Source organism: Panonychus citri, unplaced genomic scaffold, assembly GCF_014898815.1.
Source record: "Panonychus citri isolate SS breed McGregor unplaced genomic scaffold, ASM1489881v1 Contig00144, whole genome shotgun sequence".
NCBI lineage: Eukaryota > Metazoa > Arthropoda > Arachnida > Trombidiformes > Tetranychidae > Panonychus > Panonychus citri.
Genome location: NW_026515549.1, coordinates 431,007 through 703,788, shown reverse-complemented (window position 1 = coordinate 703,788; position 272,782 = coordinate 431,007). Strand labels below are relative to the sequence as shown.

Here is a 272,782-nt window from a genome sequence, read left to right as displayed (position 1 = left end):
CGAAGGCAAATCAAATCTCACAAAGTAATTAAGAGCAATGTCACAACAATAATGATAAAGTGATGAAGATGAATAAGATGAAGACAGTGGTGGGAATGCTGGTCATGTGGGTGGTTGGAATATTGGAGAGAGAGAGAGAGAGAGAGAGAGAGAGAGAGAGAGAGAGAGAGAGAGAGAGAGAGAGATCATTTCGGATATGAGTAAATATTGAAACGGAAGTTGGTTATGCAAAAAACCCTCAAGCAAATAAGGACAAATTATTATCTTAATCAAAACGATCATTGGAATAGATTTCAGTAATTAGCCTGAAATCTCAATATAAGACATTTCATTCTGATTACCAACTAATTTTAATTTTCTAGATGAACATTTTTTTCAGCTCAAGAACTTTTACCTCGTGGATTTCGGGTCAAGGGTAACGTCGATTAAGCTACAGGTAAGAAAACTCTGAGCTGCTGAACTTTTTTATATAAATTGAAAAATGTCGAGTGAATGATGAGGTGTTAAGGCTGAGAAAAAAGTTCTGAAATATCTTTATATTTTCCTCATCTTATCCTCTTTCATAACCATGATAATAATTTTTCTCTTTTCTTTTTCTTCATTTTCTCTTCTCTATTATCATCTTAGGAAATTTTCCTTCAGTTCCGCGAATTTCACTCCAAGCTATCACGCAATAGTTTCGTTCATGGTCTCTATTCTATTCTCTATTTATTCATTTTCTCTTCTCAATCAAATATAATATCAGCATCCAAAATCCTTGTCTCATTAGGTACCAACAAGTCTCAGAACATGTATTTGACTCCATTGACATTTTCCCTCATCAATCTTTCCCTGAATTACATGATGATGATCATCTTTTCCCATCAGCATCATGATCATGTTGATGACGCTCATCTCATGATGATGATGAGCAACAAAAATGATGTAAAGAGCAAGAAAAAAAAACTTTAAGATAATGAAAAAAAGATGATAAAGAAGAAAAAAAGTTTCAAGAAGATAATGTTGATTCTTAAGTCTTAAAGTTTGTTCATCATGAAAAATCATATGAAGCTAAAGATTATCTCTTTATCCATCAGAGATCCAATTCTAGGATGAAAGAAGATGGAGATTAAAGAAAGATAAAGTTAAAGTTAATTGAAATTACTGTTGAATTACATTTGAATAATATTCATCGTGAGAAACAATCATGAAGATATTCAAGTCACTGAATATAAAGATAATGTTTAAATCAAAAGAGAATCAAAATTGAGACTGAAACATGAAAAGCTGTTACTTGTTTATATTTATATAGATTCACGGATGAAGGTGAAATTGAGAGTTATCATCATCATCGCCATGATGAAGATAAGTATAAGTCATGATGAGAAGGTTGAATGATGATGATGATACCGAAAAAAAGTTCTGTCTTGAGAGTTCTGAAATATATCTCGTTGGATAGAATGAGGGGAATTTTTTTCCTTTTTTTCGAAAAACAAAAACATTAAAGTTCAATCCCAATTCGCAGTTCCAACAGTTGCTTAGTCACTTGATGCTATTGCATGAGTATTCATGGTTATCATGAAAATGAATCTTTAATATACAAGAAACAGAGAAAAAAAAAATACTCATGAACAATAATCTCATAAATAGATTGGAAATTTTTTCTCTTCAACTTTCTCATAATGAATTGAAATTCGTTCAAATTCCCAGGATATTTTCTGAGTATTCTGATATTCATCCATCAAACATCAAGAATTAATTTCCCATGAAAAAACAATCGCATCCACCCTGAAATTCAATCCAATCCAACGGTCAATCACAAGGAGAGATGACAAATTTTCCAATCTCACCATTGAGACTTTCAATTATCATGTTATCATGATTGTCACTCAGGTAACATCTAAAAATGATGATGATGATAATAAGTATGATGAGATAGAAAATGAGAAAAGAAAAAAAATCATTTTCTAAAGTTGAGAATTATTCGAGTTTAGATCATTAGACCAAATCGAAAGTTGAAGTTCTAATATTATTCCAATTCAATTGTTTTCAAGTGATTGGTGTGATTTAAACTTCAGACTGTTACAACAACGATTCTTAACCAGTCTGATATTAAATTAACACCCAAAACTATCATCACCATGATTATGATTGTTGCTATTACCTTGAAATCTCAGATATTATTCTGAGCCTTTAACTTCATTATATGTTACTGAATTTTCAATTTAAGTTGGCCCACTTTTCCAGCTCTTGGTCAATTCTGGGTGGAAATATTTCCAGCACTGACCATTGAGAAAGCTTTTAGAAAAGAATCATAAAAATAGTTGAACAAGGAAAGTAAAAGAAAATGAATTCTTCAAAATGAGACTTGGAACTGAAAAAAAGTTCCAAGAATAATTTTCTACTTTTCTTTTTTTTCAGAAGAAATAAAATCTTTCATACTAATAGTCTATTTCCATGAAATCCATTCTCCTCCCTGATAGATATTATTATTGAACTATTAATAAATTACTCTAATCAAGTATTTGGATGATTGTGGTTGATTAAAATTCTGATTTAAATTAAATTATAAAGGAATTGGATGTTTATGTTGAATGGTTAGAATGTTGAATTTCTTCAATCCTTTTTAACTTTTTTTTTGGTTAATGAATTAACTTTTAATTCAATTGAATTTGATTTAAAATTTAATTTTATGTTATTTTTGGTTAATCATCACACATAATCAACTAATATAATCATAAGCACTTAATAAATTATTCAAGGAAACTTCAATATCAATGTTAATCCAATGTTGATTTAGCCTTTAAATTATGATCAAGTCTCCATAGTTTAATATATTTGGTTAATTTTTTTTGGAGATAATTTGATTCCTCATATAATCAATAGTTAGTTAATTGTATATTTTCAAGTAATTTGCAACTAAATTGTAAAATTAAGCAAATAAAATTTACTCCGATTAACCTGATCATCTTTAAATCCTGATTAACTTTCACCTTGATTACAATCATAATTGTCTAGGACTTTACGATTATTACACTAATTAAATATTATATGAATTGACAATCAGGTTGATTAAAAGGTTACAATTAACTAAATAACCAATGTGTGAATTAAATTTACTTTAATCACCCTGAAAATCAACATATTATCATGAAAATAAGTTTATCCAAAGCTTAATTGGAAGTGAAATTAAATTTAAAATTGATGAACATCAATCAATAAATTATATCCAAAGTTAATTAATGGGGGAAAGGTTTAATTAAATGAAACCCGATTAAATTAAGAATCAAAATCCACCAACAATCAGAGAAATAAATTGTATTGATAAATACAATCACTGTGACGAAATCCAAATGATATAAATAGTAACATTGATTGTTAGTATACAATAAATTGCTACAATCAACAAAAATATCATTAACAATTAATATGAAGATTGGAATGAGAAACGAGCATCAAGACAAAAGGGAAACTCAGTGTTGAGGATGAAAATTCATCAACAATCAACCGAATTGATAAATGAACTGAAATCTGATTCTGTTGATCAATTTATTAGATACAACATGATATCATTATTGATATAATAATATCATGATGATCGTTGTCACAAAATAAATCAACAATGACTTGTTATTTAACATAGAAAATATTAATAGTAATGATAACTGAGCAAAAAAAAAGTTTTGAAAAAGTTGCGATGAATTCATGATAATTCAGTTTGATTATTATTACTTTCATTTTCTGGGTTGATAGTTTTTCTTACTCTTTCTGTTGATCCATTTGCAGCATCATTGGGGTTTGTTGTTAAATGTGAGAATGGTGATGATGATGATGATAATGGTCTCTGGGCATAATCTTCATGCTGATCTCAGGGTAATGTGATCATCATTCATTTTACTTTCTTCATCATCATCATCCCGAAATCCCTGTAAAAGTTTGTCCAACTAAGTAAAATATGCATTCAACAATAAATTGAATCTCCTTTTGAAAGCTTCTGTTGCTGTTGTATTAATAGTACTGTTGCTTTTTTCTTCTATCATCATCATCATCATTATCATCGTCATCATCATCATGTTCCCAGGGTAACATGACTTTTCATTGTTTTCTCTTTCTTTCTCATCCAACTCCTTCTCCCCACTTTATGTAATCTGTCACATGAAAAGCAAAAACAGGAACCGGAAAAACTCTTGGGACCTCATGTTTTCTGATAAAAAATCACTAAATTTATGTCTATTCAGGATAAACTTGGATTGTGTTCATGATGAGACTGAGAGGAAAATAGACAGAAAGCGAAAGAGGAGATGTTTCTTTATCATCTTTCTCTGTTTTCTTAACATTTTCATCATCCAAACCATCATGATGATTATCATCATCGTCATGAAGGATCATTTCAAGATTTTCTTACAGTTCTTTGTTTTTGTTTTTCCTTTTCTTTGAAGTATAAGAAGATGATGAACATGAAGAGAAGAAAAAAAAAGTTCTAACAAGATTGAATAGTACTTAACATTCAGTTCGATATGTTACTCGATTTTCCAGCCAATCATTTGCTTCTCATGGTGATGATCATATCTATTATTTTCTACTTAGATTAATTAAATCGTCATTTAATAAGATAATTGGGCAAAAGTAAAGGTTAAACTAAGGTGACAAATGAGCTGAACAATCAACGATATTTACTGTTCACTGTTTACAGTTAGATCGTTTAATCAATATTAAGTTAACCTTGAATTATTATTTTCCATGTTAGCACGATAATTAATTTCTCATGATGAACTTTCCATGCTATTCAACAATTCTGAATGTGAATCACATTTAATGTTTTGTAAATAATTAATGACACAATATTAACACGATAACTTTATCTGCTTTTCCTTTGGTCAATCGATATTGTAGTAAGCCCATTTTCTGGCCAAGATTCTGATTCCGGGTTAGAGCTCATTATGCTAATAGAATAATAAATTATTAGGTTTTCGAAAAGTTTAAAATAGTTTAGTAGAAAGGGAGAAAAGAGGAAAAGTTAAAGCGCGCGAATTTTGATTGAGAATAAGAAGAAAGAAAAAGTTTCGATTTGTGAATTAAAAAGTTCTTAACATGAATTTCTCATCTCAAGTCGATTGTTATCATGAGATCACCAGAGAAAAGTGATCATATTAACAACGATTATAATTTAGGGAAAATGATATTAAATTGATTCACGAAAACACTTAAAACTTTCATGTTAATTTACTTACTTTTTCTCTCTCTTTGAAAATTTCTTTGCCCTGATCATCCTGATAATCATCATGATCGCTCCCTCTTCCTCTCTGTAACTTATAGGCGGTTCCATATTCACCGAGAGTGTGGGATCATCATCGTCCCACCGAGTAACTGCTAATGCGCAGTTTTCAATGTAATTTCATTTTCTCAGCTCTCAGAGTTTCTGTTGATTCAATCATTGAATTTCAATGGTAGCATGAGAAACTGAAACAACAACAAACATTGAAAATTGTCACAATTCAATTTGTGTCTTCAATTGTGATTCTTTCACCTTTAAATTTGCAATCAACTGAGTGACCATTGCAATTAGTTTTTCGTTCAATTTACTGTTTCCCATTAGCACCAATACAAATTGATTGTTAAATTAATAGCAAATCAGCTGCAATATTAACACTGATTATCTCGTTCTCAGTTTAATTGTTGATTAACTAACTGTGATCTAAATCTCTCTGTGTGTCTGTTTATTATTGACAAGATAATTGATTCTCTTTTGGATTATGATACTTGTGCTAATTGTTTACTTGCTTCGTTGATTGATTAAAACATGATCGTTGTATTAAAGGATTTGTTAAATCAACAATAATTCAACTAATCAACTCATATTAATTAGTCTCATCGTCACATAACTTACATCATCATCATAATCATTAATCAATATGAAATGTTTACCATGAATGTAATTATAATCAAGAAAACAATTGGTCATCTTTATCCAATAGGATTATTATAATAAGGACCATAAATTGTTTACACTTAATCATCAACCAGGATCATCACCATAAAAATTGTCTTCCAACAATTAGCCAACGTATTCTGTTGATTAACTAATCAATAACAATAATCGATGACCAGCAACTGCAAGGTTAGTTTAATTTTCCTCTAATCATTTTTTAATCCTCATCTCAAGTGTATTAGTTGATTTAATCTATTGGATTACCTTTTGAAGGTGAAAAACCTCAATTATGGCTTATAATTAAATAGATTAACTGTTGATAAACATGGATGACACTTTCATGTATGCAATTAGCTAATTGTTGAGAAACTTTTCCTCAGAATTGTTTGTTTCAAATGATTAACGGAAAGAGGAAGTTAAAGTTATCTTCATCCTCATCCCGATATCAGTGAAGTCTGAAAATATGATTTGTTTAAAAATAGATTCAATTCCTTAACCTGATTACATGATTGATATCTAATCTAATTTATCATGTTGATCTTGTAAAAGTTTTCAGGGGAAAGCTGAATAATCTGAGTAAGCAAATTAAGTAAAGAAAGGAAAAGTGAACCTAAGTATTGACTGAAAATCAGAATTTTGCAAATTGAATCGAGTTAATTGACTCGTGGAGTAATTAAAATTAATCAATATTCTCAGTTTCATATCTCAAAAAGTTTCATGTTATTTCATCTCCACATTGAATTTAACCTTGAACTTATCATGAAAATTAATATCATGCAGTTGATTAATATTATTGCTCCAATCTAAAGATAGAATTGACCTAAATTTCTCAAACCATATTAGAGCTGAAAGAAAATAACATTTTAATTGTCAACTTGTTAGTCTCTTTTTCAACACCTATTATTCAATAGAATTGGAAAATGAAATGATAATAGAAAAGAAAAGAAGAATAGAAAAAAAATAGTTAGAGATTCTTCTGACAAGTGAATTCAGCTCCACTCTGAGCTTCGAATTTCTTTCTGGTTTCAACTGGAACTTTTTTCTTCTTTTATTTCACAAAAAAAGAAGCTTTGGCTTTTATTTCTCATTTTTCTTTCGCATCATCATCAGCATCGTCATCATCAATTCCAAAAATATTCCTAAGTATTCAAGAGTATTACCCAAGAAGTAGTTATTGTCATCTTGCATGATAACTGCAGATTCTAATGGCTTCATACCCTTATGGTGGCTTATTGTTAACCTGAAACATAATGTTCCTTGTGATTATTACGCAATAATGTTTTTTTCTAGTGTCTTTTACTGTTGATTGTCACTATTATTATCGTAATATTTATGATTTTGGTTTGGGTGGGATTTTCTGTGTCTCGGTTTTATCTTTATTTCCTCTTCCTTTGGATCATCTTGGTTTGGGTGAGAATTTCTTGTTTACCTTTAAGTCTGAATTTCGTTTTTGCTCAGTTATCAGTCGATTCTTGAACATTTTCTCTGGATACTTGATGAATAAAAGCTACCAGAGAAAGAGGTAAATATAAGATAATAGTAATGATGATCATCAGTAGATAATAAGAAGAAGAATGAGAATGATAATGAAAAGAAGGAGGAGAAGCAAAGAGAATAACAGAGAATTCTATGTGAACTGGGAGTGAAAAGGTTGACTTACTAAGGAAAAAGAACTGAAGAGAAAAAAAACTCGGACGAAAATCGGAAAGAAAGAAAAAGAAATAAGAAGAAAAAAATGAGATAAAGGTCGAAATGATGATGATGAGAGAGAGAGGGAGAAGCAATTTAATATCAGAAGTGTCCATAAAAAAGGAGGAAGATGAAATGATGAAGATGAATAGGAATAGAAAAAGAAATCACATTAAATGTATCGATGTGTTTTTTTTCATCTAGAGCAACAAACTCATTCTAATAAATGATGAAGATGCTCATTCACTTTTAGTCAAATTGTTGCTTTTTAATCAATCTTATCTTTCAGCATATTCCCACTCCACCTCAACCTCTTCCTCCTCCTTCCCATCAAGAAACAATCATTCACAACAATGTCTATGTTATAATCACCTTCAACATTGTCTTTCTCTCTTATTGATGAGTTGTAACTTTCATCATGAAAAAGTCGATATTTAATCGAACTTGTTTTTTTTTGGATCTTCTCATATAAAGTTGACACAAAAAGATTCGAACAATTGTTTGCCAATGTATAATATTGGTCAATATTCTGTCCAAGAATTTAAAATCAATTTTCTATCCTCTAGTTTCCATCGAAAACAATATAAAACAATTGTTCTGATCCATCATGTTTACCATCATCTTCCTCAATGATGATAATAATGTGATATTTTCCCTTCGTTATTTCAATTACTTTAAATCGACTTTCAATGTCACTTGATTCTCAATCAATTCTGTATTTAATATCGATCAACAATGAACATCAACCAGAAATCAATAACCTTCACCCTCCAAATAATATAAAGTAGAATCCGAAATTCAATTTCATCTTCACAATCAGTAAGCAACATGATATTATATTTAAACCATGAGTCGGTTAAACATTCTGAATGAATGAAAGTTCATCAATGAATAAAAAAAAGGGAAAATAAATGATAAAAGAGAAGAGAAAAAAAAATCGAAATAGTAAATTTTTCTCTTCCTCCATTTCAGATAAATCAGTTGACATTGAAATTGAAAAATGAACCGAAATTTGGAATGAATTAGAATCGTGAAATTAACTAAATTCAGATAATATTACCATTCTCCATGAATATATAAATACCTTTGAACTGAAGACCTCACATTTCATCATGAACCTCGTTTTCATCTTCATCCTATTACGATTGTATCATCATGAATCGAGCACTAGTCTGCTTGTTTTGCATCATTATCCTTTCATCCCACTCTCTTCAGCATTATCATTGTGATTATCATGATTATCATAACTTGTTCATTGCTTGTTACCATGAAAATTACTTTATTCAAATTGTTCTCGACAATATCAACGAGACAATCTAATATTTATTTGTTGTCCTTATTTTTGCTTACCTTTTGTAATATGGTTGACATTTAGTGTTATCTGATATTTACTTGCAGAATAAAATTACTCTTAACAATTTACTTCCTTACAATGTAATACAAGGAAGAGACAACAACAAGTCTACCCCAGAACACTCAACATGAGCAACATTTACAACAATAAACTCACAGGTTACACACCGAGTATATTGATCGAGGAAGTTTTTTTTTTTTTCTTTTCTCATGAACATGATGATGAATATGGAGTTTTTTGTTTCCATTATCATTTCTCATCAGATTTTGATCTTTTCTTTTAGTTTTACCTTCATCATTTATTTCTAATTATCTTTGTAAAACTCAATCATCTTCATGTTTCATTTTCTTAATCAACATGATACCGAAACTCATGAACATTGATCATCATGTAATCATTACTATGCATCAACCAACGTTATCTTATTCGAGGGATCAATCAAGTATTACCTGAACACCCTCATGTTACCATGATGAATACATACACACCTTGATAGCTGGGTTACTTTGGTTTCTCTTTCCTTTTGAAAAATTCTGGATCAGGAAATACTTTCTTGGAACTTTCTTTTTTCTTTTTTCTTCTTTCTCCCCACAGAATTATCTTCATCCTGGTTGTATTATATTCTAACTGAGAAGATGAAATGAAATAACAAAGAGATAAAACTTTCAAGTGATGAAGTTTACCTGAGTATTAAGTGAAAGTATTTATATGTATTGAAAGGTAAAAAGAGTTGCGTATGGAAAAGCAAATAAAATGATAACTCAAAGAGTTAACACTTACCTGTGCGAATACTTTAATTTACATTTGATCAGCTATTGAACTGAGTTCTTTTCTCAAAAAGTTTCCGATCATGATGATCATTCAGTTGGTTGAATGAGAAGAAATTGATGGAAAACTTGGAATATTTCAAATTTCGATTTGTAGCTAAGTTTTAGTAGATTTTTCTCTTCTCTTTTTTGCTACATTTCGAAACTTTCAACTACAAACTCATGTATAAACACTTCTTTTACCATGTTAATAATAAAACTAGTCTTCGAGTTTCTGTTTCTCTTTTCGAGTCAATAGAATCACCTTTATCTTCATCATCCTCTTAGCAAGAAATTGAAAAGTTCTTGAAAATGTTGAGATTTTTCTTTCGATTTTCAAAGTTATTATCCTTTACAGGTTTTCTTTCTTCTTCAATTGTTCCCTTATTGTGGTTTTGTTTCGAATCGAGTTTAAGTTTAAACTTTGGAATCATTTTGTAATCGTTTGTTCGCAATCGACGAAATAAACTGAATAGAAATTTGATCTGAACAAAAAAAGTAAGAAAAAAAATAGAGAAGAAAATCTGATGAAATTCTCAGCAGATTTACTCATGACAGTTTTCTTCTGTTCTACTGACCAACACAATGACCCACGAAGAGAAAAAAAAATTTCTAATATAATTTGTCTTCCCTTCTAAATCAACATCTCCAGAACCGAGTGATTATTTTCTATTATCAACACAATTTCGTTTAATTTAATTACATTATTAAGATGATATCAAGTCGAACCATAAATATACATTATCATCTTCTTGTTTTCATCCTCATCTTCATCATCTATTGTCAAGTATTTATCATCTATTATCAATAATATCAACAATCATAATCTTAATCTGGTAATAAATTCATGAAGTTACTCAGCCTCTCAAGTTTTATCAATCATTATCATCCCTTATCATGGATTAGTTACCAAGTCCGAAAGTTTATATCATAGTATTAGATTAACACTAACTACATACTTATATTAATGTGGGCAATTGAGTTCGTGTAAATATTATATTTAATTATAAATAATTACAGAGGAAAAAGAGAAAGAAAGACAGAGAAGTAGAAAGAGAAAGAGAAACTTATCTCCATCATGGATTCAATGTAATTACTATTTGTTTCTAGAAAGATTGAGGTGAAAGTTTGACCACTACCTGGTCCATGACATTTTACCTTGAAAACGGAAGATTATTATTGAGATGATGATAAAAGATGATAAGTTGGATTGGTTGAAATCTCCTTAGGGAAAAATGCTCAAGATTTATTTTTCCATGATGGTCAAGCATTTTGGTCACAATTTAATCATTTTCATGATATTGAAGTTCAATATATATTCAATTGATTCTCTTTTCGAGCTTGATTAACTAAGGAATTTTTTCTGATCATCGATACCATGATCGATACCTTTGGTCAAACAATAATATTTTCACAATTGGAATTGATTTTCGATTTTTCTTTTCATTTTAAATAAACTTTTTCGCGCTTTTCAATTTATTTGTATCTTTTTCTAAAATATACTTTCGCTTCATAAATCACTGAGTTTGATTGGAATCAAATTGTTTGAATGTTTATGATCAACTGATTATCACTATTAGGAAGTGGCTTGGATTTTTATAGTTGCCTCTTGAATTTGTGGTTTACAAATTCATGATTAACTCATTATAATCAACCCTTTTTGTGATGTTAATCATACCATGAAATCAATTTTTAATCATGTTCAGTTAATCTGACAATTACTGATTGCTAGGTGACTCTCAAGGAATCTTCAAAATCAAATAAACCCTTGAGTTTCAGCTAAATTCAGAAGAGGAAAACCTTGAGCTTCATTTAGTTTAACTGAAATTAGTTGACAAATAATTGATTAACTGCAATTTAGCATTGATTGAAAAGTAGGATGATTCAAATCATCATTTTCATGATACATGATGAGATAAAAATAGAGAAATAAAAAAATCTATTCCTTTTGAAGGAACATTTTTTCCCTCTTTGGTGAAACTTGGATAAATTCAATAGCATCTCTGAGAATTCAGTATTATCATCAAGTCTACAAGTAGACATTCAGTATGGATAAAAAAAGAGGAGAATTGAATGGTAAGGAAGATGGAGGAAATTTCTATTCAGAAAGTTCAGACGGGGATTGAGATCGAATGAGCATGAAGATGAATATCATGAAACCGATTAACAACAACTCCCAGTGACCTAAAAATGCAGCAAAAGATTAATGAGAAAGGAAAATCATTCAAATTTTAAACTATGAATTTCCCATGAAAAATAAACATGAAACTTAATTCAACCCACTGACCAATGGGCACTAAAAACCAAATGGAAAACAATAAATAAGGCAATGAATGTTATCCTTGTTGTTTATCATCTAATAATATCCAAGTTATATTATTGATAAAACTCTCACCAGTGTGATATTACTTACTCATAGTACCATGAACTTTGCATGATAATAACAATAAACGATAATAGTTTGTGAGTTCTGTTAATGATCATGATGAAGTTTTTAAAGTGAAAGAAAAAAAAATCAGATTCTAGCAAAAAGGTTAGTGTCATATGCTCATAATTTTTGATACTCAGGGTTGATCAACCAAGCGAGTTCAAAGAATCCAGAATTCTCACCATTCAGCATGGGAATATAATGATGATGAACAAAAAATCATGATAATAATAATGATGATAAGATGATGGTGAAAAAAACAATGATGATCATGACTAGTCAATCAAAAAAGTTCTGATCTCTTTTGAACAGATCGAATCGACAGGAAAAGTTCCATATGTTTCCTTTCATGGTGGAAAATTTTTTCACTCCATGACAATTTCTTTTGTTCCCAGAATAATTATTAATCACTTCTCCTTTTCAACTGAACTGAACTTTTCAAAATATATATTGTTTTTCCGCACTTGGCGTTCGTTCAACAAGCAATACATTAGATGCGAAACGATAATTGTAATTTAGATATTACTGTTAATAAGAGGATCTTTTTGCATTAGATTGGTGATTGAAAATATTGGCAAAAGTTCAAAGGTTTCAGCGTAAAGTTCAAAAGTATTGCAACTTTTCAAATCTCAGTCCAATTAGCAGTTTACTGAGATTGAAAATTAAGTTCTAATCAGCTGAATGAAACATCACTTCGAGGGATTAACAGTTAACATTTACCTGAGATTTACTTGATAACCTTTTACTGAGGTTTTCCAGGAATCACAGGAAAAAGGCTCAGAATAGTTTATCGAGATATTTTATCTTTCCCCTTCAAGGCTTTAAGCTTTGACGTAAAAAAACTGATGCTCTGGCACATCACACACTCGGTGATTCACTTACCCCACTTCATGTGAATTCAAGGTTATTTTCAATCCCAAATCTCAATCCTTTCCCTGGATTTTATCTGATGAAAATCATCATCATGCCACAGAAACAGAAGCTTTTTGTTTATCCTGATGCCTTTTCATGATCCTGAGTGAGAAACAGATTAAGAAGAAAAATAATCGAAAAAGCAAAAAGAATTTTTTTCCTCATCATCATCAATTGGAAAAACACTAGAGTTTGGGTGAGAAAGAGGAAGAACAACAAAGAGAAACTTTAATTTAATTCAACACGAGGAGAGAAAAAAATAACTAGAATTATCCATTAAATTCAAAGTTCAGAAGAACAGCGATAATCCGATTATCCTCATCTTTTCTTCTTCCTCATCACTAATCCATTTTATCATCCCCTCAATATGTCTCTCTCTCTCTCTCTCTCTCTCTCTCTCTCTCTCTCTCTCTCTCTCTGTTTCAATTTTTCTTTAATTTGTAAAAAAACAGTAAATTGAAATTAAACTGAATTCATTCATTTGATCAATTAGATTAATTATGAATTTCCATGATGTTTTATCACAGCATTTGAACAATTTGTTAATCAAAATTATTACTACTTTGATAATTATTAACATTCTACTTAGACTTAGACCATTTTGTTCAGTTTCTTTGAAATTTAAACCTCAATTTCAATTGCAATTAGGCTAATTATCAAAGTAAAAGTTAATTGTTGTCAAATTTATCAAATGAAATTATACTTTTTTTGATTGTCATTTTAATTTGCCCATTGATTTTAATTATTTTCACTTGGATTATTGTTTTGAAAAATTATTGTTAATTGTTATTTCACCAGGAGCTTTGATTTTATCATGAATTAATTGAGGCAGAAATTATTTAATCCAGTTAACTTTTCATCTAAAACTGTCAACAAGATCTAGATTCATCTTCATGACAAATTTTCAATCTTCAGTTGATATTCATTCAGATGAGCTAAATGTTTATCTAGCCCTATTAGATAACTTTAAGATCCAGAGATTAGCTAATCTTTAATCATGTTAATCTAACCAAATTTTCATGAACAGTGAACTTCAATAGCAATTAAGCACAATCATATTTCAGATCAAAGGTGAGACCATTTGTTTAAATTAAATCTTGCATTTCAATCTAAATAGTTAGTTAATTGTTAGTCCAATCCTAATGTGTGATAATTAGATTACATTAATTGATGAGAAAATGATGAAAATTAATGATGACAATTAGGAAACGAGAGACATGAAATTAATAGTAATTTATAAATGACCATGAAATTAGGTTAAACTAAATTAACTCATCATTATGAAAGGTTAATCAGTTTACTTTATGGTCAATCATGATTATTATACATTATCATGTTTTCACCATGAGCTCATACGTAATACTCAGTAATTCCAGTTGCTCATCATCCCAACACCAGCCACCGATTCAACTCTGTTCTTTACCCTGAGCTCTCTGAAAAGTCCCGATGAACATCATCATTATCGTCTTCATTTTTTTCTGCTCCGTTACTTAATCTGAGCTTAGAACTTTTTTTCCTTCCTGGTTACATGTTAACCAAAACTATTCACTAGGAAACATGGTACATGAAACTGAAGAGTAATATCAAACTCCCACAAAAGAAAATAATTTTCCTTATAATCAAAATGTCCAGTGATATGTTTCCCTCTGTAGCCTCATCACCACTTTCTATCATCATCATCATCTCTCTCTCTCTCTCTCTCTCTCTCTCTCTCTCTCCTTTTCTAATTTTATCTTCTCATTCAGTTACAGAGATGTTACATTAAATTGGCCTTCGCTTTATTGATATTGATATCTGTGTTTCTGTCGCTTGAATTAACTTATTTTTTTCTTCCTCTTTCACTGACCAGTGATAAACATCCTCACTCCTCCTTTCATCCACTCACACACCATGTTACTCACAGGAATAACTCAGGTTCATGATAATCATACACATAATATCCAATCAAAAAAGTGAGAAGACACTATTACTTTTGATTATTAGTAATCAGTTGCTGTTCCCATTTCCACCCCTTCCCTAGTAAACTAACCCTCTTTTTCATGACAAAAATGAGCTCTTATCAATAATGTACCTCATCAACATCTTCGTGATGATCAATGATGAATCGTGAAACTTTTACGTTGACAAAAATATATAATTACAATGTATTCAAATCAGGATAAGATTGAATGTCTTCTTGAAACACTCAATGTATGTAATTGTCATTTCCGTTTCCTTGTTAATTTAGTTTTATCACCTTGAGTAGTAGGCGGATGGAATCATGTAATAATTGAGGTTTCAGCTCATCAGCTCATCATCTTCTTCATCTAATTTGTGACAATTTTTTCTCTTTTTTTTCCATGATATTTATACTCTTTTTTTATTCCATTACATTTTTTTCCCTATTCTTTTACCTTCATCTGATCATTTTCTCTCTCTCATTTTGCCAATCTCTTCCTTCTTCTCACTTTCTTTTTTCTCTTCCTTGTCCTTCTTCATTTGCTCCCTGTCGTTAAATGATTACATGATAAATTGGATTGAAGTGTGTAAGTAAACATAATAGACACTAACAAGAACCTGAATTTCGGTTGCAAGAGTTTCAGCTTTGACATTTACCATTAACAACGATAATACTAATACAAGATAACAAAAGAATAGATGAAAAAAACATAATAATATCAGAGATGAGAAGAGTTGATGATGATCATCCTCAAGGAAGATGAAGAAGATGAATATGTAACAGAAAAAGAAATGGTTAAATGTATTGTTACATGGGAGAGAGAGAGAGAGGGAGTTGGAAGATGTGGTGGGAAGTTGATAAAAAAATTGTTCACTTATTGTATGGAAGTTGAATTATTCACTGAAATTGTTCACATTGTTACATATACACTTGTTATCGGTGGGTAAATATAACAAATTAATAGGCTTGGTGTTCATGTATCATGAAGATGAACAACTTAATTCAATATTTAATGTTCACAAAGGAAGCAAATCTTTTCATTGATTCATGATATCGTTTGAATCTCATGATAAATTTGAAATGCAAATACAACATTTATTCATATCTAAAGTTCCTGGTTCATGAATTTTATCGTTCTCCGCCTCTTTATCCTCTTTACTCTCTCACTTGAATGATGAAGGCTTGGACATTGATGAAAAGTGATCTTTTCAATTGGTCAATTTTCCGAGTTGAAGAAAATGTTATTAAATTATTTTTCTTTTACTTTTAAACTGATCCACTTTTTCTGGTTATTGTTTCAAGTATAAAGATTGACCATTGGGCATTTAGTTTATCAAAAATTATTTATAAATAATCATCTTGATGCTCTAAATGTATTGACTTTAAAATGTTGTCATGAAATAAAGGTAAAAGTATCATGGGGAAAGAGTTTCTTGCCCGAGGCCATTACCAGGTTCCAAATCGTTTTGACTTCTAATTTCTGGTTAGAAAATTTTTCCTAACTTCAATTATTCACTTACTTGCTTCTGTTGTGGTGCAATAATTTATCATTATCATCATCATCATTATCTTTACCCTGATTCCATTATAATCATTAGTTGATTATCAGCTGATAATAACTTGTTAAATCTTAGTATTTATTATCATTGGATTGAGTCTCTTAAGGTTGGATCTTCCTCTTTATCAGCCTCTTTCTTTGATAAACTTTGTCATTCTCAGTTATCTTCATCATCATCATCATCATGTTTCTTTCAGAACACATCTATTATTTTGTTTATCCTTGACTGGTTATTCTTGACAATTCTCAATGTTGGATGATAATAATGAGAGTTCGGGAGTTCGGGAGATAAAAGAAAAGGAATAATAAAAAAGATGAAAAAGATTAAGGATGATAAAAGAAAGAGTAGAAATACAAATAAAGTGAGTTTCAGATTGTACTTTGAATGAGGAAGTGCGAGGATAACCTTAAAGTATCAAGAGTTAGGGTTGATGGAGAAGCAGCATTATATTCTGATGATGATAATGACTTTGATCCTGTTGATGATGAAGATGAACATGAAAGATAAGGAAGAGAAATGGTAACATGAAAATGCTTGTTTACCAAAGAGAAGATGAAGAAAAGGAAGAAGAAGATGAAAAAATAACAACTACGTAAATGGTTTATTTTCGTAATCATACTTACCATGAGTTTCGCTCAGTTAAACATTGAGCTACAATTTCCTCCATAGGTCAACGATAAAATCATTGATAATAAGAAACAGAAACAACAGATAACATTAGTTACCATTGAATTCACAGAATGAGAGAGAGAGAGAGAGAATAAAATAATAAAATATCAAAGAAAATCATCTGAATGATAATCATCGTCTTCAAGTACAAAAGTAATAATAGTTTCTTCATAATCATTTACATAGATACATATTTAACAAGGAAACTTGAATAATCAAGAATGACTGATAACCCACTGGTGGGAGTTGATTAAAGGTAAAATGTTATTTATAAACTATCAACTTGTTATTATCTATGTAAATGTAACATTTTCCTTGGTGAAAATATTATTCCTAAGGAGTAAAACCGATTGCATATAAATATCATCAAGTTGACAATCAAATCTGATTAGGTTACATTAACCATTGATTGTTTAACTAATTGTATTCAGATTATACATCTACATGTATATGTAAATGATAATGTTTACCAAAGACTCCTAAGTGTTAATTAATTGTTACTCTCAACTGGAAAAGGTAAATCAGGCAATCAATCAAAGTGAAAATCGATAACAATATTTCATATTCCAAATACCTGAGCCTTTATCAGTTTTCTGTCAATAATAATAACCATGTTTCTTAATAACGATTTATAGTCGATATTAAATTCTAATCGTAATAATAAACATGCAATTTAAGATTTATAATATTACTCATTACCCTCCCACCGATTCCATGACCGCCATTGCTTTTCATCAGCCTCTTTCCCTTTCACGTTCTATTGTTAGAACTCGATTAATGTAATATTTTTCTTCTCATCCTCTTCTTAGTTGCTTTTTATTATCACATTATCATGGAATTGAATTATTATTATTACATAGGAGAAGCAGAAAAAAGTTCTGAGATGTTATCATTCTAATGATTCACCTCCCTGTTTGACTCAAATTTGATACACCATAAAAAAAAGTGCATCAAAAGCTCACCCAGTTGCACCTCCTTCATACCCAGTTGATTGTTCATATGTTTGTTAATATCTCTACCTGAATACCCTCATATAATTAAGATGAAAGATATTATCAGAATCACCATTATCATTAAATCCCTAAAGTGAAACTTGGTTTTTCATACCAATGAAAATAATGGTTATAATCATGATAATATGATAATCTTTATGATGGCTGAATATTTACCCTGATGGTAAACATGAGAGAAAAAAGTAGTTCAGGGAGAGAGAAAGAATAGAACAAATTTTCTAATCTTTCCACATGATGATGATAATTCTTACTGAACTTTATTGGTTCATTTTGAGCATCTAATTCATTAGATTTTCATGATATACACTTTCTATCAACCAAAAGAGTTTATCGCAAAGTTTCATTGAGAAAAGTAATTCGTTTGATTCCAAAGATACTTTAATCGTTGATCTAATTGTTCTTGTTTATTATTAACATTCTTAGAATTAACATTCCGAATTCTCTTTCTTTTCATCTAATCTGAAAGGTGAATTGAATTAACTGTTCAACATTAGATAACATTCAAATTCTGATTTCAGATTGTTATTGTGTTAAAACTCAGTTTGTCTGGAAGATTCAGATTCATCATTGAGTATTCATTTGTTTCCAGGAACCATGTTAATGTTTCTGGACGGAAATACAGTCAAAGTCAATTGCACTTATCAATCTGCAATTATTTTTATTACATTATAAGTTAATCTTATTCACATTAATCTTTGTATCTACAATTTATCCTCTTATTTGCTCCCAATCCAATACAAATATAATCAGAGAGATTATCTTCCCATCCAAACCCCTTCTCCTGTTAATAATTGCTAGAGAAACATTGTAACCATTGATGTCGACCCAAAATAAAGTATCGATTCAATAATGAAATGAAAAGAATGGAAAAAAAAAACTTTTGGGAAAAGATTTTTTTTTCACTTCCTCTTCCGTTTTTCTTTTCAAATATTCCATCAGTTGTTACCTTTTTCATGATAGATCAAAATTTCACCCAACTCCCTAAAGTTCAGTGAAAGTTTAACTGGGAAATCAGAGGGAAAACTATTTCCTTATTAACCTAACCTAATACTCTTTCCTTTTAATATTATGGTGAAAAAGTTCAATGGAATTATCTGAAATTATGTTGATTAATTTAATTTTTTATTCTGAAGCTGCAAAAAATTCCAACCCCTGAATTCATTATCAATAAATTAATGATCATTTCAATATTATGATAACTTATATAATATAATCAGTTACTGATAACCTTTAATACTTTTCATCTTACTAAAAAGATGAATATACTGAATAATGTTCTCATGCTATTCCGATGATTATCTTGATCATTATTAGCATTATCATGATTACTATTAATTTTTTTCTCCCATCATATATTAATACATTGTATATTTATGAAGGGCTGGAGATAATTTATGTAGATGATTTGGAAGAGAAGAAAAAAGTTGTGAGCAAATTGAGGAAACAATATGAGTAACGAATTGTAGATAATGTTATCATGATGAACTTTTCTTTTCTGTCTATTCGTCTTATGTCTTTATTAACACAGAATATGAGAAGAGAATGAAATTTTCAATTTAGCACCTTGGAGTTTGATTGTCATTCAAATGAAAGAATCTCAATGAATCGGGATAATAAACTTTTCTTATTCTAAATAACTTGACCCTTCATCATGTCTATCATTTTGATCGTTTACTTTTTCTCAGCGAAATTTTATTCTCATTCAAAACTCAATATCTTCGTTTCCCTGGTGATAAACTTGACCTTTAACTGAAAACTTTCTCTTTCATCTTCACTATCAGTTATTATTGAAGTTCAGAAGCAACAAATTGAAGATACAGAGCAGGATGAACAGAATGCAGAAAAAGATGAGAAATCTTCCTTTTGTGTGGTAAAAAAATTCTGACATCATCTTAATGGTATCATAGTGATGATGATCATCCATGTATCATCAATGAGCTATCCAACTGGCTCTCTCTCTCTCTCTCTCTCTCTCTCTCTCTCTCTCAGTGTTGAAGTCCTTTATTAATTCGTGGTGTGTGTGTTCTGGGTGATAACTTGTCTCTTACCAGGCTGTTCAACTTGATTTACGACAAACAATATTATCATCACTTGATTATTGCATTTAAAAGACAAAGATGATGTGAAAGATGAAGATGAAGAGGAGGAGGATAAGGTAGACAGAAGATGACAGAAAATTGCTATACTTAAATGTTATATCAAGAAGACTAAGTCAAATTAAATTGGACATAATTGAATTACAAATTAACTTGTTATATTATCCTGTTGGTATAAGAAGCACAATGAAACTGAAATTAACATGACTCAAGCCTCCAGAACTTTTGGAATGATTATAATCATCACGATAATGATTACAATGACGATCATCATCTAGATAATAATATTAATGAAAGTTGATAAACTTGATAGCAATTAGTAGTAAGGCAAAAGCTATTTGAACAAAGGGGGCAATTGAAGACTAATTATCAGATAATTATCATCATCAGAATGCTGATTAAATGCTCAGTAAGAATTCAAGCTTAAATCAAGTGTAAAAGAATAAAACAAAGTATCAGAATGGAAATTTTTCCTCTTCAATTGTCATCATGTTTCCATGATAAAAATCGGAATGAAATCGCCACAAATGATGATATTGTTTCCAAAGAATACCAAATAAATTGATATTAGCCAATTTTTCTGATCATTTAACCTGCTCACAAATTGACTGGTCATTTACTGACCAATAGAAAACGTTGAATAATGTTAACTAAAATTTCTGAGATTAAAAACTACACCAACTCGAGAGAAAAGGTTTTTATTTTAATCAATTGTGCCAATCTCTTTGAAATGAAGGTAATGATTGGAGCCATTTAAGGCTATTGAAATGCTTCTGATAAGGTTCATGATGATCATGAGACTCAAGGATAATAATATTGATTTTGATTCTGCTAATCATTGTTGGTACACATTTAATGATAGTCACAATCCAATTAATAGATTAAATTGACACAAGGGAAAATTTTCTCTGTTATATTTTACCAGCATTTGAAACAATGAGTTCATGGTGAATACAAAGCATATCACCATGAGAAAAAAGCTCAATACGAATGAAGTAAAGAAGGAGAAAAAATTGGCAATCATACCCATGAGAAATAACTGAATTCAATTTGGAAATCTGTTTGCTATGTATCATGGATATTCAGTTCTGGGTATTTTTTTTGAAAGAGGCGAAGAGGCGACACATTTATCCAAATGTATACAAACATTATGATATAATTCTGAAAATTTACCAGAACTTTGGTCTCCCTGAAACCATCTCACTGACTCATTGAGTGATTTCATTCTCGAATATCTTTCAGCCATCTCTGTGCTGTATGTTCAGTTTGCTATTGAATAGGAAATTGAAAATCATCATTATCATGATAAAAGAAGCAATTAAATAAATGACCAATAAAACTCTGGAACCTGAATTTTTTTCTACCATTTCTCTAGTCTCATATTACTCAGTAGGAGGAAATTTTCCATAACTTTTTGTCTTCTTTTAGCTAGTCCAAGGTAGTTTTCTGTTTATTACTCATTCAAATTCTTCACGAAATGAATCTAAAGTTTACGAGCAAAAATGAACGAATGTAAGAAGTAAATTAGTTTATTCATGGTGTATAAAGGTGATAACCTGAACTGTGATTATCTCTGAATTATCAGCACAAAGTTCTTGTCTGGTTTCTCGTTTCTTGTATATAAATATTATCATCGTAATATTATACAAACCTCTTGATTCGTTGTGATCGCAAACCAAATGCTCGTTTAAACTTATCAAAAGTCCAGAAGATTCTTAGCAATAATTCTGAATAAGTAATCGCGACATTCAAAGCATGTTAATATCTTTCAAGTCAAACATCATGGAGTCTCAATGATGGTTTTATGAAAAAACGAACTACTATTAATATTGAAGTCTCGAGAACATTGCGTTAAGAGATCATTTGAAGGTCTTTCAAGAGACCAACATTCGAATATCTCTGATTTTTCCAAAGTTTGTGATTAGTTTTTGACCCTTTCATCCATGACCATCAATGGTCAACTCAGAGGCCCTTAGACTCAAGTGAGTAACTATTATTGTTCACTGAATTTTCAGTTATATTGGTTTTTGATTTTTTCTTTTTTAGTGTTTTGTTTTCAGTTCTTGAACAAGTTCGAACTTGCATCAAGTTTATCCTTTTATTAATATTTCGACAAGGAACTTTTCTTTTCCACTTAAGTATTTCCAATAACCGAAAATATTGTGTAGCTCGTTTCATTTATATTTTTCAATCCATTTTTCAATTGGTGTTACATAACATGAGAACTATCAGTAAATCATAAGAATAATGAAAATGAAAGAAAATTTCCCTCGAATTCTGTTATATTGTTCATCATGTTATTTCCAAATGTCACCTTGGCTTTGGTTCCAAACTTTTGAGAAGCTCAAAGTTACACAATTTATTTTTCTCCCACTTGATGTAATATAACAATGAACATCAGAGTAATAACAATGATAATATTGAATATCAGGTATGAACAACATGGGAGGAGGTGAAGGTGGAGTGGAAAAGAAAAGAATACAAGATGAAAAAATAATAGAAATACAACTCGATATTATCTCTGAATTTCGAATAACATATAGACAGAATATTCTAAATATTTACAATGTTCATATTCTTTTACTTTTTATCTTTCTCATGATTTCATCTTCTTTCAAAATTGACCCACCTGACAGAATATTATATGAAAGGTTTAATCTCATCATGTTTTTTTTCAATTTCAGTTTGAATGGTCAGTGGAAAATATTAATATGTTACAACGAAATTAGGAAGATATTCAAGTAAAATATCTTTTCTTTTTGTATATAAAACTGGACAGAATTTTGATCGAAAAACTAATGTAAATAATTAGAATAACTCATTAATTGATTAAATTCTTTGACAATTTTCAATTTATTCTGATGAGATAATTTCTATTTGAAAGAATTCACAGATATTTCAATTTTCTCTAATATCTCTGTGATTTTTGTTGGTAATACTTTTGCTTTTTCACCTCAAGGTTTATCATCATGAAGATGAAAAAAAGGATTTTCAGGAGACATGGACCAGGGAAAATATTTACCTGAAATTGTTATAACAACATAGCAAAGAATGTCACAAACAAGGAGAAAAAAAAGTGAGTTGAAAGGGGAAAATATCGAAGGCTGAAAGAGAAAAGTAATTCAATAATAATGATCGGTAAATGATCAACCAACCGATTAAATTGATAGATAAATATTATTACTGTAGAAGTCATGAGAAGATGATGAGATAAAAAGGAGACCAAAAAAAGTTCTTAGGTGAAGAATCGAGAAAAAGAGAGACAGAGAGAGAAAAAATCATAACATTCTGTGAATTCTGTCAAGGATTAACTCAAACTTTATCTCGACTCTACCAGGGTGACATTTAATTTCTCATACATTCAAAGATAAACATATTATAATAACACATTAGTTTTCTTAATGGAAACAATATTTTCATGATAACGATAAAACATGATAACTCTAATGGTAGAAAAACATTTGTATATTCAACTGAAAATTTCCAACCTCTCAGAATCTCCCATGATCTTTATATGAGTATATTTCATCTTGTTTAACATTCTCTTGGTGTTTTTCTAGTTATCATCCAAGTGTGTAAATTGTATAAACCAAGAAACCAACAATAAATAATAACAATGATGATGTAATTACTTGAGAAGAAAAAAGAAAACGAACAAAAAAAATAGTAATAATTTTCGAGGGTAAAAGAATAACCATTACATTTACCATTCATATTCCACTCCCAGAGCCAACATTTATCTCAGAATTCTGTAAGCAGCTAATAAGTGAGAAAGAAATTATCGTTGGATTTAATGATAATTATGATGGAGATGAAGATGATTCTCTCTCTCTCTCTCTCTCTAATATTATTATTATGTGAATACCTTGATAGGTGTGTGAACAAAAATAATACTCTTAATTTCACCTTAGTGTCTATTTTCATGTTCTTTATCTCTGGATAACATTCATTTTCCATTGAGCACATTAAACTATTATCATGATCTCTTATTATCATTGTTACTATTACTTAGAATCTCAATATAATTTTAGTCCTAATAATCATCTTTTACCAATGATTTATACTTTAATAGATTGTGATAAGAAGTGAATAACAATTGAAACAATTTGTTAATTTCTCTCGATTGTATAAGACAATTGAATTCTTGTTAAGCGAAAACAATTGAATCAACTGAGTGAATTCAAATATTTCAATCATAATGAAAATTGATAATCATTTCAAGTTTACATTCTCATTGTTTCAGAATAAAAAACTCTCATTGTTTATAAGTTAATTGTTTCGTTAGGTAAAACTTTCAAATTATCTTTATTCAAATCGTTATATTAATAAATCACAATTAACTGATTTGTGTTTTAATTTTTTTCTCTGTCCTTTTGTCATCTAATAACAATGAATCCATTTGATTTACCTGATTGTCCATCAATTCACATTAAAGTGAAATCAAAAGTTTTTATTGATTTTTTAGTTGCAAGTTTTGATAGAAGGATAAAAAATAGTTTTAATTGCGTCACAAGACCAATTTGTAGACAATTAAATATTTATATACACACGCCTGAGTATTACCAACCTAATTGCTGTTAATTAATTGACTTGATTAAGTCAAATTAATTCAGAAACAATTAACATGCAGCTCAAGATGGTGAAGGTATAAGACAAAAAAAACATTGTAGCAAAAACTGCAATGGGATTGGATTGTTATCCAAGGAGTTTGGGTATTTGCAATGTTCATGTTTCTTTGCTTGGTTAATTGATGATCAATTTAATGTCGAGTTAATTGCAAAAGTGACTCGGCTGATTGTTTGTTCAATATTGATTTTAATTTTGTTTTTGGCAACAATTAAGTTTACGGGAATAAATTAAAACGACTATTAGTTAAGAGAGTAAGTCAAGTGTAAAAAGGAGGGAAAAGTTTATTAGAGAAGAAAAAAATTGGGTTAAGTTTTTTGTCTATTTTTTTTTTCTTCTTCATGATAAGATTTTCAGCTTCTATGAAAATTGATAAGTTCAATTCTCTTCTTTCTCTTTTCTCATCAACATATAAGTGATCATGATGGTGCTCAGAATGTTCATCATTGCATATTAATCTAATATTCATGTATCATGAGCATCTTTTGATCCATGTATGGATTTCAATTCTGTAAGAGTAAACAATTAACAGAGTAAAATGAAACTTTCACCCGGCGGAGGTTCAGGTTATGTTGGTGTGTAAAGAATATTATTATTTGATATTTGAGTGAGAAACTCATAGAGAGAATCATTGGTGTACATGGTTGGAGAGAGAGAGAGAGAGAGAGAGAGAGAGAGAAATCATCATGATGAAAAAAGTGATGAGATAATTGCAATAACCTCAGTAAGAAATTGAAACTAAATATTTTCCCTGAAATTGATTATGAATTTGTCTAGAACATGGTTAGTATATATCACATCATTTTCACTTTAAACTCATTTTTGGTAAGAAAATATTAACCAAATAAAAGTTAAAGGTTTAAAGAGGAAGAAATTGAATAAGGCGGGAAAAAATATATCCAAGGTTGAAGGTGGAAATTGAGAGAGAGGGTGAGCCAGGTTTTCTTCATCATTGAACTGGAAGTTGTTTTCATAGAAGATGAAGACGAGAAAAAGCAAAAGAAAATCATGAAAATGGAGAGAGAGATTCTGATGATAGGAAAGATGAAAATGATGATAAATATATTACCAGTAAAGTGGGAGTTAAACGCCGGGAAAAAGTAGCAAACAAGGGAGACTAAAGATGACAGAAAGAGGAGTAAGATTGCAGAAGAGAATCCGGAAAAGCAATTTAAATCAACTAAACATGGTAATTTAAAATACATTTTAACCATGATTAGTTGATTCTCATCAGTTATATTTAATAAGATCGATCGTTAAGTTACACATCTAACAAGATTCACTTTTTTTCTCATCATCTATTAGCATATTCTAACTTTATCTTCCTTCATCTTCTCCTACACTCTGTTCATATCTATCACCACCATCTCCATCTTCATCTTCATCTTCATCTCCATCCTTCATTGAATTTACTTCTTCCACTTGACGTTATGTTTTCATCAATTTCTATCAGCATCTTAAATTAAACATTCGACTAATTTTTTGTTCCATAATTTTTCCCATAATCGCTAATGAGATATTATTATCACTACATTCTGATAAGCTCATTGGCTATTAGAAAATGAAAGTATTCCAGTTAATTGAAAAGAAATAATCAAAAGAAAATCTATTTGGTAGACAATTTCTAAAGGAATTCCTCTGAATACTCAGTAATCTGAAAAAAGTATTTCTATCATGAACCAAAACCATTATCTCAATAGAAACGAAAAAAAGTTTCAAAATTTTTCATCTCAATTCATTTTTCATAAGAAAAATACTACAGCATAATAATAAGCTCGAAATGCAAATGATTTTTTGTATTCACCTTTTTTGCATAATCATCGTTCAGATTCAGTTTCAATTTCCAAAAGTAGTAACTGCAAATTCAGATGTTATCATGAATGTGATGAAAAGTTATGATAAAGATGATTTCATGATAATAATAAAAGTGGAGCAAAAGTTTTCTCTCTCTTTCTCTCTCTTTCATAAAGTTACATTTACTTTTATTGAGTTATGAATTTTATCCTCTGATATATAAGCGATAATAAAACAATAATAATAAGAGACTTGGCATCAGGATATTAGATGAATATCTGAAATTGAGTGAAAATTTTGTTCTGAACTGAGTCGACCTTTTCCCTGGATTCTCAATGATTGTAATTCTGTTTGCACCATTAACATGATCATCATCATCTCCTCATGAAAATGATTGTTAACTTTAAATTGTTCAATTTCTGCTTCAATGTATTAAATTATTTTCAAGTTAAATTGCAACAATTGTGATTACAATGAATCAAGAAAATATTCAAACCATACGAACGAAAAGGGAAAAAATATAAATAATAGAAAAAAAAGTTCTATTATATTTAAAGCGATTTTTTCTGTGTCTGCAACTGATTTTCATGCTTATCATTATTTATCTCTCTTTATTCCTGATTATCTTTCTCTTGCACCGAAATCCAAGCCACCAAGCTTCTTACATGACAAGAACTCTGAGCCATAACTAGTACATTGGCGATCCTCATAGACTCGAAAGCCTCCTCACTTAGCACCTTCAGTTTTACGCTCAAAGGGTTTTATTGGCATCGGTTTACTTTATACAAAGATAACTAATAAATACTGGTGACCTTCAGTTGAGAACCTCCAAGTTCTCACTCATCTTTCAGTCTCTTCTCTCCTATCACTATCCCTTTCTATTCTCAAGACGATTTCTTATTTATCCAAATACTCTCCAGATTCTTTCAGGCTAAAAGTCGTAATATTTTCTCGATCTCTTACTGATTTTCATTTATTGTTTCCTTTACTCAGCTCTGTCTGTCTCTCTTTCTCCAGCTCACCATTTCTATTACCTCTCTGTCATTTTGTTTATCCTCTTGAAAATTTTAAAAGAAAATGAAATCCCTCGTATGATAAAAATCAAGCAAGTCTACTCGTAACTGTTTCGTACTCTTAAATCCAAATCTTCATGAATGTCCATTAGATTGTCTTATTATCCTTTTTTACACTTTTGCTATTTTCTAGGATAATTAAAACTTCTCTTCCAATTTTCATATCTCTCTCTCTCTCTCTCAAATCCTTCTCCTCTTCTTCATTTGTATCAATATGTCTCACTTTCTCTTTATCGAATCCTTATTCTTCCTCATGACTACAAAAGAAAACTAAAAAGCAAAATTAAGTTAATTTTTTGTCTTCCATCTCCAACTTACCTGATTTAGACTATTTCGATGTCATCATTTAATTGGAAGACCAGAAAAAAGCATCAACACTATTGTTCTGTTTTTTGTTTACACTACTCATTAGTTCCATCATGTTAGTTTCAGACTCTCAGGGAGATAAAAAAAGAAACTCAATTCACTGTAACCCTGAAATCTCACAAACAATTTACTAATTCATTTGTTGCTCTGTCAATTCTTGAGTAACAGTTACAATTAATTAAAACTCTAACATGATACAGAACAAGAACCGTTTTCAATCTGGTTAATTTCACCTTAATCAGGTTGGGATAAAAGTAATTGCAGTGGGAAAAGAAATAACCATTTCCACCCTTAGAATCAATATTATCTCATCAAATTAATTGTACCAATGATTGTTAAATTTATTGGCGGGAAAATAACAAAAAACATCAATGATGAGCAACTAATACAATGAAAACTGTTTAAACAATTGAGATGACAAGTTAATGAGACATTGATTGTTCATTTACGGTTAACGTTTAATATTAAATTGATTTTTATACATTATCTTGATCTGTATTGATTAAGCAAATGATGAAACATTAAATAATGATTAAGATAACAAAACAGTGAGAGGATTAGGTTGGATGATGATCAAAGGATAATCATTACGATTGCACTCTATTAATATGTTGGGTCAAGTTAAGGTTACGATTTAAGAGAGAGATTTTTTTGACTTAGTTAAGGTTCCCTTAGATTGTGAGTCCAAGGAACCGGAAATGATCTGTGAAAATAAAGAGAAAAGATCAATAAGGATGAGGGAGATAAAAATAGAGTAAAAGTAGATGAAGATTAGGATTGATTGATAGAGATGATCCAATATAAAGATGTAGATTGTCACCTTGAGGATATCATGTCAAATTGATAAGAAAAAAGGAGAAGATGAACATTTTTACTTAAGACTATGGATGAAGATAAAACTGAGAATTTTTCATCTTCTTCTTCATCTTTCTCTTCATCATCTTTAAGGTTATCATCATGTAAACAAAAACAAACCAGAGCACTTTGGTTGATTGGTTCAAGATTCTCACTGAATTTTCCCTGAACTTTCATCTTTCTCGTTTTTCCATCCCTTTCTCTAGAATCTATCAGTCAGATCATCCTGATCATCTTTATCTTCTTGATTCCAATCTCTTGTCTTCACATTATTGTTGTTGTTTTTTTTCCATGTCAGTAACTGATATTTACTCAATAACAATTTATTATCAAATATAATGTTAGCTTTGTGTCTCATAATCATCATGAAATTTGTTGTTTTTAGTTTTACCTTTTATTTGTAAGGTAAACACTAACTGGTCAATACTAATCATGAACCGATAGTCATGCAATTTATTTATTTTTAAATACAGTTTTCAGTGTATAAAAAACTAAATCAACAGTTAATTGAATTTGAAATATATTATTATGCGTACCGTTTATCATGAAAATGAAAAATCATCTTTATTTAATGGTGATAATCAATCAGCCAACAAAACTGGGACAGATCAACTCATAAAATCAACATGAGCTTTGAGTTATCAATCAATTGATGATCAACAAGATTTAACTGATTCATGATCAGATAAATGAGAAAGTAAATTGAAATTCAATAAACAGTTACATTGACAGGATAATAATGATAAAAAGTATTTATGGAACAAAAAGTTTGACAATAATCGTGTCAAATTGTTATCACAATTGTTTCCAATTTCTGTTAATGAACTTTTCCTCTTCTTTATCATGAGTTTCATGGGTGTAGAAAATTATATTTACTCAGAAATTGGCAACTATTATAATATATATCTACATAAATGGGTTGACTCGATGCTAACTGTAGGCTACCAGTTCATGAGTATTTCCATATGGCATGATAACGTTTCTCAGTAAAAATGTGACAAGAAATTGTAAATACTGACATGATAAATACTCATCAGAGTGTAGATAATGAATTATGATAAAATTGGACAGAAAAATTTGCTTCATTTTATGAGAATTGATAATAATAATAATAATCATTTTCTATCCATTAGAGTTATCATTTTTCAGGCTTAATCATATTGAACATGTAACTATTATTAGATATAGATTTTGATCTACCTTATCACTATCATGATTATTATTATCATGACTATGTAACATTTTTTGTTGATCAATTTAAATTGTGATCATGAATCAAGCAAATATTTGAGATTGAAATGGAAACACAAAATTTACATAAACATTCAATTGAAATGCCATATATATATTTATCTGATTGAATTCTGATAACAGAATCATCAGAATTTCTTATTTTTTATTATCTGTTACCAGGCTATTGGTATAATTGTGATTACTTGAAATTCACCCTGAAAATTATATTATCTATTATTTATATAAAGGAAACAGTTTGATAGCTGAAAGAGAGAGAGAGAGAAGAAAGGGAACATAAGCTTCTTAGTATTTGCATTGGTGGAGGGAAGTGGGTGGTGGGAGTAAAAGGAGTAAAGTGAAATACATGAGCAATTTATGGTGAAAATGGTTGAAGATCATTCTTCTTATCAGAATTTTTCTCTTTCTTCTCGCTTCAAGCTCAGTTTACTTTAGAATTTTTAAAACTTTTTTTCTTCTCTCATTGAAAATAAAGAAGAAAATTTTATAATACAAATATTGCTTTTGCTCGAAGCTATAAACATCATCTTCCTTCACCTCACATCAGGTTATCCTCTTTGTTATCATAGTTTCGGATATAACCAACAAAAGACATAATGACTTTAAGAATAATTTATTTAAGCAATTAGTTTCTTCCATTGTCGTAATTGCAGTTAAACAGATATAATCATCAACGTGACGAAAAAATATTACTCAACTTCATGATCATTTCGCTAAATTTTCCTCTCCATAATTCAGACTATTCAACCATGTAGAACAAAACTAATCTTGTTTCAGTTTGAATTCAAATTTTTCTAATAGTTATCGCATTCTGATTGTTATTGCAACAATTGATTGGCTTAAGAGAAAATGCTCTCAATTTGATATTCTTTTGGATGATTTTTTGAGATTTTCATATGGAACAATTTGATATCTTTACGAGTTTCCATCTATTTCCAAGCTTAACAATTATCGATTGAATAGATTAGTGAAATTTGCTTCGATCAAAAGCTCATTTTCTATTCTATTTCTAGTAATGTGTTCTGATAAACGTATACCTTTGAATGTTCAATGGTTCATCTTGAAAGAACATTTTCTGAATTTGTATTGGAATTGATTGGCAAGGTGAATCGTTTTCACGTTGAATTTTTCTCCTCTTACTGAATGACAATGTTCAAAAGTGTGAACAGCCTGAGAATACAGAGAAATAAGTGTCTGAGTAAGAAAAAAAGTTCTAAGAATCATCGATGATATAAAAGAAAAACTATCGATTATTTTTCTCTTCTCAAGCTGTCATATGAAATCTTGTGAATATCTTTCATGATATCATCTCTTTTGAGAACCACAAGAAGTTCAATTGTGAATGGAAGAAGAAAAAAACTTGAATTCAGAATTATCATCTTTCACCCTAGAATTTTCCACCTCCAACTCCACCCTGTTAACATGATGATCATTCTTAGCACTTTTTTTTCATCCAATTTATGTCTCAATGATTCTTTCAAATCTAATCCACGCAATCGTTTCAATAGTAATCCCATTGAATCACTCATCGATTGGGAAGCTCAACTATTATGATGATGATGATGATACTTATTACTGTTATCATGAAAAAGGCAACAATAACAACATAACTTGAAATTAAGAGATTGAAAGGAAAGAGAGAGGGTGGAAAGTGGGTGGTGGGAGTGGGTAAAAAGGTTCAATGTAAAACATTCAGGATGAAAGTTGTTAAACTGTTATTATTAGATATCGTTACAATAGAAATCAGGGAAGGAAAAATATCTAAGTATCTGCGGGAATTGAACTGAGTCAATAAATTTTCAGAATACAAGAGATAACATTTTCTCTCATCATCATTATTATTATCATTTTCTATTATCATCTTACCTCTTACTCTCACACTTACTCTCTCATTTTGCCATGAAGAAGAAAATTCTGATATATATTATTATTATTATCATGAACAATTTCAATAAATGATAATATGGTTTCTCGAGACAGGGGAACGTATATATAATAACAAATAGAATTGCATCAAATCAGAAATTATTATATAAAATCTCCAGGGGATTTTTACACCGAGAAGAAAATTCATTTCAATCTCTCCATCATTTTCTTTTCACTTTTTTTTCAATCTCATAGGAAAAAAAAGAAGAGTTCAAATGCAAAATCGTCTTTCAAAGTTCCATTTAAACTCAGAGTTTCCAGCGACAGAAAAAAAGAGAAACTGATAACTTTGCAAATTCTCTTCGAATACATATATATCTCTCGCCAACTCATTCACTATTCTTATTTTCTTAAACCTTTCATTCCGGTTGATTTATATTGACCATTATTGACCCTTTGGATGACACTTAACTTTTTCAGCTCCAAATGATAAGAGTTTTTTTCTTACCCAATCCATTCACTGTTTTTATCTCTGGTGCTTTTTTATGGATCAAAAATATTCATAGGCTTATTATTACCATGTAGTGTATGAAGATAAATGCATGATGGTGATCATCATGATATTATGATGGGAAAGATGCTCTAAACAGGGGAATCGATATGTTCTGAAAGAAGAAAAAAACAATATGATTTTGTTGCTCTTTCCATGTAACCCATTTATCGTAATGTCATTTTTCTTACTTAACTTTCATTCTGGTTGTTTTCGTAATAATTTATTGTTCTTCATGATAACTAAAGATCTAATCAGGTAATAGATTGAATCCTATTAAATTGAAATGAGACAGAAAACAATTGTAATCAATGGTAGATGATAATAATGACTGAGTTTTGTCATGATGAAATGTTCAGAATCATCGGTTTGAGAAAATTTTTCATTCTATTCATTTTCTTACGGAAGTAATTTCAATGAATCAATGAGATAGAAAATTTATTCAATATCTTAACTCGATGCTTATATTTTATGATAACTGATGAACTTTTTTTCTTGAATTTTCTCAAACCAATTCTGGTTAAAATTTATATTTATTGTAATGATTATTGTTGATTGTGATTGAATATAAGTTATATTTACACTGGATGGTGAACTTATCATCTCACATTATGACTCTGAATGTTTTTCCCTTTTCTCATCTATTCCCTGAGAAGATGAAATATCTTTATGCTATTTTTGCTCTTTTCAATCTTTCCCTTTCGTCTTCTTTATCATCATTATCGTCTTCATCTTCATCTTATCATGAAAAGTTCTTGTTTTCTAAGAGGTTCATGAAAGAAGCAAAAAAAGAGTTACTTTCAACAATGCTCCATGAAAATGATAGGAATCAGAAAGAATGAAAAAACTCTCAGAACTCAAACAATATGTAATATCTCGAGTTCTGAAAATAGTTCAGAATTTTTTTTATCAAGTTGATGACGGTGATGTGTCTCCTAAATATTTGCAAGGAATAAATAGAAAATACATGAGTGAGTGAGAGAGAGAGAGAGAGAGAGAGAGAGAGAGAGAGAGAGAGAGAGAGATGAAGAAACTGATAAGATATGTTGATAACTCTGAGACTGTGAATAATAAAACAATTGGAGTAGTATGACTTGTGAGGGTGGAGATTGACTGAATTGAGAGTTGAGATTATCAGATGAACATTGAAGATCTTTTGTTCGAGTGATTCAATTTATCATATTAAAACCACGCCTTTTGATTCTCAATCTTCATGAACATCATCAGTTTACATAGATTACGTTTAATTCAATCATTTGTTACTCAAATAATTTCACTTTTCTATTAGAATTGAACTAAAACTTTGTCACCATTTTCCCTCTGAAATACAATTTTCTCATCACCTTCAACTAAGTTCACCAGCCCATCGTCATCATCATCTTTCAGTTTCATCTCATCCCTTGCTCTACTTGATTACCTTGTTTTATCTGATGATGCAGAGAAAAATTCTCATCAGATTTTCACATCATAATATCACCAAGAGAACTCATCATTATACTTTTGAAAAAAAATTTTCTTCTCTGTTATTGATAAAGTAAAGCAATTTTTCAATGAAAAATATCTTATCTCGATCATCTTATCTCGAGATGATGATGATCATCATCATCTTTAGTGATGACTTCCAAATGACCGATTGGTTTTTCCCCTTTCTCTGGTAATATTCCGAATGATAGATAGATATTATGATATTAGAATGATAGCTTTTTTTCATCATCTTCTTATCTTCCATCGATAACTTTTTTCTTTCTTCTTACTTGAGAAACTTATCCTTCGTTTATCATCAAACATTCACAAGATCAACAGATTCCTGTCAGAATTTTCATGGATGATTGATGGACTTCTCAAAGAGCAAGAGAGAAAGAGAGAGAATCGTGAAGAAGAATGCAGAAGAAAATTTTCTATTCTACACCCGCCATATTGTTCCCAGATTCTAGTTTCTTTTCTTTCTTTTTCATATTATATCAAAAACCATTCTAATAATATCATAATAACTTGATAGCTTCTGTCACTTGGAAAAGTGAAAATGTTATTGCTTTTAAATCAAATACAATGAAAATAATAGATGATGATGATGATGACGGAGGAAAAAAACAAAGGAAACTCTTCAGAATATCTTATGAAGCTTCCATGGAGCTCAGGTTTTCATCGTTATCATGGTTGAATTGAGAATTTCATAAATTTCCAAGCAAACTTTATTCGTTAGCACTTCGTTTACCCGAAAATTTCAAAATTAATCTCATTTTGTCATGAAGCTTGATGAAATACATTTGAGAATATTATTATATTTACAGAGGAAAATAAATAGAACAGAAAAGATTCTAATTTCCTTGAAAGTAGCTATTTTCATTAGAGAAAGTGAAAAAATCGAGAACAAAGTTTTTCTTTCTGTCACTGAACTTTTTGTCTTCAGTTTATCATCTCTTTCTCTTTTTATCTTGGTGAGATTTTCCTCTATCTCCATCATCTCCATTTAGAACTCTTGCTCTTGCTCTTTTTCTTATTTATATTTCATTCATTTGTCATCAGATTGTATTGAGAATAATATAAGACTGACCATTTAAAAGGTCCAGAAGATTGACAGTTTTTATTCAGATTTCATTAAAATTCACCATGAAAAGAGTCTGGTGATACGTTACCCTGAATTCTTTGGCTGAATTAGCAGAGAGAGAGAGAGAGTTGAGTGTGGGAGTGATAATATCATTTTGTTTCCAATAATAACATTATCAAGGAGAAAAAAGTTCTCTTTTATCTTGGAATTATTTCCTTCATCTTTTTCCTGATTCTGTTTATTTTATCAACTCTTTCCAGCTATTTACATAGAAGAAAGAAACAGATTGATTCTTATATTATGACCGATAACTTGCAAAGTTGATTTCCCATGATTATCATGAAATACTCGGTGGTCAAGTGTTTATTTATCTGTTTTGAAAGGGAAAATTATTGCAATATAATGAAAGAATATATAATAACAAATTCAAGAGATTTGACAGCTCTGACTTTTCATGATTCTTCAAACAAATTGATATTCTACTAATGAAAAAAACGATTTATTAGAAAATTCCAACAAAATCCAAGAATAGAAAAAGTTTCATTGCTTCTCTTTGCATTTCTTTCATTTTCTCGTCATGATTATTAAGAGTTTATTATTACTAATATTATCATGATTATTTTGTTTTCCAGGGTAGAAATAAACACAGAAAGAGATTGAGCATTTTGAGATAGGCAATCTATTGGTTTGCTTATGGTTGATATTAGACCAGTTTCAGTCCTCAGGGAATTAATAACCTCACTATTTCCACTTATTTTTACTGTTTATTTGCATAATCCGAAAGCTTTCCCGATGTAAATGATCCTGTTTTCATCTGCATCTCTTTTGCTTCCTCATTTTACTCCAATTGAATCATGATGATAGAGATGCAATTGTAATCAGTGTGAAGAAAGAGATAGAAGATAAAGAGAGATAAAAAGTAAGAAAAAGAGAGAGGAAATTGCAGATTGAATACCTTGGAATATCTTGCTGAGAGGAACCCCCTTGGTAGATGATGATGATGAAAAAAAAGGTTACTCCAAGACAAACACACCTAGTGAACACCATGTATCCAAAAATAGGTAATGTAAAGTGGCTTCTAAAAGAGTTCCAGTTGAAAACTAAAAGTTCTAAGATAAAATTGAGCAGCAAGTTGATAGTAAAAATAAACGAAATATCATTTCTATGAAAGAGATTAATATTAAATAGAATAAATAAAAGGAAAAAAATCTGCAGACAGAGAATAGACAATAAAGTTAAAGATGATGAGGTGAAATTACTGTAAATGCATACGGATGATGGAAAAAGTGAGGAGAGAGGTTAATGTCAAATAAGGTGATGCAAAATAATGTGATGATAAAAGATGAGGATGGAGAGAGAAGTAGGATAAAATGAAAAGAAATGTCAGTGCTGATGAAGAAGAGTAACTAATGTGGAACGGAAATTAATATACTCTTCTTTGGATAAAAGGCAAGTGTAAAATATGGAGATGATGATGATCATCATGACAGTGGAAGAGGTGAAATCATCATGAATGAATTCTTAACCTCGGTGAAAGAGACATCTGGTTGGGATGGATTCGAACTGAGAATCAAGAGTTTTAATATAAACACTAGAATCTTTGATAATATTATCATCCATTTGCATTATTAGAATCATTAGCATCCTCATCTTTGTGATGAAAACTTTGGATTCTTATGGATAATTGAAGAAGATGGTGAAAAAATTTGATATTCAACAGAAAGGAAATAGGAAACTACAGTTATGAATTAGCTTCATTATGTATCTATAATTTTCATACAGTTGAATTCAATTCTTTCAGGTTTTTGATAATTAGAACCATGAAAAATTTCAGTTAAACTGTTTACGTTTCAATGATTTTTTTGGGTAACACTTAAATTACAATTAAAACATTTCCTTTTTCCTTCATCTCTTGTGAAAATTTCAGTTGATCATCATGAAAATATCTGAACGTTTCATCATCTTTGATGATAATCATTTATTAGTTTATAAAATATTCAATTTCACCCTTTTGCTTTTTATTTAATTACAATATTTCACTTCCCTATTAACTTTCCTGCAAGAATATTGAAAATTATAACAACCATGAAAAGTTGAGTAGTTTTTTTAATAAGCTGAAACATTTGGGAAAAACTCTCGGAAAACCACAACAAAAATTTCATCCTGAACTCAGTTTTAGATAAACAAACAGCTCTGAAAAAAGTTCTGAATTTACATTAATCATTTCCTCTTCCTTGTTTCATACAATTACTCATTCTGATGTTTTTTCACCTAATCTTAATTAGATAACTAATTTGCTGCAATAAATTGAAACCTTGCTCACTGAGGTTCTTTCATTTCATGAAAAGTTCATGATAAAGGAGGAAAATATCTCTCTCTCTCTCAATTTCAAGAGAAACTAAAATATTAATAATTGAGAAACTTTTCCTCATGGTAACAATTGTTTTCTTAAACTAAAGTTTCATCCTAAAATTGAATTTCTGAGTAAAATCAGTTGGTATAAATTCATATATGAATTTGAAACGATACTTATCATGCTGACCTGTTGATCTTGTCGGTGGACAATTATTGTTTGATTAATAATGATAATAATTTTCTGTTGACTTAACTCATTTTGTTATCATAATAATAACATTATTATAATGATAATCTCAATCTACTTTTGAGGATTATCTTTACCATTGATTAACCAAATCAATCCTATGGTTTTATCAAGATTAAGATAACATGAAGATAATAACTTGAACACAGTGCTTACATTTAAGCTCATCAATTGTTTTCCATGAACATCTTGTATATTATACCTGAGTAATCATGAAACAGAGCAAGTTCAGATTTCATATGAGTGTTATCATCATTACACCATGAAGATGAACATTGCATCATTGAGTTATTAAGAGTAAGAAAGGAAAACATCAAGGTGGAAAAATTGATTTCTCAGCATTTTCAAAACATCAATCAGAAACAAATCAGAACAATTTCATTAACTATTACCCTGTAAATCAACATGAACAGTTAATTGTGGATATTGAACCCAATCAAAATCAGATAAATATTTATACTAAATTGAATTATATTTATTATGATTACGTCCAATGAGAAAAGTTAGTTCATCATGATTCCAGGAATCATGATTATCTCTTACAAATCATGATGATGATGGAAAATTATTCTTATTTAATCATTCCCTAGTTGAGTATTCATTCAGAATTATTTATAACAATGTTTTTATTTTTTTCCTCTTATTCCAACAGATTTACAATCAAGTTAATTAATTCAATTGGATTAGAGTCAGAATTAATATTGGCAACAAATTCGTTTGAACACATTGTAATAAGACAAGAAAAAATCATTTCGACTGATGTGGTTACCAAATGAACATTGAAAATTAAACATCGATTCGATTTGGGTGAACATCGAAAATAAAAAAAAAGAATTGGGAAAATAAGAAAATCGTAAAATTTTCATCGGAAAAGTTGATATTCTCTCAATTTAAACTGCACTTCTGATATACTGTAAGTGATATTTATCATCATTTTGCTTCATCTTCTCTCCTTGGATATTTGGGATCTATTAGAACAAAAAATATCTCGAGTTCTAAGGTTACCTTGGAAACGTGAAAATCATCTCAGTGGATTGTGAGTGTGTGTTTGTTAGTCACAGTGTATAATATAAAAACACTTTCCCACTCCCACTTTCACTCCCAACTCCCCAAAGAAAGTGATATGATGGATAACTCTTGTTTCGTTACATTTACCATGTACAGAACTCGATATCGTTATAAACTCGAGGAAAAATGTTACCCAAAGTAAACTATTAGATCGATAAGTTAGAAAAGGAAAACTTTTCCAGAAAAGATTCGATATTTTATTCTGGATCAACCATAAAATTCCCAGACAAGGTGAGATACTTTATGATATCAATAAATTCACTTTTGACCATTGGTCAGTTATCATATTTTACTCCATTACTCTCTTCCTTTTTTTATAAAATAAGTTTTCTTTTCGTTTTGTATAATTTTTCCTTCTCTCTTTTCTATTTGTTTTGCCTTGTTTCATATGGTCAATGGTTTGTCCAGTTCGATGGGATTAACCAATGGAGTTTTCATTGATACAACATCATCATTATCATCAACCTCATCTTCTTCAACCACATCAACTGTTGTTTCCGCTGTGAGTTCAGCAATTGCTGGTGGTGAAAGTCGAGAGTCAACTGATCCTCTTTGGATCAATAGTTTAACCAATTTTACCTCCAACAATGCAACCGAATCTAATTTATCTCTATCAGCAGCAGTATCATCAACGTCATCATCAACCATCGGGTCAATGTTTCGGTCAACATTATCTGACCAATACAATACATCAGCAGCAACGTTACTTTCAACTCTATCCACTCTCACGTTCAGTCCATTTTCAACAATATCTCCGCCAATAACACCAACATCAACTTCATCAGCTACCAAATCCTTTGCAACCTCCATCACCTCACCCTCACCCTCAACATCAACATCAACCTTCAACCTGGTATCCGCATTAACATCACCAGAAGCCTTCAGAACCAACATAACATCAACCACAGAAGCCTCATCATCAACAGTGTCTGTTAACCACACTTACCTTGATCGTTCCAATTCAACACTAGTTAACTTTTACAGAACGTTAACTAACCCAATTAGCTTATTGGGTGATCATGTAAACGCATCATCACCAACATTATCTTCATCCACAACACCAACACCATTTCACGAATCTTTATTAGAATCTTCAAATGATACAGTTGATGAAAATAATACAAGTGATTCAATTTCCTCTGTTATACCAATAGCATCACCTTTATCTTTCTTCTCATCCTTATCAATCCCATCGGTAATATCATCTTCATCTTCATCTTCATCTTTTTCCTCCCATTCACCATCATCATCAGAGCTGATCAACCTAAATGAAAGTCTATCACCATTATCTTTACCTTCGCCTTCCCTTTTCTCTTCCTCATCAATTTCTCATAACAATTCTCATCATATTAATAGTCTAGGAAATTGGATTGAATCAACATTCTTCCCACCATCAGCAACATCAACCCTTTATTCATCATCATCATCATCTTTCAACAATGGGAACAGCAATAACTCATTTAATCCAAGTAACACCAATTTTGATAATCTAATATCTTTCTGGGAATCAATTCCTTACCCTAAATCAGGATACACTCAATTGGCTATCATTTTATTAGCTTTTTTCATTACAATTATAATGATTGTAATTGTGGTGGGTAACCTGTTGGTCTGTATCGCCATTACAACTGAGAAATCATTGAAAACAGTTCAGAATTGGTTCATAGCTTCATTAGCTGTTTCCGATTTACTTTTGGGTCTTGTTATTATGCCTTTTAGTCTTGCCTATGAACTTATGGGCTACTGGATATTTGGTGCCCTTTGGTGTGATATCCATCATGCATTAGATGTCTTACTTTGTACAGCTTCGATCAACAACCTGTGTCTCATTTCTCTTGACCGATACTGGTCAGTTACACAAGCGGTTAAATACCTTAAAAAACGGACTCCATCTCGTGCCATTTTCATGATTTGTTTTGTATGGATATTTTCAGCTTTAGTGTCACTTCCGCCTTTGGTTGGGTGGAAAAATGATTCAATCGGACCAGGGGAATGTGAACTATCCAAGGATACAGGTTACGTTGTTTATTCATCTTTCGGGTCATTTTATGTTCCCGCTATTGTGATGGTTTTTGTTTATGCTAAAATTTTTGTTGCCGCTCGATCTCGAGCAAGGAAACATGTTAAGAAACGGAAACTATTGGTCGCCGAAGTGACCAATGATATGACCAAAGATAAGTCAACAACCACAACAACATGCACATCAATGAGTAATCCAAGTCCACCCGAAGGTCAGGAAGAGGTTACTGATAACTGTCTCGACCAGAGTAAAGAGATACGTGATAAAATGGAGATTAAATCAAACTGTGATACTATCAATTGTAATAAGCAAATAACCACCACAGGTAATTGTGTAAATATAGTTAATAAATCAAATTTTGATGATGGTGCATTGACACCTTGCTCCACACCGACCACATTGACCACACCAAAGGTAACATTTTCACCTCGAGATACCGTTTATGGTGAAGATAATTGTGCAGATGATAATAATGGTGGAGGTGGTAAAGTTAATAGACACGATTGTTTATCACCATCATCAAATTGTCCACCTCCACAAATCATCATTGAAACTGCCAATAGTTCATCTTCATCATCATCAACCAACAATAATAATCATGCTAATTGTAATAATAATAATGTGTCAACGTTAGTTAACGTTAAAAACAATGTTAATAGTGCAACAAATAGTGGGAGCAATTCAGTAATGATTAATAATCGGGAAACCAATTTATCATCAAGTTCAACTAATTCTTGTGATAATCAAGTATCATCTAAATCAACGGTAGCAACATCACCGACAATCAAGACTAATTATTCTCATTCTGGTAATTCGAGTTCACTTTCTGAGCGTAAATGTCCTAAATTACGAATAGCAATTGACGATTCGATTCACAATTACAATAGAAACAATTCTAATCATCCGGATAACAGTAATTTAGACCTTGATTGTTATCTTAATAGTGCAGGTAACGACAGTTGTGATTACGATATGTCAACGCACCAGATTGCACCGACTTCGATATTACGTTCAAATGGATTAACGTCAATCAATAATAGTAATTATGGTAATCAAACTAATTCCAAATCAAGTATAATCAATGAGACTCGATTAATATCAGCTGATGATGATTCGGATGCAATGGAATCGCCAATATCGAGACATAGTGGTAACTTTGCCTTAGAATCGAAAGCATTTCTTTCACCTTCGTCAGCATCACTTGGTGGTGGTCTTTGTGGTGGTCGATTTGGACCTGTGCCTACATCGGGTGGCAGTTTAAGTGGAAGTGTCAGCGGAGTCGGTGGAGGTCTTACCAGGTCACCTTATGGTTCGACCATGTCAATAGCGGATTATGATGACTCTGATCTGTGTAATGATTCAGGTGACCAACCGGAACAATCATCATCTTCACTTAAGGGAAGCGGCGGTGGAAGTAAAAAATCACCTAAGGGAAAAGGAAAAGTTCAATATCAAACCCCACCAGTGACTCGACGACACACCCCGTCCGATGCAGAGAGGCACAAAAGGAAAATTGCAAAGGCTCGGGAACGACGGGCCACCCTAATTTTAGGTCTTATCATGGGCTCGTTCATACTTGCCTGGTTACCCTTTTTTGTTATGTATTTAACTTCCGGTTTATGCAAAAGTTGTCAAATTACTTCCGGGTTAACCTTTGGTTACTGGTTGGGCTACTGTAATTCAGCAATTAATCCAATCATTTATACAGTTTTTAATCGAGATTTTCGCAAAGCTTTTCGCAAGATACTTTTTAGATAATCAGTTGATTGCTTCTAATTTAAACGTAACAACAATTGTCTTTCCCTGTTAATCAATTCAACCTCAATTCAATTGCCTCATTACCTTTTCCCTCTCCGAATGCTTGTCAAGGCTTGATAACTTTTTTCACTCTCTTCTCACCTTTGATTGTTACTTCATAAGTAACTACAGAAGTGTCTCAATCTCTATTGCATTGTAAATATTAAACAATTATCAAACCAATCACTCTGATAGATGAATAATATGCTTATGAATGGACAAAATTGTTCAGAATTGTCGCTCGAAACTCTAGAGAAAAGATAAAAAGTTACCTTGGAAATTTTATCAATCGTTTTGTTTGCAATAAGAAAAAAAGAAGAAAAAACTTTGTAAAGCCAACAATTTAATGTGAATTAACTCTAATTGTTAAATGATTAAATTGTTATTGATTCCAAATTCATTGTTTCAATTATAAACTCATTTCATGGTAATCGAAAAGTTAATCAATTTATAATCAAGTGAACAAATTGTCGATCAATCAGATTTTATTGAACGAAAATATCCAAGACGAAGATTAAAACATGTCCTGGAATTTTGAAAGGAGATAAATTCATTAGAATTTGCTCATCAAGCTTATCGTCTTCATCTTCATCTTCATTTTCATCATTATCACCAACCCAATGAATCGATATATATTTTTTGCTCTCATTGTTTCCACTCCCACAAGAATCCACACTGTTTATTATACACAAGAGTAATTAATTTTAATTGTGGCCTCATTTGTAGTCGGTTCTTGAGCTTAATGAAACGGAAAATCTGTTAAATCGAATCAAATTCCAATCAAAATGTTCCTCATGCTCAACTAACACCAATCACCATGATGATGATCACCCAAACTCTCATGAAACAATCTGATAGACAAAAAAAATAGTTCTTGATTAAAAGTTGCAGTAAAATCTAATATTAATAACATGTAATTACTTGTTGGTAACAATGAATGATCAAAGTTTCCAATCATCTAATTTAATCTCGCACCCAATTTGATCATCCAACTCCCACTTCTCATCATTGTCTCTCTCTCTCCCTCACTCTCTTTCTCTCTCAACGCTCTAATACAACAAATGAACCGGATAATAAATTAATTAATTGAAAGTGAAAATCAAACAAAATCAAGAGTAAAATCAATTTCTTTCAAACAAAAGTCAGTGTACACAAAAATCCATAGAAAATGTTGATTCCCAAATCATGAACAAATATACACATAGTGAGAGAAACAAAATCAATATTCAACCATCCAGAGTTCATGATGGAATCAGAGAATCAAGATTAAATAGAAATAAAGAAAGAGAAAGGAAAAGGAAAAGGGAAAATCAACAATCAAATTGGATTTAAATCTCATTATCATCATCAAATTTTTACCAAACAATTAGATGAGAAAACGATTTATCACCTAAATCAACCTAAAAATAAATCACAAACTAATTACTATAAAATTGTATTTGCATTTTAAATCACTTACCAAAATCTAATTGTATTAAATCACAATCACCATAAAACAATAAGCTCATTAGATAACAATCAGCAAAGGAAAAAGATAAATAAATCAAATCATCAACCCAATCACTGATTAGATAGACAATTAAGACGATCATGGAATCGATCAACAATTATCAGATTAGTGGTAATCAATTATAATCTGCTGTTTAATTATAATCGATTGAGACAAATAATCAAATCAAGTTGAAAATTTCTGCGTTTGAGAAAATGAAAGTTCACAATTTTGAACAGGAAATTCAATTCTCCATGTTATCAATTTTATTTAATATCTTTTAACTTGATTACTGAACTTTTCTCCCTTCTTATATCATGAAAACCTTCACATCCCAAATGAACAACTTATCAGTAATTTTCCCCCTTCTCTCTGGGTATAAACACAAGAGTAAATAAAATTAAGTATCATCATGAAATAAGCTTGAAACTTAAATGAATTATTATTGAATAACATGATGATGATAAATTTAAATTGTTACGATTATTAGATAAACAGTTGAGATAAAAGTTGAGTGGAAAGTGAATCATGATTATTTGTAATCAAATTAATCTTCCACCAGTGAAACTGTATATCAATTGAATTGATTTCAACCTCTTCCTCCTTCAACTCACTTCACCACCTCTGCCATCATTGGATACAATTAATATTGTAATGATGGTGAAATTGATGACAAATTAAGGTTAATATAATTATTATCATGACATGTTAATTAAATTGTTGATTTTCCTTTCGTTCTGTTGATTATTTCTTGGCAGTGGAATAGCTTAAATGTAATACAATTTCCTACTCCCCCTTCCCTGTCCAGTTACCATGTAATCTTGAGCATTCATGAACACTAATTCATGGGTAATGAATTTAAGGAAACAGGTTATCAAATTACCTTTGAGATAACAATTATTCAATATTCAGAAATAGATGAAAGGTTATCTGATCACATGATAATGATGAGAAGCATGAAAATGTTTCAAGAGAAAATAATTTGATCAAATTTCATTCTGACAATAATGATCAGAGCTTCAAGAAAGGATGAGTCCAGGGAAAAAAATTTCCATGAAACTGAAACAGGAATTTCACTCTATTGAAAAAGTCTGATCATCGCCATGATGCTCATGAATAATAACAACCTGGAATTTTAATAATAATGGCAATTTGATATTGGACTTAAATTTCCCACTGATCATAATTTCATGATAATTTAAGCTTAACCCATCCTTAGGTTTACCTTTGCCACCTCTACAATACTCAACTATATTATTGTTAAATTTTCTTGACAATCAAATCACAATTTCAATTGATTTTCCCAAATTTTCAACAGGTTATCATGACTCTTGGATTCAACCTGATAAATTCAGTGCACTAAGCTCATCATCGCTCTCCGAATGGTTCAGTGGCATTTAAATGAGTATGCTAGTTTGTTTTATCCTTTGGTTGTGTTTTCATCATGATATGATCCCAATTGTATCTTTATCATGTTAATTACTTTGAAATTTTGTCATGATGCTGGTTGTTATCAGGATAGGGAGGATAAACTGGTTAAGTAAACGGAAGAAAGTTATTCCTCATTCCGGATTCACATGAGATGAAATTTCCGATTGAGTTTTTTTACTTCTCACCTTTTCTTTACCTACAGAATCTTCATCAATACCATCACATGCACATCATCATCTTCATTCTTTCGTCATACTAGATCTTGCACTCTTTTCATCAGCCATCACTAGAGTTTATCTTTGCCTCCATGAACATTATCAAAGTCACCTTTCCACTGAATAACCTTTTCGCATCAATCTTCTTCTTCATCATCCTCATCATCTTTTTATTGAGAACAAATTTTCTTCTTATTCTTATTATTCTTCTTATTTTTCTATTCTCATTCTTTTCAGTTTTTTATTATCATATTCTCATCCATAGCATCTTCTCTCTCCGATTTATACTCAAGTGGACTTGATATTGAAGTGTTTACTTACAATCTAATGATGGAAATGTCCTGCAAGAATGTTGACCAAGGCACATGGTCCATTGGTCCATCATCTTTGCTCAAGTTATCACTTCCAGTTCCATCATTCAGTTGAAAGTAAAGGATGTTAACTTATCACCCATTGACAATGTTCACCTTAATTTCCCTTCCCTGTGCTGTTTCATTACACATGATAACAAACTGATTCTATTTACAAATAATAACAAAAGTTTTGTCTCTGTGGTTTTTCAACAAATAGATAATCAAAAGACAAGAATTAACTCTAATTAACAAACCGAGGAAAAGCAATTTTCCAATACTAATAATGATTAAAGTTTATCAACTTCCCTAATTATTATTACTATCAACTAATACCAGAAACTCTGAAGGGTCTGAGAATCCAATAAAATAATCATAACAATAATGAGCTAATAATCATGATAATATGGTAATAAAATTGTCATTTTTGTATTATGTTTATATGGAAAACTGTTTGAAATTCAATTTACATAATATTCAGGTTTCTTATGTATATACCATGGGAGGTTTTGGTGGTTATGGAAGATATTTTCTCACCATAATCAATATTTGCTTTACCAATAGTCAAGCACAAACACAACACATTGAGTTAACTTTTGAATCCTTGAAAAAATGTTTTAAATTGATAATCAATTTGAATAGAAATTATTTCTCCCATTGATTATTATCATTCTCATCACGCCATCTACAGTTATTAAGGATAAGTTTCTAAAGTGAGAATCGAGGAGTTGGATTATCATGTTTTCATCATCATCATGAATTTATCATTTTTCGTGTGTATTTGCTGGTGTGTCCACCTCTTTACACTGACAAGTATGTAGATCAGGTTTGGTTGGGAGGGTGAAAGTCTCAGTAAAACTGGATTGCCATCATGAATGAGCTCGAAAACTTTTGAATATGTGAGGTTGAATGAATTTACAAATAAAAGTTATTTTTCAATATATTGGATTAAATTGAATTGTTTTTATTTACATATTAAACGTTAGTTTCCAAGTGAATTAAGTTAAGTGGGTGATGAATAAGATGTTGTGAGTGGGAAATGATTTGGGTGTGAATTAACTATCAAGATACTTCAACGATTGAAAATTAATGAACCAATAGAAATGTTATTATTTTAATAACTCTTTGTTATTTTATTATGATCGTGATTATTATTATCATGAAGGTGGACAAATTTTGGTTGAAAAATTGAGAAAAGTTCATCCAAGTTTTGAGTTTCATGATGAATGAATGATTCTTACACCTTATTGTTATTGAGTATTATATGAGAATTTTTTACAGAATTTCTTTACTCACAATAATATATAGTTCCAGGAAAATGATTCTGATATTATTTTATCTCCCATGAAGCATCATGAGCTTCTCATAATTTCTCATGATGGAAAAGTTTTTCGTTCTGTTCATTCAAATGAAGGTTCTAACTTCCGTTCCAAAAGAGAGCTTCATTTGCATGAATAGTTGATATTCACATGGAACTCATTCAGAATTTATCATGGAAAAAAAGTAAAAAAAAAGCTTACAGATTTTCTGTCAGATTTTTCTCTCTGTCAGTTGATATGATGATGAGAATGATGATTATGATGATGGTTTAGTATGATTCACCCCATGGAATCATCTCCTTCTTTCATGGGTTTTATTACTTGTAATAATTATGATTATTCAGGATTAGTAATTTATTATAAATGATCAACAATTTGATTACCATTTCAAATCATGTTGTTTGTTTATTGTTTTCACTTTTATCTTCGAACCTTGTTCAAAGTAATAATTCAGTTTATTATCCAACTCGTTTGAATCACCATGATCATGATTACATTGATTGTTTATTGTTGGTTATTTATGGTTGGTTATTGTTTGTTGTGATTACTATTGATATTTTTATTTGGGTTACAATCATCATTTTTTATTGTTATTATAATGATGATAAAAAGTGATAATAATAATAATGATGATGATGATGATGATGATGTGCTTTAGAGAGAGAGAGAGAGAGAGAAAAGCGGGGAGTTGATAAATTGTTATCACTGATTTAGGATTTTATCCATTAGCGATTAATTGTTAATACATTTGTGAGCTAAAATAAGTAACCTGAATGCGAATCTGTCATTCGTTGATACTCAAAATGATCAAGACAATGAGGATAAAGATGGAGATAAGAAAATAAGTCAATAAGATTTTGATGAAGTGAAAATGAAGATGGAGTAGATTAATGTTTATTAAGATTACGGCAACTCGATGGACTTGATGATTGATAACCTAAGAAATGATTTTGAAATCCATTTCATCCTGTATTTAAAAAGAGAGAAAATGACGATGAGGGTGATGAGGAGCAGTGAGAGTAAAGGACTGGGAGGTGGGGAAATAATAAGTCTTTAAGTCTCGAATTCTGAACTTTTTGTAACCTTCAATGAGCTGATTTATATATTTACTATAATTTTATCATGGTTATCTTCATGATGAACTTTTTTCATCTTTACTTTCCCCTGGAAAGGAAGATGGTGAAAAAGCGATGAAACAATTTTAGCAACTGAAACATTTTCTTAAAAAAACGAGGCAGGGGAAGAAAACGGAAGAGAATCATCATCATCACGATGAAGAATAGAATTCCAAAAACTCGGCCCTTATTTTTTCTTCAGGATGAAAGAAGACAACAAATTCATCATCTTCTATTTTTTATCTTTCCTCAAGACTTCATTTTTTTTCGTCATCATCAGTCTCTCTTTCTTTTACAGGATGAAACGTAATGTTCAGTCTCTCAGAATTCTCTTCCTTCCATGAATCCACATGAAACTTGAAACCGGAAGTTACATAATAGATATTCACTTTTTCTCGCTGAAATTCGAAGTTGAAAAAGGTCTTATCCAAGCAAGATTTCAATTCCAATTCCAGCATAAACAATGATAATCAATCAAACAGCCTGTTGATGGTTTATTAATCCATTATTATGATCATCATAATAACCTTCATCACCATAATCACCATGAAATGCACCATCATCATGATAATTATTATACTCATCTGGTTAAAAGTAGATATAAAACTTACATGGGAATTCATTTATCTCATCAGATTTTAATAAATTAATCACTTCATTTATCTTTTTTGATAATTTCTGATCGACTCACGAAGATAACAATTATCATCATTAATCTTTGCAATGGAGAACGAGGAAAAGTTTCATGTTTCATCATCTTCCGGTTTCTTGGGAAATCAAATTTGATAATTTATAATTGTGATTAAAAGTAAACCAGTTACAGTTTAGACATAATCAACTATTAATCAAATTATTCGATGCTTTTAGATTGAGTTAGAACTTTTCTTTTTCTTTCGAACTATTTATATAAAATTAACTCAATCAATTGTGATGATGATCAGATGGAAAAAGATAATGAAGATGATGACTGATCAAATTAATTTATTGGAAAAAGTTAATGTCCAACTGATGTGAATATAGTTGAACCGAAACATGAAGAGTATTACTAACCTTTTTTCTGTTTCTCATTACTACTTAATTAACAGCTCGATTCTGTTGGTGAAAATTATCTTCATCAACAGAATCATTCATCTCAACGTTACCCTCTATCTCTTTCAGACATGAGGAGTAAGACTAGGAATAGTGAGAGTAAGAATAAAAGGATGAGGGAAAAGAATGTTTTCAGAATAAAGTTTTCTCTTTTTTCCTTCAAATCCTCATTTTCTCAATTAGATTAAGATTCTTTCTCTTAATCAACAGCAATAATACCCAATCGTTTAATTGTCAAGTTAATTTAACTTCCTCATATAATCTAATTTATCTGATTCCAAATGTATCTCTTTGTTCACACAACCAAAATTCACTTTGAACCTTGATACAGTGTATTTAAAAATACACTTTAACTGTTTACTTAAATTCCAAGCGCTTTTGAACTTTGGCTTTTTGGCTACCCTAAGGTCAAACTTAGAGGGCACTGCAATCGATGTGGCGTACCCCCGTTTCTTGTATGAGTCATCAATTCATAAATAAATTTTGGCAGTTTTTTCCCACATTTTTTTAATTGTTCAAATCTATTTTTATCAAACCTATTTAAATTGTATTAAGGAAAGTGTGATGATAAACACAGTGTTTGTTTGGAGAATTTTAAACCATATGCTTCTATTCAAAGCTTACAAGATTCAATTTTTTCAACAGCTTGATGAGCATGATATTGAAAAAAGACTACTATTTGCATCTAAAATAATCGGAAGAATTGAATTAGAAACACTTGCCACCAAGAGAATATTGTTTACGGCCGGAAGTCATGTTTATCTTCACGGGATGGTGAACAAACAAAACTGTAGAATTTGGAGCACAGAAAACCCATATCAATATCGGCAAAAGCTTCTACATTCACCTTATGTTACTGTCTGGATGGGGATAAGTGATAGTGGTAGGACCTTTTTTATTGATGGTATAGTCCGTGCTTAGAACTTTAGCTCAATGTTAACGACACAAGTATTTCCTGTGCTGGAAAAATACAACTGGTTTAATACTTTTACCTGGCAGCAGGATGGATCAATCGCACACAGAGAAAAAAGATCAAAGAAATCGTTCGTTTACGATTTGGAAACCTTATTGGACTAAGGCTCGAGACTGACGAGGGAGAAATAGCTTGCCCCATTATAGCCCGGATCTGAATCCGTGTTATGTTTTCTTGTGGGGTGCTATGAATGATAATGTCATTAGAAATAATCCAATCTATCTAATGCTATAATCCACATCATCGTGGGCTCCAAAATGTAACAATACTTTTGTAAGTTCTGATAATTATCACAATAACTTTCCAATCGTCAGAATAACAATATATGCTTTTAGTAGTGAAAGTGAGGATAAAGATATTGTTGAATAGATAAATAACTTTGAATTTAATGCTTAACTTTTAAAATGGCCAGAAAACAATATGTTTAGATTACTATCCTTTTATTTAACTCAAAATGCCAAAAGATGGTAGTAGTTCTTTTCAGAACCTAATGCTCTCTCAGAAGAACCTGTTGATTAACTTAAAACTAAACTTGTTCAAAATTTATATCCAAATGATTACAAAATTAAACTTTCCACTCGCTTAAGTAGTTTAAGTCAACAACTAGGTCAATTTTCATCAATTGCGAACTGTTAGATTTTTGTCAAAAAGTAGATGATAAGATGCCAGAGTCTATGATAGTAGGGGTGATTAGAGACAAACTTCTTTTCCAAATGCAATATGGAATTGTCACAAAAAACTTAAGAAAATTAGTCGTTATATACTTAATAGTATTGTAGCCAAAAGGGCCAGTAGCCAGTTTAATTTTTACCAAACCTCGAATTACAATCATTCTAACCCTATCAACAATTCAAGCATATTAGAAACAGTCCACAAGTTACCAAAAACAATTAATCACTTAACAAACAAATTACAATTATCTTTCAGAGCTTAAACCTAAACTTTCAAATATTATTGTAGATAACAATATTGTGATGTTGATAATTTTCATCTCTCTCTTTCTCTCTTTCTTTTTTTCTCTCTTTCTCACCCAAATTCCTTTCCCTCTCTCGCTCTTTCTCATTTCCTTTTCTTCTCTCTCTCTCTACATTCCTTCTCTCCTTTCGTTTTTCCTTTCTACTTTCTCTTTCTTCTTTCTCTGTCTTTTTTCTCTCTCTCTCTTTCTTCTTCCTTCAGTTAATCCATTTGATTATTAAATGAGGTCATAGTCACCAAATTCAATCATCGACCTTAGCCGCCGAAATTTAACAATCAACCTTAGCCGCCAAAATTCAATTATTAGATCCCAGCTATTATAATTCAATTGCCATAAACTTAATCTCAATTATTAACCTCCAACCGTCAAGTTCAATAGAATTTCATCATCAGAATCTCAACACTAGAATCTCATCATCAGAATCATATCACCACTAGAACTTGCTCAATTCAAATTAACGATGTTTAATTCATTTATCTCAAAGGTCAATATAGTAATTAGCCAGGTAGCCTGACTAATCTCTTTCCAATATATCTTTCCTTTTAATTTATTCAATTTTATCCTTTTTTCTGTAAAAGATCAGTTAATCAATAAGGTGATCAAACAACAATTAATTAAGATTATTAGCCAGATAATTGATTCAGGAAACAATAAAAATTAAAGTTAGATTATTAATTATCGGAAATCAGTAATAGTTAATTCAGTAAATTACAGGAAATCAAATCAATTAACCAATTTGCTAATAATCAATTGATTAAGATTCGCAGGATAATTATATAAATAAATTAGTGAAAAGTTCAATTAATTTAATCGAATAGGTGAAGGAAATTCGACATCAGTATAAAATCAAAAGTAAATCAATCAGAATCTTCAGAGTTAAATTTTCATTTGACTACTCAAGTTCACCTTGTTAATTAATTAATCTTCTTTTCTTTTTAATTTGTGTTCAATTGATTTTCATCAATTCTTTTCTTTCTAATTTGTGTTCAATTGATTTTCATCAATTTCCTTGTATTAATCCGTATTCTTATATTTTCTTCTCTTTTATTATATCTTAATCTCTTAGTTGTTCACCCTTAATTATAAATCAATTCTTAACTTGTATGTTCTTTTAAACATTACATAAAATCACTTACATTAAACTTTAATTTGCCATATAAAAACCGTCAGAAAAACAAACGTGACAATATCATACAGAAGAATTTTGTCGAAAAACGTTACCAATTCACTACAATAAAACCTCACAAGTTCACCTTTCAGAACCAGTTTCCATTACCCTAGAGGAAAATAGCAGTAGCAATTCATCTTTTAAAATCTTACACAGGTCCTTAATTCGATGTCAATGAAAATACAATCAAAATCTTTGTCCAATTTGCCGCAAACCTATAATTCAACGATGGTCAGTCAGCATTGTTGATCGTTAACGGCGTCTCAATCATGGAAGAACCTCAAAGCAAATAAGTTTATTATTGGCAATGACTTTCTCTCAAGGGCTAAAATAAGTATCAACTGTCATGTTGGTTATAATAGCTTAATTTGCGCTTATTTAAGCTTAATTATTACCAATTTATTCGTTGATTATATTTATATGAACAATTTCAACTTTTCGATTTTCTCCCATTCACTTAACATGGGAACTCATTAGTTTGTCCCCATCTTTTCGCGCCTATTAGCTTTTCACTCATTCTAATGCTATCACCTTGTAGAGCTCATCAATTGCAATCGATTCGTATATTATGATAATTGATTGATCATTTGGTTCTCGAGCAATTAACCAAAAACCTTAAATTTTCATTATAATTTAGCTTCAAGTAAACTTTTCGCACACATGATAATTTTGATGAAATCATTACAATTAAGACATGAACAGGATATCGTTAGAAAGACGATTAAACATAGAATCGACCAATATACTAATCATTAATTTAAGTTGATTAGTCTCTGAGATATGACCCTTAACATTTGGTTGATTCCCAACAATTAAGTTAATCATTTTTTCTTAATTACTTTCATCTCTTTCTTTCTAACCTAACCATTATTTTATATTATTATTATTATCATAATTACCAATAATTATTGAGATGATCAACCAACTAATGACCATCCCTGTCCATTAGTTGACAGATAAAGGGTAAACTAAGTTTTACCATTTTCTTTAATCCTTTCTTTTGTGCCCCAGACTGTCACTCACGTTACTCTCTCTCATCTTATCTTCTCTCTCTTCACCTCCTTTCATCTTTCTCACGTACACACAACACTTTCAACCGCCAAAAATAACCAAACCCAAATATTGACCAATTGGGTCATTTGATTCAAATCTTTGTAACGACCAATCAACAGTATTTAAACAGAACCCAAACTAATAAACCTTGTCTTTAGTTGATGACAATCGAAGAGATAACATCTCTTAGTGTATTTTATTTTCATTCTTTTAAAATCTAAGTGTTTCCTTCTTAATACAAGAAGAAGAGTTAATTTGATTAACAGTTTTGATTAGATTTAATTGTGTTTTTTCCAACTAAAACCAACATGTCAAAATAATGCGACAAAAATCAACCACCAAACCATTTCATAACAACTTTGTGTTCGAACTTTCTCTGTGTCAGAGGATTCAATACTCTAATTATTGTAATGACCGAGTCTGAGAGAGAATATCTATGAAGTTTCCTTTCTTATCAATAGTAGTATTTGTTCTTTAGCATTAATTAATCATCAATTCATCTTCATTAATTCACACATTTTAGTGTATTTGAGTTAAGATTCTAGATTGATGAACTTAAATTCGACTGAACTGTAGAGTTAAATGATTAAGTTGTTGTTATTCTTGTTTTGATGTTACGATAGTTATAATAATTGATTGATAGATGTAATGTCTACATGATCTCGACTTGTCTCATCTGATTTTGTGTTAAAATTGTAGAGAGTAAAGGTGGAGTTAAGATTCTAATGTTTGTATTAACGTTTACATCTATTCAATTAGAACCGCGATTATAGCTTAGCGTAGTTTAGACATTAGACTATTTGTTTCATTTGTTCAATAGTGGTTCATTAATAGATGTTAAGCGATAGCAAATGTTGGGATAATGTGACGAGATTCGACTGAGTTGTGATTTAGTATTATAAAAGTTCAAGATAAAATATTTAATGATTACAAGAATCATTTTAGGTATTGTGATTTGTTCTTGAACATGATTAACTGCGCTTCTGAGAGTTGGCCAAAGATAATTTTTTGCTACATGATGAAATTAAATACTCCACTCAACTTTCACGCATTTAGCATTTGGATGAATTATCACATTTCTCACTGACAATTTATGTTACAATATCATCAAGAACCTTTCACAGTATGAGCATATGTTAGGTAGCATCACAACACTGCATTGATGTTACATTGATGTTATTCGATGTAAAAGAGCGAGCATTTGGGACATTGTTCAATATCAATGAAATCAACTAATTCAAATTTCTTGATCTATGGTTATTAACCATCTAATTATGTTGATAACAGTTCTATCCGTTTTGAAGATGATTCTTCTTTCCCATCCTTCGTGGAATCCGCTTTAATAATGATTTTCTCCATTTGCATAATTGGTCTGTTGTCAATTTGGTAGTGCTTATGATAAACAACAAACCTTTGTGCTCTAGTGATCAAAACTGTCACTTCCATTGTACTATCACGCCACCAGAATCTATTACTTAAGCACCTGATGAAATCAACATTCCGACAAGCAAACACACCCGAATGAATAGAGCGGAAGCTTCGTTGTAGAGATTTACTTCCATATCCATTTAGAATACCTTTGCACCTTAAAATAGCTCAACCTCTTCCGGGTGATCTTGTGCTTGTGGAATAAGATATTTGTAGGGAAAATAATTTCGATTATGGTGATTGAAAGATATTCACATATACAGTAAACTCTCGGTTAATGCATAACTCGATAAACGCATAAAGTTGTGGGTTAAATCGCAGCTAATTCCCACTAGGTGGCGTTAGAATAGACGAAAATGCACAGCCAAAGGCAGAAAAAAACTGACGCCATCTATTGTAAATTAACTGCAATTAAACCCACAATTTTATGCATTAACCGAGAGTTTACTGTAACCACGACATAACCAGTTATTGATCATTTCTGCAGGGCTATTCAGCTTTTTTCGCCGATGTTTTTTGAGATTTTCTCAGCAACCAAGAGTCAAAGAGACTCGAGACTTGCGTGGTATGAGTTTGAGCGATACTTAATTGTCATATCAAAAGATCAAGGTCATTCAGGACACTGGTAAATTAACGCTTTTCAAGGTCATCAAGGTGATTCAACAAAAAAGAATATTCAGTTATACTGTTGACAAGTTTTGAGGTTTGTGTGAGCTTTGCTTTGCACGTTAAGATAAATTAATTGAATAGAAGATTTCAACAGTTATTGAATTAAACTGTAATATCTCAAGATTTGTGCCAACAACGATCTCTAAACTCATTTGGCAGCGTTGAAAAATGTGGAGTATAACTGAGCCACCTTCAGATGACCTTGAAATTATCAAGGAATCAAGTTAGTGCATGTTTCAACTTTAAAGAAAATATTATACAATCTTAATTTTATAATAACAAGTTCATCACCATCATGAATAAAATTACTCTTTCCCAATATCAACTTGCAATACTTGTTCAGGCAATCGCTCATCTCAGATATTTCGGCCGATTGACAAGTGCTAAATTGTGAATCTATCACACAATCCTTAGGAACAATCTTTGAAAACTTTGTCCTTCCAGAAGATAATCTAAGTGACCAACTACAGCAGTCACAACCTAAGATCTGGACAACCCAACTCCAAGACCATCAGGAATTCAACAGTTTATCAAAGTTTCATTTCCTTTTCCATCAGCACCTCCACCATAGCAAGAATCAGCACAAAGATACACACCGCCACTTTATGATCCTTCACCTGCATTGATTACAATTTATGAACCTGTTCCAGATGAATCAATTGATGTTGAACTCAATTCAGACGAACCTGTTTTTATTATTGAGTAAAGTGACTCAGGGAATGATGATCCCATAAATGATCCGGATGAATCACCAATGAGTACATCACAAACAAGTTCAATGGCATCGTTTAACGGTTCATCGCCAAGAATCTATAGGAGGCGGCAAAGGACACCAGCAATACCTGCAGTAAGACTCTTCATGAATCATCAAAGTGATAATTTAATTACCCCTGTAGATAATGTCATGCCCAAGCAATTGAAATCATTGATAGAACTCAATCAACGCAAAGGAGTGTCCGAAATCTAAATCTTAATTCGATGTATCTACTGGGAATATGTTTAGTGGTTCATCGTGAAAGTTATCACACATTGGGAAAATGGATACAGGCCGTTAGGGTAATTTCTTGTTCTGTTAGGATAAGTTGGTTTATTTTTTAGTACATATTATCTAATACACTAATAAGAATACGGATATGATTTATTACAATGACAAAGTTATTATCTATGTTATTAAAGATGAAATCTTAGTTATCCTTGAAGGTGATGCGGACAATCCTTCCTCTCTTTCAAACAAGAGATTTTTATATCAGAATTGACGATTTTTGTCGAGTGGCGATTCGAATCAACAGGAATAATTTTACAACACAAGTGCATCTCCTAGTATATTTATTCGAACATCGATTTATGATTCGTTAATTACCAAACTTTGTCAATTTGCGCTTCAAGGACCTAAGAATGGAAAACAATTTTATTATTATTATCTCAAATATAGATCGAATCTTGTGTTATCAATTTAAAAATTAATCACCTTTTTTCATTGAAAGATTAACTAATATGTTTGCAAATCGACATACACCTCGTTAAAAGTATAATCAGTATTTGCCAACTTCCGTATTATTTGCTTCATTAAATGTGGACAACCAGGTGGACCTCTTTCGTGTAATAAACCACAAGTCATACAACGGTTGTTATTATGTCCCCTTGGACAATATTTGATGTGACCTGGACCACCACAAAGATAACAGACTCTAACCGATCCGCAGCGTTGAGACTTCCTTTCATCTCTATTTAGAGAAGTTTAATAATATCATTCTTAAATAAAACCGAAAGAAAAATAATTGTCACTTACTTGATTTTAACAAATCTTTCATAACATCTCGGGTTACGGTTAACGTTATCAATGTTTTATGACTAAAAACTGCCCTTCCTTTATATTTAAAACTCTCAATGGGGTAGCCAAATGAATCTGCCAGAAGATCGCACGTTTGACGATCGGTGATATCTCGATCTTCATCATCATCACTGTCCGGGCGATTAAAAGAAACTTCCAATTCAGCCATTGGCACTCGTTGAATGGGTTGAATAATATAACTCCGGCTCTGTAGATTCTCGTAGAATCGAGGAACGGAAGCTCGATAGAGATTTATCTTCACACCATCACCAACAATTTCAACAAGAGAAGGCACTGCAATGAGAGCAAATAGAAGACTATCCCCCTTCAACCTTTAAAGAAATAAACTTAGATTAGCAATCAAATTTCTAAATCGAGGTTTCACCAACCAATATGAAAAAACCATTGATGGTCGAAGCTTGATTTTCAAATTTTTTAGGGAATCCATAACCCAATAAATAATCAAAAATAAATAAAATTGATTAATTAAAATTAAATTGATTGAGGTGTGATTTGATTTTGTCTTTCACACGACGCTCTTAAAACGACCTTTAAACGCTACCTTAGTTAAATGACCTCAATGACCTTGAAAATCGTAGGGTCGAGCGTCGCAATTTTGTTCAGTCCTCTGGTCAAGTCTTACATTCATATGACTCTTAGCTCTTTAGATATGCGGTTAAATAGCCGTGGATTAAAACTCCCCTGTATAACTGTTGGTTGGATATAAACGGAGTTGAATTTCTTGAAAAAATCTTAAAATGAAAATAGTTTATACAAAAATAAGAAATGATAAAAAGTTCAATAGAAAAGGAATAATAATCTTCACTCCTCATTTATTGATGGCAAGGAAAAGAGAGAGATAGAAGAAAAGTGAATTTCGCCTGAGTGTCACCTTTCTTCATGATGATCTTCTCATCATTAAACATCATCTTCGTCTTCCTTTTTTCTGTAATTGGATTCCAGAAATTGTTTACCAACTATGTTTACTCTATAAAAGATTCAATGATTATGATGATCATGGTGATGGCTAACCTGTGGATGATGATGCTTCCAATCATCATTTTTCTCTGTTTCATAAAAACCAGGAAACTCTCAAATTTACACAGAAGAAAAAAGTTAAGAATTTGAGAAGAAAATTTTCCTTAATAATTGGGGTTTCCTCGTGAGTATAAAGAATAGTTTAAAAAGGCATGATCGTTCTAAGAATAAAATCGAAGCAAGAGAAGACGAAAAGAAAAAATGTTCTGAGAACAGAAAAAAATGCATCATCTATTCAATTTGAACTTAAAGACTTTAGGTAGGCGAGATGAGGACGATTCAAGAACTAACCAAAGATTGTATTCATTTAAATTCCAAAACTTTTTTTTAGCCTTTTCAAGATCCATTTTAAGATCTTTAGCTAGAAAAGTTTTTGTTTCTACAGCTTTATAACTCTTCTAAAAATTGCTATCATGTAAACAACAGGATAACAATTGAAATTTGAATCACAATCGAGATTGAAACAAAATTAGAATGATTAGATTAACGGGAAGTGATATCACGAAATTATCGCATTCATCCAATTTCCATCTGATGGGGATAAATAACCTAAAGAAAATGAGGAAGTGAAAAGAAATATAACTTTTTCTCTTAACCCACTTAGTGGTCAAGAATCCACTTCCTCTTTTCTTCAATCTCTCCTTCATTTCCACAATTCCTTCCAACTCTGTAACCTCTTTTATTGACCCAACTGACCTTCTTACTTTAAGGAAACAAATGCAAATGAATTACATTGATGGTCATTGATTTTTTATCTCAAGTAATTGAGTAAAAATCCTCTTGAGTAGATAAAACCTCAAAGCTAAATAAGCAAAAAGCATTGAGCCAACAAGAAGATTTCTTATCTTCTCCATCACCATGATTCAGTCTTCTGACTACATGGTGTATATTTAGCATCCTCATCATTCTGTCACTTGGATAACGATATGATTCCGTGACATGAAGATGAACGAGACAAAAAAAGTTGAGTGAAAAGTTTTACTTTTTTCTGGATAATTTTATCATGTTGATAAGATTTCATTTTCCAACATCATTCCAAACGGAACCGGAAATTTTTGAGTTTAACATGAATGACAAGATGGATGGGAAGTGAGAGTGGGATTGAGAGTGGGATTGAGAGTGGGAATGTATTAACTACAGTTATCATTATTATTAAAAATAATTCACAAGAAAAAGATGAAGTAAAGATTTAAATTATAATAGTAATCATGCTCATCTTCATGATAATAACAATATACTTGGAATCTAAACATGTCAGAAATAAATCATTCTGCTAATCAACATAATTCTGGTTTAATCAATTTTATTCCTAATGAAAAGTTGAACTCTTTCAATTTAGTTCCTATCATGGTTTCCATCGCATCCTCATAGAAATACAAATATATATTTTTACGAATAATTAACGTGGTGAATTCATGTTCCCAGAAGAAAAGGAAGAAAATTAAAATTGAATTTCTATCTTTTCTTCAACTCATTTAACTTCAATTTAATCATGATAATTATTCAAAAATATGAATACTTGAAATCGTCCGAGATTCAGTTTGATGATAGAAAAGTTTTCACCCAATAGATGAAACTTTTTCATTGCGATTGTAAAATTATATAAAATGATATGATTATTGTTCATTGTGTCATTCATGTTTATAATGTGTACTCATGATAACTGAATTATCTGTTAATCTAAATCTTCAATAACCATCATGATTAAAATGTTGCACTTATTAAATTTATCAACTGAAATCAACATGACTGAAGTTTTTGATAATCTGTTGTTTTTGTTATTGTTCAATTTCATGTGGGATATAAATTGAGTTTTCATGTCAAGTTGATGATGATTATCATTTATTGTCAAACTATTTGAATAAAATATTATCATTGAATATGGTTAATACTGATTAATGATGATAATTGTGATGATACCAAACTTTTCAATGAACTTGAACTGTCCTTTAATTCATTGAGGTTTAGTTGATATGATTATGATGCTAAACTACCTGTTGAAATTGAATATTAGCCTCTTCTGGACAAGATAGATAAAGTATTAATATATTTGCTGACCATTACTTAGAATGACCATTTATATCAATAGTTATTTGTATCAATGTCTTTTGAACGTAATTCTAACCATGAAACATTATTATCTTGAGTAGGGTTAAGGTGGGATGAAAAGAGTAAGAATTATTATTGATAAATGTTGATTCTAAGCTGGAGTAATGATATTTAATCATGATTAATGTACATTGACCTGAGTTCTGGGATTCAGATTGAAGTTTATTACTATTTCAGTAACAGGGGGTTGTGGATAAGGTTCAGGGTGAACACACAGGTTGGTTAAGGAATTTGAATTCCAAGCTGAATAATATTGATAAATATGATTACCCTGAGTTCTGGTGTTAGGTTTTTCTGTGAAATAAATTCTGTTTTTTTTTCTTCTTCTATTCTTTATTTTTTTCGGATGTAATTTTGTTTTATTTCTTTACTTTTCTCCTTCATCTTCTTTATCATTCGAGTATATTGTTTTCTTTTCGTTTTCTCTTCTCATTCATGGGAAGGATAAATGAACAGAACTTTTCTTTTTTTTTCTTCTGGATCAATGAATTATTGAATTTTCCAAATTGTTATATTCTTGATTATTCATATTATGTGTTTGGTTCGCTATTCTTACCTTTGTATTTGCTGGAAAGTTTCAGTTGGTTGATCAATAAACAAATTTTTCCAGTAACTACCATCAAAATAATGATGATGATCATTGCTTATGATGATCATAATCATGTTGATCATCATCATCATTTACTTTTATTCAATCTGTTTGTTGATAAATTTCACTTTCTTACCTTTCAAAGTTTATTTTCATTTCTATTTTTTCTCGTTCGATATCATTTTCAAATCACAATCTATTTCCATCTCCTGCCATCCATTTCCTTTTCCTATCTCATCATCTTCATCATTCTCAATTTCTGGTTGGGTTTCAAATGAGATTTCATATAATTTGATAAGATACCAAGAAAAGATGTTGATATTTATCTGAATAACCATGAGAATCTTATCCTTTTAAAGTCTCACAATCCCTTACAGTTTAACTCCATCATCATTATTATCATCATGAGAATCCTAATCATCTTCAGAACATTTTGTTACCCTTTTCACCTCATCTTCTAATCGTGGTTATTATGGTTCGATGGAGACACAAACAGAGATGATAACATAAAGATGATTGTGATGAGCATCCTCATCATCTTTCTCTTTCATTTCTCTCTCTTTTTCTCTTCATTATCTTCATCAATTTCTTTAATTATCTTGTCCATTCTTCTCAATGTGCTAATGTCTCTTTTTTCATAATCTAATTCTCAGTAAACTTTTCTTTCCTTTCAACTTAATCATAGAAATTAAATGTCTTTTAATTGTAATTCTGAACTTTAATTATGTCGCTTTATGAGTTTTCTTAATTGTTTCGAATTTCCTTTTCTTGAGATTGCTTAATGGAGATCATTTAAGCAATCAAATGACCAGTTAATTTGATTTAATTTTAATTCTTTTCTCTCATTTCAACAATGAATTCATGTTAATCATTCATTTGGAAAAATTCATTGTCTTTAAAAACTTTTTCCTTTCATTGTTTTTTTCTCTCTCTCTTTCCATTTAAATTGTGATTATCTAATGATTAACTTAATTATATTCACTTGTTTGTTTATTCTGTTACTTTGATTAATTTTTTCTCTAACATTTAAACAACACTAATTAACTTCTGCACTAATCAATTACTCATTATTAACAATTATGAGATTCAATCTCTCTCTCTTGAATTTTAATTACTCATTTTTTTTCATTATTTCAAGTTAATTATTACGATTAAATTAAAATAGATGAACACACAAGAAACAGTTTCCTTAACAATTCATATCACATTAATTATATTTCTGTTTCTATGATTAATTATTTCGACTTTGATCACCTTTAATTGTTATGGAGATTTAATTATCTCAAAAAAAAGATTCTCTTTCTTTTACTAATAAATCTAACTATCATTATCTCTTTGATTGAGTTGCTTTTCCAAAGTTAATTGTTAAATTTGGTTCTATAACAATTAGACAATTAAACGATAATTTAATTTGAATATTTGGTTCAAAATCACAATTTAATGTTCGTAATTAGGAGACGGTCCCTTTTTCGGTTTTGTTTTTGTCTCGCAAATGATTTGCAGTTTTGTCTTTTAAATTGGTTTGATTTGGTTAATTGTTTTGAATTGTGTTTTATTGTTCTAATTGGAATTCGAATTTAAATTTGGCATCATGGTCTTGGAAAGTACGATTCTATGGTAGGTATTGATTTCTTGTTTGTTTCAAGTCTCTTTTTGATGGTTAATTTTGATCTGTCATAAAATGAGAGCATTGAGTTGAATTTTTTCTGGTTGATTGTTTGATTGTTTTCTTTAAATTTTTTGTCCTGTTTTCTTTTTATTACCTTTCAGTATTGACAGTAGTGAATATATGAGGAATGGAGATTTCGTTCCATCTAGATTACAGGCTCAACAAGAAGCTGTTCAATTGATATGTCACTCAAAGACGCGATCTAATCCAGAAAATAATGTTGGTCTTATTACTATGGCTCCATCACCTCAAGTATTGACTACTCTAACTGCTGATGTCAATCGGATTCTTGCTAAACTTCATCAAGTTCAACCCGCTGGGGACTTAAATTTAGGTAGGTCTTTTGTTCATTTAGTCGGTATCTCTGAGTGAAAAATGACCTTTTTGTTTTTGCTTTTACTTTTTTAGTTACTGGTATCAGAGTTGCTCACTTAGCTTTGAAGCATCGACTTGGTAAAAATCACAAGATGAGAATTGTAGCTTTTGTTGGCTCCCCTGTTGCTGTAGATGAGAAAGAATTAATTAAACTGGCGAAAAGATTAAAGAAAGAGAAAGTAAATGTTGATCTAATCAATTTTGGTGAAGAAGGGAAAAACACTGAAAAACTAACTGCTTTTATCAATACTCTCAACGGCAAAGATGGAACTGGGTCTCATCTTGTCACTGTCCCTCCTGGTCCTCATCTTAGTGGTAAGTTAATCGTCATGATTTCTAGATTTATTGATTATAGATTAAGACCTCATGGTTCATTTCTTTCAATTCCAATATAGTTCCGCTCAAGATTAGCTAAAAATATTTACTTAAACTTGTTGGTTTGTTTTTAATTTATTTTCTCTTTCTCTCCTCCTCTCTCACTCAAAGATGCATTGATAAGCTCTCCTGTAATCCAAGGCGAGGATGGAACTGGTGCTGTAGGCTTAGGTGGTTCAGGCTTCGAGTTTGGTATTGATCCTAACGAAGATCCTGAATTGGCTCTTGCTCTTAGAGTATCAATGGAAGAGCAAAGACAACGTCAAGAAGAAGAGGCTAGACGAGTTGCCGCAGTTTCTGCTCAATCGGGAGAAACCAGCGGTGAAAAGCCCAAGGATGAATCTTCAGCTACTGTTGCGAGTAGTTCAAGTGCCAATACAGAAGAAGCGCTTCTCGAAAAAGCATTGGCAATGTCATTAGAAAGCGAACAGCAAAATACTAACAAGGATCAAACGATGGCTTCGAGTTCCACTCCAATGCCCAATTTCGCCGCAATGACCGAAGAAGAGCAAATAGCTTATGCTATGCAAATGTCGTTACAACAAGCGCACGGTGGAAGCAAATCTGAGACAAAAGAATCAAAGGAACCCGAACCCATGGAAACAGATCAACCCGATGAAAAGCAAGAAGGAAAAAAATAATTTGATAATAAATTATCTTTAGTATCTTTAATAACTTTCCATAATTCTGATTGTATAAATCACAAGGATAATAAATCCATTTGGCTTCTATGGCAATTTAATTGATTTTATTTGAAACGTTGTTTGGACAGTTATTGACACAAAGTGATTAGTTGATCATATAGAGTTTGCAAAAAATGGCAATGGCTTTTACAGAAACAATTTATGGTCTTGATTTGGATTATTACAAGGAAATTAGATGAAGGTTTATGATGGTGGAGCATAAATGTGATTAACTTGATTACTTAATGTTCCATATTTTGACTATTCCATCGTCACCACAGGAAGCAAGGAGATTGGACTCAACAGGATTCCAAGAAATTGAATTAACGTCACATGTATGAGTTTTTTCTTTCCTTGTAACAACTTCGAAAAAGTCTGGCTGAGTTTCTCGGTAAATAACTATCGAATTGTCTCCAGCAGAACTTGCGATCAAATTATCATTTAATGACCAGGAAACATCATAAATTGGTCGATTGTGATAACCCGATAAAGTTGATATACATGTCCATCTATCATCTTGGGCTTTCCAAATTCGCACTGTTTTATCATCTGAACATGAAACTAATCGATCACCCGATTTATTGAAATCAACTGCCCACACCGTAGATTCATGTGAATCTAGTGTAAGGTAATACGACCAATCATCATTTGTTTCCTTGATGAATCGAATGGTGTTATCATAGCTGCAAGAGACCATGAAAGGCTCCTTCGGATGCCATTTGACTCTTTTAACATCTTGACTGTGACCGGTGATTACACTTACACATTCAAATTCACTTTCTTCAGTCTTCTCCCAAATCCAAACAGTCTTATCACGGCCACAAGTAGCCAATAGTTTGCCCGAAGGTGACCAACTCACACATTTTATTTCGTTCTCATGACCCTCGAGGTTAGTTGAACACTCCCATTTACCTGATTTGTTTTCCCAAATACTCGTCGTAGCATCAAAACTACACGCAGCTAAGTAATCACCATCAGCGGACCAATCAATGTTTCTAATTGTTCGCTGATGTCCCTCAGATAGAACAAATTCACAAGCCCAATCATCTTTATCTGCAAGAAACCGAAAAAAAATACAAGACATATTTGAATTAAATTAATACAATGAAACCAAAAAGGGCATGAGAAAAAAAGTGAAAAAATAGTCATTTCATTGATCCAATTGTTTCTGATGCAACTTGGGGTTCAACTTACTTTGTAATTGTTTCCAAAGTCTAATGTCTTTGTCTGATGAACAGGAGGCTAAAATTTTGCCACAATGTCTCCATTTAACTGACCAAACACGATCTTTATGACCAGTTAATGTACTTAAAAGATCACAATTCATTTTGATTGTTTTAAAATCAATTCAATTTTTAATCAACAAACAAAAAGGTTACTCTAATTTCATCACAGCGAAAAAAAATACTAATCAATGATGTCAAAGTTTAATGGCACATTTTTATAATCAATGGAATGATTGTCAACATAAATAAGGTTCACTATAAAAGGAGTAAATTATCAACAATTAATCTGATTGACAGAATTACATAGTGATGAAATTAAGGAATATCTGTAAATAGCTTTTTCTTTTATTCTCACAGCAAAGAAACGATTAGGGACCAATAAAAAATTTCTCTTTGTACCAACCAATTTATTTTCTCATTCGTTCATCAGGGACCGTTTGTATTTTCTGTTTTCAAATGTTCTTTCAATTTCTATGCGGTCCCTTTCTTCGTGTTTCCATTTCCGCTTTTCACAATCAAGCTTTCCGTTTTTGAAAGACTAAATTGAGATTTTTAGTTGAATTTATTTCGGTTTTCGGTGTTTAATTTAATTAATTGTGAGTATTAATTTTATTTTCTTGTGATTATTTCTTATCCGAAATTGAGTATTAACGTGATTTTAATGTTCTCTTTGGATTTTTTCAGGTAAAATGGCTAAAATGAATAAATTAGTTACCTCTTCCAGAAGGAAGCAAAGGAAAAGGCATTTTAATGCTCCATCACATATTAGACGCCGGATTATGTCAGCACCTCTTTCAAAGGAATTGAGGACTAAATATGGTGTAAGAAGTATGCCAATTCGTAAAGATGACGAAGTTCAAGTAAGTGTTTGTTACTCTTGTTTGTCTAAATCTGGTCTTGTTTCAACTCTCTCCAGTTGGACCATGTGTGTTGGCTAAATTTATTAATTTTGCTTTTGGTTCCTTTTTTTCTTGTTCAGGTTGTGCGAGGTCATCACAAGGGATCACAAGTTGGCAAAGTAGTTCAATGTTACCGAGCCAAATATGTTATCCACATTGAAAGAATTCAAAGAGAAAAGGCTAATGGTGCTTCGGTTCATGTTGGTATTCATCCTTCCAAAGTTGTTATTGTCAAGTTAAAGATGGACCGTGATAGGAAAAATATTATTCAAAGACGAGCTAAAGGCAGAGAAGCTGGAGAAGGCAAGGGAAAACACACTGAAGAAACCATTGAATCATAAATTTTGAATACATTCAATGTAACTATTCTATCAATAACAATTTAAATACCTTCAAGTGTATTTACAGTGTTTCCTCAATTTATATTTACTTGAAAACAAAATTTTCACTTTTCCCTCTCTGTGATTAGCAAATATTGAATCAGTCTAAATCTGGTGATTCTCGTGAAAATTCATCCCCTGATTCTCAGACTCATATAAATAACAAATTTGCTCGTTATTTATGATGAATTTAATCTCTGCCTAGAGCTAAAATCCATAATCACCAAGTTCTACAAATTTTCTGAATGGATCTACTCTAGAAACAAAATTCCCTCGGATCTATTCATTGTTATCATTTTGCCAACAATGTTTCAACTCTTGATAATCCGAATGAATCAATGAAAACAACAATCGAGTGAAATTAGTTAATTTAATGTTCATTTTAACGTTTATTATACATAACTTTCTCCAGGTGTAGATTTTTTCAAACTGTGGAAAATCAAATCAATAGGACAATCGTTGACCATTAATTCAGGTTCCATTTTCTTAATTTTCTCTTGTTGATTAAACTCTTTCTTACCATTAACCATCGGAGAAGTAGGAAGAGGTTGAGCATTTTTATTTAAACTATTATTCTTCAACGAACTCATTAACATTGAACTCGAAGTTGTATTAAATGTATTCTGTCGGAGTAAAAGACGTTTCGTCTTCTGGCAACAAACAGCCGCAAGGAATGCATCACGAAATTTGGATGAGATTAAATTGTAAAGAATTGGATTAAGAGCCGAATTAAGGTACAACATGATTCTACAAAAATACAAGGTCGTGTAATACATTTCCATTCCGAGTGATTTAACTTGATCAGTGGATGAAAGGAGTAACCACAATGTGAATAAGCGAAAGGGAAGAAGACAAATAAAGAAACAAGCGATTACAGTGGCCAACATGTAGACCACTTGCCGTCGGGCTCTCATTTGGCTGCATTCGTGACTCCCCTGGTTGGTTGAGGTTCGAATACTATCATTGAGGAAAAGTCGTTTGGTAATCATTATGTAGATAATGATCAAGATCAAGAGCGGAGACCAAAAGAAAGCGATCATTGTCCCTATGAAGTACAATTTATGCCAAAGTTTATTGGCCTGAGTTAAACAAACTGGAACTAAACTTCCATCGATATAAGTTTCATGAGAAAGCTCAGCGATCCAAAGGATCGGAACAGTTGAAATGACCGCTATTGTCCAAACGGAAAATATAATTATGACCGCTCGTAATCTCGTACACTTGTAACCGGCTTTCAATGGCTTACAAATTGCATAATAGCGCTCGAAGCTAATGGCCATCATCGTTAAAATGGATCCATGGGCAACAACCATCTCGACGAAAGGAACTGCTTTACCTGAGGAAAATTAAAGAGAAATTAATTAATCATCTAAATGAAATTCGGTACATCCAATAAGTTCAATGAACGATCCAATTCAATTTGATCAAATGTAATCTCCTTTAAATCGGTTTAATTATTAACAATGATCAGGGTAAATCTTCAGTTATTTAATCGTTAACTACTTTAGTTGTTTCATTTAACTCTTTTGATTAATTTCTTTCTGTTAATTGCTGATAAACTGTAGATGTGTTTGATTAAAACATTGATCATCATCAGCAGTTGAAATTGAATCTTATTGATACGATTGAATTTACATTCTGGTTTCATGTCAATTAGTTTAATCAACTTAATTCGTGGACATTAAGCTCGATATTCAGGTTCTAAAGTTTCAATGATAATATTATTACTTTATGTTTCCTCTTGAGATTTTCGGTAAATTGTTAGCTGATTGTAATTGACAAAAAGATGTTAATTACACTCGATTGTAATTTGATTCGATTTTACTAACGAAAATTTAGCAAAATTAAATCTATTTCATGTTATCTCATTTAACGATAATGTTTTTGTTTCCATGTCAATATCCTAATCACGCAATAACAATTAACTAATAATCTATCAATTATTCAATAAATTAAAATCCCTTCAAATCCCTTGATTGTTTATTTCTTAATTGTGAAGCGATTTTCATCTTAAACTTGGCAAAGTAAACGTAGTTAATCAGTTAATTGTAGACATTAAGTAATTTACGATTAAATCTGTCAATCTGTTGAGTATTTAAATTATTTTCTCAAAGTTAATCGTGATTTTGACAAGCTGATTTGATTTCGTGTAATTGAATTAACAAATTACCTGAAAATTTAGCTTTTCAAACGGATGAACAACTTTGATTCACTTTTTCAGTGAAATTAGTTAATAGACGATTTAATTTGGTGCAATTAAATTTACATCAAACTTTAATGTTTCTAATAAATTCAATGCACAAGTAAATTAGTGGATTATAATTATCCTGAAAAATGATTACTCTGTAACCTTAAACTTGTCAACAGCAATCAACATGAGCAATTAATTGACAATGAAAAGTTTAAAAACTGATGATTAACTCAATTTGAATGAATTGCAATCAAATTGTAATCAAAATTGTCCAGAGTCAATCGATGATAATTAAAACCAAATGGTAATTAACTTTCCTCCAAAATCACTAATTGTTACACGTTAATTGTTTCAAAAAATTGAAACAAGATTAATGATTTATACTTAATTAGATTTGATTTACTTGAAAAAGATTCAATTTTCCAGAACATTAAAAGTATCTTCCAATTTATCATCTAAATGATGAACACAAGGAAACCTTAGATTATCAAATGTAATTGATATTTAATTACTATTCAGATAATGATGATTAGTATTACATTGAAATCGATAGATAATAGTAACATCAAACCGAAAAGTTTAGAAATGTTTTCATCAATTCTGTTTCCGGTAATAGGCTAATACTTTCACCAAGAAATTGGAGTATAATTTACCATGAAAACTGTGAATCTAACCTGAATTTCATGATCTGATAACTTTGGTTAGTTAAGAGTTAATCATGAACCACAAAAAGTTAATTGTTAACCATCAACATCCTTGAGAATCAAGTGATTGACTTGAAATCATTGAATTTTCAGTTGGGAAAATAACAATCTAACAATCGCCGCAATCGATTCACTGACAGTTTATAGATTTAGATGTTAATATGAATCAAATTAAATAGTTAAATGATTTAAGTTAAACATGATTGATGTCGATTTAACCAAAGTAAATCATCTGATTGGTCAAAATCGAGAAAAAAAGAAGCATATTCAGCTTATTTTCTTTAATTTACTTTTCCATCTCTCATGTAAGTTTTCAGATCGATTAAGAATCGTAATATGATAACATTTAGCCTGAGGGGACGAGCAAATGTTTAGAAATGTACAGAATTTGTTATTATTACTATCAACTGATTGGATCCTGAGCTGGAGGGTCTATGGGGTGGGCCTGAGTTTAATAGTTTACAATGAGATTGATACTTTGATATTTTTCCCATTAGAATCAATCTTGTCAAAGGTTAACATAAAAATTTGATCATCTTAAATTGTGAATAACATTTATATCATTATAAATAATCAAAGAGCAATTGAAAATCACTTATTGTCTAATCTGTAACAATCAATCAACACTAATCACTATTGATGAAATCGGTTTAATTTTCTCTTTGGTTTCCAAGAGCAAATGATTGATTCAATTAATCAACTTTAATCTTATCAAATCAACATGGTGATTTAGTTAACACTTGAAGGTGAAATCTTTTTTTTTTCAATGCTTCAAAATTTACATGTATTCAAACAATTAACTAATTTGAATCAATTTTTTGTATTTTAGACAATCAAGGAAATCATTTTGCAGCTATTAATAAAATAGATACAATTGTAATACTAACAATTTAGGTAAATACATAAATGTTACAAATGTATTTGTCTTACCTTACAGGTAATTTGGATGCACCTTACAAACTGTTGTAATTGTATCTCAGTTTAATAAAGACAGCAAATAGCCAAGTAATATATTCAACTAATCACAACAATTGGCCAATTAAAAATGCAAAATTTAAAACTAACAATCAACGTCGATAGCCTGAAGGCAATAAGAAGCTAATGATTGACATTAGTTAATTACAGCAACAACAATCAAAAACACATCTTGCCCATCAATACAAATGCAACTGTATGAATTGTCATCATGTATTTTAATCAATATTAACACAATGATTAGATTAACCAACGTTGATCATTTGCCTTTAATTTAATACATTAGAAAGGGAAATATTTGATTACAATGAGAAACGATTTGATCTGAAAGTCATAATTACCATTACAAATATGATTAGATGACAATTATCACTATTATTAATCATTCAAGATTTTCATCAGTCATCATCATGTCTAATTATGGTAATGATTATTATTATGGTGATTTGTTGTTCATTTTGTTGCTGTTCAGGGTGAAAATCATTCATGGAACCAGAATTTTCTGATTCAATGAGAAAAAAAGATGAAAAACTTTGGGTTGACAACAAAAGCGATTCAATATTATCAACATTGTCCATCAAACAAATATCATCTGAATTTCATTAACAATTTCATGTTACTCATCTTTAGCATCATCATCATGTTCACGATGACATTTGACTCCAACGTTGAAATAACATGAGGAAAGAGGAGGAAAACTTCATGCATTTTATTAAAACACTTTTTCTCTCAGACTTTTGATCTTTTTCTGTAGCAAAAAAAAACCATGAAATGATTCAGTGTGAAGATGAAGATGAAGATAAGAGGTGGATGGGTGATGATGATGCTGAAAATGATGAGGAAATAGCATCACAAACCTTATCATCATCTTGTTGTGTTACTTTGGAAAAACCCGTTGACATGAAAATTGTCATCAATTGTAAGGGAACTCATTTGATCTTCAGAAATCTCATCATCTCTCTCTCTCTCTCTCTCTCTCTCTCTCTCTCTCTCTCTCTCTGAAAATTCATTCTCTCACTCTTTATACACTAGTGACGATCAACCATCTTCTCTGTCTATTTATCTTTCTTCCAAATGATATTTTTGTCTCTCTTCCAAATCATAGTTTTCATCATCATCTTCGCAGTTTAACATTGATTATTGGATAGCCTTTTTTATCCTCATCTTTTTCATCATCATAATCATCATCATCCTCATGCTTCATCATCCGCATCATCTTCCTTTTCATCAACATCATATTTCTTGAAACATCATTTTGGATTTGGATTGACAATTTATAACTTCAAGTTCATGTGATTCCATCAGTTAATTATCATGTAATGTATACATTATATTACATTCACTGAGTTTTTATTAGGATTCCAATGAGTGAGATAATCAACAGATAGTTAAATGTTATCATACAATCAGTAAATTGTTTCTCAATCTTCAATTGAGTCTTTTACAACTCTTTGATGTCTCATCAAGTTACGATAATTAATCTTAACTAAATAGCGTTTAATTAAAATGATTGACAGCAATTAAAAATGAGCGACCTTTTCAAGCTCGTACCAAACAATCAAAGCAAATGGGAGCCAACATATAATATCATAAACTATTTCCAATCAATCGCAATTATGGATTTTTGTTCAGCAATCAAATCAGTTAACAAGATCAATTTATGCATTCCAATTGTTGATCTCAACTCATTAACTAGACTCTTAATTATCTTATCATACATAAAGATTATTGGAAGGATTAACTTGGGAATCAACATGATAATCAAAACAAAATTAACAATTAAAATGAAAAACTGTATGTGTATTAATTAGTTTGAAAAGATAATTGCTGAGATGGTTTCTTCAATTAACCATCAAAAAGCTTTAATTTTTTTTTATTTGGAAACTCATTTGTAACAATCAACACTTAGCAAATCAATTGATTGTTGATTTAGAAAAACAAAACAATGAATCTATTGTTGTTAATGAAAATGTTACGATAATTTTGATTTCACTGTTTGCTTGATTATTTAACCTTCTAACTGTTGTTGTCAGAAACAATTAAACAAAATATATTCTAGAATTACAATTAACTTTGACAGTCTCACAGTTGATTGGAATCAATGAACTGAATAATCAGTTCCAATAAGGATTAACAATATGTCTTCCTCATCATCTACAACACATCAACCTACATCATCTTTCGGTGTTTATCAATAGATGAGAAACTTTTTCTTCTTCATCTTTTTCTGCAAGAGTTTCATGTTTCTTGTAATTTATTTATTTTCCATTCATTCATATTTCTTTCAATGTGTATAAATATCTTACAGAGGAATTGAAATAAATCTCCTCCAAGGATCGACATCTTCATCTTCATCTTCATCTCTCATCCTCCACCTCCTTCTTATCGTATCATCAATTTTCCAGCATCTTCTTAAGATTCTGACTTTTGATATTATCATGAAAATCAACCCACAAACAACAACATTCATGTAAACAAAAACCTTTCAATTCTTTTGACCACTTTGCCGTTTCCAGTCTCTGGTCATCCTTGTTGACCAAATGGACTTCACATATATAAATTTATAATATGTTGTTTTCCTTTAAGTAAACTATATATTTGGTCTGATGATCATAATCGAGTTTGTTTTTCCATGAACAAAATTATTACACCCGAATAGAAGGAGATTTTTGATGAAATATTTCTTGTTCATCTTTTTTTTGTTCTATTTCATTTTCTCCTGGCCAATACTGACCAGCATCTTGTAGCATTCGTCATCCAATGACAATTTAAATCAATGTGAAAATAACAAAATCTATGACGGTTGTCCGATAATCGAACTGAAAACAAAAAGTTCTAATCAATTTACTCGAGTTTAGTTTTAGTTTAGTGATAAGTTACTAATATGAAAGGAGAAATATAATGAAAATCCTTGTCATGATGCTCCATGAAATATATCTTTTCGAATCTTTCTTCATCTGAACTAATCTAATCTTCTGGACATGTTAAATCACATGGTTGAGAAATTTTCAAATGTGTAACAAGTTTCAATGTAACTGTTTGAAAAATTTGTCACCATCATGAAGGAACAAATCATGAATGTTATATGGAAGAGTCAGAAACTCAAAATGAAAAGAAAAGGTTGAAGAGATTTAAATGCTGAACAAATCAACATTTCCATGAAAAAAATATCGCCTTTCGATTGATCAAATACATGAGTGGAATATTATTAATACTTGGGTGAATATGAGATTCATTGATTGTTCATATATAAATCATAAATTACTCAAGAAAATGAATTGAAAAATAGTATTAGGAAAAAAAATCACCTTCAATTGAGTAAAAAAATTGAATTTATCGTAAAACTTTCAATCGAAATGTAAAAAGTTATTTCTGAATAAAGATGACATTCAATTCATGAAATATTAATCATTTACTCAAATCAATTAGAAGACAAGATTTCATTCAAACGCTGAGATTGTTTTTATCACCATGTTATTTAACATGATATCTCATGTACATGTAGATGAGAATTATAAATGAATAGTTTACTCTTGGGATGATCAGAATACTATGAAAATTGATACAAATTGAGATTGAAACTGAATCCAATGATAAGTATTAAAGAAGCTCAAGATTAAATTAAAGTAAAAAGTTATGTGCATGTAAAGTAAAAGAGGATGATAAAGGATGATGAAGATGATGAAGATGATGAGTGTGTTGTACCTGCGAAAAGGTTGACTGAACTTTTCTCGAGACTAATGACAAAATTTCCATCGTTAATCTCAAAATAACCGAGAATAATTATCATGGACCATTCGATTTATCTAATCTAAAACTGACCATTAGCATTACCTCTGGATGAGAAATGATGATGCGGAGGCAGATTAAGATTCATCTTGTTTCCGATATCATTTTCATACTCTTATAACCCTAAGGATGAAAAAATAATCATCATGTACTAATACTCAAGTCTCTTCATCCTTTTCATCATTTTCATCCTTCCTTTTCACATCATTTAACCATAATCATTATCATCCTCATCTTCATAACCTTATCTTCATTTATAATCTTTACTTTGATTTCACTGATTCTTTCATTATTTTTGTATCATTTTCATCATTTTCATCATGTTTGTTGAGTGTTTTTGTCACCAAAAGATGATAACAAGTTATCAATAAGATTATAAATCAAAGTTTCCGCTCGAATGTGTGGGAGTCAAGTTCTGAAAAACTGTCTCAAGTTCGAGTTTTTCGAAAAATTCTAAACATTTTATCTCTACGTGAATACTTATTACTAATTCAAAATTCTGATAAAAGCTCAGTTATTGTTGATTTTTCTCATATTCTTGATATTCTATCTGATAATAGGATTAAATATGTAAATATAAGTTTAATCATCTTCGTAAATAATAAATCAATGTTAACAATTCAACTTGATAATACAATACTATGAATGAACATTTTACAATCAAATACAATTCTAAATTCCAATAATTAAATTGAATATTGTCATAGATATCATGAAATATTAGAGTTTTTCAATATTCTTTACTTTTCTGCGAAGAGAAAGAAGAGATTTCCATTCCAACTGAACCTTCCTCGCCCACCAAACTTGATATTCAAATATTTGTAACATAAATACAAAATTGAATGGAAAATCAATCCGCCTCAAGGAGCAATATGGTTACCAAGAGGAATTTTTTTCCCCTACCTAAGAATTTGAATGAATTTCCACCATGAAAACCTCAGAGTTTTTTTCATCTCTCATTCTCTCTCAATAAATATACCTCTTCGTAAATTTCTTTCCTTCAAAGTGCGAAATTCTTATGGTGAAAATTTAGAAAACAAATCTAGTGTTCAATCTGATGGTTCTATTGAAAAAGTCGATAGCTGAAAAGAAAAGATAAATATTAGAACTTTTCCTTTCTTATTCCATAGGAATTCATTGCTTCCTGTTTAATAACTTTTCGTACCAATTTAAAGTTCACAATTTAAGTTAATAGTTATTAAATTTGGTATCAGTAATAAATCATGAGCCAAGTAATTGTTTAAAATTGAACCTAATGAATTGATTGAGATTTCAAATGTCAACTTGATCTCTCATGGATTATTTTCATGAACCACTCACATTAAATCACTTCAATCATCGTAATCAGATAATAATATTAATTAGAGTAATTTACACTTTCAATTAACTTTATGAGAATAATAATTCATCAACTGATTAATGATTATCTTTGTAATGGTCGATTTTTTTATATGTATAAGAACATGAAATCTAAGGTTAAAGTTTTCGATGATTTCATCGCCATGGGAATAAAATAAAAGTTCATTGACTGAGACATTGAATTAATGATTGGAAAGTGTAATTAAAATGATTAACTTAAATTACTAGTTCTTAAATCTGTTCATTATCAGTGGATCAAAATATAAATATAAATAGTCACAGAATCGCCACCATTCAGGGAATTGGAAATGACCAACGATCGGATCAAGTTTCTAATAATGTAGTTGTAACTGTCATTAGAAGTGATCAAATTGTTAACAAGAAAGTTGATTATTTCCGATTTGATTGTTACAATTTAGAGCAATTTAATCATCTTTTATTAGAAGATGATTATCATCATAAACTTAGACGATAAAGTTAATCTAAAATCTAATTTACTCTTTCTTGTGTTTCCTTAAGATGCTAATGAACAAGAGATAAAAAGTTCTAATGATCTTTATAACTTATTCAGTAATTTCGTTAATTTGTAACAACAATCAACTAAATAGTAGTAACATTGTATGAAATTCAAAATGTCAACATTATTTTTGTGTTGATAACAAGATAAACAAAAATATTCTTCTTAACCTCTAATTACTATAGTATTTTGTTTCCATTATCATGATTATCTGAGTGTTGCCCACGAATATCAGTGCAACTGAACCAAAACAGTTTCTTCCATCTCGCTACTAATCTGAGGCTACTCAGCATTTGTTTGGTCTGATTTCATGGTAACTCTTACTTTTGAGAAATGCGAACGTGAATTTAATTGTTAGAACTTTAATGAATCTTCCTCTGATGACACAATTACATATTCCAATTTAGGACAATTAAATTTCTGTACTCAGCTCATTCACCTTATGACTCGTGAATGAATCATGTAAATAACATGAACCGTAACAAAACCTTGAATTTCCAATGGATTCAGCAACCATGCTACCTCAATGTTGTATCTCCATAAGTTAATTGTTACCATCGATTGGCTTAATAGAGCTATATTAAATTTTCCATGTTCAGTCTAATTCGTAAATTTCATGAGAATCCGATTATTTTTTTCTCTATTCTGATACATGATCATTAGATTCACTCATTTACCTATCAAATTACAATCGAAATTGAAACGTTTCTATCTCATGAATCTTATCTTTTTCGAAGATTCAATTTATGTTCAGAACTTTTGTTCAGCAACAAAAGGAAAAAGTTGATAATCTTTTCCAATGCTAATAACAAGTTCGCTGGCATTTTAAATCTTTCAAATCAATCAAAGTTGTTTTTTCTTTCGAACTCATAATCAACAAACAATTTGCTTAATTTGCAGAAAGTTGAGACAATTGAGAGAACAGAATTTAACTCAATTTAAATGATGGTGAAGAAAGAGAAAAAAAGTTCTTCATGGTAACTGAATTTTCATGATCATCATGAGGATAAAAAACACCAGCAATTTGTCAAGGTATTCAATTGATAATAAAAGAAAAGATTTGCTCAAGTAAATTGAGAAGATGCAAGATGATAGTTAATTCACAGAGAAAAAGGTAAAGAGAATCATCATGAAAAGAACTGAAAATTGTCATGAAGAAAAAACTGAAAAAGGGAAAAGTGATGATGAAGAATAAGATGAGGATGAAGATGATTATATTTCCTCATCTATTTTACACCCTTGATCAATCGTGTAATTGATATTGTAATGGATTTGAACACTTGAGATACTTTATTGTCAATTGATTGTTACTGTAAATCTTAATTGTTGTCTATTTGATCATTCGCTGAATTGATAATATTGAATAACATTTTTATTGATAATCAATTATAATCGTGTCACAATCACTTCAAGCAATTCAGTTGTACGATTTTGTAAATTGTTGCCTCTGATTCTTGTTAATTGTTCTAGTTGATTTGGTTTGTTAGATTTACTTGAACGTTTTAAGCTGAGTTCATTTTATGCCAAATTGTGTTTTAGTTTCCTCAGTTAAACAAATAATTAACAACTTAATTGTTGTCAATTCTGTTGATTTTTCTTGTCAATTGTTCTCGACTAGTTAATACATCTAAATTAATTAAGGTTTAGTTTAACAATGTGTAATGTTATTTCTTGATTGCTATGATTAAGGTCACTTTAATCAGTTAATTAATAATCATTTCAATGAGAAACCATTGAAATTGTTGCTTAATTGTTTCACTGAAAAAGGTAATAACCTTTATCAATGAAGACTTTTAAAGTTAATTTGTCAAATTAATAGATTTGATTGTTTCAGTTGTAGTTACATTAATCATAATCAATGTGAAGATCAATCAATTGACCCAAATATGTTTCAGTGGAAACAATTAGTTGATTGTTGTAATGACAAATGATCAAATTAAGTCTTTAATAAAGTTTCTCAATGAAAAAGGCAGAAAAGTTAATTTGATCAAGATGATCAATGAGATAACTTTGATTTGTTGTCAAATTGATATCAAGACAAATATGATGATAATGATGATAATATTGACGATTGATCAAAGGTATCGTGTCCAGTCAATGGTCAGTAATTGTCATAGTAACTTGCGTGCTAAAAGTAGGAAAAAATGAAAAAAGAAAAAAGATTCCATTCATATCAAATCTTTTATTTTGCTCATTTCCGGAAGTTGTAATATAAATAGAAACTTTCATTAGGCGATTCCTGCAATTTCCTTGAGTTCCAATTGTCACCGTAAAGAATAAGCAAGAAGAAGGAATCGATCATGAAACAAGAATTCATGTTCAGATATTCAGAGCTTGAAGAATAAGGTTTTAATTTTCTTTTTCGCTGAATTCATTTCACAAGTTCTGTTTCATGATTCTTACCTTCGAGTCTCTTTCCCATCAAGTGAAGATGAGAGAATACAAAATATGATATTATTTTTCTTTTGGCATTATTACAATATTATTATTCTGATTACCATTATTATTAACACCATTATCATAGCTGAATTGAGATCAGGTTAATTCAAGGAAGATATTAATATATCTATGGAACAGCAACTTTTCATGTCTCTCTCTCTCTCTCGTTTTTTCACCTCTTCTTTTACCATCCCAGTCTTTTAATTTTATCGAATCAACCAGAATCATACCTCAAGTTGAATAGGATGGAAACTGTTTCTGTTCAACTTTATTCTCTCAAACAGGGAAGGAGTTGTGAGTATCAACAGGAAGTAGATCATCAGAATGATAATATAATAATAAGTATCATAATGGAGCTTCATCGTGGTGGTTATCTTAAGATGTATGAGTGACCTTTAAAAGTTTTTTACAAGTCACTTTGATAGTAATCAAATCATGAAGATCATGATCATACTCATAATTTGATTGATTGTGATTCAATTTGAAGGGTTAATCATTAACGAGACTATAGATTAGCTTGGAATCAATGTTTTTCTTTGTCCAGAAACAGAAAACTGACCATTAAGAGTGAAAGTTTCACTTGGAAATTTTTTCAGAACTTTTTTTCGAGGTAAACATTAAACAGACAAATTTAAGTTGAAAGTTTCTTTACTCTCTCTTCAAGATATTCGATTCCATGTTTGCTCATTGGTGTATCTTCGTTGATTCATTTTTATCTGATTCATTCATGGATCAATTGGAATCAATAAAATCTATCACCATCATCTCAATTCCTGAATTCATTCAGTAAAATCCAGTATATTTATCAACAACATATGGGTGTTCATTATCATCATCATTAATAATCAATTGTATAATTTACAATCAACTAGAGCATTGAAATCATGTTAATGTTAGTGAAACCCGGAAAAAGCAAAAAAAATTGGTAAACAATTTACTAATTGAATCTAATCAATTGCCTTTGCTCTGACAAATCTTTCTGTCTCTTTCTTGATTACCTGAAATGTTACATAACCAGCTTTTAATTCACTGAATTAAATCAGTATTGCAAAGGAATAAGGTGTAAAGTAAGATTGATCGAGGAAAATATCGAATATTGGAAAGATGAGATGAAGATAATTATGATCAATGATAATTAAGAGATTGAGAGTAACTTGATTTGATTGTTCTAACGATTTGTTTTCCTTTTATTATGGATGGAAAACAGTGAGATTGGACCATGAGAATTGATTGAATTCGGTTCAATATACTTACACATCTCTTGACCGAGAAGCCAAACTTCAGGTTTGGAATGAAGTTCGATAAGAACTGTGGGCATACAAACGATAAGTACAAAGAGATCGGCGAAACTTAAATTGATAAGGAAAATATTGGTTGAATTTCGTAGCTCTTTTGTTCGGCAAACTACAATCGGAACCAGAATGTTACCTGTTGTTCCGAGAATTAATATAAGTGCACAGAAAATTGTCGCTGAGGTTCTCATATAATAAGGAAATTCGGGACTGATCATTTCACTTCCGTTCATTTCGAGAGATGAAGATGATGATGAAGATGAGATCCAATCTGAGGCGATCGCTGGTGGTGAAGTTGAACTAATGCTTGATGTGTGAGTGCTGGATGATGGTGTTGTCGTATTAAAATTCAAAGGTGAATGTACATTAGGTGCCGATGACGTTAACGGTGCCACCAACGGCAATGAAATAACGGGCAATATTATTTTGTACATTGACTCGGAAGTGGCCATCAATGTATTTGATATTGAGCTTATTGTAGGTGGTAATGATAGTGGTTGTGTTGTTGTTGAATCAACACTTGAATTTGTATCAAATTTATGATGGTTGTTATTGCCGTTAGCAATTAAGGTTGAAATTGTTGTTACATTTGAAGGTAAGTAGGATAAATTTGATTGTATCGATGAGGCAATTGAATGAAGACAATCAGCTGATAACATTATTATGATGATGATAAATATTAACCATTAATATTGAGAAAGTTAATTGTTTTCACATCTAATTGAGTATTTATACATTTCAAATTGTTGTTTAAAGGTAACAATTTAATTGATGGAAATTAACTGTTGTCATTGGCAACAAATAGTTTATTTTATTATCACAGTTACGATGATTAAAAAACGAACATGAAATAATTGAGTCCATCGAAAACAATCGAGAAAACTAATGAAACATTTAAGTGAAAATCATGATGAGAATTTAAATTGTTGATTGATTGTTGGTCAAGTTTAGTCAAATAAGATGATGATGATGATGTTTACAATTTAGATGATCAAGTGGGTGGATTTGTACATAGACAGAGAGGGCAAAGGTAAGAGTGAAGGAGGAAAAACAAGAGATGATAAATGTAAGTGTGATGACAATTTTTGATTATGACGAAGACAAATTATGTTATCAAAAAAGCAGAATTGATAATTAGCGTGAGGAACAATTTAATGTTGATGATTAACTGTTGATGTCTTTTACACGATCGTTAATGAATCAAATTGAAATGATGGCGATGGAAACATGATGAGAATCAAGAGACAATGAAAGAGATGAAACTTTTTTCTTCTTCTCTCTTTTTTCAAGGAAAACTTTTCAATCCAAATTTTGTGTTCTCACAAATTCATTCATCATCCGAGGTGAGTATTATTTCATCACCACCATGATGATCATCATCATTTTCAATCACCTTAACCATTGAGTCGACAATTGAAACTGGATTAACCATTCACAGAATAAGTTGTTCATCAATGTTTTCCTAACGCATGGTTAGTGGATCAATTTGGTAGGGATGATGATAAAGATGATAAGGGAGAGAGAGATAGAGAGATAGAATCAGTCTTCTCTTTCATTTATCTTCCTCTTTCTTTTTCTCATCTTCTCTTTCATGTTTTCTATTTTTTTTACAAGTTCCATTGATTCTTAAGATAACTTGAATTCTATCATTTGATTGACAATCTTATTTTGGTAACACGTTATTTAACTGTTAATTATCAGCAACAATTTAAACGTGATTCAGATTGTAATCAGTTGATTGTGTAAATAATTAATTGATAAAAATTGATCAGGTAAAAAGGTGGAGATACAATTAAAATTAATTATCATCTGATTAGACAGTTGACACTTCATTAATCATTTTCGCCTTTTATCAACAGACCATGAGGAAATTATAATTGATTACAATTGGAAACAATTTAACAATCAGCAAACTGTTATAATCGCAACATTAATCACATAGCATTTAAATTGTATAATTAATATTCACTTGTCACCAAAATTGTAACAATATCTAATCTATGATTTAAATGAATGATCTCATTGATTGGATTGGACAATACGAGTTTTTTATGCAACAATTAGCATTAACTGTATTGGACAAAGTGTCCAGTTTGTTTGTCTTGACAAAAAAAAAAGTTTCTCATAAAAATGAGATTAATTTCAACCTACACAATTTAAGAGTAAGTGATTAACATGATAATATAAACAAATCATCACGAATTAATCGTAAGTGCTAATGGTTTAATCATGATGATGGATTAATATTATTACAACACGAAGGAAGCAATAAAATAGGAATAATGATTAGTTGATTCATCATGAATTTCGTCGACACGAAGATAATCATCAAAATTTTATAATTCCAAGAGGATTAAACTCTTAAACAGTGAAATATTGGATTAGACTGGACAACTGGACAGTCTTTCAACTTAGAACAAAATTGGGAGAATTTTTTGCAGTTCGAAAAACTTTTTTCGAATTAAAAATTTTCTCTTCATTCAGTTGACTACTATGAAAGAAAACAAGACTTTTTCATTTGATTTTCTAATTCGAGAGAAAGTTCTAATGTAATTCGAAAAGCAAGTTAACGGTTCAGAGTAACGAATTTCAATTCGATTAAAAATTGAGTAGATTAATTGTCAAATATCATAGGGCAATAAACGAGGTAATCTATTAATAAGAAGCATCGAATTGTTTAGTGAATAGAAAAAAGTTCTAATGATGAATCTTGTTTAATGTCATTCGATACATTAAATTGTTATCATCAGTATTACAAGAGTGACATAAATTACCATGAATATTATCACATGTAATATGTTATCATGTTCATGAATGATGATTCAAATGATTACATTGATTATGGTGAAAGAAACAAAATAGAAAGAAAGAAAAAACGTTTCGATGATTAAGTTTCCTACTATTAATTATATCGTAACAATTTAATTTGTATCCATTGTGTTGAGGGTAATCAATTGTCACAATTAACCGTTAGGAATGATATTTGGTATGTTGGTCAAGATTCATTGTCGCAAGTTGACCAGAAAAATAAACAAGAGACATCATGATGATTGTTATTGTTATCAAAAGCAATTTAGTTAAACAAATTGAATTAATATTGTTTAATCAATTTCAATGGTCAGTTACAATTGCTGATGATACATTTTCAATCGCCATTACAATGACGATTATGACCAAGACAAATCAAAATAAAGGTGATCAACTGTTTGATAATAACAATCAAGATTAATGTGCTACAGTTAACGATTTGTTTCTTGCATCATTATCATCGTTGGTCATCATTTAGTTGTCCAGTTTTGTTGTTATCTGTCTGCTCGGACACAATGTACTAATAATGATTGTCCAGCATTTTGTTTTTCATGGTACATTTAACTATTATAAGAAGCTTAATCATTTCTGTTTCAGGTAACCATTAAAATGATATAAGTCAAATAAACAGTGAATAATAATAATCATCATGATACATGTTCAATGATAGTCAAACGAATGGTCAAGCATTAAAACAAAATGGTCAGAAGGTTATCTAAGTTGGAGGTCATTACAGGTTAGTATTTTTATATTTGAATGAAGTTCTCTCTCTCTCTCTCTCTCTCTCTCTCTCTCTCTCTCTTATCATTTCTCTGTATTTTATCAATATGCAACAAGAGTATTGATAAAATTATCAGATAAACGTTTTCATGGACATCTTGTCAATGGTCACTAGTGGTCAATGGGTTTTCAATGTTACCTTGAAAGTCTCAATGTTAACTCACCTTCAGTAATGTTACCATTACAACGAATCACATTCTGACGTGAGAGGGAAAATGGAGATAATAATAAAAGAAATAAGAAGATGATGGAGATGTAAAAAACCAATGAAATATAAAAATCCAAAGTAAAAGCTTGACCATTATAAGTATTTATATTACTGTCCATCTCAGAAGATTCTAATATCAACTTTATCCTTTTTTACTTATTTATCTTCATCCTCATCACATGTTGATAAAAAAGTTTCTTCGTGTTCAAAATCATGATTACACTGAATTCCCATGAATCTTCAACTCGTTTCTTATATTATTTTGATATCGTCCAGGAGATTTACTGATTATCAGAAAGAAGATAATTAATGACTATGATAAAAAATAGTCTTTCTATTAAATTAAATGATTGACAATCGTTAAATTCAATTGTGAAATAAGTGAAAAATTAACCAGATTGAAAAGTTGATAAGTTTCTCAGTTCATGATATGAAAGTCAAATGAGATATCTTTTGATTAAACCATTGGGTTACATCCTAATGATTATTATCATGTAACTTCATGGGACAGATGAAATGAATAACAAATAAACTATAAGAAAAGAAAAGAGAATAGAAGAGAAAAAATCGAATATTAAAGTTCTTTCTCAGATTCATATCTCCTTTTCTTCATGATACTATAGTATCTATCTTATTATGACTTCTTTACACCACCATGTTCATTTAGATTACCTTTAACTCTCATGACAAGATCAATATTGAATAATAATTTAGATGATAACTGAATCAAGAATCAAATTATCTTTCGACACACTATGGTTCAGGTCACAAATTCATGATCAATTCATGATATGTATAATATCTTTACATTATGGAGATGATGATTATCCAATGCGGAGAAAGTTAATCAATAATCACCAATTAAATCAATTAAAAGCGAACAGTTGATGAACTGTATCGACAATTTTATTTGAAATATATAAAGAAATTCATGAGGAAAATGAACTTTCATGGAGGAGAAAAGGTTGAATTTCAACTGAATCATTATAAAAATGATTCAATCTTAATATCAAATATTATTCATCGAAATTGTAACTAAATATTAGCAGAAGTAATAAAAAAGTTCTGTTGGCCAAAATAAACTATCTTCATAATAATGATGATAATCTCATTAAAATTTACAATTCAAACGATAGCCTGTAGCTAATGATTGAAAATAAAAACTAATTGTTTTAGTTTGTATCGAACAGGAAATAAAAAGTTCAGTCGACTTGAATCTCAGTTTCATATCTTTATGTTGAATAATTAAATTTCATATCAATCAACCAGAATAACCTTGAATCCCAGGCAATTAAAGGTAAACATTGGTCAAGATGATAATTATCACCATGATGACCATCATCTTCACATTTATATTTGATTAGATTTTGATAACCTTGGTTATCCTCACTGGTAATCAACTTTTCCCAATAATTTATCATTATTAACCAGCAGCTCTTATTAACATTAGTTAATTGTATCATAACAATTAATGATGGTCACTGGTAGTGTCCATCTTGTTACAGAATTATTGATTTAGAAAATTTGAAATTCGATAACTTTTTCATTTCTAACTTTTAAGTTTCTATTTTAATCAATAATTTGCAGCTCATCATAATTAGCAAAACATGTTAACTTGCCAATTTATAAATTGCTGTTGATAAATTAATTGTTTTCAATGGAATCTAATCCGATCATGAATTATTATTAGACTAGACTTGCCAATTAATCTGGTTTAGGTGATTAAGGATCAACATGTTTGTTAATTGTTGTTGGTTAATCTTGAAAAACAGATTCAACAACAATCAAATTGATGTTAAACTTCACAAATCAACTAATCACTCCAACTAATTACTATTTCATCATACCCATTGTTTATCACTTCTCATAACCTCAAAGGAGTATTTCCAGTTTCCAATTACATTGATTGTGAATAATTTATTAATTGTAAGTATTGAGATTGTCAATTATTAACATTTCATGTATTCAAATTTTAATGGGTAATCAGAACCACGATAAACAAACACAATGAACATCGTAGTTGATTAATCATGTCAAACAATTTACACTAATTTACAAAGCAACAAAGTTAAACAATCAAGTGGAAAGATTAACTGATCAACTAACAGTTAATAAATTGTTATTATATTAGCATTGGCAAAGAATCAAACAAACAATTAATACACATAATCAGTAATCTAAAACCAGAGAAATATTTGAACATGAAGATGAATTTTGTTTGATTGTTGCCGTTGATTTTCATTTTTTGATCAGTTAATCCATCAGGAGAAAAGTCTTAATCTGATTGATTCGCTTTGATCGATGGTAATTTAATCACAATTAGCTATCAACTAAATTTTACAAAGAGCAAACTCCGAGATAAGCTATACTTTTAACCTGAATAGATCGGTAAAGTTTCAAATCGATTCTCAAGTGTAATCATTTAATCAGCTTCATGGTAACCTGAACATCATGTTCAATGATTAACATCTGATAATTGAGAAAAGTTTGTAAACATCATCAACAATTTAAATATTACACTTATGGCCAAAATTAGTTCTGTAATCTTCTCAGCTCGAATCGGTGAATTTTTCAGTTCGAGAGGTAAAAGTTCAGTGGAAAGGAAAAACTTTGTCAAAAACATTAACCGAAAAAAGAAATTTTCGAAGCAACAGAAAAAAAATAACTTCGAACTGAAAAAGATTCCAAACGGTAGGATAATAATATTCAACTATTGTCATTATTATTATTCTTTTTGAACATTTCGAGTTGAGAACTAAGTTCGCAATCAATCAAGGGAATTGCAGGTTGAAGGTGTATTTCTGTCCCTAACCTTTAGTATCATTATCATTTAGAAGACACCAAGGGAATTTGAGAAAAGAACAAGTTTTTTTTTCTTTCTTTGTGTTTCAAAGGATTCGAAACTCAGTCTCAGGATATAGTCTACATGGTGAAAGTTGAATGTTCTCACAGTTGATGCTCTTGAATTCGAATTCAAAGGTAGAATAGAACAAAAAAACTAAAATAACCAAAATAGTGTCGAAAAATTTAGTTGTAGTTATTTTTAGAACTTTTTTTCACCACATAACCTCAATGGATCAATAAAATTGAAATGATATGTTGGGAAGATCATATAACTTTCAATTGAGGTTTTACAGGTGAGATACAATTGGATGAATAATTTAAACTTCATATTGATTGATTGATTTTTTCGACTTTTGTTCAATTTTAATTGTGATTTACATGGAATCTATAAAGAGATATGATGAGATTTCTTTCTCTCTGTAGTTTATTGCATCATTTAGATTCTGTTGAACTGATAGGAGTTCTGGTGAAAGTGATTAGCTGATTTAATCAATGGTTCAGGATGTTTCCTGATATTTTCACAATTAAATGAAAATGACCATTGTCCACCATTAACCTTTTATCTGATTATTACTTATTGCTATTCTGGTCATTAACTGGCCATCGATGGTCAGTTAAATTCAATCTAAAAGTTTAATCATGATTTTCAGTCTCAAGATACATCCTGGTATCATGGTCTTCAGCATGATAATATCAAGTATCCTTATTATTGTTATTATATTTTTATTTTTGCTAAACAATAGAGGTAATCTCATTGGACTGACCAACACCTAAATCACAATCTAAATTGGTCATTTTAAATCAACAATCTAAATCCTCTTAAATTTAGATACCACCTACCGAGAGGCTTTGGTCGTCAAATGGTCACCGTTATTGATCACATCTACCATCAGATCACATTTGATGGAGTTCAAATCAAAATAAACCAAATTGATGACCATTGGTCATCGTTAAACAAAGGGGGGAGGATAGAAAAAGGAAAAAAGAAAATTTCAATAAACCAAAAATCGATAACAATTAACTGATGTACAGCAGAAATGATGATCAACAAACAATTAAAGGACAATAATATTGCTAAGGTGTGTTAACCCAATGATATTTACATGAAGGTAATGGTCAGAAATTGGGTCAACTATTAAATTAATCATGGAAACAGAAACGCCATAAAAAGTTTCATTGTTGCCATAAAACCAATACAGAAAGTCAATGGTTTGTGATATTATATCTTTAAAAAAAATTCTAACCAAATTATTCGTGAGATTAGGGACAAATCTCGATAAAAGTTCAGTCAATTGTGGTTATTACAGACAAATGAATAATATTCAGGGTGAAAAAAGCGCAATAGATGAGTGAAAACATGAGAATTTTTTAATATTATTGAAGAATCTGAATAGGTTATAAGCTTGAACTTTGTTTCATATCCATGGAGTGATAACATGATAACTTGGATTGAAGATTATCATGAATAATGCCCACGCCCTAGAAGTTAATTCTATTATATTATATTTGAGAAAAAAAGAGAAAATTTTAATCTCATTTTCAGATGATTGATTAAAGTTGAGATAATAATAAGGTAACAATCAAGTTCACTGACCTTTGCCTGAGGCCTCCATGGGACATAATCTTAGTTAATTATTGATTCTGATTCTTTGGATACTTTGACATTTACCTTGATTATCTATGTGAATTGTTAATAGGTTGATATGTTAAAACTACGATTAAATTGTTACCTTTGCTATTTCTCAAGATATTGATTGTAATTCATGAGCTCTGATTATTCATGAATCCGAACTCAAGTTCAATACCTTTCACTATTTTTACCTCATTATTTCAGTACTTAAAAGATCAAGATTGATAATTTAATTATAACAATTCAAAAATAGATGATAATCAATAATTGATTAAATTTTTTTTTCCATTTCATTAGATGAAAAAAAAACGGTTCTCAGTAATTAGAGTTAATTATTTGGCTGAAAGAAGATTAACTTTTCAATGTTGATCTTTTTTCTAGTTCGCAATTTTGTTAAATAATTAATCCAATTTGAGCTAATTAAATTGTTTACAATTATATGAATTATTAATTTCCATTTGTTGGAATGACACAATTTTACTCTGGTTAATTGTTATTATTGATTATCGATTGTATTATCATTAATATCAATCAACGGAATTGATACTATTTGTTATTAAAAGGTTTGGAAAAGAAATCAAATTAATCTAATTGTTTGTGTGTCAGAAAAAAAAATGATTTAAAAATTAGAAATCTAATCAATGTTAAGTTAGAATGAGAGAAAAAGTTTTCCAATCAAATTGTGATTCTGATGATCAAGAAAAGTAGATTAACTTTCAATGTTAATCAGAATCAACGTTTTCGTTGATCATGAACAATCAACTAATTAAACACAAATCGTAATGTTAATCTTGATTGATGAAGGAAAAAAACTTTCACCAAATAATATTTGTTCCTTTGTGATAAATTTACATGATTAACTTGAATCAATAACCTTAACAGTTATGATAAGTAGATATTAATAATTACGATTAAGTTAATCATCTGTACCATGATTAACATATTCAGCCATCAGTTGTATTTACAATTAACTCTTAGATGAATAAGAAACTCAGGTGAAAAAAAAAATCCAACGGAAGTGACCGTTGAATAAATTACCATAAAGATCATTAAGTTAATCAGAGTCTCATAAGACAATCTAATGACCATCGTTAATTTAAATTGAATCAACATTAGAATATGTTAATCAACATTTCAGAGTCAACAACATTTACCAAGTTAATTGTTGACAATTCAAATGATTTCTAGTGTCACCTGGTGCTGGCAACAATTAACCTCTCATGGGATTCACCAGTAATTGAATTACAATCTGATCGTTATAATTTGTTTTTAATCATCAAATCAAACTAATGAAACTTGTACACTAATTGTTGATTGTTTCCGATGCTCTAATCGAGGTAAACTTGAGTAATTAAATGATTGATTGTTAATAACTGGAGGCTTCATCTTGGAAGTGTAGATACAGTTGATTGTAATGGTGATGATTTAGTTAATTGTGGATATGGTAATTCACGAAGTTGAGAAGTGGCTCTTTCAATTGATTTGTATTTAGTTAATCTGGTAAATGGAAAAATTAAAAATTGGATAATAATTAGATTTAATTGTCACTGATCAACAAAAAATAGTTTACTTACTCAGGTTCAATTAGCTCAACTGGATCAATTGTATCTTTGGTAAATAACATTGGTAATAAAAGGATTGCAACAATTAAGCAAACACCAAGTGGAATGTAAATACAATACAATAGATCATCTTGATAATTACGATAATTAAAACTGATTATTGACATTGGAATTAAAATTGTCTCATTATCAGGCCAAATTGGTCTAATTGGGGATAGAGTTATATTGTTGTCTAAATTGATTAATATTATGTCATCAATCTGATGGACAATTGGTTCCTATTATAAAGAGACAGAAAATTGAAAATCAGCTTCACAATTAATGACCAAAAGTGGACAATTAAGATTAGCATTCAATTAGCACGATAATCCTTGTTAGAGAAAGAGAAAGAGAAAGAGAAATGAATGAGAAGGAATTTTTTTCATTACATTAATACTAAGAAATTAGTGGCTTTCGGATTAGCAGATTAATGGAAATTGTGACTTACTTTAATCATCTTAAAACTGCACCAATCACAAAAGAACTTTTTGTTTCGAAAAAAATGTTCGAATCGAGTGAACTTATATCGAGATGGACAAGGGTCTCGATTCTTAATTGGCTCAACTTCTCGCTCTAAATCAAGTAAATCTCGCGAGAAATTATTAGTACTTCCAATTCTTATGATTACTCTAAATATTACCAAAAAAATAAAAGAATAAATTAAAAGATTATCAACAATTAACTGGATTAATTAGATTTACCCTTCTTTCTCTTTAGGACTTGCAGGTAATTGTCCACCTAAATCTCGAGGAGAAACGATCTTGGTGAAATAAATGTCCTTCGATTCCTTCCAAAGTAAATCTCGATAAATTGTCAGTAATTCAGTTAATCTTTCTTGATTAAAAATATTTTCTAAATTGAGATTAGTCAATTTAAACTGTAATTCGTAAAGAGCCAAATCTAAAGAGAAATTAATAAAAATACGATTTTAATGATAAGTAGAAAGCAAGTTAATTCAACAATTCTCAGCAATTAGATTACTCACTTTCTCGAGGCGAAACTTGAATTCGAATTGTATCTTGATAAGTATCGTAAGAGCGTTTGTTGATTGCAATCACTTCGATGGTGAAATTGCCAGGGGACTTTGGTGTTCCATAGAGATATGCAAATTTAGATCCATTTGGAAATCGATAGTTAATCCAATTTGGTAGATCAGGAAAACCTTTGATTGTTGGTATGAATTCAAATGGATCGGGTGAGTTAATCGTTTCTCCAAATTGTCCATCGTTAATTGTTAGGAAAAAAGCTTCAGTTGTATAAGCAGAAAACACTTTATCCAAAGATGATCCTAAATAGATGATAATTAACAAAAAGACATGAAGACACAATCAACAGAAAATCAATTAAACCAACAAACCTGAATGAATATAAATTATGAGCCAAAGTGTGGATACAATGTAACGGGAATATGTTGATCTCATAGTTATCAAGGGAAAGGAATAATTTAAATTGTTGGATTACAATGATTAAGGATTAGATTACTTGAGAAAAAAGAATACAATTAAATGTGAGGATTAAGATTCCATTCAGTAATTTTTTCCGGTTTAATCTAAATTTAGATACAACAAGCGAAGCCTAAGAATTGGCAAAGAATCAAATTCATCTTCATCTTTGAAATAATTTATTTCCTCTTTTTTGAAATATTATTTTGATTTCTGAGTTGATTTTTGATACAAATCAGTGAGTAAATTTTTCAATCGTTTAACAAAACTATCGATATCATCTTTGGTTACACCGAGTCCAGCGGCAGCGGTTAAATATGAGTGACCATAATTGTTACAATGTGAACACCAATTGGTGAATTTGTAGCCCGATATATTTTTGGTTGAACTATTGGCGGCGATAACTCGAGCTCCGGAAACACCGCGAACGAATAACATTGACCCAATGGCGGTCTCTTTGCCATCGGGCTGAGAAAAGTTGTCCAATGTCATTGCGACTGAGATTTTATTTTCTCGAGTCTCTAAAACCCGTTCTCCAAATTGTGAGGCCACTAATTTTAATTGTTCCACAAGGTAGTCCATTTGTACTCGTCTTTCTTTAAGGTGCTTTTGGTATCCGTTGAGTCCTAAATGTAGTATTGTTATCAAAATATCCATTGATGGTACAGCTGATCCTCTACCTGGATAATTGCTGCTGATCTTGTTGACAATGGTTGAATCAAATCCCGCAATAATGGCCCCACCAACAGGAACCAGGAAATTTTTGTCCGTACTTTGGATATAAATGTCAACACGACCTGAGCGTGAGGCTTGATCAATAAGTGACATGCATTTGGTTGATGCTATTCCATAAGCGTTGTTAACTAAATGAGGTATTTCGTGTGAGGCAGCGAGTTTGGACAGTCCAATCAAGTCATCGGGAATTCGTGGAGCAAATGAAGATGTTGTTGACATAATAGCGACAATTTTGTCGGGTCCATGTTTCTCAATCAATTTAGATACTTCATCAATATCGGTTGCTAATGAATCGCCTTTTTTAACATTCTCAACAATCAATGGGATCAAACCCGCGGTTATAATTGATTTGAAACAAGATTTTTGGTCAATCCGAGGCCAAATCACGAATTTGCCTTCAGGTCGAGATTGTTTGAAAGTAAGTAAACAAAGTGTCAAACTCATTCCAGTTGCTAATGGGACAATAAGAGCACTTTTTGTATTGGGAGTTCCAACCTTTTTGAGGATATCTAAGAGAGATCATGACGAGACAAGAGAAAACAATTAACCGATATAATTAAACTTGACCACTAATTATCACACGAACACAAATAACCAGTTAAACCTTTTCTCACCCAGAACAAGGTTATTGGCCAGAATGTTGACCAACGATGAACCAGCAGCTTTAGGTTGGATTTCACTGATATCTCCTGACCTTCCATTCCATGACCCATGTTGAAATGTCGACGAGCGACAATCGAAGAGAAAAATCTTGATTCTCTTTCACCAATTCCACAATTATGAAGGAAATTATTACTCTCCATCAAGGATAATCTTTGCAATAACAGTTCGATGTTCATCTCATCCCAGGCTTCAATCGGCGATCGTCTTTTCGACAAAAGTTCACTAATCTGTTTCTCACGAGTTGCGATCGAATTGAACGCTTGTTGTCCATAAGTCGAACCAATCAGTCGAATAACATTCTCAATATTATCCATAACTCGCGTGTAAACAAAAAACGCACCAAACAGATGAGAATAAGATGAGGATGAGAATCCAAGTCACACCAACGGCGATCACCAAATTGAAGACAAAAAGAGATCACAACCAAACAGGTTCTCTCTCAATCAGCTACACAATTAACAGAAGAAACAAGAAGAAAAGGAAATTGGTTAATAAAGGAAATCAAATTAAATTGCAGAGTCACAACGCTCTTCAGAGTTGATTGCTTTTAAATCTCTTACAATCAAGTGAGATCCTTAAGATGAAGGAGTATAAAACTCATACCAGAACCATAAGGTAATAATAGTAAAGGTGAAAAAATCACTTGGTCAAGAATCCGTAACAATCAACATCATCACTTTGATAGAAAACAGAATCACCTAATTTGAAGCTAATAAAATAAAAGGAAAAGAATGAAAAAAAGGTTAATGAATGGAAGGACATTTCGAAAACAGAAAACACGATTGTAAACATAATTACCTTTTAGTTGCTAATTATCTTCATTGAGAAGACCAGAAGTTAATCAATTCCCATAGAAAATGATAAAACTGAATAACATGTGAATGAGAAAACAAAATAAACAAAAGATCCTCTTGGTTACCGAAACTGTTTATCTAATGAATGGGAGGGAAAAACGTTGTCAGGCTCAGAGAACCAGGAAAAGCATGTCATTCAAATGAGAAGCGTGTTAATTGTTGCCATTAGTTTACAATCAACAGTTGGATTGTCATTCGATAGGAACTTTAATCATTAGAAAAAGTGTCTATTCGGGTGATTTGATGATTAACATTCTCCACCTTTGATTGATAATCTTTGTTTACTCTTTTTGATTAGACAATAAATCGCAATTGAAAAAATTAGTCGATTAATTAATGGAAATTACTATCTTATAGTAAAGATAATTAGAGTTTTTATCTCATGTTATGTCTCAATTGAATTGATTGAAATCGATACAATCAATTGAGAAAAGTTTAATCTTTACTATCGATGGAAGGTTTTTTCTTTTGATGCAACTTGATTATGATTCCAATTGATGGAAAATAGTCATAACTATCATTCTATCATTGGAAATTTGATTAATGCAACAATTAAGTTTCTCCTTTGAATGATTACTTTTAGGTGGTAAAGATATTTTGTTAATAGAATAATTTTATTATCAAATTACCTTTTTTTTTCTCTCTCGTATAATGTAATCGAAACGAAATACGAGCCATGATTAATTGATAAATGACCGTTAGGTTGAAATAAAATGGACACAAAGAAAAGAAGTTAATTTAAATTAAATTATCGTAACAGAGAGAAGTTTCTCTGACAGCCGTTTATTAAATTTCTCCTTTTGAATCTTTCACTTCGTGTATGTTTTTTGTTGGTACTTTAGTGGATTTTTAGTGGAAAATCTTTGACGATCGGTTGTTAGTTTTGTCCTTTTGATTTTAGTGGTTTTTTCTGTTTTCAGGGGTTTCAATCCATTTTTGCTCCTTGCTGATTGTTAGTTGTTTATAGATCGTCCAGGTCAAAATCTTCCAAATCTTCATCACCTATTTCTAAGCTTAAAAAGTCCACTCTGTATCGAAGTAAACCTGGAGAAAGTAAGAAAAAGTAGAAAAAGATTAACATTAGATGAACATAATGAGTTGAGAAACAAAAAGTAAATCGAGCAAAGAGATTGAGAGAAAACCTGTTGGTAAAACAAACTGGTTAATATGTTATCATTTTCACTGTTATAGTTACTCATTTATTGTTAAATTGCGCAATTTAATGTAGGTTGTTGTGCAAAAAACACGGAGAGAGTAGTAGCTAAACAGGCAGAGAGTTAAAGAGGCTACACAACCAGCACCTCATTTTGTATGGTAAAAATGACTGACGATTTTTGTTGCTCTCTCATAAATATTAATGTCCACATACCTCCGATTCCTCCAAATCCTTTGACAAATTGTGATCCTTCCTGAGACCTATCGGTAATTATTTCTAAGGTTGCACCAAATTGTTTGTAATTGTTGGCTAACCATTCCAATAGCGGCATAGATTCTACTAATTCTAATTCTACTCCAGTTTCTCTATCGACGAAATGTGATTTATCCCTTTCTTGGACAGGGGTTAAGTGTAAAATCTTTTCTTCTCCCGTTGTATTATTCTTAAGATTATATCGCATGATATCTAAATTTTCCCAGGCGATCAGAATTTCAACTGATCCCATTTCCAATCCTTTTAGCGTATCCTCAATACCAAAACAATATTTTCCAGTCTCTTGAGAAATTTCATCAAAATAACGTCCTAGGAGTAGGGAAAAAAAAGATAAACAACAATATAAATATCAGAACGTATTTAAACAAACAGAATTTCATTCTTTTTTCGACAATTCGATTTGGAGATGATGAAATCAGTAAACTTACCAATGAGCTTCTTTTCTTGGATAAATTTGACATTTGATAATACTTCAGCTGACAATTCTATTGCTTGATTGAACCCATTCTCTCCGCCGTAAGAAACATCGACTAATTTTAAAATTTTTGCTTGTAGCCTCTGAAAATAATAATAATTAAAGAGTTTAGATGATTAGTAAGATGAACATTTCGTAAATCAAGCTGTAGATGTTAATAACTTACCGGATCAAACATATCCGATTGACTTAATTCCGTTTTAAAATCAGCCGAACCAGCTAGAATTAAACCAGCTATATTGACCTTATCATTGCTAATATAAAGTTGAGTAGCAACCTCGGCCACTTTTCTTACATAGTTGTGACGTTTTTCCATACGCAATCGAGCAAAACGTAGCGCAGATTGACCACCACGACCTGGAGGAGAAAAGAGAAAAATATAAAAATAGGAATGAGTAAGTGATCAGAAGGGAAAATTGTTCACTTGTAACTCCCATTATCTCATTTCCTGTGATAAAATTGTGATGATATGAGATTTTGTATTTCACAACTTATGAGATTTACCATGTGATCGTTATTGAAACAAGAAAATATCAATAACTTACCATGTTTCTTAGGTAAATCTACGGTAAATTTATGAAGAACGTCCCTTGCATTTCCTTGTAATGTACCAAAAAGGGCTCCATTACCATCCATTACAATGAAACCAAACTTATTATCATCTGCGAGAAGCGCCGATAAGGCCTCGGTATGGAATTTATTATCACAGAGGTACAATGATGTGTTAATTGGTTTAAATGGTTCAAAGTCAATATTAACTTTCTTCTCCTTCCCTTCATCTGTTACAATAGTTCCACAATAGATAACTAGACCATTTGTAGGTACTCTGGTATAAAGTTTAAGACGCTGTTGGACTGATGTGATGGCACCCAAAACGGATAAACGATTAACTCGACTTTTAATATTTGATGCTGTTCCAAATTCATCAGCCAGCATTTTACTAACTCGAGATATTTGATCCTTTGGTGGTATAATAAGTGAAATCATGCTGGTTCCATTCCTACCAGGTGATGCAATGGAATTAGAGAAGCAAAGAAAAGAGAGAAAAAAAGAAAAGAAAAACAGTCAGACATATTATATAGAATATTGTTCTCAGTGTATCTAAATGATAATGTACGTGGCAATCTCACCCTCTGGCAGCTTCCAAACTCTTGATCAACTTTTTGATCTTCCAAATTTCAACATTTCGATCAGCATTGGTCTCCTCACCGTTACTGGCCATTTTAATTAAACCGATAAAACAGTAACAAAAAGAAACAGAGATAATCAAACTAATATGCACTTTCAGCAAGTAAGAAACAAAATCAACAACCTCACGAGGTTTCGATAAACTGACACTAGACGTCACCACAAAGAGACTTTCATTCGAACGATTTTTCTAATTGTCAATAAATCGAAACAGTTCATCGATCCAATCGAATAAATCGATTTTCTAAATTCTCTCATTTTCCATATTCTCTTAGTTCTCTTTCTTTTCGATCTTTACAATTAGTCAATTAATCGTCGAATCTAATTAATTAATCCAATTGAATCGAATATTTGAAGAAAATTATTCTCGTGTTTTCATCGCTTTTATTTTCCATGTTTTTTTTTGTTCTCGATTATTTTCTTCTTTCATTCATTCGTTTTCACCTTTTTCTCCATTTACCTGTCGTATTCCGGTCTATCGTCTTTCCGGATGTTCGAATTGGAACAAAAGATGAGATTTCTATCGTTAAAATAACCTCCATTTTGAATCGTCAACATCGTGAGTGGATAAATGTCAACATGTTCAAATTCTGTTCGTTCACAATGTAAGCTCATTGGCCTTTGAGTCTTTAAACTCTTTCTCTCTCACTTGACTAGATTGACTAATTATTGTTCATTACCTGTTGAAAAAATGGCCGTGAAAAATACAATTGAACTCAGTCAATGACAAGAAAGAAAATTGGAAAACAGCAATAACAATCATCTCCTGAAATAGCAACATTAGAGATTATTAATATTTGATTATCTTTTGCCAATAAAAACCTTCCTTATTGGTGAGAGAGGAAGAGAAATGGAGATTACCTGATTGAACAGAATTTACAAAACAATCAATTCCATCAATAGTAATCTCTGACCTTGTTTGACTATTTCAAGTTCAACATCAGGTTATAATTATTTCCGTTGGTAAGGAAAATCTCGTTGGGGCAAATCAAAAGGATAAAAATTCAACAATTAACCGGATTAACCGAAATGTAAACAGGAAAACCAAATTTTCTGTAAAATGTGTAAAATCCATGATAAACCAGAATTACGTTGGAATAACTTAATTGTATCAATGAGAAGTAATCATAAACTTCTAGTGATTAATCTAATCAGTGTTCATCATCAGGGAATTAATTTAGATAAACATCATTAGTGATTTAATTGAGAGAAACGATAATTGCTTTTCATCAATTTGATTATCGAATCATGTTAATCATCATCTTGTTTATGTAATCGATTCCAAATCTAACTAACCTGTTTCACTTAATTGTCAATCAAAACTACAATTAATTTCTAGTGAATATTATCACAAGGCTACTTAATCAATTACTAATTGTTTTCTTTTTGCCAACTTTCAATTGATCGCCTTTAAATCAAACCAATTCATTTGTCGAGCTATAAATCAAACTTTTTCCTCAATCAAGATGAGTCTTAATTACAAGAGACTCAATTAACCATCATCATCATCATAACATCCAAACTAAATTAACTCAACACTTTCAATCAAATGATTAACCTTTTCTCATCTAATCAGTCAAAAGTGAATCGTATCACAAACAATTTGGGAAACAAGGTGAGGTTAAAGCTCTTGAAATCGGTTAACAAAAAGTAAAGATTAAAAGATCAACAGGTAGATGAGATTAAAACTGGAATCGGGAACAGATTAGGAAAACAATTAAAATCGAAATGGAAAAGATAAAAAAAGGGTTAACATGGCGGCGAGAGAGTGGTGACCCCAAAACCTTGACCTTGAAGCCATTTAACTTTGTCCTCAATCGATTGGGCTCATTGTTGGAGATGAAGGTGATGAAGATGAAAATGAAGATGAAGATGAAGATGGAGATAAGATAAAGGCCTAAAAGTGAGTAATCTAAAAAGGTAAACTGGTTTGAGAGAGAAATGAGTCATCTGGAGACACCAACGAAATGATTACACGAAAAGGATTGGAAGAGAATCAGTTGATTGTAATCAACTTCTACTTTACCTTTAGAATCACAATTAAGGCGGAGACTTGAATAGTAACCAACCAACGAGAAGATCAACAATACAAGAAAAAGAGAGAAGATGAAAAATATTAGTTAAAAGTAGAAAAGAATATCAATAAAATTGAACATTTATCATCAATTGTTTTCTTTTCTTCAAGTTTACCTGTTTGATAGAAATTTACATTATTAGTATTGATCATAATCTCTCTGTCTCAATGTGACCTTAGATCTAAATAAATTCAAGTGTAAAGTAATTGTAACAATCAGTTAAATTGTTGATTCGATTGGAGTAAAGTCTTCATCTTAATCATAACCTTAATTTTCATCTTCAACTGTTTTCATTTGACAATTTGGTTGATACATTTAGCCAACAACAATTCATCACCATTTACATTTATTGTCAAATCCATCAACTGTGAACAACTGATACTGTTAAATTAACAATCAACAGTCAACAATTTACTGAACAACAAGTAACCAGTTTCAAATTGTCTACTCTTCATATCTCACAATCAACAATCAACAATCAACGTTTTCTCAATCTTCGTATTGAAACATTGAAACTCTTACAAAATGGTTCCAGTGTCAACTTTGTTCGTGGAGGAAAATACAAGAATCAATTGTGTAAAATTGATCGATAAATTGTTTGGAATCAATCGATCCAAATGTCCAGGGATTAAACATGTAGTTCGAGTTAATCTTCTCATGGTGATTCTGGTTCTCTTCTTCCTGTCCACTTGGGTCACTTTCTATCTCGCCTCCGTCGGTCTCGGCCTAATGGTTATCACTTTAATGTCGCTTCTTTAATTTCATCTACTTGATTTTTTCTCCTTTTCTTTCTGTGTCAAAATATTCGAGATGATGAAGAGAAAAGAGAACATCAGAAGGAGAAGAAGATAAAAGATGATAAGGATGAGGAAAACGATGATGAGTCGAAAGAGTCGCATCTTTAGACGAAACGCCTTGACATGATGTAAATAGCAATTCGAAAGTAATATGAATCCGTATGCAGAACATGCAATGGAAAGAGAGAGAAAGAGAAGATGAAAGACGAAATCATCTCCATCTATTCTCTTTCCTTTTCATCTTTATCTCTCTCATCCTCATCTTCTTCATCATCCTCATCTATTCAAAATTAGATCCAAAGGAATGTCTTATCCAGAGAGAGAAAGAGCAAAAACTCAAACAACTAAGAGTCACACGCAGTGTTAACTTCTCTTTCTTGTTGATAATTTTCTCTTTCTTTCTCTCTTATGAATGGATCATCATCATCATCATCATCATCATCATCATCTTCGTCTTCATCATCATCATCCCAATGAATCTTTGCTCCACAAACTAAACCGTTATTTGCATTGAAAATTTTTACATTTGTATAAACAACAATAAGATTACCAACTAACATTTTCCTCTCAATTCCATGTGATTGTGGTTCCTCATTCAAATGATTACCTTTAATTAACCAACCACAATCACCTTAAATTATTATTTTAAATTGTTATTCTTTCTCTACCTTAATTGTTTTATTTTTGATAATCATGATTAAAACTCTGGTTCCTCAATAATCTAAACCAATTTGTTTACTATTTTTATTGTTCTGTTGTGTAAAAGTTTCCATAGTTAATTGTGTTCCATTCATCAGTTACCATGGATTAATCGACAATCAGCTAATTGAGTAGATTTAAGAAAGAGAAAGACAGAGAGAGGAGATTAAAGGATCAGATTAACAGTTAGACACAATTAACCAGATGAATTAACTAATCAATCAATGGATAATTTAGTTCCAATTTTATTGTATATTCGTAATTTTCGTGAATATCGACATCGAGATTGTCGAGATGCATCACCAAGATTCTTGGTAAGTAATTAAACTTAATTGTTGAAAAATTAAATTTTTGGTTAATTGTGAAAATCAGTTTCAGTTAATCACAATCAAATTGTAATTAGATTAGGTCAATCTCCCTTCCAATATTTAGTAACTCACTGAAAGTGCTACTTGGATTATCAAAAGGTTATCATAGTTAATTGTTGTGGTTGATTAACGTCAATCTAATAATCTAAATGTCAATAGTTAATGATTAACTTTTGTATCATTTAAACTCGACTCTGCCAACAATTACGAGGTAATAATTAATTGTCCAAGGTTGATTATATTGATTTCTCACTTGAATTTCCCCTCTACATCTTGTTAATCATTTAAAAAACAACAATCAACTTTAATTTTGTTTTTTCTTCGAGTTAGTTAGTTAATTGCTGCAATAACAACAGAAAACATTAACCAAATCTAATAATAATTACCATTAACTGTTTATTATTTTAACGATAATAAACAAAAACTGAACTTCAACTCAGATCATTGATCCATTCAATATGTTTATCCAATCAACAGAATCAGTAAATCATTTTGATCAGTTAATTGTTGTTTCCTTTGTTATTTTCAATTCGGGTATCGATTGCCCGATTCTAATTAATTGCTTCTTACTTGCCAACAATTAGTTTTCCTGGTAGAATCACAATTAGAGACGCATCGATTGTCTGAATTAAGAAAACTGATTAACTTGATTATTTTACTTTTCTAAATTGTGTAACCTGATTTAGTTTACACACTCTCATTAATTCAGCTCATTAATTAGAAGCACAATTGTTGCTTCATTAAGATAATTAATTGACTCTGATCAAGTTGATGAATTGCTGACTAAATTGTTTTGAGTTAACAATTGATTAGTTAATACTTTTACCAGGATAACCACAATTAAATAATCAAAATTGTTATGATTACAATCAACTTCTTAGCAATCAATTTCCCTCTACATTGAAATGGTTTGACAATCAACCTTTTGATTTTGATGGAGGAATTAAATCAAACAATTAGGAGGAAACAAAATGATACTTGTCACAATTTAGCCTGATCATTATGATTAAGTAATATTATTTAATCCTGGTTATAATATTAATCATTGATTGATCATGTTTATTGTTTATATTGATTTGATTGTGAACTTTTTGAAAGACTGTAAACAAATCAACAATTAAGTAATCAAATGATTTCGTTAGTCTAAAAATACACTTAATCATAATTTAATCAGTCATTTATTTGAATTAACAACGAGGCTTGAAATTACCAAAGAATTGGATTAATTCCTGAATTTTTGTTCACTTAATCATGAAATCTAAATTGTTGATCGGCCTGAATCCAGAAATTAAGTAAATTACATTCAAAATGAAACAATTTGAATGAAATTTTTTCATCTCAATTGTAACTAAATTGTTAACTGTTAATCTTAATGATGTTGATGATAATCAAGATAATTGAAACAAACGTTGATCATTGTACTGATTACATTAAACTCTTTGATTGCTATTAATAAATTCAGTTGCTTCCATTATTGGAAAGTGGAAATTAACAGGAAAGTTAAACCAGAGGAATTTGCAAATTTAATTGTTGCAATTAACAAAAACAATTAATAACTATTACACAATCTAAATTAAGTGAATTCCTTTTTTCAAACTAATCATCAAAGGATTTGATCAGCTATTGATTTAGCAAAAACAATGAAAAATAATCACAATTAAAACTTATTAGCTACAGTTGTGGATAATTTTGATAACCAGTAATTAGTTAATTTGTTTAAAAAATAAAATAACGTTTAATCAACGTAACGATATAATTCAAAAAAAATAACTAACTTAATTTAGTTGATTAGTTTACTAATTAGTTGATTATGAATAGTAAATCATTGCGTTTTTTGCCGATTCATTGTATAATTATAATCATCACAATTAACTACAAATGAACAATGAATTAGCTGTTTTCTGTATTTTCCTTTGTTTATAATCAACACCAAATGACAGGCAAACCAGTAACTGAATTAATTTGATTATAATCAGTTTGAAACAATCCAGTGTGTACATTGAGAGTTCCCATGAATCACAATTAAAGTTAATTTGGTTTCTTCAACACAGGTACGTGAATCGTTACGACAACGAGCTCGTAACAGATCATCTGTATCAACAACCTCAACTTCATCACCTTCCTCATCATTGTCTTCTGCCACCCCAACAGCATCAAATTCATCATCATTTGCATCATCATCTTCATCCTCATCAACTGTTAATCTCATCTCTTTGGGAAGATCACCTTCATTTCGTTATAAAATGCAACAAGTTGGAGAAGAGATTAAAGAATTGGAAAAAGAAGTTTCTCCAGAAATTGATCGATCCACAGCAATTAATCGTATTGATTCCACATCATTAGATCATCATCACCATCATCAATCGGTAAGAGACAATTTAATCACTTGATCCGATCAAAATTCAATCCCGATGTCATGGCCTCATGTTTCCATTACAATTAACAGTAATCATGTAATCTAATTGAACCATGGAGATAATATTTGTATCTCTTTAATTGGCTTTTCATTTTCCTCTCATTTCCGTGTTGATGTTTTCATCTAGTATCTTTATGATGCTTCCAGTTTAATTAGTGTTTCTCCATATTGAGCTTTCGGCAGTTTTCATCAGCAAAATTAGTCAATCTGATCCATTTTGTCCCGATTGTTTATTGATTTAATTGTGGTCGTTAAATGTTGATTGTGTAGGTTTAGAATACCAATCATTTTCCCTTTCATGACTTTATCCTGTTTCCTTTTGTCTCTTCCTCCTTTAATTTAGTTCACCAGCCTCATCATTTTTGATAATTTTCACCATTACAATTAAGGTCACCTAGAGGAAAGAAAACAATGTAAATCTAATTAAATTTTAGTGTCTCTTTGTTTCGCTGTTGATTGAGCGAAGCAAAAAATTTGCTAATTGTCAGCAAACCCGAAATACAGAATGTAAACAGAATGTTCCATATGTAAGCTTAAATTAATTTCTTTTCGTTTCAATTTCCCTTTTTTCGCCTCTTCCATCATTTTTGATCATCTTTATTTCATCATTAACTTTTATCATCATCATTTTATATCAAAAGGAGGACCAGGATTATGGTGATGATGATGATGAAGATGAAAATGAAGATTATTCCAAGTTAATTAACATAGAAGACGAAGGATTCCCTGAAAATTTCCAGGTAATTATCAAAATCTCACTTTCTCTGATTACTGGTGTTTCCTATTGGTTTAAATCATTTGTCACAATTTAAATTGATCACGTTTGATTGGCCAATGGGAGTTTCTTTGTCGACTATTATTGGATACAGAGAAAAGTGAATTAGTGATTAAATTTGTAAATCAATTGATGAAAATGATGATTATGACATTGACTTACATAATTGATCATCATTGAGATTGAGATTTTTGATCACAGACCAAGATTGTTTAGCTAAAGTGTTGACACTGATTGTTGATCATCCAAAGGATTGGAAAGAAAAGTGAAGAGTGAAAATGTTCAATTTTTCGAAAATGCTTATTTTCTGTTGTCTCTTCGATTCTAATCTTCTTGGAATTTTGAGTCAATCTCTGAGTCATCGATTCACCAGGAAACGTAAAAGAGTACGAATTGTCTGCTCATTGAACCTTTTGTTTCATTGTTCGATTGTTTTTAAATTAACTATTGATTCCATTTCTTTTTCATTGTTTATCTTTTTAGAATCAGATGGATGAAGCTTCGAATGATATTGAAGAGAGATATCGACGAGTTCTACTGGCCAACACCCTCTTGGACAACGAACGTCACACTTATTCCTTCGAGGGGGAAAATTTACGAGAAGAGTTTAACACATTGGAAGATGATTATTTACATGGTCGTCGATTACTTAGAGAAAAAACGAGGGTAATCAATCAAATCTTCCATCGCTTTAGACTTTCTAGTGATCACCAATTGATTAATCATTTCCAATCCTCTTCTTCTTAATAGACTTATGATTTATTGAAACGAGATCATGCTAAACTTAAGGATTCCTGTGTCTTCATGGATCATTGTATTAACCAAAGAGATGATTTATTCGAGGTAAGACTATCCGATGATTGGATTTAGGATAAGAATCTGGAAAGAAAAGAAAAGAGATTTTGATTGTATTTTGATCTCTAATTGTTTATGCAGAAAAACGGCCTCAGTTACCTACAATTAAGGCCATTCCGTTCAATTTGTGATATAAAAACTATTTCTCCTCATGATGATAAAGAGGATGGTGATGATACTGAGGATGAAGTTGATTCTGGATACAATAAACCGATTCCATCGATGGTTTTAATAAACGATCCTTCCAATCCAATAGATCAATTTGTGATCAACTTTTTTAACCAATATGACCAATCTACATTGGAGGAACAATTAAAGAGTATAATTAGTGAAAGAATGGATTTAAAAAGAACAGCAGAAAGATTAAGGGAAGAGGTTGAAGAGAAACGTAAAAATAATTCAAATTTGGAGGAGAAAATTTTTACCGAATCATATCGAGTATCTGATGCTGAAGAATTAGAAACCCAACGTGAGTAAAAAATTGAAATAAGATGATAAATGTTTCGTGAAAAGTGCAACAATCAAGATATGAACACTTAAGAAAAGGAGAAATCGAGCTGTTAGAAAGTTTTCTTTTCCTCATCACCAATAGAGCTGAACGTTAACAGAAAGACATTGATTCCATAGATAAAATGAAATTTTCAGGGTGATGTTGAAACTATTGAGACAAAAAGAATGTCAAATTTGAGTTGTGAATGTTGATTAAACAACAATAGTCAATGATGCAAGTCTTTTTGAAAATTTTCAGCTTTCGTGGTGATCAAGAGGATAAGAGGTGAGAGTTACACTGATATGGAGCTTATATAATCAAAGATGAGCCATGATTAAGGAATGATTTGTTTTGATAGAAAATGTTGATGGCACAGATTTACAATCTATTTAAAGAACTGATATTAAAGTATGTTAACTATTTGCTTCTAATGTTGACAAGCTTAGGTTATTATTATTATGGTTAATAACTGGAAAATAGTGTAGGCTGATGAAACAATTCAAGTACGTTGATGCTCCTTATCATATGTCTCATTTGAACAGTTGAGTATCACGCTTATTTACAGCATCTAATCAGTAGGCTCAGGGGAAACACATCAAAATGAATTAACAGGGTAAAATGTAACCATAGAGGAAATTTGATCGACAAGAGAATCCTGAACGTTGTAATTTCTTCAGATTATTCATTTGATCCTTTAGTTGTACTTTACTTGACCAACATTGAATTTCTTTGGTTTTTTTGTTCCATTCTCCATTTTTGATATAATATGTGAATAATTTCTTTTTTACCCTTCCAGAGGAAAACATTCGACTATTGAAAGAATATCGAGATAAATTAAGTATCACTGGAGAAGAAATCAAAAGATTAAAAGAAAAATTAACTTACCTTGAAAAGGAACTTGACCAATTGAAAAGGAATCACCAAAATTCTGAGAAATCGGAAGTTACATTGAACAAGAAGAAACGTCAATCATTACGACAGGTGAGAAATAACTCCAACTGGTATCTTAAATATTCTCAAATCAATAAATCAATCATCAAGAACTAATTACTTAGTAAGAATTTAGAACAAATTTTCATCTTTGTTTACATTTTTCTTCAAGAACAATTTTTGAATTTGAAAGAAAAAAATTCTCAAATATTAGTAGTCCTTTTATTCCAAAGATGGCGACACTTATTCCATCAATTTTATTGTACGATTTTTAATTTAACTTTTCAATCTCATTCATCTTTAAACACAATTGATTTCTATTTAATTTAATTCAACCTTGATTTCTAATTTAACTTAATCAATCAAACCAAAAAGAAAAGTGTTAATTCTAATTTGATACCTTTTACGTGACAATGATTAACTTGGTTCGTTTTAATTTGATTGTCAGTTGAAGGCTGATTGTTTTTCTGTAGAAAAAAAAATAGTTAAAAATGTGAACCTTTTTAACGGTTTTCACTTGACCAAATTAATTAGGATTTTCTATTTCTCAGTTAATCAAAGATTAAATTGTTTAAAGGTAATGTAAACAAGGTATTCTTAACTTGATAGAAACCAAGATTATCAAGTGATTAGGTTTTACTTACATGAGACTGTTGATTTCTAATTAACTTTACCAATAACTAATCAATGTTTTTTTCTTTTCTTTTTTTCTCTTTCCTATCTTTTCTCATCTTTCATGTGTTTGTCTCTCTCACTCACCCAATGGTTGATTTAATGGATAAAATAAAAAAGCTTCGAGAAGTAGAAGCCAAAATTGGCGAGCTTGAAGGTTTAAATAACCTTTTATATAAGAAACTTGATAAGATTAAAAAGTCCAAATATGTTGTAAGCTGATTCCAAAGTTAAGATGGATCATCATCTTGTTAATCACCTTCGAAGGAGAATCGTTTTGTTTTTTAAAAGCATCTTAACACCAGTGGATCTCAAACGGATTTAGAGGGAGAAACAGATAATCAAGGAAACAAACATACAAACAAAAAGTGACCATATTTTTACAGCAATAGTTTGTTACCTTAATTGATAACAGCGAAAACAAAACCATTAACTAGAGCATCCGCCAGCCTCCCACCATCACCACCACCACCATCATCATCAAAGTTATTACTTGCTACCATCATTAGCATCACCATTATCATCATCAGGAGATGAAACAATATCATCAATATAAACAACAACAAGAACAACAACTACACAGTCAATCTTTCAGAAATTACAACAATGAGGTTTGATTTTCCCATGAATTTTGGTGTTCTCTCAGAGAACTTGAATTCAGTTTGATAGGCTTACATGAGTATTTTCCAATGATAAGCAATCAACAAGAAAGAGATAGAATCTTTTACTTTTTCTTATCTTCATCGTAAATCAAAACAATTGTTATTCTTGATTGAGTGACAAAATTACCCATTACTTTTTGATTGGAACAAAAATTTAACCGCCAACATTTTATTACCATTCAAGGGACGAGACTTATCATCACTGCTACTTTATAATTAACTTGATTTGTTAATCTATTATAATAATTGACACTTAATTTCAAGCATTTCTCCATCTATTACAATTTAGAATCTCGTCAGTATTACTAATCAACTGTAAACATAGAGAACTACGAGAAAAGGAGGTAATCAAGTCACCTGGGCTTCTATCAGTCTATCAACAAATCATAACTTGGATATCAAGGAGAGAGAGAGATTGACCTCAAGATTGATCTCATCTTCGCTTCAATAATCAAACTCATTGTCAAATTGTGATGGACTGAAAATCACAGGAAACCAGAAAGAGAGAAAAACTAATTTCTTTTCGATTACTGTTTTAAATAGTCCATCGAAAAGCATATGGTAAATGATGATCCAAATCATTTAATAGACTATTTTCCCGATAATGATGAGCCTCTATTGTTTATCAGTCGATTCTCATACATTAAGGATTCCATCAAATGGTCACAATCATCTGTACTAATCAAGCATTGTCATCAAACCATCATCATCACACCCACATTTAGATTTACAAAACAACAACAAAGACCATGAAACAATGATGATCATCAATTATGGAATCAACAACAAAGAAGATAAAAAGACACATGAAGAGAAACAAAATCTAATCATTAAAAATGGATAGAAATGATTCTCGAATTGTGATAACATGAGAGAAAAGATTTAATCATAATTGATTTTGTCTAATTACACTTCTTACGACTTGATTGTGCCTTTTATCCACATTTAATCACACACACCAATCTACACATTCTCACACTGATATGACCTTCTCTCCTTTTTATTTATTAACCTTTTCTATTATGTTGGTTACCTATACCAAAGGTCATTTGGAAAACAAAACCCATTAGATTAATCATCAGGAAAAGTAAACATAAAATCACCAAGAAAATGATTGTGAAAATCTCCAAATGCAATTGCTGTTTCATCAACCACTGATTTTGGATAATCAAAAACAAGTAATCACCATTTTAATGAGCTAATTCAAATTATATTGGATAGAAATATTTTTCATTACAATCAAATGAACAGAGGAAAACCAATAATGAATCAACAAAGAAACACAGTGGCCTCTCAATTTAACAAGACAGAAATTAACTTTACAACAATTAACCTTTAACCAACTCTATCGATAAGCCAATGATTGTGTTTATTTTACCTTTGGAACCAACAATTTATCACCAACCTTTGAACCAGCGGATGATGATGATGATACTCAATCTATAACCTTGATGATCAAGTTAATTCATTAACTTAACTGTTTATCTTTTCATGTCTTTTTTTTATCTTCTCAATTGATTCTCTCATCCAAAAAAGATGATGATGAAGATGATGAAGTAAAAGTCTCAGTCCTCAGAGGCACTAAGGTTGATTAGATGGTTTCTTTTGATTTCTAATGTACAAGATTTGTCAAGAAAACGATAACACGTTCACTCGTTATTATATTTAAGGTAAATAAATAACATGTTCATCTTCATCCTTGACCAATCATTGGGATGAAAACTGAGAGAGAGAGAAGAGAGGAAAAGTTATCATTTCTATTTTATAGGAAACGTCAATTCGTTGATTAAATTGTTGAAGAAAAAGGTAAAATTATTTATCATTAATTTGATTGAAAATTGATTACAATATGTGCTCATATTGCTAGAGAACAGGAAATTAACTCCTGGACAATGGGCAGAAATTAAAATACTAAATTAACTTTGATTGTTGATGATCCAGGTAACACATTAATTAGAATAAGAGATTTTCTCATCTCCTCCTGAGTTTGAATTTCCTTTTCGAAGAGAAGAAAATGAAATTTTAATATTGTAACGATTGTTTTCTAACTAATCAGATCACATCCGCTTTTATCAGCACGTTGACACACCCAAACTCGGAATCACCCAAAGAGCAATGAAACAAAGATGATAACTTATTCTCATGTTGATCATGATGATAAAAACTCCTGGTGATATAAACTGTCAGTCCTTTGAATGGTAAAGAAATTAATATCAACTGGGATGATAGGATGATAATGGTAAGTGATGAGGATGAGGATGAAACCTTTGATTAACGCCCATCATCCCACATCCTAAGTCAATGTGATATTTTTTTCGAGTTCATTTTTGTTGATCATCAATTGTTATCGATTCATGATAAAAGGATAACAATTACAATTACAATTGAGTAAATTGGTTTAATCATATTGTATAACTGACACAATTGGACAATATTGATGGCGGTGTAAAAGGTTGTGGGTGGATGAGGAGGAGGAAAGTAGATGATGATGATAATGATATTTAAGGGGAAGGATATTGATGAAGGATGAAAATAAAAAGGAAAAGGAAAAGATGATGAACAAGGAAAATGATTGAGTTTATGCTGTTCAGTAAATGGGAAGATCAATTTGGAGGCTGTGACCTTATCAAAAAGCATCAACACCATGGGGTTATCTTCATCTTCATCTTCATCCTCATCATCTTCATTATTGTAGCTTGATTTTTGTCCACAAATCATTTTACCAGAAAAAAAATGATCCAATTACACAATAATAGTAATCTTTACCTCCTTCATCCTCATCAATGAGATGAAGATGAGGATGAGGATGATAAAAAACGAAGTTAAAATGAAAAAAGCATAAGAAGATGAAGGATGATGAGAGTTTGTAAGAGGAGGAGGTGGAGGGAGTGAGGGAGTTGCTTGAGTTGCGATCGATATGAGAGATGATCTTGGAACAGGAAGTGATGAGGGATAAACTTGTAGGGATCCAAGGTGATGATGAACAGGAAATGGAAACAGAATTAAGTTAATCAACATTTTCAAATTCCAATTGAATTCCCTGTCGCTGGGAAGTTGATAATTACCTTTATCCCAACAAATGAAACTCTTGCGTTCACAACTTAATCCAAAATCAACTCGGTTAATCCACTTGGATTTAATCAACAATCAACACAAGTAAATTAATCACTTCCTTATTAACAGCAGTCACAGTGAATAAAAAACGGGATGACCAATGAATTTGATTAATTAATTGTTCTAATTAAAACTGTGTATCCAAAAGGTAAATCAATTTTATGATACCAGAAATGATTACGATTAAATTTTTGCAGCAATTAAAGGTATCATCATCATCTTAATGATTAAAGGTAAGGTTAATTGATCTGTATTTCAAGCTTTTACGTTTATTGATTAAGATACGATTAGTTAATTAGCATTTTATGATTACCTTTTTATGTTAATTAATTTATGATATCATCAAGGATCTAATGTAATTGTAGTTGATGACAACAATTAACTTACTTGGTCAACTTGACTCTCAACAGTGAAAATGATAATTCAGATCATTGACCAACAATTTAATCATCGTAATCATAATTACAATCAGTAGAATCATCAATGGTTATTTCATCATTAATTGTTGTTGATTTTTGTTTGTTTTCAGCTTATAACTTGTTTTCAGTATAATCAGTTAATTGTTTGTGCTTTATTATGGTCAATTATAGTTTAGTAAATCAAATAATTTACCTTAATTAAAGGTTTAAATTATTCAGTTAAATAGTAATGATTAACATAACCAAATAATAATTAAAGTCGATGGATGATTAACAAAATTAAAGTAATCACGACATTGATTATCATTGTTTTCCAACAATTTAACATCCAAGAACAAAATTATCAAGATAAATCAAGAAAACAAAATTAAAATCTAATTAAAGTTTCAAATTGTTGATAAAATTTTGGGAGACAATTAAATGGCTTAAAGATATTAACAAATTGTTTGATTTAGTTGATTGTTGTTGGTTAATTCTCTTAATTGTTGTTAACCACCACCACCACCATTGATGATGATTAACAACATTAGATTTGTTAATTTCTCGAGTTGTTGTTTTCATTTTAATAATAATATTCAAGGTGATTTGGTTGGTTAGTTAATTGTGAGACTTGATTAGCTAAATAAAAAGTAGATCCGAAAAGGTTAATTGTAAAGTGATTCATTTTAATCAATTGAATCTATTAGATGATTGATTAGACAAAAATGTAATTGCAATTTAAGTAACACTCCTGAAAGTAGAGATGAGATTTAAACTAAATCAGTTGATTATGATTAGTGTATTTAAATTATCAAACCTTCAACCAACAAGTATATTAGTTATTTAACTATTTATTTAATCAATTGACCTGGTAATTAACTACTAACAATTTAAATTGTACAAATTGATCTATCATGATTAAATAATCAATGAAAGCCAATGAAGTAATTAAATGATTGATTAAATCAGTAGTTGAACAAAAAAAAGTGTTTCAATCAATTAATTGTTGAATCTGATTAACATTTACAATTTAAACAACAACTCAATTGAAATTGTTTGAGTTAACAAAAACTAACAAAGACAATTAAAGTTAAATCAGCAACAATTAGCAATATCAGAATCGCAATTAACCACAAATTAGTTTAAAAACACTGTGGTTAATTGTTATTATAATAATTAACAGAGATCAAGTTTGTTAATCAATCGATTCCCTCCTTAATTGTTGGCACAATTAACTAAATAATTTTAGGTGTGGATAAGTAATCACAATGCAAATGATTTAAAGTTAATTATAAACATACAATTGAAATATGGTCTTGATTGTGTTGATCATTAATTACAATTTTCAGTTGATTGTTACAATTAATAATAATAATGAATACATAATTAAATTGTGCCACCAAGTGAGTTGCATGCATAATTATTTGATTAACTAATCGGGAAGGATAAAAGAGTTAATTGTTATTAAGTGATCAGTATTGATTGGAATGAATTAAAAATGATAATTTTAATCATTCAATTAACGGTAGCAATTTAATCACGATGATTAAAATGATTGTTGTTCAGTTGGACGAGCCCATAGATAGATTTGATTAATGTTAAGGCTTCTGATTGTTTGTAGTTAATATTTTAATTATCATGATGATTATTGTTTCATGATGAGGCTTATTGGTTAGTAGTAGTTGATTAAAGTTAATTGTGATTAGTTGAAACCAAACCTTTGTTTATGTCAAGATTTAAGATTCAATGTTAACTTCAATTAACTAACATTGATTAACAATTGTAAATGAAAAATTAATATAAACAATCAACATTTCAGGAACTAATAAATTGCAATTAGATTAATTATTGTAATTGATTTCCAGGTAGATTTAATTGTAATTAGTTTTTTTTTGTTTTCTAATTACAATCAGATCGAAACTCCTTTTGTTATTGTTTTTGTTGGTCAAGTTTCGGGATTTAATTGTTAATCAAATGGAGATTATTAAGTTGAGACAATTTATCAAATATATCTAATAATGATAATTAACTTAATTGTCTTGATCGGAACCAGAAAACTGATTTGATTTGCTTACAATCAATTAACTACTACAAGAGTCAGATTAAGAGACATATTAGATTTCATTAGATTGTAACAAATAGTGGACCAAACTGACCAATCGAGTAACTTCAATTGGAATGGTCAGTTGAGTGGAATCATTAATTTGACCATTTTTTTATTGATTATCACCTTTGAGAGGAGGGTGATCCCACTCTCGATCAAGTGATTAACTAAACAATCAAAGATATTGAACTTAATCATCGCCATTAATAACTCTCAACTTGGAGGCAGTTAAATCATAATGATTTGATTAAAACCTTGACAAGAAGACTGGACAATCAACACAAACACTGACACACAATTAGAATTGTAATTTGATTAATTGTCAACATGATAAACTAATAACCGGGAAACTTTGATTAACTTAATGAGAATAAAGTAAATTACCTATGGACACACACACTCAGAGACCAAATCAAAAAATAATCAAATTAAATCACCAAATTTAACAATAAAAAACAGTACCAACAATTACAACCTTATTAAGATAATATTTATTGTTAATAATTAACCGGTTGTTATTGAATTAAATGTAACAATTTAACAACAATAGTCACAGATTGAAAGTGCTCTTATAAAAAGTTATATCAACTACTGTGAACCATAATGATTAATATTTAATTGTTATCACTGATTCTAATAATTAATAATAATGATAGAAACACATTACAAGAGCAATTAGAGTGATCACCCAAAAGTTAATTGTCTCCTATTGATAATACACTTGGCGCGAGATGAAATGTGACTGACCATTGATTAAGGGATCGAAATGACAGAGGAAATAAAATAAACTGACCACAAGGGAGTAACAAGAAAGGAGAAAGAGATAAACACACAATAAACTGACCAATGGTCAGAATTTATAAAAGAAAACGAAGATCCTATAAGGTGATCTAATGTGTATAATGACCAAGTGATTGGGGAGTTGTCCAAGTATAAGAGAGAGAGAGAGAGAGAGAGAGAGAATCAGATAAACCATTAGCTGGACACCCACGATTGGAATGATTAAGAATCTGAGTTTTTCTTGGTGAACTTTGAGTGCGAAGCATTAAAATTAATTCTTAGGTGAGATTCATCAGATATCATGGGAACACACATCGTAATTTTCAGGGTTCAGGCTTTGATTCATAAGTAATACTCATAAGCCTTACGGTCATGAAACTAATCATATTAATAAATATCATGATGATAGTTGTTTATAAACAATAATGTTTTCATGAGATGATAATGACCACACCTTTTTTTGTGTATATGTGGATATAACTTTTAAATCTATCACATTTTTCTTGTATTTTTTTCTGTTCAATGCCGATGGCAAATAATGTCCCTCCGAGGGTCAATATTAACATGAACCCTACCTCGTCCGCCCTTCATCATGGCCCTTCCTACAAAATTTCAGGACTCGAGAAGATGATGAAGATGAAAATGATCAGCATCATCTCTTGATGTTATTATTATTTGGATCGCAATGATCACCCTCCATAGCTACTGATGTTTCATTTAGCTTTTCATTAGCAACTGATTAAAATTAACTGTGATTAACTAATCATAATCAAGACGGTAATAGATTGGTTTTTGAGTGCTATTGTCTAATCAGTTGATTATAAAACAATCAATTTATTTACTGTAACATTTTTTCATCAATTACCTTTGATTTTTATTCAGGGATTGGTTAAGGGTTTGGTTTAAATTGTTTACTTTTTGTTGATTAACATGAAAATTTAGTTTAATTTAAATTCAGTTGATTGTTTGCTATTTGTTTTGAAACAATTTACTTATTGGTGTTAACCTGCTAACCTTAAACTCAATAAATTTACACTTACAATTATCCAGTAACAGTAACAATTAAACCTGATAATTATAAAAAAAAAGTATCAAAATTTTCAACAGGAAGCGGAAATGATGCTGCTCATTAAGTTTTTGTCGAAGCAGTTTTCATTATTTTATATGAAAAACTATCGCGAAATAATGAAACAATTAAATTCGATAACCATCTTGATTATATTGTTCTAAGCTTCTGTTGATTGTTAATCAAATCTAAGAAGAAATAAGTTAATTGTTCTCATCAAAATCTACTGGTAACAATTTAATCGTTGAAAAGTTTTTTAATTATTCGTTGCGTGTATAAATCCAAACAATCTGCTTTTAATCACAATTAACTTGATAGAGAAAGAAACACAATCAAACCCATAAAACACATTATAACAAGAGCGACTACTAAAATCCTCCTCCCCTAATTCATCAGGTGATCATCATCATCATCATTATCATCATCATCATCGTGCCCATTTACTTGACTTCTGTTGGAACTGAGCACATTTCATCCAGAAGCTCAGGTTAATTGCTGATAGTTGGAAATAAATTGTTCAACATGATTGTTACACCCATTCACGGACCATTAAATCAAATATCAACAAGCTTTTAATTTGGTTGTGTTTTTTTCTTGTTGATTTTGATTCTCATCTCAAGGTAATCAAAGTATTATTAACAATTAACTAAATTGTACAGGTTAATATTAACCACGCTATTGTCACACGCAATATCGTTTAATATCATGTTGATCACAATTATCTAATCAATTTAAACAATCGAGGCTACTCATATTATCAATCAACTTGTACATTTAATTGTTATAAGTATAATTTACCAATAATCTAAATGTGCATCATCATCATTCAATTTTCATTTACAATCAGTATTAACGTATTGTTACAATTGACATGATAATTACTGGGGATAAACAAATGACCAACAAAACTGGACATGGAGAAAATCCCATTGACTTATTCTTATCACTGTTGGTCATCTTGTCCGATCGTTTTTTGTGATCTTTCTTGACCTTCCCTAAAGGTAATAGAAAGTAAAAGTTAAACAAGATAAGGATAAAAGTTATCGTTACAAGGATCATGTTAAAATGACCGTGTCGAGACTCAGATGATGAGGAAGATGAGGATGAGGATGAGGATGATGAAGATGAAGATGATGATGCATATATTATAAATGTACTTGGCTGTCCGAGTCCAGAAAATATGGCCTTTTGTTTTCACGCCCATTGACCGAAAGGGTTAGACCATTAAGGTTATTTTGTTGGTTTTTTTCTGTAAACATGAATTTATTTTATCTCTGTTGTTCATCATCATGTTACAAACCTTATGGGCTGAAAGGTCACTCATCATGCTTGACCTTTCATCCAGACCAAGTCTATTTATTGTTGAATTGATAATTATACATTTTTTTATCTGTTGATTATAATTAAACATTCAACAAGCAATTAATTGGTAACCATTGATAATTTAACTGCAGACTTGAGTCTGGTTTTATCATCAGTTGTTAAATCTTTGTGAGTTTAAGTTAATTACAAGATTTATTTATTTATTATTATTAGTTTTCTTTTGTTTTAATTCATAATTTCATTGATAGAACTCTACGTGAGGTGGAGCCACTGAACAGAAAATTCGGTTCTGTATTTTTGTTTCTTGCAAATTTCTACAAAAAAAAATAATAATTGACGAAATGGTGATGATGAAATGACAATAGAAACTTGGAAGAAGATGAGAGGATGGGAAACATGTTGTTCTTGGATGACAGACAAAGAAACAAGAAGATGAAGATGATTATATGAAGATTATGAAGGAAGATATTAAATAATGTTCTGATAATAGATGGATGATGATGAGGGAAAGAATGTGCGAAAGTGAGTTAGACAGAGATTGATGCAGTCTTTTTATCGTTTATATTGTGAATCCATTGAATTGAACCAGGTAACATGATTAGGTGAAAACATGAAAAGATGAAGAAGAGAAAAAAAAGTAACTCAGAATTTAGTGTTTATAAAATCGTTTTGACAGAAAATAGAAAAAGAGAGCAAGGGATATGAGAGAGAGAGAGAGAGAGAGAGAGAGAGAGAGAGAGAGAGAGAGAGAGAGCAAAAGAGCGAATTGATGATGTGAAGAATGAGAGAATGATGATGTTCTGATGAGAGGTCATTCGAGGCGGATGAAGATGAAGATGAAGATGAAGAGTAACATCATCAACAGGGTTGGTTAAAGTGACGTTATTTGCTGTCAATCAAGCGAATACAAATTATTAACTTGTTTCTTCACCAATGGAATCAGAACCTTTGGAATCATTGAATCATTTCTTGATGGATGAAAGTAAAAATAATGAGAGAGAAGAGAGTGAGTCTAAAGAAAGACTCAGCATGAAGATGATGGTCAAGTCTCTTTCATCATCATCATCTCCATCATTTGTGCCTCAGGTAGTTTCCCTTAATACTTTTTTATATTATTTCATCTTCTTCTGTCATTGGCAAACTGTCAATCATTTAACAAGGTGACACTAATCTTTAACTTGAAGATAATACATCAATTATTGGATAATAATATTCAGGTAACATGGTGATGAGGAGGATGATAAACAAGAGGATGATAAAGTGGGATCGGTTTGACAGAGTAATTTAAAAGTTAATGACAAATACAGTTAATTATGTTTCTCTCGGATTAAGATGATGATCATCTTGATGAAAAGTTTTCTCATTTTGATTAATGGTTAACATTTAAAAATCTAAATCATAACAATTAACCTTGATTCTGTTGACTATTCATTTGCCTAATCTATTGTTCAATTTGATTTATTGATCATTATCAGTTAATTGTTGGTTTCATATAGTCACCAAATCAGTTGATTAGTCAAGTTAATTGATTTTTTTTTGCTTGTGTCACAAATTAAACCTTGAATTTGATTATTTAACAATTTGAATCAACAATTTAATTTTAAAACAAGTTGATTAACAAGTAGGTAGGTGTGACCCTTTCATTGTTAAATCATTAATTGTAAAAGTATCACAACAATTAAATCATTTTTTAATCAAACAATTTAAACTGGTTAAGGTTAAACTTTTCATCGTGCAAACCCTGAGATGTCATTCAGATGAAGTAAAAGTTTCTGATATTAAATAAAAATGATTAAACAAACTGATTACAATCAATTGACAATCAAAGCAATCATATTAACCTAAAAGCGATTCTCATCAACAATCAAGGACAATTAATATCATGCACTATCATTGGCACTTAACCACAATCTAAACTCACAATAGACCAATAAGACAACCATTTAAGAGATTGCGAGTTTTTAATTGTCGATAACAATTGATTGTAATCAATATTTTAATGGTTGCCAATGAATATCAAAGTTTCCACACCTTAAAATGACAAACAGCAACAATTATGAGAAGCATAAAACTTTTATCAAGGGAAACAATAGATTATATTGATGATGAAGATGATGGAAGACAAAAGGTGAGATGCTGGATTAATGTAACAGGTAAACAAAGACTTTGTTTGTGGTCAGAAGAAAAAGTTATCATGAAAAAAAAATTCGAATTCATTTTTTTTTCTCTTCTCCAAGTTCTTGTTTCAAATTCCATGCAATAGTATTGATTGATATTGTTACAAGTATCATGTTCTGATGAAACTGGACCATGTTTATGTTGATGTTAATTGTGGTTAGAAGTCAATGATTCTGATGATAATTGAGATTGACAGGTAACAGTGTTAACTCACCTTGTCAATTGGATGATAAGTATTAGGAGATTGTGATTGTATTAAATGGTGAAGATGAGATGATGCAGATGATGAGGAAAGTTGTCCCCAAGTGAAGCCACTTAGGTAGCATTTAACATGGAAGGTGAGAGGGAAGATGATCCTTGATGACAGATGAAAACCTCTTAAGTGAACAAAAAGATGAGGATGGAGATGAAAAAATCTCCAGAGATGAAGATAAAGATGAGAAGGTGTCAACTAATCATCTTGACATTAAGCAACCATATTAATACATCAACATTGTATCAACCTTAATAATCAATAGTATCCAATGAATGTTCATTATTATCGAGGCCTAAAAGTGGATCCAATGTTAATCTTACCAAGAATGTGATATAATCTCTGTGTGGATTAACAAGTGATTACTTTTAATCACCAAGATTATTACAGTTTTGACATTGATTTAGTTTTACAAGAAAAGTGAAACTTGAATGTTAATCTAATCAAATTTTGGTTCACTTTATAAAAATATTTTCCAATTGTTATCCAATCATCATGAATCAACTTTTCCTTTCATTTCCATCCCTCATCATGTTCATCTTCATTATCAGGTAATATCAATGGCTCGTGTTTCAAATTATCGTCATCATGATAATCAGGGGAAAAGAAACATTCAAGTAATCAGAAAGAAAGAGAAAATTATCTTTTCTCTTTCGTTATTATTAGTTGATTATCTTTGATTGAATGAATTTTTTTACTTTTCTCTTAATCATCATCATCATCTTTCGGACGTTGTTCTGATGTAGCGTTAAAATGACTGATGACCTCTTCATCTTCATCTTCATCTTCATTTTGATCTTCATCATCTTCATAAAATGTAATGTCAATTGAAGCAGAAACAAGTTAACAAGAAACAACTCTGAACATGAACGTCTCCTTACCTCAATAACTCTCAATGTCTTCAAGACAAACCTATTTTTCCTCTCTATCATCATCATCTCTCATCATCATTATCATCCTCATATTCGTCTCTTCATCTCTTAGTACTTGGCCCACGTCACTCTGCTGTTATATACCGGCGGGTTCTAATCAAGAAGATTATGGTGGTGATGCTGGGTAAGGAACTCGAGAAGAAGAAAAGAGAGAGAAAAAGAAAGAGGATTGAGACAAGGGAGGAGGAGGAGGAGGGGATCATTTTAAGGTAGCACCATGGGCAATTTAACATCCACATTACATTGAGAATGCCACCAACACCATTGAGATGAAAAAACGATCGGCAAGCCCAAGTATCTTCTTCTTCCGATGTTAGAGTTTTTTCTCCTGCCCAAAAGAAAGTAATCAGCTCGATATAAGAAAAAGATTGAATGAATGAGAGAGACAAAAGCAATTCTCTCTCTCTCTCCTCATCATTTTATCATCTTCTTGAAGCCATCACGCAACGCCTTAAATGCGGTAACCAGCAATGAAACAAACAGCAAAATCTTGCAAGATTTTACTACATCATTGTATCATCTCTGTCTAGTTTATGTAACAAAGAGGGAGAGCATGTTGAAGATGATGGTCTCTCTCTCTCTCTCTCTCTCATTTTCTTCAGCTCCCGATTTGTTAACTAGTGATGCGATAATTTTTTGTGAATGTCCAGCCAATTGATTGACGTTAGCCATCGTTTTTTAACTTCATATTTAACAAAACTAGTTGATCTTGAAACGGATGAAAAAAGTAAGAATAATGAGAAAGATGATGAAGTAGCCATAAGATTTTTGCTTTCATGTTTCTAATGAAAGGTCAACCCTCGGACAGTCGTTGGACCTTTTTTACATCATCAATTTATTTTCATCCAGTTTTAGATACAAAATATTTTACCTGTGTCACGCTTCATTTGGCCATATGATTTTGCGTGTGAGATTGTAACAAGAGGAGGAAGAAGATGATGATGTGTAGGGATGAAGATGAAGATCAGATTGATGATAATGTTGATCATTTTTCTTGTTACCTGTTTACTGTAAGCAATAAAAAAACATCGAACTGACCATAGATTAACTTTCAATCTAATCTTTAATCTGGATTGGGAGCTAATCTATTATTTATCCAATCAATGGTACCGATTAGTTTCATCATCACAATCAGTTTGGTAATTATTATTAGTCAATGGCGATATCTAAGGTTCGGACAGGTCAGTGAAAGGTCATTGATTTTTTATTTATTTTTTCCCTCTTATATTATCAACTTTCACCAAACTATTAATATTTGTTATTATGATAAAGTTGATGATGATTAAGATGATAACACAATCAATATAATCATCTCGTAATAACATCAATCTAAATCAGCTAATATCGTAATTGTCATCATTTTGTTTATCACAATTTCAATTTTAATAATTTATAATCAACTGGTCAACAATCAATAATTAAGTGATCAAACAGAACGAGAAATAATCTTGATAATGAAAAAGTTCAGTTTTGAATTCAGTTCATTTTCATGGTGTAAACATGAAGAGATTTCATTTAAATCATCATTGGAGAGAGAGAGAGAGAGAGAGAGAGAGAGAGAGATAATGATAATAATAGTAAAAAATGATGATGTTGAGGGAAAAAATTTGATTCGATTTGAAAATTTCCTTCCATTCACACACAACGATGATAATTGGAAGATAAAAGTTCCGTCAGCATCCGGAATCATTATTAGCAACAACAATTCAAGAAACATATTCAACTGGTCACCATGATCATGACAATGGACCCAAGTAACAATGACTATCATTTAACTGGCCCTTTTGGGAAACCAATACTTATCAGGCCATTGACAGGCCGAAAATATTAACAGCCGATGAAATCATATCATCATGAATTAAATCATGAATTGTTGGTGTAATTTTTTCCCTGGTAAGATTATTATTCTGATCATTTTCATTCATTGAATCAATGATAATTTACCTGAATATCAACAAACATTTTTTATTGTTATTGGTTTCTGGTCATGTTGTTATTTATGGTGTGAATAGGTTGAGATAATAGTTATCACTTGTTACTATTATCATGAATATTATCATGATTATATTTAGATTCTGAGTTTTTTTGCTATTCATCTCAATCCATTGAAAGGTGATGAACATGATGTTACATTTTCAGGATAACCTTCAACACCTTTGTCCAATTTGCACGTTCAATTAACATGGAAACTTCAAGTTTACTCTGTAATCAACAGATTCACATTCAATTCAGTCTTTGCTCTAGTTTCTTCCCTTTTCAAATAATCAACATGAATTCATTTGATTCCAATTCAATTGTATAGAAAATTCTGACAACTGAATACATAAAACACCATTTCTGAGCTAATCTGAATGACTAATTATCCGAATCAGGAATAGAGACAGAAAAAGAAGAGAAAGAAAAATATTTTCCAAGATTTTATCTCTTTGAAATTGAGAAAATCATGATGATGATGATTATTTAAGTAATTACAATCATGGATAATAATTATCATCAAATGTAATGATGTTGATGATGTTCACGAATTAAAAAGGTCAACGATAAATACAAGGAGAAGGTGTTGATAGAATTGAGATTCAATATTAACCAGCAATTGGAATCATTTGTTCATCATCATGATACCTCAAGTTTCAGTTCAATTAGCTGAGTTAATTAACATCATTATACAAATAATATTGAGAGACAAACATTATCTTCAATTTGATTAGCATAAGTTAATATTGTTGATCATCAGGATTCTGAGGTGAGTTTAATTCTGCTTTTATCATGAAGTGAAATGATAATAACAGTAAAATCATATTGCAAGTTGGTGGCTGAACCTTAATCATTCAACACACAATTAAATTGTACGAAAATATACTCACTCAACAATTATCTCTCTCTCTCTCTCTCTCCCAACTCACTCTTACTGTTGATTGTTGATGATGTTAGTTAGTTTTTCACAGTCTCACAACACTCACCAACTTACCTATTGTTTACCTGTAAATGTTTCAAGATTAAATTCTGGTTAATCACGGAATCATTTATTATCATCATCATCATCACAATCTAATAATTATGAAACATGAAGTGAAAAATGGTAACTGTGATTAAGAAAACAAACAACAATAATAATAATCAAATTGTCTGAATTCACGACTCCAATTGAAATCTAATACTAAAAACAATTCATCAACTGGATGATAATAATAATCAAGCAAATTATCAGGTAAACAAATAGTAATCATAAATGATTACAGAATTATTTCAAGAAGCATAATCAAGGAAGAAGATGAAAAATTAAAGGTGAATTTCAAGGAATACAAGGTAAATCTTATATTGGAACTTTTTTATTTCTTTTCTCTCTTAATCATCTTCATATTCTGTTGTTGTTTTGTCTTTAATGCACCTTGAGTGTAACCACGAAAAAATTAAACAAGAATCGAGTCTACCCTTAGGGCAATTAAGTAAATAATGATAAACATAATTTAATTGTTGGAAGGAATAAAAAAGTTGTTAGATGTTAATAATTGGTAACAAATGAGTCTCAGTGAAACATTGAAAACCAACCTCAAATTATAACTAAAAGAGATACAGAAAACTCTTGACCATTGAACAGTTGATATGACGGTTGATGGTGAGAGAGAAAAAGGATGAGGATGAGAGAGAGAGAGAAAGAGATGGCATGAGATGATAATCTTCATAATCAACAAATCAACAAGTTCGTGAAAATTATTGTATTAAGATCGTGTTCACATGAATCAAAAGGTATCTCAAAGGTTACCTTTAAAAGGACAAAAAGTTTTCTATCCAACTTGTTACTAGTCATCATTATCATCGAGATGATGTTGTTAATGATGATGAAGATGAGAGAGAGAGAGAGAGAGAGAGAGAGAGAGAGAGAGATTCTTAGTTTGTTAAGATCAATGGAATGTATTTTTCATTGATTAAAATGATATCTGCCCTGAGGGTTAATCTTTCAAATGATCAACTTAAATGGTTGGAAAAGTGAAGAAGCTCATTGATGGACATGATGAAACTTTCTTTACAAGTAAAACAACAGAGGATGATGATGATGATAAGAAGGATGATAAAGGGGAAAACCGTGTTTATCATTTTCTTCAACCCACTCTTACAATTTTCCACATCATTTTTTACCCATAGATGATGAGGATGCTCAGGATTCAAGTTTTCGTTTTCTCAATGAAAATCAAATCAAGTTTTTTTCTTCTCACTGTCTCACAATTTTTCACCATGAAAATTAATTCAATTTTCAGATAATCAATTGACAATTAGATCCGGATCAATCAATTACCTTCAATACATATATTAATAAATGTTTACATGTTTAAGCTTAAGTAATAATTTGCTAATCTAATTGTTGACTCAGTAATTAAACTCCAATATATTTTAAATCAATGGTTCCTTTTATTTTTAGCTCGATCAAAATTCAATCAATTATGTTGGTTGTAATTTCCTTACACTCCATTGATTGGAAATGTTGAAAGTTTTTTCAATGAATTTTATTGATTGTTTACAATTAATCAGTCACAATTTAATGATTGTAGCTTTTTATCGTCATTGAAACTTGATTAACACCAAATTTAGAAATCACAAGGATGAGAACCAAAAGAGAATGAAAAAAGTGGCCTGGAATTTGATCTTTGTTATAATTAGCAAATTTCCCGATATATTTTTTCGCAAAAAGTCAACATTTCGACCTCTTCTGGTCAAATACTTCACTTCGTTAAGATACAAAAAAACGCGATGAGCTTGAACATTTCGATCAACTTCACGACCTCAAGTTCGAAAATGATCTCCGACAGTATTGACCTTTGGTTATTTCAATTCGATAGCCTAATTATGACCGAAATGTAGAGTCCATGTTGAGGCCATTTCGATGACCCCTCGAGATGAATATAAATCAACATGATTCAAGAATCAAGGGTAAAGATGATTTTCCTGTTGATTAGTTTTCTGTAGGAGTGATTAAGTTAATCAATGACAATTCATCAGTCTGATAATGGCAATGAAAAACTTTAAGGTAATAATAAATTGTTAGTTCCTTAATTGTCTCTTTAAACTGTCAGAAGTTAATTAATCAACAAAATAGTAAATAAAATTGTTGATTCTCAAGTGAAAAAGTGATTAAACTTAAATTAATCAAATCACAAGTGATGGAATCACATCAATAGTACAATTAACTTGAGCTAATTAAGACTTTAAATCTGATTAGATGATAAAAAGGGCATCAAAATGATTTAAATCAGTTAAATTATTTTAAGCTAATCAAAAGTCACCAAAGTAATTAGATGAAAATTGAAAGAAAAAACTTAAATTAGTTTTGTATCGATTACCACAAATTAGCAATTCAATTTGATTGTAGTCTATAATTGATCACAATCAATGTGATTAAATTGTCTCTAAATATGTTAGTTAATGTTAATCAAAATCCTAATCAATGTTAATTAATTTCAAATTATCATCTGAAAGTGGGAAACAATCAAGAAACAATCAACAAAATGGATTGGGTTGAAATGAAAAAAAACTTAACTATTTTGCTGTGATAATCACAATCAAATTAATTATTCATACAATTGAAATTTATAATCAGTTGATTGTTACTGTTTAACTATTACAATGAATAATTGAATACCCACATTGAATAAACAATCATGATTGTGATCCTTAATCATGACAATTATCTTTAACTAAACTGTGAACATGATGTCTTCTTGTTCAGTGGCAAAACAATTTAACAATTTACTGATCACGGTTACATGATTAACTTAATCACCACGACAATTTAAAATTCAATCATCAATTGTAACTATTGTGAACACTTTATCATGATTAACTTAAAAGTTTCTTAATTCAGTTACATTTGCATCACGATTGTCATTTGGGAAACAACAAAACTAATCATTAAAAGTAATCAACAATTTGATTGCCTTTAAGACAACAGTTAAAACTTGAAAGATTTTATTTAGTTAATCATAAATCATTTCAAGTCGATAAGTTAATTGTAATTAAAATGTTGTCATAACAAATTTGCAAAGGTAAATTGTTATGATTTATTGAATCGCAATTAAAAATTGAAAATAAAAAATTGATCTCAACTGAAAACATTAACTATCAATGATTAGAATACAGAATTGATTTTAAATTGTTGCCACGAAAATGACCTAAGTCAATGGTCAAAGGTTATGAATTTGAAGATAAGCCGTTTTGTCCAGTCAACTATTGCTAATTGTTAATCACTATTCAGGACCAATTGTTCACAATTTAAGTAAACAGTTATTATTATGCAATGAGTGATGGTCAAGGAGATGACCAGATACATAAGACATTTACATAAGTAACTTTTATTATCCAGGTAATGGATTCCCAGAAATTGAAGATTAGCCTGAGGTGATTGACCTCAATTCTCAATGGGAATCCTTTTATTTTGCTCGCAAAGTACATTGAGTGACCATTTTTATGCTGTATCCATGTAGTGGTCAAGTTGACATTTGTAAAAACGATGTCATTGGTGAGTGATGATAATGATGATGAAGATGATAACCTCTCACTGAGTAGACCAAAGGTCACTAACATTGCGTTCATATAAGTATATTAGCTAAGGAAAACACTAATTGTGACCAATCAACATCACAACAATTTACATTCCAAATATAATACAAGGTAATGTCAACCATTATTCAAGAAAACCAAATACTGACCACAACAAAAGCAAAAAAAAAAGGTCAAACTTGAAATTAAATTAGCCAATTTCATCCGAGATAAATTCTGGTACAATCTCATGATATTATCTCACCAGAAAACTGATAATCATAATGAAGATATGAAACCAGAAAGATAAGTAAATTATTAATCTACAACACATATTGAATATAATGATGATGATAACAATAAAACCATCATCATCTGGGAATTGATAAAGGTTGGTTAAGGTCCTCTCATCAATATTAAACCTTAATCCATTGGGATTATCATTGGTTAGCTAATTTTTTGAGTTAACCCTTAAAAATCAAGTTACCATCGGATGAGGGAAAATGTATCAAGCTTGATACACTTTCATTAATATCACCATTGCATAATTTACTTTCCATGGGTCCCTGTATATACATGAAGCATATTAATCAAAATTTAGAGAGAGAGAGAGAGAGAGAGACAGTTATCATTTATATCAAATTATCATCATTAATATTATCATCTTCATCTTCATCATTACGATGCTACTGAATCTCTAGTTGTTGTTAAGTTTTCACATGATTTTCATTAATCTATTTAATTTAAGTGTAACAATGAGTAGTTAATAAGGTTTGATTGTAAGTAACATAATTAAAGGGACAACCTTTTTGCCTCTTTTATCATCCTCATCATTGTTAACTAACTAAAGGACTGCCTTTCAATCAACTTATCATCCAGCTCATCATCATCATCCCACTTCCTCTTTCATCTTCATCCATATTGTACCAACATCCGTTTCATCAAAAAGCATCATGAACATAAAAGCTTATACCAAATGAAGATAAAGGTAAATGAGATTAACATTCACGAGCAATAAGATGAGATGATGGTGATGAAGATGAAGATGAAGATGAAGATGATAAGGTTTAAATTACTTTTTCTCTGTTATCAATGGATGGATTCTTATTCCAATAATATTATACTCTGAATATCATCCTAATCATCTTCCTCTTCCTGTGTAATAATATAACTTTTTACCTTTAACCTCATCATCAGCTCTCTTCATGTTCAACTCGAAATATTTACACAAATCAATTTAATTATCTTAACCATAAATTTAACTCTAATAATTGTAATTACAATTGTTTCAAGTTAATCATAACAATCAATGTTGATAATTTAACCTTTACCAATGGAAACACATAAAAAACATGTCAAGAGGAAGAAAAAAACTTTTCAGCTCAACTTTTTTATTATCTCCATCCTCATCTTCATCTTCATCTTTATCCTCATCACTTTAGTTGACCTCAATCTCTCTTACCTGAAAATTATCATCTCAACGATGAAACTACTAAATAAAAGGTCAATAATTTATGATAGGACAATGGGCAAGGTGAAATTACATATTCCTATGCTAAATATTACCTGAGAAAGTTGAAAAAAAAACATATAATAAGATCTGAATTGATCAGTGGGAAGTTTTTTCACTTGAAAATGATAACTAATAACAATTAGGTAACAATCATGATAATAACCAAACTGGAACATTAATTTGCAAAAAAATATTGATTTGATTATATGTAATTATGTTTATCTGTTTCATCTGCAGGTAAAGTCAACATTTTCATTGGAAATTGCATCTTCTGTGAAAAAAAGTTTTAGGAAACAATTGATTTATATAAATATATTGCAATTGATTTGCAATATGTAATCTAATTGTAATTAACGGTTCAAACAATTTACTCTTAACTCAAGTTGATTAGATTTTTTTCTTCAATTGGATTCGCTGTTGTAACTAATTGATAAAAACTTTTTCTTTCCAAGGTAAGAAAATTGTCTCCAATTGTCAATAGTTTTCAGGTAAGTTGAATGATCACTTGGGTTGGGAAATTGGGATTCATTGTCTTGGTACAATTTAAATTAGTAAAATTCACGCTAGATAATATTATCCAAACAAGAGAGAGAGAGAGAGAGAGAGAGAGAGTTCAAACTGACCATAACAAAGATGATGGTCAGTAAACTAAAAAGAGAAAAAGAAATGAAAGGTTTGCTGATGGAACAGAAAAAAATTTGAAATTTGAGAAACTTTCGTTTTCAAATGAAGATGGATTAGTCTATCATTCCAATATCATCATCATCGACATCATCATCTTCATAAACAACAACAATCTCATCATCATCTCTCACATATGATTACAATTGGCTACTTACCTGTAGTTGTGGTCATCACGGAATATCTTAGTTGTCAGAATTACTGAGATTATTTTTTCTTTCTTTTCATCTATTGAGTTGATTGTCTTTTCTTATTTTTTTTGTTGTAATTTTGAACAGAAAAATTGGATTAGAATTATTTTATTCTAAGAGAAATTATTATTTCTCAATTATTATTATCATTCTCTGTCAACACCATCATCATCTTAATCATCATTCTTTGGCCTAATTATTTTACTCACAATAACAGTCAATATATCCAAAAATAACACAGGTAAACCTCTTGAAGATGCAAAAATCATCATCATAATCATCACAGGTTATTATTACTTATTATCGTCCTTATGATTTACCATTGTCTGTCTTCATTTCCTTTCATTTCTCAGGTAAGATGATGAAAAAAAAGTGATGAAAAGTAATTGAAGAAATAGCCGACAATTAACTTAAATTGTTATCGAAGGTCATGCAAGGTCAGTCCATTTTTAGTTACCTTTTTTATTGCTACCTTTAAGTTGATAGTAAAAACTGTAAATTACTTTGTAAATATTAATACTTTTCTACAGGTAAATTGTTACCTTTCTTGTTGTTGATTAAATTGGAATGTCAATTGATTGGTGATGATGATGATTACCTTTTGAATGGAGATGAATAGGAAACAAATAGTGTGAGGGTGGTGGAAGATGAGGATAAGATGAGAATAGGAAGAGATGATAAAGTGACCTGAATGAATTCTAAGGTGATAATGTTTTCTCATTACAACAAGTAATCATTGATTGCGTGTAGGTGAACCATTAGAACGTCATAGGAATGATAGAGAAGAAGAGAAAAATTTTCTCTGGTTACTATTATTATGAATTAAACTTTAGATTATATGATTTCCATGGTTGATTCAGATTCTGCCAAAAAGAATCTCAATTTCTGATTAATCTTCAAAATCCAACGAAACAAACTCTTCACAAGTAAGAATAGTAAAAAAAAGTTCAGCAACAAGTTCATTCATTGAGTAAATTGTTAGAGGGGAAAAATAAAATCTAATCAATCCTAATTGTAGATAAATTGTTGAGCTGTGATTTGAATTGAAATGAGAGTTAATTATTTTGGTTAAAATTAATTTTCTCATTTATTATTATGTAATAATTTTCATCAATTGATCAATAGTTTGTATTTGTTACTTTTTCTGTTCCTATTAAATCAACTACTGACTCTTTCTCAATCTTTCATCATCAATCTATTGTTTACACCGGCATCATCATCATCATCATCATCATCATTATCTTCATCATCATGATAATCATAATCAAGCCCACAGTTTCCACCTTAATTGTAACTAACCAGTCAACTAGGAGTGTCAAGTCTAAATACCAAGTCACACCATCAATCACTATCAACGTTCAACAAAAGTTTATAATGAAAACAGATTTCTCGTTATTAGAACTTTAAATTTGTTTTGTTTACTCGAAAAAAACAAATCATCATGATTAAGATGAAGATGAGGACAAACCTTGAGATTTTCTCTCTCAATGAATATAATATTATATTCATTAGCACTTTGTTTACCCTTGTTAATCCTCTCATCAACATGGAAACCATTTAAGAATCATGAATCACCAATTCTGATGAGATAATTAACTCAGCCTAAAAAATGTTCAACACAATCAGGTCAACTTTGTAATATCACCGATACCCCATTGAAAAGTGTTAATGGTCAAATAAATTTAATTGTAATATAATTAAGGTAATGGTTTCGTTAATTATTCAGTTATAATCATTAATCAATCACCAAAAATATTAATTTATCTTAACTGTCACAAAGAAAAAAACTTGATTAGTGTCAAGGTTAACAAACAAATTGAATTAAATATTTTCGGCTAATTGTTAACAATTAAAATGATATTGTGCAAACAATAATGGTTCACCTTTTAACAATTAACATTCAAGTATCAAACATACAAAACATTTAGTTGATCAAAAGTAACAATAACAATGAAAAAGTTAACCAGCAATTAACTGTTAACCCTCCCACTCCTCCACCTTGACCACCACCCTCTTGACCATGTTTCTCCCTTTTTTATCATCATTTATCTTCCTCTCTTTCTTTTCACTCTTTCTCCAAAACGATTGACTGTCAAAGGGTGAGACAAACAATATCTCAGGTAAAATCGTATGTTAAACTTACCTATTGATTTACCTTGAAACTGTCAAATTGTTTTCCAACTAATGGCTAAGGTTAAATGATTTTTTTAGCCTTCGCTCAATGATGAGCAGGTAAATAGGAGTGGTCAGTTGTTGTTGTTGTTGTTGTTGCTGTTGTTGTTAACCATTGATTATAATCATCATTGATTATTATGATTATGGCCTTTCAAGAATTGGTCATTTTGATGACCAGTTAATGTTTGGTCAAATGTCACTCAGCAAGAAAAAAACAATTTTCATTATAAACAAAATGATTGACTTGAAGTATATGTATTGGTCAGTATTGATTGTTGACCAATCTATTTCCAATTAATGACAATACAAACAATTAGATATTGTTTATATTCAATTGTTTTTACTAGACCAGGAACCAAATTCAAACAAACAATTAGTTTAGTAATCAAGGTTTACTCACAATTAACTTTGTTTTTTAAACAATTGATAATGATAATAAATTAGGAAACTTAATTTAGCTAACAATTTAAAACAAAACACTAAATGTAAAGCTAATTCAATGAATTTAACCTTGATTGGTTAATCATTATCTTTTAATTGTGATTGATAGAGGAGCAATTTAGTTACTCAATTGGTGATGTGGAAAAAGTTACAACAACAAGAACCAACAAGCCAATAATCAAATTAAACATAGAAAAATGAAATCAATGATAATCACAATTAAGTTAATCATCTATTGCACAATAACTGTTACTCTTTGATTAAGATTAAAAAGTCATCTAGCAATTTAAATTGCGGGGAAAACAAAGTATACCCAATTGCAATGGTCTTGAAGTCATTGGGGATGAAGATGATGCTAATATTGCCCTGAGGCGATGAATATGAAAAAGGATCAAAAGTGATGTGGTTTCTTTATCATCCTAATCATGATCATGTAAAAAACACTGGAAAAGGATAAAAATTGAATGAAAAGTAACATTAAAAGCAAAACTTTGTTACTTTGTCTCTGTAAACTTAAGCTCTATGGCCTTTTTTTACTACCTTTTTAATGTTATTACATAAGAACAGCATCTTCCTAGCTTATTATTTCATCCTCATCCTCATCATCCATTGGACTTACCTTTTTATTGGACAATAATTGCTTACCTGTTCACTTACCTGAGAAAAAAAATAATAAATTTAAGTTAAATCCGAGAATTAAAATTGTCCATTGAAAAAGCATCACAACTTTTTTTCCCTTCATTTTAATTGTAACAAATATCTTGTAAAAATTTTTTACGAGGAGAAACAATTAATTGTTACTTTTAATTTAATTACTGATATCTGGTGTTACCTTATTACCTTTCAAAGCTGATTAATTTTATTGATAATTAAATTGATTAAATGGTTTCACTCTAAATTAGCCTGTAGATGGCGTTAGTACTTCGGTAAATTGTTGCTGATTAAATTGTTGATTAAGATGAGATGAAGAAAAGTTCTGATAACTGTTTATTATTATTCAACATTTGTAACTTGGTCTATCGTTAGATTGATTTTCTTTCATGATAAAGATGATAATTAGTGTTATTAAATTACAATAAGTTAATTGTGATTGAATGAAAGGGTAAGTCAAATAATAAGATGATAATTGAAAGCTTTGTTTTCGAGGATATCGTTTGAATATCGATGTCACGGAATATTTAATAATACAGAATATTGAAATTCTATCATGAATTTTTATCAGATAGAATATTTTTCTCTCTTCTCTTTATTTCTTTTGTTCGATAAAAAATACTTGAATGATGAATAGAGATGAAGGTGAAGGAGAGAGAGAGAAAGAGAAGAAGATGATTCAGAAAGATGATGATAAATGATTGAGGAAAAGTATCAGTTTGAAAGATAGAATTTTTTTTTCTTCGCTTGTTTATTATTATGGGTATTCGATGGGTTTACCACCCTCACCCAACACCTTTACCATGAGAATGGTGATGATTATTTTCAGGTAGTTGAATTGAATGGGAAGTGAGAATGAGTTGAGAACGAAAAAAAAAATTTTTAATTGTCGTTAAGTCAACCTCACGATTCTCATTCTATTGGCACTTTTACTTTATTCTTGTGAGTTGATTGAGTTACATGCACGATTTTGTCCACTAAACAATAAAGGTAAAAGTACATGAATGAGTATATATGATGATGATAATAAAGGATGATGAAGATGAGAACGAGAGGAAAGATGATGATGATCAATTCTATTCTATTAAAGGTAAACGTGATGTGTAACCTGTCCAAAAGTTGTAAGTGTCAATTGAAGATGAATAGAAAGGGGTAAAAGATGATGATAATGATGAGAATTATCAGAATGAGGGATAAGAAGATGAGAAGATGATAAAAGATAAGGTGGGGATGAAGGTGTAGGAGAAGGAGGAGAAATGGAATTGGTATGAATTACCAATGATTCGTACGTGAAAAAGCAAAATGATGTTTTATTTATCTTCTTTTTCATCTGAAATTGATGATTATTGATGTTGGTGATGATGGTCAATGATGATAATGCAATTTTTAAATGGGAAACAAAACTAAAAGTGATAATCGATTCTGGTTGGACTCGATTATCATGGTGAAACTTAGAAAGTAAATGAAATGGAAAACAAAAGAAAATTAAAATTCATAGTATACAGATAATTCTGTATACTATTCAATGGCTTATCATCATCAAATAAGTCAAAGAATCAGAGTCAACAGAAAAAAGATAATCAGGTTTCACATTGTGATTCTATTGCCTTTACCTGAGAAAAGGGAGAGAGAGAAAGAGAAAAGAAAGATGAAAATTCCAAGAAAAGATCTGGTCAAGAAGATGAAGAAGATGATGATGATCCTCCTCCTTAGTTTATCTTCTCTTTGTCTGAATAACAACAAAAAGAATCAACGTAACGTCAACTTCGTCACGGAACCTCGTAAACCTACTCATTGAATTTGCACCATAATAAATTGTGAGATTATACTTGTCTTGTAAGAACAAAGAAGATAATAATGATGAGGATGATAAGGAGATGATAAGGTGAAGAGAAAAATTCTACCAACCAAAAAGAAGCTACAATTTGTGAAGAAACGAAAGTCTTTTCACTTCCAACGAAATGCTGGACAAAACGTTAGACGTTACAACGAACCTTTACAAAAATGAGTTGGAGGGTTGACAAAACAAAAGAACCGTTAAAATTTGTCCAATTCAGTCTGATTGACCTTGACCCCAATCAGGAATGACAATTCTTACGATAATAATGACATAAGATTTTGAAGAAAAAAAAATTTTCTTTTATTGAAAAAACTGCTCACCAATTTACTCAGAATTTGATTGAGAAAAAAAATGTGATTCTCTCTCTCTCTCATTTCCATCCTTTCCTCTCTTTCTCATGTTAGCATCCTCTCATCATCATCTCACTCTGTAACTTATAGGCGGTTCCATGATCACCGAGAGGGTGGGATTATCATCATCCCACCGTGTAACTGATGATGCGCAGTTTTTAATATAACTTTTTGTATCTCAAAGTGTGTAAAGGTTGTTGGTTCAGAATGAATAAAATACTGGCAATTGTCACAAGTAAATCGCTGTGTTCAAATTGTGTCTCTTCCCCTTTAATTAACTGACCATCACAATTGTCCAGCTAAATCTCTGTGATTAATAGTTAATCTTCACTAAACCTACTGATTGACTGTTTCTTTTGTTTTCTGTGACAATTAACACCAATGAAACGTTGATTAATTTGTTACAACTATTATAATTTAAGTTATTACAACTTTAAATTGTTTACATCGTTCTCAAGTTGATTTAATTTACTAATTGTATCTTAATCCATCTCTTACTCTCTCTCTCTCTCTCTCTCTACCTCTGTGTTGAGTGAATTAATTGTTGACAAGATAATTGATTTTGTTCGCGATTATGATTCTTGTGTTAATTGTTTACTTGTTTCGTTGATTTAATTTATTGAATGGATTATGATCATTGTATTACCGGATTTATTATATCAATTATATTCATAAAAACATCATTTTTAATGATCAACTCATTTTAATTATTCTCATCATTATCATCATCATTACGTGACTTACATCATTATCATTAATCAAGATGAAATGTTTACCATGATTGTAATAATCAAGAAAACAATTGTTCATCTTTATCCAATGGGATTATTATAATAAGAAACCTAAATTGTTTTTACTTAATCATCATCATCATAATCATAATCATCAGTGAGGATCATTAAAAACATCAAATTGTCTTCCAACAATTAACAACGTGTTCCGTTGATTAATTAATCAATTAACAATTACCAATGACCAAGAACAGTAAGGTTTGTGAATTTTCATTGATATCATTTGATTTTAATTCATTTTAATCCAATGGATTAGCTAATGATCGGATTAAATTGTGTATGTGTGGACAATTAGATGGACAAATTGATTGTAAATATTATTTTCCTTTTAATTGTTTCAACTTTTCCCTTTCAATCAAAAACTAATATTAACATGGTATCAATTGGAAACTCTGATTAATCAGATTGATTGTGTTACCTTGTCATTAATTGTCATTAATTTATTTAAATTACAGCGAAAAAAACTACTAAACCAATTCGATTAAAATTTAGAATATGAAAACAAAATCGAATCATTTTTTTCATCCTCATCATTTCCTATCAAATTTTATCCTTTTCAAGGATGAGGATGAATCAACAATCAGATTGATTATCAACAATCACAATTATCTGTCTTTTAGTTTGATGGATTCTGGTTGTGTATAAATTTCACTCATGATATTAGATGAACATGATGATGAAGGTTTTGTTATTATTCAAAAGGACGGTTACCTTTTCATGATGATATTCATGAAGATGAGGATGAGATGAATGAAGAAGAAGAAGAAGAAGAAGAAAAGTTTGAACAACAACGAAAAAGAAGAAGATAAAATAACATCAATTTTCTGTTATCATCATCACGATGAAGGTTTATCATCATTATCATCTAATAATATTAAATGATGAGAAGAAGAAGAAGAAGAAGAAATGATAAAGATTGTCAATCAGATGATGAACAATTTTTTTCTCTTCTTCATCTTTCCTTCCTATTCATTCATATTGATCACAATTGATGATCATCAGCTCATCATGATGACTTACACAAAAGAAAACAGGGGGAAAAGGATGATAATAGGAAGATAATATTGTTGATAAAGATGAAGATAATGATGATAATTGAATACACTTATATCTATATACAGTTAATGTGACATTTGCGTGATAAAATCTGTTATCATCATCACTGGTTTAGTGTAACCTTTAATGGTTATCATTACCTGTTAAGGTGTAAAGAGACATTCACTCATCATCATCTTCACACCTTTTATCATCCTGATGATGATGATAATCACCATCATCAAGGTATCATGATTATCATCATTAAAATGAAAGGACAAAAATAATTGAATAGATGACAAGATTATCCAGATCAGAGAGTTGATTAGATTTGTTTTTTTTTTCTCATTTGTTTCTCTTGATTAACTTAATCATTAATCATTAACCTTTGGGTTAACGTTTTTAAATTGATGTCATCAAGTAATTTTGTGGTTACCATGTTAACACCATGTTGATGATAATTATCATGATGATTAGATAAATTGTCGCCCTAAAGTAATCTTCCCAATCCTCTCAAGCATCACTAATAACCTTGTTTCTTATATAAAAAGACAACCTAATTATACAATTTAAGACAATTAATTAGTTGTTAACTTGTCCTTTTAAATGATTTTCCTCTCTTTTTATGCCCCTCGGCGATTTTGCTTTCTCATCACATCGCATCTTCATCTTCAACTGATGCGGTTTCCATGGGGAGGGATGAGCAAAGTAAAAGTTTCTCATTGATGAAATTGTTTCAATGAAACTTTTGTTTTCATCGCTTTTCCGATGACAAAATCATCGTGAAGGTTACAAGTGACATCGATGGGTTCAGATGAACATGATGATGATGATGAGGAGGGTTTGGCTCTTCATCTTCATCTTCATCTTTCTCTGTATTGTGATTATGCGGAGAAAAGACAGTGGGCGGAGATGAGATGGAAAAGAAAGAGAAGAGACAAAAATAGACACAAGATCATCTGAGAGATTGGAACACTTTCTTTTCTCTTTATTTTTGTCTCTTGCTCTATATTCTCAATCTATTATCACTTTTCCAGGCCTATAACTCGATGATAATACAATCGACAAACATGATGACAAATTTTTTCCTTTTCTTTCCATCCCAAAGTTCGTAATTAAGATAAGGTCCCCAAAGAACTTTTGTCATTTAAATGTATTTAAAATTAGAAAACAGATAATTAATACTGTTATTGTTGAGAATTCAAGATTTCTGATTTATCAGAATGACTAGGAATTAATTCCGTAAGCATGGGTCAAGTAGACCCATGCTTACGGAATCTCTAGTGCATGAGCAACGACTCATGTAACTGTAATCCAAAGTGGACTAATAAAATCATTTCAAGTTCAAATTTGGAACTGTTGATCTTTTCCTTTCTTTTTGTTTGATTTATTCGTTTTTACACTTTTTCTCTTTTTATTTGTTTAATTTTCTCTTTTTTTCAACTTAATTGTTTGGCTATTTTCTCTTCTTTTTTCGTTCATTTAAAGTCAACACTCAATTTCGTTGTTATTTGATGGTTACTCTAACTTACTACCTCACGACTTGATGGAGAAAAGAGAATGAGAGAGATGATATAAGTGGAAATGTTTGACAACATAGGAACTTGAATGTAACAAGGCAACATTTTTACCTTTTTCACATTAAGGTGATTAATGAGAATTACGTTGACTCTGTTTAAGACTCTTTTCTATTTTATCTTCTTCTTCTACATTAACGATGTTCTCGTGTCTCTCATCCTGTTTGTCTTCTTTTCTCCTCTGCTTGTTTCTCTCTCTCTCTCTCTCTCTCTCTCTCTCTCTCTAAGGCGGTTAAATGGCGATTCTAATACTCTTTCAAAACTGTTCTCTCTCTCCCTTTATCCCTTTTCCAAAATTGATAATGTATCTCGTGTGTGTCCCAACCCTGTGTATTTATATTAATTAATCTCTACTTCATCTTATTTTTGAAAGAGTAAGGGTCAATTGCTTCTCTCTCTCTCTCCTCTTCTTTGGCTCCATTGTCAATTGTGGTAATAAGCAAACAACGTTAACATGAACTGGAAAACACCAAGGGACAGCGATTTACATTAAAATCTTTACAAGATTACCTTAAGGGCATTTAATGTAAATATGTATACTTACATATGTGTTTAAGTCTTATTAATCAATCAATTTACTAATTTGATTTCATCCTCTCTCTTTTGGGAACAAATTTCTCTTTTCTTTCCAACGAAATCAAGTCTCAGTCAATTTTTGTTTCAGTCTTTCAAGTGAAAACTGAGAAAAAAACAAGAAAGAAAATAAGAAGAAAGTGAAACTCACACAGGGAGAAATGTGATGATAAAAAGATGATAAAAAATCCAGCAGAAAGAAGATGGAAGAGGATGGAAGCCAAGAAGAAAGAGGAACAAGAAAGACTAAAGACCAGAAAAAGAAAGGACTGATCAAGAAAGAGACGGTTACTGTGAAATAATCTTTCATGCCTCTGGCCTCGCCTTGTCTTGTGGTCACCGTGGTTTATCATCATCATGATCATGATCTTCATTATCAGAAAGACCAGCCCAGAGAGATTGTTCATCTGATGTACTAGGCCAAGCACCTCATCATCATCATCATCATTTTGTTTCGTGTCCTTGGGTTGATTGGATTCGCTGGAAACAGACATTATACCAACATCTCTTTCTCTCTCTCTCTCTTACCTGATTGTTAGTTAATTTGGCTTTTTGTCTCAACCAATATACAGTTTAAGCCCACAGGGGTTGATGTCGTTCCTTGAAGACGCAATAGCTTCAGATTTATTCCCTATCCCCGTGTCTTTATCTCCAAGCAGATTAAACGAACCGCCCAGTAATAATCATCAACCTGACATTCTTTGGCCTTCTCTCCACCAACCATTTATACCATGGCAAAGACGAGAGAGAGAGAGATACAAAAGATACTTACCACGATCACCGAGCATTAAAAGAGGATGGAAGAAAATATTAAAGAGAAAATTTTAGTTACATAAGCTGATGTTAAATCCATTTAAGTGATGACCCAGAATAAGTGATTACTCTGCCCGATTGCTGCTGTTTTTAGACAAAAAGCTTGTAAAATTGGAGAGGCAAAGGCAAAGGAAGAAACTGAAAGTGAAAAAAAAGCTTGACCAACATCAATGATCTTGTTAATGTACAAAAACAGAACCGACATCAATTTCTTGTTAATTTCCACTTTTTACTCTCATCATCAGCCATCATTTCACTATGGTCATCATCTCCATCATAATTTCCATCAACTTCCACTTCTGTCTGCCTTCATCATCTCTCCTTTTTCCTCTTTCTCTTGATTATCATGATCATTGATGCTTGATGTATCACCCCAAAGGGTTTTCTCATCTTTTTTTATACAATTTTATCCATCTTCTGATGCGCTTCAAGGCGGATGCAATAGACTTGGGTGAAACCTCTTCATCATCATCATCACCCTTTATTTCCCTTTCTTTATGGAAAGAAAGAGAAATCGGATGGCCTTTTGCTCTTACATCTTTTTCATCTTCCTCTTCTCTCTCTCTCTCTCTCTCTCTCTCTCCTCATCCGATATGGTTCCTCAGGGGGAATCAAAGGCTACAAATAACCTAACACCAAGATGATAATGGCGATAAAGCATCAATAATATTAACCCTTGATGATGATGACCAACTATTTATAAACTGACCGCGGTCGTTGCCGTCAATGGACGGACCTTGGAATAGCTCCCAAAGGGTTATATTGAAAACAACTTCATCTTTTGTTATTCTTGTTGCTTGGTGTCGTCTTGTGCTTATCCTTTCATCTTGTTATTGTCCATCTTTAATTCATTCATAGGATTATTGTTTTCTTTGGTCCAGTGATTTGCCAATATTCAATGGTCAGTAATATCATCATCATCATCATCAAATGATCAACATTATCTGTAAACAACAAACAACCAAATGTAATCATATCATTGATGATAATGTTTGATGATATTACTTTACAATTGACATTGTCAGTCAATGAAGACATAGACTTGTCAATATGATAATGTTTATTACACTACATTAATCCAGCACAATTGATCACAACTAATTTAAACAAATTCAGTAGTAACAATTACAGAAAAAAAAACAGAAACCTGAGTATTAAATTACACTGATTATGATGAAAAAATAATCAAAGTGTTCAACAATCAACCACAACAATAATATCCATAACTAACATTGTTTATTCAACAAAAATTCACTCATTCTGTGGTAATCAATTAATTCCCATGTTGATTGCTGCGAAAAATTAATAATTAAATATATATCCATGTATATTTAGAAAGTGATAAAGAAAGAGAGAGAGAGATACAATTAATAATCCAAAGTTAATTCATTAACTATTTATTGCTGAGTAAAACAATGTAACCAAATTACAATAGTTAATAATTTGATTACAATTGATTGTTGTGGTTGCCTTGTTGTTTTGTCAGTTAAATTATGATTAGTATTTGTTTATCATATTGTTTGTTTGCATGTTGTGTGTTTAGTTGATTGTTTGTTGATTGTTGTTTAGGAAAATGTTCATCTGCGGTTTACTTAATTTCTACGCCAATCATTTTGACACAATGAGATTGTAATTGATGTTGTAAACTCAGAGAGAGAACGAGTGAGTGAGTGAGAGAGAGAGAAGATCCCTCTAATTATAAGAGTAAAAAAGGAGGAGGAAGATGCGGATGATTATGATGATGATGATCAAGAAGAAGGAGGAGAGAATATAATGAAAACAAGGGATCATCCACTTGTATCATCTCTCCCTTTTCTCTCTCTCTCAAGCCAATTAATTGTACTAATAATGATTGTGATTAGTTGTGTTGGTATGATGAGAAAAAAAAACCTCGTGGGTTGATTATGTTGGTGAAGTGAAAGATTGTCATTAAAATAACAATGAGATGATGAGGATAAAGTCAACAGTGATGATAATGAGGGATGAAGATGATGAAGAGAGTGATGATAATGATGATGAGTAAAATGTTTTCCATTTTGTTTTCTAATACAAATGAATTACAGTCTGACATTGATTCTAATGATTAAGGTTGATGATTATGATTTTTGATTCATTGTTTTTCTGTTAATCCGATTTCATATTGAAACATTTGAAAGAGAGGGAGAAATGAGTTAGTGAGAATGATGATAATGATGAAAAGGAAGATAGAAAGAGACCAAAGAAAGTAAATTTTGATATATACTTTTTCACGGTTACACAAATTGTTTATCTCACTTTCCAGACTCTCCCTCAAGTCTCACTCGTTGACAAATGACAGAGAGCTATGAAAGCATCATCTTCATCTTCATCTTCATCTTCATCCTCATCTTCATCGTTATTAATATTAAAAGTGATACAATCCAAAGGGAAGATAATGATGATTGTGTTGATGATGCAGATTCTTAGGTAACTTTTCATGTTAAATCCGATTATAATTCTGAAAGATGAAAAAATGGAAAGTTCAATGGTAATGATGATAGAAAGAAGATAAAAGATGATGTAAAAAAACTATGACGAGAGAGAAACAATTAATCATTTGATTAGCGACCTGAAATAAGCAGCGTGCAAGGAAACATTGATCACACAGAATCAATATTGAATTGGAAGGAGAAATGAAGTTTAACTTGATTGTTGTCAATTGTTGATTAACTAATGATGGTTGATGATAGAGATGAGGATGAAATGATGCTCTCCATTTGAGAGGAGTGGTCAGTCTGAATGGATATTCAGATAAAATTTTGATCCATTGAAATGTCAGGTTGATCTTGAAAAATGGTTACTATCAAAATGAATTCAGTAAAAGGATGAAGAGGAAGATGGATGATAAAAGATGAAAGGGAAATGAAAGAGGCAAAGGAAGAACCAAGATGAAGAGCTGAATAAATGAGCATCTTAACCTTAGCTAATAGATAATCAATCGTCTTGACAATTAACTGTAAACAAATAATTAGCTGGAGTTACAGTTTCGATGAAATCTAATGAAACTAGATAATGAAAAAAGTACAAAAATCTACAAGTTGATTAACCTTCACAATTATATTCATGTTTCATTATAAATAGTAAACCATAATCATGTAATAAATAAATACTTAATTCACCTTGAGTGTTATCACAAAATCCATTAGAAAGATTCATTTTATCTTGATCATGATCATTATCATTATCTCTCCTCCTGATGATCATCTTTCCTCTAACTCAGTCAATTCCAAGCATGGTAACACCATGTAGAAAATAATTGTACGGGGTTAGACTAATATCATAAATATTGTGTGATATTGGTGTAGCAATGCATGTAATCCATGACTCTTTCTCTCTCTATCACTCACTCTCTCATCTTCTGTCATCTATTATTTAATAGATGGAAGAACAACAGACCATCATCATCCTAATCATCATTATGATGAGAAAGATGAGAACAAGACATTAGTAGCCAAGAGAGAAAAACAGTTATATCATCGGTGTAGGAAGAGAAAAACTTTCTCTTCTTATTATTGTCTTATTATTTTCGCCATCATCTTACCACCTTCATCTTCATCTTCATCATCTTCTTCATCTTCTTCATCCTCATCCTCATCTTCCAATAGTAAAAATAAATTGCTGTTACCCAAAACTCCCAGATGCTAACAAACAATAATAACATTAAGCATAAGCTTCCCAATGTTACCGTTAATCAGAAACAGTTATTACACTCAAAGTGTCACAATCAGCTAATCATAATAAATGATATATAATCACAATTAGCTAATAAACAACAATCAAAAAAATTAAGAATCGCCAATAGCTTTTCATTATTAATAGTAATTTCTCATTGCTTAACTTTTTTCTTTCTCCTTTAATATTTGGATTTATTTTCCTTGATTGTTGTTATTTTCTTGATTTGATTATGTTTCTGGGATACTATTTGTCTCCTTTTTCTCTTAATTGTTAATAATTGATCAGATGAAAGATTAGAATCCTTGGTTTTCAATTGAAAATGTAATCAAGTTATTATATTGTTACAATGTTATGATTAAAGGAAAGGCAAAAAATTGATTCAATTTGATGATAAAAAAGTTTCTAATCAAATTGGTTTCAATGTTAATCTCATGTAAACCATGTAACTGTAACCTAACGGTTTCTTGTTTCAATAATTGACACCAAAAAAAAGAGATGCAATTGAAACTAGAATTAAATTAAATTAACATACAATTTAACTATTAGAAAGTCAACCTTTTCCAACCTTTCTCATGATCCATCCCAACACTTTTTCAATTTTATCATAATATTTTCACATTTGAATCTCATCTCATTGCACCCACTCTACCCCACCATCTCCCTCTCGCTCTCTCCAAGGAAATTTCAATGTCACTGTAGAAGATACAATTTATTGCTCCCATGATATGATCTTTTTCACTTTGCTTTTTTCTCTCTCTTCTTCCATTGTAGATGAAGATGATACTTAAAGTGTGGCTGAGGTGATGGTGGTGGAGGATAAGGTGAGAGTCGCCGAGAAATTAAATTACCGTGAAATGATGTTTTTAAATTTTACTCCTCAATTTGAATTTCCATCATAAACCAGATATCAAACTGTAAAAACTTCACCCTCGATAGTATCATCTTCATCTTCCTCCACATCATCAGCATTATCATCTCTCTCTCTCTCTCTCTCTCTGTATTTTGAAACACACCATTACTTGATTGTTTCCAGATCATGTAAAACAAACTTCCTCAATCCAGATCCATGGTAGAAACAAAATTTTTTCCTTTCCCAGTTACTTTCTCTTCTTTTAAAAAACTTTTTCCTCTTCCACCTTCACTCTCTCACACTGACTCTCTCTCTCTCTCTCAAATCATCTCTCTCAGGAATGTCAACTATCACTCGTCTAATGCTTTAAAAAAATGTCCTCAATCATTGAGATGAGAAGATGAATCTTTTGGTGAAAAATGTTACTGGTTAACTTCAATTCTAATAATTCACTGACTTGTCAATTCTCAGAATCTGTTCAAGAAACCAGATAACATTTCATGTAGCCTTTAGGAAGAGTCAAAAATATTACCTTGTCCAAGAAAATCAATCAATCTGTTTACATTGTTTTCTTTTTTCTTATCATGATTATCATAAATTCATATTTCCATTCAAATTCATTGATAATCGGTCGAAACATGAGCAAAAAAACTGACCACTAACCTTTGGAAAAGCACTTCAAGTTAATGTATCATTAACTCAATTCAATCATAATGTTTGTCCATCTAATTGATAATGAAACTTAATCGTTGACAATTAATTGCTTATCTTTTTATCGTCAACAATTAACAGGCAATCAAATGTACCAAAAGCAATTGCTGTTGTGAATGTTTCTCTCCAGGCAAAGGAACCTCATTCAGGGAATGCTCATCATGTGATCATCCTTGGATCTATCATGGTAAGTTTTGTTTTTCTTTAATTACAATTAACAATTTAATTAACTCTCCATCTCAAATGCAAAACCGCAAAACTAAATTGTAATCAACGTAATAATTTACTCACAATAATCAAACAACCTCAAGTTACATCATTGAAAAGATTATTGAATATTTGATTTTTCAATTTACTCGATTGTTTGAATTGTTAATTGTTACAGTTATCATTAACTATCACCTTAAATATTAATCATTATGGTACTGGATTAAAGGAAAGTGGAAAGATTGAGATTTTAATTACAATTGAAGATAAAAAAAAAGGTGAATTAAAACTCATTTGAAAATCAATCTTAATCAACTTTAACTACTTTTGATTCATCTGATTTTCTTATTATTATCTTAATGTTAATCAAATTGAATCAAATACCGAGAATGATATTTGAACGAAGTCACGATTGACCTGAGTCATATATTCAGCTGATAGATTTATCATCCTCATCCTTATCATCCCTTAATCTGTGTTTATCTTTAATTTTTTACCTGAGAAGATAAAATGTTAATCATCAATTCAATTGATTCAAATTTATTCAATCATCTTTGAATAAACATTAACCCTCAATAATTACACTTAATCACAATCAGTTGATTCTGTTTTTTTTATTCATAATAATATAAACAATCAACTCTATCAATTGATAAATATTGACGATAATAAACTAATTGCTCTTGCTAATTGATTCATTGTTTTATTTTTCATTGTCGATGAACTTGAAATGAAAAACTTCATCAACAATTAACGATTTATTTAGTTAATCTGTTAATAGTAAAAACAGATTAATCAGTTTACATGAATGAAAAGTAATCAATTTTATCGGAATGAACTCTCATTGTGATTCATGATCATTTTCAGGGTAAATGTATTTTCCCTTCATCCATTGTCCAAAGGTATCATTAAGATTATGAAGAGATTGATCCTTCTGATGAAAGTTCAATGATGCAAAGGATGATTATCAGTAAGATGATAATGTCCATTGGTCAGTCAGGGTGGTCAAGGGAAAAATGCTTATCCATTATGTTATTATTCAGTTTCATGGTAATCATAATGTTGATGATGAACTGAAAATCCATGGATAAAATTGTTCCCCTTTACTTGTCACTTTGAGTTGATCTTTTTCACATTATTGCTTCTCTCAGCATCCTCATCATTTTTCCTTATCCTCTCTGATAAATTTCACCAGAGTCACAAATTATTCAGCAACATGAATTTCTCATGTTACACCTTATTCCCTACATAATGAACCAACTGATCTCAGTTGATCCTCATCATCCAAACAGATAATTTAACTAACGGGTTAGTTTATCTTCATCATCAAGATTCATGATATTACATGATTATATCTTGTTCTTACTGATGTCCATTGGCTCATTTATGGTAAAAGATAATGTAACAACCTTGTTATTTAATCATCAACATCTTCGTCTTTCCTCTTACCAGTGAGATTATTTTTCTTTGAATTTCATTAATCATTAATAATCTTCTGTATTAACAATGATTCAAAAATTTAGGAGAATCGTCATTTTGTAATCTAATCAATTATCCTAACGATTTGAATAAATCACAACGTAATCATACCATGAACAAAGTATCACTACGAGCTACTCATTATTGGTTATTTCAACTTGTCGCAGGTTTGACCAGTTAAGTAACAATCAACTAATTATCTTGAAATCAAAATATTCAACAAGAAGATAACAGTAATAATTAACAGGATTCTCACGGTAAATCATTAGGATGATATCAGGAGACTTAGTAAAGTTATTTAGAACTGAGAATTAGATATTTGCAGATAAAAAAATATAAGAAGAAGATGATGATGAGAAAATTTAAAATTCGAAGAGATAAATTATTACCATGGAAACAATAAGATATTAAATGTTCCTATTCCAAGAAAAATGTCTTCTCTGTCAGCGATTTACCTTTGAGAGTATTTACCTTGAATTCTCTTTGGAATTGATGTTTTTTTCTGCTTCTCATTTGTTGACCTTAATATCTAGTAAAGAGAGAGAGAGATGATAATGATGAAGATGAAAGTAAAGGGATGATGAAAAGATGGAGATGAAAATTGAAACAATTTTTAATATAAACCTAAAGGAGACAAGTGAAATTTTCCTCTCGGGATATAAACATGATGCTGACAAGTTGAAGACATTCATTCACTAGGATTGAGTGATACTGAAGATGATGATGAGGGTAAAACAAATTACGAGGATGATGAAGATGAGGATAAGGATGAAGATGATAAAGTGTAAAATGTTTATCATCAACAATAATAATAGGAACCAACTCAGTAGCCTTTATATACTTTATTATTATTTCTGCATTCTAACTGATAACAAACACTTTTTATTTCAAAAATAGTTGGAAATTTATCTCTTTCTTTTCCTCTTTCTTATCATCATGATGATGATGATCATCATCATACACTTGGAATGCTAGGTGATGATGATGAAATATTTCATCTTCTTCTTCCTCCTCTGTAATTTATTTATTCCCTGTCTCCAATGCAATCAATTTGTTGAAAAAAGTTTCTCCTATTGATTCAGAAAAAGCTTATAAATATTTTTTTACTTTTCTCTTCCTTGATTTTTCATCCTCATCACTTTTCCTCATCATTATCAAACATCTATGTTTGCAGATCAATGAATATTTTGACCATCATCATCATCATCATCATCATTTTCATCCTCATTCACAATTCATGTTAGTGTGTAAAAAAATGATCCAACTAATTTAACCGAAAATTTTTCTAAATTTGTTTAGTATTTTTTTCTTCTTCTTTTATCATCTTTTATCATCATGCTCATTATCTTCCTCTTCCTCCTCCTACTTGATGCTGTTGATTCTTGCAAATACTATTACTTGATGTTCACCCACCTCACTATCAACTGACAACTGTTTCCCTTTGTAATTGTGCCCCAGGGTCCATTTAATACTTTTCATACTCAGAATTGACTCCAATATTTATGTATATAAATTTATATCCAATGTTCAGATTATCTGATTACTTGGTGAGCACAAGGTAAGAGGAGGAGGTTAAGGTGAGAGTGGAGGGTGAACATGAACATTATTGTTATCAATTTTTATGGACATCACTTGAATTGAATGGTCATATTTTTTCCCATTCTCATGAGAATCAGAAAGTTCCAATGGATAGAAGATGATAATTTTATCCTTTATCTAATATTTTGTTTCCTCTTTCATTTTCACTGGTAAATTGTATTCCATTAATATGTAATTCAATTGAATTTGCATCGCCATGTTACTCAGTTTTTCAGTCTCCATGAAATTTAGCTGATCATTTTTGTAACATTTTCTATCTGTTTCTGTTCAATATCATCATGTTGACAGATTTTTGTAACTGTTAATTGTGTTGATACAATAAATCAGCAGCATTTTAGTAATTATCTCATTTCATCATAAATCAAAGCAAAAGAATTAAGCAAAAATTGATCACAGCAATTTATTCACCATGATTAATATCACTAACCATATTTAGCTTGATAGTTTCACCATAATCAAATGACAGTCAACAATTAACAACAAGGACAAATGCCTTATATGATTAGTGACAATTAAATCAAATCTCTTTCTCTCTCTCTTTTGAATTGAAAGTCTCACAAGTGAAGGAAGCAAACTAAATCTATTGATAAAATTGTTGAACAATTAACAAATCAATCAACAGACACACACACAAACATGTAAGGTAATAAAATATTTGTCAATTTTATCATGTAATCAGCTAATGATAATCACCTAATAAGGTTGATAATCACGTTTCCATCAATTTGTGATTAAATTTTATGATCAGTTATAATTATATAATGATCTTAATAACACCAACAATCAATTTTAAAGCAAGAAAAAAAAGTGTCATGAATTATAATCAGAGTTAAATTGTAATTATCAAAGTTTGGCACCAAGTCAAAGTTAATCAAAATGATCAAGTTGAATAAAAAGTTGAATGAAACTTCAATTAACTCGTCAGAAAAGTTTCATTTAATTTGGTTCCAAGTAATCAACCTAAACTACAAAACTGATTATCATGATAGTCATTTGATTACATTCTTGATGCTGATGATGATGATTAAGTACCAGAAAAGATCAGTCAATGATTAAGACTATTATTATTAGATTCATTAGGTATCATGTTTATATGAAGAAGAAGCAAAAAATTGAAGATTGTTGATCATCATCATTATAAGTCATCATCATCATGCAATCAAGTTATAAATTGTTGATAATATAAACAAAAATATTGGTTACAAGGTATAGTTGTTGATAGTAACTTTTGATTACTCGTGTTCAATGTTTATCCATTGACTTTGACTTTCAACTGAAAATCAATCCATCAAATGTAATGAATGGCTTCGTTGAGAGGTATCTCTTATGTGTGTAGTGTCACCTTTGATGTTTCATGATGATGATAAGATGAAGATGATGATCATCATCATCATAATCATTTTATTTCTTTCTTTTTTCATCTTCTTTTTTACAAGAAAAAAAAATCGGTGAAGACGGATGAGCTTATCCTAAAAAAGTATCTGAATCTATCTTAAAATGCCCTGGGGAAAATTAAGATTACGACATGATTTCTTAAGGAGTGTGAGCAAGATTTGATCTGTCTTCATCATCCTCATCATCTTCATCATCATTATTATCATGATTTGTAAAAAGCTATCAATGTACAATTATAATTCCGTTAGAGAAGCTCAGGTAATATCGTTTTTTTTTCTTTCTTTTTTCTTACTTACCTGTTTTCTGTTCATATTTTGCTTTTTATCATCATCATCTTGATAATGATGAAGGCGACGGTGATGATCATGATCATCATCTGATTATATCTGATACTTGAACACCAGGAAGATTTTGTCTTTTAATTTACTTTCAGAACGTTTTTTTTTTCATTCTCATTAACTAATCACCTTTGTGCGATTTTTGTTACTGATTTTGTTACTCAATTGCATCCTCATCAACTATCATCATCATCATCTTGTTTATCTTATCCTCATCCGCATCATTGATGTAATAATGATGATGATGATGATCAACAACAACAACTGGGCAATGATGATGTTGATGATGTTAAATGATGTTTAATAGATTTCGTGATGAACCAAAATATTATCATAACGGTTAACCATATGTTGATGATGATAAATATGATGAGGATGAGGAAGCAAATCTTGTCACCAAATAAACTCACGCATTTAAATGTATCAACTTTAATCAATTGCGTGCATTGAATGTTAATATCATTTTCGAGTGCACAAAATGTATATAATCATAGCAGAAATGATCATCGTGTTTACCTGAAAAAAAGACGATGAAGAAAAGGAAGAAAAAAAACTTTTATCAATGTTTTATATTCATTTTTTTGTGTAAAATTTAATTACAATCCAATTGGAATGTGATGATAATTATCAATATAACGAAAAACAGGTAACAGGTATTAATAGAAAAAATTGATGAATGAGACAGAGAAAAAGAAAAAGTCTCAACGATGAAATTACAGGTAACTTTTGACGAGAATTATGGAATCACGAATAACAGGGAACGTTGATTGTTGACGATTATCATTTGGTAAACATTATCAACATCATCTAATCATCATCATCATCGTTCTCTCTCTCTCTCTCAGGTGAATTTATTTTATCTTCTCTCTCAAAATTCACTCTCACTGATCCGGCTCCCGGTTGAAATTCCGACTCATGTTCCTGATCAGTGAATGAATAATAACAATAAGAGAGATGATGAAGATGAACAGCTTCTTGAACCTTGAGGCCAATGCCGTCAGCGTCTAAAGACAAAACCAGCTGAGATTTTATCAAGACTTTGTGACTCTCTCAATCACTTATCTTCTCTTTCTTTCTCTCTTTCAATCAAGGGATGGACACATCACGAACTTTTCCCTTGTTTTCTTCATCAAACTTATGTTTTTCACCATGTTATGTGTAAGCAAAGTGAGTGAGACTTGTTCATCATCATCATCATCTCTTACCAGGTTAATTTGAATGGTTTAGTTTCCCACACACACACAATTGATAATGTTTATGCTGTTGTGATGACGATAATGATGATGATGAGCAAGATGAAGATGAAGATGAGCTTTTGAAATAACATTAAATTGCGGGCAACAGTAAATTTAAGATTATCTTGCTTTTCCATCACTTCTGATTTCTTTGTTATACTTACCTATCATTTTGATTGTCTACCTTGTCTATTAATATGTTGATTATTGTTTAAAATTTTAGCTGATTGCTTCTGTTATACAATCATCATCATCAACAGCAAGCAACTTACAACATGACAATAGGATGTTGATGTTGCTGTTGATGATATTTGGCTGTAAATGGTAAGAAAACAAGATGATGAAGATAAAAAAAAGTGACTTTTCCAATTTGCATGTTAATTGAAGGATAACAAATACAGAGGCATCTTCCTGCTCTTGCAAGACAAGAAACAATCATAAGCATCATGATCGCCATTTAATGGCCAACACTAGGGTGTCACAGGGTAAGATGTGCCCCCGGGCTATGGGAAAGGTATAAATGATTGACCTCTCATATAGTTTAGTTATGCCCAAGACCCACACCTTGGCGGAAAGAGCATCAAAAAGTATATCTATTTAATGGATTCTCAAAGACCTAATAACATTTAGAGAGCTTGAGATGATAAAATAGAAGAGGAAGATAAGGGGAGTGAGCTTTTGATATGAGGGAGTCACCTTGATAGAGAAATATGGATATACCACTCGGATGATTACTCTCTCATTATCATCATTATCTACTTATTTTATTTTCTCTCTCTCTCTCTCTCTCTTTTGTCCTTGTTTTCATTTTCTTTTCTTATTATTCTGTCTCCTCTTTTGATCATCTCCCTTTTCAGTTTCCTATGAACTTTTATCATGTTTTCATACATTGATAATGAATGAAAAATGATGAAAATGTTGACGATAATGATGATTATCCAAAGCCGATCCTTATAAAAAAGGAATGAATTAAATCCTCACCTTGCCTACTACTTGACTATGGATGTAAAAAGGTTGATATATTTTGTGAATGTGTCTTGTAAAGATGAAGGAGCAAAGAGATATGATAAAAGATGATGAAAGAGATGATGATAATGATGATAAGGAGCAATGAAAATGAACGACGATATCATGATAATGATGATGAAATAAATTACAATTAAGATTAAACAAAATAGGTGTGGAGAGTTGAATTAGAAATGAATGAAGGTGGAGAGATGAGATTTGCTTTTTGCTTTCTCACCATTTTTACCTGGACAACAATCTTACAGTCAACACAATTGTCTTATACTGATGATGATGATGATCATCATGATGATGGTAACATGTGAATTAACTCCATTAATTAACAATAAACAGGTAAAGTTGAAAGGGGTTTCTCAATAGTTGCAAAGTCAAAGTCACACCTTTGTAACTATTTAAATACCTTTGCACACCTTCAGTTAATCATTTTGATGGATTATTGTTGTTGGATAATCAAGGAATTAACAACAAATTAACTTTCTCATAGAAAACTAAATAAAAACACTTTTTTTTCAAGTAACTTTTACATTTTTCAGCAATTAAATTGCAATTGATTAACAATTGCAATTTTCCAGCAACAATACAAAACTTTTTGATTAACTTTTCCAGGTAAATATTAGGTAATCATGGAAACAGATTATTAATCAATCTCATTTTGTAAAATAATTGTATCTCTTTTCATTAATATTCATGTTTTTTGTTTACAGGTAATTACATTTTTCTTGATTTGATTACAAGTTAATTGTGTTGATTAATCAAATGTTTAATTTGCGTTCAATTTTAAAGTGATTAACAAATTGGTCCATAGTAATTCAATTATCCGTCAACGTTATGTCAACATGTCGCCGAGTAACTTAATTGTTTCCCTCAGCAATTTAAATTACGTGACTTGGTTTCCCACTCCCATTAATATCACCTCCTTTGTGACATAATAATAGCTTGTTATGAGTATGATGATGATGATGATGATTATCATCATCATCATTGTTATTTCATGTCATTTTTTATATTGCAAAGTAACATGTATTTTTCATGTAACATTGAATCTTCATGATGATCATTTTTTTCATGTTGGATTTGTCTTTTTGTGAGGAAAAAAAAGTTTCACATCTTCATCTTGAAATCTCATGAAATATTGAATAGACTTGATGGAATGTGAAAGTTATCTTGATTAATGTTTAATCCATTTTGATTAAGTTAAATTGTTGCATTTGGATAAATTTCTCTACATGAGACTGATTGAATCCCAGAATTGACCGGATGTTGTACCTTCTTCCTCCTCCACCCACTTTTTATCATCATCATCATCTGATGATAAAATTATTTTTACAATTTTTGTTGTTCATCTATTTCTGATAACATAAAATCTTAAATTAATCTCTTTTGATTAACTGATTGTTTTGCATGAATTATCATTCTCAATGATAACTACTCAAGTCTCCATGAAGATTTCCAAGTCAATATTATCAATGTCCGGTTAAATGTTCACTTACTTGACCAAACCCATTTAAGTGATCAATAGATGACCGGATGAGTTCCTACTGAGCAGTTATCATGAACAACAATCAGTGTATATCACTTTTCACCATGATATCCGTTTGCAACTCCACCTTTTAAATCTCAATATCTTGAAACAATTTCAATACATTATCATCATTTCCCCATAATGATAACATGTCAAAACAATTGTGCAATTAAACTCTCCACCCTCTCTAATCAAGTCTCATCATCTTAATCATAATTAAATTGACCAATTGATAAACTTAATTCATGTTGATCAGTTTTTTTCATTCTCAATGAAATTAAAAACCCTCCAAGTATCATGGTGAGTTTGAGGCTTCCACCCTGGTGAAAATCAGAGAGGAAACATCACTCCTCTCTCCCACCCACCCACTATTATGATGATGGTGATGGTGATGATGATTATTGATGCAATCATGATGATGATCAACAATTTAAATCCATATTTCCTAAGCTTCCTCATAATTTATACCAACAATCAAGAGCCATTGACTTTCATCACGGAATAAATTTCAAGTTTCAAATCTATGTCAACATAGGATTTAAATTGATTATCTTTCTAATCATCAATCAAACAATTTAAGACCTTTAATATTATCGGAATTAAATTTGATCAATTAATTGTATGAAAAATGATGAACCCGCCACTAATCAGCTAATTGCTACCAATTAATGTGTCCAGAAAAAGTGTAATAAAAAAACAATCAATTTAATCAACCTCACGCAATCAAGATTAATAATAATTTCTTGTTGTCTTTCACAACAATTAACATGAACCATAATTTAAGATTCAATACCAATTCAACAGTTAAACAATTAAATTGATTTCTCATTAATCTATTCACTCATTTTGATTGCTTTCTAACAACTGATTGTTAAATATATACAATAATAGTTACGAAAGCCAAAATTTACAACAATCAATAGTTTATTTAAATTGTAAATTAGCTACAATCAAATTGAAACTTTATCGAGGTAAAAGAAAAGGTTAAAAAAAGTTGATTCAACTCAAACAGTTTAAGCTAATTGAGACAATCAAATGTTCAATCAACTCATTGAGAAGATGATTAACTAATTATTGAATCAAAAAGCATGAAAAATTAACCTAAGAGTCGAACCACAATTAATTAGATCAAAGAGAAAAAAAATTTCGAAGTTTTTTTGATAAATTAACTTTTGATTAAGTGATTCACATTTAAGTAATTAATTAATTGTTTGTTAACAGCTTTCAAGATAATCAAATGATGATGAAGGTGAAAAGGATGAGGAAGACAAGAAGATGTCTTTTCATCCTCATCCTTAGTTAGTTTAAGATCTGATCTTCTTTCAACAACTCATTACCAAACTCTCTCTCTCTCTCTCATCATCTTATCATCCTCATCTTTATCTTCCTCATCATCCCAAGCACTGTAATTAACACAAACATTACCTGTCCCAACATCATCTTAATCCTTATCTATTCAAACTTGTTTCATGTTGATGTTTTTTCACTGGTTTGATTAATTTTACTTAAATATAAGACTTTTAATCCCCAACTAATCAAACACTAATTCACACCGATAATCATGATTAATTGTCTAATTACATATCGAATTGTCAAAAGAATCAAAAGTGATTAGTGTATCACAATTTAATCTCAATTCAATTTTCTCTCCTTCAATTAGGTTGCATCTCTTTTTTTTCAAATCATCAACATGATTTTATACATTTGATTGTTGTTGTTTTTGTGTAATTATGAGATAACAATGAAATGATAACCTTGATAATGATGATGATTAATTAACTTTTTTCTTGATTAACTTTATCAAACCAGTTGACCATTGGTCAAATTGTTAAATTATCATTCATTATTTAACTTATCATGATAATGATTAACAATGTCCGCCCAACAATCTTGATTTGCCTTTTGTTTCAAGGTTAATTGTTTGTTAATATAATTTATTATTCAATGAATTTAAAAAAAAATATGAAAACAAAATTAAATCATAAATTCAACATTAACTTAAATCTCAATCAACTAATCATCAATCATGTTACAATATATTAACTAAATTGTTAATTTGTTTCTGTTCCTGATTTGATATTTTGTTCAATATCAAAAAGGGTTCAGTTAATTGATTGTCTTTGATCAAATTTAATTGTCACAGTTAATCAAGTTTTTTATCATTCAAATGGTTGACCAATTAAAATGATGATCAATTGTCAATTTTATCCAAACTATTAACATAATGATAAATTAATCAATTGATTGTTGATGGTTTATTGAAGATGGCAATTTGACAGAATCGGACGAGATGATGATTAAGATGAGTGGGTGGAGGAAGAGGAGGAGGAGGAAATGATGATGATGAGAAGAAAAATGATTGATACAAGAAGAAGATGAAAATCGATATTCATGGGAAGGAGAAGAAGTCAATTGATTATCTATCGACTGAAGAGACTCAGAATGAACCCTGAAAATTGACATTCCAAAGGATACAAGATGAAGATGATGAGGATGATAAGATGACCAAGATGATGAGGATGCTTCAAGATTATCCAGAGTGGGCGATAAGTGGGCTGAGGTTAAATTACTGAATCAAGTTAAGGGATACCCTTAATTTAGTTAACAATTCAAGGCAAACCTTATTTGTATTGTGTGTTGATGATAATTTAATCTCTCTCACCATATCCAATCCTTAACTTTTGATGGTCAAGTGGCTACTTTACTCTTTCAGTATCACCAATTCATCATCATGACAATCAAGGTTTTTCTTGATTCCATGATAATGAATGAGGTGTTTACGTTGTAATTGAAATTGTTGCTACTAAATTGTCATGATAAATAAAAAGTTTGCCGATTCTAATCAATTCTCAGATGTAAACTAACCTGTGATTACTTTTAATCATCATTCTGATTCAGTTTCACTGTTTTCTCATTTGGTCATCATCATGTTTACTTTCATCTTACCTTATTTGTCTTATTGGTCACTCAAGGGAATCCTTCATTGCCTTTTTAACTTTAATCAAGAGTAATACTAACAAAAGATTAGTTGATGATGAGGATGAGGATGAGGATGATATCCGATGAATCTTATGAACAAAGAGAAGGCAAAGAAAATATTAACCTAGAGGGGTCACTTGGAATGGTCACTTTTATATGAATTTACTGGTATTGAGGAATAAGCTACTTGAGAGTTTCTATTTTTCCGATTCATTGGTCAAGCAAAAGGAGCAAAGGGTCAACCTAACATAACATTCTTTTTCCTTGAGGCTTCTATCATCTTTTATCTTCTTCATCTTCATTTCAACCTCTTCTCCATGTAATGGACACTTCATCAAGAGAACATTTTCCTTTTTATTTACTCTTCTTCCTCTTATCCCACCGGTGGATAACTAAGAATGACCACCGAGGAAAAAAGGGAAAATTCTTGTAAATAATCCAACAAGGAATCGAGTTAATTAGTTGATGTTCATCTTGTTTACTTCGCAACGGTTGTAAATAGTAGAGAGATATTTATCCATTTAGATGGACAATCTATGGGGATTTAATGGAAATCGAAACCCACAAACCCGTCAACCTTATAATCTTCATCATCATCATCATTCTTTATCTTTATCAACCTAATCATCATCATTATCATCATCACTATATAACAATTAAGATGCTTTCTTAACATCCATATAATCACAATAACATTTTCATTGATTACAAATGCATTTCAATCATTAATTGTTTTCCTTTTCTTTTCAATACATGTATTAACCATAATGTTTATCTACATGGTTTAAATTACAGTGATTATCATGATTGTTCACATTTAAATTAAATTGCATTAACAGTTTAACTGCAATTTAAAAGGTTTGACAGTTTCCATTTAATTTTCTGTTTGCAAAGTTGTTGAAACTTGTTCATTGTTAACAAAAAACTTGAAACTCATTCAAACTAATTGATTGATATCATCATTGAAGCCAAATCGTGATTAAAAGTGACATCAGACATTGAGATTATACTGACACAATATAAACAATTATCATCATCTGATGATAATCATATTACTCATATAATCACAATTTGGGACAGGGTGGATGGGTGGAGATACTTGGGCGTTGTTATATCACTTTCGAAGTGGTAAAGAGGGAAAAAAGTTCATTGAAAAGACTCAATTGAATTATGATAATCATGGTGATCATGATCGTCTAAAAGGTTCATTGAGATTCATGATTATCAATATTAGTTAGAGTTAAATTTGATCTGTGATTGAATTTTTATCATGAAAACTAATATTTTTTTTGACTTTCTCAAGGTTGACATCCCATTGAGATGGTGTCAATGGATAACCATGAGAAAATTAACAAACTAAACTAAGAATCAAGGATAACAATCAATTCTGATTAATCTATTTCCATGAAAACTTAATCATAACAATAACAATCAACTTAGAATTTTCGACAGTCTTAGCAACTAATATAAGCATAAAGATCACAAAAAGATAGGCACAAATATAAAACGAGAAAAAAATTCTTCCAAGAGAATAAGAAGAAAAAAGTTCTAAAGATAAATTATTCGAGTTTGTCCCATTTTAAAGCCGAAAATGAACCTTATAATTATACGTCTTTTGGTCTCACAGTGGAAGTCGAATGTTGAAACAAATTATCTCGCCGTTCTAACGTTGTAAGTGATTTCCCTCTCTCGTTGTTTTCCTTCATGAATACACATTGAAACACGAGAAAAGGCCAAGGCTAACTGATCGTTTTTAAGTTAATCGTCAAAGCAGCAACAACAATCAACTACAAGCCAATAACAACATGAAAACAATGATAATAACAAGCAAAAAGCAACTAATATTTTCTGCTGATGTTTCAAGGTAAAATAGTCAAACTAGAAGCACAATTGATTATGGATAACAATTAAACTAACCTTGTTTAGTTGATAGTCTATTTTAACTCCATCTATTCATCTGTCACTCCCTATTTTCCTCTCTCTCTCTCTCTCTCCTACTCCCCCTTATCATCTTCCTCTGTCTATTTTATCTTCCTCATCTTCTTGTCGACATTCGTCTCGCACCATTGAAACCTTTACCTTTACCTGGTTATCATAGTTAATCATTATCATCATTATTAATATCATTAAACCCTTGATTATTGGTGGTTACCTTTACTTTTATTCAATTGTTATTAAATTGTGCGTTTATTTTATTATCACTAATCAAGTAATTAGTAGTTGTAGTTGTTTCTGGGTTTAGAGGTAAAACAATAATCACAATCAATTTTGATTGTTGTTCATTTTTTTTGCATTAAACTTTTCATTGGTATTTGTTGATGTTTGTTACTCTTTATGCAACTTAAATTGTTTATTGTGATCAATTGATTGTTTTTCTTGTTATTTGACAAGTTTATCAGTTGATTGTTGATTCACAAGTCGATTTCAAGTTGATTCTTTGTTGCATTTTTACATCTTTTTCAATTGTCTTTCTAATGTCTCTTTTTCCATCTTTCTTTATCATTCTTTTCCTTCCTGAACGATGATGATGATCATCATCATGTGAATGGTGGCAATAGGAAAAGAGTTACATCTCTCATCTTTACTATTTCCGTTTTTATTTGCCTTTTATCCTTTTTTTTGAGATAACAATAAACCCAATTGATGTGTGATTGTTGTGCTTAATTTAGTTCGTGAAAACTGTTCAAAGGCCATTGTCGAAAGATGGAAAATGTGAAAAAAGTTTTCTCTTCGTCTTGTTTACATAAGATTTTCAATGTAAACAATTTACAGAGAGTGAGGACAGAGACAAACCAGAGATAATACAATCTAAACAATCCGAGGATGACGATAACGAGGATGATGAAGATAAAGACGAGATTCAGATTGATGAGTGAAAACAGAATACAAATTGCAAGAGAAATGATAAAATTTGATTGTTATTTTAAGCACTTGAACCCTTTCACAGTCGCAATTGTTTACCTAAGTGTAATTGCGGTTGAATAACTAACAATTAAGAATTGAAAATCGTTGATCACGAAGAGAGATGAACAATATTTCATATTTCATTCCTTAAGAATTCCATTTTCATTGATCTCATGGAAACAATTTCATTGTGACAAAAATTCTGCAAGTAAAAAATCTTGCAATTTGCATATTTAATATTCAAAGAAATGAATTAGCGTAAAATGAACAAAACAGAATCTGAATACCACCCCACCATTGGTGTTACTATCTGTTAGCAAGATTGTTGTTTGTTGTTCATTTGAACAACAACAACATGAGAACATATTTGCTGGCGATGGTTGATCGCTTTTTCATAGAGCTTAATGAATTTTTGCTTCATTAAAGTTTATGGTCCGTGAATTTTTTTGCATCTCTTACCCAGAAGAAGAGAGTGTGAGTGAGTGGATGATAATGATGGAGAGAGAGAAGAAAAAACGAAAAGGAGTAAACAAGAGAAATGCCATCAACCCAAAAACATCAACAGAAAATGATGAGGATGGAGATTAGAAAAAAATATTTGATCAAAGAGTGAAAATGAGAAGAGGTAACAAAAGGCTTAACCCTCGGGAAATTGAATCTCCCCTGGGTGAGGGTTTAGTCCCATTTAAGGTCCTAACCCGAAGTATATTAATAATCATCATAATAGTAAATTCAGTTAATTCACCCAACCCCTTAGCATCCTCATCTTTTTTCATTATTCATCCTTTCATCTTTCTCCTCCTCATCTTCACCCTTTCAACTGTTCTCATTGTGTTTCCTGTTGACTTTTTTTCAAAGAGGAACAAGAAAAAAACTTCTTGATTATTGTTACACTTTCACTTCATATCTTTTCCTCTTCCTCCTGCTCATCATCATCATCACCAACCTCCCACTTCTCATTCATTTATCCACCTTCAACCTTTGGCTTCTTCTCATCATCTCTCATCATCTGAAAGAATTTTTTATATTCTTTCTTTTCACCAACGGAATTTCAACTCATCTTCTTCTTCCTCCTTATCCACCCTCACCCTAGAATCTCACCCTCCCTCTCCACCTCCAATCTAAGTTACATTGTTACCTAATACATTCGAGTGAATTTTTTTCCACTCAGTAACATAAAAAAATTTTCGAAACTTTTTTTTCTATTCTTATTGTTTATCTAACAATCAACAGCAATCAACTTTGACTCTTTCCAATTACAGTTAACCTTCATTCAGAACTTTTTTTCCTATGCTCATTGTAATATTATCATTGTGATTCCTTAAGATGATCATGGATCAGTGAAAGTCACATAATCATCTAATGATCCCTGAGTCTGAATGAATTAAGAATCAGCAATCAGACAATTTACAATCAATGTTAATCCAGTGATATTAATGGCTCATCATCAATGATAATCAACATTGAAAGAGTCAAAAGAACATAAAATTTACAGTAAAAAAACAGGTTACACTTCATTAAACCCTCTCATCTTTTTTGCTGAGTTTTTTTCTCATTGCAAACTTTTTTTTACACAATTGCAAAGGTAATTTGAATTGCAATAGGTTAATCAATTATCATTAGTAAATTTAATTAACCGAATACAAGAGTTTCCATGTGAATTAATAATGATAATGCAAAAGCACAAACTTTGCAGTACAAGAGGTTACTGATTATCATCAGCATCATTATTGTTGATGATAAAATCAATTGTTAATGATATTACCAATTGATTGTAGATATTGATATGATTGATTGGAGAGAAGGAGAAAAGTTGATTACTATGAATTAATTTTAATCATCAACCGTCGTTATTTCCGGTGTGAATTGATTCCAAGTGAATATATTATCACGTTAGAACGATGAACAAGTGGAAAAATTGAAACTCATGGTTATTCAGTTTCCATTGATAACTGTTGACTCGATGAAATGTGATAATATGTGAATGAATTTTTTTACAATCTGAGAAAGATGATGATGATGATGAGAGAGAGAGAGAGTAAAAAATAGCATCATCATTGGACAGGTAGCAATGAATCTGTGTGAATCTATGGTGAGGATAATCGAGAATCGGGAATTGATTATTCCTTCATCTTCAATGTCTCCCAAAAAGGTTAATCATCATTTCGTATCATGATGATAAATCACAAGATATAAATTGTACATGAGAAATAAAAAGTAATCTTAATCCATTGGATTAAAGTTAATCTCAATATGTAAGGTGTTTAAAATCAACAAGATTAATGGAAAAGATGATTCCAAGTTAATTTAAATTGAAAAAAAAGGTTGCAAGTAATTTGATTAGGGATAAATTCACTGATATTAATCATTGCAATTCCCAATTTAACTGTAAGACAATTTAAACCTTTGATCTTTAATCTAACCTTTAAATTAGAAGAGGTTAATTTTGTATTATTGTAATTGTGAGCTCGGCAACAATCAGTAAGCAATAGTACACCGAGTGGGTTTTGCCTTCTTCCACCGGTGGGTGAAAATTGAAGGTGAAAAAAAAGTGAAATGAAGTCAAACTTTTGGGAATTAACGATTAGCTTAATTGTAATAGTTACATTGGTGTGGAAACGTATTAATATAATTTACTATGAATTTAATGAGACGAAATGTAAGAATGAAATTGAAAAAAAAATTCGAAGAAAAATTTTTTTCTCACATTTCAAATAACTCTTACCATTGACTAAATTGTTTGGATGTAGAAAAAAGTTGATTAGTTAACTAACTACCGAACCAATCAAACGTATTTGATGATTAGTGTGTTGATTGTTGTACAAAGGTTAATAGTTAGTGAGATATATTCAGTAATAATAATTGTATTAGTTAACCTTTTGCAAAATTGGTTAAAGAGGAAAACAAATTGCAAACAATTAGTTTAATTTCGCAAACTTTGTTTTTCTTGTTTATGTTGATTGTTTGCAAGAAAATAATAAGTTGAGAAAAAAAATTTATATCGAAAATTGTTAATATCTTTTTCTTGGATGATTGGGTTCTCACATGGGAGGAGGAGGATGAATGAGTTTTGGCAATAATATTGTCAGAGGATGAAGATGAGGTGAGAAAAAAAGTGATGATGATAAGTATTAAGAGAGAGAGAGAGAGAGAAAGAAAGAGATGAGGATGAAAAAAGTATTTGCATCATTTGAACATTAATCTGATTTGACTTTTTTTCTTCTCACTTTCATCTTCATCTATTTGCAACAGTCTCTGTTTCATGATGATGATGATGATCAGTTGCATGAGATGATAACATTACTAAATGATCCGAAAGCATCTCACCCACCCCAACCCTTTTAAACCTCTCTCTCTCCCTCCCTCTCTCACTCTCACTCACTCTTGCTCTATCCACCCACTGCCTCCATCCTCATCCTTTGGTATTAATGATTCCGATTACAAATTCAGTGATCGTATCATAATCATCATTGGAAATTAGCTTAACCCGTGCAAACACATTAAAACCAATTACCTTTGACTTTTTCCAACAATTTAATATGACATTTGATTATAATCATCTTACTCTACCTTAATCATCATCATCAGTTTTAATTTAATTGTTTGCATATTATTATCATTATTATTAATATGTATCAAGGTAATGTATCATCAATGGTTAATGGTAAATGTTTGAAAGTCTGTTTTTTGTTGAGGATAAAAAGTCATTTATCTGGTGAACAGTTTGTGAATATTTAAACTGAATTAACTAACAATTTATTTACATTAAATAATCACAAAAACAACACCAACAATTTAAAATGATTAAATTCAATCTGACAGTCAGTTCGGGTTAATCAACGTTAATCAGAAACCATTATAATGATTAAAGTGATTATACCTTGAGAAAACAAAACACTTTTCTTATCATATTTGCAACTTTAATGATTAAACATCTTAAATTATATTAAGAAAATGATTATTATCATGATGACGATAAAATCTGAATTCTCAACTGATCTGATTCCAGTGGATAAATTAGATAAATCATCAAAATTAGTATAAAATGTAAACACACTCATAGAATATCAATAATTTGAAACATCTCATGAAATACCATGTGAATGATATTTAATATCAAATTCTGGTTCATTTATTGTTGAGGATAAATTGTATCTTCTCTCAGTTGATTACCATTAACAAGATGAGAAAGTGTAAAATGATGATTAAGAATAACATCATCATCATCTTCCCTCATCTTCCTCCTTCTTATCCTCCCTCTTTCCATCATAATCATCATCATTATCATCAATAAGTTTTACCTCTGTTTTTACAATCGTACAATAGTTTGATATGCAAAAAAGGATGATAATGATGATGAGAAACTAAAGATGAAGATGAAGATGATGATGATAAGAATCTGGTGCAATATATTTTTAGAAAAATTGACAAGATAAAGATCGGGTTATGTATTACATGGAAATGATGATAATCTCTTAATTCTGATCAACCTGAAGGGTAACAGCAGCTCTCCCATCACAATGAAATCGATAATCAGGAAACATTATCATTAAAAACGCTTCTTGTTTATGCGATAACTTTTATTTCCAACTTATTATTTACTCTCTTTTCTTTTTCCTAATTTCGAATAACAAAAAAATAACAACAATATCTTCCACTCTCTCTCTCTCTCCTGAGTCTTCATCATCTTGTGAAACTATACAGAATCTCTGATGATCTCCTATAAAAACCTCTGATGATGAAACTTGATTAAACTACAAGGAATTAGTTGACGGTCGAGAAACTTGATCAGTCTTAATTGTCGACTTGCAAACTTTTAATTGATGCAAACTTTCAGTTGATGATGATGAAGATTTAGATTGATAGATATTAATAGTAATTGATAATTTTATTTGTCTGATTGAAGACGAAAAGTCGGCAAAGATTATATTCAATTAACTAATCACCAAATAACATTGAATGACCAGGTAACTTTTATGATGATAAGTTTGTAACATTTTCGGACAAAATCGTGACGTTAGATTGTTTAATTGGATTTAAATTGTCAAGAATGTTGCTCTTAGCAATTAACAATCAACAGCAACAATCAAAAAGAAATGAAAAGAAATTGGTGAGAGAGACAGAGTGAGCAAGAAGGAGAGAGAAAGAGAGAGAGAGAGAGAGAGATGAAAAAAACTTTCCAAAAGTTTGATGCACTTTGTTCAACCAAACTCATTTTCAGGTAGATGAAAAAACTCACCATGAAAAAATTGGAATCATTTGAAACTCAATTGACAGGTAAAAGAGTGTTATTTTCGGGCACACTTTTCACACACAGTGAGAGAGTGAGAGTGAGAGGGAGAGAGAGAGAGTTGATAATGATGACAAGAAAAGAGAGAGAGAGCAAGATGAAGATAATGCCGACGTAAATGATTGTTGGGTATCTTTTATGTGAAAGGAAAAGCATTCATACTCTTACCTGTGAGGAATCATCATTATGAAACATAATGGCTTTTGGCAAAAACATTTAAACCAAAGGTAAGAAAAAGGAAAATGGTGTCAGCATCTTTTATCTTCATCATCATCAAGATTATCATCAGAAGCCTGTAGTTGTTGGTGTAGTAGCAACTTCAGGTTGATGGTCATTTGATGTGTATCTTTATGTTCATCTTATATCTTCATATGCAATTTACAGGGTAAATAATAGTAAAAGTGAAATAGTTTCAATGGGCGTTGGCCATTTACCTTAATTGTTTTCCCTCTTTTTATGTGCTACTTTTACCTGGATAAATGATAGTAAATTGATTTCCATTCAATGTCAATTGTCATTCATTTACTTGGATTCTTTCATTACTCTGAAGTTCTGAAAACTTTTTTTTTCATTTCACTTTCTACATTTACAAACTTTTATTTTCCATTGATTACTTTTCGTTGGTTTCGGTTACAATTTAATTTCTATCATGGGATTTGATTGTTGCAAATTCAAATTGATTTGTTTAAATTGATTATCACAATTTGCATTGGCGATATTTTTGTTTTTTTTTCTTATCAATTTCTATTCCAATGTTGATAATTGATTTGAGGATTTGATTGGATTAATCTAATCTTTATGTAAATCATATTAACCCATTTATTACTTCAGGTGAGATTTCATTTAATGGTTTACCAATTGTTAATCTGTTATTTTGTTTTTCTCTATCACCTTAATCCCGATTACAGTAAATTATACCCTTGAGTATGTTGATTGTGTTGAATTTAAGAGGCAAAGAGTTTGAATAAAGTTTAAATATTGATGAAAAATTAAATTCTCACTTTCTGATTGTTTAAATCACGACTTACATCTTAATCTTTGTCCCCTGAGATTAACCATTAATCCCTTTTTCCAGGATAAATATCAAAAGGTGTTAAAGCATTTGAATCTTTTACAAGCTTTATAATCAATTTACTAATCAAACAATCAAATGTTTTAACTTTGCAATTACATCTTTTACATTGACTGGTCATCATTAAATTGTCCATCATCATCATTTAAACGTTAGAAAACAATATCAACAGATCCAATCATCTGGTTCTTGAATTATCATCATCATAAATATGATGAGGATGGAGATGATGACTGTTTAATCAAGCTTGTCAAAAATGAGAGAGAGAGAGAGAGATGATCAAAAATGATTTAGAAATGATTGTCTGGTTTAATAATAACCTATGGAGGAAACAGGAACATCACTAAAATAGTAGTGACCATCATCTTTGGTCAATACAAAATAAAACCTTCAAGTCCCTCGAGTAATTATCCTCATCCTCATCAAAACCATCATCATTGATGTAGATTCATAAACACCTTTACAATTGATAACATTTTCACATGATTGTTTTTATCTAATATGTGTTGTCCATTGATTCCCGTGATGACGATTGACCTTTTGTAACATCAGTAATGTCCAGTTGTGATGCTGATGATTGTGATGATCAATTGTAAATGTCCATCGATATATCATTAAATTTTGTTTCTCTGTGTTGATGGTTAAATGATGATGATGATCATCATCATCTTTCAAATGTACATCATTTTTCATCGACATAAAAATGCCAAGATGACCATTACATTTACTATCTTCCTCTTATCGTTCACCTCCCACCTTTCAAAATAAAAAGGGGAAAAGGTAAATCATATGTTTACCTTTTCATATGATTGTTTCAGTGTCACGATTTTACATTAAAATAATTGAAAGTGAATCCGATTGTTTTTTGTGGTAAATTGTTTGCCAGTTAATTAAAATTAATGATTCAATTTTTTCCTCGTTTTGTTTAATTGTCATTATAAAAAGGCTTTGCTATTGAAACTTTTGACTGAAAAGACTTGAAACTGGATTAAAACCATGAACTTGGTGAAGATCATGATGCTTGATGATTATCTTGGGCTTTAATTTTTAATTGGATGAGACATTTTAACTTTAATCATTGTTAATCATTTCTCATGATTTTCGGTTAACCATTTTCACCTGAGAATACTCAATGAACAGAATAACCTGAACCTGAAACTTTTTTTATTCATGATAAGATGAATATCTTTTCATGAACAAATGTTGTATCTTTTGTAGTATTAATATCTAAACATAAATGAATATGTAAAAGAGGGAGGAAGTTGATGAAGATAAGGATGATGAAAATGATGAAAATGATGAAAATGATGAGATATTATAATATAGATCATATGGAATGAATAACTTTTAAGAATCTTTTTTTTCTTCCATGGGAAGATGATGATGAAGAAGAAGAAGAAGAAAAATCTAAGTGAAATAACTGAATTCACTTTCTCTCTCTCTCTGTGATCGTCTTGATACTCTAGTAGCTTTTACTGTTACAGATACATTTCATTTCGAGTGATGCTGAGAATCCATGATGAGAAAGGAGATGTTTTCATGGGGAAGAGAGCGAAAGAAACTGGAAGATGATGATAATGATGAAAATTGGTATCACTAAATAGGATATAACTCTCTCTCTCTCTCTCTTCTCATGATCAGTTTTGAGAATGGAAAACAGGAGAAGTTCATCTTCCATACTCTTCCCTGACTCTTTCGTCTTCTTCTTTCAGAACTTCTCAGAACTTTCTGTGAATTTGATTCGAAATTTTTTTCTCTCTTGTGATATTTTCCTCTGAACTTGCGCTCTCATGAGTATCACGTGACATATAATCTCAAGTCTTAGTCTTGATTCTGGTTCAGAATTTTAATCATTGATTGGATGAAACAGAAGATGACATGGCCTTTCATGGATTAGTAGGACATCCTCTTCCGTTTTTTCACTTACATCAAACTCTCTCCCCATCATTGATGCTATAGAGATGAAGAGCATCATCATCATCATTATCATTCCTCAGCTTATCACCAAGATGATCATGTTCATGATTAGGAAGAAGATGATCTTCAGGGAGGGAGAGTCACTCTCACTCTTTCTCACTTTATAGGATCAAATACAAAGAAAAATCTTGTGTCATTTTGTGGGCGTTTACCTTATCATCATCAGTTTTCATTGAGCAACATCATCATCATGTTCATCATCCTCATCATTAACTGTGATATTTAACTAACATTACGCAAGATAAACAAAAAAAAAGCTCAGCTGATCTGAAAGACAATTTAAAAGTTTCATCAACAATCAGGGAAGACAATTGTTAATTGTCTGTCGATTGTTACAATCAGACAATTTAATAATTGTACAATCAAAAGATCTGTCAATGTATTGATAAGATAATTGGTCAATACATTTTGCTTATTGGTTATTTCAATTTACTCAGTCAACTGCAGTTCAAGGTGAAAGTTAAGGTCAGATAATAAGATTAATGATTAAATAAATGATAATGATGATGGTTTTAAATCAGCATCATTATCATTTCCATCATCATAATGTTCATCATCCAGTTACCTGTCAAACAGTTGGGGCTGAGGCTCAATGTCTCGGTTTCAGAAAAAAATGGTTCCTCTACCTTTGTTGAGTCTTCTTTGTATTGTCCAGTTCAAGTGGTCATTAAATGTTAGCCTCTGTTTACCCACTTTTAACCATTCAAAGTCATTTTGTTTTTTTGTTTACTTTCACGTCATTTAAAGTGTATGATGATAAGAAAGGGAGAGAGAGAGAGAGAAAGTAAAAAAAGATGAGGATGAGAAATGGATGATGAATAAAGACAATTTCATATGAAACTTATGGTCACGATTGTTGAATGTTGACCATCGTTGTGTTGATATTATTCACCATCTTCCCTCCCACCTCCTCCTCTATCTTCACCCTCCCTCTTTCTTCATCTTAAATATAAAGAAAGTATCTTTTACCTCACTCTTTGTGTTTCTTTCTCATCATCATCTAAGAAAGTAAGAGAGAGAGAGAGAGAGAGATGATAATCATTTCTGGTCATCTACAATATCTAAGATAAGGTCAACGCCACTGTTGACTTAATGTTACCTTCACTTTCATCTGAGTTTCTCTCCACCTCCTCCATTTATCATCTTCATCTTAAGAAGACAATATTTGGAGAGAGAGAGAGAGAAAAAAAAATTCTATTATTTTCTAATATCATTTTCTTTGTCACTTATCTTCTTAGTCTTCTCACTCCCTCTTTAGGAAAATTAAACACTGTAACATCTTCAAGTTCTTTGTCATCATTATCATCATAATCATCATCATCCTCATCATTCAATCGTCTGTCTATCGTCATAATGACCTTTTTAAATGGTCAACAGGAATTCAATTGATGATGAGAAATGAATTTACCTTTCGTGAAGTTAATGATGATAACGATAATGATGATAATAGTAATTGAATTTTTTTTCTGTAACTTTTTTTTTCCACATGAAAATATCTTATTAAAATTGATCAGTTTTTTTTCCTACTATCAATTGATTGTTTCATCAGAACTCAATTGATTCATGTTGATCAATTCAATCAAATATTTTTTTATCGATTCATCAACAAACTGAATCATCAACTTGTTTACCAACTATTATTATCAATTGATATTTTTTTTCATTTCAAATTGAATCAGAATCAACAATCAATGAACCTTAATTATCACAATACCTTAATTGTGATCGGTCACAAGTAAATTGGATTGGATTAAGAGTGAGACTCCATTGAGAATTGATTACTGGATTAAAATGACAAAAGAGATTTTTGTTTCCATTAAAATCAACAATCAAAATTGATCAACGTTTAATCTTGTTAATCAATTGATTAATTTGACATATTGGACATGTTAATTAAGTTGATTGTTTCCTCAAGGTGTGATTGTGATAATATTTTCATCCTCGGCTTTTCCAACAATCAACTAATTGTAATCAAATGTCTCGTAGTCATGATTAACCAAACTAATTACAATTAACATGGTTACATTGTTGATTAATTTTACCTTTCATTTGACAAGATAAACTTATTTTCATGATTGCAATTATCAATATGATTACCACATTATGTTAATTGTGATGGTGTAATATGTTAATTGTTGTAAATTAATTTCATTTTAATATATAATTACTTTACCATTAATATTGTAATTATGATTAGGTTGATAATCATTATTATTTGATTGTGTGTGTCTATTGATTAGACTTGGAAAAGCAAATTAATCAAATCAAATTACAATCATATTAATAGGGATGAAAAATGGAAACAATTTGCTAAACAATTAAAAATGCAATTTAACAATCAACTCTGATTGTGATTAACTTGTGAATACTGAATTTGAATCATTTGATTGTTACAATAATCAATGTCGATTTGCTAAAATGACAGGAAGAAGATGATAATTTTGATTGAAACATTTTCCATCAAAATCTACAGGAAATGGATATAAGATGTTACATAATAATCGGAAAGATGATGATCAAGATAATGATGATCACGAAAGTCTCAAGGTGCTGATGATGAGATAAGATGATAAAGGATGCAGATGGATGATGATGATGATGAGAAAAGGGAGGGAATAGAGAAAAGTAAATTACATTCGGCTGACAATTGTTTCTTCATAAAGGAAACTACATCGTGATTCAATATAACTGCAGGAGAAATGAATGATTCCAAGGTAATCCAGAATTGAATTGATTCCAAAGGCAATAAAAGGTGTAATTTAAATTGCAAAAGTCACTCATTTCCATGAGCATCTATTTCAAATCTATTTATCATCTTATCTTCATCAAAAAGAGCGAGAGAGAAATATATTCATCATCATCATCACAGTAAAGACAAGAGATGATTAAGCAGCAATCAACAACAATTTGTTTTCTAAGATAATTATAAGCAATGGTTTGGATGAGGATGAGGATGAGGATGAGGAGGAGCTGGATGAGGATGTAAAAGTTACATCATCTTCTAGGATGACAAAATGGTCAATCATTTGAATGGACACACTTCAAAGAGAGAGAGAGAGAGAGAGAGAGAGAGAGTAACTTGTTTTTGTTTACAACAAATTCATCTCGATGAGAGTTGATCATGAAAAAGATGATGACTTGGAATTGAAAAGATGACAAAGAAAAGGTAAAGATGATGATGGAAGGTTTTACCTGAATTGAATAGCCCAAGGCTATCAACATTTATTCATAGTTTCCAAATTTAAGATAGCTTATCATTCACTATTTTTTCACTAATATTATATCAATTTCAATGTCGGGTTGGTGTTTAAATTGGTTTACAATTGTAACTTTGAAAAGGCATCAACCATTATCATCATCATCTTGTTTCTTCAATTATCATCTTCTCATCATCATCTTATCGGGTGTCACTAGAGCCTTGTCGTTGATATTATACCTCAAAAAGCCGTCTCAAAGTTTCAACCTCCTCACGATTTGATTCTAATGATATTATACCTTGGATGATTTTCCTTTCATTTCTTATGCTTCTTAACTTCAATTTTCATCATCAGGTAATAATAATAATCATCGTCATCATCTTTACATTTTTCCATCATGAACTATCATCATCATCTATTCATCTATCACTATCATTTCAATCAGAGTTTTGTCCTTGTGATGTCTCTCGCTCTCTCAGAGAGAGAATTATAATTTTCCAATAGATGATGAAGAAGAAAAAAAATGAGAGAGAGAAAATTGTGAAAGAAATTTGATTGAAGAGAAACCAGAATACAATATGAGACTGACCAATAGATTGAGGGGAAAGGAGAATGATTGACCAGTACTATCAATTGATTATCATCCGCATCATTTTCTAAAATGAAATCAAATCAAGATGGAAAAGTCAACATGATGATGAAAAAAAGTCTTTGTCAAAACTTTGTTACTCTTAACTTTTTCCTCTTCCATTTTTATATATTGACTTTGTCACTTTCCAACTTATCATCTTCATCTTTCTTTTTCATCCTCATCTTCAAAGTCTCGTGTATATTGACCTTAACCACAGATACACACACACAAAAAGAGATCCTAATTGTTTACCAATAGCGTTTTCACAATGAAAGGCTTTCACTTCCTTTTTCATCCTCATCTTCAACCTTATCATCTTGTTCATCTTCTTCTTCTTTCTTATTCTTGTTGCTTGTTTACCTTACGATTAAGATGCGAAATAAATGGTTTGCATTGAAAATGCTGCAACGAAACAGGTAAATGGCACCCGAAGAGAAGAAAGAGAAAAAGAAAGAGATGAAAAGGTAAAAATAAAGGTAGAAAATGAAATGATAATAATAATTTTCAAGTGACTTTTATTCAGTGCTAATGTTACCTTGACAAGGTCAGGACTTGAATACACAGAGTGTCCATCAACAAAAGAGCGGGTATTATAATACCCGCTGGACTTGTTAATTTGATATCACCAGAACCTGCTGAGTATTATTATGCTATTGGTTAACTCTCACGTTGGCACATATTGTCTGTCTATTTGCTTTCGCATCAATCGGTGCTAATGTTTACCTTTAGAAGAAAAAAAAATTCTTTCTCTTTGAATTACTTGACCACAAGAAATGATTAACTTGATAATAATCAAGGTTATCCAATGTATTCGTATATGAGTATGAATATGTGGTTCGTTTGATTGTCTCAAGGATTTTCATCATAATGATGATGACATCAGCTAATAGCTTTGTGGTCAACACTGTTTGGGTCATCGACAATTAATCAAATTGTCAAAAAAAAAACGTTTCTTTCATTTGCTTAGCGATTTTCGTTTCTCTCAGATTGTTAATTGTCAACGAAAGTAAAGGAAACATTTGAACAAAAGTAAAATCAAAATTAAGCCTAACCCAATCTGATGGAAAAGTAATTAATTTATCATAATGTTCATTTATGTTGATTAGTATTCTTATGGTCAAGGTTGATTAGATTAAATCACAATTAATCCTGTAATCATGATCTTTTGTTAATTGTTGGATAAAAAAAGTTACTTGATCAGTAACAATTTACATACAACTTTCTGGTCAAGGATTTGTTTTCCCTCTCAGTCAACAAAAACTGTCCAGTAATTGATTAACTTGATTAAAGTTAGTGAAATAAAGGGATTAAGATTAAGCAAGATGATGATGATGATGATGATGATGAAAATAGCGGGAGGAGGGATAAGAGTGGGTGGTGATGAAGATGATAAATAACTTGAATTTGTTGTTACCTTGAGGCGATTTCATCATTACATTTATTATACTTTAATCATGATACGAATATAAGTTTTAACTCTTAATTGTAATAACATTTCATTCATTATCTTGATCATTTTTACTCATCTCTCATCTCTCATCATCAAATACTGTTTACTATTTTATTTATCATCATCATCTTAAATATCATCTATTCCCAAATGAGAAACAAAAAAGTCCAACCTGATCAAACAAGAAGTGAGATAAAAACTGCATCACTTTCATCATCTGAACCGAGAGCATCCTTCATCATCTTTAACAAGAATGTCTTAAAAAGATGATGATGATAATTTCAAGCATGATTTAAATTGTTTTAACAGCAAATTGGTTTTTGTTTTATGTGTTTAACAATTTACAGCGAACCAGCAATAAGCAAGTAAGCAATCAAGCAACCAAACAAAAACCATCAACTGCAAAAAAAGTACCAAAGGTTAGCAAAAGCCAATTGATGTTGTTGTTTCTGTTGATGATCATCATTATTAAGGTTTTTTTGTTGCTGTGGTGACGCATCTTATTGCTGGTAATTAACACAGAGTCTCAAGAAAATGATTGATGGTTTACTTTGCTCTTCTCTTAATTTTTTTCTCTTCTCTTGCAAATCTAATTCCTCATCACGTCTCCATCTTCATCTTCAACTTGATCTTCATCTATTTTTTTTCCATATAAAAATAACATTTCCAAACTATTTTGTGGCTCAGTTTCTGGTTGCTCGCTTATACGAGCCATCGAGTTGAATACATGAGAGGGATGAGGATGGAGAGAGAGAGGAGGTGGTGGTGGTTGATGACGATTATTATTTAAATGATGATGATGATGATGATGGAGAAGGTATTATCAATGTAGACTATAAAAGATGACATTTAGTTGGAGACATTGAGACGAGAGTTCGACAAAATTTTTCACTTTGACTGCCCGACGAAAAGAAAAAGAATCAATTCGAAATTGAACCGGAAAGAAAAGTAGGAGGGTCAGGGGTGGAAGAGAAGGAGGATGATAAGTTGTAGTATATTCGTAGTAATGGAGAGAGGGTGATAAAGGTAAGTGAGAGAGAGAGAGAGAGATAGTAAAGGTCGAAAGGTAAGGCATCCCCTTCGAAAATGAAGAAGAAAAAAGAAGAGAGAAAAAGAGAAAAGAAAAAAGTAGAACAATAGTTGATAAACTGTAATGGGTGGGGTAACATGGGTTTTAAAGGTATATTATTAACTAGAGATGCGAAGATAATAATAATGTGTATTACCTGGACAATGGTCATTGGTCATGCAGCAAGAGACATGGTAGAGTTCATTGAATAACAATAGAGGAGAAAACATGAGTTCCCCTTAAAGGTCAACTTTGTTACACTCAGCGGGAAATCACCTTCACTTTGGGCCAGGCTACAATTTTATAAACATTCGGGATCATCTTCATCTTTTTTCTTGACCATGATGATGATGATGATGATGAATCTCATCACCATCTTCTTGTCAGCTAATAATTGCATTCCTCATATTTGACACTCGTCCTTGGTCAAGCAGAGATTCATTTTCTTTACAAGAAAAAAATTGACTTCATCTTCATCTCTCTCTCTCTCATATTTTATCATATTCTGTCTTCTTCCTCATGCTCATCTTTTCGTTCTTGCTCCCTCCCTCTTCATCATGATTAGTATCAACAATTAGTTAATTTGATAAGGTCAATTAACTGTTAGTTTAATAATAACATTAAGTGAGTATGATGATTGTGGTTTTCACTGTGGGAAAATTTTGTCTTAATTTTTTTTTTTAATTCATCAACCAATTGAACAATTGATTCTTACAATAAAGTTAAATATGATTAGTTGATTGTGTCTCTTTTAGGTTGATTGTTTTTAACTTTTTAAATGAAACAATCAACTTATAACCTGATTTATGTTTACATAATCAATTAAATCTCATTGGTGATAAACATGAACAAACTTTTTGATAAATTGTTTATTTGATTAACTGTATTGTTGGTAAGTTAATCAACTAACAATTTAGATATTTGTTTTCATTTTCTGATTGTTGTTGCTGGATAAAAGTTACTGTTTACTTTGGCATCAAATTTCAACAATCAAAGTGTCACAATTAAAAAAATGATCATCATTTGGTTTACAATGATAACTTTAAAATAACATTGTTTATATTTGATTGTCATCCAAATGATTGTTGATCATTAACCATCATTAAATTAATATCTATCAAGTTAATCAATTGGTTGTGTTTATATTGTTAACAATTGATATCAGACTAATTTAATTTAATTTAATCAACTGAAACCATAACTGGATTAACTAACGGTAACAAATATATTTATTATTTGGTGACATGTTGATTGTTGATTAAATAGCCTGTAGGCAATTAATTGTTAATCAACGGTTAACAATCAACAAAACGAAAGGGAAAACACAATTTAATCAACAAATCTCACAAGCAATCAACATGATCATTACTTGATAATAATAATAATCTAAATCAAGTTGGTAAAACATTAAATTGATTGAAAATAATTTTTCAAATCAAACGTTGAGTTAACTGAGTAAATATTGATTCTTGTATTTTCATATCTTCCTGTAATCACACTTGATGATTATGATGATGATGATGATGATAAATATTGGGATGAGGATGAAAAGATGATCATAATATAAATAACAATGAAATTATCACTCGATGTCAAAGTGGAAAATGTAAATCAAATGTTATCATTAATAATGAGTAAACATTAAATTGCGACAATTTATCCCATTGTATTCACCACAATATGCTTCCTCCTTCCGCCTTCATCCACCCACCGCCTTAATACCCTTTCATACCCACTCTCCTCATCCTATTTATCATCCTCATCATATTATCAATTCAAAATCAGTTATTATCATTTTTAAACATAATTTCTGATAATGATTCTTGATCATCTAATGACCTTTACATGTGTTTCAATGGGTAGAACCAACTAATTGTAATGCTCAACAAGATGATGATGAAGATGAAGATGAAGATGATGATGATGATGATGGTGATAAAGATTGTCTCTTACATTTGAATGATCAATTAAAGTAATTACACTAATTTTTTTTCTTTACACAATATAATTTAATGTTATATTCCTGATACCTTTTTATATTACATTGAGTTTACAATAGCAATCAACTAATCAATTGATGAAGAAAAAGCTTCAATCTAATCATTATATAAGTCGTCAGCTTGAAAATGTAATCTAATGTAATTTGTGGTTTCTAATTGTGATCACAACAATTTCTGTCAATTGTAACCATAAAAACAAAATTACCTCGAAATTGGCCCACTTCATCTTCCACCTCCTCTTCATCATCATCATCATCGGTGGGTGTTAAATGTAATCCTTAACATTTTCTTCATCTTGTCTAATATACTTTTCTCATTCAATTGGCATCTTCCTACTCTTCCAATGGAATCGAGAAAAAAACAACTATTCAATTTAATCAATCTTCCGTGAAAATTTATTTGGCCTTTGCAACTTACAGCATCAGACAAATTTTCATCTCTCTCTCTCACTCACTCTCTGTGTTATTAGCTTGTCTCATCATCTCCATCCTCATCTTCATTGTTATTATTGGCATTATCAAAGACCCAAGGTAAAAAGGCTTTGCAATGATGACTTTTGGTGATGCTGTTTTATTGCATTGGTGTTGATTGTGTTCCAATTGAAATGCAATTGAAATTTTTTTACAAATTGTATTACATTTACCACCCCGGTCCACCCTCCACCTCCTCTTACTTGCCTTTGTGTACATTTCATCCTTGACAAGTAGACAAAAAAATACCTTGTTGACCTGGGTCATTAGTTAATAGATGGCGAGTGCGCCTCCCGAACGCTTGATCATCTTGCAAAGTGGATTCCTATTCAGAACTCAATCTACAGAGTGTTAGAATGTTATATTTTTCTGTATTTAGAAAATAAGATGAAGAAGAGAAGAAAAAATGTTCTATTCGAATTGATTATTATCATTATCATTACCTTGATGGTCATTTTTTTGTTTCTCCTAAGGAATCAAATATCGAGAGAAAAAGTTTTTCATCTCTTTTGAAAAGTTTAATCTTCCAGGGATTTGAACCCAATGTCCATCATGTAATTTCATTTGTTTCATCTTGTTATTATTTGAGGTTTTACTCTTATCCTGTTGGTGATTATTACTTAAACCTTAATCCACACAAGGATCTTGTTCAATCCAATTATCCATTGAGAGATTATCACTTTTTGTTATTGAAAGAGAGTAAAACTTGTAATCATAATGATGATATTGTTGTTATCAAATTACAAAGACTTTTACACCGATGGTTTAAAGTGTAAAATAGACTAGGAAATGGACTTTGCAATTAACTAACTAACCTTTTTACTCGTAACCTCAATTTGTCTTAAAATCATTAACCGTTGATTGTTGTTGATTGTAAATTGATGTTGTTCACAATTAACTTACTTGTCATTTGCAATTCCTGTGAAATTTATTACATTTACAATTGGTTTTTGCTCAGTTTCAACTTTCTGTTTTTAATTAACTTTTACCAATGTAATGATAATAATAAATACTAATTGTTGTTTATTTAATGTTTAACTTTTATTAGCTTTGGACAAACTTGGATCAATAAACAACACTGAAGATGAGGCCATTTTAACGGTCGATATAGCGATTAACACGGCATTTGACATTACATCGTTAGTCTTGTTTGGTACTACAGCACTTCCGGTACGATTAAAGATACTCTTGGATAAAATGTTCAGCAGTTTATCACCTAAAGATATAATCAGAATCCTCACATCATTTGGCTGGTCCTATGAAGATTATAATCGAGCCTACAAACTTGAGGTAAGCTAATTAATTACTCTTGAAAGTAACGATGTTTATGTTTATCCATTTGTTGAGATAAACATCATCATGTTAATTGTGTTGATGATTCTGATGACGAGATCATGATTAACATCATGTAAACTCCCCTGTGACTCTGTGTATGTCTAATTGTTGAAACAAGATGATGTTTCCTTGGGTGGGATCACCAAGTCAGTGGGGACTTTTAATGGACTTGAGCCAAAGCTTTTTTCCCTTATCATTATCATCCTCATCATCACTGATTCTATTCACAGTTTATCATCAGTTCTAACTGTGTATCTAACTATTAGAACTTTTTCTTTCGAAAATGAATATTCTTTTTTTTTCTCTACAAATTCGAGCTCAAATTGATCTTATATAAACTGCTGACAACGGAACAATTTTTTTCAATCAACAGTTTATTTTTGAGCTAATCCATTGCATCCCTTAATCTTTTAATTATCATGATAAATTTATCACCCGGAACAAGATCACAAACACCAAAATATACACCAGAACACAGGGTGATCCTTAATTATCTTACCAGTAACATTTTCCAATCCAAATAAAGGCTGATTAATTAGTGTAAAGTGGTTAATCACTTTGATAATGTTCATTTGCTATTATTAGTTCATGTTTCTGTTTCTATGTGAATTCAATCATCATTAGCTAAAGTTAATTGTGAATCAAGTTTATTGATTAAAATCAAACATTATCATTACAGTTAGTAAATGATTAGATACAGTTTATCATTAATTAGCTTGTGATCAGTGGACATTGCATTTTATTATCATTATCTGTTATTAATTAATTGTATCATTTGACATTAGTTGTCCATTAAATTACCAATAATATTCAATGGTCATTAATTTAAAGTTAATTAGAATCAGGAAAACAAAAGGATTGCTGGACAATCAAAAATTAAACCATGAAAATGATATTATCATGTTAATCTGTTAAATCACAACATTCAGTTGGTGTAACTCATTATTCATTGATTAGTTAATTAGCTTCATATTAATGGGTCTTGGTCGTAATTAAATTTATCACTCAAATCATCGTGATAATGATCAACAATTTACAGTAACAATTAATCAATCATTTGATTTGGTGATTTTTTTGCTTCGCTTCAATAATAAGTTAAATTGTTGTTTTAAAACTTTACAATTCAATCAACTTTTTTTGGTTGTTCACAATTTACTCAAAATTAGCAATAACAATTTACCTTTGCAATTGAAAATGAAGGAGAGAAAAGTTTTTAAAATTTGGTTGTAATTACAATTTATGTAAATTAGATTGTAACAATTTATAAATTGTGATATAAATTTGCCTTTTGTTTTCTAAACTGTTGGTTTGACCAGTGAAAGTAATTGATAGACATTTCTCATGATGATGATAATCTGATGATGATTATGATGATTATGAAGATGATTATGATTATCTTACTAAACCAATCAGCATCTTAAAGACATTGAATTGGGTGGTCCAGTCACAGTATGTTGTTTATATACACATAGAGTCTCAATGTAAGTACAGTTTCTTGCATAATATTATGCAGACGACTTCATCTTGCTTATATTTAATACTTTTGTCTGTGTATAAGAAGATGGGAAGATGAGGATGATGGCAAGAAGAGTGGAAAGAATGAGAGAGAAAGAGAGAGGTCAAACTTCCCTCCGTGCAGAAACATCAAGTTGACCATGTACATTGTGCGGCCATAAACCGACAGTGAACTTCAGGTGGTAACTCTGGTGCTTGGAAAAGTAAAGGCGAGTTACCAATGTGAATATTACACTGGTGTAATTTTTTTCTTCTCTTACTTTTTTACTCGAAAACAGTTTAGTCTCTAACATAAACTTAATCTTCTCAATTCAAACTGAGATTTTAGGCTCAGTGAATTTTTTTTTCTTCTTGAGAACTTACCTTTTCCTCCCCACTTCAACTTTCTCCACTTTAACAGTTTCCTGTGTCATCTTAAGGTAACCAATTCCCTGCTTGTTACCTTTTGTTTTGTTTTATTCGTTGAATACTCAAGGCATTGGTAGCAAAAAGTAATAGTAGTTGTATGAAGAAAGAAGTAGTAAAATCAAATGACCGATTTATTGGAACCTAATTGGTCAAGAATTAGCATTTACTCTCTAGGTACGAGAATATAAACTTACCCTCCTTGGAATCACTTGGAACATGTTTTTATACCTTTTCTCCTGCGGGTCATCAAATGGCCATCGCCAGAACAAGGAGAGAAAGAAAGTCAATTGATTTCTCTCAAATTCTTGTGAGAAAATAATAAAACACCAATTTTATTACATAATGATGGCGACATTTACCTTTTCTTAGGCCATTGCTACCTATTTTTTGCAACCTTTAATTTGACCCTGAAAGAAACAACAACCAACTAAATGCATGGACACATAACGATTTCTACAGGTATAACCATAATCTTCATCATCTCCAACAAACAAATAACAGCACTAACTGATTGCAATCAGTTGCATTCAGATGATTACAAATACAATCAATTGCAATGGTTAATAGTTTTCAGTATTTCCAATGAATTTCCAATGATTTTTGCTACTCAATCTCTCAATTGATTCCAGTGTCTATGGAGTTTCTAATGCTATTATAACCCAACCTGCACCAGTGTTACCTGTTTATCATATTGCGTGTTAACCTTAGCCTTTAGTTTTTTGTTTCTTCACAAAATCGCTTACATAATAAACCTTTTACCTTTAGCGTTGGTCAAACCGGTAATACCCCTCGATACAATCTAACTGACCCCTCCACTGACCCTCTATTGATTTTAGTATTATTTTCATTCATTCATCATCAAATATATAATATCTTAGGGTCTCAGGTTTTTTTTTACACTTTTACCAACAAGAAGGCAACAAAACTGTTTTAAAAACTTATACCTACTTTTTATCATTGGTTTTATTTTCATCCTCATCATTATCTTCATCATTTTATCATCATTTTTTTGTTATATACTCTCCATGATGATGTTAGATTACTTTTCAATAGCATCAATTATTTGTACATTTATAACATAGATTGATGGCCTTTCCTTTCATTCATTTGACAAATGGTCAAGAGTAGGATCCAAAAAGCATCCTCATCTTTTTTTTCATCTTACACACACTTTAAAATGATGATAATCATGTAATCACAGTTAAGATTGATATTTTTTTATCCTCGCCATTTTTAACTATCAACTGTTAACTAATGATCAACAAAATTGATTTTAATTTGATAGTAAATGATATTGAACTTTATTGTTACTTTGTCTCAATTCAATTTTTTTCCTATCAAACTTTTTTCTCCTACTTCTTGTATCGCCTTTCAAAAGTTATCATTATCAACTGATTGTTTATGATTTAAGAGGGAAAATTAAAGCTAATCATGTTCATCATTAAATGATTAACTTAATTGTGTAATGACAAGACACTGGTGTGTATTATTATTAGTTAAATACCCACTCTTTAAATCAACATTAAACTAAATTAGATTCTCATTGTAGAGAGATTAACAATTTTTCATTTCTCTTTTTTTTTGCTAATCAACATCTCTAATTGTTTCATGAATATATTTTAATATTTACTAATCGTATCCTCCACCTTAAAATTGTAATGGTCAAGATATATGGATGATGGTCAGTGAAAATTATGCTAAATTTATATATATAAATATATAAATTGTACATCTATCGCCAAGGTCAAACAATTAAAGATTCACTGATTAGTTTGTTGTAAATTCATTTCTCTCATTCTGGTGTATTAACATTTAAGTTTTTTCTTGCTGTTTACTTACCTTCATTATAATTAAATTTGTGTAACAATTTAGCTCCAAGCAATTTACTCATTATCTTTACTATTAATATATATATATATAAATATGAAACTCCAATCCATCCCATAACCCACCCGGTAATTTTGTACACCTTTTGAATGTTAGACTTAGAGGGTAGCTCACAATGTGATGGCCATTCATGAAATAATAATTGTCCAACAATTTACCCTTAATCATCATCTTAATCATAATCATCAATGGATGATGATGTAAATATTTTCTTGTCTTAAATATAATAACATTCACCTGGGCTTGGCCATTTACCTGTCTCCATCATTTTGTTTTTGGCTCCTCATCCTCATCATTTTTTTATGACCCAATCAGATGAAGATAAAATATCATCAGAGTAATAAAAATGTTTCATCATCTTCATCAGATATCAAATTATTATTATTATTATGGGATTGGCTTTCTTTTCATCTTTAATCTTTATGGGATAATGATGATGATGATAATTAACTTTATCTTCATCGTCATCATTAATAAGATCATTTCTCTTCCTTGTTATCATTTTAATTAAAGGTGCTAGAGCATTGGTTGTCATGGTTACTCGATTCTGATACAATTCCATAGTTATATCGATATTAATTAAAACTTTTTCTTCATTCGTTTAATGTTGATTATCATTCTCATTGGACATTAATTGTTACTGATTACGTTTTCAGCTATTTAACAGGAAACTGTTTCATTAGATTTGATTAAAATAATCAAATATCATCATCAATGATTTGATTATCATCGTTTTCAATGGTTAATAACTTTTGTCCTTATAATCTGATAGTAAATGATAATCAATATGAATTGTTATCATTTCAATCAACAAAATGATCAACTAAATATTAGCAATCTAATTAATATTTATATACATATAGGGTCTTGATTTCACAAATAATTTGATGACGATAACAATTAAATCAACATATAAACACAAATTTAAATGTGTAAAACAATTTCACTGATTGTTACGATTATCATGATAATAAAATATATTTATATTATGTGTCAATTATGAAATTAGTTAATTCAGTGAAAAAAGAATCACTAAAATCCGTAAGTGAATCAGTTTGATTATAACAATTGATAGACAATTATTATTATGATTATCATGATTAGCCAATTGATTGTGATTCAATATGATCCGATGATGATAACATATCAACCTAAATTTTTGATCAACCACAACAACAATCAAATGAATCAACTTAATCCGATATCAAACCGACACCCAATTGCTATTGATATATATTATTGATTGTATGATTATGATTAACAATTTGAATCAGGTTTAGCCCGATTAAATTGTTCTATTGATTGTTGAGCCTCACAGTTAATCAATATAATCGAGAAGAAGAAAGAAAAAAAAAATTAAAACCTTATCATTATCATTGATTAATAATAATATCAAAAATTGATCGCAATTTAACTGCACCTTATTTGATCTTAATCTCTCAACAATTTAAATTGATACACAAGTGATAATGGTTAATTGTGATTTAATCCGGTGATTATCATTTAAGGCGTCATCACAATTAACGTTTCAAGGTTTGTTAATTGTTGCGTTTATATTGTCAATTGAATCTCAATCAGTTGGATTTGTTTTTATATAAATTTAGACATGATTAGATTTGATTTGTGAGCTTAATTGTGATTGTAAATTGTGTTTATATGTTGATATGATCTCGATGATCAGTTACCTAATAACTATTAGTTGGCCTAAATAATAATAAATTACTTTAACTGGACATCACCCAACTAACCAAAAGTTAAATTGTTCACCAATAGTATTGGGAGTTGACTAGTTAATTGTTGATTACAATTGATTGAAAAACACAGCAATCAAAAAAAAAAAGTTAAATTGTTGATTTGCCTCTAATCATAATGATTGCATTTTATTTTTTCAATTTGATTGCTAACAGTTGATAAAAAAGGTGATGGGCTTACAGTTAATTGTTGATCGTAATCAATTTGAAAACTTTATAAGGCTCAAAATAAATGATCATGTTAATTGTGATGAAGATGTTGAGTGGATTGAGGGAGGCGGTGGGAGGAGGAGGAGGAGGTGGTGGTGGTGTTGGTGGTATTGGTGTGCTGGTTGTTGTATTGATGTAATTTCTGAAAGGTATAATTTAGTTAAATGAATTATTTCAACATAAGAAATTAAATTAAACGTTTATGGGAGCAGTTAAATTAACAGTTAACCGTAATTTAAGTCAATTGTAAATTGATTTTTACCAAAAAAATATATCATTTGAATCATTATCATAATTATAATGGTCAACAATCAACTGATCTGTTAGCTCTTAATTTAGTTTCAATTTAATGATCAACGGCCAATTTATTTGTTAAAAGCCAATCAGTTAACAGTAATTTTAATTAGAAAACAAAAGAAAACAAAAAACTGATTGTGACAATCAAACATACGGGTCTTTAAATGTGTCAATCAAATATAATGTTGACCACCAGTAGTAATATTGACCAACACCTTTTAATTAACCAAAAATGAAAAGAAAATGAGATTGAAAAGAAAGTTAATCAACTCAAATTGAGTTGATTAAGTTGATTAAACAAGTTCGAGAATATTTGATAAAGAAAAAAGTTCTAATCATGAATTGAGATCGAAAAATAATAATAATAAAAAGAAAAAGTTAATTTGCAACTGCTTCTTGATTGTTTTCCTTAATTCACCATTTCTGTTGTTTAATTAAATCCTTGATTATTTTAAATTTTATTCTTTTCTTTGCTTAATTGTTGTTGATATGAAAAGTTAATTTGTTTCAGTTTCTTAATCATAATAATCTAAGACCGTGTCCCTTTGATTGACTTTATTTTCTTGATATCGATGCGTGATACAGATGCGATTCGTGTTTACAATTAACTATTACCTTTTGTTTTTAATATTAACTACTCATTGTCACAATTAACCACGATTTAGTTGATTTGATTCATCTTCTTTGAGCACATTCTTCATCCTTGATGATAATCATCATCATCAGCATCATACCTTAAGGCTAATTGTATTGATAACTGCCCGTGATTGTTGGTCATGCAAAGTGTCGTTTCGAGATGTTATTTTTATTTCTGTGAGAAATTCAACCAAACTTATATTATATTTAATTTCACACTAACTGGTATCCTCTTAATCTGATTGCTTAAACGTAGAGTTGGTAGTCACGCCTCATGATGAGCTTCATTGATTAATGGATAACATGGATATAATTGTTAGAGAGGATGAAGAAAACGCTTATCTTCATCTTCATCTTTATCATGATCTTCCTCATCTTCCTCATCTTTTTTTCCCTTTTTCTTTTTCTCTTTCATTTGGTTGTTTCTCTTTTTTTTTATTATTATTTTCCTATTCCAAATATACTCTATCCGTTACGGCATTTATTGTCAATTAACCTCTGATCCTTTGCATGATCAAGAAGATGATGATGATTATGATGAGGATGAGGATGAGGATGGAGATGGAGATGATGATGAAAGTAGCTAAACCATAGTAAAGACAATCTTTACCTTTTTCTCTCATCTTTATCATCATTGAAAATTTCGTGAGATGATCAAGATTAACATTGTTGATTGTTGTTTCTCCCTTTTCAACTTTTTCTTTTTCGCTGTGATTTTCAGTCTATTTTTACACAAAGACATGGGTCACTTTCTCCTCCTCTTTCGCCATCATCATCTTTTATCAACCTTTATCTTCATCTTGCATCGTTTTGTTATTATCATGATGATGATCATCATCATCATCATTTAATTTGTTTCTACCCTGAGGGGATTTATTGTATATTTGGTAAGATCCGTGACACTAGAAATCATCTTACCTTAGCTAAATGTTTGGTCACTTGATTAACCATTTACTATGATTACAAATCAACTCCCATTCATCTCACTCAATGTGATTCATCTCTCTCTCTCTCTTTATTTTCATCATTATCATGGTAAATATATTCAAGCTGCATCATCATCATTAACAATTAAGAAAACAGCAACAAATTAACAACACAGATCATTACATCGCCTTCCTGTTGATACTCAAATACAACAAAAAAAACTTCGATCAGTGAAAATTATTGTTGATTTTAAAGCAATTGCAAAGATAACCTCAAATGAGTGATTATTAATTACGATGATCATGATGAGGATTTTTTCTTCTGAGAAAAAATCAACTTTTCTCTGTAAACAATTAGACCGAAATTAACAGTTACTATCTTTGGATTGATGACACTTGTTTATTTTAGTTTATATTTACCTCCCATTCTGATGGCTCAGGGAAACGGAGTGGGAGGTAAAAAGTTCGTGGTGGAAGTGGTAAATTGGAAGGCGGAAATAGGAGGAGGCAAAGAGATCGTCGGTTCTGTTGATTATCCTTGACTAACAATCTCTATGTTTATCATTGACACTTCAGCACTTTCGTTAATCAACATGAGTCTTTGGTGGAATTGAAAACAAAAACATCCTCAGACCACCGAAGTTACTTGATTGTAACCATTTGAACAATTAACACAAATCTAAACCTAATCAACTAACCAAAAATTACTTGTTACTGAGGTTTTGTTAGCAATAACTTCCGCTTTTGATTAACGTCATTTTGATATGTAAACAAAACACCAACCCTGGGAACTAAATGACGTTGATCATTGAAAACCCAACAATCGACAATCAGAGTAACAATTAAACAATCTCACTGACCACCAGCAAGTTTGATTATTGTTTTTTTTTTCAATTGTACAGATTACAAATTGACAATCAATTTTGATTGTAACCCAATATTGTGAATGAATCGCACACACAATCACAATTATGTAAAAATAAAAGGTTACAATCAAATCTGATTATCATTAATTTTGCCAAGTCATAGGAATCCATTGTTACTTCAATCAACAACCAAGACGGAATCTGATGTTTTCAAGACAATTTTGATTAACTATCAATTGATTTTGTGCTTTTTTTGCACCAATTTTTTTGTGATTTTTCACCCAAAAAAAGGTGAATTAAATTGCGATGATAATTCATCATGATTAGATTATTGTTATTTAATTGCAAACATCAGCAAAACTGTAAAAAGAGTGAAAGTTTTGCAGAAAATTTCGCTTGGAATGACTTGGAATTTATGTATTAAAATTCACCCAAAATGATGAGATTTAACTAGAAATCAATGGAATTGATGATCATCATCATCATCATGGTGATGAGGAAGATAAAATGAACTGAGTGAGGGAGATGGAGAGTTACAATGACTATCATCATGTTTCTGCTCCATGTCCCAATAGGAATTCAATGTAACTTTTTTTTCATCGTTTTTCATATTATTGTTTTTTTCAAGTCTCGATTTTTTTTTCAATTTGATTTGATTGTCAATTGATTGTTGATTGATTGGTGAAACTTATGGTCTATTTGGTGACAATCAATGACAATTTATTATTCTTGTTTTCGATTATCATTGTTGATTCAGTCATTTCAACGCAATCAACTTTCTGCTGTTAATTGAGTTGACAAAAGTTGCAAGTTAATTAAATCAATTGGTATCCAATTGATTATTTCAATTGTTAAATCACTGATTCTATTACTTTTCATTAAGTTGGTCAAGATATAAATTAGTTAATTAACAATCAACTGATCAATCAACTTATTGGTTATTAACTTTAATTGACAATCAATTGATTAACAGAGTTAATTGTTCAAGATGATTACTATCAGATTATTAATTGATGATTAAGATTATGATTTTAATGATGATTATGATGAGGTAACATTAGTAAAAGTTAATTCAAAGTGATTAACCAAATTAAATTGTACTTTGATTGTAACTAATCAGCTAGAAAACTATTGACCAACAATTTAAAGTAACAACTAATTGATTAAAATAATCAAATCGTGCTGATTGTAGTCTTGAAACAAATTAACATTTCAATTAAATCATCAACAATTTAAATTGTCTTTTATCATCAAATAGTCTCAAATTGTTAACAATTAAAGGATCTAATCACAATTAGTAAATTGTTAATCAAAAAACTATTTACCGTCACTTTTGAAAATTATATAATTGAATAACTAAATTATGTTTACCTTGTACAATTAATTAATCAAGAAACAAAATAAATAATAATTAAATGGTTACACTCATGATTATGATTAAGTTAATCAACATTAATTTAATCATTTGATTACTCAATGTGAAATAAATTGTGACATGAAGCAAAAAAAGATTCAATTGATAATTTAATTTACTCAGTCAATCAGTTAATTGTTAAAGTTTTGATCAACAATTAACATATTGATAACCATTCATTTAATTGTTATTGTTTTTTGTCAATTTAAAATGTTAGGACTTTTTAATTGGTTTCATCAAGTTAATCATTATTTGATTGCGTGTATGCTGATGTAATAATTAATTCTTAATTGTAGCAATTTAATCAGCAATCTGAGTAAACTCAACTACTTTTGTCATTTCATGTTATATATTATTTGACCTAATTGTTGGTAAATTGTTGATTCCATTGATTATTCAGTTTCGGCATTGATTGGATACATTTTGATTAATACCTTTTATAAATCATTGATTAATTTTGATTACTACTTTATTATTATCAATCAAAATAATCAACAGACAACCAATCAAGTTAATCATGATTGAATTTTTAACCAACATGAAAATTTTTGTCAAAAAAAAAGCTTTTTGATTAAAACCTTAAACACCAACAATCAGATGACTGATCATCAACAATTAAGTGAAGGTAACAAAAAAGTTTCCTTCCAATCAAAATAATCAACAATTAAAGTTGATTAAGATGATATTATATTAATACGTTGATTATAATCATGATCTTGGTTTATTATGTCCTCCAATATATTATATGTTCAATTAAATAGTTTCAATTTTAATTTATAATTTGTTTTTACCCTTGATTGTTAACAATCAACTTAAATTAACAGACAAGCAAAAGTCATTGGCAAATCGCAATGATGATTATGATTGATACGGAGATGATGTTTACTTGATTATCTTTAATGACCATTGGTTAAAATTGATTGTTACCTGTCTCTCTCTCTCTCTCTCTCTCTCTCTCTCTCTCTCTCTCTCGCTTAATTGTTTATCTTTACTCTTGAAAAATTAACTCTTTCAGTAAACGTTACCTGTAGTTAGCCTCAGGTAAATAAGTTAAGGTGAAATAGTTTTGTTTTTCCGGTGACAGAAGCAATTAACTTGATTACCTGTAGTTTACATGAACATGATTTAAGATGATTATCTTCATCGTCTTCATTACCCTTGAACCTTTAATAGTCTTGCAAAGATAAATGTTATCGTTTACAATTATCATTATGATTCATAACTATTATTAAATAATATTTATATTTATTTTTCAACAATCAACAGATTGTTGTTTAAATTGTTCATTTAAATTGACAACCTTTTGCTTGTTGTTTTTTAAGGGATGATTATGATCTGAATGTGATCATGAAAGTGATGATGAGGATGAAGATGAGGATGGAGATGATTGTTCATACAGGAGGAGGTAACTCTCTCTCTCTCTCTCTCTCTCTCTCTCTCTCTCTCTCTCAATGGCTATTGCTTCATTTCGTGACTATTTTAAAAGTAATAATAAAAAACCATTAGAAGTAAATTTATGTTGAAAGAAAATGTTTTTCTCTCTCAGTTTTCTTACCTGTTCAGAAGTATATTATGGAAAAGGATTTTAAAACAATCATCATCTTTATCTTCATCATCACAATTGTAGATTTTGTCTTAATATGAGCATTGAAAGTGACAAAAAGTAAGAAGCAAAAAGATGATGAAAGAGACGATGAATCATTATTCTGATGAGTATTCACGATAACATGATAATAACAGAAAGAGAAGAGGAATAAATAATCATTCTGATAATGATAATGATTTAGAATAAAATGTTTATCGGAGAGAAAGAAAAGTGACCTTAGAAGATGAAGGTAGAAAAGGTAAAGAAAGAAAAAGACAAAGGAAGAAGACGAAATGTAAAATGTTTTCCTTCATCATCTTCATCATTTTCTCTTCCATCGAGATGATGGTTGTCATCCGTTTATTACTTGAAGCCTGTAATTTAACGAGAATGCAATTTGTTCTGTTTCTATCTAATCAATACCAACCTTCTTTTGTCTCCTCTTCATCTTTTCTCTCTCATCATCAACTTCATCTTCATATTCTACTTCATCATCTTCATCATCTTCGCTTAAAAAAGCCAAGTAATGGCCTATGGGCAGAGTGACTTTTACTCTATTAACCAATAACTGCCCTTTGTCCACTTCCCCTTACAATCGTTTTACGCTCACGTTTGCTCACTTTTCAAGTGCCAGTAATCTAGTTTTCATACTCTCTCCCACCCTCTCTCTCTCTCTCTCAACCCACCCCCTGTTAACTCCCTGTAATCATCTTTGAACTGTACTTGTCGGTTTATGAACAAACTACACCAATTACCGATCAACTCTCATTCCACTTTCTCTTTTCTCTCACGCTCTTTTACTGTCATCCTTCTCCCTCTCATCTCTCTCTCTTTTCTTTACTCTCTTGACACTCATCTTCTCTCTCTCTCTCTGTATCATCCTCATCATTTTCTCTTTTTTACCTGGACTGGACTGGACTGGACTCTCTCTCTTTCTTTCTTTGACGTTGGAACAATACGCCTATCATTCTCTTTCTCTTTCTCTCTCTTCTCTCTCACTCTCATCAACCACCTCCCTCTTTCTACTTTACCTCCTCCTTCTTCTTAGTCTTCACTTTGCTCCCTCATCTTCTTCATCTTCTTTTCCTGTGGCTCCCTCTAACTGTCTCTGTGCATTTGACTTTTTAGTTTTGACACAAGTTGAAACATTTCAAGATGAACCGAACATCGGTAAACGCGTGACCTTAAAAAAACTTTTCGAAAACGTTGTTGCCCTAATTTATTTTGTTTACGAACTTGAAAATCCTCCTTCTTTTCATCATCATCAACACAACGTCATCTTGTCTGATCATTAACTCACTTTCTCTCTCTCTCTCTTTTCTTCAACTTTGTTTTCTCTTCCCTACCAACCATTAACTTATTAGGATTCGGATGGTAAACATTTATCTAAATGGACAATGGTCAGTCCCGAAGAAGAGATTTTAGTTCTTCAACAATTTCTTCGTTACAATCAGACCAAAAGTTTTGCTCATCATTTTCTTCTTAACGATCGATTTCCTTGGAACGATCTGATGACCGTTGCAGCGGCCGCAACTGCTGCTGCCGCCGCCGCTTCATCTGCACCTTCAAACACGACACCATCTTTGACCTCATCTTTATCTTCATCATCTCTAACTAGTGCAACAACAACTTCGACAACAACAACCTCTTCCTCAGTGTCACCTTTAGATCTTTTATCCACCAGTGGATTAAATCTCGGCCCTGGAAACGGGAAATCGATCGACAGTGAAATCCGTCGATTTATCGAGAAAACCTCTCGATCCAGATTATCAACAAACACCTCGAGCAATAACAATAGTATTAATAGTAACAACAACAATTTACTTCGATCATCACCATCACCAAATTATCCCGTTGATTGTAAAAGTCCATCAGCTCTTCCACTTAGTTTAACTGCAATGGGACGATCGTCGATTATGTCACCAGATGATCGTCATCATCAACAAAATCATTCGACCTCATCTCTAAATAGATCATCAACTAATTCAGATCGAAGTGGACATCATCATCGTCCGAATGACCATCAAAGTCCATTGGTATTAACGACGGGTAATGCTCCATCTCCATTGAATCGTTATCAATCATCTTCGTCTTCATCAACAACAACAACTTCATCAGTTGTTGCGACCTCATCTTCCTCCACAACCTCATCATCAATGCATCAGCAACCCTTTGACTTTAGGTGCAATTCATCACACAATTCAAATAGGAATCATCACCAACCCTCTTCATCCTCATCTCCTCCTGTAAATAGTTCAATGAAAAGTGATCTTCCAGGTTCATCATCTCTCGGTGTCAATAATTTATCTTCATCTTCATCAACCGGAAATACTTTATCATGTAAAACTGATGAAATTGTTAAAAGTCTCCACAATAGCCTCTCACTTGTTTCGCCGAAAGACAACAACATGGCTTCGAGTTTAGGACTCGCTGGTTTAGCTGATTCGTTTAAATTATCAACCTCATCTTCGTCTAATCATCATCACCATAATCACCATCATCATCATCATCATCATCATCGTTCTTCATCTTCTCCTCATGGCAATCATTCTCATCATCATTCTCATCATCACCATTCTTCTTCAAGAGGATTAACGTCTTCATCATCAACTGGACTTCGAAGACCTCGATCAACAGGTAACTCGGAGTCGAGTTTGACCGATGGTGAAGGTCCAGGTTCTGATGGTGAAACTGATACAAATACGAGTGAAAGTGTAATCAATTTATCCGCTGGTTCTTATGATATGTCTTTATCTTCATCGTCTTTATCTAAATCATCATCTCGTCATCATCGTAAATCCAATAATCCGATGCGAATGAAACGATTAAATCCTGTTGTCCTCAGTCAAATGACCACAAATCCATCGACGGGTAAAAAGCGAGTCCCATGTAATGTTTGCAGGAAAACCTTTTGTGATAAAGGAGCACTTAAAATTCATTATTCAGCCGTTCACTTGAAGGAAATGCACCAATGTACAGTTTCCGGTTGTACAATGACCTTTTCATCGAGACGAAGTCGCAATCGACACTCAGCTAATCCAAATCCTAAGCTTCATACACCAAATTTAAGACGAAAAATGAATCCACATGATGGACGATCAGCTCAACCATATCAAATGATGGCAGGAGGATTAACACCAGATTATGGTTCACCTTCGGGTAGTGTGATGACCTCCGGTGGATTATTGGGTGGAGTAAGTGGTGTTAATCCATCGGGAAGGAATATTTTATCTTCTTCCGGCGGAATTCTCGGAACAGGAAGTTCCTCTAATCATTCCGTGGCATCTCTTGTCCCCTCTTCATCCCATTTACAGGGAATTCATCCCCATGTCTCTTTATCCAATTCGATTCACGGTTTTACTTCAGCTCTTTATGATTCGGAAAGGGGTAATCCCGAATCAAGTCAACTAACCTCATCATCGTCAATTTACACCGGCGATGGTAAAGATGGACATTCAAGGGACATGTCACCCTCCTCATCTCGAGACGGACATTCACCTACAGAGATGATGATGATGATGACCACCACATCGACGACTCTTGCGAGCTCATCAACAACACCAACCGCAACCACCTCTCTACCAACATCGACAACTAAAGGATTATCATCATCGTCATCGGCTTCATCCTCTTCGACTAAAACATTAACTCGTGAAGGTGAAATGTCTTCCGCTCTCTCACTGACCAATAAAAAGATGAGAAGAGAAGATGAAGAGATGATCTCTTGTGATGAAAACAGTAATGAACCAGAGGAAGGAATTAATCTTAGTGTTCGTCACGATTCAACTCGATTAAACAACGGTTCAAATAGAGATAATAATTCAATCACATCTCGTTTAACAGCTAATAATTTATCCGCATCCGGATTCAATAGTAACAATGTAATCAACAACATCGATACATCAACTAACAAAAGGAAACGTAAAAGTTTGAATCCAATTAGATGTGAACCATCATTAATTGAAGGAGCTTCAGATGAAGATGATGACGATGAGGATAATGAAGATAATGAGTTAGGAGATTCTTGTGATGATTCGTCCAGTGGAACTTATATTGGGAGAATGGATGATAATGATATTGTAGATGATGAGGATTCCAAATCTGAAGATGAACCAGAAGATGATGGAGATGAAGGTGATGATGATGATTCGTTAGACGGTTCGTTACCTTCATCAGTTAGACGTCGAAAATCAAATCGATCTAGAAAATTAGTCAATGAAGAAAGTAAAAGACGAATTGAGAGACAACAGTCGCAACAACGACAAGAATCTGAATTAGATCAGCAAGTTAATGATAATGATGATGCGATGGGCGATGATTTTGAAGATGAGGATGAAATTCGTGAAGATCAAGATTCTTTTGGAACTATGGATTTATCCAAGAAAAGTAACTATCAATCAGAATTAATTTCATCTCGATCACGAAAACCTCTTTCTGGGGCTGATAATAGCGGGAAGGAATCAACTAGTGATCTTAATAGTGGACGCAACCGGTCATCATCTTCCGCCAATTTAACTGTTGATGGACACGAGAAGGAAAATTGTGGCTTACCAAAGTTACCTTTTCTTGCGACTGGATTACCCACTGGATTAACTTTAGATGCTAATCTTTTCCGAGATAATGCCGAGAATAATCCACTTCGACATCTTGAAAGTCTCTCGATGGGCTCATTTTCGGGCTTAACTGGATCGAATGCTTCGATTAATCATTCTCTTCATTCAAATCTTTTCCCTGGTTCGCCTGCACTTTCATTTCATGCTCCTGGACTTGGATTAGGTCGACCCGAAGTACCAAGTGAAGAGAGAATTAGAACTAAGGAAATAACTAAAGAATCTGGTAAATCGAATAAAGAACGAAATCGTTTAGAAGAATCCGAACAATCTTCTGGTCATCATAGATCTTCCAAACATTCATCTTCCTCTTCTTCATCCACGACTTCATCTTTACACCAACCTCATCACTCTTTATCCAGCAACATGAGCAACGGAGGCCACGGATCAATTCAAAACATTTCTCTTCATGAACCTAAACATGAACGATCATCAAATGAATCAGAAAACAATTCTAATAATCATCAGCAATCATCTCAATATCAAAATTCAACCGGATCATCAACGTCATTAGCTAATAATCACTTTACAAGTCCAGTTCATCCATCGACTTTACCTGGATTGACAACACCCATTTATCGTGATGCATCGTTAGTTGGACCAATTGAGATTCCCGTTGACAAAGATAACCCTCGAAGGTGCGTTACCTGTGGGAAAACATTTCAAAATCACTTTGGCGTTAAAACGCACTATCAAAATGTTCACCTTAAAGTGATGCACAAATGTAACGTGGAGGGCTGTAATGCCGCTTTCCCGTCGAAACGATCTCGAGATCGGCATTCAGCTAACATGAATCTTCATCGTAAATTATTATCAACTCATTCTGACAAAGGAATTCCTTTCGGCCTTGACAAGGCCGCAGCCGTTGCGGCAGCGGCTGCAGCGGGCGGGGCTAATGTTTTATTCCCATATTCTGGTGCCAATGTGATGAGAGATGATCTTTTATCGCGATTTTATGATTCACCGTCGTTTAATTTAACCGACCTTTACTCGAGTCGAATTCCTCAAGATCTTTTAGCTGCAATGACAGCCCAGTTTTCGATGCCATTTCCTAATTTCCCTCATACTCCGTTCACGATGCCAACTCGTCTTCCTGGCTCAGGATCAGCCGATATGCAAGGTTCAATGAGAGATGATTTGTCACCACAATCATCGAGCGGTGGAAGATTATCAAACAATAACGATACCAACATCGGTTTGACGGTAACAACGGCAACCGGATTGACCTCAACAACAACGAAAAGTACAACCTCAAGTCCATCATCACCACCGAATCGTGATTACTCATCACCTTCATCTTCCTCTCATCTTCATCCATCAGACCATTCAAATCGTCGATCAGTTTCACCAGTACCAACCAACCATAGCTCTTCAAGAGGTAATCATCAACATGATCGCCATTATCGTCACAATCAACATGAAAGAAGGTCAATTAGCCCTGGAGGGTCAAGTCCACATAGTAATCGAGCTTCACCAGAACCCAATGGTCACCATTATCAATCTCGTCATTTGTCAAATCATCATTATCATCAACACCATCATTCATCATCTCATCATGAACGATCAACTGAATCGGGCACTTTGGGCAATAGCAACAATAACAATATCGATAATAATAAGATTATAAATTGTAATAATAATAATGTTGATAAAGCAAATAACTTTGGCCTATTGGCGCGAATCGGTGTTTCCACCCTCTCTTTTGAATTAGCAAAATCCCAGCGGACGCTGATGGTAATTTAATCTGTATCTTTTGTAAATCATTGTCGTTCAGTGAGAGATCACGATTGAAGGATCATTATGATTCGAGCCATTTCGAGGAGCTCACTCAATTATCTCGAGAACCTTTCAACAAATTGTTATCTCCATCATTAACTGTCTCATCACCAACACCTCCACCTTCATCCTCCTTTGGACTACCACCACCGCCGCCCTCATCATTGTCCCACCCGAAATCAGGGCGATCACCGTCAGTCTCCTCATCGCCGGGACTGTCGCCTGGAGCGGGCTCAACGCCGACGATTCCCTTTTCACTTTCACCTCCAATTTCATCACACACTAAACGATCCTCATCACATTCACCACCTCCACTCTCACTCACCACCACAAGCAACTCGCACCATTCCCGCCGGGAATTATCACCAATATCCTGTTCCAAGAGTCACCAGGATGCTTGAGTCTTTTTAGTGCTTTGAAAATCTGTAATCAACCAACAATCAACGTCCAAGTTAAATGATTGATAAAATAAACAATAAACCAAATTTAGCTAAACCATTAAAATCCAAGAGCCAATTGAATAAAAACATTGACGTCAAACAACAATTAAGCAAAAAGAAAACAAATCATGAGAAGATGATTAATTAATTATGTTCAAGCTGCCAATTAAAAAACAAATAATTCGAATCTCATCAACAATTTAATGAACAAAATCATAATCATCAACATTCATCATTTCATCATCAAACCAATTCATCTTCATCCTCTCACCATAATTCATTATTATTATTATCATTATCGTCATCGTCATAATTAACTATTAACTAATTACTACAATGATCATTGTCTTTTCCTCTTCGTCTTCAATTAACTTTCGCTTTTGCCATGAAACGTTTTTTTTTGTTCGCAATCGAACTAATTTTCAACTTCGATTGGATTGATTGACCTGATCTTTGAAATGGTTTTCCCTTTTTCCCTTGATTAATTATCATTGACCTCGAAAGTTTTGTTCAATTAAATTAAATTGGAAACAAAATAACAATTAAAAATGACCCGAAGTAACAAATTGCACAATTAGATACTATAAATATTATTACTAATTGAAATAAGTTGATTATGTATTAGTCGGTAATAGTAAATCATTTACAACAATTCTGATTAACAATCTGATGAACAACAAATTAAAAGCGTTGGTTAAACATAATCTGTTTTTTTTGATTGTCAACAATCAAAAATTTGTAAAATATTATATATTAAATATTTGCATGTAAACTTAATTAACTGACTCATTCATTTGTTCATTTGAAAGTTGTGATAGTTACTGGCTGAGATTCCAATTAATTTGGTTAATTAGTGTGATAATTTCAATCTCCATATTACCTTTGGTAACGAGTTACGACAAAACATGACGGAGACAATCAACTAATACCATTAAATTAATATTGACCCAATTATAGATCAAATAAACTGGTAATCACACAAATTTAACACAAACGTAGGAGAATTAAAACTACAGTGCACTACAAAAGTTTAGGTTTTTCGTAAAAAATCCAATGTAAATAAGAGAAACCAAAGAAATCGTCAGAATCATTTCGGGAGTGATAATCAGTTGAAATTCATTTTAATAGTTTAAATTAACAAGGAATCAAAGAAAGTTATGTATTCGCGACTAGATGAAGACCTTAACAAACGAATCAAAATAGAAAACACTTTCGAATCTTAAAGTTTCAGCATTTGTCCTTTCGAAGGCCAAAAATCGAATGCACCTCGATGAAGATTCTAAATTACGTTTGGCAAATCAGAAAAGTGCTAAAATCTTTCATAGGCGAGACCGACAAATTCAACTTAAAAGTTCAGCGAATCAAATTAACATGATTATCTGGAAAAATGTTGAAAGGGAAATTCAGTTTATACAGAAAAGTAAATTGATCAAGACAAAATTAAGAAAATGTCTCATTGATAATTTGCCTTTGACATCAGAAGAAAAGATATTTAAAACTCGACGGTTAAAATCCGAATTCACATCTACTAAGTTCACATGAGGGCAATTAATGTTCCTCACATACACTTTCATATTGAAATATAAGCACAGGAAATTTTGACGAATTAAAATGTCCCACAATTAAAATAATTTGGTGAGAAATTGACAGACAACCGAAAGTCAAATGAACTAAGTTGGAATATTCATCTATCCACTCTCCATCCTAAAGGTCATTTTCTTATTTAATCCATGATTATCCAAGTAACCTCATCAGAAATCAACAATCGACTTAAATAAAAAGCAACTTGTATTGCAAGCGTTTTCCGATTTTCCTGGGCACCAATTACATGATTTGTTGTCGAATGAATTAAATCCTTTAGTCCACTGAGAAGTGAATTCTTGAATCCAGGACATCATTTGAACTTTAAATAATGTATAAATCAAGTACCGATGTGTGTTAAAATAAAATTCATATGATTCTAATACTTGTAAATTAACTGTGTCATACTGATTTATTGGAAATCATTTGAAACTTATATAAACAAAAAGATTAAGTCTAATCTTCATCCTCTTCTTCTGCGGCAGCAGAGCTCTTTTGTTTGCGAGCGTTCTTCCTCTTGACACGACCTGGTCGTCCACCACTGAATGGTGATTTCATTGAGAAGTCTATGTGCTTCTCAGAATCCAATCTGATAGTTAGAAAAAGAAACAAAACATTAGACATTAGTGATAAAATAATAACTAGACGCATTAGATTGGTATAAAGAAGAGACAATTACCTAACAATGAATGAAGGTACGTTAACCACTTGTTTGCAGACAGCAATGTGTCTTTGCCTAATGAGAACACGAGCATGATGGATTGATTTAGCAAGACCGTGTTTTAGTACTTGGGTTTGGAGACGTCGTTCCAAGAAATCTTCAATCTTAAGACCCAAGACGTAATCGAGTTTCATTCGGGTTTCATCCAATACACCAATTCGGACAAGTCTTCGCAATAAAGCATTACCTTCAAAAAGACGTTTAGGATCTTTCTCATCCAAAGTCAATAATTCTCGAGCAGCTTTTCGAATTTTAGCTAAGGTATATTTAACTCGCCATACTTCACGTTTGTTTCTAAGACCATATTCACCAATAATCTTCAATTCTTGGTCCAAACGCTCCTTTTCAAAGGGACGACGAGGAGTAACATAGGTTTTACTATGAACAGTTTTGACGCGGACCATTTTGTCTGCTACTGAAGAGAAACAAGCAAATTAAAAAGAGAAAAGGTTAAATTAGCAACACAAAGTCTATCAAGTCACAATAAGAAAACGATAGTTATTCACAAAATTAAATTAATTACCTTAATTAAATTAAATTAAACAAGAAAAACTAAAAGAATTTCAAAACACTAAGAAAAGATCACAGAGCTACCGGAAAAGGAAACTTAAATTCTAAGCCGTAGTTTCCATGACAACAAATTCATTCTTTGGCTGGAAAACCGCGATTTTCGAAAACTCATTTTTACCACTAAACTTTTTTTTTCAAATCTAATTTTGATTTTGATTTCGATTTCTCTGTAACTAAATCAGCAATCAATGAGATTGTTTGAATCGATGCATCAATTTGGATTATGGCTTTAAAGATTTTTCAATTCTGAGTAATTTTGGAGATTTGATTCTATGAGGAATTAATATTTTTGTTGATTGAACTTTGCAACGAGATTATTTCATTTGATTTAGATTTTATTTAATTAATTTTGACAATACATCGACATATTTATTACAATATGATTTTTTTCTCTCTATTAAGTTCATCTATTCAAGATTTATCAAATCTTTTGTTCTCAAAAATCGTGGATCAATTTATGTACATTAACTTTAGCTCCTGATTCGACTGCTTTTTTAACTTCAGATCTTTCCATTAATTTTGATTTAACTGTTTTCTCGAAACTTCTCATCTTATAATACTGCCAATCTCTTCGTTGATATTTAAATTGATCCCATGGATGATTAATCTCGATATCAGTATTACTGGCCCATTGTTCAAAGAAACGTTTGAATTTATTGAAATTCGAGGGAAATTCTGGATTCAAGAAATGTCCAAATGCTTTTTGTTTTCCCTTCTCAATGGACCAAAGGATTTTATCAATTTCTTCAATGGTCAAAGTTATAACATCGATTATCCTTCTATCAGCGGGAATAGAAAATTGTGTCATCTTTTTCAGGATTAATTCCATGGTTACAATATCCTTGAGAAAACAAGCTTTCTTCATCATGGCTCCGATTATTTGAATATTGGGTCTAAATCCAGAATCAGTTAAATCTTTGAAAAACTGATTAGCCATTTTAACGTTTCTACAACCAGAAGCGAGAACACCGAAAGTTGCTAAATCAACGGGAATTTGATTCAATTGCATCTCAGCGAAAGCCTTTTTAGCAGAATAAATGTCATTCCGATAACAACGTCTTTTGATTATTTGATTGAATATTCCAGTATCAGGTTTGACCTTAAATTGTTTCATGCAATCGATCAAATCATCTTCACATTGATTGTTTCCCGGTAGAAGATCCAACATTAAGGTGAATGTTTTGATATCGGGTTTAACTGATTCGCTTGTAAGAAGATGAAGAAAACCTTCAGTTCCTCCAATTAATTGGAAACGATTTCTCCAATCACTAAGTGATTCGTAATCAATGTTGATAACATTAGACATTTGGAGATATTTGGATGAGACCAAGAAATTGGGTTGCGTTAACATTAATCCATTTTCGTTATTATTTGATTGGATTATATCATTTGAAGTGTCATTTTCCAATTCTTCTAAATTTAATTCTTTGACACTTCCATCAGGTAGATAATCGAAAACTTTGTCATTAGAAAAAGACATTTTTGGATTAGTTGGTTCGTTAATTAACTTTGATTTCTTTGAATTCACTTGTTTAGGTGGACGCCTCTTCTCGTTATATTTAACTCGATCCATATTAAACCATTGATGAATTAATTTAGTAAAATTTTCTTTATCACCAATTCCACAATCTTTGGTTGCTTTTAAGAGTAAATTGTAAGTTTTTAATTCTCTGGGAATCTTATGAAATCTCATTCGTCGATATAATTTAATTGCTTCACCAAATCCATTTTCTGGTTGACTAATTGAAGCAACTAATAAATGGTTAAATGTGACAGTATCAATGGCAATGTCTTTCTCTGCCATTTCATCAACACATTGATAGGCTGTTTTGAGATCACCCAATTTACCAAAAGCTTTAATCATTGCATGATATTGAGATTGATTCAATTGAATATTGGCCACTTCATATAACCACTTCCTCAACCATATCGCTTTTTCCAGTCCCATCTCTTTGAATGGACATTCAGCACAAGCGTTGAATAGAGCGGTAATTGTAGCAAATGTTGGTTTTAATTTAGCTTTCAACGCTTCTTCAAACAGTTCAAATGCTTTTTCAGTGTAACCATTTTCAGCCGCACCAGAAATAAGTAAAGTGTACATGTAGGGTTGTACTTTTTTCCGATCGTCCATCCGCATGTCGTCAAATAATTTCAGCGCTTCCACGATCTTGGCTTTGCCAACTCTAGAACCATGAATTAACTCGGCAAATTTATTCTTATAGTATAAAATATGACGACGATTACGATTAATCTCTAATGTATCGTAACCATCATCATCATCAGGTAAACTTTCTGACTTCAAAGGCATAACAAAATCTTCATCAACACCAAATTGACCAAAAACATCGGGATTATTTTCACCACTTTTACCATGTTTAACCTCTTTTTCTCTTTCTTTACTTTTAAACTTTGACCTGGAATCAAAATTATCACCATCACTATTTAGAGAATAGTATCTTTTACCAATCACAAATTCACAATTTAATTTTGTCATCACTTTGTTACGGATTATTTGTGAACCTAAACGGTCAAGAGATCTAATTACAGAGAAAGTTAACATAATGCTAAATTGACTAGAGATCAACAGTAGAATCAATAGAATCAATCGAACATAATAAAAAAATTTAATTATTCAAATTAAATGAAAACAATCATTAATTCAATTGAACCAAATAAATGAAGAGAAATGAAAATAAACAAATGAAAGCACATGTTTGGTTACCATGAAACGAAAGAAGCGCTCAAATCAAAAGTTAGTTTCCAAGATGAAATTAACAATCAAGTAATCACTTAACTAATTAACTAATTAACTAATTCTCCAATTTAGTTGATAGTTATGTAGGTTCAATTGTCCGAAAGAAAAGTTAATTCAAATGTTAAAGTTAATGGAAAACAAGTAAATGTAATCAATTGAAGAGCTAAATTTTTTGTTTGGATGTTGAAATGATGTTGACCAATGATTTAGATTACAATGTAAATTGTTGTTAATTGTAGATTAAATATCTAACCAAAATCAACACAATTTACAACAATCAATGATGAAACTGTTTCTCGAAATTATTTTGGTCTTCAATAAGTTAATTGTTACACTAAAGAAACTTAACCAATCGAGTGAAGATTTTGATTGAAAAACTTTTAGTTCTAAAAGTTGAAGAAAAAAAAAGTTAATCAGATTAATCAGCTAATCATGATTATCACAATGATTTACGTTAAACATTGTCAGACAATCAACTGATTAGTATGATCGATAAAACTGATTAGCCGAAAATAATGAAAGTTAATTGAACCAATGTTTCTCTTGAAAAGAATCAAAATTAAACGATATTGGAACAATTGATTAATAATCGAAAACCAGTGACGACTATTAATTGCAGTTACAATCAAGATAATCAAATTGTTCCTTTAAATCCGATAATAAAAATTTCTGATCATTTAAAGAAAAGAATAACAAATGAAAGAAATTAAATGAAATCGGTTTTTCTCACCCGAAGAAAACATTAACCTCTCGTTAGAATTAAATTATTTTCTTATTTTCTTTCCACAATTAAAACAATACGAATTATTTTAATTGCTCCTAATTGTTATTCGTTAAACAACCAAGTGTAAATTGAGATGAATTTAAATGAGTTACAATTTAAAGGAAAACAATGATTACATTTACCCAAATTGATTCTATAATTGTGTTTACATTTGTTTCCAATACCATTTGATGATCAACTCTTTTGGTACCCTTGAGATTAACGTTACACTTTTCATCATCTTGATCATCTTCATCATCCACCATCACACCTTGGTTACCAAAATCAGTTGACTTGTTACAATTACCAGTTAAATAGTGATTAACCTCTCAATTTACAATTCTTACTGAAATTAAGGTTCAACCTTTCTGCTAATCCAATTTAATCTAATCCATGTAAATCCATCACCTCTTTACCTTTACCTTTACATTTACATTTCCTATACTTCACATTTTCATTGAATCAATTTCCAATCAACATCTTATCTAGTTAATTGTGACCATCGTTTAATCACTTATTTACTAATCAAATTTATGGTCGGAATATAATGTGCCAAACAATGGATCGGGTGAGTCTCAATTTCTAACCTTGATTGTTCACTTCAAATCAATCTACTAATTGATTGTTTATTTTTTCTCTCTCTTAATCACTCAGATTTCTTATGAAATTAAAGATTTGGTTGAAACCCACAGGCAGAGCTGTGAAGTATTCAAGAGGAAGAAGATGCTGAGACAAATAATCTATAACATGCTTCGGATGCACACTGAGTTCCGTGAGTTGATCATATGAGACAATTGGTTGAGTTTCCATCTCATTTGCTAATTGTTCATTTTATCATTGATTTAGCTATCGACCTTTACATGGTTGGTTCATCATTGAATGGCCTCGGGACAAATAACAGTGACATTGATCTTTGTTTGGTGGTTGATAGTATCGGTGAAAAGATGTGCCATTTACGTTATGCTATTCCTGTTTTAAAATGGGCTGAAAGGATATTGTCCCGACTGCGTAAGTCGATTGATTTGATGATGAAATTAATTGTCTCACCTAATCTTCTCTGTCTTGATTTGTAGCTTTTGTAAAAAACACTAAGTTAATATTGGCTAAAGTACCAATTTTAAAGTTTACTGATTCTGAAAGTGGAATCGAGATCGACCTTAACTTTAATAATATTGTTGGAATAAGGAATACACAATTAATCGAGTTTTACAATAGAAGTGAGAATTTACCAACAATTTAGCTCTGGTATTGTTTTCCGTTCTCTATTCATTTATTATTTGTATTTATTTTCGGCTCATTGTTTTAGTGGATAAACGAGTTCAGCCTTTGGTGTTAACGGCAAAAACGTGGGCTCGTCAAAATGGCATTAACAATGCACGAAACAAGACCATTTCTAGTTACACAATTGTCTTAATGGTTATTCATTATTTGCAATGTAAGTTAATCAATTGTCATTCTCATTGCTCTTTAATGGTTCTATTAATTTAAATCTCTTTTTCCAATTGATTTCAAGGTGGTTGTGATCCCCCAGTGTTGCCTTGTCTTAACAAACTGATGCCCGATAAATTTCATCCCGATTCCGATATAACTCAGCTGAGTCTTTTCGAGGAGATTCCTGAATGGCAATCGAATAACAAAGATTCATTAAGTCGACTTTTTATTGGCTTTTTAGATTATTTCAGTTACAAATTCGATTATGGTAATAATGCAATTTGCATTCGCACCGGAGGCACAATACCAAAGTCCAAGGCTCGTGAACATGTCGCTCCGAAAAACAATCCGAAACATTGGAATTATATTTGTGTGGAAGAGCCGTTTGATCGGACCAATACAGCGAAATCAGTTTATGATGAAGAAGCGTTTAATCATATATTGGATGTGTTTCGTCAAAGTTATGCCAAAATCATGAAAACTCAAACACTTTCGAGTATCATACTTAATGAACCTCCGTCGTTCTCACCAATGTCTTCCTATGGCCCAACATTACCGACATTTACTACATTTGATGATCGTTTTTTCAAAGTCAAACATGGAAACTGCAATAGTAGTAGTAACAGTAGTACCACGAGTAGTTGCAATGGTAGTACCGTCGGTGGAATGGTCAGTGGTCATTCGGGTTCTATCAACAATCCTCAAAACCACAATAATCCAAGTGAATATATTTATCATCCTCCGAACAAAGTTCATATCCATGATCATTACTCTCATTATTTGGTTTACCCTCAACACACGTATTCGAGTAAATTGTTGTTGAATCTTCCACCATTTTGATGTTAGAAGATCGACTAACCTAATCATCGAATCGTCACAGTCTCGGGTTAAATTTAAATTTAGAATAGAATTTAAAATTAGAATGTTTTTCATCTTTTTCTGGTCAATTTGCTAACAATTAACAGTTAATTTGATCAGTTAAAAGTATGAAAGTGAATGTATCAATCTTCAAAAGCCAATATTGTTCTCGCAATTAATTGGCTCTAATTTTTTCCTTTGAGGGTCAGTTAAGGGATATTAATTAAGGGAACAAAAGAAAAGAAACTTTTTTTTAGATTTTTTCTCATAACTATTGTGGTGACCAAAGAATGAGACAAATTATCAATTAATTTTTGCTTAATCAGTTTCTTTTTCCAATCAATTACTTTGATTCAACGTCTTATTCCCAGTGTCACTCATATCCTTGTATTTCCTATTTATTTGTCTTATGATTTTTTGTTTACAAAATTATTACCTCAATTTATTTGTTAATTGTTCAGCTCAATCAAAAGAGCTAATTGTTTCTCTTTTCCAAGTTGTTTTCCCTTAAATCAAATATTCCTAACACTTTTTTCCCCTCAAAATGTTAAGGCTAAAATATTATGTTTTTCAAATAAGAGGCCATCGCGATAAAATTAATATAAAAATAAAATTAAAAAAAAATATGTGATGGACAAAAAAACAGTTTCCCTTTATTTTATATCAATTGATTATCTAAGATTTTGTTTATCTATTTTGATGGTTTAGATGGTTTTGTTTTCCTTGCTTCGGCTGCTTTGGCAACGGCAGCTTTTCCACCGCTTGCTCCTTTAGCTGGCGCTGATTTTGTGGCGGTTGGTTTTGGTGCTGGTCTAAAATGGAACAAAAAGTAAATCAATGTTAATCAATTATTTCAATTAATTATTTGATAAAATATCAACTCACTTTGAAGCTGGTTTAGCTTGAACCGGAGCTTTGCCAGCGGGTTTAGCGATGGTTTGGAGGATGTTGGAGCTTTTCCTGTTGCTGGCTTAGATAATGATTTCGCTACTGGCTTAGTTGCGGTTTTAGAACCAGTAGGTTTACCTGTTGTCTTAGTCACTGATTTTTGGGTTTTGCCAGTTGCTGATTTAGCGGGTTGTTTACCTGTGGGCTTAGCTCCTGGTTTTGCTGCTGGTTTGGCACCAGGTTTGGTTGCGGTCTTAGTAGCAGTTTTTGGTGCTGCTTTTGATCCAGGTTTTGCTTGAGTAGCTGATTTACCAGTTGTTGTCTTGGATTTAACATCCTTGGCTGACGATTTGGGTGCTGTTTTACCAGTGGGTTTAGCTCCTGGTTTGGCTCCCTTTGCTGGAGCAGCTTTAGCTGGTGCTGCTTTACCCTTTGGAGCGACCTTAGAGACGGCGGGCTTGACGGCACCTTTAACTGGAGCGGCAACTTTACCAGTTAATTTTTTGACTACTGGTTTAGCAGCAGTAGCTTTAGCTTTAGCGACCAACTTGGCTGCAGCTTTGACGGCTCCTTTAGTTGGAGCTGGTTGACTGACAGATTGTTGTCTTGATGAGACTCCAGAGGATGCAGATGAACGACGTCGTCGGATTTCTGAAGTTTAAAAATAAGTTAAATAAAAACACAAAAAGTTAATTGAATGGAGAAATACCTTCTTGTTTCTTGTGACGTGCTTCCTTTTGTCGAGCAGCTAATAATTTAGCATAATCAGCAGCGAGCTCACGTTGTTTGTTAGCTCTGTTTCTCTTAAGAGCGATCAATCTACGCTTTCGTTGAAGTCTTTGTGGGGTGATTAATCTTTGAATCTTGGGTGCAGCCGTTCGAGGTTTCTTTCCTGCTCTTTCGGGTAAAGGTCTTCTGACAACATATTGTCGAACATCATCTTCTTTTGAAAGGTTGAAAAGCTTTCGGATTTTGTTGGCTCGCTTAGGACCCAATCGACGAGGAAGAGTCTTGTCTGTTAAACCAGGAATATCTTGTTCACCTGAAATATAAAATGGAAAATTGAAATTAACTGATCTCTACTTGGGGGAGAGGAGACATTAATAAAATAAAACTAACCTTTTTGAACAATAACACAAGCAAGGACACTTAAGTTACTGTCGACAATACATCCACGAACAGATTTTCGTTTCCTTTCACCTGTTCGTCTTGGTCGATAACAGGAGTGTCCAGTAGCCAATAAAAGTCTTACTCTTTGATTAGTAAGAACTCCTTGTTTCATCGGGAAACCTTGCTTGTCGTTTCCACCACTAACTTTAAGGATATAACCTTTCCATTCGGGGCCAATGGTTGATGCATCAACTTCTTGACCCATACGCTTATCATAGAAAATTCTAGTTTTCATTTCATCATCGATATCAAATAATTTCTGGCAACCAGTTGCCGGATAAGAGATATTAAGCTAAAATACACAAAAAGAACAAATTAGCAAAGAAACAGAAAAAATCATGACCGGTACACAGAAAACCAAGACACAGAACCAAAACGGACAAAGAGAAAGAACCAATAATCAATCTAATAAAACATCAACTTACCTTCATATTGTTAAATTCCTTTTTTAATTAGTCTAAAACACAATAACCAAATTAAATTAAATTAAATTAAATCCAACTAAGGAAAGAGTGAAACAGAATTAATTTAATACATAAGCACAACATAAACACACTTAAACTAATGTTTCGGAAACGGAAACAACACAAACCAAAATAGGAAGAAACAAAAAGATCCTCCAGATGGCGCAACTTTCGAAAATTGGAAAAATTTTCTTTTTTCAAATTGAGCGACAAAAGTGAAAGAAACAAAAAAAATCGATTATTTCGATTTGATTGAACAAAGAGCGAGTCAATTAATTGATTGGTAGAGAAATGGAAAAGGGTTTGATTCAATTCGAACTTAAGTTCGATGAAAGATAAAAGAAAAAAAATTTCGTGAACGACAGGATTCGAACCTGTGCGGGAAAATCCCAATGGATTTCTAGTCCATCGCCTTAACCACTCGGCCACGTCCACTGATAAAACTCTTGGCCAAAAATTTACTCATTCAATTGTGCAAGTTGATAAAAATTTTAGATGAAATTTAATTAATTAAACTGTTGATGATTTTAAATTATTTTGTTGACAATTTATTGTAAACTCTATTGTTTTTGATTAATTAACATAACCTGTTTGCTTGTGTGTTCATTTTTTGTTTACATTTTTAATCTTTCGTATTCATCTGATCTTAATTGTACTTTTTTCATTCAATGGTTAAAGTTAATTTAATTTTGGTTAATCAATTAATTTCAAGGACATGTAACAATTTGTTGATTGTGGATTAGATTTTGGTTAACTCATTTTCTTGGAAAAATTTGGATTATTTTCATTTTCAATAGTAACTCTTTGATTACAATCTTGATTATTATTATTGATTTAAATTACATTTCTAAATTGAAACTTGATTTAAATTAAATTAATTTTATAATTAATTAATTTTTCTGTCTCATGTAAACAAGTTTCATTAACTATCATCTCCAATTAGCAATTAGTAAATTGTGTGTATTCATTTTTTTTCAAATAGATACAAATGTCTACCTAAACAATTAACTAAATTAAAATTGAACAATTGAATTAACCATAATAAATAAACAATTAACAATATTTGTTTGTTAATTGCAATCACAATAATCAACTGTAATCACAATATCATTAATTGTAATTAAAGGCCTCAAATTAACTCATAAAAGTTAATCAAATTTAATGAATGAAAATAAATAAAAATTAACTCAACAATTTACTAATCACTGTCTGAATTTAACTTTTTGTCAATTTATCCTTAATGATTAAGGAAAACAATTTATTTTTAATTCACTTTCTCTTACCTTTGATTAAAATGTTAATTAATACTCACTCTCGGGAGACTAGATCACTCCCTCTAAATAGCATTTATATTAATCAACAATTTGTTTCAAATGATCAAATTAATTGTTGTAATTATGAAGTTACCATCAAGTTACAATAATCAGTAATCATCAAAGTTTTTTTTTCCAAATCTAATCAACAAAGAGGAAGAAATTGCGAAAGAAGCAAAAATAAATTGATTTAATTTTCTTCCACAATTAGCAATTGAAACAGTTAACTATCAACAATTAACTCTACAATGGATATCAAATTAAATTCTAGTTTGATGTCAATCAGCTGTTTTCGAACAATTTTAATCCTTTTGATTGTGATAAATTGTAACGTTGAAGGTGAATAACAATTTCGATCTTTGCTTCCGTGTCTTTTAATTGTTCAAAATTAACTTAATTCTGTTTATTCCAATGTCAGGTCAACGGAAATCGTGTCCAGTGTCAATCGACGAAGCCGATACTTGTGCTCGTAAATTAATGTTCGAAGGCGATAGAACCCGATTAGTCCGAGAGATGAGAAACAAATGGATGAACATTGCAGGTAAGAGTTTAAGAAAGAACAATCAGTCAACAATCAGCTAATTGTCAACATTTTCTCCAAGTATGATGACCGAAAACATCAAATGTATTGAACGACACTCGAAGTGTTACAAACCTTTCGCCAAGCAAGTCTTTGCAACGGCTTTGTTTCACTTGAAAAAGGCTCACAAAAGACGCTGTTTGACCCCTGAAGGTCGTAAAGGTAAGACAATTAACTAATCACTGCTAACACTCCTAATTTTAATCAACTAAAGTATCGAAAATTTCACCAAAATTGGTCAAGATCAAGTTGAAAGGTCCAATTAATGGGCTATTAATATCTGTTCAGTAATTTAATTATGTTACAATGATTTGATTCAATTTGGTTAATATGAAAAAATTATGTAAAATCAAATTTTCACTAATTGAATTTCACTAATCCATTTAAATTAATCTGAATGACATAAACAACAATTAACCTTGATCAGTTTTCATGTATGAGTATAAATATCATGGTACAATCAATCAACTATAATATCAATTGATATTATAAGATGAAAAATTAACTTAATCAAGATGATAAGAAGAAGAAACTAATTTAATCTAAATCAAAAATGAACTTGACCTAAATCAACATACAACATAATCAGAGTTAAATAACAAGTTTCACTTTTAATGGTAAATCAGCTGAACGAAAATAAATTGTGTCAACTAATAATATATTATTTCATTATCGTAATAATCATACAAAAGTTAATTAACCACAAACATAAATGATATTTTTACTCATACACGATAACAATCAACAATCAAATCAATCAAATTAGTAAACAGCTAAAACCCAAACCAAAGACAAGAGACAAAATGAAATAAAAACAAATCGTATTGGAAACAAACAATCAGCTAATTGTCACCTTAATTTTCAGAGTTTCTCTTCCACATGGGATGTATTAAGGACGAAAAGGCATCGGAACCCGCTCATCAATGTTCCGATAAATGGTCGATCATGATAAAAACAATCTCATCGAACTTCACAGCGAATCAACATTTTCCCGCTTTTTGTTGTTCTTTCCACTTATTCCGTGAATGTCTATTGACTCGAGTGAATAAACTTTGCGCCAATAGCACAGGTCCAGGCACCGCCAAGTACATCGAGGGAAGTATTTCCGATGCTGTGGCCGATTTCATGGACTTGGCCTGTAACAAGCACCAGAGTAAAGAGCAATGTGCGACGAATTTGCCCCGAGGCTATGCTCGACTTCAAAGGTTGTTCAACAAAGAGATTCCACCTCAGAACACATCACCTTTATTTCATTTCCTACAATTCGCAATTAAATATGATCATTAATTAATCTTCTTACAATCAACTCAAATGGTTCAATGTTCACTATTCACAATTAACTTTTAATTTGGTTCATAATTGTAATTCTCAATTGTCTCGATATGTTCCAACCCTTTTTTACATTATTTTTTTTACGAAATAAAATTAATTGTGATTCCACTTTAATTACTCGGATTTTGTTTTATTTTCACTGTGATGATTTGTTACAATTAGAAAAAAAAATCATTAATTTTTTTTGGTTAAATACATTGAAGACTTTACAGTTATCTGGTTTGTTTATTGATCAATTCATTTGATCAGCAATTAATCAGATTGCGAAAATGATTAGTCGGTAATCATTTCCCCGAGGAGATTTTCAGCTCTTCGAGATTGGGTTCAAGCCGATTGATTTAAGATGATGAATTTGTACCACAATCAGTTAATCAGGTTGAGTCAAAAACGATACAATTAGTAACAATTGTCGCTGTTGGTCAAAAGTTGATTTAATAAATGGATCAGATCTTGTAATCAAGGCAAATATGGAATTGAAATTAATGAGAAGGAATCGAAGCAATTAAGAACTTTTTTCGAAGCAATCATTAGGAACGAATTATTTTTTTTTGCATCTTCGATTAATAACAACAATCAGCATAATTAATCGTTCCAATTGAATCGATAATGATCACTTTGCATTCTAATCGGGAAGAGTCTCATTGATGAGATCAAAACAATAGACAGAAAATTGAATTTCAATGAAACATTTGGTTGATTAATTGTTGGTAAGAGCAAAATAATTAGAATTTAAATTAACCTTGATTAAATTGAAAGTTGATCAGATTATGTTCCCATTTAGTTTTCGAGTCTCTGATAATCATCTAATAGACCAAAGGCAAGAATCAAAATAATCTTAATGGTTTGACCATGATGAGGATTAAATGATAATTTGTATTCCAAACGAAGGCATCAATAGATATATGGATTTGCAACATAATTGTGATTTAGAGACAATTTGTTGATTAATTGTCGATTACACAAAAGCCTCTGATTCTTGTTCCTCTTGAATACTGTGATGTGATTTCTTGGATGGGCCCGAATTTGATATAAACGAACGATAAATTGATTCGGTTTTACTATCAATTGAATAATCTCGTCTTTCCATTGATCGATAGCCTGTCGAGTGAAAAGCAAAGAAAACAAATTGTCAACAATTAGAATCAAACGAATCAACGATTAATTATGATTGATACAAATTGCGAAGCTTTTTCCATCTAAATTTGATTAACTATTAAATCGCAAGAAGGCAAAGCTCATGCAAATTTGATTGTTTTTACTTTGGTAATTGGGATTATGTAGCATTAAGGAAGCAATTAAGTGTGAAGATGATTAAGGTTTTCGTGCAAACAAATACAATTAATAAAACTGCAAATCAAGGCAAAGGTTAATTAAATCTATTGGAAGCAATTATCAATGATTAAACGAGCAAAATCTAAAAAGCCAATGATTAATTAATAATTAGATTGAATGATTATCAATCCTAACCAGAATCAGCGGAAAACCATCCAGATTCATATTTAGTTGATGATTTGGTGAGATTAGGATTAACTAAATCAACAGAATCAGGTTGATTGGTCATCTCCATATTATCAGGTATCGTTGTTGATGATGATTGACCATCGATTGGATTAGTTGATTGATTTTCTTCCAGTTCTAAAGTAGCTCGTAATTGCCATAGTTCACGATATTCACGTCTATTGATATTCAATCAATAACAGAGAAAGTGATTGAGATTAATCAAACTAAACTAATAATAAGAACTTAATTTCAACTAATTAGAGAGAGAGAGAGAGAGAGAGAAAATGATCCACAAACCTTATGGTTTCAGGGGATCTTTCATCAGTGTTTTCCTCTTCATGGGCTGAATGGGAAAAGAATTCATTGGTCATTAGATTGGTGGACATTTGAGAATCAAGGAAGTAATAGAAAAACATTGGATTCGATTCAAGATCCATGGAAAGTTCAATATGAGAATTGTTCGTTTGAGGAATGGAAATGAAACTTCCGCTGTTTTAAAACCAAAAAATTCTGTGCTCTGTTTACCATGCAAAATGTTATCAATTATTAGCAAAATCAATGAATTTGAGAGAGAAAAAGAAAGAGGAATCACACCAAGCATATTCAGATTGTTTTGAATTAATGATTAACGGGGTTGGTTAATTGTGCATAATGAATCAATGAATTACATCAAGAGTGAGAGAGAGAAGATGAAATTGATCATCGTGATGGTTAATCGTTGATTAAAACTGGTTGAATGTTCAAATATGAGTAATTCCATTTCAATGATTAATCTTTTTCGAGCAATTAAGTTAATGTTTTGATTCTATTAACCATTGTTGAGATTTCCTTTTTCTCGATAACAATCATTATCTCTTCAATTGCTTGAGAGAAACATGGGAACATTTAAATTAGAATTAAAATGTTTCTTCATTTTCTTTACTTCCAAGAATCTTAGAAACAAATCACCCAAATGATTAAATTGAACACTAATTCCAAGTTCTTAAATGAATCAATCGTAATAATTTAACAAGTTTACCTATTGTATTAGTCAGATCGATGTTAATCTCTTCATCAGGAACCTCGAAACTTTGTTGACGGGTAATCCCACCTGAGGATCTTCGATGACTAGAATTCAATGGTTTATTAATCTGCTATCGAATAAAGAAAATTACATTTGTAGAGGAAGAACAATCAATAAGAATCAATTAATTAAATGGAATACAAGAAGAAGAGAAAAGTTCTTACCTCATCAATTCTCTCTGATTTATCTGTTTCCACTAATCCGCCATTTTGATTAGTGCAAAATCTGTCAAATCAAAGGATAAGAAAATTAACAGCCAAAAAATTAAGCTTCTAATTTCTAAATCACAGTTAATCAATTAAGTTAATCGAGACGCAGTGAAATCCAATGAAAATGTAATTTAAATATTTACAATCAACAAAATTACCCAAATTAGTATTCAACAACAAAGCTCATCTCTAAATAAGACAGAGAAAGATTGATTATCATGATTTAATTATGAGCTTTACTACCAGAAATTTACCTAATCACTGTAATCCTCATATCAATACAACTTTGAGAATTAGTTAACAAGATTAATCAGTCAATAGTTGGGGGATAAAGATTACAAGATTACACAATAGAAATTAAGAAAACATCATTAAGATGTTGCAATAATGTGTAAACGGAAATGCGAGTAAACCATGTGAGTTAATTGTAATAATCAAGAGATAATTAACTCACCTTACTTGGGGAAAATTGTTCAATTCAATGTTATTCGTCTTCTCATTTGAATTTTGAGCTTTTCCATTACCATTTCCACCGCTGATGGACAGAGATCGAGGTGAAACAGTTTTATCCTCATCACTTTCCTCAGCATCCGGTTGTTGAGAAATCGATTCCTCAATACAGCAACTGAATAATTCCATGTTATTATCATCTGATGATGTTGTCTGTCTTTCCAATGTGTAAGTACGTCCAGAACTTGTATAATATCTTGATCGAGTGACAGTCTCTTTACTCTGTTGATTATTTAACGATTTCAAGGGAAGGAAAAAAATGAAGAAAAATCAACAAAAGAGAAAACCGGAAAAGGAAATGATGAGGAATAAAAATCAATCATAAATAAATTAGAGGAGCAAAACATGAGAAAACCTTTTGTTAGTCATAATCAATCCCTGAACATTATTTACCCTGTCAATATGAATTATCATGTAACCAAAGTAAACTTTGACTAAAGAACCGATAATCAACTGATTATCCATTCAGATGAGATCATCTCACTCAGATTGAGGGAGAGAGAAGAGAGAGTGTTAGTGGTCAAGTTATTTCATGGTAACATGTGATAGTTTTTTGTTCTGTATCATGAGTAATATCATGGGAAGAATAAGATGAGGAACAAGAAGATAAATGTCATTAGAGAAAAGAAAAATCATCTTAAGTTGACCTTTTTTCTTCTTCATGTCTATTCATCGTTACGTGGGTTGATTTCTATTGATTTCTCATCGACTAATCAATAACTCACCTTGACAAATAGGTGACAACAGATAAGAACCAGAATCGCAGCCAGAATTGCAGTTCCACATCCAGAAAGGACAATTATAATTGCAAGATTCTCATAGGAGTCATTAGGTTTCATTGCTAATCACAGACACTAAATAACAGATAATCCGAGTTTTATTTGCTCGAATGAAAACAAAACCAGGTAAAATTGATGAGATTGATTTAATTCTGTTGATCTAAATCACTTGTAATCACTGATTTACTTGTGATAATTAATTCCTGGTGATTAGGCTCAAATTGGTGGTTTTGTTTATCTTTTTCCTTCAATGTTTGTACATGTATTACTCGTCTCACTAATTGTTGTTTCTTGTTTTACCAATTCTTGTAAAATTGTGGTTCATGGAGATGTTGATTTAATTGTTGTTAATTGATTCATTTTGTATTTCTTGTTACTTTTCAAGAAAATGGAGATTTCAAATTGAAAAGATGATCAGATTTCAACTGATAGGCACTTGAAGTGAAGGAGGAAAAAATAACACCAGAAAATTATTGCAGTAATTGAGATAAACTGAAATGAGATTAATCCTTAAAATTTGGATATACAAAATGTTGATTATGTTGATGATTTGGGAGGAAAAAACGATTTAATTGAAGCACAATCAACAAATTAAAACACCGAAAATGTTGAAAGCATTTCAAGAATAAATTGTAAATAAGGATTCCAAAGACGAGGAATCCCATAGATTCATTGATGAATTTTAATTTTCACTCTAATTCCAGGTCATTGAAGGAAGAGAAGAAAATATTTTAATCAACCTTCTCAAGGTGGATTCGATTTCCCCTGTCAGCATGATGAGAGTGATGATGGTGAATGATTATGTTATCACAGAAAAGAATAAGAAAAATAATAATGATAATTTAAAGGGAATCAGTTGAGTTGTTTTCAGAAGCTTTTCCGATGTAAACAACAATTAAACGAGAATGATGAAAATTCAGCCAAATGAGAAATGAGGAAATAAATAGATCATGGATAATATCATATTTATCATGTTCTCTTTTCACAATAATAATAATAATTGAAGCAACATGAAAGGGAATTGATGAATTTAATATATCACATCATGTACATCATCATCATGTAGGTGAAAGTAACCAGAGTCTCTGTCTGTATTTATCTTCTCTCTCTATCTATCTGTCTTCAATACTCTCTCACTCGGTGTTACTTTACACTAGATACAAATGTGAATGTCATTCGTTGTTTACATGATGATGAGGATGAAGAAAAGAAAACTGTTTATTGATGTCACCAAAATAACTAAAGATTAAAATCAATGATGATTACACTTGAAAGATTATTGTTACTACTTTTTTTTCAGGGAAAATGAGGTTCGAGTAAAAGATTCTTTAAGATTATTGATGATAATTTAATTGTGTGAGATTCCTTCGAGTGATTTGTATCGAAAACATAAACTCACCCGAAGAAGATAATGTTCAACGATTAGAATTAAAGCTCGAAAAACATAAACATGGTTACAATTTCTTTCTCGACTATTTCTTCTTCAGCAACAGAATCTTTTCTTCTTCCTCGAATCTGAGTTACCTTTTAACATGGAAAACTATCTCCAAGCTTATCATCATCATCATCATCTTCTTCTTCTTCTTCATTTGTTACTCATCATTCCTATTTTCCTTCATCTTCTATTCTCTTTTTCCCCTCATCCTCTGCATCTTCTTTCTCATTTTCCATGTGGTTAGTTAATTGTGAACGAGTTAATTTACCAGAGAACAAGATTTTCTTTCTCTCTTCTTCCGCCTTGGCCATTATATCGATCCATGTGAACTATTTTTAAGCCATATCATCATCATCTTCGTCATCATTTTATAGGTGAACAGCATCTTCCACTTTTATCCATTTCCTTATCATTTTCATCATCATCATCATCATCATCTCTCTCTCTCTCTCTCTCTCTCTCTCTCTCTCTCTCTCTCTCTTCCTGTGACGTCAATTTGCTCTCTTTATCTTATATTCGTTTGATGTACATTTTTTATCAATACAATTCTTTCTCTCTCTCTCTCATCTTCATCATCTCCATCTTAAGCTGCATTTTCATCCTTCTCTTTTACCTGAAGTCTTTTCCATCATAAATTTAACAGGTAAATCCTGCCTGAATCTACATCCTCACAATATTATCATCTTTTGACAGGCAAAGTTAAATAGTCAAACAAACAACAATGGTACTAAATTTCTTACGAGATTGAACATTTTCATCTTCGTCAGCATCTTCATTCATTCAACTCAATTGTTCTCAATGACTTTTTTGTTTCTCAAAGAGAGAGAGAAACAGAGAAAGTAAATATTGAGATAATTCTGTTGTCAATAGAAGATTTTTCTCCTTTTTCTTATACAATTTTTTTCATTTCTTTTTCTCTTGTAAGATGAATATAGTTAATCAGTTTGGAATTGATTTCGAGGATTAAATTAATCCCCTCAAGAATTGTCATGTTATCTGTTTATATTAAGAATTTAACAGAATCTTCATTTTCTTAATTTGAATGTAATTTGATTCCGATAGACAATCAAGGTAAACTAAACTTATCAGCGAATAGTCTCTGAGTGATTTACTTGAACGAAGAGTAAAGTTCAACCAACTTGTAATTTGATTAACAATTAATATCCTCTTGATATTTCCATGGGCTTTGTTTGTTAAATTATAACATTTATAGGAAAATGGATTAAAAATTAATCGTGATTAATTAATTTACACAATTCATCCTTTCTTTTTGGCAATACAATGTCACCAGGATGGTGGAAAAATTATCAAAGTTACTTGTTGTTGACAGGTTTCAAAAGTTGACCATTCGCAATTACCCAATTTAAGTCACTTACAATCAGTTGATTGTTTCGTTTTTCTTGATAATATTTATACAAAATAATTTATTCCATTATAATTCTGAATGTGCGGGTGAATCATTAATTTGATCTGATTGTTTCTCAGGTCCGGGCATTCGTGGTTTCGATGTTGGTTTACTTTCAACTTCAATCTCTGGAGGTGATGATGATGATGGATTTTTAATTGTTTCATACTCTTTCATCAATTCTTTAATCTCATTGTCGTAAGCTTCCCATTCAGGTAAAATCCTTCTGGCGGCTGTTAATTTGGGCTCTTTAGTTTTAGGATTATTACACAAATCGATAGTCTTTGCTTTAGATTTTGAGTTTTCATCACACCAAGTTTCACACCAAAGCCATTCTTGAGGTAGAGATTTAATTGGAACCTGAGAAAATGAGAAATATTTTCCATTAGTAAATATTAAGGATTCATTTATTTTCAATAAAATTAAATCGATCATAAATACCTGGTGAATCATGTTGTTCGGTAAATCTTGATCTAAATTACTTAAACTATTAGGATCTTGACTTAAACCTTGATATTGTCCTCGTAATCTGTCACCGGCAGCAATGCGACGGAATCTTTGAAGATCGACAACATATAAGGCGGAAATGTGGTACTTTCGTCCGTGTAAATGGTTTGCCCAGTAACCAGTTTTCCAGAACCGGAAACCATCCATATCTTCACGATTATCACAGAAAGGTGTGTAACCGTAAGGTGCACCTTCTAAATCTAAATCACGAAGCTCTGTGAGATCAACTCGAACAACTTGATCAGCGTCAACGAAAATGATCTTCTTGACATCTAACGGGAAAAGGACATCAAGAAAGAGAATCTTATATCCCCAAATGATTCTTTGCTTTTCTGTTTGTTGGTGTAACCAACGTGGCCATTTGTATTGGACTAGTTCGTACTCGAATCCATATTTTTCCGCCATAAAGGGAAGAAAATCTTTGAATGTTGGTGAAAGATAATTCTTAAGGAACCAAAACTTGACCGGCGTTTTCGTATGTTTAATTACACTTGTCATCATAATCCGAAGGAGTCTTTCGTAAAGATGACCAGAGGCAAGTGAGAAAATGTTCAATCGTTCAGTTTCCTTTTCTTGGACACCATTAGCTGATTTTTTCTTAGATCCTCCAGTCCATGAACTAATGGACCCCCAAATACTATTTTCATCTTCTTCTCCATCCTCATAAAGCAATTCTTCATTTTGTTTATCTGCCTTCTTATTAACTCTGATTTTAACAACGTTACTTTGGAAACTAGAAATCAAAATGATTACATTTGAACTGTCGGAAACAGGGTCGGTATTTTCATGACTAACAATCGAGTAAATATCGTCACTTCTTCCAGGTCTCAATCGTAAGGCCCATGCACCAGGATTAGCTTTTAGTTGGAAATAACCAAGATTTGCCATGACGATTGTATCAGCGACATTGGGATCACTTTTAGATCCTAAAACAAACTGTAAACCACGAGGTGGATTACCAGTCGACTGTTCAAAACAATGACCTTCTAATAGCAAATATTCAAGTTCGAAATCAGCCCAAGCTCCTGGACCATCGATTTCTTCTAAATGAATATTATCCAAATCATATGGAGATGTGACACTTTCAACTAACCAATTTTCGGGAGTTATCATTCCAAGAGTAAATAAAGGTGACAAGGGCATGTTACCAAAAAACGCATCGGTATTCAGTAACTTCGATCCTTGGGTATCAGCGAAATGCATCTCATTGTCAATCACGTAACGGAAATAATTTTTCAAAGGCATATCAGAATGTTTCTCAATACAATTAAGGTAAACTTTCATATTAAGATTGAAAACCTTTTGAAGAGTCATTAAAATAGGTGCCAATTTCTGAGCACCTCGAGAAAGAGGTTCAATGATGGCTGTGACATCTAACGACGGGAGTTCGGGTGCTGATGCGGGTAAAATGATTGCACTATGATCTGATCCAAAGTTTTGAAGATCATGTCGTATTTTAGTTATAGCCGATGAAGATAAAACGTTACTTATCTTCATAACGAGATTACTGCAAAGCTGAGAATCTGATTTATCGCTTGAACTTAAAACTTCGAGTATTTTTGTACCAAATGTTAACATTCCGTGTCTTTCAACGAGACTAAAATCATCCTCGATGAATGATTCATTACTTGGAATGTCAATGATTCGACCATTAACCACAATTCCAATTTTAGATTCATCGAGTTCAAGATGGGTGGAAACAAACTCTTGGTGTAGATTGAATAAAGTTGTATCCAGTTGAATATTTTTGAAAACTTCATCAAAATCAGATTTAACTGAAGAGGGAATCAGTTCATGAGCGTTCAAAATGTTGTCAAGGCTTGTATCATGTTCAATCTCAACCAGATACTTGATTAAAAATGAGAGTGTTGATTTGGAGTCTTTAATTGTACTCAAAGCAGCTTCTATTGTTTGAGAGACTAATCCTGGATTACTGTAGATTATACCGAGTCTCATATGTTGATTGTGTGATCGAAGATACGATAAAGCAGATAATAAGATTCTTCTTCCTTCCTTTTTCTCGTAATCACCAGCGATCCAAATTGTGATTGGTGAGCAACGTTTCTCACTACTGGTAATATATTTAATTAAAGCTTGGAAATTGTTTGCATTTAAAGTACTAGGAATGACATCATTTCCATCACTAGAAGGGATAATTGTCTCATCGGGAACAAGATCAATAATCTTACCACGATTACCAAGAATTCGTTGATTAAGTCTTGGCATCACCGTTTTTTGAGACATTAACCAATCAAGAACATCTTTGGAATCAGTAAGTTCACCTTTGTAAACTGCTTTCTGAATGGTGGGCGTTTGTCTCATTATTTCCGTAAGAACGGCTTCCTCGAAAAGTTCAGAATTGAGATGATTCTAACAAAGTAAATGGATCAAATTAATCTCAATTATAAAATAATAATTAGTTAAAGAAAAAAAGTCTTACTTGTTTCAAAACAACTCCATTCATTAAAGCTTTCATTGGGGAGGACAGACCAGTTCTTTGTAAATAATCCCAGGCCAATTTGCGTCCAGTATCATAACCAGAATCCGAGCCAAACACTAAATCAAGATCGGCTTTAGGATATTTGGCCTTAAATAGGTTGATAACATTTTCACTGGTCAAGTCTTTAACTTCAGCCTCTTTTCCACTAACTGAAGCAATAACATCAGTAATGAAAGAAAGTCCATCATATGGAGTTTTATCTTCGGCAATGTAGTTGAAAGCGTTGAGAAGACCAACTCCTGGGTCATTTAAACCATTGATTGACATGTTTCGATTAACAGCAAATACAAATCCAATTCGAAGTGGTGCTTTGTGAAGGTAAAACGATTCGGCCAATTTAATTGTATCAAATGATTCCTTTTTGCTTGGATCAATTATTAACACGAGATGATACATGTTTTTCCTTACATTTCGTAACATTCCAGGATAAGTTGGCCTTAACATGTCTTGTAAACTCGATGACCAACTACGATACATTTTGTCATTTTCAATATCATTAACATACATCACAGCTGAATCTCTGATGTCAATTTGATATTCTTGTTTCTCATCAGTCACATCCAATTTAATCAATTTCTTGATTTTCTGCTCATCTTGACCAACGACTTTGTGAAGTCCTTCAATAAGTTTGACTTCTTTCTTCAAATAGTGAAGAAGTGTAAATATATCAGTCGAATCCATGTCAAAAAACATTCCATTGACAAAGAGAGCTGAATCTGCGGTACCAAGATTAAGATGATGCATAAAAACGTGTTGATTTCTTTCAACTTCTTTTTTAAGATCGTTGTCAACCGGAATATTAATCAATGTTCGAGAAAGAGAAGGAAAATTTTGTGCAATATCTCTTAATAATCGCAGTTGATCTTCTTTGGGTGAAGTTAATATCTTCTTTGCAGCCTGTAAACTCATATCTTGAAGTTCCCAGACTTTGAGAGTTGCAATTTCTTTCATTGTTTCCATAAGATGAGTTTGAAATTCATCCAGTTTACCAGCGTCTTCAGGGTAAGATTTTTTCAGAGTAGAAAAGTCAAAACCTTCGAGTTCATTGGGTCGACCATCGGACGATGAAGCCAAAGCAGCAGTCGTTGAACTGACCTCTCCTTTGACTCGAGTATCATCTTGAGCTTTATATTCAGTACTTTTAATTGCTAATTCAACACCATAACCTGAGAGTGAAACTTTACCGGGTTTAACAGATGGAATGTAATGTCTAACTAATAATTTGATTCTCCCCGTTTCTGTTGTGCAAATGAGAATGAAAATTTGATAATTACTTGAGGCATAAGATAAAAGTGGCGAGACAAGAAAAGTGATTGGAAAATCATCTTACCAATAACCTGAGATTTTAAAAATTTGTACAAATTAGAAAACGATGAGCTTGGAAAGTGACCATAGATTATGGCAGTGATGTGATTAGCTTGTGATGAGCTTCTGGGATGGATATGATCGGATTTATAAATTAATGGATGAATGAAAGAAGTTTCCTTTTGAGTAGATAATAATTGAGCCAAGGTGCTTTTAGCTGAGTCAATATCACAAGCAAATGGGATGTCAATTTGGGATGAGGGTTGAGAAAATTCAACAAAGGTAGGACAATATTGACCACCATCAGTGACTGCAGTTGATTCAGTTTCACCATCTACAGAATCTAAACCCAAGTCAATCCTTTTGTCTTTGGAGATTTGGTTGAACATTTCCACCGTGGGTGAATGTGAACGTAGAGAGAGACTAAACTTAAGGATTGACTTTTTTGATGGTGACAAAAGAGGCAAAGTAAGCTGAAGGATTCTTTCATAATCATCTTGAAAGGTTGATGTGGTAATATAATTATCCGCAACTGGATGATTTGTTAATGTTTCCAAAAATGTCCAGAAAATGTTATGTGATTCCTCCCATAGATATTCACTTGTCTCCGAGAAGAGGCAAGTCTGATTCCATTTACTAAATAAAGATATTGTCACAGATTTAGCTGATTTAGATGATGAATGGCTGGTCAACACGTTGCCATCATCACCATTATTATTATTAACACCGGTGGTAACATTAATTACCAAAAATAAGCAAAGACAAATGAACAATAATTCCAGGTTGACATTCATTTTAATTGTGTCCACCAAAACAGCTCCGACAAATGACAAGGAACCAGTCGCACAGGTTCAATACTCAAAGATTTATTAAACTATAAAAAAACTACAAACAATTAAATCATCTTGAAATTAATCAATAATCAATAACAATCACAATCAATCATTTCTCTGACTTTTGTGATCTTTGATCAGAATATCTCACAACCGAACACCAGATGGCGCAAGAGAAAATATCTAATTCTATAAACCGATATCGATATTTACGAACGAGTCCAAGTCGCAATTAACTAATTAACATGAAGAATTAATTAATTTAGGCAATTTACTAATCCATTCACTTCTGCACTGATTCAGGTGTTTACAAAATCATCTCAAGGTCAATAGAACAGATTAGAAAACCTTAAACGAGTTAAATATTCTCCAAGGACTTGATATTTTCTATCTGGAATTGAGTCTCTTCAATATCGGTTAACCGTTTTATCAACAAAATTTGTTGACATTTTCTCATCTCATTGAATTTAATCAAGTTAACTAATTGTGTTTATTTTGTTTCCTCGTTCAATTAATTGCTAATTCTCTTATATTATCCGTGTTTTCAGCCTGAGCTAATCATGTATCGTCAAATTAATCGTTTGGTCTCACCTTCTGTCCAATATATGGGAAAACGTAATTATGACCAAAAGGTTATGGATCATTATGAAAATCCTTCGAACGTCGGATCGTTTAAAAAGGATGAGGATCAAATTGGAACTGGATTAGTTGGTGCTCCTGCTTGTGGTGATGTTCTTAAGCTGCAAATTAAAGTTGATGTTGATGGTAATATTGTTGATGCTCGATTCAAGACTTTCGGCTGTGCCTCAGCCATTGCCTCGTCTTCCTTGGCAACCGAAATGATTAAAGGTAAATCTCTTGATGAAGCAGCAGAGATTAAAAACACAATGATTGCCAATGAACTTAAACTTCCACCCGTTAAATTACATTGTTCAATGCTCGCTGAAGATGCAATTAAAGCAGCAATACAAGATTACAGGACAAAATATAAAAATTAATTGAATTGACAAAAACCTTTCGACAAACAAAACCAATATTAACGTCATTAAATCCCTTCATATAAATAGAAAAATGTAAAATTTATCTGTGAAAATTTACGTTGTACTAATTAAAAATTTCGAAAGTCAATTAATCATTAACATAATCGTCTCAAAAAAACTTTAAAAGGTGCAACAATCAATCAAATATCGATCGAAAATAGAAAATCAATCTCAGCGATTTTGTAAATTGAAAAAAGCGCTTCGATCAACCAAACATCCAATCAAATTCATCCAAGAAAAAGATTGACATTTGCTTAGCATTTAAATGGATTCACAATGTTTACAATTTTAAATTGATCATTTCAAGTGATTTAATTACTTATTAGAATTAAAAACCTCCAGAGTTTATTAACTTTTGTTTGTAAAAGCAAATTCTTCTTTAATTGAACATCTTAATTACGTTCCAAGTCTTTCTACATTATCTTGTATCAAATGGATTATCAAATTTCAACTCGTTGTTTCGCCAAAATCATGATGCATTCATTGAAATATCCTTATTATACAATTAATGGTGTTCTTTTGGGCGAGAAAAGAACCAAAAAGGATAAATCTAGTTATTATTATATTGTCGATTGTATTCCGTTGTTTCATATGGCCCATGGATTAACACCTTGCATGGAAATTGCTTTGCTTCAGGTTCGTTCAGTTGATTAACGGTTTGCTCTAATTTAGTTAATTGCACTAATCACTCTTCCTCTTTTGTTTTGTTTTCTCCTTATTCTTTATCTTTTTTTTCATTGAAACAGGTTGCTAGTTATTGCAGTGAGGTAAATTTAACTATTGCTGGTTATTATCAAGCCAACAAAGATTATTATGATTCATCACCGGACTTTTTTGCTTCTAAAATTGGTGAGAAAATTTGGGAAAACAACAATGATGCGATCATTTTAATGGTTAGTTGATCACTTGTACTTTAGCAATTGTTAGTATTAATTGTAATTTCATTTTTACCTTAGGTCAATAGCTTTGGAATTAATTTCAACAAAGACTTTGAGGATCCTAGTGAAATAAATAATACTTTGCATGTTTATCATTTCATTGAAAATAAATGGAAAAACAAATCAAAGTAAGGCAACTATCTTCGTTTTTTGATCAACAATATGATGATTGAAATTGCATCTTCATTTTTTCTTTCAGTGGCTCTATTGAAAAGCCAGAAGTTTCGTTGGAGGTGATTCGTAATTTAGTCGTAAAGAAACAAGTACATTTGAGATTGGAGGATTTCGATAACCATCTAGATGATGTTCAATGTGATTGGAGAAACAAATCAATAAATCAGGAGATTGAGAAAATTCAAGCATAGTAAACAAATCATCAAGTCAATCTTAACAAATGAATCGATATTGGAACTTACACTTTTCTATGAAACTATTGGACTTAAATCACCAGAGTACATTATCCATTTTTTTCTCTGAAATAAAAAAATTGATTACCAAAATTTTCATATCAGAAAAACTCTTATGAATGCTAATATTTGGTAACTAACCGACAGAACTATGATTTTTACTCTAATTGACTTGAAAAATTTGATGTCATGAAATTGAAACAATGATACTGAAGATGTACCTCGTAATCGAGCCTATCGGTGCTGATGGAAGAGATTTCAGAGTCTCAGATTTTTCACGTTTTTAATTCGAGTGCCACTTTGCTTGTGGGTTAAATGCGATGATTGTGACTGTTCTTAAATTCTTGTTTTATTTTCTAATCTTTGAATCGTTTGTCAAATTTGTAAGAATTTTAGATTGAGAAAATAACAAACTTTTCTAATTTCTAACAATCAGATATTTTTATTCTCACGGAAAATTTAAATAAATTATTTCGATTTCAAAAAATATGATCATAATCGATTTTAAGTGATTGATTTTTCGCGAAACTAAGAAGCTTTTTCACTTTTGAAATTATTGCCACCGTCCAATAGAGAATCAGCTGCATTACTGGTTGGAATTTCTGCTGATTCTAGGAAATGATCGGGGCGTGAAACCCAAGCATTGACATTATTAGCAACGTTTCCAAATGGTCCATCTGTGAATATCGAAATTGATGGAAATTGATATGAGCTCTTTAAAACTTGAGATTTCTTTGAATCAGATTTTTATTGAAAAAAGTTCATCTCTTCATCATTGCTATTAATGTACAGGGTGATTACGTACAATTGACAGATTTATTAATACTTTCGAAATATTAATAATAATAATAATTCGCACGGAAATCAGAGACTCAAAAAGAAAATCAAATTGCCAGTTCACTTTTTAAGTTTCGTTTATAAAACTTTTACCCTTAACGAGATATTTTTTGAATTGGACTATTACATTGTAAGCTTTAGATTTCATTATTTCTCGCAGATGAAGAGCTGAACTTTGTTCATGTACAATCAGAAACAATGGAAACTTTTCGGTGAACTTAAAAGAATAATTTTTACAAAATTATCGACTTACCTGAACAAGTAATATTTGAAATCACAAAAATAGTTAAAAATACTAGCATGGATGTTGATATCTTTCTGAAATTCATGATGAGACTAATATTGTGTTAAATTAACTTGGAACCAATTGAGATGATTAACTAACGAAAACTGTATAAAACATTCATCCGTCTATTTCACCTTAAATGCCCGTTCAACGTATCTGATTGTTTAAAAATATTCTGAACAAATAATATCAAGTTTTCTAAAGACTAATTAAAAGGTTGTTTGAATAACAGTTTACAATCGACGCGATAGAGAATATTTTTAATTGTTACCAACTAATCAACATATTTTTCTATGTAAAAACAAGGTCTTCCATTTAACTCTCATCCTGAATAAGCATTTTATGCAAATTCAACAAATTCAACAAATTTAACTAAATATAATTAATTGTTTTGGACAAGCATCAAGTCACCGGATAATCATCGATTTTGAATAAATTATCTTGTATTAACAATCGATATCAATTGGAAGATCTTAGTTAATTCATGTCTTCAAGTCAATTAGAAATTTTCAATAGAAAATGCGTAGTAAATTTTATACAAACAATAGAAAATAATATGAACAATTAGAAAAGAGTATAAACAATCAGTCTTTTGACACTTGTCTAATCTATTAACAATCATTTAGAATCATTGTAATCACTATTGGTGAGATTATTGTAACCATTGGTTGAAGGTTCAGAAGAGCCTAATCCAGTTAATTTTTGTTTGAATGATCGAAACCAATTGTTTCCATGTGTCTTAATTGTCTTTATTGTTGATTGATGGCTTGTTGATGATTTGAGACCAATTGATTCAGCTCGACCAGAATCAATTGATTCGCAAACATGTTTACTAGAATTAACTATCGAGCCAGTCGGTACTGGTGGAAGAGATTCCAATATTGAGATTTCCTTTGAACTTGTTTTACTTTTAATATCTTCGGCTCCATTGATTGACATTGATTTAAATGGAATTGCTAATTGTTTATTCTGTTGAGCTTGAAAGGAATTTTGTTTAAGTTGATTGTTGTGACCATTTGATGAACAAATCTTTTGAGGAACATTATTGTAACCAATTGAAGGATAACTGGGTGGAGATGTTAACATCATCGGTTTGGAGCTGATTGAAAAAATCAATTTTCTCCAAATCCATTCCCATTTAGAGTCTCGTCGAGAGAAATCAATTTTAGACATTAATCGGACAAACGGAGGAATATTGCAAGGTCTCCAAATGATTGGAATTAATTTTCTCTCTCTTTCTTGAATTGCTAAATCGGTAGCGAAAAGAGTTTGATATTTACACTCTTCAGATTCAACGAAATCCGGTGTTAATATGATTATCACATAGTTACACCTTTTTTCAATCAATTTGGTGTAAGCGTCGTATCTCATTGTACCAAGAAGTAGATCACGATCACGGATGAACAATCGTAACCCAATTTGTTGAGATTCCAAGTATTCAGAAAGAAAGGTAACAAAATCTAAATCTTCGTCAGCATAACAAACATAAGCGTCATAATGAACATCCTCTTCATTTGAATCACGATTTTCAAAGATAGATAATGAATCACTTTTGATTCCTAAAGAAAAAAAAATTAAATTCGATTAAGTTTAATTGAGTTTAAAAGATTGAGATATTAATAAATGGAAAAATCTTAATTACCTTTGCAAGAAAGTTTGTTCATCTTATTGACAAAGAATTTTCCATCTTCGATAAAGAATTCTTGACAATCATCAATCACATCAAATCGCTCAATGGACTCTAAATGTTCAATCAAATCGTTTATAGAATATGGAGTCTTTTGTCCAGTTAATTGGTCAAGTTTCAATTCTTTTTCAACATTTTCTAAAATCATCTTAACTGGATCTTCACTTCTTTCAATTGTTGACACGAGTGGATTATCAAGTCCGAATAGATCAGCGATACCTCGATAATCTCGAGGTAAACCAGATTCTGCTGGAATTATTTGAATAGCATTCAAACATTTCGACAATAAGGTGCGACTTTTCATTCGTAAGGCTCTTAAGGGGATAACCGAAAGATCAACATCACAAGAATCACTTGAATTGGAATCAATTTTTTTCGTTGCTTTTTCCATACCAGAAAATAAAAACAAACACCAACAGTGAAGGAATTGATTAGACTACAAATGAAGATCTAGAAAACTTGGCGGGCCTACAAATTGGAAATGGAAACACTAGAAGAAAGATGAACACAATTAAAATCAGAAAATAGAATAAAATTAAAAAAAGAAAACAGGCCTTGAGTAAAAGAGGAAGAACTAATCAGTTTTTAAGATTGTGGTCAATCCAAATTCGTTTGTTGATTAAAAGATCAACAATAGGCTACAATAGAACCTCCGATAATGAGACTCATGGAAATAATTTAAAGTGGGTAATTTATACAATTAGAAATCATCACAAAACAATTAAACTTGATTAATATTTGAACGAAATGAAAAGTAAACAAATTGATCTCATTGGTCGAAATAATTGAAAAAACGCGCGAATTTGAAATCATCAAACTTTGGATGGCAACGAAATTGAGATCGAAACTGAAATCAAACCGATGGATAGATTACTGGTCATCAATTCCGATTGTAATTGAGACAATTTAGTGATTTATGATTAAAATTCTTCTGAAAAACGTCCTCGTCCATGTGTATTCATCAATTTGACCGTTTGGTAGCCATCGATGCGGAAGCTCATGTTAATTGCTAGTTGTTCATGTTACAAGCACTTTGATTATTTTGTCACAGAACTTGATCTGGTTCAGAGAAAGAATTTGAACCTTTGGTAAGTATACAAATTCATTGAATCAAATTAATTCCTACCTAATCAATCATAACAGATTTTCAATCTCTCTCTTTCTCTCCCATCATCATAATATTAAGTAATAATAAACAAATTAAGTATCAATAATGTAATAAACACCATTGATGATTTCCAGCAATCAATTGACTTACTAAAATCCTACTAATTGGAATCAAATTAAACATCGTTATCAAAACTCTTCTAACAAAACGACATCGTCTAAAAATCATCTCTCAAGTTGAGTTTCGGGCGGACGAACAATTTAATTGTTTAATCATCAGTTTTGCAGGAATAACGAACCACTGATTAGCAAGAAAAAAAATTTATTCAATTTATTTCGATTTAATTTAGTCACTTACCTAATTCTGATTCTATGATGATTTAGACTTTAATTTCCATTGATTGTAAACGATTTGGGTTGACAAAAATTGTTGAAAGATTTTCATTTTTTCGTGACTTAATTATGATCGTTTAAACAAGAATAACGTTGCTGATTCAACGAGTTGAATAAATTAACTGGAATATAATAAATCTCCAAATTATTATTATTAACCAGAAATCAGAAAAAGTTCTGAATTTTTGTCTTGAAATGAGTTCGATTTTAATTCAGTTAAAGTTGAACATCCAAATTAACTAATATCCTATGAGAGAAAAAAACAAAATACAAACATCATCGATTATTTTTAATCAGTCTATCAACTTTAATGATCTTTTAATTGTTATCAGATAAACATGATTAACTTTTGTATCTCACGATGATCAAACTTAATCACTCGAGTCGATTGATTGTTTACATTTAAAAAGATAAACAATCCAAACATGTGAATCGAATCACAGCTGATCGACTATTCAACACACTAATCTAATTCTTTGGAGATTTAATTTCTATTCTTTGCTGATTAAGTGATCACAATTAACGAGTTCTTCAATTATTGAAAGAGAAATTTTCATAAATTTTAGAATCAATAAATGATTGTATTGGTTAGATTTTGAGAAGATCAAATTTTAAGAATTGGTTTTCTCAATTGGAGCCATTTTACTTTCTAATTTTAAAAGAAGATGAAAAAAATAAGATTGTTTAAAATGAATTTTGCTCAGTTTAGAAAACTGATTTAATTTAATTACTTTTTTAAATGGGGAATAATTAAAAACAATTTTTTCCAACAGGTTTTATCCCCAATCTTACAATAACTTTCTATGCAAATAAAATAAAAGGTTTGGGTGATGAATGGGATTGATGAGGGTCTTCATTTTTATCATAATTTAAATATATTGATGATTACAGGATATGATTAAGTGATGAAGTGATGAGATGATGAGGTGAGATAGAAGTGATTTTCTTTTCTGAATATTGCCCAATTGTTGGACATTAGCGGTGATTCTTGGATGATGAGATGAAAGAGAGATCGATGGATCGAGAATAGGCAAGAATTTGTTTTGTACGTTAAGATAATAAAGGATTGCAGATGATGAATGACGATAACGGAGAAGTGGATGATTAGTGTGATGATGAGAGTGATGAGGATGATTTATTTTGGTTGTTCGCTTGTGATTGGTATCATTTTCGCCGCAAATCTTTGGAAACAATAACATAACGCTGAGGTACAGAGAGGGCAGGGGAATAACCATCAGGGTAACTCGAATCTTCAAATAAAACTTGATATTCTTCTTGCGCTGTTTTTGGTGGTTCTTGGACTATCGCCCGATAGAAACAAGTAGTCTGAGGATATAAAGCAAGGATTAAGGTTCCTTTTTCAAACAGAGCTTCTTGATCTGTTTCTGGATTAGCTCTCATCAGTGGAAGTGGAATTACCCGTCGACGGGAAAGTGTGTGTCTCTCCTTTTGCTCTTCATCAATATCATCGATCTCGTATTTGTTGGTGTTTGAATTGTAGGAAACAATTTCCGCCAAGATCCAGTTTTCATCATCATCTGGACCTTTAACTAGAGCTGCGACCATATCGCCGACTTTCCCAACGTAATTGGGTTCAGCTGGAATAGAGCCACAAAGTGGCGGTGTTTTTCCCTCCTTGTTTCGACGGATGAATAAGGGTAAAGTTAATGCACTTTGTTGTAACATCTTCATTAAAGCTCCTCTTCTGATTGATGTTTCCTTGGTAAACAGACTAAGGCCACTCTTACGAGGACGTTTCTTGATTAAAGTTCGTATTTCAAATATCTGATCTAATGATTTAGATAGAATTTCAATTTCACCATCACAATCTGAGATCGCACCTTTGTAAAGACTTTTCAATTTCTGTTTAAAGTAAGGCTTTTGAGGTTCATTTTGCATCTTTTCGTGGGTCTTCCTTATGCTCGATAAATTCATCTCACTTTTATTCCTCTCCTCGTGACATTGTTCAATCAGGTTGTACAAATCTCTCAGTTTATCATAAATAATTTCTTCACTTGAACTGTTCTCACTATTATCCATTAGCCTTTGCATAATTAACCGAGTTCATCAAATTAGATTTCACCCAATTTAGATGGTAAGGCCTGAAAGAGAATAGACAAATTGAAATTAAACAAAAAAGAGAATAGAAACTCAATAACTAAATCAAACAGAAGAAGAATAATAATTGTAAAAGAAAAAGCTATTGACAGAATATATGAAGAGAAAAACACAAAACAAGAAGGAAGAAAACAACAAGCAAGGGTTAAACACAAATTCCATCTTGTAATCAACAGTGGACCATAGATTGGCCTTAATCAGGAGAAGATCAATCAAGGTGGTGATTAGATAGATTGGAGAACACAAAATGATTAATAATCAACTTTGGAAACATTGAAATGACAGATTTACTTTACCGGTTGAGCCTAAGGAACCAGAAAGGGGATCAAGTCCTGGTTTTGTTTTCTTTAACCAAGAAAACAACATAAGTTTAATTCCCACGAAAATGTGAGTGAGAATAGACTTTGATTGCTATTCTCACGAAAGAAACCATTTAATCATCTTAATGGTTTAATTTTGTTAATAATTGTCCTTTATTAGTAATTAATTGTTCACTGTTCGCGAGAGGGAAATTGTTTTATGTACAACAGAGGAGAATGACCCGAATTGAATCTTTTCAGTTTTAAATATAAGCGATACCAATTGTGACAATTAACTCGACAGGTTAACCTTTTTTTCTGACATGTCAATACAAATTGTGTTTCTTTTGGTTTTTTTCTAACGGTTTTTGATTATTATCCAACTTCTTAATCTCTCTGTTTTACAAAATTATCGTTTTTTGTTTTGAAAATGAAAAATAGCACATTTAGTAGTGGCCATAGTCTTTTGTCGTCCTTAGTTGGTTATTTTTAGGTTAGTATATGAGGGAATTGGTCTGGTGATGATTGTTGTTTGGTTGTCGTTATCAATGGTTAAACCTAAATTGTGATCAAGTTTAGTAATTATCACGCAATTTAGATGAAGGGTTATACACTTTTGCCTTTCGCCTGTAGTAATATTTGGAATTAGTTGGTTCATTTTGGCAGAATAATAAGTAACAGAGAGAAAGAGAGAGAGAGAGAGAGAGAGAGAGAGATGGAGAAAACAAAAGGACGAAGAGGTAGAGTTTTTTTTTCTTTTCATTGAGAATGAGCAGTGCTACCTTCGAGAGGAAAAACCTTTTGATCCATCAGGTCCTTGAGGAAATCGTACAACTGGCAATTCACATGATGATTTACTTCCACTCGCTTGAGATGAAATATCACCATTAGCTTGTCTAGAATTAGTGACAACAGTGTTAGAAGTAGAAGTAGAAGTAGAACTTGCAAATGAAAGTGAAGCTGATGGAACAAGATCACTGTCCTTGTAATCTGGAACAGCGCTTCCTAAAATCCGTAAACGTACTTTCGCATATTCTGCTTCTCTTTCCTGGTAGCTTTTCGTGATTAAATTGTTTCTGAGGAGGAGTAGAAAGAGAAAGATATTCAAATATAGTTAACGATTAGAGGGAGAGTGTGAGCATGAAAATATTATCATGAGAAACCGGCGTCAATTCTGGCAAGTTTATCATGATTGATGCAACTGGTGTTGATAACATGGGTTTAGTCACATTTACGTTTGACAAGAGTTTTTTTTGCACACACAAGAGAAAATGTGACTAATCTGACGCCATGTTGATAAGATTCTATCAAATAGACTTACCCATTGGATTTACTTGGCGACTTGTTTTCTCCATCTTGACCATTCTTTGATCCCTGTGGAGGTCCTTTGGGTCTTTGAAGTATCCTAACTTGGGGCACATATTGGGTTCGTGTATTATCCTCTAGTGTTATTTGTGGATTAATTATTGTTTTTGCTGTTGTAGTTGATGAACATTGAGGCTGAACATTAGTTGGCCTTTGTAATATTTTCATACCATTTCCACTAAAGTTGTTAGTCTTTCCTTTGGTGATACCTTCAGATTGTGATGGACAGTCGACACCTTTTTTATCTTCACAGGTTCCATCAAATTTGATTTTACCTAATTTAGATGGTAAGGCCTGAAAAAGAATAGAAAAACGAATCCAAGTTAAAAAAGGAAAACAAAAATTAAACTAAACAAGAGAAATTTAAAAAAAAGCTATTGACAGGATATGAGATGAAGAGAAAAACACTAAAAACAAGCAAGGGTTAAACATAAATTCCATCCTGTAATCAACAGTAGACCATAGATTGGCCTTAATTAGGTAAAGATCAATCAAGGTGATGAGTAGATAGATTGGAGAACACAAGATGATTAATAATCAATTTTGGAAACACTGAAAAGGACAATTTTAGTTTACCTCGTTCTCTGTCTCCAGATCTTCCCATGATTCAAGAGGAGCTTCAGCCATGGCTGTTGAAATGTGATTGCTTTCTAATTAAATTGTTGAATGATTGAATCACAAGCGGCGTCACAATCATCAAAATCATCTGAGGAAATAATCAATTAGACTCCATACTTTGTGTCAAATTAGTGATGATTTACTAATGATAAAAATAAAGAGAAAAACTAACTAAATAAAATCACAAGAAAAAGAAAACACTTTGGCCAGAAAATAAAATAAACTGAAAAGAAAAGAGAAAAGACAAAAAGCGACAGAGAAAAAAGAAAGAAGAAAACTAAGAGAAAGAAAAAAGAAAGAGGGAAAAGTGATGGCGAAAGAGAGAAAAAGAAGACAAGTTTAAAAAATTGAATTCAAAAAGAAACAAAACAAAATTAAGACAAAACTATTCGAGAGAAACATGACATTTGTAGATTATCAGCATTTTAATAGAAAACCGATTAACTGAATCAACTGATTGAGAGAAGAAAATGCAAAAAATGTTTTCGCCCGATCAGGGGCTCGAACCCTGGACCCTTAGGTTAAAAGCCTAATGCTCTACCGACTGAGCTAACCGGGCAACTTAAGAGAAAGGTTTAAACAAGTAGTCATCCTTGATGAAGTCCACTTACAAGAGGAAAATTTTATCAATTGATTTTCATTCTGATTATCAATGCACTTAGAGTTTGAAAACTTGATTATTAATCTTTGTTGTTGAGTGTTCAGAATGGTTTTCAATGACTTTCAGCAATTCTAACTAATGAAATGAATAACCAATGTTACTTTTTATTCAATAAATAATTAGTCTCTTTTTATTATTGTTTTGTTTTGCGTGAGCAAATTTGATTTGGTTTGGGTTTTGTGCCGTTTGTGGTTCGGGTTTAATTGTTTGCATTATGGTTCACAGATTTAGGGTTACTGTTTAAAGGAAAAAATTAATTACTGTAAAAAAAAATGTTGATAAAGAGATGAAGCAGAGATTCATAATTAAATTGATTTTCTTTGATCACACAATTGAAAAGAAAACAGTATTGCCAATAAATTGTCAGTCGATTTGTGACCTTAATGCTGTTAGGAAATTAAAGATGATTAGGAATGGACAGAATGACTGTTTTCTTGAGCTTCCGACGAGATTAAGTCAACCATGATCAACACCAATCGATCAGTTGATCTAATTATGAGTAGATAAGTTTTTCCAGGCTTTATACACGAATAAAATTAAACCTTGTAGGTTGAAAGGGGAAAGGGTTAAACGGGAGTCACACACCCAAGGGACCATATTGGAGGAAATGGTCGTTCGATGAAAGGAAATCTTGAACCGGGCTTTAGTCGAGATGATTAGTTGATTATCGAGTTGAACAATTTGATGAAAAACAAAAGCTTTTTCCATGAAAGATATAGAAACAAATAGAAAAATGTTATTCTTTTTTCACTGATCCATGAAGTAGAAAGACCTCATCTTGACAAGAGAATCGAGATCGTCCATTAGTATGAATTCGAAATAAAATCAGGCAAAGAGATAATTAAGAAGAAGTAGATTTGAGCAATCGAGTTTTTCTTGTTTTGCATGAGTCATAAATGGAAAATATCCAAAAAAAAGACCACGAAATGTTTCGAGTGAAAATGAGAACAAAATAAAAGTGAGAGATGAAAAGATTATCACAACGAAGTAAGAAGATGCTCCAAAAAAAGGTGATAGGGTGAGTAGCAATTAGAATCAATCACAATTGTCTGCAATCATTGAAAATAATCCACAAGGATGAAAACCTTAATGATGCTAATACTAAATAACGAATAAAGATTCAATAATTATTCGTATTCTAGAAATTCCTTATGATAGAAAAGTAAATACCTAGAAAAAAAAAGATAAATAAAAATAAGAATCAATATTAGAATCGTTTGTATTACAGTGAAAGGATCAATCAATTTACCCTTCGCTATCAAGAACATCCTGAACACTGGCTCGAGTTATTATGTGATCATCACATTTGAACCACTGGTCTTTATGTTGACGCACATACGCAGTGTAGTGACCAGTCTCAATGGTTCCACTGTGATTGACCACCGCAAAGAGACAGTACCTGTAATTTGAAGAGAGAGTAAAGCGAGGTGATTTTCTTTGGGAGAGAAAATTATCTAACTCATACTTGTTCTCATTCAGAGGTGATCCGTTTGCATAAGATGCGTCGATTGTTGGTTTACAACCTCGACGAGAGGCCATGAAAGGACTCATGTCGAGATATTGAGGGAAAGATATAAAAGTTGAGATCTTTTTATGAAACCTATTAGAATGTTCAAATCGCTGAGAAATAAAAGAGATTTAAAATTAAACAAAGAAATAAAAGTAAGACAAGGAAAACATTTTCCTTGGTTAAAAGTCGAGTTTAGTCAAGATTAATGAGAGAGAGAGAAATAAATTATACCTTAAGATGAAAACTTGCAACTATGGGTAATTTTTTCATTGATAATTGTTTGGTTGACTCTTGATTGATTTGGCACGTACTACATTTGATTTTTGCCGAACTTCCTAAATGTTCTGGTCGAGTAAAACGTTCGAGACAGTCGAGAAGTGATTTAGGTTCAGATTCGTCACAATAAGTTTGAGTAGTCGACGAAGCAGCGAGTTGCTGCCTCATATGTAAACTAGGTCCAAGGTCTAATGATATGTCCCAAAAAGGATCGATCGTCGTTGAAACACCTCTAAAAGAATAATATAAAATTAAGAGAGAAATTAACCCGTCATTAGAATACAAAAATTCATTGACCAATTTAAGCGACTTACTTGCAATATTGACAAACTACATCAGATTGTAAATTACCCGTGAAAATTTGATCTATTATACATGAACAATGGTGAGGATTACTATTAGATGGTCCACTTGAGCCTTGGGAGAGAAAGAGAAATGATTAGATATTCACATAATGGAAACAAAGAGAATGTTCTAATTGTATTGATTAGCGAACTACCTTTACAATGACGGTGAAGAACATCCAAAGTGGCGATAAAAAATTCGTGAGCATCCTGCTGTTCGTAGCCCGCTAGATGACGGGCGTGAGTCCATACAAGATGTAATAATTTAAAAGGAATGTGAGGTGTACTTTTTCCTGAATAGAACTGAAAATTTGAAGACAAGTACAACCGTTATTGTTACATCTTTTGATTTAGAAAAGAAAATGGATATTGGTCTTGGAATAGAACGAAAGGAAAAGATAACTTAGAGAATATATAAACAAGAAGGTTGAATTACTTCTTGAAAAAGTCTTGACATTTCACAGACCAAACACATGGAAGGGTCATCTCGAAATTGGCAGATATGTTTATCTGATAGAAAATAATCTCTAAGTAACGGTGTGTGTGTAAGAGCTTGAACAATACAATTCATGAAACACGTATTTCCTAAATTAATCAGTCCTCTCAAACCTGTGGAAATGAGAACAAAGAAAATTAGTCTCAGATGGTCACGAAATTGGAGAAAAATGAAAAAGAAAATGGTCTCAATGAGTTAACCTATGTAAGAATTATCTGAAATCCGTCTACGTTGAGAGTTTTGTTTCAGAATTTCAAGCTCCTGGTGAGTTGGTTCCCAAGTGTAATACTGTGCATAAGATGTTCCGGTTGCTTTATTTGATTTGAATTTTTTCCTTTTCGAAATTCTTTCTAAATCAGAATCGTAAACGTAATCACGACAAGGGTAACAATAAACATATCCCCAGGTAACGTCAATGGCTGTCAAAGGCAAGAAGAGAAACGGATTAGATTAGTGATACTTGTCATCGAATGTGAACATGAGAGATGAAGGTCAACTGATGGTAGTTAATTGATGTTCAACAATAAAATGAAAAATGTCGACAGTTAATCAACTAACCTAGATTGTGATTAGTTGTTTTCGCATGCTCATGGATATGTTTATGTTGATAACAACCAAAATAGATACACTCGAGACAAGCGTGTAAACGAATAGGAAACTTTGTGGGTCCACAATTGAAACATATCATGGCCTGAGATTTACGCTTTCTGGCCTCCAATGAAAGGGTAGCCACAAAATTAGTTAAAATAATAGAAAAATTTTTCAATCCAAGTTTAGATGTTTTAAAAGCTTCCACGTGAGAACAACTTGCTTTGGAAATAGAAAGATTTGGTTGAGAGACACTCATCTCACTCATAGTGGAACAAATTTGATCAACAGGTTCCCCTGTAAAATCAGGGATAATAATTAATAAAAACTCGACAATTTACAAATTATATTCCAAAAAGAATTCCAATCAGCTAATTGAGACAATTTAACGCGAGGAGTTTATCACAGATAATGAGGATTCTCATTGAAAGAGAGCAGAACATCTGATTGCTCCTGGCGACACCTGGCGACTTGTCGGTCAATCGAATGAGTTAAAAGTTCACTTAACTTGAGCTCTTCGATTCTCATCAATTGAAGGTGAATTAAACTCGATAAAGTTGTGCCTCGATAAAATTGATCATCACCAAGGATTATCTACTTATTTTAATATCCAAGTCAAACTGTTGCAATCAAGTTTCAAGGTCATTTGATGGTTAGTTGGAAGGAGAAAAAGAATACAAAAGAATACAAATAATTTAGTTAGATTGTAATCACTTAATTATGGTAAAAGAGATTCACCTTTTCTATCAATGAAAGAAAGAGAGAAGATTTTAGCTGATTTTTCCAAAAAGGTAGATTTTGATTAAGATAATTAATTAGAACAAAAATTAGGAGAATAGAGAGAAAGAGAACTGTAATTGTGGGTGGAATGGTTTATATTCTTTAGACACTAAGCCAAGACACTGATTATTCCTGAGAGAAGACAAGATGGAGGAATTGATGAGAGAGAATTAAAAATAATATCTTGAATTGAGAAGATGATATAGTTGAGAGATGGAGATGATAATAAAGATGAAGATGACGAGAAAAGATAACATCGACTCTAATTAACTAAGAAAATAATTAAAATCAATCCTTTGGAAAAATCAACTAATAATCTACTATCTCGTTTTCTGCCTCATTATTCAAATTTAAATTTGATTCTGACCATCAAATGACCTTGAAACTTTATCCTGATCGAATGACCGGAATGACCTTGATGCTAAAATATGACGATTGAGTATCGGCCAAACTCAATTGGAGTTTCTTAATACCCAAAGAAATGCTCAGTTTCTAAATAATTTCCCTTTTTCTTCATCATTTAATTGTCTACAATTGATATTAATAAACTACAGTTGAATATCCTTGACATTTAATTTTGTTCTAATTATTACGATTATAGTATTAATGGTGAATGATTAAGAAGTTAAACATTTCGTGATGAACTAAATCATGATACAATAATGATAATAAAATCAATCGGGTTAGTTTTAGTTCATTAAAACTGCAATCGATCATTGAAAATTCAAAGGAACAAAAAAATCAATAAATTGGCGAAAGTTAATTGAAAATCAATTGATCATTTTAATGGGGGAAAAGAAGTGAACAAATAAAAAACAATAAATAATTTTTACTCCAAATCAACAATAATTAACAATTCAACTCTAAATAATCCTAATCATCAAAGGTAAACAATATCTATTTCTAATTACAATCTAATTAGTTAATTCAAGTTTATTTGATTTCTTCTGATATGATTAACCGGTATTCCCACCGATTGCTGGTTTAACCACAAGTGGAAAGGTTCGCGACTCAACAAGCAATTTAATGGACAATTAATTAATTTCCATGATAAACGATTAAGAGATTAATCATAATTAACGCAAACTCTTTGTTAAATGATTACAATTAGAAAAGAAATCAAGTCATGCTCTTTATGGATAAAAGAATCAGTTGCTTGAGTCTCTTCGTGCCGGTAACATTATCAATTGTGTTTTTTTTCTCGATTGTCAAACTTTCTAATTATGTTCATTCAATAAATTTAATTCTCTTGATTATCTTCACCAGAGAATCCAGGTAATGATTAATTTGATTTCTTCGTTTTCTCCATCCTCTTGGACCAATTATTAAAGTGTAACAGTGTTTCTGTTTATGGAGAGAAAACAAGTAACATAACAAGAATCATCTTTCTACTTAAATATATCATCTCATAATTATCTTTTCTCGTCATCTTCATCTTTATTATCATCTCCATCTCTCAACTATATCATCTTCTCAATTCAAGATATTATTTTTAATTCTCTCTCATCAATTCCTCCATCTTGTCTTCTCTCAGGAATAATCAGTGTCTTGGCTTAGTGTCTAAAGAATATAAACCATTCCACCCACAATTACAGTTCTCTTTCTCTCTATTCTCCTAATTTTGTTCTAATTAATTATCTTAATCAAAATCTACCTTTTTGGAAAAATCAGTTAAAATCTTCTCTCTTTTTTCATTGATAGAAAAGGTGAATCTCTTTTACCATAATTAAGTGATTACAATCTAACTATTTGTATTATTTTTTGTTCTTTTTTCGATTCGATTCAGTTTTTTTGCTATTGGAAAACATTCACAAATTGCAACGATTTTGGATCAATCGAGAAGATCATCAGAATGGACCCAACAACGACAGTAACCACTATTCCAGGTGATGGACCATCAATTCAAGAATCGAGTCACATTTCACCGAATTATAGTTTTATATTCAAGTTCGAACAATCTTTCGAGTATCGAGAGAAACGAGAGTGGATGCAAACGCATTGGCACGAAGCCTTTTACTGGGTCGCTGTTTACATGTTGATTGTCTTCGGTGGTCAAGCTTATATGTCAAACCGTCCACCGTTCAAATTAAGAAGGACCTTAACCCTTTGGAATTTATCATTGGCCTTATTCTCAATTGCTGGAACATTAAGGTAAATCATTTGATCTGTAATTCATCATCTCTGTTCTCTCTCACTGCCCTAGTTTTTCTTTCTCCATCATGGAGTCTTTGGTTATTCGGATTGATAAATGAGTCGAGAATATTTTCACTTGAGTCAAGCCACTTTTCTCCAAACTCAGTCGAGTAAATTAACTAGTCGATGATCTAATTTTGGTCTAAATTAGATCTCGTGAATCCGAAATCGAGTGAGATTCAGCCTACAAAAGATTTCTTGCTTTCGAATTATCGAAAGTGCTTCATTATCTTAAGCAGATGATTATTCCTTTTTCGATTAGCGATGATTCCTTTGTCAGTCGACTAACAGAAACTCGACTAACTGCAACCTCTCCATCAATCTACATTAATGGTTCTTCTTCATCCTAATATTTATATACTTTCGTGTTTATATCCATCATCTCTCATTTTTTTCACGCAGATTTTCAGTTTTATAATTTGATTAGCTTTTTAATTGGATAGTGATCATAATAATTCATATCTCAATGACTCCACGGTGATAATCCATGTTGTTGATAGATTAAATGTAATCAATCTTGTCTCGGGAGTGATGAGTTTCTTTCACCAAAAGAATAGGATAAAACAAGGAAGCTTATTGAATTTTTTATTCTTTTATTTTCCAATGTTTGCTACGACTTCCATGTTAGATCTTCTCTCTCTCTCTCTCTCTCTCTTCTCTTTCTTTCTTTCTTTCTTTTCTCTCCTTTTTCGAGTGTAGAAATCAAAACAAAGACCAGAGCCATTACCATAATGATTTTCACATAGTTTATTAAATCGATTTTCGATATTGATTTCGATATAGCTAGTCTCTTTTTCCTTTATTATTTCCTTTCATCATTCTCACTCTTTTATCATCTCTCTCACTTTCTGGTTTAGCGTCACAATATTTAATTGTCAATCCATGTTGCTTGTTAATACCATGTTCACTCACACCAGTATTGTATTCATAGCGCTGACTCAGCTTGTCTCAGATAATAATGATTATTAAATAATAATCATCAATTGACATGGAAGGCACAATAAGAGAGAGTTAATAATATTGGTAACTAACCATCTCGATCAATTTTCTCTCTCACTCTCTTCGCATTAACACAATTGATGGACTCGAAATGGTTCGATAAGTAGAATCGACAGTTAGTTTTATTTACAAAGGTTCTTTCATAAAGAAAACAAACCAAAATCTAAGAATGTAAACAAACCATGAAGAAACTTGAACTCAGAAAATATGAAAACTTTCATCAAGAAATCGGAAATTTATTCAAGGAAATCTGACCAGAAACATATAATCTCAATATCATGAAACAGAATCATAATGTATTAGATAACTATCATGAAATCGTCTGTTTTGAAAATCGATATTGTTTACTAATAATATTATCATGATTCTTTTGCTTCTCTCTGTGTCTACTATATGATTATACTAAAACAAATTGATCAAAAGCTGAGAGAGAAAGTGAGAGAGAAATATTTCTAATCTTATCCAGAACTTAGCATGAACACTGAAAAACAAAATTCATATCGATTACTATTCCTATCAAATTGTTATCATCCCCTGTTTCCTTCATTATCTTCATCCTCTAACAGTTTCTCGTACTAATCATAGTCATGAACATTTGATTGTCTGCTAATAATCAGCACTTGTTAATGTTTCACTTTCCTGATGATATTTCCACTTCTCTATTTTTAGAACTGTACCTGAGATGTTACATGTATTGAACAACTTTGGATTCTATCACACTGTTTGCAATCCAAGTTATGTTGAAGTTACTCGAGTCTCTGGATTCTGGACATGGATGTTTGCCTTATCCAAGGTTCCAGAATTAGGTGATACGATTTTCATTGTTCTGAGGAAGCAAAATCTCATCTTTCTTCATTGGTACCATCACATTACGGTTCTCATCTTCACTTGGTACACTTACGGTCAACACATTTCACCGGCGAGGTGGTACATTTGCATGAACTATTTGGTCCACTCGATGATGTACACTTATTACGCTGCTCGTGCTCTCGGTTTCAAAGTGCCCAGAAAATTAGCCATGGTCATCACTAGTTCACAAATTATTCAAATGGTCATCGGCTGTTTCGTCACCTACTATGGCTACTCCAAAGCCACACAAGGTGTTGCCTGTAAATTACCCGTTTCAACAGCTAAATTAGGTTTAATTATGTATGGTAGTTATTTTGTTTTATTTGCTCACTTTTTTGTTAATACTTATGGAATCAAAAGTAACCAAAAGGAACCAAGCTCATCAACAACGTGCATTAAAACAGTTAATCAACAATCAGTGAAAGAGAAAGCAAAAAGTCAATAATCAACAGCAAACAATTGACGCAATCAACAAACCACCGAACCTTTCAAACCAATTTCTAATTTTATGTCACATGTATTGAATACAATTAACTGTCAATTTAAGGGGCAGCATTTTACCCTACATGTATGATTAACTACTTAATCACAATCCTTTATATTTTAATTTAGTTTTCTGTTGACCATTGACAAAAAATTATTATTACTTTTGATTATCACAAATCAAAAATCATCATTATTTATCATCTAATAGTTTCTTAATCAACAAGTTTGAATAAACGAGCGTAAATTAATTAATACGAATTTTAATTAAGTTTATGGCAAAAAAAAACGAAAGTGCATTGACCAGAATGTGGATAATTAATTGATAAAAAAATGAATTAAAATGTAACTACAATTATGATTACAATTGAATCGACAATTTGGTGATTATGAGATTACAGTTTTTCTCCGGAAAGATTAGTAAGAACATTATAATAAGAGTGGTCAGGGAATCGGTCAAGTTCAATGTAATCGTTTTCACTGGTCACCAAATTGTCCAACATTTTGGTTATTTCGGGAAATTTTGGCCTCTCATCGGGCAGCGAATCCCAACAATAAAACATAATGTTGTAAATCTCCCGTTTACAGTGTTCAGGCTTTTCGAGTCGATAACCATCACGAACTTTTCTCATGACCTCTTTGGTGGACATTCCTGGATAGGGTGTTGACCCAAGGGTACAAATCTCCCACATTAAGATACCAAATGACCAAACATCGCTCGAAACGCTGAACAAATTATCCGATAACGATTCTGGAGCCATCCATCGTATTGGAAGTCGGCCCTTTTGTAAGAAATATCAACAATTTATTATCAATCGAATTAAAATTAATCACTAAAATTAACTAACCTCTGATTTTCGTTCGTAAATTTGATTGATTATAATTTGCCGAGAGAAACCAAAGTCGCCGATTTTACAAGTTTTATTGTTTCCCATTAAAATGTTGCGAGCGGCAAGGTCACGATGGATAATCTAATTATGAAAGAAAAGTTAGTTAATCACTTAATTGGTCAAGTTAATTGGTGAAAGTCTCTTACTCCTTTGGAACTTATATATTCCATCCCTTTCGAAATTTGATAAGCAAATGACGTAAGATCTTGGGACGTAAATGCGCCGAGAATGTTACCATAGAATCGCTCTGATCGATTGTCCCGAAGGTAACTTTGTAGAGTTCCAAATGGAACATATTCTAAAATCAGGAATCGAGGCTCGATTTCAGTACAACAGCCCAGTAGACTAACGACATTCGGGTGCTCCTCGAGTTGTGACATGATCTCTAATTCACTCATTAAATCGCGTTTCTCTTGTTCCGATGAAGTTTCTTTGGTCGTTTTAACGGCCACAATTGTTGCACCTTCGACATCGTTTATGCTGAAAGCTTCGCACTTCCAAACTCGACCGAAACAACCTTCGCCCAGAATACCCAAGAGACGAAGATGATGTCGAGGGAATTCCCATTTCTCTAAATTGTTGGGAATTAATTGAGCTGCATTTAAATCATTGGTTCCAAAGACACTGTAACTTTCTGGTGCCGATGGGAAAACGTTTGGCGGATAAAAGGGACCAGGTCGATATTCAAGGTCACTTGTGATTGAACAAACCGATGTTTCCATTGAATCGCATTTATTAGCCGATGGTTTTATCATCATCGGCCATGAGCCAAGGTGCGAAGATGATTCAGTTCGACTAGTACATAAGCGACTTAGTCCAAAAATTAGAAAACCAATTAAGGTGAAAAAAATGATTGTCGCTAGAAGAGGAAGTATTTCAAAAAATAGTTTCATCGATTGATGAGATTGATGATGATGGTGATTAAATCCATGGTGATTAATATCAGCTACAATTGGCTTCGTTGTTGTGGTTGTTAATGATGAAGTTGATGTTGATTGTGTTGTAGGTGATGATGATGATGATGATTGAGTTGTTATTGGGATCTTAACAGTAACCTTTTGACTTGATGTATTGTTATCAACTTTTTTAACATAATTAATAACATTTGATGAATTAACAGTGACCACTAATGTCGGTCTAGTGGTCACTTTTAATGTTGGTTTGGTTGTGATTAACTGTTTCGTTGGATTAACCGATTTCTGTGTTGATTTGATTGTAGATAAAGTTGAGTTGACTAATGATGGTTTTCTTGTAGTTGATGATAATGTTGATGGTTCCTTTGTTGTAGATGATGTTGATGATGACAGAGATGAAGATGAGGATGGAGATGATGATGATGTCGTTGTTGATGGATAATAAGGAAACCCAATTGCTGATGGTAATCGTTGATTGTTATGTCCATTTTGACCGAAAAATGGTCCAGGATATGATCCATGGAAAGGTGAAAATGGATGAGCAGGTTGATTTAGAGCTAAATACAGATTAACGTGAGTAATAATCATTAATCATCAACAATCAACTAAAGTTAATCAATTTAATAACTTTCATGTCAACTAATACAAATGAACAAGAAAAACTCACCAAAATTATTTAGATCAGAATTTGGATTGACAATTCTGGCATTAACTTCAATTTTAGCCTAAGAAAATTAAACAAATTGTTGAATCATTAACTGATTTACTTATTTGTCACAATCAAATTTAATTATCTTCTTACCGTGTGATAACCATCATCGGCAGTAATTAGTACATAGAAACTATTACCAGCCTAAAGATTTGAAGAAAAAATCATAATTAATGTCAATTTTTAAATCGAAAGATAATTTTTACAATTGTAACAATTTATCAAATCCTTTGCAACAATTAACTCTCCATTTGGATTTTAATTGCGAGGAAACTATTAATGTTTGTGTATCATTACTTGTCTTCATTTTAGAAGTTTAAATTATTTCGAGTGTTTTTTTCGGATTTTATTTCGGTGCTAATGGGCGAAAGTGAACGCCGAAAGTCACTTCCAAAGATCAAGTGAACGCCGAAAGTCACTTTCAAGAAAAGTGAAGATGAAGATAAAGATATTTCCGCAGAAATCGATAGCGTATTGGAAAAGCATCGAGATTCGATTAAGCTTTCCGATGGAAATGTTGGAAATATTCGACAAGATCTAGTGAACAGTTTAAAGAGCTTCAAACGGAAAGCAGTAGCAAGGCGACCACGAGGTACACCTCGCGGAAGATATCGAGGTCGTGCTCGTGCTCGTGCTCGAGGTCGTGGTTATCGTGGATACCGACCACGATATCCAAGAAGAAGATACGATGCCCAAGATTATGACTTCGATTCACCACCAAATTCTCCATCTCGATCATCAAATCGATCACCAGATTACGGTTCATCGAGACGGTCATCAAAATCAGAAGAAGATTCTCCAAGGTCACTTCATCGATCTCGATCACTTACCGGATCTCAATCGTCCTCAGTAACATCATTATCTTCATCAAGATCGATACAACAAACACCGGTAACTTCATATTCACCAAGACCATCTAATGATCATCGTCATCACCACCATTCTACTAGAATGAGATCGCGATCATCCCGATCATCTCAAGTTCCGTCGTCATCGTCAATGAAAACATCACAACCGCCAATTAAATACATCAACCACTCAAGCCAATCCTCAATGGGCACCAAGACGATTGTATTAATTACCGTTATCGGTGCTCTTGCTGTTCTAATGGTCATCAAGTACTTGAGTTCGTAAAGCATTAGGACAGTTCAATCGCAACGATTTTATCAATTTTCCAATTCCAAATTTACATTCCAAGAATGAAATTAGTGTAATTGTTGGGAAAATTTGTATTTCATTCACTAAAAGTAAACCACTTTAATCACTTTGATTTAATTATTTTTCTCCCTTTATTGTTGTACAACTATTAATAATCTCAATTGTTCATCTTAATTATATCCAAACTGTTTTCACTTAAATTTTTACAATTACCTCAATTACAATGTCGATCAAAGTATAAAATGAAATCTACTTGACAATTAAACAAAATTTCACCATTGATTGATAACCAAGATTCAATTTATGTGAACAATTGAAATTGATTGTTGAATGAAACTTTGTTGTAATCGTTTCAATGGTTAATCTTAATTGAAGGCGTACAAGAAATGATAATACAATTGTTATTTAAATTAATTGATTTGATAAGATTAACTAACCTGTCCAACAAGTGATTGTTTAACAAATACTTGTCCAGTTTGAGGATTAATATTGAAATATGATGACCCGTCACGGAATAGGCCAGATTCAAGTCCATAAACAATTTCATCTCCGTCAGAATCATGAGCTGAAACAGAAGCGACTTTCTGACCTGGAAACAAGAAATAGAATAACAATTACAATTTGATGGTAATTAGATTAATGAACCATAATCAATGATCAACCAAGTTCATTAACTTCACTCTTAACTGAATTGATGAGACAATTAGATTGTTGTGTTAATGTTAGTCAATCGACACGAATCATTGTAATTAAATCCTATTCTTTGGGCAGGAAGTCACAATCAATGAGTTTTTCATTTTCTAACAAAAACATTAATCTTATTGTTAACATTGAAAACTAATTAACGAAACATTGAACTTTAATTAAATGGGATAATCTGATTACCTATGGATTCATTTTCCTTGATAATCCAATCCCTTTTAAAGTCAAAAACTGGTGGACTATTATGATGGGATAATCCATTGGAGTAAATTGATTGATCAAATGTAATCAACACAAATAGAATCACAATTGTCCACTTGGAGAAAATTTTCCTTGAAATGGCATTTAAACCAACAACAATTAAATTCATGATTAAAGAAAAACAATTGAGAAAAAAAAAGTTTCAAAAGAAATAAACAAAAAGAGATTAACAGAAATGGATTAACTTGGATTAGATTAGACAACAAGTTAATCAACAAGAGATTAGGTGACAGTCATCACAATGAGATAAACGAATGCCAACAAGGCATCCGAATAGAATTAGAAATGATGGAATAATTAAATCACAATTAAAAGTAAATAGGGATGATCGCGAAAAAGAAATAAAAACAAAATCAAAGAGAAATAAAAATAACAACAAGAATAAAATTCTGATTCAAACTATCGGGTGTGTTCCGGGTTCAGAACGGCGAAAATGAGAGAATTTGAGTGAGATGAAGAGAGAGAAAGATGATGATGATGATGAGGATGATGAGGATGAGGATAATAGTTAAAACTAATTGTTGGGTTAAATTGAGAAAAGGACAAACCAGTAACTAAACAGGTTCCACCGCATCTTCGGTTGCCCTCATCTCTCCGTTAACCTTAACTGTTAACAATTTTGTCTCGTCACATGTTGAGTTACTTTAATTTGATTTTATGTTGATTGTTGATTGTTGATAATCAAGAAATTATAGAAACAAGTTTTCTGCGGACTAAATTATTGGCCTGAAAGTAGGTTGATCTTAAATCTTGTCATTTTTTGCTTCTCTTCTTACTCTTGTTGATCTTTTTTATTTTTCTCTCTCCGTTCACTTTGATTTGATTTTTATTCCAATTGAAAAGCGATAATTAACTTGAAAGGGCTCATCAGAATACGATGATTAGTGTTGATTAACTAAATTCTGACCCATTCAGAGAATAATGTTTTCTCTTTACTATGACCATTCACTTTATAATTAAGTATTTTATCGTGATTATCTTGCTAGTGATTAGCCCCTTTCATTTGATTCTCAATTCAATTTAGTATTTTGGGTCATCATGATTAAGGAAAAGAGTTAAATTGTAAACAATTTAATGAGCTACTTGAGATTGACATACAATTTGTTTTTTTCTCGCATTATTTTTTAAGAGAAATTAGTTTATAATGAAAGTTATCATCTATTAGTGAATTAATTCAATCAAAATTGAGAAAGAAAAACAAAATATCAATTGTCTTAATTGTCTCTAAATGAAGATTCAGTTGAATTATAATTCATTAGTCATTATGTTTAGATCATTAATCACAAGCCCACGATAGTTAATAAAAGTTCACATTTTACATCATGTGGCAATTAAATCTTATTTTAATTGTGTAACATTTAAACTTAATCAAAAACTAACAATCAACAAATTAGATTCTAATTCATGTATTTATATTAAATGGTTCAAATTCAAATTTATCTGAATTCACTTCAATTAGATTGTTTCTTCAAATTAATTTAGATCTTCTCTCACTGGACTGAAACTTAAATAATCAGAGCAATTAATTAAATCAGCGACACAATTAATTTAGTTTATTAGTTTTCTGTTGCTATTGGAAACCGAATGGATAAAGTGTGAGATATAGCGAAAGGGTCATGTTCTGCTCTGAGATAAAGTGTTACAAATAGTAACCATGTGTTTCTTTATTGTTTTGAGTTTTCATTGGATTGAATTTTTTTATCATTTGATTGAAAACAGATTTTAGATTTAATTTTTGTTTCTCTTGGTGCTTTTATTGTGCTTCGTTTTTTACTCATCATGAATGGAAAAAAGTTCTTGGGGGTAGTTTCAGTTTGCAAGAATTTTTACCGAACGGCAAGAGGTAAACATTGGAATCCTGGACCTAAACAGTATTGGAACCGAGGAATTCCCAATTTTGATTGGAGAGTAGAACGAGGCAGGAAGATCGCTCTTCCCAAAGATTATCTAACAATGATGGACAAATATCGAGAGAATAAACCAGAAGATATTACTCCCGAAGAGAGAAGGACAATGTTCAAAGAACAAGGTATCGCCCCTGCAAGAGATTGGAATGAAGAATCCATGTTTCTTTCATGTTCAGCAAGTATCATGGAACCATTTGTACCCCCTGAAGGTGATGGAAAAGCCTCTCTGTTGTCAATTGAGGTAATTAGTCAGTGAGAACAATGAAATGTTCTTCTCTCAAAACTGTAATAACCAAATATTCTGAGAATAAGTTGACCTAAACCTTTTCTTTTTCTTATAGAGAAGTAAACAAGAATCAAAGAAAGTCGCTTCGAAAGGAAAATCAATGATGGCTTTGAGGAAAATTCGAACGTTTTTGGAATATTTCGACCCAGGAGTCTTTCCATCTGAAGCGTTAGAAATTTATAAAAAAGCTCACCAATGTTTAGCTGATCGAGACGATGAAGAAATTTTCGAATACATTACCGAGAAATGTTACCCAGAAATGACTCGTTACGTTGATTGTAAAACACTTCGATGGCAATTTATTAAGAGCAATGAACCTCCTCGAGTAGTTCATGTTCGATATATTGATGGACAAGATACTGGATCTCAATTCGGTCAAGTTACCGTTCGCTTCAATTCAGCTCAAACTTTAGCAATTTACGATCGATTTGGTCGTTTAATTTTCGGTGATGAATCAGTAGTCAAAAATATACTCGAATACATTGTCTTCGAAAATCATGTCGCTAATATTTACGGAAAATGGAGGATCCATGGTAAGATTATTCCCGATTGGATGCCACCTCGAAGTCCAATTCCTAAAACGTTTGTAATGCCCGATATTCCCGAAGAAGAGAAAGAGGAAGAAACTAAATCAGATTCGGAAAAATCGACAGAAATTTCTGATTCAACTAATCAAAAATTAGCAACTGCTTAGGTTAGAAATTTAATTTAATTTTATAACCACAAATTTCATGTGTATAATTATGTAAAAAATAATACAAATTAAATTAGTTAATCACTAAAGTCAAATTCATTTTGATGATACTAATTATCTCCAGTAAGATGGATACAATCACAGTTTGATTGGTGAAAAATATCTCGATTGATTAATTATCTCTCGTTTCTAATGCCTGAAATGTTAATGATCTTAAAGTTAATTGTGAGCTAACAATTAATTTTAATTTTGACATTGACATTGTTTTCATTGTATTTACAGCTACAATTTAGTTAAGATTAAATAATCGTTAATCAATTGTTGAAACTAATCATATGCAAGCAAAAAATTAACAAAATTGCAAATTCTGAAACCAAAATGGTTAAACCTTGAATTTTATATTGTTAATTATTTAACTGATTTGACTTTAAATTAACTTAATTTCCTGACAATCAAGTTAAACTTGTTCCAATCTAAATAATAGGAAAACTATGAAAAAATAAATCAATCTTATTGTTACCTGTTAACCTGAATTGTTATACTCAAGAAAAACATAATCATCGTTTCCGTGAAATAATTAACCCACACAATTAAATCTTTCAATTGAATAATGGTAAAAAATATTTCATTTAATCAAATCGACAATCATTGTAACGATACACCGAATAAGATGAGATCAGTTCAATCTCATTCATAGATAAGTGTTAGTTACAATTAGCACCGATGGTTAACTGATCAATCGCTTTTCAAGGTTAGTTGATCAACCGGTAGGTCAACAGGATCAGGTGAAGGTTCAACAGGTTCAACAGGGGCGTACAAACCACGTTGGAAGTCCCGATCTTTTTTATCGAGATAACCCTTGATCTTTTGACAACCGAAATCTTTAGAAGCAATTTCGTAGACATCGGAAACCAATTCATAGTACTTACGAACCTGTTCAACTGTCCACTTGTGATCTGAAGTCTCGAAACGTTGAATTAGCGGCAATAACTCTCCTTCAAAATCAATTACAAAGTCTTTCTCACGAGTGAAATACAAAAAGCACAGTTTTATCTGAGATTCATTGAAAGAGTAAATCCATTTTTAAAGATGAACTGTAATCTTAATAGAGGAAACACTAATTGAAGGTTGATGAAAGATTTTAGAACAATTGATTTGTGAAGAGACAAATTTAAACTGATTGTCAATCAAAACTAGGAAACAGAAATACATCTAGTGGAAAAGGTTAATCATCAGGTGTCACCAGGAGCAATTGGGATCCACGATAATCTGATTGGCAGAAACAATTTCCGCCCAAATACAAAAGCAAATTGATTGTTAATTAGTTGATTGTTTACTCTTTGACCTTAACCTTAACTCTTGGTTTATTAAGTAATCATAACATTTCCTTTAATCACTTAATTTCTCTTTCATTTTACTTTAAAGTGACTTACTAATTCTAATCAATTCAAACATCAACTAATATCACGATTCAAATACCAAGTACAATATGTAACTTTCTACACAAAGTTTACTCTCGAAACGATATTTCAACTGTTTTCATGAATATATCAATGACCTTGGAATTTGAAATTGACAATTATTTTCAATAGTCCAAAGTTCGACAATGACTTCTATTCGACTTTCCGCTCACGAGACATTAGAACAAAAATATCTAAATATCGTAAAATGTAAAAAACGCCTTGTACAATATTATCTCTCTCTTGAGTACTCAGAGAGATAATCTTACTTTCTTTCTTAATCTTGCTCTCTCCCTCTTTTTCTCTCTCTATTTCTCCTTCTATATTTATAACTATAACTGCAACAAACTTTGAGTGAGCCAGAGTGAGAGTGTTAGATCGTAAAAGAGATCGACAGTCAATAAAACTACGGAAATCATTCAAATCCTAGGCTCAGTTGCGAAAAGGTTTCATCTTAATTGTGCCCATCGAAGGAGATTCAACTTATTCCAATCATTTTCTCGTTTTCCAAGTTCATCGATTCAATAGTTTCGTTTACTAATTGTGATTAAAATTCGTTAATTGCTACACTGAAGATAAAGTTGTCATACTTTGATTCCAAAAACCATCAGAGACCAAAATGGAAACAGTCAACAGATCAACACGATCGATTAGTAATCAAAGACAATCAATGGTAAGTTAAATTGTGATTTTCTTTTCCACACCTTTTTTTGATTAGAAAACTAAATCAAATTACACAATAATCAACTTTCCCAAACCAATTCGAGTTAATAGATTATCGTTGATAAATTGCACCATATCAAATTTTCAGCCTTGATCTTGATTAAGTTATGATCACTTTAAATACACTGAACGGTCAAGAGCAAACCAGAATACAGTTCAAGTTGTTAGCATTTAGTAAACACCATTAGTTAAATCAGATTGAATTAAATCAAAGTGAATTCATTTGTCAGGTAACGGTAACAAATGAAGTAAAATTAAGCAAAAAAGGAGATAAAAAGTGAAAGTATTAAAAATTAATGAAGATTTTCAATTTAGTAATCAGATTGAATTTACCTGTCTACCTGTTGGTTCCCGTTCTTGATTCTTACGGAGGCTCAATAACGATTTAATTAGGTTACTAATCATCAGATTGTGATTTCTTTTTCAAACTGAAAGTAATATCATCAGTTAGCGAGCAAAGAACAAAAATATAAAGTCGACATTCAATGTAAAAATAATCTCTTTTTCGAATTTGGAATAAATTTTCCGAAAAAAAAACCATTCGCTGTCTTCATGCTTTTCACTTTCAACTTGACCTGAAAATGAGAAAAGAAAGAAAAAATTAGTTCTAAATTGGAAAAGAAGAATTAATATAAATAATATGAGGAAGAAAAGGGGAGATCACATAGCGCGATCCGACCTCAATCTCGATTTTCACGATCATCGGTTGTTTACGAAAAATTCGGGAGACGTTATTGTTTCCATCAATCTACACGTTCTGATTAAAAGTGAAAATCGTCCAAATTATTTGGTGATAATCAGTTTGAATCGACATGAATTAGTTGGTGAGAAAATATCCTCTCATATTATTTGATATTTTCCTTCACGATTTTCACTTTGTTCCAAGTTAAATCTAAATATAAACAACTTTAAATTCAAGTTGAAAGGTTAACAATTATATTCGATCAGTTGTCATCTCGATTAACACCATGGAATCTCTGCAAACACTAATAACTTATCCCCATGTAACTTCACAGACAAACGGTGGATCGAGTGGTTATCATGCTTCAGCCAAACGAAGTCGATCTACAACAATTACTTATCCATCGGCGGTTCTTCGTGAGAAATCAATCATCTGGGGAATTCCAGTGGAAAGTTTCGAGTTTGCCCAACGAATGGACAGTGAAGATCCTTTGTCACATTTTCGAAAATCATTTTGCTTCCCCAAGAAACGTGATTTACCCTACGGTGAGTAGTCTAATCTTCATATTTATATCATAATTGTGCTACTGATGATGATGATGAAAGAACCAAAATAACCTTTTGCTTGCAATCGTCTCAATGAAAAAGTTTCAAAAACGTAAATAGTTATAAACAAATTTAAAGGTTACAAGTTCATCTTCAGTATAATAGTACCAGGAATTCAGATCAACTTTCACCTTAAATTTCAACTTCCTTCAAGATTTGGGTGCTGGTGAACTTTTGTTGTTTTGAGACAGAACCAGTTTCAAACCAAATTAGATAAATGTATCAACGGGAATTTACTAGAAAACAAGTTGATCCCTAAAAAGATGAGAGATTTGGTATTTACCCTGTATGAAGAGAGGTAAATAAAGAAGCAATAAAACAAAAAGCAAGAGTGAATTAACAATTAAGTGCCTCTAAAATTTTATAATCTACTTGTAATGTGTAATCATTTACCTTGTTTCTTTTATCCGTGTTTGTGATGATTAGTTGATCCTAATCGGATAGATGAAAATGCCGAAGCAATTTACTTGTGTGGCCAATCGTTAGGACTGAAACCAAAAGCTGCGGACAAATATTGTCGAGAGGTTCTTGACAATTGGGGTCGTAAAGGAGTTCACTCTCATTTCGACGGATCTTTACCGGCGGCTTTGTGTGACATTCCACCAAAATTACCAATGTCCAAATTGGTTGGCGCTCTACCCGGAGAAGTGGCCATCATGAATGGATTAACTGTTAATCTCCATCTAATGTTATCAACATTTTATCGGCCATCAGCTCAAAGATACAAGATTATGATTGAAGAACATGCATTTTCCTCTGACATGGTAAGTTTACTGTAAATAACAATTAAGTCTAAAAATTTATCCATGGATTTATTTTTAAACACTTTCTTGTCAAATATTTATAGTACGCAGTTAAATCACACCTTACACTTCATGGTTACCCGGTCGAGGAGAGTTTACTATTATTCAAGCCAAGAATGGTAAGTATATTTATCCATTGATGTTATTTACAGTCTAATATTTACCTTTGTTAACATTGACCAAGAAAAACTTATCAGTGATCTCATTTAATCAATGGTTTCCATCAATATTAGTTGTAAATATATATTATTGAATATGACAGCTGATCCAGGAGATCATAAATTGAGATGCTGAATACCTTGAGGATCAACTAAATCCATGCGAGAAAGATTAATATTATATTGGCCTAGTCAATGAGAGAGAGAGAGAGAGAAAAAAAAACCAAAATTAGTTGGAAAGTTTTGAGAATAATGATTAACTCGTTGATTGTCAAATTTCATTAGGTGATATTACTAATAATAAAAGCTCACCCAAATGATCCCAATTCTTTGAATCTCTCAAGGCTTCCAGTATATTAAATTGTACAAGGTTAGATCAAAGAAAAGATCGAGATTCTTTCAAATCTATCAATCAAACATTAGCTAATCAACATGATTTTCACTGTCGATTCACACCCATCGTTTTCATCGCCGTTGAACAGTTTCAGCCTTTCGATTCCACGGGTTTATATCCAAAAGGCTTTTCTTTCGATAGATTAACATCTTCTGTTAACATAATTCTTGACAAGGATAAAAGTATTACATGAGAGCGAGAGAGAGAGATTAAGAAAACGATGATGAAAAAGAAAAAGATCCATTTTGATAATTTACTTGTACGAAATTTGGAAATACCGTTTTAAATCTGTAGCCTTCGGTTACCAGTGATGTTGAATATCATTTCGTTTTATCTTCCAACTCTTTTGCCCAGAAAATGAATACGAAAAAGCCACAAGCAAATAACTAGTTAACTCGCTTACCAAGGCTAAGAGCTTGATCTTCACAGTTGGAATCCTAATGGCAGATTAAGATTAATCCATCTGATGGTAACTTGTTGGATTTCCTCCTATTGATTGGAGATAATTCTGAGAATAGAGAATAGAACAATTAATAAATTAGTTTTTCTTTACAACTTTGAAAAAGAGAAAAAAACCTAAAAATTGATTAACATTACAAATAGAAATTGAAAATCGCCGAGTAAGAATTAAAAAGGTAAAAGAAAACCTTGAATTGAACCTAAAGGATAGAAAAACGATTAATTAGATTCCCGAAGGATTACAAGATATTCTTAAAGATTATCTAATTGCTGAGCTTAATCAGATAATCGAAAAAAAGAAAAAGAAATTATTAAATATTAAGAAATCAAGTTCACAATAGAAAAAAAAAAAAAGAACATTGGAAAAGAAAGAAAAACATGTGACTAAAAGAAAGAGAAAATTATTCATTCGTTCAAGTGAATTGGAGGGAAAAGGAACAATTTGATTGTTGCTCTTTGTTTTTCTTTTTTTTTAATTTGTAATTAATTTTATTTGTTCCATAATGTTTCAAGGGAGAACATCTACTCCGAGAAGAAGATATCGTTTCCATGATCAAGGAATCAGGTAATTCAGTGGCTCTCCTCCTGTTACCTGGAATAAATTATTACACTGGACAATTTATGAACATTAAGAAATTGACTCAATCCGCTCATGAAAAGGGAATCATTGTCGGTGTTGATGCTGCTCATGCTGCTGGAAATGTCTCATTACATTTCCATGATTGGAATGTTGATTTCGCTGTTTGGTGTACATATAAGGTAAGTGGTAATTGGTTGGTTTCCTTGTGGTTTTTGCTAATTTCTGTTTATTTGTATTGGTCATTTTCTATAAAGTATCTCAACTCAGGCCCAGGTTGTATCGGAGCGATTTTCATTCACCAAAGGTTGACCGAAAAGGGAGGAACTTCCCAATTCCCCATGTTGAAGGGTTGGTGGGGAAATAATATGAAGACTAAATTCCTCATGAAAGATGGTGAGTATTTCTATTTCTATATGGAAAATTTCAACTGAAACTAATCCATTTCATTTGTGTTTCAATTTCTCAGAATTTGATGCTAGTGCTGGAGCCGATATGTTCAGAATTAGTAACCCGCCACCTTTATTGGCCGCATCTTTGATGTCAAGTCTTGATGTGAGTAAATTTAAGTTCACATTTAATCAGATTGAATATTGATTTGTTGTTTCTCTTTTCAGATTTTCAACCAAACTTCAATGGAGGACATTCAAAAGAAACAGTTTCTAATTACAGGGTATCTTGAATACATGTTGAAACATTATTTCCAATCGTACTTTAATTATGACAATAATGGTGCGACTGATGTTGAAGAGATCCGAGCTTTACCAACCGTGAAAATTATCACACCCGCTGATCCAAACCAAAGAGGATCACAATTATCTATTATGTTCTCAGTTCCATTAACTGCCATCCAAGAAGAGCTTCAAAAATTAGGAATCGTGGTAAGTATTATACAAGAACGATTAAAAAATCGACAATTTAGCTAAATGATTCTTGATTTTCTAATCTTTTTCTATCTTTTTCCATCAGTGTGATATAAGAATGCCTAATGTCATGAGAGTTTCACCCGCTCCATTGTACAATTCATTTGCCGATGTTTATACTTTCATCAATACCCTGAAAAAGATTTTCGATGAATTTGAGGCCAAAGGGGAAGACCAAAAGAACGAGCTTAATTGTCAATCGACCGACACTGATTACTCTCCAAACAGAGGTTCCTCAATTAGTAGTGTCTCTTCATCTGACTCTGAGCCTGAATCAAGTGAAACCAACACCAACTAAATGATCAACTGATTATCCCAAATTCGATGGTGAAAAAAAGGATAAACACTACGTTGAGGAAGAAAAAACTGAATCTAATCCATTATTCGGATCAAACAATTGGCAAAATTTTGTACTGTAATTATCTTAATCTTTTCTTAATTCTTTAAATATTATAATCTTATACATAATAATTGTACGTTATATATATTTCGTTAACTCATAAAAGATACATTTGTTTACCTACTAAATTATGTAAACACGATTAACGTGTAACCAATTGAACGAGAATCAAAGGTGATTTGAAACAATTTGTACACATTAATAAACGTTTTATTAATCCATCATTATCCCAATAGATTGTAAACATTTTAATCACTTGAATTTAAATAATCCATATACAAATGTAAATTGATCTTTAGTTCATTTAGGATAATGATAATCAGAAAATACTATTGATTGAAACTTGAAAATGTAAACAATTAACATTGGAAAAAGAGACAAACAACATGAACAATTAACTTGCTCAGTGGTAGAAAATTGATTCATTAGATGAAATTGTTGACAACTGATTTCGATTTTTACTGAAAATGATCATGTAAGTAAATCTAATTTGATTGATCAAAGAATCAAATGAAATTTTAATGAGTAATTTCATTGAGATAATCAAATGAACAATGATGATAATCAAATGGAGACAAACCTTGGGAGCATCACCATGGATTCAAATACAAAACGATAACAAAACAAAACATGAATGAACATTTTCCCTCTGATAATATTAAGATAATCAACTTAAAAAAAGGTTATAATTAAAAAGAAACAATCAAATGTGTTGAATAACAATTAAAATTAATCATCAACCAATGGGATGCTGTTCATCATCAACAACTAAATTGTGTTGCTCGAAATCAAAGTAAGTGGATAACAATTAAAAACGATCACAAATCATCAACGATCTGAAGCGATACTTGATAGTTGATTTAATTTCTCTCATTTTAATTGTAGTTTGGAGACAATCAGATTAATGACATTCGGTCTCGATGGTGCTGGTAAAACATCATTCGTTAAATATGTACTCAAAGGTTAGTAATTGTAACTTAATTGCGAACTAATTGTTCAAATTTTCGCAAGAGTTGATAATGATCCATGTACATGAGTTTCTATTGATTAATTTTAATTGTTTCTCTTTTAAATTCAGATCCATCAAGTGACATTGTTCCAACAATTGGATTCTCATCAGTCGATTTGAAAAGTTATCGAAAATTCAATGTTCAGGTTTACGATACTGGAGGTGGAAAAAATATTCGAGATATTTGGATAAATTATTTTCCTTTCGTCCATGGGTTCGTTTTCGTGGTCGATTCATCGGACACCAATAGGATTGACCAGGTCAAGGAAATTCTGGAATCAGTTTTATCCAATCGCCGAGTTCAGGGTAAACCTCTTCTTGTGTGAGTGTTCAAACAATCAGCGAGTTTATTTATAGTTGAGTCGATTAATTTACTTTTAAATTTACTTTATGACCTTTTCTCTCTTTCTATTCAAATGTTACATTTGATTGTTATCATTTAGGTTAATTAATAAGCAAGATGTTGAAGGTTCAATGGACGAAACTGCGTTGGTTCAAGCAATCAATCTTAATTCAATTGTCAACAGATATAAATTACCTACAAGAGTTGTGAGTGTTTACCACCTTAAATTGAAATCCAATGATTGAGGTTATTTTATTTTTCTAATCAATTGTTTAATCTAATCAACAGGAATCTTGCTCATTAATCAATCGATGGGCAAACAGATTTACCAATAATCCTTTATTGGATCGGGGATATCAATGGTTACTTGGGTATATCCAATCTAATTGGACTGGATTATCTTCACGGGTTGAAATTGAAACCAAGGAACAGATCAAACTGGAACAGGAAGTGATGAGGAAAAGAATTGAAAAGTTTCGTAACCAAGGGAACCAAGAGAATCAAATCAATCAGCAAGATGGAGAGAGACATGGAAGTGATGATATTAATCGAAATGAATTGATTATCGAAGATGTTGAAAAGGAAAACACGATTCATGAGGATTCTGATTTCAAGGAAAAGGTGATAACTCAAAGACGATTCTCTGTAAACGAACCAAGGGAACGAACAGTTTTGATCTTCGGAAGTCTCGATCAATTAGATAAAATTGTCGAAGAAGATGAATCAACAATTAATCCACAAAACAATCAATCGCAATCAACAAACGATCGAAGACCTAAATCATCATCTCTTGGTGAAAGGAAAAACTCTAATTTCAGATTTACAATAAGTCGTAACCAAATCGCTCCTTTGTAATTTATATCTTTCGTCAATCAACAATTAATTCATATTATCTTTGTAACTGTAAATTTACACTCAATCAAGAAAACTAATTGAAAATAAATCAACTTTTCTCTCATTTTTATCCATCGACAATTAAAGGACAACAAGCGTTTCTGCCTAAAAATTTTTTCTGATCATTTTCTGGTTGAGCGCATAGATTCATAAGAATTTTCGTATTTTTTTGATTTGGGCTGAAACTTTGATTGTTGTTTGGTTATGATAAAACCACCAATAATCTTATTGTTACCTGTTAACGAGTTTTTGAACGTAAGAAAAACATAATTAGATTATAGTTCCCGTGTAATAATTAAAAGCTTGAATCTTTCAATTGAATAAGTAAAACAAGTGAAAAAATATTTCATTTAATCATATTGACAATTATTACAAATTTTACCAATACATAGTGTACCATTCATAGATATGTGTTAGTTACAATTAGCACCGATGGTTAACTGATCAATCGCTTTTCAAGGTTAGTTGATCAACCGGTAGGTCAACAGGATCAGGTGAAGGTTCAACAGTTTCGACAGGGGCGTACAAACCACGTTGGAAGTCCCGATCTTTTTTATCGAGATAACCATCGATCTTTTTACAGTTTTGAGCTCTGGCAGAGAGAGCGTAGCCTTCGGTAAACACGTCATAGCCCACTAGAACTTGTTTAACTGTCCACTTGTGATCTGAAGTCTCGAACCGTTGAATTAGCGGCAAGAGCTCTCCTTCCCAATCAATCACAAAGTCTTTCTCACGAGTGAAATACAAAACTATACATTTACACTGAGATTTGTTGAAAGGGTAAATCTCCATTTTTAAAGATGAACTGTAATCTTAATAGAGGAAACACTAATTGAAGGTAGATGAAAGATTTTAGCACAATTGATTTGGGGAGAGACAAATTTAAACTGTTTGTCAATTAAAACTAGGAATCAGAAATACATCTAGTGGAAAAGGTTAATCATCAGGTGTCACCAGGAGCAATTGGGATCCAAGATAATCTGATTGGCAGAAACAATTTCCGCCCAAATACAAAAAAATTGATTGTTGATTAGTTGATTGTTTAATCTTTGACCTTAACCTTAACTCTTGGTTTATTAAGTAATCAACAGATTTCCTTTAATCACTTAATTTCTCTTTCCTGTTACTTTAATTCTAATCAATTCAAACATCAACTAATATCACGATTCAAATATTAACTACAATATGTAACTTTCCACACAAAGTTTACACTCGAAACGATATTTCAATGTTTTTATGAATAAATCAATGACCTTGGAATTTGAGATTGGTAACTAATTTTCAATAGTCCAAAGTTCGACAATGACTTCTATTCGACTTTCCGCTCACGAGACATTAGAAAAAAAATATCTAAATATCGTAAAATGTAAAAAACGCCCTGTACAATATTATCTCTCTCTCTTTCTTGAGAACTCAGAGAGATAATCTTACTTTCTTTCTTAATCTTGCTCTCTCCCTCTCTTTCTCTCTCTATTTCTCCTTCTATATTTATAACTATAACTGCAACAAACTTTTAGTGAGCCAGAGTGAGAGTGTTAGATCGTAAAAGAGATCGACAGTCAATAAAACTACGGAAATCATTCAAATCCTAGGCTCAGTTGCGAAAAGGTTTCATCTTAATTGTGCCCATCGAAGGAGATTCAACTTATTCCAATCATTTTCTCGTTTTCCAAGTTCATCGATTGAATAGTTTCGTTTACTAATTGTGATTAAAACTCGTTAATTTAGATTTTCGTTCCCGTGTAACAATCAACCCACACAATTAAAAGCTTGAATCTTTCAATAGAATAGTAAAAAAATACTTTACTGACAATCATTATACCGATAAATCCATAGATAAGTGTTAGTTAACAATTAGCGCCAATGGTTAACTGGTCAATCGCTTTAGATAACCATCGATCTTTTTACAGTTTTGCATTCTTGCAGCCATCGCGTAGCCAAAGGCGAAAGTGTCGTAGAGGCTTTTAACCCATTCAACGGTGTGCTTGTAGTCGGAAGTCTCGAACCGTTGAATTAGGGGCAAGAACTCTCCTTCCCAATCAATCACAAAGTCTTTCTCACGAGTGAAATACAACCTAACACAGATTATCTGAGATTCATTGAAAGAGTAAAGCTCCATTGCTAACGATGAACTGTAATCGTAACAGAGGAAAAACTAATTGAAGGTTGATGAAAGATTTTAGCACAATTGATTTGGGGAGAGACAAATTTAAACTGATTGTAAATTATTAATAAAACTAGGAATCAGAAATACATCTAGTGGAAAAGTAGTTAATCATCAGGTGTCACCAGGAGCAATTGGGATCCAAGATAATTTGATTGGCAGAAACAATTTCCGCCCAAATACAAAAGCAAATTGATTGTTTAATCTTTGACCTTAACCTTAACTCTTGGTTTATTAAGTAATCAACAGATTTCCTTTAATCACTTAATTTCTCTTTCCTTTTACTGTAAATTGATTTACTAATTAGAATACTATCAAGTAACTTTCCACACAGAGTTATCAGATTTGCTCTCGAAATGATATTCCTACTGTAGATTGTTGATTAATTTTCGATTCATAAATTTTTATTGTTTAACGAGCACTTTACTTGTATTAATATACACAAAAATAAACGCTAATGACCAATGGTCAATTTGTAAGTGACGAGAATAATTTATAACCAAAATAATTGTTTTAAAAAAACAAAAATCATCTGTAAAATTTACAAGGACAATTAACTGATTGATTAAATTATTCGTATCAATCGGAAGTCGGTGACAATTAGTTAACGAGTTTGATATGGTTAATATTTGGTGGATTATTTCGTTAAACCGAAATCTCGATAATTCGTCTTTCTGGATTCGCTGTTTCGGGTTTGTCGTCCTTCCGAAGGGCAGAGTAACTTTTGATCTTACTGTTCGACCAAGTGGTCAAGAGAAAGTCCGAAATATTGGACCGAACTTGATAAAGAACCAAAACCAAGAGCAAAACAACAGTGACCGTTAGAATGGCCAAAATAATATGAGGATAGAACGAGAAAGTTGCTGATTGAGACCAAGAGGGATCACAATCAAGATCATCGGACGTTAATTGTATCAATCGACGATAAACATTAACCGCTGGGTAACCCGATAAACAAATATAATTATCTTTACCCATAACAAACAAGGGTGTCCGTTTGATCCAGGTCAGAAAATGGTCCATTCGGCAATCGCATGCAAACGGATTTCCCGTAAGGTTCATATGAAATGACCTGGGCAGATCCTCGATGAAAGAGGTGGACACATTGTCCAGATTCTTGACCAAATTATGAGAAAGGTCAAGTGTCCTTAATCGTGGCGTACAAGTGAAATTAAGCCGAAGTTGACCAAACGAATTACCGGCGAGAAACAATTTCTGAAGTGATGGAAATGAACAAATTGTTGATTCTTCCGGAAAACCATTGATTCCATTTGATTCCAAGTTTAAGATACTTAAATTAGTTAAATTTGCCTCTTTAAGCAGAGTAATTAAATTGGGCACAAATTGTGGATTCGAAGTGTCCGAAAAAGCTGAGGCCAAATGAAGTTCCGTTAAATCGTTGAACCCATTGAACAAACCTCGAGGAAAATTATCACCTACAGAGAGTGAAAAACAAAAGGTCAACATTTAATTAATCTTCTCAACAATTTAAACCAACTGATTTAATCTCTTACCTGTGATCAATATTTGATTGTTGTTTAGAATTAATTTCTTGACCAATCTGAAGCCACGAAGACTTTCACTGTCAATCAATTGGATCTTGTTGCTGGACAGGTCAAGATACTCAACTGGTTTGATTTGTTTACTTTCAAACCCGAAAACATTTTTTGGTAATTTGGGTAAATCATTACCGGTGAGAATTAATTGTTTCGTTTCAATTGGAATATCATGTAACCAGGAAATTTCAGTTATATTTGCTGAAGTACAATTAGTGATGAGATATTTAGAATCACATTGACAAACACTTCTCAATAAGAGAGGACACAAAGTGACATTTTCACTGGAAACAATTTCTAAACCAAATATGAGGAAAACGACAGTTAAATGTAACCATTTGGTATTAACTGGATTAAATTTACTTAGTTCCATAATTGTTGACTCAATCTAACACTAGTTATACTAATTTGTCACCTTAAATTGTGGTAAATTGTTGTCATTTCAAATTGTTCACAAATAGATTTGGATAAAAAAATTTATTTCACTAATCAATATGTTCACAATTTAGATGATAACACTTGATAGATACACTTTTCGAAGGTGATATTGTATTGAACATTATTCCCGTTGATTAAACAGTTGATTTAACAATACAGATCACGTTGGAAAATCTAATTTACATCAACAATTAGCCATAAATTGTTAACAGAATCCAAACAATTTCCCATTTCCACAAATTCAACAACAAAAACTTCAGTCTGTCCACAAATGAGTAGGTATGATAACCGTAACTACCTGAGAGAAAAAGATTTGGCATAAGAGAGAGAGAGAGAAAATTATAATGATGATGAGAGGAAGATGATGAAAAGTGGTTCCAGGTAAGAGAGAAAGAGAGAGAGAGAGAGAATGAAAAACCGGTAAGAAAGAAAAGAAAGAGAGAAAGAAAGAAAAAGGTTGTAACCACCAAGATGAATGTAGAAAAGTTAATTCCGGGAAATCAAGGATGAAAACGATTCTTCAATCATCTGTTTCGATTATCGTTTCCAGGTTAAAGTTCACTTGACCAATGGTCATTTTTTCCAAATATAATCATCTTTTAGGGTGGAAAAAGTGATCCATCAACTTTTCAACTGAAAATTAGAACCATAGGACCTTTAATTGTTGGTCGAAAGAAACGAATTGCAAAATAATTAGTGTGTAATATTGTTTACCAATGCGAGAGGCTAAGATAAAGAAGCTAAATTGTTTGAGGTTTAGTTAATTCACCTGAATGGGCCAATAGATTTTCACAATCTAATGATAATCAGTAACGAATCTAAATCAACCCAAAGTTGATTAACAGAAATGAGAGATGATCAAAATATGGGAGTGGGAGATTTTTCTGAATTGGGAGTAGCGACCCAACAACCATTAGACTTGATTGTTGTTTCTTGATTGTTTGCCAGTTAATTGTTGGTTAAACACCTCGAACATTGAAAAATAGTCTTGTCAGTGTTTCTAAATTTAAATAACAACAATCAGTTCCTTAAATCAATTGATATTAACTCTATTGTTTGTTTATTATTACCTCATCTTTTAATCACATTTCTTGATTTAAAATGAGCCTCATATCCATTTACTAATTGTTGATTGTATCAGATTACATTTCGTACATGTAGTTACATGTAATTGCTTCTTGATGGATTTTCAATTAACATTGGATGGACTTTAAATGCTAATAGATTGTATTAATATCTACTAATTGTGATGATTACTGTGGTTAGAAAGCTTAATTGTAATTACAAAATGTAAACTATGTTGAGTCATCATTTTTAATTGTTATTAAATTAGAAGGCAAAATCTTAACCAAACCTAATCACCATTTTTACAAGTCATTTTTGTAGATTTGTTGTCATTATGATTACAATTGTAATTTAAACAATCTAGAGACATGTTAAGTCATTTGTGATAATCAAATTGGACCATTGAAACCATGAATTAAATAGTAAATGTTTCAAGGTAAAGCTGATAATACAATTAGACAATTAAATCAATGACAATAATAATAAACACAAGCTTAAAGGTAACATGATTAACTAATCATGAAACGAACATGAAATCTGACAAAAATGACAATCAATAAGGTCAATTGGATTTAACCAAAGATTATAATGAAAGTTAAATCACAAAAGTAAGTTGAAGATAAAAATTAATTACATATAATCTAGGAAGTAATTAAATTATACACCTGATTAAATAGTAATTGTAACAGAATTAGAATGAAACAGAAAATGATTGATTGACATTCCAGTTGATTAACTGTCACATTTAAGCGGAAAATCAAATCAAGAGAAAACTTACTTCAAGTGATATTGGAACAAATTCTTATGATCTTCTTAATTAGACTAAGACAATTAGCTGGACATAATTAATCGATTGGAATTTTTTTCGAAAATCGAAAAATAATAATTTCGACCAAAAGATGTCGCTGTTCATGTTCTGAGCGCAAGCGTCGCTCAGATTCTTCATTCAAACAACTTTTGACTATTGATGTTTGTTGATCTTTTTTAATTGAAATTAAGTTGATTTTTTATGTCGATTAATTATTATTTTTTATTCTGTTCTCACACCTTAACTACCGATGGACATTTCCCGTAAAAATCCGACGGATTATGACCTCATCCAGAGAGTTGGGAGTGGTACTTATGGTGATGTCTATAAGGTAAACATTTTCTATTCTCTTTATCAATTGTTATGTTTTTCTCTTTTTATTATTCTTTTATTTTCTCTTCTCGTCCCAACGTATTTCTATCATTTTTTTTTCTTTCTCTCTGTAGTTTTATATTCTTTTATGTGTGTGACTGTAACTGTGTGTCTTTAATTACCTCTGAGTCATCTACTATTTCTACCTGTTTGCTTGACTTGTCAATAATATTCGGTTGAAGTTGAACCGTTTAATCTTATCTCTCTTTTTCTATTCTACTTTGAGTATCATTTTATTGTGTTTATATTCCTTTCCTTTACTAATATTGTATTTTCTTTTTCCCTTATCCTTGTTTACAGGCTAAAAGAATATCCAAAAATGAGCTAGCTGCAATAAAGATTATTAAATTAGATCCCTTAGAGGATTTTCGGGTGATACAACAGGAAATTGTTATGATGAAAGATTGTCGCCATCCAAATATTGTCGCTTTCTATGGAAGCTATTTAAGTAGAGATAGATTATGGATTTGCATGGAATATTGTGGTGGTGGATCACTTCAAGATATCTATCTAGTTACTGGTTCACTCCCTGAGCCTCATATTGCATTTGTGTGCCGAGAAACATTGAACGGGTTATTTTACCTTCACTCAATGGGCCGAATGCATCGAGATATTAAAGGACCCAACATTTTATTAACCAATGAGGGTGATGTTAAATTAGCTGATTTTGGTGTATCAGCTCAAATAACAGCGACCATTAATAAGCGACAATCTCTGATAGGTACACCTTATTGGATGGCTCCAGAAGTGGCTGCCGTTGAAAAGAAAGGTGGATATGATCAACAATGTGATATATGGGCTCTTGGTATAACGGCCATTGAATTAGCCGAAAGACAGCCACCAATGTATGATTTACATCCGATGAGAGCTTTATTTCTTATGTCTAAATCAAGCTTTAAACCACCCACCCTGAAAGATAAACACCTCTGGTCTCAAGATTTCCATAATTTCATTAAATCAGCTTTAACCAAGAATCCCAAGAAACGTCCATCGGCGGAAAAGCTTTTGACTCATCAATTTGTCCAAGGTGATCATCTAAATAGACGTTTAACCAAAGAGCTTATTGATAAGGCTCGTAATCCACATTCGTTTGACATGCATCTTCATAACGATCTTGATCCAGATGAAGTTGAAGAAATTGTTTCCGTTCCTCGACGAATACCTTCAAAGAAACCACCATCAGCGCTTAATGCATCGCGTTTCAATAGACCGCTTTCAGAAATTAAAACCGATGGAATTGTCTTCAGACAAACAGAATGGGATGATTACGCCGCCGAAAGTCCGAGTAAATTTCCAGCATCAGATGAGTCTTACATTGGTCTTTCAGAAGAGGATCATGACAGAAAGTATGAACAATTGATTTCTATTCACGTCAAAACAATTCAATCAATACCTGAACTAATTGTTTCGTTATCATTTGTCTAACTAACTGTCTTCATTTGTCACTTTCTCTTTCTCTCTCTTTCTTTCTCTCTCACTCTATCATCTGCATCTTTGTAATGTTGCTTGTGTTTGCTAAAAAATGTCCAGTCTATTGTGGCAAGAGAGTAGGTTAGTTGTGTGTTAATTATTTTATCTAATATTCATTCATTTATTCATGATGGTATTCATCATGGTTAATCAGTCAATACAATTTTCTAATAATTATTCGTTTTTTTCTCTGTCAATCATTGTTCTCATCACAATTTTCTAAATTGTTTCCATTATTTACAGGAGTTTACTCGAAGAAATGGATGAAGAGCTGACTCAGAGGTATCATTTCGAAGCTATTTTAGGTTTTCTCTTCTCCATTTTTCTTCCATGTTCTTCCCTTTTCTCATCTTTAATTCTCTCTGATTAACTGATCGAAATTTTCTTATTCTTTTCTCCCCATTACTAAACAGAGGAGTTAAAACCAGTCTAACGGCTCTTTATTCTACACAGTAAGTTTTTCTTTTCTATTCTGGCAAATTATTCATTCATTTTATTCACTACAATCAATTTAATTCTCTTTTTCTTATTCTCTACCACCACCTCCTTCCTGTCAATTATTTTCTGTTTTCTACCTTCTCTCTCTCTCTTTTCTTTCCCTTCTCTTTCCCGATTTCATTTTTTTCAGATCAACACTTCCGGTTGAATCCTTGCAACGAACCTCATCAAATCAAGTAGGTCAAATTTTTAATAACCTTTTTGTTTTTTTCTCCATTTTTGTTGATTCATAATTTCTGATCTCTTCGTAAATGTGTGTATATCTGTTTGTCTATTTTGATTGATTGATTGAGAGATAATATCATATTGATGAAAATCAGAATTGTGGTTTCCATTTATTTATTTACTATTCAATCCTTTCATTTATCAAAATTGATTGTTTGTTTGAAAACAACAACAAAATGACTCTACCGTTACTATTATTGTCATGTTACCCTCTCCATGGTGTTTTAACTTGTTTAGTTATCACACCCGGGATCGGACAGATCAAATCATTCTGTCCTGTTTGGGAGGAGAGGAAAAGAAACCAATGAAGGTCTACTTGATACCGAAGGATATGGTTCATCCACCTTTGTGCTTGGTAGCCTTCGTACAGATTTTACCACCACCAACACCTCGAGCAACAACAATTACGTATCTCAATTCATCTCCAATTACGAGACCCCAAGATTTGATAAAGATGCTCTTATCCGTTGGAATAATGATACTCTTGTAAGATTTGAAAGTCTACTGATAGTATTGCACGTTAATCTTGCACATCAATTGATGGAAAACCGTTACTTTTGTTTGACTCTCTTATCCAACTATAAGCATCATTATTATCAACCTGGAATGACTCATTTCTTTAATCTTATTAGCTCAATTGCATGTTTCATGTTAATCAGTAACCAACAACAATTATTATTACCCAATTTACGTTGTTCTTGTTTCAATTTCAATCTTTTTTTCTTTTGTCTCTCTACTTGAATTTAATTATTTCCTTCTTTCGTTTCCTCCTTCAATATAATTTACACCTTATTCGATTCCAACACACTACCCTTTATGATGATTTTGCGTTGCATTTCATCACCTTGATAATTTAGAAGAAAAACAAACAATTTACCTACTCAACCACCCGATTTTCTTCTCGTTCTTTTTAGTAATTCTGTTTGTTTCTTTTTCTTTTTTCTCTCTCTCTTTATCAATTTTATTCATGAAAACTGGTAATTCTTCCCATTTATCTTGTTTTTTACCTCCCACGACATCCTGTATTCTTGTGGTGATTCTGGTTAATCAAACATTAGGAAAACTTATTGGACGAGATATGTTCTGAGCGAGCTGACAATACTAATAACACTGACTTTGAGGAATTTTCAACTCCACCATCAACACCTAAGACTTTGAACGGTTCACCACCCGATTCACCATCATCTTTAAATTCATTTGTCAATCCTTCTTCTTCAACGCCATCCACCGCCAATGGATCAAATTCGCGGAGTGATGACCATCAACCAACCATTTCAACCAGATTATCCAATGGAAATCATTCTGAAAGCAAAAGGCAAAGTATCAGCAGTTCAAGCGAATTGGCCTCAGCTAATCAACCACCTTCAGCACCTCCTCGTCGAAAGGATAAAAGATTATTAACTAAGTTGAACTCATCTCAACAATCATCTCAACAACAAGCCCAACCTTCACCAAGACAAACAATCAATGGTCTTCCACCGACTCCCAAGGTTCACATGGGAGCCTGTTTCTCCAAAGTATTTAACGAATGCCCCTTGATGATCCACTGCTCAGCAAGTTGGATTCATCCTGAAACTCGTGATCAACACATTCTCCTCGGTTGTGAAGAAGGCATTTACACTCTTAATTTGAATCAACTTCATGACGCTTGTATTGATCAACTTTATCCAAGAAGGACAACTTGGATGTTTGTGATTAAAGATGTCTTAATGTCTCTTTCTGGTAAAACCTCACATCTTTATCGTCACGATTTAGTCGCATTACATAGTAAAAATAGTCATCGATTCTCTTTACCCATGGATTCCATGATCAATAAGATTCCAGAACGGTTCGTCCCATGGAAATTGACCGCTACTTCAAAAATCTCTGACACCAGAGGATGTACCAAATGTTGTGTTGCCCGAAATCCTTACAATGGGTACAAATATCTCTGTGGTGTGAATCCCAACGGTATATTCCTGATGCAATGGTACAATCCTTTAAATAAGTTTATGTTTTTGAAGGTTAGTGTTATCATCCTAGTTCATTGCTCTCTGTTGCCTCAATTAGATTTTAATGTAAACATTTCCGCTTTCTCTCTGTTTATCAATGTATCTTTTTGTATCTTCTCTTGAATTCCAAACATCTAATTCATTTTATTTATTCTCCCATAGCAATTTGAATTTTATCTTCCATCTAAATTAGATGTCTTTGAGATGATGATAACTCCTGACCTCGAATACCCGATGCTCTGTGTTGGTGTTAAACGTGGTTATGATGATAATTACCTGAGACTGGAAATTGTAAATCTTAATTCATCAGCTAGTTGGTTTAATGATGATTTCAACGACGGGACAGAGACTATCATTCATAAATATGATCAGTTAAATATTGTAAATGTTACTCAATTAGATAAAGAGACTATTTTAGTATGTCATGACAGTAAGTTTCCATTTGTGTTTATCCTTTGATATCAACAGTTAATTGATCATCTGTTTTTCCTTTCTTTCCTACAGATAATGTTAAACTTGTTAATTTAGATGGTAAACTGAAATGCAATCGTAAACAACCAGCCGAGTTACAATTTGACTTTAAAATTGAGTCCATAGGTAAATGAACATGATTAACCCTTAAATCTTGTGCGCATATTGATTTCATCTAAGCCAATTTATTAATAGCTCAGTTGAAGATAATTAACTTGGTGCCAAAAGGGATTTAAGGGAATACCATGTATCAGTTAAAAATGTTATGTGAATTTATAAAGATCAGCTGATGATATTTTGTTTATGTTCATGAATTTACTATTGTAACTTCATGATAAGTGATTAATATTAATTGTGTGTTGAGTTTTACAAATCACATGCATTTCTACGTGATAATTATCTTTTAATTTGATTATTAACGATTCTTTCTTCCTCATTTTTCACAGTTAGTCTAACTGACTGTGTTTTAGCCTTCCATAAGCACGGGATGCAAGGACGAAGCTTCAAAAATGCTGAAATCGTTCAAGAAATTAACGACGAATCAAGATGTTTCCGATTGCTAGGAGCAGATAGGTAATTTAGTTAATCAATCTTCCTGCAGACAAATAAGTGATAAATTAGCTTTAAATGATTGGCAATTTAAACTTGTTCACAAATCAAGTTGACAGATTTGTTTTAGTCAACCAGAAAAATTAAAGTTAATTTTAACACTTTTATCGAGTTGCGATTAATTTTCTTGGCTTCTTTTGAATTTTATTTCGATCAAGAAAATTAATCATAACAATCGAAATCCTTCTCTGCGTTTGTACAATTTATTAATTATTGTTGTTACTTTCTTTGTACAGGGTCATCGCTTTAGAGAGTCGATCGCCATCAGATCAACCTAATGCTCCGTCAAACTTGTACATATTAGCGGGCCACGAAGCCAGTTATTAAAACAATGATTTAATCCACTTCGCGAGTTGATTTTTTTAAATCCAATTGCTCAACTCAAAAGAAACCAATCAATTCCATTTCTTAATGAAAAGAAAAACGATTTTTAATCCATCAGAGGAATTAATACTTCTTGAGAAGTGATTATTTGCTTTTGCTTCGTAATCAACATCTGAAACAATTAATCATAAATTGAGAAAAGTTATTCAAGGTAATAAGAAAGCAAAATTTAAATCTAATATTATATTGAACAAATCTGTAGATTACATTTAATCATATCTCTCTATCTCTCTCTCTAATACACACTTATTATCATCACAATCACTTATTATTATTATTATTATTATATTATTGTTATATTATCACCATTGCTATAAATATAATCATTATATTGAAAAAAAAGTCCAAGAACTGATTTCAAATTGATTTAATTGCTCAATCAATATTTAGTAAATTGATTTAATGGATTGGCCAAAGAAAGACGATTAACTAGATTAGGATGGTGGAGAAATGATGAAACCCTTTGATAGGAAATATAATAAATTGTCGCCAAAAAACGTTGACCAATGAACCAGATGAAAGTGAATCTACACTTTGTCCACTCTTTAGTGTCCAGCGAAACTTTTTCATCTAAAGGTTTATCCCAATAGGTCAAAATTATTTGGAACTGTAGCATGACCGTTACAAACAAATAGACGATCGCAATAATTAATCCATAACAATTTGATTGGAATATGGAACCGAAAAGCCCTGCGGACAAAATGGACGATTGGAAAAACAGAAGACACAAAAGTATAAGCGCCAAAATCTGACACAAATCTTGACCAATGTAAACTGATAATCGGACAGTCAATTTGTAACCCAAGTGATCATCAAAAATGTTGCACATTAGGTCAATGATTAAGAAAAGATATTCCAACAATTGAAGAGACACATTTGATATTTTACCACAATTAACCATCGTTATCACCATTTACTATAATTAGTATTTATATTTAATTGTTTACCACAATAACCATTCCAAATAATCAAATATTCTCAATCAATTCTAATTATCAACATTGAACATCATCATTACCATGGAAACATCAACAATTCAAAACAAAGATTAGCATCGATTTTTTTTTAGATTCT

At 31.3% G+C, this 272,782-nt stretch overlaps 29 protein-coding genes, 3 long non-coding RNA genes, 2 other non-coding genes and 1 pseudogene across 56 annotated transcripts; 15 read left to right on the top strand and 20 right to left on the bottom strand.

Moving 5' to 3' along the window:
* Window positions 1-5,410: 5,410 nt before the first annotated feature.
* LOC128396442 (MATH and LRR domain-containing protein PFE0570w-like) lies at window positions 5,411-43,830 on the top strand. Of its 5 annotated transcripts, none has more exons than XM_053357028.1 (4): window positions 5,411-6,097; window positions 38,557-38,817; window positions 39,069-39,203; window positions 39,381-43,829. In XM_053357028.1, exon 4 carries the CDS (start codon window positions 39,385-39,387, stop codon window positions 42,748-42,750), a length of 3,366 nt encoding a protein of 1,121 aa, XP_053213003.1. In that variant the 5' UTR covers window positions 5,411-6,097; window positions 38,557-38,817; window positions 39,069-39,203; window positions 39,381-39,384; the 3' UTR covers window positions 42,751-43,829. The 5 variants fall into 5 exon arrangements, with proteins under 5 accessions (XP_053213003.1, XP_053213005.1, XP_053213006.1 ...); XM_053357030.1 differs by having other exon boundaries at window positions 38,557-38,940; XM_053357031.1 differs by lacking the exon at window positions 39,069-39,203.
* Window positions 43,831-63,087: 19,257 nt separating this feature from the next.
* Window positions 63,088-64,801, top strand: LOC128396378 (26S proteasome non-ATPase regulatory subunit 4-like). Its single transcript, XM_053356943.1, has 4 exons — window positions 63,088-63,248; window positions 63,402-63,634; window positions 63,709-63,990; window positions 64,162-64,801. Exons 1-4 carry the CDS (start codon window positions 63,223-63,225, stop codon window positions 64,689-64,691), a joined length of 1,071 nt encoding a protein of 356 aa, XP_053212918.1. The 5' UTR covers window positions 63,088-63,222; the 3' UTR covers window positions 64,692-64,801.
* On the bottom strand, window positions 64,777-66,298 carry LOC128396379 (probable cytosolic iron-sulfur protein assembly protein CIAO1 homolog). The gene is made up of 2 exons (XM_053356944.1): window positions 65,928-66,298; window positions 64,777-65,786 (listed from the first exon to the last, which is right to left on the bottom strand). The coding sequence occupies exons 1-2, from the start codon at window positions 66,058-66,060 to the stop codon at window positions 64,972-64,974; spliced, it is 948 nt and encodes a 315-aa protein (XP_053212919.1). The 5' UTR covers window positions 66,061-66,298; the 3' UTR covers window positions 64,777-64,971.
* Window positions 66,299-66,395: 97 nt separating this feature from the next.
* LOC128396380 (60S ribosomal protein L26-like) lies at window positions 66,396-67,259 on the top strand. The gene is made up of 3 exons (XM_053356945.1): window positions 66,396-66,555; window positions 66,644-66,819; window positions 66,939-67,259. Exons 2-3 carry the CDS (start codon window positions 66,649-66,651, stop codon window positions 67,197-67,199), a joined length of 432 nt encoding a protein of 143 aa, XP_053212920.1. The 5' UTR covers window positions 66,396-66,555; window positions 66,644-66,648; the 3' UTR covers window positions 67,200-67,259.
* A 328-nt stretch (window positions 67,260-67,587) lies between these two features.
* Window positions 67,588-81,936, bottom strand: LOC128396376 (QRFP-like peptide receptor). The gene is made up of 2 exons (XM_053356942.1): window positions 80,467-81,936; window positions 67,588-68,574 (listed from the first exon to the last, which is right to left on the bottom strand). Exons 1-2 carry the CDS (start codon window positions 81,161-81,163, stop codon window positions 67,631-67,633), a joined length of 1,641 nt encoding a protein of 546 aa, XP_053212917.1. The 5' UTR covers window positions 81,164-81,936; the 3' UTR covers window positions 67,588-67,630.
* Window positions 81,937-89,779: 7,843 nt separating this feature from the next.
* Window positions 89,780-91,975, bottom strand: LOC128396531 (epsilon-sarcoglycan-like). Its single transcript, XM_053357127.1, is given in 7 exon segments — window positions 89,780-90,178; window positions 90,181-90,271; window positions 90,349-90,614; window positions 90,824-91,004; window positions 91,077-91,275; window positions 91,361-91,663; window positions 91,733-91,975. Coding segments are annotated over 7 exon segments (1,227 nt in total). The 5' UTR covers window positions 91,797-91,975; the 3' UTR covers window positions 89,780-90,055.
* A 4-nt stretch (window positions 91,976-91,979) lies between these two features.
* LOC128396529 (O-phosphoseryl-tRNA(Sec) selenium transferase-like) lies at window positions 91,980-93,767 on the bottom strand. The gene is given in 3 exon segments (XM_053357125.1): window positions 91,980-93,061; window positions 93,167-93,253; window positions 93,256-93,767. Coding segments are annotated over 3 exon segments (1,404 nt in total). The 5' UTR covers window positions 93,530-93,767; the 3' UTR covers window positions 91,980-92,018.
* Window positions 93,768-94,802: 1,035 nt separating this feature from the next.
* Window positions 94,803-97,309, bottom strand: LOC128396530 (eukaryotic peptide chain release factor subunit 1). The gene is made up of 6 exons (XM_053357126.1): window positions 97,104-97,309; window positions 96,519-96,973; window positions 96,140-96,330; window positions 95,927-96,056; window positions 95,439-95,807; window positions 94,803-95,113 (listed from the first exon to the last, which is right to left on the bottom strand). Exons 1-6 carry the CDS (start codon window positions 97,193-97,195, stop codon window positions 95,031-95,033), a joined length of 1,320 nt encoding a protein of 439 aa, XP_053213101.1. The 5' UTR covers window positions 97,196-97,309; the 3' UTR covers window positions 94,803-95,030.
* Window positions 97,310-97,516: 207 nt separating this feature from the next.
* On the top strand, window positions 97,517-109,596 carry LOC128396527 (leucine-rich repeat flightless-interacting protein 2-like). Of its 3 annotated transcripts, none has more exons than XM_053357121.1 (9): window positions 97,517-97,720; window positions 97,819-101,046; window positions 103,152-103,466; window positions 104,158-104,256; window positions 104,775-104,957; window positions 105,042-105,134; window positions 105,228-105,615; window positions 106,433-106,617; window positions 107,359-109,596. In XM_053357121.1, the coding sequence occupies exons 2-9, from the start codon at window positions 100,957-100,959 to the stop codon at window positions 107,458-107,460; spliced, it is 1,455 nt and encodes a 484-aa protein (XP_053213096.1). In that variant the 5' UTR covers window positions 97,517-97,720; window positions 97,819-100,956; the 3' UTR covers window positions 107,461-109,596. The 3 variants fall into 3 exon arrangements, with proteins under 3 accessions (XP_053213096.1, XP_053213099.1, XP_053213097.1); XM_053357124.1 differs by having other exon boundaries at window positions 97,518-97,720; window positions 98,095-101,046; XM_053357122.1 differs by having other exon boundaries at window positions 97,518-97,766; window positions 98,095-101,046.
* LOC128396532 (uncharacterized) lies at window positions 103,461-106,662 on the bottom strand. Of its 5 annotated transcripts, none has more exons than XR_008326806.1 (6): window positions 106,522-106,662; window positions 105,572-106,446; window positions 105,246-105,441; window positions 104,454-105,170; window positions 104,010-104,369; window positions 103,461-103,910 (listed from the first exon to the last, which is right to left on the bottom strand). It is a non-coding gene; the product is annotated as an uncharacterized LOC128396532 (long non-coding RNA). The 5 variants fall into 5 exon arrangements; XR_008326804.1 differs by having other exon boundaries at window positions 103,461-104,369; window positions 105,572-105,681; window positions 105,933-106,446; XR_008326805.1 differs by having other exon boundaries at window positions 103,461-104,369; window positions 105,572-105,681; window positions 106,200-106,446.
* Window positions 109,597-134,623: 25,027 nt separating the features above from the next.
* LOC128396373 (serine-rich adhesin for platelets-like) lies at window positions 134,624-196,737 on the top strand. Its single transcript, XM_053356940.1, is given in 5 exon segments — window positions 134,624-135,410; window positions 144,546-144,651; window positions 177,353-177,594; window positions 190,499-195,458; window positions 195,461-196,737. Coding segments are annotated over 5 exon segments (5,787 nt in total). The 5' UTR covers window positions 134,624-135,392; the 3' UTR covers window positions 195,922-196,737.
* On the top strand, window positions 135,886-138,903 carry LOC128396374 (uncharacterized). The gene is made up of 2 exons (XR_008326791.1): window positions 135,886-138,350; window positions 138,467-138,903. It is a non-coding gene; the product is annotated as an uncharacterized LOC128396374 (long non-coding RNA).
* Window positions 196,738-197,934: 1,197 nt separating the features above from the next.
* LOC128396586 (40S ribosomal protein S9-like) lies at window positions 197,935-198,851 on the bottom strand. 2 transcript variants are annotated; one of them, XM_053357196.1, is made up of 3 exons: window positions 198,786-198,851; window positions 198,221-198,677; window positions 197,935-198,130 (listed from the first exon to the last, which is right to left on the bottom strand). In XM_053357196.1, exons 2-3 carry the CDS (start codon window positions 198,664-198,666, stop codon window positions 197,998-198,000), a joined length of 579 nt encoding a protein of 192 aa, XP_053213171.1. In that variant the 5' UTR covers window positions 198,667-198,677; window positions 198,786-198,851; the 3' UTR covers window positions 197,935-197,997. The 2 variants fall into 2 exon arrangements, with proteins under 2 accessions (XP_053213171.1, XP_053213172.1); XM_053357197.1 differs by having other exon boundaries at window positions 198,221-198,674.
* A 376-nt stretch (window positions 198,852-199,227) lies between these two features.
* Window positions 199,228-201,529, bottom strand: LOC128396570 (pentatricopeptide repeat-containing protein 1, mitochondrial-like). Its single transcript, XM_053357176.1, has one exon. It carries the CDS (start codon window positions 201,390-201,392, stop codon window positions 199,269-199,271), a length of 2,124 nt encoding a protein of 707 aa, XP_053213151.1. The 5' UTR covers window positions 201,393-201,529; the 3' UTR covers window positions 199,228-199,268.
* Window positions 201,530-202,297: 768 nt separating this feature from the next.
* Window positions 202,298-204,644, top strand: LOC128396575 (poly(A) RNA polymerase gld-2 homolog A-like). The gene is made up of 6 exons (XM_053357183.1): window positions 202,298-202,918; window positions 203,005-203,122; window positions 203,197-203,358; window positions 203,424-203,567; window positions 203,657-203,785; window positions 203,864-204,644. Exons 1-6 carry the CDS (start codon window positions 202,898-202,900, stop codon window positions 204,619-204,621), a joined length of 1,332 nt encoding a protein of 443 aa, XP_053213158.1. The 5' UTR covers window positions 202,298-202,897; the 3' UTR covers window positions 204,622-204,644.
* A 623-nt stretch (window positions 204,645-205,267) lies between these two features.
* Window positions 205,268-207,278, bottom strand: LOC128396573 (40S ribosomal protein S6-like). Its single transcript, XM_053357180.1, is given in 6 exon segments — window positions 205,268-205,451; window positions 205,525-205,568; window positions 205,571-206,178; window positions 206,237-206,569; window positions 206,647-206,989; window positions 207,123-207,278. Coding segments are annotated over 6 exon segments (1,455 nt in total). The 5' UTR covers window positions 207,129-207,278; the 3' UTR covers window positions 205,268-205,330.
* Window positions 207,279-207,514: 236 nt separating this feature from the next.
* Trnas-aga (transfer RNA serine (anticodon AGA)) lies at window positions 207,515-207,596 on the bottom strand. The gene has a single exon. It is a non-coding gene; the product is annotated as a tRNA-Ser (tRNA).
* Window positions 207,597-208,562: 966 nt separating this feature from the next.
* On the top strand, window positions 208,563-210,500 carry LOC128396583 (uncharacterized; annotated as a pseudogene).
* Window positions 210,490-216,072, bottom strand: LOC128396579 (uncharacterized). 2 transcript variants are annotated; one of them, XM_053357187.1, is made up of 7 exons: window positions 214,394-216,072; window positions 213,613-213,890; window positions 213,114-213,174; window positions 212,905-213,019; window positions 212,184-212,229; window positions 211,854-212,062; window positions 210,490-211,484 (listed from the first exon to the last, which is right to left on the bottom strand). In XM_053357187.1, the coding sequence occupies exons 1-7, from the start codon at window positions 214,505-214,507 to the stop codon at window positions 211,342-211,344; spliced, it is 966 nt and encodes a 321-aa protein (XP_053213162.1). In that variant the 5' UTR covers window positions 214,508-216,072; the 3' UTR covers window positions 210,490-211,341. The 2 variants fall into 2 exon arrangements, with proteins under 2 accessions (XP_053213162.1, XP_053213163.1); XM_053357188.1 differs by having other exon boundaries at window positions 212,905-213,016; window positions 214,394-216,071.
* An 895-nt stretch (window positions 216,073-216,967) lies between these two features.
* On the bottom strand, window positions 216,968-222,575 carry LOC128396566 (UDP-glucose:glycoprotein glucosyltransferase 1-like). Its single transcript, XM_053357167.1, has 4 exons — window positions 221,625-222,575; window positions 220,235-221,532; window positions 217,729-220,164; window positions 216,968-217,647 (listed from the first exon to the last, which is right to left on the bottom strand). Exons 1-4 carry the CDS (start codon window positions 222,391-222,393, stop codon window positions 217,315-217,317), a joined length of 4,836 nt encoding a protein of 1,611 aa, XP_053213142.1. The 5' UTR covers window positions 222,394-222,575; the 3' UTR covers window positions 216,968-217,314.
* A 140-nt stretch (window positions 222,576-222,715) lies between these two features.
* On the top strand, window positions 222,716-223,576 carry LOC128396587 (iron-sulfur cluster assembly scaffold protein IscU-like). Its single transcript, XM_053357198.1, has one exon. The coding sequence runs from the start codon at window positions 222,993-222,995 to the stop codon at window positions 223,428-223,430; it is 438 nt and encodes a 145-aa protein (XP_053213173.1). The 5' UTR covers window positions 222,716-222,992; the 3' UTR covers window positions 223,431-223,576.
* Window positions 223,577-223,728: 152 nt separating this feature from the next.
* On the top strand, window positions 223,729-224,966 carry LOC128396585 (ER membrane protein complex subunit 8-like). Its single transcript, XM_053357195.1, has 4 exons — window positions 223,729-224,108; window positions 224,219-224,365; window positions 224,429-224,538; window positions 224,610-224,966. Exons 1-4 carry the CDS (start codon window positions 223,905-223,907, stop codon window positions 224,773-224,775), a joined length of 627 nt encoding a protein of 208 aa, XP_053213170.1. The 5' UTR covers window positions 223,729-223,904; the 3' UTR covers window positions 224,776-224,966.
* A 1,480-nt stretch (window positions 224,967-226,446) lies between these two features.
* Window positions 226,447-228,383, bottom strand: LOC128396574 (myeloid differentiation primary response protein MyD88-like). Its single transcript, XM_053357182.1, has 2 exons — window positions 227,583-228,383; window positions 226,447-227,499 (listed from the first exon to the last, which is right to left on the bottom strand). Exons 1-2 carry the CDS (start codon window positions 228,016-228,018, stop codon window positions 226,559-226,561), a joined length of 1,377 nt encoding a protein of 458 aa, XP_053213157.1. The 5' UTR covers window positions 228,019-228,383; the 3' UTR covers window positions 226,447-226,558.
* Window positions 228,384-229,817: 1,434 nt separating this feature from the next.
* Window positions 229,818-231,676, bottom strand: LOC128396582 (SAGA-associated factor 29-like). Its single transcript, XM_053357191.1, has 2 exons — window positions 231,542-231,676; window positions 229,818-231,229 (listed from the first exon to the last, which is right to left on the bottom strand). The coding sequence occupies exon 2, from the start codon at window positions 231,177-231,179 to the stop codon at window positions 230,292-230,294; it is 888 nt and encodes a 295-aa protein (XP_053213166.1). The 5' UTR covers window positions 231,180-231,229; window positions 231,542-231,676; the 3' UTR covers window positions 229,818-230,291.
* Window positions 231,677-231,694: 18 nt separating this feature from the next.
* LOC128396584 (SUZ domain-containing protein 1-like) lies at window positions 231,695-233,790 on the bottom strand. Of its 2 annotated transcripts, XM_053357194.1 has the most exons (5): window positions 233,486-233,790; window positions 233,080-233,203; window positions 232,866-232,986; window positions 232,327-232,620; window positions 231,695-232,171 (listed from the first exon to the last, which is right to left on the bottom strand). In XM_053357194.1, exons 1-5 carry the CDS (start codon window positions 233,534-233,536, stop codon window positions 232,120-232,122), a joined length of 642 nt encoding a protein of 213 aa, XP_053213169.1. In that variant the 5' UTR covers window positions 233,537-233,790; the 3' UTR covers window positions 231,695-232,119. The 2 variants fall into 2 exon arrangements, with proteins under 2 accessions (XP_053213169.1, XP_053213168.1); XM_053357193.1 differs by having other exon boundaries at window positions 232,866-233,203; window positions 233,486-233,774.
* A 223-nt stretch (window positions 233,791-234,013) lies between these two features.
* Window positions 234,014-234,086, bottom strand: Trnak-uuu (transfer RNA lysine (anticodon UUU)). Its single transcript has one exon. It is a non-coding gene; the product is annotated as a tRNA-Lys (tRNA).
* Window positions 234,087-234,289: 203 nt separating this feature from the next.
* LOC128396572 (ubiquitin carboxyl-terminal hydrolase 22-like) lies at window positions 234,290-237,839 on the bottom strand. 2 transcript variants are annotated; one of them, XM_053357179.1, is made up of 9 exons: window positions 237,373-237,838; window positions 237,015-237,233; window positions 236,755-236,927; window positions 236,474-236,621; window positions 236,289-236,391; window positions 235,930-236,206; window positions 235,654-235,808; window positions 235,438-235,587; window positions 234,290-235,358 (listed from the first exon to the last, which is right to left on the bottom strand). In XM_053357179.1, the coding sequence occupies exons 1-9, from the start codon at window positions 237,668-237,670 to the stop codon at window positions 235,316-235,318; spliced, it is 1,566 nt and encodes a 521-aa protein (XP_053213154.1). In that variant the 5' UTR covers window positions 237,671-237,838; the 3' UTR covers window positions 234,290-235,315. The 2 variants fall into 2 exon arrangements, with proteins under 2 accessions (XP_053213154.1, XP_053213153.1); XM_053357178.1 differs by having other exon boundaries at window positions 235,438-235,808; window positions 237,373-237,839.
* A 1,236-nt stretch (window positions 237,840-239,075) lies between these two features.
* LOC128396581 (elongation of very long chain fatty acids protein 6-like) lies at window positions 239,076-242,963 on the top strand. 2 transcript variants are annotated; one of them, XM_053357189.1, is made up of 4 exons: window positions 239,077-239,457; window positions 239,717-239,888; window positions 239,969-240,333; window positions 242,044-242,963. In XM_053357189.1, exons 3-4 carry the CDS (start codon window positions 240,035-240,037, stop codon window positions 242,666-242,668), a joined length of 924 nt encoding a protein of 307 aa, XP_053213164.1. In that variant the 5' UTR covers window positions 239,077-239,457; window positions 239,717-239,888; window positions 239,969-240,034; the 3' UTR covers window positions 242,669-242,963. The 2 variants fall into 2 exon arrangements, with proteins under 2 accessions (XP_053213165.1, XP_053213164.1); XM_053357190.1 differs by lacking the exon at window positions 239,717-239,888 and having other exon boundaries at window positions 239,076-239,457.
* LOC128396569 (tyrosine kinase receptor Cad96Ca-like) lies at window positions 242,962-247,974 on the bottom strand. The gene is made up of 7 exons (XM_053357175.1): window positions 247,263-247,974; window positions 246,815-246,966; window positions 245,313-245,363; window positions 245,178-245,235; window positions 243,743-245,067; window positions 243,555-243,677; window positions 242,962-243,488 (listed from the first exon to the last, which is right to left on the bottom strand). Exons 1-7 carry the CDS (start codon window positions 247,447-247,449, stop codon window positions 243,102-243,104), a joined length of 2,283 nt encoding a protein of 760 aa, XP_053213150.1. The 5' UTR covers window positions 247,450-247,974; the 3' UTR covers window positions 242,962-243,101.
* Window positions 247,975-249,007: 1,033 nt separating this feature from the next.
* LOC128396578 (probable 39S ribosomal protein L45, mitochondrial) lies at window positions 249,008-250,322 on the top strand. The gene is made up of 2 exons (XM_053357186.1): window positions 249,008-249,488; window positions 249,589-250,322. Exons 1-2 carry the CDS (start codon window positions 249,120-249,122, stop codon window positions 250,225-250,227), a joined length of 1,008 nt encoding a protein of 335 aa, XP_053213161.1. The 5' UTR covers window positions 249,008-249,119; the 3' UTR covers window positions 250,228-250,322.
* Window positions 250,323-251,536: 1,214 nt separating this feature from the next.
* LOC128396571 (kynureninase-like) lies at window positions 251,537-257,638 on the top strand. Its single transcript, XM_053357177.1, has 9 exons — window positions 251,537-252,360; window positions 253,427-253,637; window positions 254,124-254,461; window positions 254,545-254,619; window positions 256,025-256,270; window positions 256,346-256,484; window positions 256,558-256,643; window positions 256,706-256,969; window positions 257,058-257,638. The coding sequence occupies exons 1-9, from the start codon at window positions 252,307-252,309 to the stop codon at window positions 257,307-257,309; spliced, it is 1,665 nt and encodes a 554-aa protein (XP_053213152.1). The 5' UTR covers window positions 251,537-252,306; the 3' UTR covers window positions 257,310-257,638.
* LOC128396588 (uncharacterized) lies at window positions 254,330-256,048 on the bottom strand. Its single transcript, XR_008326811.1, has 3 exons — window positions 254,971-256,048; window positions 254,665-254,846; window positions 254,330-254,470 (listed from the first exon to the last, which is right to left on the bottom strand). It is a non-coding gene; the product is annotated as an uncharacterized LOC128396588 (long non-coding RNA).
* A 142-nt stretch (window positions 257,639-257,780) lies between the features above and the next one.
* Window positions 257,781-260,240, top strand: LOC128396577 (ADP-ribosylation factor-like protein 13B). The gene is made up of 5 exons (XM_053357185.1): window positions 257,781-258,204; window positions 258,297-258,373; window positions 258,490-258,742; window positions 258,864-258,969; window positions 259,052-260,240. The coding sequence occupies exons 1-5, from the start codon at window positions 258,155-258,157 to the stop codon at window positions 259,616-259,618; spliced, it is 1,053 nt and encodes a 350-aa protein (XP_053213160.1). The 5' UTR covers window positions 257,781-258,154; the 3' UTR covers window positions 259,619-260,240.
* Window positions 260,241-262,196: 1,956 nt separating this feature from the next.
* LOC128396576 (trophoblast glycoprotein-like) lies at window positions 262,197-264,129 on the bottom strand. The gene is made up of 2 exons (XM_053357184.1): window positions 263,336-264,129; window positions 262,197-263,257 (listed from the first exon to the last, which is right to left on the bottom strand). The coding sequence occupies exons 1-2, from the start codon at window positions 263,748-263,750 to the stop codon at window positions 262,467-262,469; spliced, it is 1,206 nt and encodes a 401-aa protein (XP_053213159.1). The 5' UTR covers window positions 263,751-264,129; the 3' UTR covers window positions 262,197-262,466.
* A 1,706-nt stretch (window positions 264,130-265,835) lies between these two features.
* LOC128396567 (mitogen-activated protein kinase kinase kinase kinase 5-like) lies at window positions 265,836-272,238 on the top strand. 8 transcript variants are annotated; one of them, XR_008326810.1, is made up of 13 exons: window positions 265,836-266,019; window positions 266,361-267,406; window positions 267,591-267,611; window positions 267,774-267,812; window positions 267,944-267,982; window positions 268,159-268,204; window positions 268,491-268,739; window positions 269,312-270,256; window positions 270,407-270,674; window positions 270,749-270,841; window positions 271,162-271,288; window positions 271,561-271,859; window positions 272,099-272,238. XR_008326810.1 is itself a non-coding variant. In XM_053357168.1 (12 exons), the coding sequence occupies exons 1-12, from the start codon at window positions 265,939-265,941 to the stop codon at window positions 271,649-271,651; spliced, it is 3,045 nt and encodes a 1,014-aa protein (XP_053213143.1). In that variant the 5' UTR covers window positions 265,836-265,938; the 3' UTR covers window positions 271,652-272,013. The 8 variants fall into 8 exon arrangements, 6 of the variants coding, with proteins under 6 accessions (XP_053213143.1, XP_053213144.1, XP_053213146.1 ...); XR_008326809.1 differs by having other exon boundaries at window positions 272,052-272,190; XM_053357168.1 differs by lacking the exon at window positions 272,099-272,238 and having other exon boundaries at window positions 271,561-272,013.
* Window positions 272,239-272,782: the final 544 nt, after the last annotated feature.

What these genes read in the sequence shown, in the direction of transcription:
- LOC128396442 (XM_053357027.1), top strand. Translation starts at nt 39,361, where the DNA reads ATGGTCAATGGTTTGTCCAGTTCGATGGGATTAACCAATGGAGTTTTC.
- LOC128396378 (XM_053356943.1), top strand. Translation starts at nt 63,223, where the DNA reads ATGGTCTTGGAAAGTACGATTCTATG. An exon ending in TTGGAAAGTACGATTCTATG is followed by an intron (nt 63,249 to 63,401) that starts GTAGGTATTGAT and finishes ATTACCTTTCAG; the next exon opens with TATTGACAGTAGTGAATATA. An exon ending in TCCTGGTCCTCATCTTAGTG is followed by an intron (nt 63,991 to 64,161) that starts GTAAGTTAATCG and finishes TCTCACTCAAAG; the next exon opens with ATGCATTGATAAGCTCTCCT.
- LOC128396379 (XM_053356944.1), bottom strand. Translation starts at nt 66,060, where the DNA reads ATGAATTGTGATCTTTTAAGTACATTAACTGGTCATAAAGATCGTGTT. An exon ending in ACTTTGGAAACAATTACAAA is followed by an intron (nt 65,787 to 65,927) that starts GTAAGTTGAACC and finishes GGTTTCTTGCAG; the next exon opens with ATAAAGATGATTGGGCTTGT.
- LOC128396380 (XM_053356945.1), top strand. Translation starts at nt 66,649, where the DNA reads ATGGCTAAAATGAATAAATTAGTTACCTCTTCCAGAAGGAAGCAAAGG. An exon ending in GTAAAGATGACGAAGTTCAA is followed by an intron (nt 66,820 to 66,938) that starts GTAAGTGTTTGT and finishes TTTCTTGTTCAG; the next exon opens with GTTGTGCGAGGTCATCACAA.
- LOC128396376 (XM_053356942.1), bottom strand. Translation starts at nt 81,163, where the DNA reads ATGTTATCAGCTGATTGTCTTCATTCAATTGCCTCATCGATACAATCA. An exon ending in GCTTCTCGGTCAAGAGATGT is followed by an intron (nt 68,575 to 80,466) that starts GTAAGTATATTG and finishes AATTTTCCTCAG; the next exon opens with GTAAAGCAGTTCCTTTCGTC.
- LOC128396530 (XM_053357126.1), bottom strand. Translation starts at nt 97,195, where the DNA reads ATGGCCAGTAACGGTGAGGAGACCAATGCTGATCGAAATGTTGAAATT. An exon ending in CCAAGAAAAGAAGCTCATTG is followed by an intron (nt 95,808 to 95,926) that starts GTAAGTTTACTG and finishes CCCTACTCCTAG; the next exon opens with GACGTTATTTTGATGAAATT. An exon ending in AGGATTTGGAGGAATCGGAG is followed by an intron (nt 95,114 to 95,438) that starts GTATGTGGACAT and finishes TACTTTCTCCAG; the next exon opens with GTTTACTTCGATACAGAGTG.
- LOC128396527 (XM_053357121.1), top strand. Translation starts at nt 100,957, where the DNA reads ATGGATAATTTAGTTCCAATTTTATTGTATATTCGTAATTTTCGTGAA. An exon ending in ATGCATCACCAAGATTCTTG is followed by an intron (nt 101,047 to 103,151) that starts GTAAGTAATTAA and finishes TCTTCAACACAG; the next exon opens with GTACGTGAATCGTTACGACA. An exon ending in AACGTCAATCATTACGACAG is followed by an intron (nt 106,618 to 107,358) that starts GTGAGAAATAAC and finishes AAAATAAAAAAG; the next exon opens with CTTCGAGAAGTAGAAGCCAA.
- LOC128396586 (XM_053357196.1), bottom strand. Translation starts at nt 198,666, where the DNA reads ATGGTCCGCGTCAAAACTGTTCATAGTAAAACCTATGTTACTCCTCGT. An exon ending in GTACCTTCATTCATTGTTAG is followed by an intron (nt 198,131 to 198,220) that starts GTAATTGTCTCT and finishes TCTAACTATCAG; the next exon opens with ATTGGATTCTGAGAAGCACA.
- LOC128396570 (XM_053357176.1), bottom strand. Translation starts at nt 201,392, where the DNA reads ATGTTAACTTTCTCTGTAATTAGATCTCTTGACCGTTTAGGTTCACAA.
- LOC128396575 (XM_053357183.1), top strand. Translation starts at nt 202,898, where the DNA reads ATGTGCCAAACAATGGATCGG. An exon ending in AAGGATATTGTCCCGACTGC is followed by an intron (nt 203,359 to 203,423) that starts GTAAGTCGATTG and finishes CTTGATTTGTAG; the next exon opens with CTTTTGTAAAAAACACTAAG. An exon ending in AATCGAGTTTTACAATAGAA is followed by an intron (nt 203,568 to 203,656) that starts GTGAGAATTTAC and finishes TCATTGTTTTAG; the next exon opens with TGGATAAACGAGTTCAGCCT.
- LOC128396579 (XM_053357187.1), bottom strand. Translation starts at nt 214,507, where the DNA reads ATGAAACCTAATGACTCCTATGAGAATCTTGCAATTATAATTGTCCTT. An exon ending in AACAATTTTCCCCAAGTAAG is followed by an intron (nt 213,175 to 213,612) that starts GTGAGTTAATTA and finishes TTGATTTGACAG; the next exon opens with ATTTTGCACTAATCAAAATG. An exon ending in AATCAGAGAGAATTGATGAG is followed by an intron (nt 213,020 to 213,113) that starts GTAAGAACTTTT and finishes TTTATTCGATAG; the next exon opens with CAGATTAATAAACCATTGAA.
- LOC128396566 (XM_053357167.1), bottom strand. Translation starts at nt 222,393, where the DNA reads ATGAATGTCAACCTGGAATTATTGTTCATTTGTCTTTGCTTATTTTTG. An exon ending in TTTAAAATCTCAGGTTATTG is followed by an intron (nt 221,533 to 221,624) that starts GTAAGATGATTT and finishes TTTGCACAACAG; the next exon opens with AAACGGGGAGAATCAAATTA. An exon ending in ATGGAGTTGTTTTGAAACAA is followed by an intron (nt 220,165 to 220,234) that starts GTAAGACTTTTT and finishes TTACTTTGTTAG; the next exon opens with AATCATCTCAATTCTGAACT.
- LOC128396587 (XM_053357198.1), top strand. Translation starts at nt 222,993, where the DNA reads ATGTATCGTCAAATTAATCGTTTGGTCTCACCTTCTGTCCAATATATG.
- LOC128396585 (XM_053357195.1), top strand. Translation starts at nt 223,905, where the DNA reads ATGGATTATCAAATTTCAACTCGTTGTTTCGCCAAAATCATGATGCAT. An exon ending in TGGAAATTGCTTTGCTTCAG is followed by an intron (nt 224,109 to 224,218) that starts GTTCGTTCAGTT and finishes TCATTGAAACAG; the next exon opens with GTTGCTAGTTATTGCAGTGA. An exon ending in ATGATGCGATCATTTTAATG is followed by an intron (nt 224,366 to 224,428) that starts GTTAGTTGATCA and finishes TTTTTACCTTAG; the next exon opens with GTCAATAGCTTTGGAATTAA.
- LOC128396574 (XM_053357182.1), bottom strand. Translation starts at nt 228,018, where the DNA reads ATGGAAAAAGCAACGAAAAAAATTGATTCCAATTCAAGTGATTCTTGT. An exon ending in GAACAAACTTTCTTGCAAAG is followed by an intron (nt 227,500 to 227,582) that starts GTAATTAAGATT and finishes TTTTTTCTTTAG; the next exon opens with GAATCAAAAGTGATTCATTA.
- LOC128396582 (XM_053357191.1), bottom strand. Translation starts at nt 231,179, where the DNA reads ATGCAAAGGCTAATGGATAATAGTGAGAACAGTTCAAGTGAAGAAATT.
- LOC128396584 (XM_053357193.1), bottom strand. Translation starts at nt 233,536, where the DNA reads ATGGCTGAAGCTCCTCTTGAATCATGGGAAGATCTGGAGACAGAGAAC. An exon ending in TCGCCAAGTAAATCCAATGG is followed by an intron (nt 232,621 to 232,865) that starts GTAAGTCTATTT and finishes ACTCCTCCTCAG; the next exon opens with AAACAATTTAATCACGAAAA. An exon ending in AAAGGTTTTTCCTCTCGAAG is followed by an intron (nt 232,172 to 232,326) that starts GTAGCACTGCTC and finishes ATATTACTACAG; the next exon opens with GCGAAAGGCAAAAGTGTATA.
- LOC128396572 (XM_053357178.1), bottom strand. Translation starts at nt 237,670, where the DNA reads ATGAGTGAGATGAGTGTCTCTCAACCAAATCTTTCTATTTCCAAAGCA. An exon ending in TTCAGATAATTCTTACATAG is followed by an intron (nt 236,928 to 237,014) that starts GTTAACTCATTG and finishes TCATTTCCACAG; the next exon opens with GTTTGAGAGGACTGATTAAT. An exon ending in TCTTCACCGTCATTGTAAAG is followed by an intron (nt 236,392 to 236,473) that starts GTAGTTCGCTAA and finishes TTCTCTCCCAAG; the next exon opens with GCTCAAGTGGACCATCTAAT.
- LOC128396581 (XM_053357190.1), top strand. Translation starts at nt 240,035, where the DNA reads ATGGACCCAACAACGACAGTAACCACTATTCCAGGTGATGGACCATCA. An exon ending in TCAATTGCTGGAACATTAAG is followed by an intron (nt 240,334 to 242,043) that starts GTAAATCATTTG and finishes CTCTATTTTTAG; the next exon opens with AACTGTACCTGAGATGTTAC.
- LOC128396569 (XM_053357175.1), bottom strand. Translation starts at nt 247,449, where the DNA reads ATGAATTTAATTGTTGTTGGTTTAAATGCCATTTCAAGGAAAATTTTC. An exon ending in CCGATGATGGTTATCACACG is followed by an intron (nt 245,236 to 245,312) that starts GTAAGAAGATAA and finishes TAATTTTCTTAG; the next exon opens with GCTAAAATTGAAGTTAATGC. An exon ending in TTTACGAACGAAAATCAGAG is followed by an intron (nt 243,489 to 243,554) that starts GTTAGTTAATTT and finishes TTCTTACAAAAG; the next exon opens with GGCCGACTTCCAATACGATG.
- LOC128396578 (XM_053357186.1), top strand. Translation starts at nt 249,120, where the DNA reads ATGAATGGAAAAAAGTTCTTGGGGGTAGTTTCAGTTTGCAAGAATTTT. An exon ending in CCTCTCTGTTGTCAATTGAG is followed by an intron (nt 249,489 to 249,588) that starts GTAATTAGTCAG and finishes TTTTTCTTATAG; the next exon opens with AGAAGTAAACAAGAATCAAA.
- LOC128396571 (XM_053357177.1), top strand. Translation starts at nt 252,307, where the DNA reads ATGGAAACAGTCAACAGATCAACACGATCGATTAGTAATCAAAGACAA. An exon ending in GAAACGTGATTTACCCTACG is followed by an intron (nt 253,638 to 254,123) that starts GTGAGTAGTCTA and finishes TGTGATGATTAG; the next exon opens with TTGATCCTAATCGGATAGAT. An exon ending in ATGCATTTTCCTCTGACATG is followed by an intron (nt 254,462 to 254,544) that starts GTAAGTTTACTG and finishes AAATATTTATAG; the next exon opens with TACGCAGTTAAATCACACCT.
- LOC128396577 (XM_053357185.1), top strand. Translation starts at nt 258,155, where the DNA reads ATGGGATGCTGTTCATCATCAACAACTAAATTGTGTTGCTCGAAATCA. An exon ending in CAGGGTAAACCTCTTCTTGT is followed by an intron (nt 258,743 to 258,863) that starts GTGAGTGTTCAA and finishes GTTATCATTTAG; the next exon opens with GTTAATTAATAAGCAAGATG. An exon ending in ATAAATTACCTACAAGAGTT is followed by an intron (nt 258,970 to 259,051) that starts GTGAGTGTTTAC and finishes TCTAATCAACAG; the next exon opens with GAATCTTGCTCATTAATCAA.
- LOC128396576 (XM_053357184.1), bottom strand. Translation starts at nt 263,750, where the DNA reads ATGGAACTAAGTAAATTTAATCCAGTTAATACCAAATGGTTACATTTA. An exon ending in CAATCAAATATTGATCACAG is followed by an intron (nt 263,258 to 263,335) that starts GTAAGAGATTAA and finishes CACTCTCTGTAG; the next exon opens with GTGATAATTTTCCTCGAGGT.
- LOC128396567 (XM_053357168.1), top strand. Translation starts at nt 265,939, where the DNA reads ATGGACATTTCCCGTAAAAATCCGACGGATTATGACCTCATCCAGAGA. An exon ending in CTATTGTGGCAAGAGAGTAG is followed by an intron (nt 267,612 to 267,773) that starts GTTAGTTGTGTG and finishes CATTATTTACAG; the next exon opens with GAGTTTACTCGAAGAAATGG. An exon ending in ATAAGTTTATGTTTTTGAAG is followed by an intron (nt 270,257 to 270,406) that starts GTTAGTGTTATC and finishes ATTCTCCCATAG; the next exon opens with CAATTTGAATTTTATCTTCC.